The sequence below is a fragment of the Centropristis striata genome, chromosome 4 (assembly GCF_030273125.1).
Source record: "Centropristis striata isolate RG_2023a ecotype Rhode Island chromosome 4, C.striata_1.0, whole genome shotgun sequence".
NCBI lineage: Eukaryota > Metazoa > Chordata > Actinopteri > Perciformes > Serranidae > Centropristis > Centropristis striata.
Genome location: NC_081520.1, coordinates 10,548,048 through 10,819,518, shown reverse-complemented (window position 1 = coordinate 10,819,518; position 271,471 = coordinate 10,548,048). Strand labels below are relative to the sequence as shown.

Here is a 271,471-nt window from a genome sequence, read left to right as displayed (position 1 = left end):
TTCAATGACAAAATTACCATAGTGAATTAGCACTGCTGAATCTTAATTAACATATATGATGTGAAAAATTAAGTGTTTTGAGCCTTTTTCCGCCGTCTGACATTAAGTCAGTTCTAGAGACAAAAACCTGAAGCTCTGAAAAGCTCTGCAAAGATGAATCAGTCCTTAACAAAAATAAAGCTTAAAATACGGTATATCAACCTAAGGGGCGAATACTTAAAGTTCAGTGTATGGGAATACAGGGTATAGTGCAGTATATGATCACCAATAGACTGCAATTCTTATGTGTTATGTTGAACAAATATAAAATATGCATTTAATAAAAATTGAAATGCCAAAATTGACACTCTCACAGAATAATGCTATTTCTGGACATTATAAATGAGGGAAGTGCTGCTAAATTGGTGTCATAAATTTCTTAAATGGCAGACAAGAAACATCTGCTTGTTTGAATTTGCAAATACAATACAAACTCCCCATAACGACACAAAGAAAGTAAAAGGCATTTCATGCGAGACAGACTTTCATTTGCCCTATTATCTGGCACTTTATACAAAGATTAATTGCAAAATTTACCTATGCCGGGTAGTCATTCACAGCTGTGTGTGAACAGCATATTGTATTAATGAAAATACACGAGAGAGACTACACTGCTAATTGTTGTGTGCTCTAAGTAATAATCACAAAAGACAACCGTCTCAGTGTTAATGGGAAAGCATAGAGAATGGATCCCAGATCATCTTCTAAACCACTGTGATGCTGTTTTCTCCTTGAGATAGGCGATTTGATATGCAGAATGCAAATCATCCATGACAAGCACTCATCCACTAATGAAGCAGCTATAATTTAAACGGCATTTCCAAGGCAGCATTAAAGTCTGCATTCAAAATGCAAAGTCAGGACCTTTGACCTTTGTATACCTAATTAAGTCACTATAAAAACTAAACTATAAAATCAGATTTACTGTGTTGGAAGACATTTGACCTGTCATGCATACACAAGTGGGGTACACTCTGAACCCTCGACACAAGCAATTTCAGACCCCGGACAGCTCAAGGCTTTTGTCTTGAATTTCCCAACACAATGCAATGCTCTCCAATCTTGTATCCCTGGAAGATAAGAGCAAAATATAAACGTTTCTGTGCCTGGAACACTTTCTTCCACAGATACTATAGTATTCTGAAAAGGAGCTGATTTGTATCTGTAATTTACTTTGATGTGATTTTGCACAAGATAATTGGTACACTTTAACAATCTCAATGAATTGCCAGTTTAACCCAGAGGGTCTTACAGTGTTACAATGCTTAATTTTTTAAAAACATATGACATAACCGTCATTTAAACCAAAAGTATTTTAATATTTGAAACGAAACAATCTTGATGTCACAGTTTTTGTAGCATCTCACAACAGAAGCACAGACAACCCTTACTAACTAAAGTAAAGGAGCTAATTATGATCAAAACATACAAAGTATAATGCAGAGCTAATAAAATAAGGTGTCAATATACACTGAATTATTTTTATTATTATTTATTTCATATTTATTATCTTTTTTTTTTTTTTTAGCTATTGCATTTATAGTACAAATTTAGATGTAATGACAAAAGGATTGTTTTCTCTACCCTGAAAGTGCTTGAAAAGTGCTTGATTTTTTTCAGCAGTAAATTTGTTTACAGCCAATTGTCCAATTTAATAATAATAATAATCTCAAATACGCATTTAATTTTTATTTTAATATAGCAGGGTTTTTCTCCCAAGAAAATCAGTTTTCTATTAACTCATCACAACTATTAGATGTTTTTCTCTATTTGCTCTGCACTAAATTACATAGTTCTTCCCATAAAATTTCCTACAACATTATTAGCAAATTACAGACTCATAAAATAAAGTGTTACTAATTTAGTATACAATTATATAGCTAATTAATTATGGACATTATCTTCACCAAACAGCACATACAGATTAATAGAGTTTCGTGTAATACAGTCTTTTCCATCAGTGCAAAAAATGCTGTATTACATTGAGCACAGCAGGTGGCTGCAAAGAGCTTCAGTGTGTTTTTCACTGGCTGCTCTCAGGCCTGTGTGTTCTCTGTGTGTGGTGCATTGAGATGGTGGGATTGAGTGTGGCTGCTGCACCTGGCAGCACCGTGGCACTCATCACACAGGTATTACAGGTCCTGGGGGGGGAAAAAGAGGTCTTTTCTTTGCCTGGATCAACGGGCCCGAGGGACAGCATGCTCAAGCAAAGCAGAAAGCTGATTGGCTACACATACTTAGTGTGTTTGTGCCTGTTTGTGCCTTTTTCCCCCCTTCTTTCCATTGAGGGAAGAGCTTTTACTCTGAGCCTAATCTCTACAGTTGAGCATCATGGGGGTGGCAAATAAGCTTGGGATGTTCAGAACACCTGGGGACAATTACTTCCCCAAATAATCTTCTGGTCATAATCTAACAAATACCCTGAAAGGGCTCAATGTGGCACAGACTTGGCTTCTTTGGGACTGAAAATGGGCACAGAGACTGAGCCTTTTTTTGCAGGTCTATGCTTTTGGCTGCTGAGTGCAGACCCATATAGACTGTGAACTCAAGTACCATGAGACGCAGTGTGAATCTAGGCCATTAATTCAGAAGAGGGCGCATCAAACTGATTTCAAATTCTTGAAAGATGCATACGGCTAGACATGATTCTTCTCCTCCCAGAGAGCAGGAATACATTTCTGTGACAGGAGGGAGGGAGAGAGAGAGAGAGAGAGAGAGAGAGAGAGAGAGAGAGAAAAGTTACTTTTGGTCAGTAAATGAATCCAGCTGAATCTCAACCTTGAACATGAATAGGCACATTCTTCCCTATTTCGAGTCACACCTCTTCAAACAGAGCACTTCTTGTCAAAACAAAGTAAGTAATTCCTGAGCTCTTAAAGTTTCAGTTCTTAAAAGTCCCACAATTCCCCCCCTAGGAGGTACATTGTCACACAGTGACACACTCACGTTTGATGTTTGTTTCCCTGGAAGCAAGCCTTTGACAACACAATATTTCCCTTTTCCCACTATTTAAAATCCAAATGCACTCCTGTTCTCTCAGGCATGTAGGAACTCATATGAGGCGTTTGCTACAGAAAAACATCAGTATTCTAATTTGGAGCTGCTTGTGTTCTTCCTGCACAATCTCTTGCCGCCTCTGTTTTTCGCTCTCCTCTGCGCTGACAGGTTGTTGATGGAATAATGGGGGTGTTGGGCATGCTACAGCTAAGCCAGTGGATACAACACAGATTGATGGGATTGCAGTGTAAATGACACACAACAGCCCATATCCTAGGCTTTAGCCCATGAAGTCATTAACCATCAGCGTGGAATTAATGAAGGGATATACCATGGACAGATGATGAGGATGCTTGAATGTATATGAAGCTTTGCAAATCCCGTAATTTGATGTCAAAATGCAGTTATGTGTCATAATGTGTTTGTACAAATTGACTGTAATGGAGCTATAGATAACACAGATATAATTATAGATAAGCATTGTTTGTTTGGAGAAGACTCCTTAATTATAATAAGCCTTCACAATGAGTGCAAAAAAAGGCCCATGCATTATTGATAAAAGGTATAGAAAAAGGTATAATTGCATAAATGATGAATGAAATTGCATAACTCTTGCTCTCTGTGACTAATTATGTTGTTGCATTGACCAGTATGTTACAATGAAAGACTACAAATGACAAAGGAGTGTGTAGTCCTTGCCAGCTAGTTATTGCAGAAGCCATTTCTCACTCTGGGCGCCTTTTAAACCCACTGCTTTTTTCAGGTATTTATTTCCCATCCTTTTAACATTTTGTCACAGAGTGGACACATTTAATTTGCAGGGAAACATGTTGGAAATTATCTGGACTCCAAGCAAATCATGCAAAGCATAACTTATATTAGCTGTGTTCCCATCATGCACACAATTATTTTACAGAAAAATTGCCCTCTATGCTCCTGTGGTATGCTGGCCATAAAATAATGGCTGTTTGAAAACACGCCTATTTACTTAATTAAAGCGAGTGCATTTTATTTGGTTACCACGTTGCGAAATTCTCATTATTGTCATAATACATTAACAGTCTGCCTTTATGTGGCATGTCAAAATGTCACAGTGGGAAAATGTTTTTATTCACAAGTAAATCAAGTGCCTATGCTATTGTAATTATCCTTCTATTAATTCGTTTATCTGCAATATTCTTTCCCTTTTCTTTGCACTTGTTTTTAGAGAGAAAAATGTCAATTCAGTCGGGTGGGGGTGTCATAGTAGGGCTTATAATACAATATTACCTGGTGAGTTCATATCTCAATAATGATATAGTCACAATACAGCATGTTTTCAATAAACAAGTAGCTTAAGAAATATCCATGGTAAAGCCTATATTCTGTGTGCTCCTGTGTGAATTAAATACTTGACAAATGAAAAGTACAAGTAAAAGAGTGTTATGTGTATTATTTACTAAAGTGTGGAACTGTAGTACATAATACACATAACAGTTTCAAGTCCAATTATAGAGAAAAATTACATTTGATGAATTAGAATTAAAAAGTAATTTGATTCAACTAGACTGTATTCTCATGAGCAGAATTTTTGGCTGCAGGAGTTGAACAATAAAGCTGAATGAATGAATACAAATCTTTCACATTTATGGTGAAAAATACAACTCACTATTTATTTTATCCAACATTTGTGTTCCAAGTGGACCTTTTGTCAGTTGCATTCCATTTAGCTTTAAACTGTGTTAATGTCAGGGTTCATAAAGTTTAAACCACATTCCTAACCTTGAAAACACAACAGTTCAAAACTTTGCAGTCAGTGTACAAACCCTGTAGAGAGTTATTTAAAACAAAACCCCAATCTTAAAATAATATTCCTTCAAAATATTTAACATAGAATTTTCTGATATAGATATGTTCGTTTACAGCAGACAATAAGTAGTCCAGTAGCTTGTTCTACACTGTATTTCTAATATTACATGGTGCTGTTGTCAAGATGCTGTTTCAACACTCCATGGAGGAATCCACCCACCTGCGGAAAATCTCGGGCTTGTCGGAGCTCGAAGGCGCCACAAATCTTCACACAGTCTATTATTCTAAAAAGGAAGGGTCGATTATGGTCACTTTTTTATTGTGCCTTCTGAGGCCAATTCTGTAGCCTTATTCAAGCTGTTCACCAATGCTAAGCCTGACAAAAAAAGCTTACTGCTAGTTTCTTGCTATTCTCTAGATGGCTACAGCTACTCTTATGCTGTTTTCATTTTTCTGACTTGTGTTTTAGGTCTTGAACCCTTGTCAGTGTTTTTAAATTGCGTCGTCCGGTAAAAGTTCCTTAATCATATTTTTTTTCTTCCAGAGACAGCCTTGAAAAAGGCTGTTGTAGTTTAGTTTAGTTTGGTTCCCTCATTTCCACTTGTAGTTGTCATCCCTGCTATTTGTCAATTTGTCAATGATAAATAACATATTTGCACAAAATATACACATTACAAGAAACACAGATACAAAAAAATATTTCCACCATGGCAGGTCTTACATTATTTGTCCTTGGCACCTGTGTTCACCAATTTGCTGTAGCATGTACCACATTTATCCATCACACATTTATGCACGCAGATGCTGCCAAGACCAAATGAGGATTTTTTTTTTTTGTGTGACATAGCAATGCATTTGTTTTTCTATGAGACACAAAGGGCCAACTGTGACATAACTGAAGTCATCATTTGTTTTGTAGTCAGTTCTAGCTTCCTCAAAAAGTCTAATCAGTGATGCAGGATATGCTTACAAGCAGGGCTGTAGTCTAGATGCATTTGATTAACTAAGACAGTTAGGAGCAAGTCAAAGACGAGCCCAGAGCAAATCAAGTCCTGTCCAAGATCATGATAAGCAATAGTCTTTCTATTGCTAATATAGTGATTAAGGAATTAGAATGGACAGAAATAATCCATCTAAATAAATAGATTGATCTATCATCCAACTTCAAACAAATATGAACGCTTAAAGTTGGTTGAATCAGCCAATCAGGCCTGGAACAGCAAGGCCCAAGATTAAGACAAGAATCCAACACTTAAATGTCTTCCTAAAAGCTGATAGTTTTTTTTTTTAAATGTTCTGGTGATGTTTTGAAACACAAGGCTCTTTTAATTTTAATAGGTTAGGTTAGGTTTAATTAGCATGTTAATTGCTTATTATGAATACAAGTATCACATGTAACACGAACACGAACGTTAAAAACGACAATGAGTCAATTAACGTTAATTACGTGACAGAGAGAACAGCACAAACTTTTTTTTTCACTTTTATTTATTTATTTATTTTTTGAAACTTTATTAAAGCAACATGGTGAAAAAATGCAAAACGCTGTCAGGGGGTTTCAACAATACAGAGGCAAGCTTTCATACAAAAACATTGTAAAGTGTACATAAATTCAAAGTTTTTGTAGCTTTCACGTTGGTAGAAAGAGAGGTTTTTGATAAACGTAACGACATTTATGTATATGCTATATGATATATTATTGTTTTTCTTTTGCAAAAGGAAAGTCATCAAACAGTATACATTCAAAGCACAGGGAGAAGTGAGGTTCAATCGAAAAAGAAATCAGGTTACAAATATCTTCCCATAATTTAGTTGAGAAAGGGAAGACCAAAATAAATGAAAAACATCTTCAGGGTGTCCTTCACAGAAAGAGCAGTTTAAGTCTTTCTTAAATCCTTGTTAAAAAAAACTTTATACGGGTAAATTCTGTGAATTTTCTTGAAAGATACTTCTTTAACCTCATATAACGGCACAAACTAAATACATTTTCCCCTTTTTTTAAAGGACACAGGAAGTAACGAGAAACAGCAGGACGGACAACTGAAGTCCCAGCACCTAGCTGGCTTTTGAGGCTATTCATTTTTGTTCAAAGTTTGTTCATCCCTGAGATATAATAGTCTGGATTATCAGAAAAATGTCACATTTGTAAGCCCATGCACCATAGAGAAAAACCCCCAGAAGTCCTGCACAAACAGAAAGGTGATCGCAAAAGCTGCACAGCACATAATGGACAATTTATATAATGGACACTGAAGAGATGTGCTACTGACTCCAGGCCCCCTCTTGCTACATCTGTGAAGGATTCAAAGAGCAAAGTAAGTAATTATTCCAAACTAAATACCATGCATTGCTGTGCTGCACTGATGCTTTGGCAGTTTCCTGTTATTGTTGGGGTTTTTTTCATTGTGTTGTTTGTGATGTGAATAGTCAGTGTGTATACATGTGCGTGAGGTAATTTCCAGCTGCTTGCTTTGGTTTGTTGATCAGCATCATCGTTGTGGTTAATGATTGCAGAGCGAGGTCACATTTTGGATTGGGTTCAGTTTGTCTGCATTTTTTGTTTGGAGTTAGTTTTAGTTGTTGATAGAGTGTCTGTGTTATACTTGAGCTGTGTTTGCCTGCCAGCAAGTTGTTTGTGGCTTACAGGTTTTGTATAATAAGCCTTTTGTTTGGTATAAAATATGATCAATATGTGCAAATTAAGCTCTCTCATATGCAGAGCTGCCCTTATTGCCAACCAAAATGCACAAAATACACTGGTATGGATGCAATTATTATGTGAATTATTTTACATATCTGCACATGTGACAGGTGTTTATAGCTATTTTCCTTTCTTTATATTTTTGTTTCTATTTTGTTTCAATTTTTTTTGGTTTATGATCTGACCGTTTTCATTCTTTGCAGTTATGAGCCTTGAGCTGCTGTAACTAGGGCTGGGTGATGTGGTCACAATCTTCTTTCTTGACAGAGGTAATTTTATAATAATATATATCATGATACATATAATGTTTTCTGGTAATTTTATAAGTAACCAATTTAATAGACAAAACCACATAGCAAAGCCTATTTTTATACTTGACAAATGAAAAGAAAAGAAAGAAAAGAGTATTGACTGCTTTATTTAACAAGTTTAAGGTAAGGCTGCACGATTTGGAAGAAAAAATGTAGTTGTTATTATTTTCACTGATATTGCAACTGCACAATATTGCATGGAACGATAACTTCTGCATAATTATTCGTATTTTTATTAACAATATATTAAATTGAACGTGTTGGGTTTGTCTTGTGACTAACTGTATGAAATTAAAGTTTAAAGAAGAATATCCACCATTGGCTTTTAACAAATCTTGCACTTCCTGCGATTTGGATATAACTCTAGTCCATAGTGCGATTTTGATATATTTTAAATAATTATGCAGCAACAGGTTCCAGTTAAATTATAGAGAAAAATAAGTATACATAACATTTCGTAAGAAATTAAAATAATATGTGCTTGTTTTTATCAGTTGTGGGTGACAATATCTCGATATATGATTTAATCTCTATAATTCCTTTTGAAAGATGATAAATGATCATATTCTGTTTTATAGACATCAGGACCTCAGACAGCCTGTACATCTTCCGCCACAGGCTGAAGACTTTCCTCTTCCAACAATACCTCGGTTAAGTCATGGTCACCTAACATATATATATATATATATATATTTTTTTTTTTAAATGCTCTTCTTCTTTTCTCTTCTTCTCTTCTTTTCTTCTTTAACATATAGCACTCCTGTAGCGATGACAGTTGGCTCTTAAAGTTATGTAATTCCTGTGATCTAAGTCTAGTACTATCAGGTTGAATGCACTTATTGTAAGTCGCTTTGGACAAAAGCGTCAGCTAAATGACATGTAATGTAATGTATATGGAAATTTCTATATCAGTATCTATATAGACTAGTAACAAGTTAATAGCCCCAGCGTGGGATCAGTACAGCTTTATCTTACCTCTTATCTTGAGGTAAAAAAAAAAAAAAACACCCCCCTCATTTTCACTGTAACTGGCACCATTGGTGATATACAGCAGACATGCCAGGTAAGTGTCTGCAGTGCTTTTAAATGTAGATTGCCTGTATCAATGGTCTGCTTCCTGTGGTAGCTTTAGATGAAGTTTTTACCTTGAAGGAGCAGTTGGAAGGCTCCACGCTGTTAGGCATGAGACATGAGTGACACTTGTTAGGGATCGAGTTTGCAGGGGAGTGCAGAAGAGAAGGAAGGGGGTTGGTCTAAGACTGCATTTCTGCTTCAAAGCAGAAAAGTAGCTTTAAATGTATTGCAGCCTAATAGCTGACATGTCATGCATATCAAGTTGTTGTTGTCAAGTTGTTTTCCTCACAGTGATTGATGTATTTTTGAATCACACATGTCACTCAGTAATATGTAAAGTTTTTTACACCTCTGTGTTCCAGTTAATATATGTCGGAGGCTTACTCAATCAAACCGGGGGAAAAAAAAAACTAGATTCCAGCATGCTGAGTAAACCAATTTAAAAGATACATTTGCAGACTCAACTACTTTACATTTTGCTATACTGAAAAAATCTGCACGCACTGTGTAGATGGACAGTCGATGGTCCTGGAATAAACCTTCTTCTACACTGAGACAGCTCAACTATGTTTACAAACTACGGCAACACAGAAAAAGTGTGTTGTCTTAATTTGACAACATGGATATGTAGATGAGAGTGCTCCCAATTAATTACAGTCACTGGGCATAGCAGGTGTGAAATGGTCTCTAATTAGGTCTACAATGAAAACCAGCAGGACAACTGGCATTGTCTGTGAAATCACTCATTCACTGTCAGTTCCCCACATACAAAATACTCAATGTGAGCAGTGATTTAATATGGACTTATGAATCATCATCATTTTGCATCATTACTGACAGGTGTAGTGTCATCTGACTGATTTTCATGTCTGTCCTCACATTTTTTGTATTGAGGTTTAATCCATCTTCCTGAAAAGCAGATTCAGGGGTTCTAACTGTCGATTGGCCATTTTCACAATTGACCGACATTTTGACTTGTCAGAAAAACAGTTGTAGCCAAACTAGAATGGCACTTGGAGGGAGTGGACAAATTGGAATAAGTTGTATTCCCGACTTTGGTGCCTTCAGGAGTTTTAAATTGTGCCTTTTGTCTCTTTGTCTTAGTTACCATATTTTGTCACACTGTTTAATTACTATAGTCACACCATCACACCTATGGTGACACCATTGTATGGTGGCCGATGACGACTGTGAGTCGGGTGCTGACAGGGACTGATGCATTCAGGTGCATTCATTTCAAAGAAATATAGAATCCCTGAGAGCTCACCTGTTCTTTCCTTTACATAATCAAGACATTTCAGATATCTTTAGGTTTTTATTCCTCTACAGGAGAGACTAGATGTTCTCTGCTTTCAGGCAGAAGAAAATATATACATATATCGGTATCAGCATCAGCTATCAGGGAAAAAGAGTTGAAAAGTATTTATTAATAGAATTAAATTGTGATTCCTGTTAAATTTGAGGATTTTTATCAAATAAGTAGTATATTTCTAACTATTTGTTTAAAGCAATGTTAGAGTCTGATGTTGCTCTAGAATTTAGAGTGGTCCCCATTTCCACACAGTGAGGCATAAAATGTATTCATTAAACAATGTTATTGGATTGGTACATGGTATTGGTGGATCCCCAAAGCCTAGATATCAGAATCAGTATCGGGACTAAAAAAGTCGTATTGGAGCATCCCTATCTTTAAATACTAGGTCGTTGAAACTGTGAATCCGAATGTTTCACAAAAGGAAGCTCTGTGGGTGAATTGTTCACCATCGGCTTTTGTTAATCTTGCAATTGCAAATGGATCAATAATATTGGACCATAGAGTAACTGCAGGCTTGTGGGGTGCATATCATTTACTGTACGTGTACCCAGACAAGGCCATGCTGTGATTTATATGTAAGGAGTATTTGCATTCTGTGCAATATTTAATTTGATGCTGGTGCATAGTCCACAGGATTCCGTTAATTTAATCAATTTGATCGTTTCTAGTCAGAGCCTGTCAGGCATGTTTTAACCAAATTGCACACTTTTAATGATTTACTGACACCAGATAATATTGCAATGAAATAGAAATGAAGTTTAGAGTTGTTAAATTGTCAAATAGTTCCCAAGGTTGCCATAGAAGTCATTATTTCCAATTACATTTTACATGTGTGGTGAAGGGTCAGCTCAGCATCCCTGATAACACGCAGAGTATGGAGAGGAATGCAGCAATTTCATTTCAGTGCAGAAATAATAATAACAAAACAAAGAATGATATTTTAAGATGCATGAAAGAATACCAAAGTAGGCGATAAAAATCTTTGTCTGAAGCACATAATTGAGGGCAGGAGAGTTGTGACATCCCAGCATCTTTCCCTCATATATTTTCTTTTCATTCACAGTGTGGCCTCTCTAAAAATTGAGACCTAGTGTTAAGTTTTAGAGGAGGATATTGTGTATGTTTCAGAATAACAAAATAGGCAGTTTGCTTGTAAACAGAAAACATATTTTACTGCCTCTTAGCTTTGGTTTTATTGGTATCCTTTGCCTCCAATTCAATGCAATATGGTTCAGCCCAGACTTGGCCAACTCTGCATAATGGCTTGTTTAAAATTCTGTTCTAACAATGACCTTTTAGTGATTAAAGTAACTCCAGTGAATACTGAGCATATGGTTGAGAACACAGTATTATTTGGTTGTTACCGAAAAGTAAAACGAGGACATCCAACACAAATTGAAAAGAACAAATTAGGAAAAAAGGCTGAACTGGATTGGTGCCGGTTTTTGTTGAGGAAAATGAATTTTTGGCAAGAGTAATATACTCCCAAAAGTCATAAATCGAATAATGTGTTCATTATAAGGAAATGCCTGGCACTATATCTTTGTTATTTAATACCAATTTTTCACAACAATGTGTGAACTGCTTTGCACAGAATTGGGAAATAGCTAATTATTCGTTTGTTGGGGGCCGTGGCTGCAATGCAGCAATTTGTCGGTTCTTGGCATGCAAAACTTGGGAACTGCACAAATAAATGCCCAGATGGGTGGAGACAGATAAGTTGTACAGTGGCTCTGCAGAGTAGGTGTGGCAAAGCAAAGACAAGCAGATCTGATCACATTATGGCTTGGCATGAAGTCATGTCTCTGGCACACACCAGTCTAATCCAGCTGCCAATTTCTTGTCTTTGTGGTCAGGCAGGACCAGTGGCAGCTAATGCTGTTGGCACAAAGGATGTATTGTGTTTTACCTGTTATGCGAACAAAGAAGTTAATTGTGCAATTATGTAGGCTATTATGGGTTTCAGTGGTTATGGTGTGGCATGGCTGTCACAGCTCTGCTTTTCATCTTCACCTGTTCAGAAAGCAGATGCAGCAGCAGAGTTGTAGAGTACATAACAGCCTATTGGTCACAGCGATCAATATAACATATGTGAATATTTTCTATAGATCTGAAAACTTGATTATGATTATCCTGTTCAAAATAATTGCGATTTATGATATTATCCTGATAAGCATCAAAGCATATTCAAAACTCTAAAAAAGGAATTCAGATACATAACATGAGAAGATGGAATTACTGTAAAATAAAATAAATGTTACCTTATTTGAACTGTTACTTAGGGGCTGTGGTTAAATTGCTGTTACAATCAGAGTGAATATTTTAGTTAACAGCGTCACTTCAGTTGCATAACAGTTATGGCAATTCAAATTTAATCACAAAATCAATAGACCTGTTTATTAGTGAGCTGGGCAGCTTTTTCAAGTTACTCTGCATGATATTCATGATTATCCCGATAATAGAAATTAATCACACACCCGTTAACTAACGCTAGAGCTGTCAGTTGGTTACTAATCCCTCCTTTTGGTCTTTGTCGTCCAAGATTTCTTAAGTTGATTAGTATTTTTTAATGTTTTTTTTTCATGTTGAACAACTTATTTACAAGAAACGTATGAGCACATCTCAGGTAAACACAAGATTTAAAGTGCCGCTTTTGAATGATTCTTTGTGCAGAAACTCAGTTTTACTGATCTGTCAATCAAATCTGTAAATCATCTAATCAGTTAGTGGAGAAAAGTGTATGAGTCTCGACTAATTTCCTTATTGGGAATGTTTTTTTAATCATGATCTGCAATTAAAAATCATCCCATGCTTACCAGGACATGCCACAATGTGCTTTATGTTTCACTATGATCTTGTTATGTTACGTTTTTTTATTATTTATTTATTTTTTAACATTTTTTCAAACATAGAGAAAATATCAAATCGATGTTATCGCACCAGCTTCCTTCCACATTTGTCAGACTATCACTGAGCTCATGAGCAACCTACAATCTACCTCATTGCATTTAAACTTTGCATCTAGACCCTGGAAGATCACTTAAAGGATAACACTATCTGCCTGAAAACTGGTTGATACATTTTTAGTGATAAGTAGCTGTAGCTGTCTATTGAACTGAAGGGAATACTTCTCTAAAACATACTTAACTCATCCCCTGTTGCCAGACTGAGAGGTTTCACTGTTTAAAGAGAACTCAGGATTGATTTTAGAACTGCAAATTGTCCCTAGAAACTCCTCTCCTATCCAAGTATGAGGGATTCACTCCTTATGTTCAGTAAACACATGTATCTGACTACAATATTGCTGAATAAACTACTTCCACAAAATCTTCCATCAGCCTGCTACTGGCTCAGTTATTAGCCAGAAGTCCTGTTCAGTCATAGATCACATTGACCTGACACACTGCAGCTGAAGGGTAGCCAGTGACTGACTGTCCCAGTGTATCAATGGGGGAACAATGACAGTCCAAGTCCATTTAATGTTGAACGATATGTCCCTGAGAGATGTACAAGCAAAACAGGGAGCCAGTTTCATTTTATGAACATGGATTTCTTTGTTATATTAAATTATTTAAGCAGCAGTATTGAGTACAAGACTTAATAAACTGCCATTATTGTTAGATGTTGAATTCTAATAAAAGCAACACAACTGTGTCCAAGGATTTTTCTTCAATCAGCTGTACCCAAACGTAGGTCAACATGCTTCACAGTATTAATTTGGGGGTTAAAGAAGTGAATATACCAAATGCACAAAAATACAATTAACTAGAGGTAGAACCCAACCAGCTGGCCTATAACAGATATGAGTGAATATATTGTTCGATATGCAAATACATATAATGCACAAAATAATGCTCTAACGGACTTAGAAATAGTGTTAGCGATATATTTTATTTTTGTTTATTCTGCAGTTGACTGATACTGAACATACAGTAATGATGTTTATTTAGGTATTTTAATTTTATTTTTTTATTATTTGTTTTGTCAGTTTTCATTAATAGAATTGGTTGAAAATATAATACATGAATACATAATAATGTTAAAAATTCTTTAATACATGTGTTTATTTAAGAAAGAAGCCGTCTGAGCACCTTTTTATTGTCATATTAGTGCACAATCTGTGCACAATCCACTATAAAGGCTTTAGAGAGCGCAGACCTCCGGCAAGACATGCTCTGTCTCACAATATTAACGTGCAGATTGAGGGGGCGTTCAGGAATTTTCCCAGATGGAAACTGATTTTTCAGATTATTCCGATTACATGAACGCAGCACGAATGCCCTATCTCACAAAATTGAAAAATAATTCCTCTGTCCACAGACACATGACCTCTTTGATGGAGGTAATAATTATAAACTTGATTTCATTTAAACTCAAGTTCTGATAGAAATTAACTGAAGGGACACAGGGAAAGCATGAAAAAGGTTTTGTCTTGTCAATCTTGAGAGAAAATGTGCCCATAGTCTACTTCTGAGCATCCATATTGAAAGATATAATTTTAAACACAGGCCTGTCTGAGAAATCTGTTACGTGCTAAAAGAACTGGAAACTCATTTGCATGCTCTACCCAACCAAGGAGAGACCTCATCCTGAAAGAGCTGAATCACACACTGCTGCACACAGTATGTTGGGCATCCTGCCCCGAAGCTATGAACTAAAGCTAAGTCAGCACATTGTGTGTCTCACTAGTTTCTACATACAACTGCCAAGAAATGTGGGGCTGAACGTGTTTTTCTCATGTTTGACAAGTAAGCTAAAATGCCTGCATTTGTGTTGTGGAATATTAATGGTGCAACTAAAGACAGACTTGATGGTTTGTCAGTTTCTAGAGCTTAAATACAGGTGCATCTCAATAAATTAGAATACGATGGAAAAGTCCATTTCCAGTAGTTCAAGTCAAATAGTACCAACCAAGTATTGAGTTATATAGATGGACATACTTTTCAGAGGCCAACATCTCCATATTAAACATACCTTTTCTAAAATTGGTCTTTTGTAATATTACATTTTTTTTGGGACACTGAAATTTTAGGTCTTCATTAAATGTAAGCCATAATCATTATAATTAGAAGAATCTAAATAAATGAAGACATGAAATGTTTCATTCTGTGTGTAATGGATCTCTATAATGTGTTATTTCCACTTTTTGAATTTAATTACTGACACAAATAAACTAAACTAAAATAAATAAACAAATGGCTGGTTTACCTCTTTAAGATTATACATTGTTATGAGGAAATGGCAGTAAAAATGGTCAGGGAAGTTAATTAAAGCACAAATTTGCTCTTCTTAAGATTTAAAATTGAAAGATTTACCAATTCACAATTTTCAGACCTTTTGTGACCTCGGTCAAGATGGTTTGTCATTTTATAAAAGTGGGTCCCCTGAAAATAGTTTGGGAAACACTGCATTAAACTACCAACAGGAGGTGGTCCACCCTATAGACACAGAAGATGTAGTTGTACAGTGTGTTGGTGTGGTTTGAATGTTGGTGGAGACTGTATGTAAGCTTACTATATAAATCTGTTTGAGATGTAGACAAAGAAAATATAGGAAATACAGAGTGAATAGGTTTTTTTCTGATTACATTCATTACAGTGGTACATCTATCGAACATTATTTGAAGACACTTTTATTTTATGTGATATGTTCATACATTTATTATATTGCGGTGTGACATGAGAAAATATTCTGATTAATGTTGTAATATTGATTTTAGTTGCAGTACCCAGACCCACTCAAAGTATTTGACAGTACAGACAGAAAAATACAATTCAGCTGAATGACACCTTCCTCAGGCTTTCAGTTTTCTGTGCGTGCCTGTGAGAGAGAGTTAGAGAGAGAAAAAGAGGTTTTTGTTCACTTTGGTGTATCAAAGCTGAAAACCAGTTGTTGGCTGGATTAAACAAGTCATGTGGAATTATGTAGGATATTGGAGCCTGAGTTTATTCTTTGATCTTGATTCATGAGATAACAATGACAGATAATGTGGTTGTCTATCGCAAAAAAGAGGAGAAGACGTTCCTGCGTGATTTGGCTAACTTGGACAGAGAATAAAGAGTTTGTTAAATATAATTGTACCCTCTTTAGCAGCAATCCACTGCTGAAATGTGTTGAATCTTTGTGTTTTTAATTTTTGCATATACAACATTTGATTACATTTTGAGCTATACCCAGCCAGCTAAATGTATGTGTGTGTGTTTAAATGCTAAAGTTAGCCTTCATGTGTGGTAACTGCCTTGATGTTTTTTCTTTCTTGCTAAATGTTGGACTTTGGGGCTTTGTTTATTTTGGCTCCATGACATTTTGGAAAGGACAGATAGCATACAATTAACTTGTCTAAGCTCTTGCTGAACTAGGGTTGCACATAACATCGTTTTAGGATCAACATTGCTATGTGTGCACATTCGCAATATCACATCTCAAGACTTGCAATGTCTCTTTGAGACAAGACAACTCAAAACAAGTCGTGATCCAACTTTTATGATGCCTGATACAAAAGGAAAACTTGTTATGGTTCCCATCTTCCGTGACTCATCGAGTGTTAACTTTAAAAAAAGGGAAAAGATGCTTTTAAAACTTCAACAATTAGTGTCCCCAGTTCCTAAACGCTCACTGAGTGTTGTTAAAAAGAAGAGGTGATGTAGCTCAGTGGTAAACGTGCCCCTGTCCCAACTTTTTTCGAACATGTTGCATGCATCAAGCTTAGGCTAGTATAATAAAGTGTGTATTCGCAATGAACAATAAAGTTTATCAGCTGCAGCATTAAATATAGTAATATATAAATAATAATAATAATATTTTATTATTGAGGTAGAGATTTGTTTGCTTACACTTGATACTATGCTGAACTCTTAACTACAGATAATTACAGGGGCAGTGTGTTTTCAGATAAAAGGTAACATTTAATGGGATAGTGGCAGTGTGACTCAATATTTAGCCGCCTCAGGGCAGGTTTGGTGCTTATCTCTGACCTCTTTTGTGTGGAATTTGCATGTCGTTGTGTCCCAACAACACTGTTATCTGTTGGATTGCCTTAAAAGTGCTCCGTAGATACAAATGTGTGAATTATTATCTGTTGTGTTGCAGCTACACACTGGACTTTCTGTGTCTTGCAATATGTCTGGCTTTTATCCATATTGTAGTAGGTTTTATTGAAGAGGCAATAATTAAGCTAGAAGGGGAAATTAATGTTGATTGTATATGATTGGAGTTTGTGCTCATTTCCTGCATTCCTTTACTGTTGCACTAATCGGAGTCGATTAATTCCAATGGAAGAAATCATAGTAAGCACAGAATATAACTGAGTCTTTTGTCCCAGAGTTACCAAAGTAAATATTTGACCCATTTTTCACACAGGCCACATGTCTTTTTGGCTGATATTCTGACAGACAAAAAAACCCCAAACAAGTTCTGTCCGACAAATCAGGAGAAAATTAACTTCGTTCAAGACCTATATCTGTCTCAGCAACTTACTCTCGTGAGATCTGGCAACATAGATAGTGTTACTACCCACAGGAGGTGGGCTATCCCGTTACACCTAAGAAGTAATATTAATTTTAAATGTCTCTAATAATGCTGCATACACGTTTATACTGTTATAACCTTAAATGTAATTAATGAAATATGAAACTGTACAAGACTAAAAAAAGGTAGCCCCACAGCTTCTAACTAAACTAAAACTAGATGTCATATTTAAATATAAATATTTATGTGTGAGTGTGGTGTCACAATAATCAAAAGAGCTACAAACTGATTGCATTTCCTGACAAACTTTTTGATGCATGAACCCGACACTCAGTTTATCTGATAAGATTACATTTCAACGCAGCAGTTTAATTTCTGTATCTGCAAGATTTTGATTCGCATCTTCCTTTGAAATCCATCTTTTAATAACAAGTTTGTGTCATTCAGGGCAAGAAAATATATGAAACTGCTGTGTCAAGTCACTTTGTGGTTATATTACAGGGGAAAATATGTAAAGACGTTTCCAAAAAGCATATTTCTCATAGAGCAAAAAAAATGCATTAGGTCATACACTTGCCACTGCACAGCTGCTATTATTGGTTACAATGGTGTAACTAGCAATCAACACCTACTCTATTGTGACAAATCAGAAACATTATGTTTCATTGGCCAACAGTTTCCAAAGATAATGGTATGTAACTATTATGCAGTACATCATTGTGTAGGCTGTTAGCCAGGAGGCAGTGGCAGTCTAATTAAAATGGAGCTTTAATTAACGATCTTGTCTGTTTATTACAAGTGTCATGATGTGCATGGGTGCAACCCCTGCACATTTACACATTGTCAACATGAGAATACACCCTGATGGCTATCTTGGGTTATGATCTAGAAATCAACACTGTGTTTAATGCATCAGGAAAGGTAGGTTTAACTCAGAAGCCGTCATGGAGCCCAATTCTTCCCACAGAAATACTGACACAGTTGCCTGAGGGTCTGGTCACTTTCATTATAATAGACAGCAGAGAAGATTTGGTTTCTGCTGCAGTCACCAGGCAGCTGCAATCAGGAGTGCGGCTCTCTCACGCTCTTGCCCAGTAATTAGAAACAGGAGGATGGAGGAAAGAGCTTGCATTTAACCTTCACATCCCCTTGTTTTTAAGAAGTGAATTTCCTCATCCTATTTGTGTAATCCTCCTGCACAATGTATGTCTTGCTTTATGCAATTTCCCCAGTGTGGTCAAGGTCCTTCTTATAAACATTAAATTGTATTTGTGCACTTTTTTTATTCCACTTATGCTTATCAAAAATGACTCTGCAATTGAAGTTAAGGATAATGAGTTGTGAGGTGTTTGCTCCTTATCCACACCACAACTAATTTCGTATGCCAACTGGGACGCTTGGCTTGCTGCCCTTCACTGCGTGCACCGAGGGAATCCCAAATTCCTGTCGTAAAAGCACAGGAAGCTGTGACCTCTTTTGAAAGACTATGAATCATCCTGTTATCTCCATCTCTTTGGCGGCAGCGACTCTCATTCAGACGTATCACTGTCGAGTCAGGGCTTGGTAAATGAAGTGAGAAGGCAGTAGTAATGACATTGCAATGGCATTCTCAGAATTGAATTGGGAAATGAAATTTGCATGGTCTCAGATGTGCAAACAGTATTATGCATCAAACTCAAGAGGAAGTGGTTGCAGGATGGAGCTTGAATTGTACAAAAGGTAGCACGATAGAAAGATCTGTTCAGTGATGCTTTTTTTCAACAGTGCAGACTCAGGCTGGGTTAATAAAGCGCAGACCGTCATTAGCGTGCCCTATGTGTGTCTAGTCAAATTACCTCTTGGCCTTGCTGCTGTGATTCAAAACAACTCTTCAAGTCAGCTGATTAAATGCAACAAAAATCCCTGCGTTGGCTGATTTCCTCTTAATTGGTGGTGAAACCTCAAGCCAAGTTCACACTTAAAAAACTATTCTTGTGATTCCCATTTAATATTCACCATATTTAACCTCACAGGGATCTTCTTAGGGCTAAATGGGAAATTTCAAAGACAGTTGCAGATTAAAGAAAAAAAAGGTAAACTGTTTTTAGGGCAGCAAAACAGCTCACTTAAATTCGTTTGAGTTACCATGTCCACACTGCAGCCTCATGCAGGGATTTGACTGTTTCACTTTGATTGGTTTTATTCTTCCTGGCATGCACATGAGGTCTGTATCTGTCCCCCACATTCCTCTGGATGGAATATGATTTAGGCCACTTCATGTCTCTGAATAAGCAAACAGTCACTGGTAAAACTGAGTTATTTTAGGCGTGTGAGAATGGGTTGCAGAGTTTGCTAAAACATTTGCTTTTTTTGCAGCATTTCATTCTAACATTAATCCTGTTGTCCAATTATTCAGGTGACTGAGACCTCACAAACATGGAGGACATTTGATTGATAAATGAAGGAATTTGTGCTCCATTTTCTAATCTGTGTGCAGGAACACAATGAGTTTCAAAGGTCACTCCTCTACCTCAGACAGACATAATGGATATGTCACTTCCGTCTATGTTTGTTGAAGCTTGGACCGGAATTTATACACAGTGTCACGCTGCACATTAATCCTGAATCCTATAGCATGAAATAATATTCCCACTCCTTTAAGTAAGGCACTGTAACAATTTATATTTGATAGTTTTAGTGTTGAACAGTTCCAGTGGTGATGAGGGAGGTACCTTATAATGCTGCTTTACTACCCGGAGATAATGAATAGTCGTTTGACTTTTCCTTTTTTGCTTCCCTTCCAGAAGCTCAGAATTGGACAACAGCAACATAACAGCACAAATTCATGGTCAGAAATGTGTCACCGGCAAGCCATTCGCAGGTATAAATGATTGTGTTCATACGTGCGCCCAAGGGAAGGACATAGTAAATCACGGGCCATTGTTCACATGTGGCAAAATGCCAAATCGAATGCTTCAGCAAAAAAATAGGTTTTAGCTGGCCCTCTGCCAAAACTCTAAGTAAATCTTGCATGTGCCAAATTACAATGTTATCCAAGCTGGATTTGATGTGGCTTATGCTGTGTAAAGATGGCTAATAATGGTTGTTATAGTCAAATTAGAAGATTCAGGATTAAGAGGGTTGTTGAATAATGTACTTTAAAATCTACAATATTTCTTGACGTGTGCTAGCCTCTCTTTTCCCCCCTGAGGAGGGTCGGTTGGGTTGGATTTTGGACTGTTAATGACTGTGACATTTCTAAATGTCTTGTAAAATAGGGCACATTGCCTGTCTTTGAAAGGGGAGATGGGACACCTGGTGGTCCAGAGCTGGCCAGGGGCCCAAGAGACGAAGAAAAGGCTAACCTTTGAAAATAAAATGAGATTAGGTCATTCATCCTTGTCTCAGCATTTCCATTGTACTGTTTTGTGCAGAAAAGAGATGAAATCAGTAATCTGAGGGACCCTTTCACAAAACCTGACATCTAAAATTAGGTTTCATGCTGCCCATCCACATCATATAGTGCACATACATAGTGTAGCAGGATATTGGAAAGACTTGTGTAACAGATTCCCATGGTGTGGTGCTCTTTCCATGCATGCATTGGTCCAGCCATCTCCTACAGTGCAAGGTCAATCCTTATCTCTGTTAGCATATTGATTCTGTGAAGTCATTGTGTGGTGGAAAAATATCTAGAAGGCATTTCAGACTTTACTGTAGGTCCTCTGTCAGGTTAGAGTTGTGTTGCATTGCACATAGTTCACTCTACTGGATTATTGTCAATTTAGAAGTCACTGCATTAATGAAAATAGCCCATGCTGCACAGAGTATATGCAGGATTTCTAAATAATTAATTATCCATACAGCTCAAGAACATACCCCATCTTGTGCAGAACCATCAGAACCATTTTGTGTTCCTTTTGACTTAATATTCATGTTTCTTTACTTTGATCATCATGCTGTCAGTGGGAAATAGCTCATGATGGGGTGCTGCTAATCCCTCAGAATCAGTGTATGCTGTGATTAGTATTCTCTCCGAGTGAATATTCATAGTATTTAAATTCATGACTACACTGTGCTCAAATAAAGCACCTGACACCAGTACAGAACTAGACTACAAATGTATGATATTTTAATTTTTTAGTGCAGGCCTTCATTTAATTCCCTCACGTGTCACTTGGTGACTGCAGGAATAATTATCACCTGGCTAAATATCCCTCAGGCAGTGAAGCCAACCATGAGATAATTCTGTGTGAGGCATAAAATAATACATGTAACTCTGATACTTCTATCCATTTTCAAGTTAAATCTCGCAATAATCTTCTTCAAATCAACGCACATGTTGCTCACTAATAACATGTTGTCTATCAGGGATCTTGAGGTTGCAGACTCTTTTACTGTTTATCAATGGTTGTTAGACTAAATTGCCTTTTTGTTTCACAACATTATTGCTTATTAATTACTTTTTGACTCTTGTGACATAATCTGAGAAGTAATTCAGAGGTCAGAAAATAGCAATTAAGCATTCTAAAAATGTGCAGTGTTGCACTTATTTTCTGAGTTGTGTTGAAAGGGTATGTTTTGTAAATACTCTACTAATGAAATAGTCCAAGCTACTGTATTAATGGTTTCCAGATCCAGAGTTTGATTCCCAAACTTTTCACTTTGAGAGAACCAAAACAGCTGCAGGGAGGCAGAGCCCTGGTCTACATCTGTGAGTCAGAGGCATCAGAGCCTCCAGTTTTAGACCTCATGTCATTCCCATTTAATATTTTCATTAAAGTGATTACACACAGAACCCCTTTATAAAACTCATGTCATTGTTGCAGCAAATTTAACTCTCTGCCCCAAGGAAATTAACTGGGTGATGTTAACCTTTGGTGTGATAAAGATAAATCCCCAACTCGCGAGATACTCCTCCTTTTCATGAGGACACCACCATCCCGAAATAGAATAAACTATTTTATCATGCTTCAGTGGAGCCGAAATAGTAAAACACTATTGCAGTTTGGGCTCTGTGGCGCACATCCACTACCTCTTTCTCTGTTCTCTCTACACCTTCACATCACAACCTACTGCTAATGCCCAAGGCATGTCCCAGGCTGGCATATCAAATGCTGTGTACTGATTTGGGACCAGTGGAGTCAGGTGGGAAGTTCTGAGACACTGTGAAACCCTGTAATATGATCTTTATAATCACCACTTTGCTCAGTTTAAGGGAGCCCTGTGTGATGTTGCAAGTGTTTGATTTTTAGCAGAGGAATTTCTTTCTTTGACTAGGTGTTTATGCGCTTTTACCCTGAAAAGTAAGTGAAGCATTATTCAGAAGTGTTCTACATTTAGTAATTGGGTTTCCTATGCAAAAGAGGTTTTCTCATAATAAGATCACTTGTTAGTTTTTCACAAATTGGTGTCATAGCAGCCAATTTTTTTTCCAATAGTTAGAACCTGGTAATTAATGACCAGCCATGCAGGGTGAAAAGAATCAAATGGCAGTTAAGTGCAAGTATACCTGCGGGAGCCACTTTTCTCCAATCACTTATGTACACTCATATATATATTTACATTTCACTTTCAGTTTGGTTGAGTTTAAGTACCGAAATGACTGTTTAGGCATAGAAAATACAAAGCATGAAAATACAAAGCATGGCTTTTAAATGCCATATATATATATATATACAGTACAGGCCAAAAGTTTGGACACACCTTCTCATTCAATGAGTTTCCTTTATTTTCATGACTATTTACATTGTAGATTCATCAAAACTATTAATGAACACATGTAGAACTATGTACTTAACAAAAAAGTGTGAAATAACTGAAAACATGTCTTATATTCTAGTAAGCAAAGGGTGGTTACTTTGAGGAATCTAAAATACAAGACATGTTTTCAGTTATTTCACACTTTTTTTGTTAAGTACATAATTCCATATGTGTTCATTCATAGTTTTGATGCCTTCAGTGAGAATCTACAATGTAAATAGTCATGAAAATAAAGAAAACGCATTGAATGAGAAGGTCTGTACTGTATATATATATATATATATATATATATATATATATATATATATATTACATTGCATTACATTACATTTCACTTTCAGTTTGGTTAAGTTTAAGTAACGGAATGACTGTTTAGGCATAGAAAATACAAAGTATGTGGTTTCATTTAGGTAAAAGCATCATGGTTTGGATTAAATACCTTAAAATGACTTAGAAATTAGTTACACTGTGCAGTTAAATTTAATTAAAAAAGGTTGACCTTGCGTTACATGTGCTGGGGGCATTTAAATCAATTAAAAATGACAACGTGTGTCACGGGATGGAACCTCAGGTCTTCTGGGTGTAAGTCTTGTTTTTAAGGAGCCAACTACCATCCCAGCCTTCACTTTTGTGTGGATGTCATCACTCCTTATATGACTTCCTCCCTCACTAATTACTGCAGCCACTAGAGGTCGACGCCTACAATAACCTTGATAATAACTGCTTGTAATGTCCCTTCAACTGCGTGATAAAGTCTGAATCGTGCTCTCTTAAAAAGCCAGAAATCGCCAAACTTCAAGAATCTTGTAATTAAATAGCTTTTTGGCAAACATACTGCACTCTTTCCCTTTGATGGCAACCACTTTTACATGGAAGGTACCACTTATTCTGACCTTTGCACTTTGATGTCCTAATTTTGTGTTTTGTCCCTTTGCTGTAGACTCAAAATCATAGCCTGCAAGGAATGGATCGCACGTCTGTACTTCCTCTCACTGTATAAACGTGAAGCCAAAATGCCCCGGTGGCATCATTTGGAGCCACAATCTGCTCCGTAGCGATTTCCCTAGTGTTGAGGTCCTGTTCATACAACCGCCTGACCAATTGCAACTTAATCACAGCTGTCAATCATGACTTTACACTTTTCTTTTTTCTTTTTTACAGTATCAAAAAACTAATTAAACCAATCCTCTCAGAAACTGAATACTCAACATACATCAGCGTTATAAGAACTTTGGGGAATGATTGAAACCTTTGGGGAAAATGTAATTGACGTGGCGTGATCAAGAGGGTTTCACTTTTTGGGAGCTGTCATGCTGTCCATCTTTATATCCAGTCTACAACAAAGTTTAGCAGAAGTGATAGTGACAGTATTTACTGAGGAGGAAGCAGAGTGGTCAAGTAACAACAAAGCAGTTTTAACTTTGACACTAATGGGCTTTTAAGTGAATTCATGGTGAAGAATGGCCTTTGGCTCTTGCATTACCCAAAAATATTCAAAGTAACAGGTTTATTATTTGAATTATGTTGCACCATAATCACTTAAAATGTCTTTGTACCTTTGCCTCTGAACATTTTGCTAAAACAGCTATTATCAGGTTTTCTACATAAATACAGGAGGCTCATTACTGTGGATGCCAACATCACATTTGTTTTTCAAACGCATGAATCCATTTCACTGCAATTGCAGTTGAGTTATTAGCAGTGTACACATGAGCAAATGGAATTATGAATAACCATTAACTATCCCTACTGTCTAAATCCTATGTGGAAAGCTGCCTGACAGGGCGATTTAGATAAATGTGTACATGCATTAGGAATTCAGCTTCTAATTGTCCATCTGAATCATAAGGATGCAACTGCGTCAGATGTAGTTAATTGAATAATTACCTCGATTATACGCTGCATGTTGAATACAGGTCATAATAATGGATGTTTCCATATGTTTGATGTCTATAATATATAATAATTGTTCTTTTAGTTAACTGCTCCCAATGCATTATTTAAAATCCACTTCTGCATCTGCTGTGGTGAAACCAGTGAGGGTGGCCAGGCTATGTCGTTATTTACCTTTCTCATGAAAACCAGTGTAACCCAGACTGTATAATAAACCTTGCTGTCAAGTTTCACATTACTACAACACCCTTTAAAACCTGCTAAGGATACAGAAGCGGAGGAAGAATGATAGCTTTTGCTAGGAGCATCTGCAGAGCCTGATAAGCTTAGTCTAGGTGGTGTTAGTGAATCAAGACCCTTGACTATCTCCATAAGCCCTGTTGCAGTGGCCGGTTCCTAGATGCGGGTCCGGATAAGCTCTGGCCCGCACACCATTTACAGCTTTCAGGAAAGGATAACCAAAAGGATAAAGAAAGAAAATCAGTTATGATACATGTTCTACGGGTCAGCACACCTTGACAGCAAGACCACAGACCTTCCCCCTTCATTCAGCTGTTTTGTATCCTGCGTTAAAATGTGGCACACAGTCAGGGTCCCTCGGCTCTGCAGCTGCAACATGCCCTCTAGCAGGTGTGATGATACGGCAGTGTAAGACAGGATTTTCACAGACCTCAAATGCTGGTTTGTTGACAATATGACACAGCGTTGTGTAAGCGGGGCCTGGCACGGATCAGCCTTGGGCTTGAATATGAATAACCAGTTTTTGTTTGTGACTAAAAGTGACCCGTAGTGCGTAGTGTATGTTAGAGCTCAACTGATATGGGATTTTCAGAGTGATATCGATTTTACAGGTGATACATTAACTGATTGCCAACAGGACGGCAGATACATTGCATTTTTGAGCCAAAATGAAAATAAACCTTTTCTCTAGAGATTTTGCACCAATTTTGCATCAATGTGAATCTGAAAAGGTACTCAGAAGGCTGCTTTAATAAACAAATTACTTTCCTAAAGAGTATTTAACATTATTATGCATACAATGTATTACATTGTCAACCAACTCTCTAGATGAGAACTGAAAAACAAAGACCAAAGATCGTGGTTTGGTTAATTATAGAAAAAGTAAACACATCCTGTCTTGTTTTTAAATTTGGCCCATGAAATACTGTATGTGCCGGTGTTAAAAATGGTTTCTAAAAAGCTAGAGGAACCTCATTAAAGAAAACCAATTAAAATCTCTTGCTCCACTTTTATCTTCCTTCCCTTACTTCCCTTTGAATATGTCCCAGCTACACGTTTGTATATGTTTTTACTCTTTCTGCAGTGTCTTGCTCAGGGACTACAGGTGGCACTGGCATAGAAAATATTGATCAGTGTGCAATGTCCTCCTAAAAATGATCATAACAAATTTAAACTTTACAACTTTAATAACAAGAAGCCATCATTAATTCAAGATTAACTAGAGGCAAAAAATAAATACTCATTGTGTATGAGAAAAACAGCACTGCCACTGAATTCTTATTTAACCGTGGCCTGCAGCATACACCTGACATTTGAAAAGGTTGAGCGTATATGACAACTCTGAACAAGTTGAGAGAAAGACCTCAAAGTCAAATACAGGCTTTTCCTCACACTTTAAAAACGAAAAACAGATAAGTCTTTCTTCCACGTTGTTTGTTGTTTCCATCATGCCACATAGATTAAAGTAAGGTTTAACTTCTGTCTGCATTGAGATGTTGTTTGAAGTTTGTGCGAGATGAAAAAGTTTGTATCTAGAAGAAAAATACGCCTGTTGTTTTCCAATTTCCACTGATGCCTCAGAGTATAGCTTGGCTCCATATTGCAACTATATCAACCGTAACCACATAGGTAAGGTTATCATTTTACTGTTCATATTGCTGGTGTGAATTTGGTTTTCTCTTATATAGGTGCATTGTTTTTTGTTTTTTTAAATCGATGAATTTTTTTGATATAGTCGCCCCGCTTATTGTTGGCAAAGAGTTGAATAACAATGCTATTACCTGCCATAAACGGCCTCATTTACAGTGATCAGAAAGTGCATGCTTTGCACCGTGGGTAGGATGCAATTTCTCCAACAGAATAAAGCGGAACAATGGCTGTGTGTGAGCGTGTTTGTGTGCATAGGCGTGGGTGTGTGCATATGTGTGCTAATGGGAAGCTAAATCATGGTGCCTTGTCTTCATCACTGCTCTGTGAATTACCTCAGCGGATGGTAGTCTTGGAGCAGCCGTTCTGCTGTCCAAAGAGACTCTCTGGCTGCACATCGTCTGGTGCAATCTCTGCTGCTTCCTATAAGCTCACATTTTAAATATCCGATAAACATTTGGCCCATTTATTTGTTTATTTTTTCCGAGGTACGCTTCGTTGACAAAACTACTTGGGCATCTGCTCGAAGATGAACAGAGCCCGACTGTAAAAGACTTAACAGCTGTTATTAGTGTTTCATCACAAAGGCATTAATGAATATTCATCTGCATATTTTTACAGCTATTAATAAATTAGAGTAGCAGTCACCATCACCATTACTTTCAGTAATTAGGCTAATGTTGAACATTCTTTTCTGCATCTTTGGCCTTGTTTTGTTAATGTGAAATGTGAATTTAATGACACCTCTATGAATGCTGTTTTGTTCCTTCATTGCCCAACATATTCAAATAAAAGTGCAATCATTATTGTAGCATTCATACAAACAGAAAAAAAATACTGTTTCTTAATTAGTTGCAAGGTTTTTTTTACTTTCATGTGGACTTCAGTCCTGGTACCAATCAGCTATCCCTCTGATCATGATTAAGCCTCAACAGCTAAAATTTTGGGGGTTTCTGGTGTAGCCTGCAGCTATCCGGCAAAAACTTCCTCTTTTGTGTGCAAGTCATTGTTTGCCGTCTGTTTTGCAACTTGATATGCAAGAGTGTGGTTCATATAAAAAGTCTGTCACTGTAATTGTGATTGTGTCTGCGCATGACTGCAGATATATCATAAACTGTGTCAAATCAATGGATGTAGTCAACACAATGTCACTTATTGGTATGTGGACAATGGTTTTGAAGCCCTAAGATTGGCATTTTTGCCTTTGCCCTCTTGGTTATTTGTAACCAGTGCATGCGCAAAACAGATTGGGAGCCAGGAGGATGTTAATCTATTAGCTAACACTAGTGCTAGATACCCTGCTTTAACATCTATTTTGTCAATAAATGGGACCATAATTAACTAAATTAAACTTGTGCTGTATTGAAGAAAAAAATCAAGTGAGAAGTAGTCATTTATTGATACAGTTTGACTTCTTTTGCAACCAGTGTAGATGCCCCCTGGCGGGCCGTTAGAAAGAATGCAGCTTTAAGGCACTTCTGCATTGGCTTTACTTTTCAGGCCTGCAGGTTGCCTCGAGATACCTAAATAAAAATACTGTCAGATGATACCCGTTTAGTTTCAAAATTACATTGCATTTCACCACTTTTGATCACCACATGAACTGTTTACCTGCATGCTTTCAAAGTCCACTCAAACGTGATCTGGGCAAAACTCGGACTACAAACGCAAACCAGAATATTTCCAAAACCTTTAATCTTGTCCTGTTGCCTACAGATTCTGCATTCATAGTCAGATATCTGTTTAAAGAGATTAATTGGACTTTTAATGGGTGCATCCACTGCAAAACATAACTATAGTAAATTGTCAGGTTTGTGGTATCAAGGTCCTCACTGCCTGTTGTTGTCATTATTTTCTGTTCTTCACAGAACCCGTGAAGCTGTAATGAGCTCTTAGTTAGAATGACACATCAGGCTGTTTGACTCAGAGCAGCATGTATTAATCAAGCTGACAAGACTGCATTTGGAGATTATAGATCATATAACGTATGACAAACAGTGGCTCCTACCATGGTGGATGAGATCACAAGATAAAACTGAGGGCATCATGAGCCGATTAACATAAAAGAAAAGGGGAGAATATCTTTGCAATTCAAACATGTATTTTTTCATTTATTTTAATTTTTGCTTTTCCTTGTGAAATATTACTTTACCTCAATTTTCTTTTTACCTCAGCCTGAATGAGTCAGTCTTCGAATGCTAATTTGCTCAAAGCTCACAGACACATGCAACCTGTCACCACAAGTATGCTTCATTTTAATGTATCACATCCCATTATTGTTTCAAAAAGAACTTTAGTTTAAAAAATAACTAATGAAAGTCATTGTTAAATATGCGTCACTTCCATTACTTTGAGTGGACCAGCTCTTAGCTACTGTTTAGCTGTTCATTAATGTTAAAAATTTCTAAATGTGCAATAATAAATTGACTGTCAGGGATAATGCAAAACAAATTGGTTGATATTTTACAAGGTATGCCAGTTTGTGTACAATCCATTATACGTACACATAAAGGAAACCTGAAGACAAAAACTGTTTTAAAAATGTTTTCTTTTTTCTTTTTAGCGATATGTAATGCATTAGGTGTTGACCTTAGCTGGTATTTATGACGAGATAACCTTGTCCAAAGTTGCACTGTGTATGATTGTTTGTCTGTATAAAATGATGCAATCATTCAGACAGCTCAGCAACACCTGGAAATTGTGCTCAGAGTGTCTTTTCGAGTTTTTGAGAGGGAGTAAAAACATGTCACACTGCATTTTTCTGTTAATACAATCGGGTGTGATCAAGAAAGATAGGAAGAACTCATTTTGCCACGCTTGATAAACATGTAAAAACATGCAAATTTCTCGCCCCTGTTAAACTCGAGATTTTCAGTACACACTCTGCAGGAAAGGATTTTGACTGTGGTGATTCAGTGGGTGAATCAGGAAGCCTCTGTAAGGAGTCCTGTTGCAGATCTGATGAAACCAGAGATGGGAGTGAGGGGAGGGGTGGGACGAGGTTCTTTGATCTCCATCTACTTGAATGAGCACTGGCATAAATTGCCGCATCCACTATCAGCAGTGAAAATCAAATGAGAACTACAAAGCATGGGCCTTGTTCAGCTGATGTGCTCTAACCATTGGCAGGGTCCAGTGAGATATCATTAACACCGTTGTAGTGGGACGGGACAGATAAGACTGACAGATAAGCTGCAGAAATGAGATAGCTGATTGTTTATGTCCTCCTTGTCCTTTTATTTTGTCTTTTTCAACTCTGCATGGCCACAATCAGACTGTGTGTGTATATTTAACTGGACGATAATGGCAGATAATAGATAACATTAACATACAGGCAGCGGGCTTTGTAGATCAGCAGATTTGGCAGCGATTTTAACTACATCACTGTCCATCTATCACCATAAAACATTACCATACGCTTTTAAGATTGTTGGCTGATACACAATAGCCTGGAGCAAATGTACACAGCCACAGATGTATTATTTTCAGAGCAAACAGGAATTTTCCTATGAGAAATCCACAATGTGGGCTGCCAGTTTTTTTTTTTTTTGTAAAAGACGCTACACAATCAATCTCAACCATCCCCTTTCCCTGATGATGAGATCACAATCCATCTCGATGAAATTTGGTTTGGGATTTTCCGCCTACCCTTGTATATTCTGCACATCAATAAGACGATGTTGCAGGCTGCAAGTATTTATTCAGTGCAAACTTCATGACGAGGGAGTAATGCTCTTTTCCAATCACAGATGTCTCTCTAGATATCTTGAGCATTCAAGGAATATCTGGAAGATTAAAATGGTGATGCTTGTTCATTGTTACGAGTTCTCATAAAATGGATCTGATTTTTCACTTGATTGTAGGGTTGTCAAAAGTATACTCAAAAAAGTATTGATACTAAAACGTTGTATCCAGATACAATACTCATTTTCAAAAGTATCGATGAAAAGTGTTTTTTTCTCTCTTGAAGTCCCAGAATGAAGCAGAGAAAAGTTGACTTATCAAGCTTGCCTAATATTGTGCACAGTATACAAAATATTGTTCTAATTGTTATTGTTTACTGTATTTATTTATTTTTTGCACGACCTCAGACTATTATTTACAGACTAGATATTTAGCCTGTGGTTCTGTTAATTTTTACATGTTGCATTTTTCTTGTTGTTAAAAATATTTCTGTTAAATTTGGGGATTTTTGTTTTTATCCTTGTGGTATTGAAAATGGTATCGAGTATTGAATATTTTCCCGAGTATCGGTATCGGGTTGAAAATCTTAGTATCGTGACAACCCTACTTGATTGAACTACGTAGAAGTTCACCAAGATGAAAACACCTTTGAAATCATTAGTGTTGAGTTTCTATTCTGTCTTCTTGTTTGAACGTAAAAGGGCTTTTTAATTGTAGTGTAACTACTGCTAACCTTATGTATTTTTAAGGATTCAGCATCATTTTACCTCGTCACAACAGCAAGGCAAGGATTTTATCAACGTGAGCGGGTCCTTGATGTGGCTCTACAACATTTCAGCAACAAATGAACGACGTCTGTGTTCTGCCGGTTGTGGAGACAGTTTCACAGTGTCTGGTCCTGCATTGAAATTCCAGTCCTGTAAAAGACACAAACGTGGAGTGGAAAGATAACAAGCTCACTCCTAATCTCCCTTAATGTGTTTGAGGCAGGTGTTTCCTGTAAAATGAGGACAACACAACAAGATCAAAGCACATTGCTTCATAAATTCTGTCATCTCATTCTGCATTCAGAGTGAAATGACCTAAAAGCTATTTGCTGTTTGAAAAAAAAAATACAAATACAGATGTGTTTGCAATTGCTGCTGGAGTCAGTATTGACACTGATGAGGTCATGGGTTTCATTTTAGATGAGGGCTGGTGGGATGTCTGCACCACCATTTACCTCATGTTAGTTGTTGAAATATGACTGTTCTTTTTAATGTTGTGAAACGCACCATTGCTGTTTTAAATGTGATGATCGCAGTTTTAAACATTGGTTCACTTTGTTAAAGTGGGACTGCACACTTCCATGTGTTTTTTGAGCTGTAAATTAAAACTGTATCGTCATGAAACACATTCGTGCCAGTGTTAATATTGACATTTTATGGTTTCAAAATGGCTCAACATGCCCTCTTACTCTGCCCTTAACCTTGTAAGGCCAATGCTGACTTTTTTACCCAAAAATAACTACTCCCATAAGTAACTTCTAGTTGCTATTACACAGGCAACATAGGTGTTGAAGGTTAAATAAGAGATGACATTTCTATGTACAGAAATGTATTTACAGGTGATTTTATCATACAGTGACATTTACTCATCTGCTGTATCAACAAGATCTCCAACCTTAACAACAGAATAGGTTTATGTTGTGTCTCAGTACCACCCACTCGACACGCTCATGGTACAGCAGAGCTTTCTAATTGTAGCACACGCGTCATTATACACACACATATGGTTTGCGGTTGTTAAAAAGGCTGCTGTTTCTATGGATTTATGTTATAGAACCACTGACCTAGGTTTAGGACAAAAAACTCCCAATTAAGGCGTTATAAAAGACAGTTTAAACAGTAAATAAATGTACGTAAGTGCCAGAAGTGAAGTAGTTACGAGGGTCACGTGACCACTGCAAGTTAAGTAAAAAATGTAAGTTACTTTCAAAAACGTGATTCACTTTAACTTAAGTTAAAAATTGTTGACTATTGTTTTCACATGGAACTCGAACCCCGCTCTCCTGGGTGAAACTGTGACGTTTGTTTGACCCATTCAATCACTACTACATCAGTAAGGATGCAAGGGATGGTGTGATACATAAATATAGCTCGAATTTAGCTGCCTGTTTCACACAACCTACATTGACGTTTTTGACAGGAGGACAGTCTGGTTGTATTGTAAAAGTACTTGATTTTTTTTACACATACTTCAATTAAAAATGTTTTAAAATTCTAATAAAGTGTTTGTTTGACCCAAAACCCTTATGTTTTTAAGTGTCATTTTAGCTGATGATAAAAGTGTGCCATTGAAACCCTGTTTACAGTTTAATTTATATTGACTTTTACTTTCAAAAGGAACATGAACTCTGCTCTCCTGGCTCAAAGACTGGGGTTTGTTCAACCCATCTGCCACCTCTCCCACCTGCCCTAAACGGCCTTAATCGGTCTTTATAATGTGTTTTCTCTTTTCCTGCTTTCCCCCCATCCCATCATAATTACCTTGGCCACTAGAGGTTGCCATCTAACAACAAACATTAGTATAAGTCGTAGTATGAGTGTCATTTCCTGGCTCAAAATGACATGGGTTATCTACGAATTACAGTGCATGACTGCATTTGTAGGTATAACTATGAACAATGAGTTAGAACAGCCTGAGTAGATACGGTTAATGGATAATACAGTGAAGCATCTAGAAACATTTAGAGCTGGAAGAGCAAAAGTTACTCTCAAGAAGTCATCCTTGCTGTAAGAAAGGTCAACCAGTAAATAAATGCGATGTTAAAAGAAGTCGCTCTAAATCGTTTCTATCAGAAGATACAGGGGCACCATGGAAACAAAATTGAGTGTGTTGTTTTCAGCCAGTGACACCTTAATCTGCAGCAACCACAAATCTTCTATTTTGGGAGAAATGGAGGGCTCTTTTTGCACAGGTTTCCCTGCTCTCTGTGCAACATGAGGCATTTGAGTGTCTCTACTGTCTAGACTCGATATAACACCTTTGATCAAATAAAAGGGGAGAAAGATGTGATTCTCATATTCCTCGGGCCCATTTAAATCCTGAATTACTGTCACCAAGAATCAAGTCGTATGGGGAGTATTTTTGTGATATTCCATCTTATACCATTGAAGGTTTTTTTGGCTTTCTGGGACTGAACAGAGAACAGAAGAAAACAAGGCTTTAAACTCATATTTGTTTGGTCACATTATTTAACCCAAGAAAATGAGTTTCTTATACGGATGCTGTGCAGCTTCATATCCAAAAAGTTAGTCTTTATTTAAGTTGTTCTTTTTGTCCCAGAAAGCAAATATGAGACAATGGCTTTTATTCAAAAGAGTCCAACATTATCCCATGGATATATAACATTGTGCCTTTCAAATACTGCCTATGTAATGAGAAATAGATTTGATTTCACACAGCAAAAATTACTCTGGTGTCGAGAGGAAATGCAGGCACAACATGCTGCTTTTTCCCCAGCAAACAAAATTCAATCAGTTCCTCTTTGCATTACACAATTGGTATCCCGAAAGCAAACAGTTGTGTTGTTTTGTTTTGTTTTGTGGAAGCAATGCTGATGGCGATCGTATTTAAAATTCAGGTCGTATCCCAGCAGACAACATCTGAAATGGGTGACCATATGATCCTGTCTGCACTGATTACCTGCAGCATTGTTAAGTGATTACTTTGGCTAATATGTTGTGTAAAGAGAAGAGTGTCATATCTGCAGCAGAGTCATCTCTATCGCCCCTGATGGAGATATCAACACAGCTGTCGCTTTTTACAGCTCATGTTGCGGGTATCAGGGCTTATTTGTGCCTTGTTTATGAAGCTGTAAACTGATTTGACAGGAGGCAGGAGGAGTGTATCTGCCTTTGTCTTTTTGACTCTGTGTGTATGTATGTGTGTGTGCGAGCAGTGTGCAAATTTATGACTGTAATGAGTCTTACAGTCATTGGTCATGGGATCACAGGATTAAATGCCTCTTATTGATCACTGATTTGACAATTTTTTTTTCTCTAATCAGGGATTCAGCTTTTGGAGTGTCTACAGTATCTTTTGACTGATTTATATCAGCAACACATGAAGGCATCAGCAAGCACAGAGCAGGTGAATAGAGCATTTTTATTGACAATTTCGTCCATGAAAGACATTTTAACTATGAAGAACAACATGCTGAAAACAGGCTAGAAATATCTATAATTGTTCTGTATGCACATTTAACAGGCTGTGTTGCATGCAAAACATTAATAGGACAGATGTTTTCAATAATGGCAAAAAAGCATTTATAATTGAGTGGTTATTTTTTTTTTTTAATTATTCAGACAAATTATAGAGACAAATTGCTGGTTAAGGTTGCATAAATAGTCCAATCACAGCTGACTCCCATCTCAGCTGGAAATCTATTCAGGTGTTGAATAACTTTCAATTTCATAATCATCTATTAAAAAGGGAACAAAAGGTGCTGAGGAAATAAATGAGACTAAATCTAGTTTTAATAAACCTTTAGACTTGTTGAATTTGTCATAGTGTGTATTTGTGTGTATGTGTGAGAATTAATTTGCTGGGGTTCTTTGGTATTTTTCTTTTATTCATACATTATTGATTATTGATGATTGATTTGTATTTCTGTATTAGTACATTGTATTGAAATAATGTGTTAGTTTATTGTTAAATGCCCCTTTTCTTCCCTTACATATATGTGCAACATTATTTCAGGGTATTGGGTTATTATTACTACTAAAAGTAAAAGTGGTGTTTTTGGAGTGTTCTTTCATTGACTTTTGATATATATTTTGATATATATATATTTATATATTATTTTTTTATATATGTTATATATTATTTATATATACATATATATTTGCAGCACTTTGAGCTTTTAAAGTAGATTGGCGTTTCCAGACTTATTAGCAAATTATAAGATTGTAACCTTTCAGTTTATTCTCATTTTCCAAGTGGTGTTATCAATGAGCACTAGGGCTGCAAAATTAATCAAAATTTTATTGAAATTGAAGTATAAACCATGGCAATATCCAAACTGCAGGAAGGAGCAATATGTGTAAAAATATGTGTCTACACTGCAAAAAAGCCAACTTGTATTTTTTGGCCTGAAACAGTGATTTAAGTTGGTAAAACTTATAAATTATTGACATTTAGGGCAATAATGTAAGTTAGCACAACGAAGGAAGCCAGTTGTCTGCTCAAAAACAAGTTGGTGAGTTGTTGTTACTTATAGCTTTAAGTTGGGGTTCATAATAGTTCTGCTAACTCTTATTTCTGATGCTAGCGGCGCTGCTTGTTACAGCTACAAGAGTATCCATTAGCATATCAAAGCTAACTCAATATTGTGGTCGCCACATTAGCTGACATTTCATAGTGGCGTTACAATCGTGCCAATTCAGCACATTGCAGAAGTTAGCAGAAGCAAGGATTAAAAGTTATTACAATGTAAAATTATAAGTTAGTACAACTTACAGTTGAGGTGACAAAAATCTGAATTCAGAGTTGTGCAAACTCAAAAACAAAACTTAAAATATTTAGTTTAATTGTCCAACTTAAAATTTTATCGAAGTTTGTTGCCTTGAAATTTTGAGTTCACCCAACTTTTCTTTTTTTGCACTGTAAGTACAATTCTGAATTAGTATTGTTGTTATGCAGAGATGTACCTGCCTACAAATCTACAAGAAATAAAACCCCAAAACAATAGTTGTTTGAAGATTTTAAACAATCTACAATTCTCAAAAACTGTAAACCTGACAAGAAGTTTTACTATCTGTATCATGACACTAATAACTAATTAATCCTGATTATATTGAACTCTTTCAATCACCTCTTAATTCACAGATGAGCACCTCAGCTCATGAAAGGAAAGCTTTTCAAAGCCTCTTGAGGTGCAGTAAACAAGCAACAAATAACAGTCTTAGTGTTTTCTATTTTGCCTGGAATGTTATATCTATTAAAGATAAAAGATGGCTATTTGTATTCAAGTGAAGTGAATAGCGTCTGCTGCCCCTTTGTAAACACGGCTACTGTGCTCCGTTCCATTATAACAAATATATAAACACAGTAGTTGCTTTATAAATAAATATAAAATTATGAATTAATGCTAAAGCTTCATTTGATAAGTGTTTGTGTGCAGCATAAAGCATCTGAATCTCCTCATCTATGGGAAATATCCAAAATGGGTGAACTGAGGTGACAGCTTAGCCAGCTTGTTTACCAGACAGATGGAAATGCTGTTTTCTATTTATGCCGGGCATGACACACCAACCCCCCGAAGCAACGTAGAGAGTGGGAGCGGGAGGGGGCAGAGGAAGCGCAGTTGTTTGACAGTGATTATTCTGTCTTAAGTAGAGGGGTGTTAGCATTAGAACAGTTTCACTGCAGCTGTTTAGACCCCTCTCTCTCTCTCTCTCGCTCACACACAACTAGACTGTCCTTAGTTGGGGGGAAGTCCTGACACGCACAGAATCCCTTTTGACAAATTGAGGCCACTGGGAAATAAAATTGCAGTGGTGGGTACAGAGCTATGACACACTGCTGCGAACCAAGTGCCCGGACTGTTAACAGTTTTTGTGACCTCAGACTGAAGTCCACTCTAGCGTCCATTCAGCATGTCCCCTCTCCCCACTTCATCCCTGCCCTGCCTCCCTCCAGGCCCTGGGATTAGGATCGTTGTGAGTCAAGGAGCTCCTCCAGACCTGCCAGAGTTTTTTCACAAATTGACATCAGGACCCTGCCAGGGAGCGTGAGGTTGAGGCTGCCAACTTTTAACTGATACATGGCACTGTGGTAATCGGCCCTGACAGCTCATTGTGAATCAGGGAAAACTTGCATTTGAAATCATGCCCATGTACAGTAATTACAGCCAGTGCAAGCGGTGTGTGACACATGTGCCTCATGGGCAGCAGGCAGAGGACTGTCCTCCAGTTTCTGAAAGCTGTTTAAGACCCTGGTGGTGCTGGTGAGCATCTGCTTTTCTGAAGTCTCCTTGAGGAAGGAAATTAAGCTCTGACCCTGCAGCCAGGGTTTACTGTGGAGCAAAAGAGAACTTTAAAAATAATGTAGCCATGAATAAGTTTTGCTCTTTTTTGCCTAAATGAAATCCATTTGTCAAGTACAGCTGTGATTTTCAGTTGGAAACGGGTGCAGCCGGCCCTGGGTGGTACAGCAGATCATGTCTCAACATAAGATGAATAAAAATGTATATTAGTAAGCTCAGCTTGATTTAACTTTCAAATTGCTCTCTTCTATCAACACAATTACACAGCATTAACATTTCCAGGGAGGAATTTGATAAGTGTACAGTGTGCGTGGGAGCTGGTTACATGTCGCTTCTGTGTGAGCTGCAGTGGGAGGGCTGGTCCTTCAGCTTTAAGTGGAAGGTTATAGTGAGGAAACTGGTGTGCAAATGCTGCACAGATTCACTGTGATAGCCTGTGGGGCCTGACAGTCTGGTGTTGCCTCTGGTAGGGTGAAAAGTTGTGATGGTTCACGGGGCCGACAGCTGGGAATAAAAATTTCAAAAAAAAAGAAAGAGATAGATGTTGATGATAAAAAGCGCAGGGGCGGTGGAGCCCTTTGCTGGGGGCAGAAGAGTCTTCTTTCAGGGGATTTGACACTGTGCACCCATCTGCTTATACAGACTTTCACCCCACAACTCATGAGGAAAAATAAAATCATCTAACTCGATAACAAAGCCTTTATTGTTTCCCCTCACTGACCGTGCTATCTACCACCGAGCTTGAAAGAAAGACAAAAGAGAAAAAGACTTGTTTCATGAAGCGTCTTGGGGCAGGGAAGGCTAAAATGCTTTTGAAGGAAAATGAATTCCTCCGTGGATTGTCAGTTTGAACACATAGCTGTGAAATCCTCCTTTTGATTAATGGACTTCAAATTTTTTCCAGTAAATAATTAAAAACAATAGTTTTGTTTTAAGCAGTGTAATTTTAGTTAAAATGGCAGTACTGGTGATCACACAGCTGCTGTAGGCCAAGATTATTTTATGGTGTTATGTTCATGTGTCAAATTGCATTTTAAGCCTGCAATATTGATTTTGTGTGGAGCTTAGGATCACTGGCAGATGGCCATGCTCTCGTCATTCTCTCTGATACCGAGGCTGAGTCAGTGTGCTACTGTCCATTATTTGTAATCTTATACATGGAGAGAGGTTGTTGACACGATCATAACCAAGAAAGTGACATCATATATAGACACAGTCATATGCGTACAGTTACTGACATTTACACTGCCCTATAGACTCATCCATGTTGCAGGCAGAAGTAAACAAGCTGCCATTACTGTAGTGCCAACTCACGTGTAAATCCATACAATCACACTGGAATGTAGGGAGCATTTTATATCTAAATGCTTAGAATATTATTTTCTGCTGCTAGGGGTCTCTAAACCAGTTTGATGAGCAAGGTGGAATCATGGGAGTCGATATTGCTGAACAACCGCCACTGCTGTTGAAAATCTGAAGTGAGGTTAAAGTAGCCACTTTTGGCCGAAAAAGGGAAAAAATGTTGGAACAGAGCCGCAAACTTTATTTCAGGCCTTACAATGACGACAAAACAGCCTACTAAGTCTAAACTTGCCTACCAGCTTTACTAATGGGTCATAATGAGCATTTATCAATATGATTTTGTCAGAAAGCAGTGAGAACCAAAGTGCAAATGAGAGGCTGGACACTGAAGAAATATCTCAGGAGATTTGGAATTGAAAGCTAGCCAAGCTAGGGAAACTTAAAACTAGACTTGAAGTTGGCAAAATTTAGAGGTTAAGGTGCCGTGCTGTAGACTTTAGTAAGCTATAATGCACATTTTGACCAAGTTGACCAAAAAGTAAAAAAAAAAAAGTTTTAATTCCGTATATAGGCTGCATATTTTTACAGTCGAAGAATATAAGTTGCTTTGGGTCTACACCGATGTTAAACAAAATTAAAATGTAAACAAATAACCGTTTCATTAAATGTTTTGGTCACAGCCACAGGGAGCCACTGCAGATGGCCTGAAGAGCCACAGGTTGCCTACCCCTGGTCTATTTCATTAAATAGCTGCAAACAACATTAAAGAACATAACATGAACTTGCTTACTTAACATTAGATGAGTGGTCATCCATACTATCTGACCTTTTTAGTCCTGATATTGATTCCTGAACTCCACAGTTTAACCAATACACTCACCTCACAGTGTGGAAGGGCCGAGATCATTCATTTTTAAGCAACATCATGACTTCAACATTGCTTCCTTAACTTTGTAAAATTCAATGTAACTAAGAAATACATGGATATAAATGTACTTTGTTCGTAAAATGCTGGGATGCAGTGTAAACAAACAAACATAAAACAAAATGCATCAAATTCAGAATTATGTACAAAAACAAAGGCTTATCAGTCTGAACGTGAAATAAACTTTCTTTGTATACTTTTCAATAGAAAATATGTCACAAAGGATTGTAATGGTAGATGAGGTTTGCTACACAAGTCAGGCAAAGTGTTAATAGTCGTTTTCCCCTCCAAAGCTTTTATCACAACTAATTTCACACTGGTGTTTTTAGACTGAATAACTTTCACATTCACATGTGCTAATGTCGATTGCTGGAGGGTGTCGTTGCCACGGTGTTAAACACAAACATCTGTGCATTTTTGTCAGTGGAAAAATCTGCCAGTTTAACTGCACCACAGTAATGGCGACAGTCCAAGAGAGCAACAACTCACAAAGTTGTCTGGAGTACAAAACTAGGTTAATTCATTAATGCCCATAATTAAAGTATTGTTTTCTGATTTCTTTCCTTTACAACTCTTTTTCTTCAAAACACTAGAATAAATACTAACCACAGACACACACACCTGTTCTGATTTCCAACTGCTCTGTGATCTATTAGCAAGCCACAGGCTCTGTTGGATATTGAGTTGTCAAGAAAAAAACAAAACAAAAAAACAACAGCATTATTGTAGTCTTTAGCATCATTATAGGCACGCTGCCTCCTCTGCTATGCAGTGGAGAAGTAACCTTGTTTGTGTAAATTACAGGCCACTGTGAGATGCATTAGACACCTGTTGTTTTCATTTGTTTGTCATCGGTCCACAACGAAGCACAAACCCATCTCTTTAACAATAAAAGTCTATCCAGTGAACAAAGCGAAGGACTCTTCTGTTTTCCTGCCTTCCTTTCTCTCTCTCAGATGGACTAAACTGGTAAACATGACTCTGCTATGTGCAATTCACTGATGTCACATTTAATTGTTTCCTGTTACTAACAGTTACATCATATTACCGTTTAAAACTGCTAGTGTATGGAGAGGCAACTCTAAACCTATTTTATGCCAGAAAACAGTGCATTTCTTAGAATCATCCTTTGCGTGGGTAGTGAACTGAACAAAACACTTAGGGGAATACTTTGCTGTCATAAGACTCCACACAGGTTTACCCTCTTCACCACAGAGCATGTGCCTTTGCTGTTATCAGCTGTGAAAGATCTTGACATGCAGACAGCGATATGGATTACCGACAGTAGGATGACAGTTGGCAATCGCTGCTTGAACAAACTGAAATAATAGTCAGTTTCTTTCACCAGTTGTGACCAGTTATACGAAAAAAGTGATCATTTTCTTTATTTCAAAGTCTAGAGAGGTCAGATTAAGGTTCTGATTAATTCAGACTAAAGGAAAGTCTGGAAGAAGTAATTATTTTTCAGTGTTGCAGGGTTTTTTCTTTTTTGGCTTCTTTGTTTTTAATAATCTTGCAGCCCTTCAGGCGTATCTTCTGAGCCCTTGTGTGAATCAAAATGTTGGAAAGCAATGATTTATTAGTCTTTCCAATATCAAAAAATAGTTAAAAACACCCCTCACCATTTACTAGAGCCCAATGTGACATCTTCAAATTGCTTTTTTTTTTATCCATTCAACAGTCCAAAACAAAAATATATTTACTCTACACTGATAAAAAAGGGTGAGAAGCAGAAAATCTCAGGACTGTGTCAATACTGAGAAACACTATTTATTTATTTATTTCACTTTTTAAAATCGTGTTTTTTAAACAGTGGGTTTTCTTGAAGTTTAAATATAATTGAGTTAAAAAACAAAACAAAAATGAATAAATATAGATAAATAGATAATGGGTAAATAGATATTAAATATATATATATTTAATTGAACAACATAAATTGGATAAAGTATGTTGTGCACTGCCACAACATACGGAAAACTAAACATATGTAACATAGGCCACCTCATTAGGTATACCTGTTCAACTGCTCATTAATGCAAATATCTAATCAGCCAATCACATGGCAGCAACTTAATGCATTTAGACATGTAGACATGGTGGAGACGACCTGCTGAAGTTCAAACTGAGCATCACAATTGGGAAAAAAGGTGATTCAAATGGCTTTGAACATGGTTTGGTTGTTGGTGCCAGACGAACTGGTCTGAGTATTTCACAAACTGCTGATCTGACAACCATCTCTAGGGTTTGCAGAGAATGGTCCGAAAAAGAGAAAATATCCAGTGAGCGGCAGTTCTCTGTTGTCTTGCTGATGCCAGAGGTCAAAGGTGAATGGCCAGACTGGTTCAAGATGATAGAAAGGCAACAGTAACTCAAATAACCACTCGCTACAACCAAAATATGCAGAAGACCATCTCTGAACGCAAAACACGTCCAACCTTGAAGCAGATGGGCTACAGCAGCAGAAGAACACACCGGGTGCCGCTCCTGTCAGCTAAGAGCTAGAAACAAAGGCTACAAATTGCACAGGGGCACCATAATTGGGCAAATGGAGATTGGAAAAATGTTGCCTGGTCAGATGAGTCTTGATTTCTGCTTTGACATTCAGATGGTAGGGTCAGAATTTGCCGTAAACAACTTGAAAGCATGGATCCATCCTGCCTTGTATCAACGGTTCGGCCAGGTGGTGGTGTAATGGTGTAGGGGATATTTTCGTAGCACACTTTGAGCCCCTTAAAACCAATTGAGCATGGTTAAAAGGACACAGCCTGAGTATTGTTGCTGACCATGTCCACCCCTTTATAACCACAGTGTACCATCTTCTGATGGTTACTTCCAGCAGCATAACGCGCCATGTCACAAAGCTCAAATTCTCAAACTGGTATCTTGAACACTACAATGAGTTCATTGTACTCCAGTGGCCTCCACAGTCACCAGATCTCAATCAAATAGAGCGCCTTTGTTATATGGTGGAACGGGAGATTCCCATCATGGACCCAGAAATCTGTAGCAGCTGTTTGATACTGTCATGTCAATATGGACCAAAATCTCTGATGAATGTTTCCAGCACCTTATTGAATATATGCCACGTTGAATTAAGGCCGTTCTGAAGGCAAAATGGGGTACAAGCAAGGTGTACCTAATGTAGTGCCCGGTAAGTGTATTTTGGCTATATTGACATATTCCAGTCAGTTACTTTGTGAAGAAGAGCAAAAGCGAGCTGAAAATGGGATCATTGTGGAAATGAATTGGGCCACATTAATAAACAAATCATCTAATTATCATAGTCATTGAAAAAAACAAAATCTGAATTTAAAATGCATTTTGATAAATCACAAACAGAACGTCTTCATCTTTAGGCTGTAGTTGAGCAGCAGGGGAGGGTCAGGAATAGCCCAGATGGAAAAGAAAACACAGAAAACCACTTTAAACTGTCAGTTCAGGCCAACGTTTGATTATGTGATGTCGAAATGGCAGCAGGAAAGCAGGACTCTCTGGTGTGCAGGGTTCTCTCAGGACATCCTTATCATCTATTCTTTCATTTGTCCAAGGCGAAGTTTGAGACCCTGAAATTCAGGGGATTAATGTCTGCAGTGATAACGGACAGGATGTGCTGTTGGACTTGAAGCAGCAATCCACAGGACTGCTGAACCATGACGCCCTTGCAAAGTATTTCATTTATATTTTAGGGGTGAAATAAAAGGAAATAACTAAATCAAATGAATGTTAAATGAAAGTACAAGGATAATAAAAAAAACAGTCTGGGTAATTTGAAATGCTGGCCTGTAAGCTAAAATAAAAACTGGGAGTGGAGGCACAAGGAATTCTAACCTCATCCTCTCTGCAAAAGCCGAGGCACTTGATTCATCAAAGAGGGGGTCAGGCTACCCTCATCACCACCAGGTGGGTTTCATTAAGTTGTCATCCTCGGCTGCAGCGAGCTGTTTGTGTGCCGGTCGCTCTCCCGAGTGTTGGATTTCTCCTCACTGGCTGTTTACTGGAGATTACAGTAGAAATCTACCTTACATGTTTGCAGCATGTTCTCCTACAGCATGCACATGTCAGTGAATTTAATGAGAGATTCGAATCATGTATTGTTCGTACTCTGGAGGATTTGGGTATTATTTTAGTTGAGCTTTATAATGAGTAGTTCATTTTTTTCATCATTTTCATTTTATTTTACTAAATCATGGTTTTTGTTGTGCAGTCCAGGGAGTACATGTCAAAATGATGCTGAAGTATCTGCTTTTGCAATTATTCAGGAATTTTAAATGAGATTTTGATCTCTTTTGCAACAAAAATCCCCAGAAAAACATATTTTATACAAACAACACTCATCTCGCACACATAATACTGGTATTGATATACCATTATTTTGTCAAAAAAAAAAAAAACACTTGAGTTATTCTTACTGGATGAAATTAACAAGTCAAGGCAATTTTATCTGAATAGCACTATTCAAACTCAAGCAATTCAATTTGATTTACATAAGGCAAATAATGCATTAGGGATTTTATTTACATTTAAATACCCAAGGAACACACAAATCAGATCAAATGAGATAAAAAAAGTAATTTGAAAAAGTAAATACAAGTTTCGTAGAGAAATGAATATGTCGAGGAACGGCAGGTGCTATATCTGAGTTTCAGAGCAGATTAATTGCCTGAACATGGCTCTCAACAGGAGCGGTGTCTGAGCCAATGGGGAGCAGCTAACAGTGCAAACATTCCTACAGACCGGAAATAGAGTGGAGAGAGGGTGTTAAAACCTGAGGGGGAACCAGCAGTTGGCTGAGATGCTTCTGTGACAACATTATATAACTCCCACCTGCATTCCCCGGGGCAATAAGATGACATATCAGGCTAGGAAATCAATCTCACTTGCCTGATTGGAAACAAGCACATCACTTGCACTTTCTGGAGCTGATGATTAAAGTTGCTTTCTCCTCACCTTAATTTTGAGTTGCACATGTAAGTACAGTCATGGAAAAAAGACCACCCTTGTTTTCTTCAATTTATTGTTAGTGCCTGGTACAACTAAAGGTGCATCTGTTTGGACACAGAATGATAACAACAAATAAAGCTCATGAGAGTTTAATTAAAGCGCTAATATCAAGTCATTTTCCATGGTGTTCTCGATAATGATTTTAGTTACTATCAAAAATAAACATGGAAAATGGCTAGATATCAGCTCTTAAATTAACCTCTTATGAGATATTTTTATCTTTACATTGTCCAACAAATGTACCTTTAGTTTTACCAGACAAAACAATGGTCTAACATTTTTTTCCATGACTGTAGATTAAACATGACAAATAACGAACCTGGTCTCACAGGAATCCGTGAAATAGCCACGGATTCACTTTACTCAAAATCCGTGGAATAGCCACGGAATAACTCAAATTTCTGTGAAACTTACGGATTTTGCTACATTTTGCTGTCATATCCCATGGCTATTCCATGGATATTTTTTCCTATTGGTTTGTGTGCAAGTCACATGACTTTCAATGTTCCGGCGTTCAGAACAAAAAACATGGCGGACAGTTCTCTCATTTTTTGTGAAAAAATAAATATTTTGACTTAGTTTCTGCATAAAAATGGATTTTTATTAAATTTCTAGCGAGAAATATATGTTTTATTTTCTAAATATTCACTCAGTGAATGTACATAATCACTTTGTATGTTGGAATAGCCACGGGATATGACTGTCACTTGCATTGTAGCAAAATCTGTGTCAGTTTCACAGAAATTTGAGTGATTCCGTGGCTATTTCACAGATTTCTGTGAGACCAGGTTGAAATAACTGTAGTCTTTGTTGTTTTTTGAAAAATTCACTTGCTCCAAAGAAAATAATTGGTCATCAGATATATGAACGTCTCTAGCTTCAAGTTGTTTGCTGGTCATTTCAGTAATAATGTGCATAGAACTGGAAACCAGTTTTCCACAGAGGCAGGTTAGGAACTTTAACAGATCTGATGTCATGCTTGCTCATTTTGACCTGGAGTTAGTTAAACTGTCAACTATCTCTGCAACCAAGGTGGAGAGGTCTTATCTAAAGTAAAATACAGGTTGGCTGATGCTTTCCAGACGTCAGTGATTATCTATCTGACCTTTTCTTATATCTCACGGACATGACGGCTGTGGTGGCTGTTTTGAGTGATGAATCAAATGGCACGAAGGTAAATGATGTCTAATGGCTTAAATGTGACTCACACATGATCTCTCTATCCAGTGTTGATCCAGTCTTTTATAATAGAGGTGGGTGATCTTGCCTGAAGCAAAGACCAACATAATAAAAATGAGTTCCCTTTTATAAAATAAAATGTTTTTCTCCAGAGAAAAGTACACACACACACACACACACACACACACACACACCCACACACACACACACACATATATATTGTACCTCCGCCAAGGTGAGATGTGTTCGGTTTGGTTTTATTTATTTGTCTGTAGGATTACAGAAAAACAACTGGCCGGGTGTGTGTCCATTAAACTTGGTGGAAAGGTGTAGCATAGACCAAGGGAGGACCCCCTCACATTTTGGACCAAATCCAATTCACAGGGTGGATACAAAATAAAGTTATTTTTCACTTTTGTTCACATTCCATACTTTCAAATTATTATTTTTGGATGGTGGCGGTGGATCCGAGCGTGGAGACTTTATATTTTGGAGACATACTGTCGGAAAAAGCAGAAGAGAGAGCACATAGAAAAATAAGCAGACAGTCTGCTGTAAAAATATAGATTTTGTGGCTCAGAGACACTGCTAATGGAAATTTTATGCTGCCATTGGACCCTTAACAGAAGAGGAATAAATTCACGGCCATGGTGCTCTGTAAGAAATGAATGGTGGACTGATGACTGAAGCAATTAGTGCCATTTAATTTAATTGTCCACATATTCCTATTTAATTGCCCAGCTTGTGCATATCAATCTGTTGGGTCTAAGAAAAAGAATATAATACAAACTGTGAATGTCACTAGAGCCTTGTATAAATTGATGGTGGTGACATTGCATTGCATTTTCCATAACAAGGATTTAACTCACCAACTGAGAAAGATAATGTGAAAACAACTTACCTTGTATACATCAGAGAGTTAATAGCGTGTAGCATTATTTGAATAGAAAAGAAGATGTGCTGTAGGTAATGAGATACTTGTGCTCCACAAATGAACTGCTACAGCTGTGGTCACATTTCAGACTAAGTTCACACAGAAATATACTAATGTGTGGCCCATGTGGAGAAAAAATGTCTTCAAGTAGAAACATGGTCCTCATTTGACTTTCACCATGCCAGGGAAGTACTAAATAATATGTTATTTCCGCTCATTTGTATCCCTCGTTTGCATGCTGCAAAGTGCAGTCATTAAAAGCTAACCTGTCATACGCTGAGTTTTCATACAATGGTCTGTGTGTGTGTGTGTGTGTGTGTGTGTGTGTGTGCGCCTCGCTGCGCTCCTGACTACACAATAAATACAGCACAGTTCATGAGGAAGCATTTGGCAAGAAGCAGTGGCTTATTTCTCAGATCCACCGGGGCTATAACTGTGATAATACCACAGTGACATCATTTGATAAACTAAACTGCATCATTATAACAACTCTGTGCGCAGACTTGTTTTGTTTATGGGATCTCCTCCACGGTACGCTGAAACAATGAAGACAGCGTTGCAGCAAAGCATCGAGGTTCATCTCAACTAATCACGCTGCCAACACTGCTGATTACATCCGCAATAATCAATGTGACATCCTAAATAGGAAGAAAGAGAAAATGAAAAATGAAAATTCACATCATCTATGAGGGATTTTAACCCATAACACCCTAACCGAATGATCATATGAGAGATTTTTATTTGTGAAGGCTTATAATTACATTTTTAAACAGCAGTAAATCAGGTGTGTCCATGTTTGCGGTTGAGGCTTCTTATTGGAAAGAGATCAGGGTGAAATATTGGTATTGCTGCTCTGGGCCGAGAAGATGCTTGTTTCAGCATGTTGTGCATGTCACCCTTCCTACCACAACCCCAATCAATGCTGCCTTGACAAATCTCCCCTAGAGTGGGAATCATATTTTCAAGCGCTTGAAGGGCATTTGCTCACCCTGGCCCTCGCAGTGACCCAGCTCCGAAACACATTTACAACCTTTTCACACCGCACAACACATTTAATCCACTCTGTATTCACAGACTGACTCGAAGGGGTCATACATCTCTACGCTTCATTCCATCTGTCATGTGTTTTACTAATCGAAAGTGTGTGTGTGTGTGTGTATGTGTGTGTGTGTATGTGTGTGTGTGTGTGTATAGTACAGGCCAGGATATAATTGAACATGTATACATAAGTATATAAGCTGTTATAGAGTTTGCAGTAATTGAAGGAGGAATTAAGCAGGGCGGTGGCAATTTGTCTATGAAATCGATGCAAAATATTTTGAAAACACAAGCATAGGGATGTGCCATATCGTATTGTTCACGAAAATACTGGTATTTTTTTTTGTATGAGTAAAAAAAATGTATTTCACGATAATGACAACATCCCTACTTCTTGACGTAGTGGCGTGAGGGTTTCCCCATTAATTATAGACTGTGGCAGCTCGCCATAGTCACATGTGTTGTGTTAATGTCACATTTCAAGCTACTGAAAGTACATTTCCATTTTCCATAATGAAGTTATTTTGGGTTGTGTTGCCGTTGGTCAGCAGAGTGTTATTATGCTGTTCGTTAGCTGCGAGCTAACATTAGCAAACAATTAAAGTTGTGTTAATTACAAAAAGCAACTATTACTTCCTTTCGCTAAACACATGCAGCTTTCAAAATAAGAGCACGGTGTGTTAACAGAATCCACCACAGAATTTACAATAAGACTGTGAACATAAGATGCCTTAAATAAAATATACAAGAACCTTTATGCTCCTTTACAATATTTCATTAAAATATGCAATTTTCATTAAAATATGCAATAATTATGATCGGTGTATATGATCAGTATTTTGTAATACCGTCAAGAATATTGTTATCGCAAAAAAACCCTGAATTATCTTGATATTCTTTTAGGGCCATATCACCCAACTCTACACAAGCACTGACATGTTATTTTTTGTTGTTTTTTTTAAAAGTATATCATATGGTTTTTGGTCATCCAGTGTACTTTATCAGGCAGGTGAGCTCAGCAGCATGGAAGGAGACCAGGCTCCAATTATCAATATGTGCAAGCGTAGCAGCGCAGTGTGTTTAGGGTTTTGGCTTTTTGTTGGTGAATAAATGCTACAACTCTGAAGTGAAGCTGACCTTGGTTTAGACACACTTAAGGTCGACCAGCTATTTTCAATCAAGCTATTAATCAGCATTATACCATGACTGTGTCAAAATAAAAGGAACCTAAATGAAATTGTCAGATTTTTAGAGGAAAAATAATCAGATTTTATGACCAATTAACAAAATAGTGGATAGATTTATTGATGGAAGCATTCAATCAACAACTGTTTCTTTCAACAACCCCCACTTAATGCTACCTTGAATAAAAAACAAACACTTATTTATTTAATAACAGTGTAAACCCTTGTACTATGACTTGTTATTCTCATTTAAGAAGGCAGTGCTTAGTGAGTGATTATAAGTAACAAGATAAGAGTCCTTAATTGCGTGTAATAGTACATCATAGTAGACTAACAACATTCGGAAAGTAAAAGCAGTTCAAAGTGTCTGTGTTGTTGTTGCAGCTAAAGGAAGTAAAGTCACTTTAAATAGTTTGTGATGAGGATGCAGTTGGATTTATGGAGGAGTGATTTGTAAGTCATTGGACAAAGAATAAATATTTTCCTCTGCCCTCATGGCGTTGGATTTCCTTACAAATGAGCACAAACATCCTGCTTGAGCCTGAGCCATTTTCAAAAGCCTACAGACCTAAAAACACGGCAGCATGTCTCCTCACATTTCCTATATTTTGACAGTTACTACAGACTTTTCACTGCTCACTCTGTGCACATGAGTGCGCCTGAAGTGCGGGCGTATAACTGAATTTTATAAAGCCTTTCACCCATGATGATCATTCGGCCATGTGAGCCAGTTTTGATGTTCAAATGTTTCCTTTCTGTTGGTGAGCTTGCCTCCCCATATAATCTTTGGCACATGCTAACCTTTGACATGAGAATAACTAGATGTCAAATGAAAATATACACAAAGGACCTTTGAGGTGGAAAGTGGAAAGTCATCCACTAACACTCCCTTGTTGTCAACCCTTTTCAGATGCAGCACTGCAGTTTGTTCACTGACATGAAATATCTGTCCACACACAAGCAGTTTGGTGTTTTTATTTTATCTCACTGAAACGCAGGTTAGAAATGACACATCACAATCAATTATCCAATCTGCCGAAAATTATTTACAGCAACGATACAAAAAGCGAATAATGTCCTCTTGGTTTGTGTTTCAATAGATTTAAAAAAGAAAATGTAGTAAATCTGATTTCACAACATTTGTGATTGACAGATGCATGTTTTTGTTTCTCTGTTTGTGCTACAAGCTGTCTAATTATATGCCCAAGAAAGTCAAATGTTGCAAACAAATATGCCAATTTCAGTTTCTGATTACTAAGGGAGCTGACATAAAGTCACCAGAAAGCTCTCCAGCAAAACAGATATTAGTCAATTAAAAATAAATCTTACAAGCAGACACAAATAAATATTTAGGGGAAAATGCCACAAATACGATCGCCACATAATCTTCTGTCTTCTAGCCACGGATGAAGATGAATATATTCTTTTCCGGCCAGACAATAACCAGCAAGTAATATATGCCCGAGAAGAGGCACTGTGTTCTCCAGAAAATAGAAGTGAAATGAAATATTGCTGGAAAAACCAACACTATGCTGATGAGGTGCAGCCAAAGTGAATATAACATTGTTCCATTTAATTCAGAGCTGATGCATGTCACTACCAGCCGGGGAGTTAATAGCATAATTTGAATTACGCTGTGTGATCTCCTATCACAATCCCCAAAAGGTCAAAAAGGGGAAAAAATGTCAGTGAAATCTTACAAGAGGCTGCTAGAGAGAGCCTTATCTCTAAGTTGCCTTAGTTCTATATATTATAACATGTAAATTCAATTACAGCTACACCATGACCTGCACTTTTTGAGAGTAATTGAGATTGAGACCTTCCTCTGAAAAAGAGCAGTTATGCAGCGCCGCAGTGACCGATCCGAGGTGGTAAAGAGGAATATATAGAGGAACGCCGTGACCTGAATATAGAAAACTGGTCTCCCATCAAAAACGGCCCTATGAGTCGTTTGTACAGGCAGCAAAATACGATCCATATTTACATTTTAGACCAGGGATGGGCAACTGGAGGCCCAGGGGCTGCATATGGCCCGCACCCTCACTTGAAGTGGCCCTCAGTACAACTACATTCATTTGAGCATTAAATCTTATGGGTGCAGGGTAAAAATGCACAAAATTACTTCTTGCAATTAATGCTGGTCTGCTGTTCTTGCACTGAAAAAAAAAAAGAAATCACAATAAGTGGTTATTTTTTATTTGCTTCAAACCTTTTGTATTCCTATAACTGCAAATTATTTGGTTCTTTAGATAAAACAAACTTAGATTTAGAAGTGTTAGATAATTACCTTGTTTTAAGAGTTAATTTCTTGTTTTAAGTGTTCAACATGCTTATTTCTAGATTTAATAATCTCAATTTAAGAAATCTTGTCAAGTGAAATTATCTGTCCATGCAGCAAGATAATTTCCCTTGGATTGAGTGTTTTCATCTTGTTTTTAGACACACCTTTTCTGCAGTGTACATGCATTTGAGCATGAAATATGTTAAGTTACTGCACTGTAAACATATTTAAAATTGTATATCTGGTTAAGTGCACGGTCCTATATGTGGCCCTGTGGTAGTGTCGATGAAAAATTGTGGCCCCCTCCATTTAAGTTGCCCATCCCTGTTTTAGAGTGTCCTCCACTGGCCTCTTTTGCCCGCAGTAATTATGAATGACGGTGAGTATAAATGTCGGAAGTCGCACTCGAGATGGATGGGACGAACAGACATTGATTGGACTTTTGCACAGGAAAACAGCGTTCGTGTCCCAGGTAAAAACAAAAGTAAATGATGTCAAAAAACACAAAAAGCCTGCCCACATATCCTCTGTCAGAGCTCTTCCAATCTGGTGCCTTCGATTTGATAAAACACAACAAATTAAAATCTCAAAACACAACAAAATCTGTCTTATCCCTTCAGCTAACATGCTGGTCACAAAATCACAAAATCACGTCTAGCAAAGATTCTGCAGATCAACAACTCGGCTGTCACAAACAACTAGTTTGATTTAGATGATCACACAGAGCAGTGTTTAACCTCAGTGACCCAACAATAGAATCTCTGTAAATTAGACCACCTGTCAGTAAGATATAAGAGCGAGATTTAAGATTTAAAATCGACAGCTGAAATTTCAACAGACAACAAGAGTTTCTTAGAAAGACAGCCCTGTGCCGGATTTAATGACAAGTATCAAAAACGGATACAATAGGCAAGATACACAAATATGGTAGGCCTACTTGTTCCAAGCAGCAACTGCACAGTTTTCTATTCCTGTTACTATATACCTTGGTTTGTGCGTAAAGGCTCATGATTTCCTATATTCTTCCCATCTGGTGCATTGGGATTTCCCAAATCAGAGCTACTTTTATCTTAATCAATCAGCTTTCCTGTCCAGAGAGTCTGTGAATGTTGGTCAAATTCTGTGTTTGTCAAATCATATGTGATGCATTTTTAAACTGCTATATGTCTGATATTTAAATATATCTTCAAATTAATTCACAACAATTTAAACATCACTGAACTTCCGTGCCTCACGTTTTGTGCGTCACAGAACTGTGTCTCTTCCAGTAGTCAACTCACTCTTGTAACTACTTCACTTCTGGCATTGACTTGGATTTTCTTCAACTTTTTCAACTGTCTTTTGTAATGCCTTATTAGGACGTTTTTCCCCCCTAAACCTATTTCAGTGGTTTTGCAGCCTAAATTCAATGGAACTGCAGCCTTTTTTACAACAGCCAACCGTAGACGTGTGTGTTATGTTTAACTGCGGAACGCTCACATGGGTCATTATGGGTGGTAGGGCTGGGCGATATGGACCAAAAGTCATATCCCGATATATTTTGGCTGAGTATCGATATACGATATATATATATCACAATATTATTATTGCAAAGAGAGAGCAAAATGTTCAGTCAAAGTCAAAGCCAGATATGACATGTCACAAGTAGTTTTATTGAAACCATTTATTTAAGTGAACATAAATACTGTATAACAGCAGTAGCTTTTTAAAAAAATCAAAGCTCCATAAAGTGCACATTTAAATAAAAAATATCTTAAATAAAAATAGCCTATGAAATAAAATAGCCAATCTTTTTCTGAAATAAATATTTATTTAATGCAACATGGTCTCACAGGAATGAGAAAAAGAATAATGAACATTACAAAACAACTAAATATGACAAACCCTAGTAAGGGCAGCATTTATAATGAAAGACATTTTTTTGGAACTATATCGATATATGGTCTAATTCCATGTCACGTTTACAAATATCGATATATTTTTTTATATCCATATATCGCCCAGCCCTAATGGACGGTATTGACAAATGGTCGATTCTGTTGTTTAGGTTGGAGATCTTGTTGGAAAGTAGGGCAGTGCAGGAAGGGGGTGAAAATAAAAGCTTAAACCCGACAACAAAACTCCAGTTTCCTCCTGAAAATGATGGTGCAGCTGCAGGCAAATGAAAACACTGAGGCTGCCAACCACACTCTTAAACTTTCAAGGTGATACCTGATTCTTTGTATCAGCAGGAAACTGTTGCCAAGGGAACAGAATTACTTGACTGTTGATAAAGAATGTCAGGCAATCAAGAGGGAGCTGGAGGCGCTGAAGCACGCTCTGATAGGGCAGCACCTCCACCTCTTCTCTCAACAAGGATGTGGGAAACCTGACAATCCATCAGCTACACCATGGATACAGGTCCGATTCACTATGATCAGCGCGGCCCGCTGTTGTGTAAATGTCTTTATCCAAGCACGGCTGCTGCAGTAGAAGCGATGTAAAGCAAAAGGCATTAATAATGACAGTCATTACCTGACAAAAATAGACCTCAGAAGGTCATCTGCGTGGCAGAGCCAATTTTACAGAGACAGGCAGCTCGCACATATCATTCTCTGAAGACTTGAGCTGAATAGCACGTTAAATCAAAGAACTATAGCTTGACATTCCGTCTCCCTTTCTACAGTCTTGTTGGCTGCACAGCTTCAGGGGAGGCCTGTCAAATCTGCACACACACACACACACACACACACACACATACACACACACACACACACACACTCTGGTCTTTATGTAACGTACCTAATTTAAAGCTACTCGTTTTAAGTGGGAACTCTCAAATCCACTCGGTGGTCAAGTGAATGAAATCTGGCTGAGAAATATTTTGGTACAACCTCCACGTTTTAAAGGCAGTCATATTTTTTATTTTTTTTACCTGTTAGATATAGACACTCCTGGGGCAGTAAAAAATCATGCTGCAACCCCAATCCCAAAAGAAGCTGCGATGCTGTGTTAAGAGAAAATTAAACAGAATGCATCAAATTCAGCAGAATATAAAAAAAAAAAAGTTTATCAGTTTGAACATTAGGTAATTTGTCTTTGTACTGGAATCATTTGAATGTAGGTCAAAAAGGATTTGCAAATCATTGCATTCTGTATTTTTTTATATCTCTTTTTACAATATCCAAGCATTTTTGGTTTATATTTCCCACATATAAACCGATATTTAAAATAAAAGAAGAAGAATGTGCACAACTCGCTCAAAATCATATATCCCAATAAATATAATTTCATATCTAGATTGCTGTATATATATCAGATACATCATGTTTTCTGGTAATTCAGCAACCTTAGAAAAGGTCTATAAATAGCCACATGGTAACGCCTATTTGTCTTTAGTCCTGTGAGAATTGAATACAAATTAAAAGTACTGACTCAATACATCATAAACATAAATATTCAGGCATATACAGTAAGAGGATGTCTGAGAAATTTGAGTTAGTATATGCTTGTTGTTATCTGATTTCATCATGATATGATTTTACTGAAAGTGGATAAATTATATTGAAATATCCCCGAGCCTCTTGATCAAGCTATGCATACAAATGATTTTCTCAAGCCAGCTGCAGCTGATAGCTATGAGAGAAATAAAATATAACACACATCGGTCTATATAGTGGAGTAAAGGTGGATTATGGACTTTCAATAAATTAGATATATGTATTTTTTTAGTTTGCAACCAAGCTATCATTTCACTCAGTGTGACACAATTTGTAAACTGGGTTTCTGTATGAGTGCTAGAAAAGATTCATCATTTCTGGTAATGAAAAATGGTACAGGCACTGTAAATAGCCACAGTGTGGCTAATTGTACCGTTGGAGAAACCTCATCTGCGCCTGTTAAATTGCACTTGCTGTTCTTTTCACTGACAGGTCTAATAAGTGTTGGAGCAGGTAACAGGCAATAAGCGGACAGGTGATAGAGGGTGTTTCTATGGCTTACTGTGGGTGTGGAAATTGTGCATCCAGTTCCATAATAATGGCACAGCTTTTAAATTTGACATGAAAATATGCATGTTAAAGTTTTTGTCCTGAATCCGTCTACCTGTCAAGTCGTTTCATGCATCTGATCCCATGTATGGTGACTGTTTTTATGATAATTAATGTAATTTTACTTAATTTTTTAAATGGTTGGGGTGAATAATATTTACAGTAGTGTTCAAAATTATAGCAGTCCAATGTGACTAACTAAATTAATCCAGGTTTTTAGTATATTTTTTATTGCTACATGGCAAACAAGGTACCAGTAGGTGCAGTAGATTCTCAGAAAACCAACAAGACCCTTGTTGTTAATTGAAAGGGGGTGTTCAAAAAATAGCAGTGTGGCATTCAATCAGTGAGGTCATCAATTTTGTGAAAAAAACAGGTGTGAATCAGGTGGCCCCTATTTAAGGATGAAGCCAGCACTTGTTGAACATGCATTTCTCTTTGAAAGCCTGAGATAAATGGGTCGTTCAAGACATTGTTCAGAAGAAAAGAATACTTTGATTAAAAAGTTGATTGGAGAGGGGAAAACTTATAAAGAGGTGCAAGCAATTATTGGCTGTTCAGCTAAAATGATCTCCAATGCTTTAAAATGGAGAGCAAAACCAGAGACACGTGGTAGAAAACGTAAGACAACCATCAAAATGGATGGAAGAACCAGAATGGCAAAGGCTCAGCCAATGATCAGCTCCAGGATGATCACAGACAGTCTGGAGTTACCTGTCAGTGCTGTGACAGTAGAAGATATCTGTGTGAAGCTAATCTATTTACCAGAATCCCCCGCAAAGTCACTCTGTTATAAAAAGGCATGTGCAGAAGAGGTTACAATTGGCCAAAGAACACATCAACTGGCCTAAAGAGAAATGGAGGAACATTTTGTGGACTGATGAGAGTAAAATTGTTCTTTTTGGGTCCAAGGGCTGCAGACAGTTTGTGAGACGAGCCCCAAACTCTGAATTCAAGCCACAGTACACAGTGAAGACAGTGAAGCATGGTGGTGCAAGCATCATGATATGGGCATATTTCTCCTACTATGGTGTTGGGCCTATTTATCACATACCAGGGATCATGGATCAGTTTGCATATGTCAAAATAGTTGAAGAGGTCATGTTGCCTTATGCTGAAGAGGATATGCCCTTGAAATGGGTGTTTAACAAGACAATGACCTCAAACACACTAGTAAACCAGCAAAATCTTGGTTCCAAACCAACAACATTGATGTTATGGAGTGGCCAGCCCAATCCAAGGACCTTCATCTAATTGAGAACTTGTGGGGTGAAATCAAAAATGCTGTTTATGAAGCAAAACCAAGAAATGTAAATGAATTGTGGAATGTTGTTAGAGAATCTTGGAGTGGAATAACAGCTGAAAGGTGCCACAAGTTGGTTGACTCTATGCCACACAGATGTGAAGCAGTTATAAAAAACTGTGGTCATACAACTAAATATTAGTTTAGTGATTCACAGGATTGCTAAATCCTAGAAACAAAAAAAATTTGTAAAGTCAACGGCAGACACTGCTATTTTTTTGAACACACCCCTTTCAACTAATTGCCCAATTGCACAGCCTTAAGAGCGTGCATATCGCGAATGCTGGGTCTTGTTGGTTTTCTGAGAATCTACTGCACCTACTGGTACCTTGTTTACCATGTAGCAATAAAAAAATATACTAAAAACCTGGATTAATCTGGTTAGTCACATTGGACTGCTATTATTTTGAACACTACTGTATATCAACATTCATATTTTTGTTGTTGATTTGAAAGAATTGATTGTTCAATAAAATAATTAAAACTTCATAAAGTTCTACACTTCTATAAATCTGTTTCTGTATTTTTTTGCATGGGTGTCTGCTTATGACAAAACAAAATGTTTTCATATGATAGTTTGTTTGAATTACCCGCAATTTCCAGTTACTTCCCATAAATTTCTATAATTGCCATGGAAAGTTTCTAATTCGGAATATTTCCATGGAAAGTTTCTGGAAATTTACTGAAAATGTTCCACCCCTTTGCAACCCTATGCAAAACTATGTATAAACTTTCTATAGCTCTGGCATTCAAACAATAAAGGTCATATCAAGACTTTCAGTCTAAACTGACTATAAAACAATAAATATTGTGCATTTTCATAAAATATGTGTATCTCAGTGATGGATAAATAATTCTTATTTTACTTTAGAGTTTGATTGATCCCACATAATTTCTTTAAGTTTTAATGTACGTGTTCTGATATGATTGAAATCACACTGTACATATTTTAATGATATTTAGGTCGGGTCAGTTTCCTGAATCAAACCAATGCCAGGATGATACATTGTTGTAATTTTCAACAGGTTTTGCGCTTTTTTCGCTTTCACAAACTCAAACAGTCCTGAAATTGTAAACAAAAGCCAACAATAAAAGATTTTATCCAACTGTCGATTTCATGAAGTGACCACTGAGTGGAGCGCAAGTTTTTTGACTGTTGCATCAATTTTAAAACACAGTTTTAAAGATAATGAGCAGTAGAGAGATCTTCACTGCAGAGCTTTAAAAAAAAAAAGTATTATCACCAGAAAAAAAAAAAAAAGAATCACACTGGCCTTTAAAGAGTGACGAATAAATGAACCAATATGCATGGATGTGGCACATCATCAATTATATCAAATTAAATGTAATGGTACATTTATTATGTTTCTTTTCTTGAAAAAGATATCATTACATGGACTAAGGATGTCAAAATTATTATGGATAAATTGGATTTACCATCATTACTCAATAACTAGGATGTCTTGAAAGGATCCCACTTTAAAAAAAAAAAATCTTTTTGAGTTCTCTATTCTGAGGTTTGCAAAGTGATGGGAGCAGTGTGAGTGTGAGAGCTCGCTGCATGCTCTTGTGAATCACGCTCGGTTCATAAAACCGTAAGCTGCAAATTGGAGGTAATTATGCTCCACTTACCACGAATCACCTCTCTGAAGACTCTTACAAACTAAAATGTTTGAATAACATCCTGAGACAGAACATTTTATTTCCATATTTGTTTATATAATTGAAATAACTAGCTCAAATGATAACGTTATATTCAATGAATACTTTGGAAAAACACCCTGCTCTCATTCCTCAGTGTTTGGAGGACATGAAAGCAATAGTTGAGGTAATACTTGAGAGTAGAAAAAGCAAGTCTTAAGGATTTTTGGCTGGTTGCTGCATGAAATTCATTGACAGTGTGATGTGGAGCCATATTTCTCAGATTCTTGGCAGGACGGATGCAGGAAAAATTGTGTGTAACAAAAGACATTGCCAATTTACTGCTGAATGAGAATCCAAATTAATAACCTTGACTAAATTACAGTTGCTCAGATTTGGATTCACAGAGGGATTAGTTAGGATCATCCAAATGAAGGTTCATAACTTTTAGAACTACACAGGTATTAGATGACTGGAATTAATAGGTGCTCCTGTGTCTAATTGGGGATTTGACATATTTAGCATTACAATGGCTCCTGTTTTAGTAAACTAATTAGACAGCACTTCACATATGGATATTTAAGTTCTTAATAAAAACCTGCATCAGTTAGCAAGAGGGACATCATCACAATATACAGTGCATGAGCAAAAGAAGCATACAGACAATGTTTTGAATCTTGAAAATCTCATTCAAAATCTAAGCCATAAAAGCTTAGACTCAAAATGGTGACAAATGTGCATTATTTGATCTGCACATCAAATATGTAACAATTTAGATGTACATGGTCGCTCATAAAATTGGAATAAAATATATTTTTCCATGAAATTATTGTGACAATGTGATTTATTCTTGACAGATAAAGTGTATATGTTCTCAAAACAAATCAATCAATCTCTTCCAAACATGTCATAATGGAAATTAAACCCCAATTAACATAGGTTTGTGTCTCAAAACAAAATGATTCCAACTTCATGCGCAACCGTGTATACATACATACATATATATATATATATATATATATATATATCACAGCCTGAATCAATATGAATATTTCACAAAGAGATTTTTAACTTCAACTTTCCAGATCTGATCATTTCCAGTTTCAAAGGGCTTTCTGTGTGCAGTCATGGAAAAAATGTTATACCACCCTTGTTTTCTACTTACTTTCTTGTTCATTTTGATGCCTGGTACAACTAAAGGTACATTTGTTTGGAAAAATGTAATGACAACAACAAAAATAGCTCATACTAGTTTAATTTAAGAGTTGATATCTAGACATTTTACATGGTTTTCTTGAGAATAACCAAAATCATTATCAAGGAAATGATGGAAAATGGCTAGATATCAACTCTTAAATTAAATGAGCTATTTTTGTTATTATTATATGTGTCCAAACAAATGTACCTTTAGTTGTACCAGGCATTAAAATGAACAAGAAATTGAAGAAAAAAATGGTCTAATATTTTTTCCATGACTGTATATAAATAAATAAAATGTTTGTGCTTTAAACACACTGCAAACACGTGTCGACAGCAACACATTTGAATCACTTTAAAAACACACTCACTCACTTGATATACTGTACACTCTGTAGTGCAGATGACTGTACAGGAAATGTTTTTCACTCGCTTCTGACGTGAATTGTTCAATATGCAGTATTTTGCTTTTAGATCATGTTTTCCACATTAAGCATTTGGAAACAAACGGATATTTTTACCCACTTGTTGGCATCTGTTTCGGTTTCCTTGGCTGTCGTTTACTTCCTACAAAGCAAGACTCATGAGGAGGCACATGAAGAATTGATTTTCCATCATCCTACCCGGCTAGAAGGTTCTCATTGTGTTTAATTGGCCGCGATCACTTCCAACTGCCTTGACTTATTTGTTTGACAGCGGAAGTTAATTTATTTTCACCTACAAATTCAACCAAATGTATCTACTTGGCCTCATCACAGAATAAAACAGTATTTTTTCTGATCTGCCAGGCATTTTTTCAAAAATTATTTTTTAATGTTAAATGTCAAGGGTTAAAAAAATGATTTCCCTTTTGGTCAAATTTTGCCATCTCCTTCTTAAGCAGTGGAGAGGAATTTAAATCAATATTTTATCCCACTTTTACATAAATGAGTTATATGAACCTTTTTTAAATTATTTTATTTCTTAATCTCTTATTTTCTGCCTCTCTCTAGTGCTGTCACGTATAATTTCTATCTTTCCATCTCATATTGATTTAGAAGAACAAGCTGTCAAAGGACCTGTCTCCGCTGTAAGTTGAAGCAGACTCAGCTGCTCAGCATCGTTTCTGATTCTGCTGCAGGAAACCTCAAATAAATTTCAACTGGGAATATTATTGGTAAACAAGACATCAGTTTTCGAGATACAGTCGCTGCTGCAGAAGGCTGGAAATTTGAGTGTTGTGGTGAAGAAGTTCTCACACATTTCAACTTTGATTACAAGTTGTTTTCTGACTGATGGTGCAGAACGGAGAGCCTTCGATGCTCTCAACACTACATTAGACTAGGCCTGGGCAATCCTGATATATTCAGGCTGAATATTGATATTCGCAAAGTAAGAACAAATGTTCAGTCAAAGTCAAAGCCAAATATGACATGTCACAAGTAAGGCAAGGCAAGGCAAGTTTATTTGTATAGCACAATTCAACACAAGGTAATTCAGAATGCTTTACATAAACATTAAAAACAGCAAGACACAATTGAAAACAGTAAAAACAGTCAATTAAAACAGGGAAATGGAAATAAAAATATAAAGTAAGATACAGCAGGATAACAAAATAGATAAAATAATAAAAAGCACAAGTCAAACATTGTGTAGTTAAAAAGTAAGGGCAGTAGGACCTACTGGTACTAAACCACATCAGGACCTCCTGGTACTAAACCACATCAAGATCTCCTGGTACTAAACCACATCAAGACCTCCTGGTACTAAACCACATCAAGACCTCCTGGTACTAAACCACATCAAGACCTCCTGGTACTAAACCACATCAGGACAAGTAGTATTGAATTGAAACCGTTTATTTAAGTGAACATAAATACTGTATAACAACAGGAGAACCTTTTTTAAAAAAACAAAGCTCCATAAAGTGCACATTTAAATAAAAAACTAAACTAAACTAAATAAAAATACCGGTAGCCTATAAAATTAAATAGGCCAATGTTTTTCTGAAATAAATCTATTTATATGAGAAAAGAATAATGAACATTACAAAAGAACTAAGAATGACAAACCCTAGTAAGGGTAGCAGTTATATAGAAAGAAAGAAAAAACATTTGAACTATATCGGTATATGCCATATGGTCTAATTCCATATCACATTTAAAAATATATCAATAGATTTTTTATGTCGATATATCGCCCAGCCCTACATTAGAAGTAGAAGAACAAATATGTTTTATTACTGTTTGAGTAGCCTTTATTAAGAAGGTCAAAACCACTCGGGGTTGTACATTAAGTGTGGAAATAATCAGAGGCGGCAACATACGATATTTTTAAGTCACGATATGATGTTACTGCAATTTAAACATTTTGCGATATGCCTCGGCAACTGGGAACCTGAACGTAAATAGGTGTTAAAACAAAATAATATAAAATATCTCTATTCAGCACCATCTAGTGGACTAAAAAAGCCATTTAGCATTTTTTTTTATTATTATAATACAACCCAGATTCCCAAAGACGTTGTTCAAAACATAAACCGAACGCTAGTTTGCAAATTTTTTGTGACATACAGTCATGGAAAAAAATATTAGACCATCCTTGTTTTCTTCATTTTCTTGTACACTTTAATGCCTGGTGCAACTAAAGGTGCATTTGTTTGGAGCTGATATGTAGCCATTTTCTATGGTTTTCTTGATAATGATTTTGGTTATAATCAGGAAAACCATGACAAATGTCTAGATATCAACTCTTAAATTAAACTCTTGTGAGCTATTTTTGTTGTTATCATTATATTTGTCCAAACAAATGTACCTTTAGTTGTACCAGGCATTAAAATGAACAATAAATTGAAGAAAAAAAGTAGTCTAATATTTTTCTGTGACTGTATATTCAATTGAAAGCTGTGCAAAGACAGTATATTTCACCTTAAAACCAACCTGCCTGCCAGCAAGCGGGGGCCAGGGCAGGGAACTGATGTTGTGTTTTAGGCACATGCTAAACCAGCACAGCTGCAGGAACTAGAAGACGTTTCCTTTCAAATTAAGCCTCATACATGTATTTTGGCATTACAGACCTGTTAAAAACTTTGGCTCAATTTTTTTTCAATCATTCCCATATCCCTAAACTGACCCGGCCAGTAGGTTTTAAGAGAGTAATGTTCAAACTTTTGTTTAGTAAATATAAACTCTAAAATTCTAAATTTCATCCATTTGGTTCGTATTTACGTTTTGCACAACGTCCCAATTCTGTATCATATACATATACGAGTATTTTGATTAAAGCAAATTTAAAGATTTATTCACAAAGATGGCTGCATTGTAGTTTCAGTTCACTTTAGGGAAATCATATGATCTCCCACTCCTGCTCATAAATGATTCTTTTGCTATCAAACTGTACAATTTTTGCTGAATAACTGAAGCACTGTGCGTACAGATTCGTCAGTGACTAAATGAGATGGAAATTCAGATCCTTTATTGGATATGACATTGTTTCATTCACACTGGCCGTAGCCACTGAGCAAATTGAAAAATCACTTAACTCGGGGGGTTGAGAATGATGAGTAGTCTGAATCGAACAAAGACAATTTATACCCTACCTGACTTTCCAATGACTCCGGTCCTGGCTGCTCTCCAACAACTGGTACTAATCGCTCACCAACACACAAACCCTCTGACTTTTTCATTGCTGAACGCTTCAAGTTTCCAGGACTGTCTCAACAAATTGGTTAGCGGGAGGATAGCTTCGTAATTGTAGCAGAATCAGTTAAAAAGTTGCTTGACTTGGACACCTCGTTAAAGTGAATTCTTCAAACAGAACGGAAACAAGTCACATCTGGTCATTTGGAGTCATTCATTATAGCAGTCATTTTTCTAACCTAATAGGTTTGTTCTGGGAAATAAGCAAAAGAAATGAATAAGGTGCTATCCATTATTAGCATTCACACACTTTTTTGTACTTTAATGGAGCAACCATCTCACAGAATTTTAATCATTAATGTGACAAAAACATTGCCAAGAAAATCAGATTTAATTTCAACATGTCAAGGTGGTGCCAAGTTGTTTTTATATTTGAAGTGTATACAAGGTCGGGTAGAGCTGTTAAACCCTCTCTCTTCATTTCTCGCTCCCTCTGTCACTCACACAGATACTCTACAGGCATATTTGACAGCATGTATCTTCTTTTTACTCTTCAGATTTTGCCATTTCAGCCAACAAGCTCCCTCTTTTGTTGTTTGAAGTGAACACTCTTTGTGCCAGCAATAGTCCACCCATGGTAAGAGTTCAGAAAGAATCCCTCAGTTCCCTGAGATAAGACGTAGAACTGATGATCGTACCGCGTGAGCCGGACCTTGAGCCAGTGATTTTTGCTTTGTATGAAGCTCTCTCCTGCAGATCTGTGCTCTGGGAGTAACATCAGTAGTCTCTTGGTGCAAAGAGAACAAAGTGCAACACTGTGTAGTTTCACTGTGATGTAAACCGAGTGCTCCTCTGATGAATTTCTCATTTAATAAACCTGCGCTTTCTGCTGAAGCAAATTATGGATAAACATAAAAACATTCAAAGCTCTTTAAGCTTATACAGCACTGTGTCAAGATATTAAATTGCTCAATTCAAAGAGAACTTTAGAGATGTGTGTATAAATACTTCTCTGCCTTATCCCAGAGATTTAAAGTTAGAAACATAATCCCACCCATATTACATGTTTATTGACAAAATAAGGGGACATTCATGAACTAAGAAGTCGTCCAAATGAAATAAAATATATTGTTTTTCAAAAATAAAATGTTTTATCTGACGCAGCTTTGAGTAAGGTTTTGTTAGATCTAAGCACAAACTCAGTAAATCATGCATACAGTGTTCAATAAATGTAGAAAATATATACTTTCAATATGATTCATGATAATGGTAGGAATGATTCATTTGTCCATCATTTTTTAAATTTTCATTGAAAAATATATAAAATTGGTGGGAAGTGTGTGTGCATGTGGCATTATCAGTTTTTTAATATTCAGTCATGGAAAATATTATTAGATCACCCTTGTTTTCAGCCCTATAGCCTAAAGCATCATCTTTTTCTAACCCTAAAGGCACATGTACAGTCATGGAAGAAAATATAAGACCACTGTTTTCTTCAATTTCTTCTTAATTTTAATGCCTGGTACAACTAAAGGTACATTTGTTTGGACAGATATAATGATAGCAACAAAAATAGCACATAAGAGTTTAATTTCAGAGCTGATATCTAGCCATTTTCCATGGTTTTCTTCATAACGATTTTGGTTATTATCCAGAAAACCATGGATAATTGCTACATATCATCTCTTAAATTTAATTCTTATGAGCTATTTTTGTTGCTATCATTATATCTGTCCAAACAAATGTACCTTTAGTTGTACCAGGCATTAAAATTAAGAAGATATTGAGGAAAACAATGATCTTATATTTTTTTCCATAACTGTACATGTGCCTTTAGGGTTACAAAAAGAGGATGCTTTAGGTTATAGGGCTGGAAATACCACATGCATATGCAGGGTAGTGCATATGTGAAATTTGAGCTTTGCATGCAATTCTTGGCTTTACATGCACGTGCATGATACTCAAGCAATTTACACTTTCCACACGCTCTCACACCACATGTCCTCATGCAATGAAAAACACTTTTCTAACTGATAAAGTTGCTGCACCATGATGCACTGCGGTCAAGTGTAGAGGTAGACTGATATATTGGCCGGCCGATATATTGGCCGGCCAATATATTGGGGCGATATTTGCGTTTTTTACTTGTATCAGCATTGGCCTATACATGCATAATGTTCACAGATCAATTAGCCCATTTCACTGAGCCAACACCAGGCAAGGCTTGGTGCAACATCTGTAATTCGCTGGTGAGCATGGGTGCTGATACCGGAAAAAAGAACACAGAACACATCAAATATGTGGACTCATCTGAGGCTCCACCACCTCGAGGCCTATAACATACACACTGTTTGCTATCCAATTGATATGTTTTGTGATAAAATGTTTCTTTTTTTGTTTAAATTCAGACTTGTGTAACATTTGTTATCATTGTGTCATTTTTATCATGTAAATGGAGGGAGAAAAGGCAATATCGGCTTCAAGAAACAGCCCAAACAAATCAGCAGCACATATCAAGGATCGGTTAAGACTGAGGCCAAAATAATCAGTATCTGCATCGGCCTTAAAAAACCCATATCGGTCGACCACTAGTCAAGTGAACTGCCGTTTGGACTTTAATACTTGTCTATTTCTGCTGTTACGACAACGGTTAATGGAGTTAGAACTCTGAACAATGACAATAAAGGTAATTCTGAGTTCTGAGTTGCCAAAAGGATGAAAAAAGACTTGCATTTCAGCATAATAACATAATAAAAAAGTTTCCATAAAAGGTTTGCTTAGAAGTGCAAATAAGTGCCCAAAACGTCTCTGACCATGACCATAAGTTTTTTGGCTGCACATTACAGTTCAGAGAAAGTCAACCTAACACATGAAAAATGTCCTTGACTATAAACTTTCACAAATTAAATACATTTTTCTCTCCCTCAGATGTTTGCTGAAATGTTCAGTGCTATCCTGTTCAGGATGACCCTGACTCTGACCATGTAAAATCTGTTGTTACTTCACTGTACAGTTTTGGAGACATTTCAAGTAAAAGTCAGCTAAAATTACACCATAACACATTGAAGATTTCCTCATCTTTGAACTGCCATTCAGCCAATTAACACTTCACGGTGACATGTAAGCAACTGCATTTTGTTTGTACTCCTACATCCACCTACAGACACCTACGACTTCTGTTCAAACACTTTGTCGACTGGTAAAAAAAACCCCGCTTTGCAAGGAAGCAGTCACATTTCCCTTGAAACACATCAGGCACAACTATTTAGCAGTGCATATAGATTTGATATGAAGGAGACAGGATTGCTGCTGGCGTTGAGCTCTTCCTCGCTTTAACAAGTAATTTGAATGTTTAGGGCTATCAAATCATGCATAGCTTCCTTTTTTTCATATTATTGCATTTCTGGACATATACAACAGTTAAAAAACTGTCATGGTGTGTAAAGAGATTTCACACTGTCTCAACCATCATTGCCAGAGTTAATTGCTCAAAAGGGTCCCCTGGATTAAACACCAATTGATCTTCCCCCTCATGCTTTACACTGACACCCTTTACCAGTAAATGTATATACTACTGCAAGGGCTCTAACAAGCATGAGTCCTTACTGCTATTCACACTCTCTTTTACAGAGCTACAGAGTTTGGCTAGTATTTCTTTTGAAGGCAGCTTTATAAGACATTAATCTTTCAGGAGTAGCTGAAAGTCAGCATCTTCTCTTTAAAAAGAAGTGGTAGCAGCAGGAACTGTGTTGGACTATTTTAATACCTGTTTATTTAAAAAAAAACACTTTATAAAAATATGAGCTTGGCTACAGGAGTGACAAGTAAATGATATCTGCCTGTGTGTGCTGTTGCAAAAGGAGCATTTTTTTAAGGAATACTATGTACTAGGGGTGGGCGATATGGGCAAAAACAAAAAATCTTGATTCTTTTTTAACATTTTCCGATTACGATAATCTAACATTATCCTTTGAAATGTGATTTTGTTACCAAAAAGAAAAGCTGTTAAAATTGTTCTTGCTTAGCAGGACATCCATGGATGGACACAATGTTTCAGAACAACAGTTCTTGTTTATTTTCTTTAAACTTAAGCATTCAAGAGAATCCCAGTTAAACTTCAATGTAGAGACATTAAATTGGTAAACATGAGTTTGTTTGTTTTTTGAGATATTATATATATATACAGTATATATATATATATAATGCCCACCTCTATTATGTACATGATAGAGACGTTCACATATGTATAGCGAAAGATCCGCCCATTAAAATGTGTCACTGTGTCTTTTACACAGCAATGCAGTCTCCTTAGTGTAGAACAAACGAAAATTTTTTTGCATGTAACACCATGCTACGGTCAAACTGCCGACTTGAAGACAAACAAGGTTATTTTTCGTGTCTCAGTCTGATCTCGTGATCCCCTTGAAGAGATTATTTTGAGCTCTGACGATATTGGTCAGGGAGAGCAGTCTCAGTGGCTTGATCCACAGTTGGTGCTGCATAACAGTAGCTATTGAATATTGAATGATCAGCCCCTGGGGAAATTAATGGGGTATCACAGCAAACGGGCTCTATCACAAGTCTGGTTAAAATGACAGTGGCAGGAAAGAGGGAAAAAAGGGGCTGTGGGCCAAAATGCTGAACATACTTAGTGTTATCTATTGAAGTTGCAGAGCTGCAGGTGCCCAAGGCTTGACTCCACCTCTCTCTCTTCCTGTGTACACACTTGACTGTTGTGTGGAAAGAGCAACAACAGCTGTTTAACCTGAAGCACTATTGTCCAACCGAGGGATTTATGGATAAAGGACTGTCAACGTAGAGCAAAGAGAGAGAGAGAGAATCGTTTCAGTCGTCCTGTGAACACACCACATTCTCTATCTCGACATAAAACCACGGATATGGAGTCTCAACATCTGCTCTAGAACCTACATTTTGCATAACTTGCAAGATCCACAACAAAAGCATGCCCTGTGAGAAAGAAGTGTGAAACCAATAATATTAAACAAGGTTTCCTTGGTTGGGGGCTTTTTTTAATGGCAGATACAGTACACAGAGAAATCCAAACAGGCTGCCTCCCTGTTGGACAGCTGTACTAATGGAATCCTGCATAGTCTCAATTATAGCCAAGTCCCAGATCTACTCTAAGTGCCAGGTGGAAACACATTGTGTATTTACAATTTTATTTCTCTGCTGAGACCTAACAAGAAAACACAGAAGGAAAAATGAATGTGGAGCCTAAAGGCAAACAGCGTGCCATAGGAGACTATATCATTAGAAAACTATATTAGAATCAAGCCAACTGTTTATTGAAGTTTTAGGTTGTTTTAACTTTATGTGAAACAAAGTCAGCTAACAAATCTGCACAGCAAAGGAACAATTTACAACATGGATTGTTAAGGGTAAAAGCACCTGTCTCATTTAAACACAAGCACCCATTGTTTCCTTTGGAAGAGCGAAAACCGACTGAACACAGTGAAACACACACTCATTTTCTTTGAGTTAGTTACTTCTCAAAGCATTTTGTGATTAGTCAGGCATCCCTACAGTAATTTGTAAGTCCATATTAGTCTGTGTTAGTTTTGATTTTCAAGGGGTGTTATCATCAGTGGCAGACTAAAAATGCCTCTGGAGAGACCTACAAACCAATCAGAGCAACAAAATGTGACATGCAACCAATCAGAGGAACGGAACATGATGAAGCCTTGAGCGAGAAAAGTTGGGATGGTGCTTGATCCTTTTGCAAGCAGGAAAAAATGGTCTCCTGGTCACAAACTTTCTCAAACTACAACTAAACAGTTAAAGTAAATTCTAATTAGTATTCTAAGATGTGTTTCTGAAAATATTTGAGGCAGAAAAATATGCAACACAGTCAAAGTTTCATCTAAGTCTCTTCATCATACTCTTACTGTCATATTCCCTAAATGCATTATATGGAAACACCTTTATTAAATAAATTATGAAGTAGTGAACATTTAGCTCCCCTGACTAATTAACTGTTTCTGCCATTAGTATCTTCCAGGGTACCAAAAATGAATTTGCCTTTATCTCTGGACAGCATGAAACATGAATAGAGCTAGCTATTTGCCCAATTGAACCAAATTCCCTCCATTTTCTCCCGTAGATGAATTTGATGACCAAGGCAACTTGTTTTGTTTACACTTTGCAACCTCTACTTTCTACTTCTACTCTGTTTACTGGCAGATCACAGTTATACGTAGCCTATAGCACCAATTTCTAACAAAACAATACTATTTGATTTGCTTTAGGCCTGCTGATGGAAACAGGCCTTTATTTGCTTTTTTTCTTTGATACATTTCACAAGATTGCCTAAAATTTGCTTCACAATTGAATGGAAACAAGGCTATTTAATATTAAAGGTTTCTATGATCTTTTTGTGCATCCCTATTACCTCCAAGATTGCCAATTGTGAATGAAAGGTAGGTAGCACAGAGTCATATTCACTGATTGAGATCAATGGTCTTTTTAACAGGGACCACAATGCTACATACAGATAAACAATGAAACAGATTCATATACACTGTAAAAAAAAATAAACAATAGCTACTCAATAAAATAGAGGCAACAGATTGCACGCAATATTATTCATTAAATCTAACTACGTTACAAGTTGAGTTAATAACTTAACAGGAAGTGTCAATTAAAAATGGACTAATTCTATTGTGTTGGATTCATTCAAAATTCTCTTGATTTAGAATTACATACACATAAAGATTATATTTAATGTGATCAAAATAAGTAGATTCTATCTCAAACATTTTAATATTAAAGTTACTTAAACAACTGCCTCAAAATCAAGGACGCATTTATATTTAATACATTTTATCAAATATATTAAGTAAAACGAAATGACTACAAAATAATTTATTACAGTGTAGAGCGTCTAGTTTGCAGCCCTCATCACTGGTTAAGCTCACTTACAAAATGTTTGCTGCTAACTCCTCTGCAAGCATTGACAGTGCCCCAGCAACGAGTGAGAAGTAAGTCAAGTAAAGGTGATTTGTTTGCCTCCAGTGCATCTCTGCTACTTTACTTCTACTACTTCTTTGTGCTATATGGTGCGTTTGGCGTTTTGCTGAGGCTGTAAGTGATCTGCAATGCACTTAAACCTCTGAATGAAACATCAAACTTGAAAAACTATGCCTCTACTTGAACAACCTCCACTGTAGTCCACTGTAATGAACGTAAAGCGTAAGGCCACCCTGTGATCTCTGTATATTACATATTGCTCATCAGTGAGCTGCTCACTTTAATATGGTGTTGCACCATTGAACACAAGTAATGCATAAATCAGCACCTCCCCTGGGGGTTGACTCACCCTCCGCCCTGGAGTGTTCCCCTGTGATTCAGGCTGCTGTGACATTCACCTTCCTGCCCTCATGGGCAAAGAAACAGACCAGTAACTCTAACCTTTACTCAACCGGTGATTTAGCCTGCCTGTCCACACTGATAACACACTCTATCAGAGTCAGCATGAGAAGAGGAGATGAGGGTCGCTCTGTGGTGCTGTTGTGCTCAGGTAGGGCCTTTAGTCACTGCCACCCATCCACTGTGTGTTAGCCAGCATCCTCCTTTTATCTCAGCCTTGGTAGCCTCTATTCCGTACACCCACTGAACCTTAACACTCATCTATTCTCCAGTACAAAACCACGGCGTGGAGCCTTGAAGCTCACCTACATGAACTCACACAATGGCAGCCTCCAGATCCATCTAGTCAGATGTCCTTTAACTCACTCTTAAGCTCAATTCACTTCATCTGTGGGGGGACTCGGGCTCCACTGCGACTGCTGTCATTTTGATGAGATTACTTCATGACTTACAAAAGAAATCCTTCAATACTTGAGATGTACACTAGACTTTACATTCACATCAGCTATAACTTGAGCAAAGACAGCACATTGATAAGCTGCATGACTAATGTCTCCAGTAATTACTTTATATAGTTGAGCACAATAAAAGGAAAAGTTTTATATTACTTTATATTACTTTGTTAGAGATGGAACAGTAGTGGACCACTTGTTAGCAGCAGTTACACTGGCATAATTGATTTTATCCTATAAAACCTCATTAAGACGTCATAGATCATTAACATTTTAAGATAATATGCATAATTCTAAAATGCAAATAAATGTTAGCTGGACATTAGCAGAGGGAAATAAAGGAAACTGGGCACCAGCGATATAACTGTAATGCTTTTCAGTTAACAGTCAAAATGTATGTGACACAAGTTTTAATTTTTCATGCAAAACATCAGATATAAATATTCATTAGACCCATGCGACATCAATGATTCTCTTTGAGTTTCCTGCCTTGCAAATGAACACTGGCCACTCAGTGCTCTCTGTCATAGTTTCTGATGACAGCGACTTTTACAGAACAATCATCGCCTGATAATGTGCTGCTGAGAGTTGTGTATTCAGCGCAAAAAAAGGTGTTTACCTGAGAGTGTCTGCAGCAAATTTTTCTGCTTTTTGCCCGCTGACAGATGCTCTCTCTCTCTCTCTCTCGTCTTTGCTGAGAGTGATTATGTTTGTCAGGCCGGTGGTGTGTTTGCCGAGCACTGGAGAGTGAGATTGGGAAGTGAGAATAGCCACCAAAGATAGACAGCTGCGGTGCCGTCTTGATTGCCACTTCCTCTTGTGTGATTTGAAATTGAGTTTCTCAGGATAAAAAAAAGTCTCCGCCCACTACATGTCATCCTGCTCATCTTGCTGTACTGCCAATCAAAGCTGTTTCCACCTCGCATCACTATGCCAACGCTTTCGCTGCTAAACTAGCCTTGTTGCAGCAGCAACCTAGCACTTGCACTTCATCTCCACACCAAGATGCCACAGCCGCTCTCACTCTGACTGGAGGGCCGTGATTGGACAGAAAAGAACAGTGTTTTTACACAGCGGTCCAGATAAAGAAGACGACACAATGCTTGTGTGTGTGCAATCAGACTCTGTTGCTCTTGCAATTGGAGTAACAAATTGTCTCCCTTGTAATCAGTGTCTCTTTGCCTGCTGTTCTCATCAAAATTCTTTTGAATACTCTGTTGCCATGGTACCTTGAAAAATCTGCTGCTGAGATTTTTTTCTTTTCTTCCTGAGATAGCAATTCTCATTTTTCTGTCTGCTTACCTCACGGATAAAAAAAACTTAAGATCCATTTCAGACAAAATTAGAAAATAATGTTAAAAATAGGTTGTTAGAGAATCTTATATAAGAAATATTCTGCTGAATTTTCTGTTTGAATGCATACAGAAACACTTAAAGAAATATGGGGTTTGAAATTGCTCTCGGCAGGACTGCAGAGCTTCTCATCAGGAGGAGTGGTTGAAATTACGGTCACTTTACTCACAGCATGCACACAGATCCCAGGGTGTAATATCTATATGCAGAACAAACATTACAGGTTTTAGATAGAAATGCTCAGCCAAAATTTCTAATCTTTCTCTCAGTAGTGCAGGCAGGATGTATACTGTATAGGCCTGATTACCTGAATACCAGTCTGAGCCTTCAAGAGTTCAGTGAATTCACTTGTTTTGATGAAGGATTTATAATGGAACAAATGACTACTGGGTGCCACAGGAATTATTTCTTAAACCCAGAAGTAAGTTTGCATTTTAGCCCCATGGAGTCCAACCTCTCAAACTCAATGAGGATTTTGAATGGGTTTATGGTTAGATGCCTGAAATAATGTCTGCGGTTAACACCAGCTTAAGAGATGTTTGCATTCTGATGTATGACATAAAATACGTCAGTTAATACCCCAATGTGTGAGTTTTTATGTCTCACTAAAAAGTGGCTAAATAATAATAAATTTTTATTTGGAAGGTGCCTTTCTTGGCACTGTAAATTATATGATGAAACATATTAGGCTACTGATTTGCTAGCTTGTTAAAAGCGCTGGTTAGCTTGTCGGAGAGCGTCAGAAGCTAACGGCTGTGACATTAAAGTCATGCAACCGCGGTGTAGTTCACAATAGCATAACGTTAGCTTTTTACTTCTGTCGGCTGCATTAACATTTTCTGCCATGATCCAAAATCCAATACAAATATCTTATTGGTGAATTCTCAATAGACCCCATGGCAATGCTAAATCCGGGTTGGCCTCCAAAAAAAAGTCTTTAGGTAATATGAAAAGTGTTACTTTTAACTAACTGCAGTTCAGTTTCCCTCAGCTCTATTAGTGTGTCTTTCAGCATTGTTTTTGTTTATACAGACTATTACCGCTCTCATTAATCTTATAGGTTGCTGTTTTTAGCGGGGAAAAAAGCTTTGATAAACCCTCTTTACACTCCCTCCCAGACAGTAGTGGCTGCGTGTTAATCATGTTGTCTTATTGCTATTGCAATATAAAGTGGATATAGCACTGTGATGCTGGCAAAACACAGGTTGCTGAGATAAGGGACTTTTTAATTTGCCAGAATGTGTGATAACGACAAATGCCAGTTCAGCTGGTTTGCATAAAATCATACTGGTCTTGTACTTGGACTGGATCGTGTCGGCTGCTGCTAATCTAGAGATTTGGGGTCTTTTTTGTTTTGATAATTATATTGACATCATACCAGAGATTTTACATATATATATATATATATTTAATTCAACACCATTTCTGTTCTACTGTTATATCTGCAGGACCATGCAGAGAATTGCAAAGCTCTAACTTATAACATGTCAAAGTTGTGTATTCAGCATGTTCTGCCTCTTCCATATGGCCAAAATGATCAATGAAAAAAAAAAAAATCCCAAAACAGTTGTGACACTGTACATTGAGATTATTATGTAAAAAGTAATGTATGGATGTATCTGTTGATTAAATTCTTAAATTTACAGCTACATAATCTAGTTACAGTTTGCAACTCTAACAAGTATGTTGCAATGCCAAATATTCGTATTGTTGTTCAACGGAAGTGAAAAGTGGATTTTTTTATTTTTAAGTCTGAAATATATTTGCTTTCACATTTTCTTGCTTGCTGTCAAAAGTCAGTAGGAACTGACATGTATATTTATTATAAAGGGTAAAAAGCATCTTTAGCAACCTTGCATCTCCTCCTAAGTTTAAGATCAAAACCCCAGCTGCTCTTAAAGAACAACCGAAAAAGCTTTAATGTCAAAAACAAGCACACTCAGCCTTTACCAGAGTTGCACGATCATTTGCAGCCAAGGATAAAGATATTCAGCAATATCCAAGATGCCTATAGCCCTAATTGACCATATACAAGAAATACAGGAAAGTTTTCCGAGACCGAAGGCATGCAGAGATTCATTAGCTGTAAAACAACAGATGTGATGGATGATTGCAAGCCTCCACGGAAAGTGAAACAGAGTGCTCTTTGAAATACTGAATTACTGAGTGTAGGAGCTCCATTAAGAGAGAAGGTGTCAAAAACATATGTAAAAAGCCACTTTAAAGAAGCCAGACATCCAGTGTCGGCCTTTTCTTTTATTGCCATTGAGAAGGTGTCTCTTGGTCCAGGAGGAGGTCATTTAAATTTCATTAAAAAGGAAAGAGAAAGACCTTTTGGATCTTTCCTTTTTAAGAGTCTTAACCTAAAATGAATAAATGGTGGATCTGATTTTTAAACATATCCTCTAGCTGTTTTAATATAATGTCAGATCCTTAATTAAACTTGGTGATCTCATTTTAATGTGCTTAAATCCTGGCATCCAAGTGGTTATTTTAGAATTCCTTGAGAATTAAAAAGCATGTAATGCAGATTTTTTCTAAAAAGAGAGACAATGTAAAGACTTGGCAAAAAGTGTGTGGCATCAGAGACCCTGCCCTCTGTCTCTATTTTCTCTTTTCTTTTCATTTGGTTGTGTTTGGGACCTTTCTAGACGTCACCCTTTGGGCACTAAGCTACAAAAATGGCACTGCAAAAAAAAAACACAGATAAAGTGAGTCAAAATGCCAAGTGGACAAAGCTCTCCAAAACTAAAGTGAATCTGATATTTCTTTTCACTTGAGTTGAGTTAAATGTTGTGTTGTAATACCTGCATTGTATGCCTTTACCTGCACATGTTACCTTTTTACACTGATGAAAGCTTAAAAATACTCTGTTTTGTCTTCCGTTCTTTAAGAGCAGTAGGATTATTTTTATAACTTCCAGCAAAAAGACAAACTGCAAGGATCGCTGTGAGTGTATCTCACACTTCCCCAGATGGCCAACGTCTATCTTTAAGATCTCTCATGCAAGGACACATTTAAGAGCCCTTTCAGCTAAGTAGCACTTTTTTATTTAGCTCAGAACAGGTCAAGGCAGAGAAACAGTACATATGAAACATGAAAGCATGACTATACAAACTGAGTGGAATAATTCATAGCATTTGTACGGTTAAGTTACCATTAGAGGCACATATCATTCATGCCGAGCTAACAGCAATTGCAAGAAATCACTGTTCTGTGCATGCATATTCTATATGATATACTTGAAGAACACTTTTTTCTTTGTTTTGCATCATTTTCTTTTCATGTAACAGCAAACAGAGCAGAAACCTGCTTGGAAAACATCAAAGATCCACATACATACTGCATGTACCCGATACAGGTTTTTTTTTTTTTTTTTTACAGATGCCTGTTATTTCACCACTTTAAAAAAGCACCACTGATAAGCCAATTACAGACCCTTATAGTGGAAATCACATCTACGGTGCTTCCGCATTTGATGGCCAGCCTGAGAGTTTATAGCACATTAAGGGGAACTTTTGAAAGAGGGAGAGAGAGAGAGTGCTAATGCACAGGCTGATTCAACGGTATAAACACAACTGCTGTAATCCACTATAGAGCACTGTATACACTGTAATGATGCTGCTGCTCCTGGAGACAGCGTCTTTATTGCCTCTGTCACCGCACTAATTCTAATCCCAATTCAAAGTATGCACTCACACAAGTGACGCCATTCACTGACACATTGAACTGATGAAGCATCACGTTATAGGTGCTCTGGGCTCAGCCGGGGAGAAGAAACTGGAAAATTTCACCGCCGTTAATGGAAATTGATCCGAGCAATTTGTTAAAACAGCGACAAGGGCAACTGTGTTATGTCAAAAATGGCATTTTGTGGTGGACACATACAAAGGCTATGTACACCTGAACCTAAATTGAGCAACCTCAGTAGGTAATATGTTCCGGGTCATTAAGCACACCCACTGAGCGTATTAGCGGATGGGTGGTGTGTACTGGATCTGAGTGCAGACGCCCCTCTTATGTTTTTGCACTTTAGGGAATGGCAACTTTCCTTATTAGAGAGGATGGATCACACTGACCTAATCTGCTATTATGCTTTCAAAGACTAGTGTGCAGTAATTTCATCACTATGGTGAGTGAAGACAGTTAAGACGGACAATCGCTCAATATCACACTAATCAATCACTTTTACAGTGCATTACTGTGAGAGGGAGCTTTGCCCCATGGAGTGCAGCCTGATATAAATAGCAGATTGGCTTCCTTCATGACTCTTTCTCAATTTCCATCAGTATTCGCTGCATGCGTCCTCACCCACCTCATGAACACACATGCTCATTCAGATCGGGCTCAGAGCAATCACTTAATGAAACATAAACTCTTCAGCACGATACGCGACACAATGACATTTTGGAGGATCGGTGTCTATTCAAACGACACAAAACTAGTTTGAGAGTGCATTTAAATCTAAATTACTACGGATTCAACCCTTTTAAAGATAACTATGTGGGGAGTATTTGTTGACTTACTGTTAAGTAAGTAGGTTGGGCCAGCAAGCGTGCTTTGCAAGTGCATAAGTCTTCCGAAATGAGTTTGTGTCACATCTCACCGAGCCATTTAAAATGCCCTGCAGGTGCCCCACCCATTAAGAACTGCCCTTTAATTACAAGAGGCCGCTGCTGTTGAACAAAGGGTTGCACATGAGATAATTGTAACACCTTTCACGTTGCAGCAGTGAAATGAAGATGATGTAAAACTTACAGTTAGAGATGTAAAAATACTGACATTGTATATTGGGGCAATATGACTCAAAATGCTGGACCAATTTGTTGCTGCTTTTAAAAGGATTTTTTAAATGTTATTTTTTACCAAATTGCCAAAAATTTAATAAATTTGTACCTGTTTTTATTTCTTACATTTTCGTTCACCAAGTCAGGAAAACAGTGTTCTAGCCAAGCCTGATGTTGTCTTACACATTAAAAGAACAACTCCAGTCACTTCCACACATTTTCAGGTTCATACCTTTACTTTACTATTTTGGGTTTCTATTAGAACATGTTTACATGCTTTAATGTTCAAAAAACAAATAGTTTTTGCCATACTGTCCGTCTGAATATTCAATGAAAATTAGGTGAAAAAATGTTTTAGTATAACCATACCGTACTCCATCACATTTGATCATTTTACTATTTTATTTGGAACTGCTATACAAACAAAAAAAAATGACCTCACAGACTCAAAACAGTAAAATTAAAATAATTTTAAGCTTTACATTTCCTGAAAACAATAATTTGAAGTGTTACATGTGTAAAGGTTAATAGGACGCCTCGTCCTGCTCTCAATTTACCGCAGCACTCTCATATGTCTGTCCAAACAACTGTAACCTTGGATTTGTGAGATCATGAGACTGCATGAAAATGGCAAAGATCACAAGAGGTCATGCTAAGTTTAGATACAGTGATAAAAACATGTTGACAAATTTCTACTGGTGGGCACATTTCTACCGTTGCAGGTATATATGATCATATCTGAATGGCTTGTGAAAATAATATGGCACATGTTTGCAAAGGTAGTTCTCAAGCCGTGGGTGGAGATACTGAGATGGGTGGGGGTGTGCTCTAATGAGTCTGCATGTGGCGTAGGAAGGGGAGCCAAATCTAAATGGCTTGTTCAATCAGTTTTCTACTCTAGGCAGCCCACAAAAACACTGACTGGGAGTCTTATTTCTTGGTTGGTGAATACTCCAGATACCCAAATGTATGTGCACAAGCACTGAAAAAGCAAGTTTTCCCCTTTAAACACTGGTATCAGATCAGTACTCTGTAATAACTCATAACAAAAGGTCTCAGTCTCAGTATAGGGACTGAAAAAATCAGAAGTGTGCATCCCTACTTGGAGCCACAGTAGTAAGAAGATGTAAAACAATACTAAAGTAAAAGAAATATTCCTATTAGATTTTACTCTACCTATAACTTTCCTTATAAGGACATACAGTGTGCCTGTGGTACTCTATAATGAGCAGTAACCTTGTTATTTATGGTACTTTTACTTCTTAACATTCCAACGTTATTATAGTCTTACATTTGGGACCTCTTATGGGTGATATTTTTATTGTATCTTAAATTTTCTTATGATCAGCAAATTAATTCAGCTCACAGTAGACACATTTAAACCAGCTTTAAAGGTGAAGTTAAACCTTCCTCTCCTAACTCTCTGCAAGTTTCTAATATCCATTATTTCCTACACAACACAATGCAAGTCTGTTCAATACGTGCAATGCTCCTGCAGTCAGATCAGTCGGATTTGTCAGGATTTGTCATGTCCACCAGGATCCCTTTTCTCATCACATGTCCTGTGGCCTCGGTGCAGGCAAACAATACACTTGGGGATGAATATGCACAAAGAAACACATGTTATCCTCTTCTTAGAGGAATATTGCGGCCATGCACATTATAATGAAGGATGGGGCTGCTTTCTTCTGCAACTCTGAGAGGATTACCCATTGTTTTTGTTTTTTATGGTGGGAGGATGTTCATGTTTATTTTTCTATACACTGGATATCCCATTTCCATTGGTGCAGGCCAGGAGGAGTGCTTGTCCCAAAGCAAAGTGAGGTGCTGTCAAAGACATGTGGGTGGTCGAGTTATTTGTGCTCCTGCTTATCACGATGTGCATTCAAGATTGAGGGGGATAAGAATATAAAAAGGAATTCATTACAGCCTGAACACAAGGCAGTAAACTCGCCTACAGGGGGGGTGAAAGTCTTTTTCCTTTTTTTTTTTTTTAAGTGCAGCAATGACCCAACACTCCACATCCATGCCTCCCCTCCTCCCTCCCCACCGTTGCAGTATCTTGTTGTGCTGGACCACGAGCTACCAGCCCATCCCGGAGTATCACAAACACCTCATAGCGCCTCCTCTAGATGTGAACCCACCATCATGTGAAAACATTTTCTTCTCATCTCACAGGGGAAAGAAACCCCTCACTTTATCGAGTAAATATGCTTTAAATGCAGCCCAAATGACATCACATTGCTGCAGTGCTGCACTGTCCATGAAAGGTGTCAGTCGTTTCCTCTGATACCAGGAATTTGCCCACTGGCCACTTGGCTTTGCTCTGCTCCAGACATCATGGCGTGACAACATGTATTCATTTATATCGGGCTCTTATTACGCAGGTGGACGCCTGCATGAGGAGTAGAGGCGCATTTTCAAAGGCTGCCTGTTCTCTAGGACACAGCAAGATTTCCTGCCACATCCCACCCGGAGAAATCGACCGCATCGCTTTGTTGAAGGAGCGGACAGACCAAGTCATGTATGAAAACTAATTGCTCGCATGGGTACGCATAGTATTAGAGGAGAAAGAGAGAAAAAACAGCGTTATCAGTGCATGGGTGGGATTCCTTCATTGCGCTTCAGACAGGGGAAGTTATGACAACAAATGGCTACAGTAATGGCAAACAGCTGCCGGTAAACAGGCGTTATAACTGCGTTGTTTTTTGCTCTAATCACTATAAAATCGGAGTTTTCGACCTTCGTGATTTTTTGACGGACTTGAAGCCTGAATTTGACGCCAACCCTCGGAGGTTTTTTTTTCAAGAGCGCAACCTATCGCTTTCCAAAAGAGCCCCAGACTGCAGTTTTCTGTCCTGACTCCATCTGTGCTGCAATTCACGAGAAGCTTGAGATTTATTGGGAATTTAATAATCCACCTTATTCCTGCGTTACAGACCCCGTACGCGGGGGACTTGATACGACCACGTAACTGACGCGTTAACCCCTTTGAACACGGACGCAAGCCTCGGACTCTCCTGAGCTTTTTGGATTTTTTTCTTTGGATTTCGGCTTTACATTTTCCTGCCTCAGTCGGATCGTACTGGGATTTAAGGTGGGGTTTTATCGCGACGCAGGTAACTGGAAGATATCCCACTGTCTCTTGTTGATGACACTTCAGCGGCACATTGTCGCTCATCACGTCCGTTGGATTTTTTTCCCAGCACCAGCCCTCACCAGCCTAAATGAGAAGGTTTTTTACGCGTGAATTTGGAATAAATGAACTCCCGCTGCCATCCGAGGGTCGTTGTGAATGTATCCAGTCAGACAAGTGTGTGGACGGCGGAAAACATGTGCAATAGGATCACCCCAACATCGGCGTCTGCTTTATTAGTGCCACTTTTGGTAAGTCACTTAGCAGACTTGGTGAGAAATGTGCGATGGACTTTGCACTCCTGATGCATGTGCTTGTGTGCGTGCGCGCGTGCATGTGTGTGTGCGTGTGTGTGGATGAATGTGTGCCTCTCTGACGAACTGAACACTGTCCAAATGTGTGGTGTGTCGCATTGATTGTGCACACAACTAAATGTAGCATAATAGGCCTGCAATATGATCTATCTATCTATCTATCTATCTATCTATCTATCTATCTATCTATCTATCTATCTATCTGAGCAGCATCATATCTATTTCTATATCTTGCTTGCATAATGTGCAAATCTTTGCTCTACTTTAAAGGCAGCCATTAACATGAGTCTAGCTGTATAATATGATGTCTGTCTTGCTGGGATGTGTTCAGGCTACTTGAGATAGTCAGTCCTCACGTGGTGGAGCAGTTACTGATAGTATTAGTGCTGTTATTCAGTCAGTTAGACGGGCCCAAAACAGCCCCGTCAAATTGTAGCTTTGCTTGTGGGTCCTAACTGTGCATTGAAGATGGTTAAACAGTGACACATGAGTTGAATTCCCAGAGACTGGAGTGCATGTGGAAATGGCCCGGGCGTGTCTGCATCAGCACGACGCAGAGACGAAGACTTTTCATAAATTAGCAGCAGCAGCAGCAGTGAAATCCTCCCCATCAGGGCAGTTGTACTGATTGCTGAGAGATTGGACAGTTTTACTGTGGGGCCACGGAGCTTGAATGATGAATGAAACTTGCTAATGTCTCTTTGAGTTGAGTTTAAATATAGATAGATGATTATTTTATTTTATGGTGAGTGGAGGCCTCAGCAGAATGTGTGTGTGTGTGTGTGTTTGTGTGTAACTTGGAGGGCTGCACAGCACATAGGCTTTTGTTTTTGACAATCAGCTAAGCAGGTTTAGAGATGATAAAGAGTTACAGAATCACTGATGCAGCATGATAATAATCTCATGGGCGCTGTGAGTGAATGCTGGCAATTACGTCTGTACAGTATTTGGAATTTTTAGCCTCTCTCATCATTTTCCTGTTACTCAATAAGCTCAGTCTCCTTAGATTCAACTCAGCATTTGTGGGATGTTTGTTACACTCCAGCTTTTCTAATTTTGGCATGCAGGGCCGGAGAGGTCAGTGAAATATCTGTTTATCACTCAGAGGACACCGGCAACAACAGATGGGAGAAATGAGGGTCCAGGATGGCTGCGTGGAGGTAGCGAGGTTGTAAATCTATTAGATTGAGGAGGGGTTAGATGTCAATATACTTACACTAAAGTCAAGCGAACATCCCTCATATAGCTTTATCCGCATAATACCTTCCCAAGACACCCCCTGGGGAAGATGTAGGCATTGGCCAGCCGTGTTGCTACATCAGGGCGTGCAGTGAGTGTTACTGCAGCTTGCAGTGCTATTGGAAAACAGTGACTACCAGCAGCATCCACTGTATACACCCTCCTTTACCCTAAGTGAGCTTTAGGACTGTGTATCCTACATGGCAAATCATCACCTCTTCACAGCTGTCGACTGCAATTACACAGCAAGATGGAAAATTTGTCACGAGGTCTTGGCATTGTTCCATTTCCTGACAAATGCCTCTTATGTCTAATGGCAATACAAAAATAGCACATTGTATATGGCATATGAGGCTTTAATGGTAAAATAAATAAAAGCCCAAGCAGCTAGCTGAGGGGCTTGGCTCAGTGTTATTGTGAAGTACTTCAGTTAAGGCTCAACCCTGTATTTTTGACTGGCTGAGTAAAAAGAGAAAATTGAAATTATGTTTGGTTAAAGCTGTGCACCATACAGGTTTTAACATAAGGGACTTGAAAAGACTCCTAAAACAGGGGTTAATGAGGTTTCTTCTTAGGAGGGTTGATACCCTTGAGCCTTATTGGATTTGTAATTTGAATTAGTAGTGCATGCAGCAGGGCTCTTATGTGTTTAGATGTGGGGTTTTTACTTGCTGTGTGTTGCAAGTAAGTGGTGATGATCATGTCTTTGGCTTGTCAATGTGTTGCGGGATGTTACAGCAGAAGCTCAGAGCACTCGCTGTCATGTGTTTGGCTAATGAAATCAGGCAGGATGGTCATTATCATTATCATGCATTATTGCCGACACTTCCATGTTTAGCAGAGCTGGTGCAGGCAGGAAACCGACTGTCGAACAAATTCATATCTCAGCAGGTAATGCATAAAAAGGAAGTGACAATGCCATGTGTGCAAAGATTTCTGCTTTCTAGGTTGCTGTATACGGACCATGGGGTGAGATTAATGGGGTCTCTCTGCCTTGCCATTCTGTTGCATTGTGTTACAGCAGCTGCTCATGGTGCCGGTGTCATGTGTTAGCATTATGAAATCAGGACCGGTGGAGGGTTATCAGCCACTGCAGGAATGAGAGAATAACAGCAAGCACAAGCTATTGATCTGTATTTGGGAGTATAAAAGACTTCATAACAGATTGTATAAACCTGTTTTTGTTCTCTGTACAGGGCATATTAAAATAGCTATTTACAGTGAGTCATGCTTGCACACTGAGAATTGCAAAATGTACACATCTGCTGCAAAGATTACCTTTTCAAGCTACTCAAAGCTATAACACTGAGACTTACAGTATCACAGCACCACACAGTAATGTATGCTTGTTTAGAGGTGCCGAGATAAGAGTCTGATTTGCATTGAAGATAAGTAGTTTGTTGAGAGTGAGACGGAACCATGGTCTTGTAATGTGAAGAAATTTCATTTAAATCTCTGGCTGCCTTTGCATTCATGCATTGTCTAGAAATAAACAACAAAGGATCAAAGGATGTCATGATGCAAACAGTGACAGACTTAAAAGAAATGATGTCAGTGAGTAAAAAACCCTATCCTCTTCTTAATGTTTTTGAATTCTGGACTCTGCATGCCCGAAAAAACGAGCAAAGAAAAGAGAAAATAAGTACCAATTAAGTTGTTATCAGTAGACGGAATGAGATCGACGTTTCTCCCAAGGCAAGTCAAGTTATTTAGTGCTCAAGAAGCATGAAAAAAAGTTGAAGAGATGGCGTAATTACAACTAGCCAAAAAGATCAAAGGAGTAGCCACCAAAGCACTGAAGCAATTAGAGCTAGCGTTGGAATTTATTTTTTAAGGTTAGCGAGTAACAAAGTGACAGGAAGAAGCAGTGGTGCACTCTGAGCACCGAACACTGGAGGAAACAGGTAAATAACACACAGGTCTCAAGAGGCATAAAACACATTCCACTTTTCAACTTGCTGCATCAGGAATTTCAATAAGAGCAAATGGTAAAAGCACTAAAATATTACACCATGAAGTTATATTTTACAAGTCGTAAACATCGATCACTTATGTGATATATTTGATACAGTATGTGTAGATGATCCTGCTCAGAATGTTTCTTCTTTCTCGTCAGTAAAGAAGGAATTATTTGACAATGGCCGAGGACACAAATAGTACTTTTTAAGAAGCATTATGGGCATTATATTGCCTCACAACAAGAAAGTCTTGCATAAATAGCACACACTGTTTGCTGCCCGATGTGAGAGAAAACCAGAGTAATGAAAACCCATGCAGAGTCCAAAGGCATTCACGCTAGGTGGGTTGCAAACTGTATTTTTGTCCTTTTGAAGGTGAATATGACTATTACCTCTGTATTAGACTTGTGACCTGTCCAGAGTGTACCTTCCCTCTCGCCCAGTGCATGCTGGGACAGGCTGCAACATTAATTTTCAACATTGAACAAGCTGTGTTGAAAATGGATCTACTGAATACTCGCAATAAATGGGGGGTAAAAATTGTTTTTTTAGTTGTATTGCAGTTGTCTCTTAAAACATTGTGTGTTGGAAAAAAAAAATTGAGATTATAATCACCTAAAGCCAGGTTTATATATTTTTTACTGTAGTCCCTCGATAGAAAATGTGTTTTTTGGCACGAACAGATATATCCTCCCCGAGCAAAAGAGATTTTTTTATGCAGTAGTTGCGTATGTAGTTGTGCAGCTAACGGATCCGAAAGTTGCTTAAAACTGAGCTGATTTCTTAGGCTGTTATCATGACTGAGAGCTAGTTAGCTGTTAGCAGCCAGTGAACTGCAGTGTAATATGCCAACATAGCATTAGTTTCAGTAAATTAATACACTGGTTAACTTCAGATGAGTACAGTTTGGAGGTCAAAGTACTTTATGTTTGGAATTACAGACGCTTTACATCAGTGTTTATATTTTACCAAACTTTTGTCAGAGATGAAAGTAAGCAGACACATAAAGCACGGCTAAATTAATATTTTTATGTTAATGAAGATGCTGCTGCAGGCTACAATTGTGTTTCTTTTTCTTGTTGGTTCTTTGCAATACTGGGAAATACATTGGCACATGTAACCTTCCCGTTGATACATATTTTAGTTACTTCTGTAGTATTTCGATAATGGAAATAAATTAATATGTTCTTTTAAATATGAACCATTAAATAGATGCTATGTTTCAAAAGCAGCAAGTATCAGACAGTGGTGGGAAAAAAAATCATGCATTGAAATCAAAAATGTTGATGCATTGAGAAGAACAAACTGCAGCTGCAACAGAAAGTCTCCCAACCTTCCAGAAATATCACTGAAAAGTGGATAAACCAGAGTAGATGGACTTCATAATTTCTGGCTCTTGGTCATGGTTTATAAGTCTTGAGAACATTGGTATTCTGACTTGGTAACCTTTAGAAATAATGATGGCTGCATGGCTCCTTTTATCTCGGAGGCTTTTAGCCGCTCACATCTGAGCAGTACATCTGAATAAGGAAAACTGTCATTTATTGTCACAGAGCATGAACATGTGTGCGGAGCATGCCTGTTAACCACGGCTAAGATGTTGTTGTTTGTTTCTGACATCCGACTGATAAAACCGGTGCGCTGGTGCTTAAACACTGACCTGCTCGGTGCCACATGATGAGTGTCACATGTAAAATGGAGCAATAGGGTGTGACCAGAATCTAATATTGGCGCTTAATGTAGGGGGCTACTAAGGGAAGCAGTGGAGAGTCATTTTCAGCCACCATCTGTCTGAAGTGAGGGTTACAGATTCACATCAAGATCTATATGGATAGAGTGCTAATTCTTTCAGGATTGCAGTGCAGGATGTGGTATAAAATTGAACACTCAGCTGAGCCCAGGGGGCAAGCAGCCGTCATAATCCAAACATCCCATATTCAAACTGTCTAGAGCAGAGTCCTGACACAAATATTCAGCTGGGAAAAACATGTCACCTGCTGTATAGCATATGGCATTTAAACTGCAGAGGAGCATCACATTTTATGCCCATGAGATCTGCTGCTTGGTACCAGCCCCTTCGCCCTCAGATAAAAAATTATTAGTGGCATCTGTCTCCCTCAAGAACCACTGTTGTGCAGTCGTGCTGCCACTGTGGCAGCCTTTAACTGTTGCTCCTGACAGCGCGTGTCAGAGCCTTTTATGTGGTCATTTAGATAAAGTGATATGATATTGTTATGTAAACAAACAGTGCTATCATAGCAGCAAACTTCCAGTGATGTCTTCAGCTGCAGCTTGTAGTCTTCGACTTTTTACCTGAAGGTGACACTGATTTAGATCATGCTTTCAGGAGCTGCATCGGGTCATATTGATCAATATCTTCTGCCAGTACAGCATTTCCCTTTGCCTCTCTTGAGAAAGCCAATTAAGAGAGCTACATGCTCTCATACTGAATTTCAAATGCACACAAACACTATCTTCCCCACAGTCCCATTAAATAATGCATAAGAACAATATATTATTGTGCAGCGCTTATTACCACAAGTCTTACAAGTCCTATTAAGACTTTTCTTTCTCAGAGGTATGCATTGGGCAAAATATAGAGCATTTAATCCACTGTTCATTCTTGACTGGCATTAGGAAAAAGATAATGCCTCCATGAATTACTCCTACTGAATATGCCACTGCGATGAGAGATCATTCTGTCCTTACATATCGATTTGTTTGTCAGAAAGTCGTGCGGCGTGCTCTTCATCAGACTGCACCAGCTTCATCCGAGATGTCTAACTCTGCTGCCTATTAAAGGCTGGAAGACCGCAGAAGCATTAACTATTCCAGTGAAGTGAACGGTTAAGAGCCTCAACCTTCACATTGAGTTTTCTCTGTTTGGTTGAATGTTTGCCTTTAATAGAGAGACACATGCATAATCAAGCACCCTGGTGCAAAAACAAAAAGTCTGTGAATAATATGCTGTCGCTGACCATAATTTTATCTGCTTGTCTTTTCAGAGTGTCTGTGCATTTTGTTCCAGGAAAGTTGTGGGAACTAAATATGTTTCAGTTTATGCTCTTTGATGTTGTGCAACCGCAGTATGCTTTCTATTTTTTTTTTTACTGCATATAGGGGAAGATGAATTGGAGAACATTTTCGAAATATCAGAGTACAGCCAAAAACTTATTTTATGAAGTCCTAATATTTTAATATTTATTCCCTTCAACTCTGTATGGATGCAGCTGTCCTTGGTCAACTGTCAGTATTTCAGAGTTGTAATATACTTCATATATATTTCAGGTTGGAATATACTATCATATGAAACAAAATTATATCTTTTTGGTAAGGGGGCGAAGTAACATTCCCTTTGACCTATGACCTTAAGATATCTGAATTTCTATGGGTACCTGTGAGTCTCCTCTTCACAGACATGGGTTAATATGCTAACATCATGCAGTTTGGGTTAAAAACAATGCAGGTTTTCTCATGTAATATTAATGTGTTATTTTTGCTGGTAAACTGAGGCTCTTGTGGGTTCAATGAGCCCAATTTTATGTGTGATGATGTATAAAATGACCTGTTGTGACCTCTAGGATAATCACACCCTCATGAAATTTAACAACCGCAAACCTAGGGACCCAGGGCATTTAGAGGATGTGTGGCTTCCTTAGGTATATTGACATAAGGGGGTTTCTCAGCAGTTTCCAGAACGGAAGTGTTCGCCATCCAATTGGTGGAAAATGCAATTCTTGCAAAAAAAAGTTTCTTAAAGAATATTTTGGGGGGAATTTTCATGCTTTATGTGTGCTTCATGTTTATAGTGACAGAGAGAATGGAAGAGGCAGATATGCAGTAAATTGACATCTGGCCAGATTTGAACCCAGATCACTGGAACAAGGACTCAGCCTTAGTGGGATATGCTCTACAAGTGAGCCACCGGGGCACCACTTGTCTTTTGTTTTTGATACCAAATCACATCATGGAATTTTCTATGGTGTTTCTCAAGGTCGTATCCTAATGTGGTAGCTTAGATCAATTTTTGACCATTTTTATCAATTCTCAAATGGTCAAATGGTTTTTTAAATTTGGCACCAAATCTCTAAAAAATGGTAATCAACTGAGATATTCCTGTAGCACCAAGACAAAATAGAGCATGTGAATGGCAATTATATATACTCCCTTCATAATGTTTTAAGTGATAATGTCCATGTTCATTTTAAACTTTCAAAGTTTGAATGGGAACCTAAACTAAATATTTTGTTTTATTACAGATTTAAGATGAGAAAAACTTGACAAACAGTGCCAAGCTACACCACAAATTAATCTTCAGGTTCCTAGCTTCGATGTGGCATCTACTGTTGACCTGCTATCTCCCCCTAAAGACCCCCTACCCCCCTTTAAAAAGCAAAAAATGTGTCTCTGATAGGGAGGGTGGAGCGGAGGAGTTAAAGAGTATGTTTAATTGGGAGGTTCACAATCAGGCATGTTGATTTCTTGTTGTTGCAGCTGACAAACAATAGTGGAAAAATTCAGCTTGCCTTGATTAAATCTCTCCTTTTAGTCTGGGAGGAGAATTTCATTGGTGCCTTACAAAAGACCACTGCTGAATTCGTAATAGCCTAACTAGGCTGGGCCATTACAAAAAAAGCACAGCTTAAGGGAGATGAAAAATATATTACCTCAAAGAAACGGCAGCAGCAGAATATCCACGCATTTGGCCCAAATCCATGAAATAGGTTCTAGTTCAGTGAACGCTTTGGTGCATGTGTTATTTGATATTTATCTAATATGCACACAAGATTCACAAACCGATAATTTACTGCCTTTGGCTTTTTTGAAACAATAATAACCTAGCAGGCTTATCTCTAGGTGTTGTGCACTATATTAGCGTAAAGCTGCAGATTATTGCGGTGTAAATCTTTGACACCTTTGAGAGCTTTATAACTCTGAAATACTGAACACATTCTCCTCAGAACAGATTTAAGGCACAGCTGAAAACAAATTCAGAAGAAAAGCTGCACAAATAATTATCGATCAGTGTTTTCTGAAAGTTATGGATATAGAAAATCTTTATTGTGGCCATTGGAGAGAAAATGCACGTGCAATAAACAGTGTTTGATTTCATGTTTGATTTTCTTCTGCAATGTTAATTGCTAGTTAAAAAACAACCCACAGAATAAGAGTTTGTGCAGCGTAGTCTATTTATTTGGCTGCACTTTTGAAAAGTAAGCAGTACAAGTCATCGATCAGCACATTATTACACATACATGAGCAGAAGGACACTTAAGCAGGGTGGATTTCTTGCTGACACCGAGCTTGAAGCCTGGCTCAGAAAAATCTATCCCTAAGATCAACATTTATTGGATGTTTCTATCCTTGTTTCCAAATAGTTCATTGAAGTTTAGCTATTAATTACAAGAGCTGTTGCTGATGCACTGTTTCCAGCAGTGAGTTAATTTCAGTGATACTTCATTTTGGTGATATTTATGGGCTTGTTTGTGCAGATTGATTTTTGTACCCCTGGAATGTGTCCAGTGACTCCCGTGTGTCTACAGACTGACTTGCTGTTTAGTAGACCAAATAATTCCTGCAGAGCATGAAATTTTCATGTGTTGCATGCATTCACTGGGCGACCATGCTGAGTATGGCATAGATTAGCATAATATAATTTACATGATATAGCTATAACTCCCTTTCAGGATGAATCAGAACCCATTCTCAGGCCTTTCACTGATGTATCAGTGTTAATTCAATCTGCATAGCCATCTGTCCATCTAATCTACATATTCAAGTTAACCCTGAGATGTTCTAGGGCCCCTTAGCCACCAAAACGTGTGCTGTTTCTCAATGTCAGACTTTATACTTATTGTCTACAGTATATATTAAACACAAATATTTAAAGTAAACTGATTTTGCACCTACAGTCCAATCCAGGAAACCAACATTACCTTTTTCAATGGACATCATATTTTAGAAGTAATGATTCAATTCAATTTTTGATTTACATTTTTTAAGCATTACCATTGGTTAGACTATCAATTTTTGATTTGTAAAGATTAACAGATCATCGGTTTTATGCCCTGACAAATGTATTTTATATTTTCAAATTATTCTTTAAAAAGACCAAAGACTACTTGATATAAAGTGTTGTAATGTGCTCTATTTTGGGAGGAATATATTCAGTAAGGCACAGGAACTTGGCTTTGGTCTTGGGGAGTTGTAGCTTTCATTCACCGACAAAAAGGCGAAACTGGACACGCTACTTTCACTGCTCACATTTGGTAAACACCACGTTTGTTGTTTACACAACTCATGGGGAAGGCAAAATGTTCCACACCGCTGACTTCAGTGAATCAGGCCTCCATTTCTATTGGGCATTGCATTGTGGAAGAATAGTAGTAGAATAGTGTTTTTGTGTGGTATAATGTGGGACTTTCTGTTGTTCTTGTTATTTAGCATACTTGTTGGTCGTATTTCATAGTTCTTATTCAGCTTAATAATGCTGCAAAATATTCCAAAATGTGTGCCTGTCCCTGGTGTAGCTGTATCATAGACCTGCTTGGGCTTGACTTATTTTCTGGGGAATTTGTGCATTCTAACATAGCCTGCTTCAGCCAGTGATAGGATAAGCCAAGGAGAAACTTGACATAAAAGCATCTATAAAACTGTTAAATGGCTTTGCATTTGGTGTGTAATTGTGTTCAACACTACAATGTGCTGTGATTAAAACTCAGTCATTACACCATTTACCAGACAGTGAACAGTGACAATTTTGAAAACAGGAGTTTAAGAGAATAAAATAACACCCAGTGTCTTAAAGAGGATTTCTCTCAGAAGCACTTTGAGGATACTTCTGTCCCTTAGTGGGCAGTGGCAGTATCCAAAAAACTATCTTTATTTCTCTTGGAACAGAGCCTCATGTGAAGTGCATCAAGTGCACACTATGCTTTGTGCACCTGCTGCCAAATCACAATGCTCCTTCAGCCAAATATAGCCTCTGATAGACTGTAATGAAATAGTTTCTGTCCCTTACTTGTGCTTAAAGCTTGCAGAATGCACTTTTACTGTAAGGATAAAATGCAATGGAAAGTACCCTTTTACCATTCAGTGAGAAGAAATGGCTATGCTGACAATGTGAGCACTTTGTCCAGCATTTCCACAATAACGACAGGATCCTATATTGCAGTAAGTGAAGTGTGACTGCCTATTGTGTCCTACATAAATGGAAATCTGTTCAAGGGGAATGAGTTGAAGCTTGTTAGTCCGGCACACCAGTTCACTCTCTACAGGACACTTATGGTCAAGCTGAATGCTGCGATGATGAGGTCGCTGCCAAATGTCTTCAGCTGATCCAATGCTGTTGTCTTAATTATGAATACTGAGCAATGCTCTAGATAACCCTGCCTGCCAAATGCTATAAATGTAAATGCTAATGTGAGGGTTGTGAATTTTGTTTTTTAAAGAAATGAGGATTTCCTCCATTAAAAACGTGGAAGCGCTGGCCATTGCAAAGGTAATATTCCACTCAATAGACTGGTATCTTAAAATGGAAATCTCTCTCTGGAGCCCAATTAACCCACAGCGCTGTTTTTTTTCTTTTAAACTACCCAACTTCTAAACTTGCATGCTTATGTAAGACAAATCAGCCGAAGGATGAGTGGTTTTGCATGCCATGTTCTCGACTGAATCCTTTGTGATGTGGGGAATCATTTGTGAGGGCCTGCACTGAGGGGCAGGTGGGTGACGTTGAATTAAATGAGATATGAACTGGCAAAACAAAAGCCACACCAACTCAAAAGTCCACTGTTGGAAGAAAAACAGCAGTGGCATCGCAGTCTCAGCCCTGAGCGTACCTGTCTGTCAAGATGCATCGAGACATGCCAACCACACTCGTGTCAGAGAAAACGGCGCCCAGTAGAAGGTCAGCTGTATATCATGCTCTTATGAGCGCTGCTGGGACGTGAAACAATATGAAAGCTTTATGGTTTGATACCAACATCAATTATACTATGTAGCAAAATACCCCTCCCAAAAAAACCAACAGCTCGGCAATGTAAAGTGATAATCTCGTTAAAGAGTGATTATCTTCCAACAGGCAATAGCTGCATGCTTTTGGCCTTTTGGAGCCGTCCGTGCTTATAGTTATTGATGATGCACTTCGACGGGCTTCAGCAAGATCAGTTCATTAGATCGGTCTGACAAACTACTTTCTCTGTCGACAGACTTGATAGATGATGACTGGATGTAGTCGTTGTGGGCTCTGTGTCTATTGACTGAAAGGGCCTCATTTACGGTGGCTAAGATTAGTGATGTAGGACATTCATAAAGCGTGTCAGTCTCCTCCAGGATGTTTGGATGGATGGATGGATGGTTAAGATCTTCTTGTATCATGATAGTGAGCAGAGGTGATTTCATGATTTACCCTAAAGATATATGTACCTAACCTCAGGTTTGCCATTCTGCACATACATGTGTTGTTCACTACATTTTGAAGGGAAATATTGAACTTTTTCTGAACTACATTTGTCTGATAGCTGTTGGTTCGAGCTTTTAAAATGGATGATTTTAGATAAACACTCCTGGGAGTTCAAAGGGCAAATTCTTGGCAGCCAGTGTTTTTATTTATGATCCTTCAGTACTTTTTTTTTTTTGTATGCTTCCACGCTATTGAAAGCCGTGGCTGGAGAAAAATAGAACTAATTAAACTAATTATTTAAGTAAATTGGTTATCAAATAGTTGCTGATCAATTTTCTGGCTGTCAACTCATTAAAAATCAATTCATTGTTTTGGCTCTTACTGCTTCCATCACACACATCTCTGCTTGTGTGAGTGCCTGTGTGAGGCCTTACGAACGATCATTTGTGATGGTTTGGTCTTTTAAAATGTCCAGAAAAAGTATATTAATGCCCACAACTCAAAGATATTAACTGCAGTGTAACTTACAATTGTCTTCATTGTCATTTAATTGTTTTTATCAATTAATTTGTCTTTCTGAAACATTAATAAGTTCAGTTTAGATCCGTATTGGCCCTCAAGAGATAATTGCTCGACCTGTGTATCTAAAAATTAATATCAAAGGTTAACACAAAAAAATCATTATGACAATTAAAGATGATTTGATGACAAGACAAGTTCAAAGATATTTATTTTACGGTGATACATAAAAGATGGCAAATCTTCTCATTTGAGAAGCTGAAAACAAAGGATTTTTTTTCTCTCATTTTTACTATTATTTTTTTATTTTATTAAATTCCTAACCGTTTTATCAATATAGTTACACATTTTTATTCCATTGAAAAATAAATTGAGTTAATGTTTTCGTTCTTATTCAGTTTACTATGACATAATATAAAAAATGAAGCAAATCCTAATGATTGAGAAGCTGTAACATAGAAATGTTTGGGATATCTTTCTGAAAAATGACTTTAATGATAAATCATTTATCCTAATAGTTGCTATTTCTGTTAATTGCCTCTGTTTTTATCTCTACACATAAGCATCAGCTCACTGGAACAGAGTCAAATATTTGATGGACTTCTCTAATAGGTAAACAGACACAACTTCTATATAAAAATGTATTCAAAGAGTCCAGTATCTCATTCTTCAGAGAAATTGTTATAAAAGAGGCAACTTATGATGCATCACTTCAAAGATTAGTAAACTGCCTCTGTAGTTCTCATAGCTTTAGGAAAATCTTATTCATGTACACAATTCTTAGCAAAGGTGTCCACGATCACACTGCAGAGAGGATGTGATGTGAATTTAGGGAGCATTTTGCTGTCAGTGTCTCTAATTATTAATCCTCCTAACCGAAGGCAACTTAGATTTGTCAGGATTTCCATGCCTGAGCTCGGCGGTGAGGCAAGATTTGAATCTCAACAACAACAATTATTGACTCAGCTGGGTGTCTGTCACCTTACATTTTTCTAAAAAAGCCTCCATAGAGACACAAATACATTATCTAATTGGAAAATATGTTGCGTTTTAATTTGACTAATCGTACAATTTAAAAAAAAAATTGCCCTTTCCTGTTGTCTTGTTCTTTGTTTATTTGGCTCGATGATTGGGTGCTGCTTCATGAGTGCATGTCTCAGATGATATAAAGCTCCAGTGTGGGATGAAAAGAAGATAACGTCTGAGAAATCCTTTAACTGAAAGAGTGCATGGCATTTGCTCAGTAACAGCAGATGGATACCCCTTTGATCCACGGGTGGGGAGGAGACGTCGACTGAGTGACTGTGATAAGACATCCAGCAGTTAAGCGCTTCCATTGTATCTTGACTTGGCTCTATTTAGACTACACAGGAGTTTTAATAACACTATTATTTAAACTGGGGATTGAAACTGAATTACAATATATTTCTTCCTCACTGTATTGTAATGTGTGTGAAAGTGCTTTGAAGTCTGAATGGCATGTGCTATCATTAACAGGAAGATACAGTCATGGAAAAATTATAAGACCATTGTTTTCTTCAATTTCTTGTTCATTGTAATGCCTGGTGCAACTAAAAGTACATTTGTTTAAAGAGTTTAATTTAAGAGCTGATATCTAGCCATTTTCCATGTTTTTTCTTGAAAATGATTTTGGTTATTATCAAGAAAACCATGGAAAATGTCTAGATATCAGCTCTTAAATTAAACTCTTATGAGCTATTTTTGTTGTTATCGTTATATTTGTCCAAACAAATGTACCTTTAGTTGTACCAGGCATTAAATGAACAAGAAAGCAAGGAGAAAACAAGGGTGGTCTAATTATTTATCCATGACTGTAGAAGGTTAAAGTAAGACTGAGCAAATGTCTTTATAGAGTGTTGCAGGGATGATATTTGTGCAGCCCAACCTGGAAGTTGGCAGCACCCTGGTTCAAAAGGATGATCACCACAACTGAACTAAACCACAGCCTCATGACTTTGGTGTCACCACCAATAAGATGACGATGACGTTTAATTTCCCTGACTACCACTCTAGTCTCATTAGGCCATTCGTTAGCAATAGCCTTTTTAAAGACTTCAAAATTACTGAGTGGGGTTTTAACTGATGTATTTTGTGTTGTAGAAAAAAAGGTGAAAATATCAGGAATCTAACCAAAAACCAATTAAAAAACCCACTGACTATGAAATGAGGGAACCACAAGTGCAGAAATTACATTTCCTCATTAACAGGTTTGGGACTCATTCTGCAGCACTCTATTAGATGTAAGTGGTGGAATGTAACAGAGTACACTCAAGTACTGTACTTAAGTACAATTTTGAGGTATTTGTTCTTTACTTGAGTATTTCCATTTATGTAACTTTATATTTCTACTTCACTACATTTTTAGGCATATATTGTACTTTTTACTCCACCACATTTAGCTGCCAGCTTAAGTTACTTTTCAGGTCAAAAGTTAACATAAATCAACAAAACACGATCAATCATCATTTCGTAAATAATCAACATCTTAAACTCAAATGAAACCCCTATCTTTACTAAATTAAAGCCCTGCTTACAGAAATGCATCATCAAAACAATCTAATCTAGTTATGTATTTAGAATATGTATATATATATATATATATATATATATATATATATATACCAATCTGAGTTGGTCAATTTTAAACAACGAGTACTTTTACTTTTGATACTTTAAGTTTAATTTGGTGTTGATACTTTTTGACTTTTACTGAAGTAAGTATTGAATGCAACTTATACTTGTAGTGGAATAATTTCGCAGTACTTTTATTTATGTAAGTTGTCTGAATACTTTTTCCACCACTGTCTGTAACGATGCATGTATCGCTCCAAAACTGTTAAGTCATAGACTGTTGAAAAATGGAGGTAGTCACAGTGATGTGATGGCATTTTGTCCGTCACCATCTTGGTTTTTGGTTAACTAGTAACGCACAAAATACAGAGTACAGACACTCACAAGATGCTCACCTGGTTAAGTGTTCTTAAAGCATTGGTGAAGGTCGGAGCCTTCGAAAACTGCGTCACTGGAACCTTTGGTGAATGAGGCGCAGTGTTTATTTGTTTGTTGATTTGGCCTTAACCCCCGAAAGCTCTCCCAAAAATAATGAGCTCTGAAACTACATCTTCTACTTCACAAACCGATGATCCAGAAATCAATGAGTGAAAATAGTGGAGGCGGTCCAACAATGAGATTTATTAAGGATACTGTCAGAGAAAACCTGCAAAACAGATAGTGTGACCCTGAACCTCAAGTCTTTAACAACATGTGCACACTGCTTAATCCAAGGTCAGGACCCAAATTCCAGGAAAGTGTGTGTGTAAGAGAATGAAAGACCACCTTACCTCAGCTTGTGTGCAGGGCAGGCATTCATATATTTTACATCAAGGTTTTTTTTTTTTAAATAGTAGAAAGAAAGAAATATTGCTGCTACAATCACAACTCTCTTTAAATTCCCCTCAATTTGTAGTTATTTCATACTGCAGGAAGGAGCCACAATGAAAGCAAAGTCCATCTTGACTGCAGGGAAGCAAACACTCATCACCTGCACCTCTAAATAATGCGTCCATGTTTGAACTGTCTGTCCACAACAAGTTTATTTTATTTTTCTTCCAACGGCTGGAGACATTGTAAGTGCCACCTGCTCTGTCCTCTTTCCCAACAATGTAGATAAACTAACTTCTGAAAAAAAAATCCTGAAAAATATTCATGACTGACTGTTATTGAACTTGCACATAATGTCAACAAATGAAATAGCCCCCCTTGCTTTAATGATTAACTTCAGTCCTTGAACGCATCGTGTGATGAAATCTTCCCTCTGGAAAACATCCAAATCACTTTATGCGTCACTTTATTTTACAAGTCTCATTTAAAACATTGCCAGAAATGAAGAGTTTGCACTAACAAGATCCTGTAAAAAAAAACATCCCCATTAAATTCTGAAACTTGAAAGCAATGAATGACTCCGCTGACACCAAAAGTCACTTGACAAAAAAATAAAAAAAATTAAAAGAAACTCTTCTCAGTGTAAATAGTCTGCAGTTCAGCCAGAGAAAAGATGATGAGAGATTGTTAAAATGTAAACAGTTCAATGTGGAGCGCCTAATTTTTCTCTACAATTTTGATAACACTTACAAAATATTGTATGCAAAAGATACTTTTTTGCCCAATTAAAGAAAAATAAATCATGAAATTTATTTTTGTATTTTTTTCCCTGTTAAAAGACATTTGTATCCCCTTTTTCTAGCGCTAGAGGTCTTTTATATTAGAATGTAAGGCCACAGTGACGGAAATTTTTTATTCTTTTCATATTCATCATACAGTACAGTATTCAGGTCAGAGTCTTTGCGGAGCATTGTTTATATTATTTATGTTTGTTTATTTTTTGCCATGCCAGTAGAATGCCTAAAATGACATTGTTGAATGTTTAAATTGACAGATAAAATGACACGAAAGCTATTTTTTGCCTTTCTTTTGTTTTCTCTGCTATACCGAGTCGTACCAAACTTTGATCCCTAAAAACGGAGGCACATTCTGAACTGTGAATTTTGTGTACCGTTACACACTAGTCTTTACAGCTGCAAAGTCTTTGAATTTTGACATTCAGTAATTTTTAGATTAGACAGCTGAGCAAGCAAGACACTTGGCAACTGGCTGTCAGTTGAGTAGCTTTGGGGTAGAGGCTTCATCGTATTAGACAGTAAAATCCGTTGTGCATTTTACGGTCTTCAATTATGTCCCCTGTGATCATTACACGTAGCCGCAAGAAAATTAAATTTCAAATCATACATTTAAAGAACTGATTAGGATTAAAATGCTAATGTTAACGTGAGTCTGCTAAAGCTTTGTGAAATGCACAGAGACCAGATTCACTGGCAATATATTTAAGGAGAAGAAATACAGATAATTTGCCTCAATGCTTTTTCACTTTGCTGCAAAATATACAAACTCTGCTTCAGTGGAATAATATGGAATATAGAGCTTTGAGTAGATTCCCTTTCTGAGGCTCTCTGATCACTTTTAAGTCTATTGCAAATGGACTTAGTATAATTTCACTGGTGTGGCATTGCGGCGAAAGCTCTTTGGTTTTCTTCTCTTTGTAGGCTTGTCGATAAGACACATCAGTGTTATTTGCTGCGTTACCATGGCAGCAAACATCCCTCAAACCTTTTAGGTGTTTGTGGTGTCCTGGTGGCTCAACTGGATAAAGTGTGTGCCATGTAATCGGGATCACTTTGTTAGATATCACATCTTTCTCCACTGTATTCACCGTAAAAAAAACAAGCGAACCCTTTTTAAACGTTAGAAAGTGAAACCCCCCTTTTTTTGGTGCATTTTGAGCAACATGCTCTGATTGGTTTAAAAAGTCACTGTATTGCCTTTCAAAGCAGGTTATATGTTGGCAAGTGCCAGTGCCACTTTAAATCAACTGTCCCTTTCAATTAGATATGCAATCAGGAGAGTTGAAGATGTAAAACAGGCGTTATCCAAAACAGATGCACCTCCGTGTTTGACTTGAGGGGGAGCATTTCTCTCAGTAGGGTTCCAGTTTTAATCGGTGGCCTAACATATGGCTGATGAGCCTACAGCTCTATCATTCTGGACTAGGCACACAAAATAGACTTCAAATGATTTGGCTCCAGGTGAAATCCTTTTTGTGTGGCCTATGACCATGTAGCTCACCTGAAACAAACATAAACAGAACAGCCCAGTTAATGATGTCCCCAGACTCGTATTTTCTACATTTCATTTATTGCCCAGAATCCTATACAGTATTACAATGCACAATTTAAACATTCACATTTACTCTCAGGATTTGGTGAACATTTAGATCATGAAATCCATTAAGGTAATTTGATTATACAAGTTAAAGACTTGTTTCAATTTGTAACAGCAAAGAAAAAGCCCTCTGAGACTGCAATATGAATGAAAAAGTTTTGAATAATTAATTGACGGCTGGGCAATACTGGAAAAAACACATCTTTTTTTTCAATAAATATTTGGACATATTGTTAAATTAACTAGTTCCACAAGATAGACACATACCTGTGTTCTTTTTGTCATTTCTGTCCTCTTCAAAGCTGGTATAAATAATCTACAGCATGTACTTGTCATTATTTGAGAGCATTATTTAAGTGTGTGTGTGTGTGTGTGTGTGCAAAACAGTAAACTCTAAAGTAAAAATGTACAGATGGACTGTGTATTGGCAAGAATCTGGCAGTATGATACTTATCACTACAGGGCTTGCAATTCAGTATAATGCGATGGAAAAAAAAATCCAACTTTAGTTTTAGTTTTTTAGTTTTTTACTTTATTTGTAAAAAACAAAACAAAACAGACCATCATATTAAATGTGGAAAAAAGTTTACCTTTTTATGAAATCACAACAGTGGGATATGCTTTTACAAACTGCAACTCCCTGTCTCAGTTTATGTTGTTTCCATTGATGTATAAAGATAAATGGATATACGCAAGGCTCTGTTCTTCCTTGTCATAGTTGCTCAGTGGCACAACAATACCCAGATCTACTGGCTATTTCCAATTTAGTGCAACGCTAACTTGAAACTAAATAAAATGATTAAATCTTATGGCTCTTCGAGGCTTTTGCAATGTTATCGGACTGCATGGATCGAATTCTGATAGAAAAATGAGTCATTTCGCAGGGGTTGTGATGTTTGAAATACATCTTGTTGGGCCCCATGGCATCACATGACAGATCCGGGATTTGTAATTCCACTATGTCAAATTGGCTTCAAAGCCCGGCGCTCGTCCTGAGGGCTTAGTTGTTACGTTGGAGTGGAAGAGTCAAATGGCTAAAGATAGATTAAAACACTGCTATCTAGTTATAGGGGGTTTAAACACAACACAAAATGTCTGACACAAAACCATGCATATTCATTAAAAAGCAATACAGTGATTTTGAGAATCGATATTGTACGACAAAAAAAAATATATCAAGATACTCGAGTATATGAAGCTGTGGGCACAGTGCTGCTTTTAGCTGTTTACGCTGATGTGAAGCAGGTAGAATGTTTACCACTGACAAAGTTATTTGGATTCATCCTCTGTGGAGCAGTCCAGCTCTGCACCAAATATCACTGCAATCCATCTAAATGTTGTCAAGACATTTCACCAAAAAACTGTGCCACTAGCAGAAAAGGTACGGTGGCTCCGAGAGCTCACAGCGCTGCAACTTAAGAAAACACATGCAAATACACAAAACACAAGCAAATTGAGAAAAAGATCTTAATCAATTTGACAGCTGTCTCATTCTTCAAGAGATTCTACCAGACTAACTGAATTTCCCCTTGGGGATGAATAAAGTAATTTTGATTTTGATTGATTTGAACTATCGATCACTGGCTAACGTTAGCACATTACGATCGGCCACTAACTTTAGCATGCTATCGATTGGCCGCTTACCGTTAACATGCTAGCGCTAGTCCGTATCAATCACATTGCAGTAAAGCACATTAAATAAATTAAATATTTTATATATTAATATAAAATTATTATCTTGAAGCGTGTCCAGACATGTGCATCACTTTTAAGTGTCCTCTGGAAACACTTCTGTTGTGTTGTGGTCTATTTGCAGCGCTTTTTCTTATTGTGTTGTGTTGTGGTCTTTGCAGCGCGTTTTCTAAATGCTGCGCTTGTGTTATCAAATTGATGAAGATGTTTTTTCAATTTGCTTGTTTTTTGTGTATTGCCATGTGTTTTCTTAAGTTGCAGCACTGTGAGTTCTCAGTGCCACAGTAGAAATGTCATCAAAGTAATTAGAATTTAACATCTGTGAATAATAAACATCTGCACCCAATGTTTATTGCAAGTGCAGGTAGTAGATGTGAGCAAGAGGACAAGAGAAAACTTTGACCTGCTGGTGGCTCTGGTGAGAAGTCAGAGGATCCCCAAAGTCATTAGTGTCTGTAGAAAATTTAATGGAAATCCTTTTAAATAAAGTGGTAGACTGTACAACTGGCTGCTAGCGGGGCTAAAAAAATAAGGAGAAATATATCAGAGGGAGTGGAGAGTCTTTTTGAAGTCAAGAAAAGTGAACGCAAATTTTGTATCAGTCAGTAAAATGGTTGTAGAATCCTTCATAGTGGCTCTATTTCAACTGATTATATGTATTGTCTTTGATCCTGATGATGCTGAAACTGTATATCAGATGGGAGTGATGATGTAAAAGTTTCACTATTGTTTTTGACAATAGTTTTCCTATATTGAGTCATGCATCATTTAAGTCACTTCATACATCATTACCTCCAGTTGCTTTTCAGAGTTGACTGTCGCTTTTCACATTATGTGCTCCCTGTTCTGATACACAGACATGCAATATAGAAAGGTAATTTATCTTTTCAGTATTTTGCATACCATTTACATTTAATTTGGCTGATAGCACCATAATTTAGCATTAAATCTCCTCATAAAAACGGATACCTTTATTTTAACTTAATTTAGTCACTGATTATGATAGCAGCTAATGCAGTGTTAACCATTTTTCCACCACGCCAGCAAAACTGAAGTTCATTATGGCTCCCGTACAAAAGCCTGTCCGACTATAATTCAAATAAGTAATAATTTTCTCAGTAATATGTTTGACTGGGAGTTTTTCATTATTAGGAACTCCCTGTTAATCATGTTGGATCAGATTACTCTAGAATCTTACATAGACAATTATGTTTACTTTGCGCTACAGTGATCCTCACAGGTGATCCAATTGTCTGTCATAAATTAGTTTTAAGGTGATATGCTGATAACCAGGAGGAAGTTATAAAGTTGTCAGTGCGGTGATGAAGTGCCGCCGCAAGCAATTTACATACATGAGCAAATCATTGTAGACGTGCCAGAAAAGAAAAAAAAAGAGATTAAGCAGGATGTAGAATGTAAATGTAATGAAGTATCTCTGCTAATGGTATGAAATTAAAATATGTCTTGCTACTTGTACTCTCAGATGTAAATAACTTTCAGCAGATGCACTCAATTTTTTTTCTTAAGCATTTAAACATGAAATGAGATGTAAAGGAATATTATGCTTACGTGAAATATACTCATATATTTATTGTGGACGACTAATTTACATAAGCAATATTTTCTGTAGTCTGCTTATTTAAAGTGTCAGTAGACATGTTTTTTTCCCTTTAACTTATCATTATGAAGTACATGTTGACTGCACAATGTAATGGCAATAGAACCCCATCGGCGTGTAGATCAGTTCCCTATAAGTCTCACTTTGACTATGCAGGTCTGTCTGCCACCGGGTCCGATCTCCCAGGAAAATGCCTTACTGGCTCGAGTTGCACCTGTGCTTTCGAAGGTAATAAAATAATAACATGGAGACTCCTTCGGCTGAACCGACTCTTTATTTCCTCAATATAGCTTCAGTCCTTCCATTCTTACCTTTCACAATAAAAGCCCTAGACATATTCATGGCAGTACAGCTTTCCAGAGGCAAAATAGCTTGCTGTAGCTTGCCCCAGCTGGTGAAAATGGCAGATAGTGAAATATGCAGAGTAATATTACTGTCGAAACTTCACCTGGTAAAATAGTGCCCCGTTGATGGAGGAAGCAGAGAAAAACCCTGTCTACTTATTTATATTATTGGTTGTTTTACTCTACCGTTTTCAGGGCTTGACAGTAATGATCACCCATTTTGAGAAATTGGCAGCCAATTCGTAACAGTTGGTTGCCATGGTAGAAAGCAAACAGCAAAATGTGTATTGCTAAAGACATAAGAAGTACATGGCCCGACTAGATTCATCTATTTGTTCATATCAGCGGACATAAATTATGTTATTATCATCTTCATTGCGCAGTGTGTTTGGAAACAGATGAAACAGCTTCAAAACGAAACTGGCTCAAAGTTATGAGACCAAACCGGATACAAACATGGACAATGACAAACAAGTTCAAGGCTGGATACCATAGACATAATAAATATAATAATCTTCATTATGTCTATGCTGGATAGGAATTGCTTTTTTTCTCTCCTGTTCTCTCCTGATGACAGCTCACCTTGTTAGTGCCCTAGCCACGCCCCAAATCATACGATTCTTTATCTTCTATTTTCTATTAAATTGATTCATTATTTACACTATTAACATCAAATTGTCTTGAAGAAGATTTGTTACTAGTGATTGAGAAAAATTGTGAGGTAATAAATCAAGTGAGAAGTTTTCTCATTTTGTATTAAAATGAATGGATCAAAATGCTTTTGCAGCCAACGTCAGCACCCCCTGCTGGAATTTTTTCGTTAGAATGCAGCTTAAGGCACTTCCTGGTTTGCCCCGCTGCTCAGAACCGGAGGTTGCCGCTTGATATATATATATATGAGGCAAAAATGAAAAGCGAGCTGGTTGTCTTTGCAACAACAGCACCATCAATAATACCACTTGGAAACGCTAGGGGGGTGTTGAAAATTTAATAACAGTAGTCAAGAAATGGATAATTGGTTTTAAAACTTGACAACTGCAGTTTCTTCCTATTATCGGATGATAAAATGTTCCCATTTCTGATGACAGTGAGCAACATAACAGAGAAAAAAGAACCATGAAAGAGACTTCTGACTTTGAAGTAGCTACATTAAAATGACAAAGGCACATGGGAAAGGCATATTAAGATGAATAACAATTAACAGTATGAGTCAGCTCTTAAATCTTTGGGGGACAAAAGCTTGCCTTGAATTAGAAAACATGAGAGAAATTACAGTCTCAGCTGACTTACAGTTTTAAATTAAAATATCAAGATACCATAGCTGCGGCACAGTTTAAGCCTACCGTGCCAGAAGCAAAGGATTGTGGATGACAAAAGCCTGATGTAAGACTACCTTTTAGAATAATAGGCATAGGACACGTCAGTGTTACTTTTTTAGTGTATCAAGGAAGAATGGATGTTCCTGCATGGTTTTTGAAACACGTAATTGAACAGTTTCTATATGTTACAGGACAAAATTCCTGATTTTAAGTACTCATCCCTGGCTGTGTGACGGAGGCTGTCCATGAATAATTAGCTCAGTTTGAGCTTACTCGTTAAGAAGCTTAGAAGTGCTATGAGCTAAACTGTAAGCCGGCTTAGTGAGGTAAGTCTTGTACACCCAACTATTGACCACATGTTCTCGCGGTGCACAGATATATTTCCAACACCTTTAATTGGCAGTTTTCTGGAGACTGATCATGTCTCAGATTAAGGTGTTTTTTTGAACCTGCAGTTATAAAGGAAATGTTACAACACATGAAGCGCGGAGCTATCACCCCCTACTGCAAAGACTCGCAGTTCCACATCCTGTAAATGCTTGAAATTATTATGATAGCAGGGATTGACGTTGAATCAATCTGCCACGTGCAGGTTACACACTTGAACCGTCACTAAATGAAGTCTTCATGATGGCTTTCCTTTACTTTGGACTGTACCACTTATGAGAAAGTAATAAGCTAGTGACCCTCTATGTCAGCCTGTCGAAGCTGTGACGGCAATGTCAGTGGGATAAGAAATGTATAATGGCCTTGTAGTCCCTGTTGCCTTTTAAAGACATTCAGATTTTCCAAGCCATTACCTTTGAGAGATGAGCACCAGTAAAGAGCGAAATATCCTGTTTGAGCAGTGTTTCACACCAGCATTGACTCGCACAGAAGGGGACCTTGTTTTTGTCAGTAAATCAACATGGCCTGTGAGTCTTGTGCCTGCTCACGAGGGGGAATCATTGGCAGGTCCCATCCTTCAGTTTTCGCTTTGTCCTCTGCATAGTAGACTGTTTCCAATGGTTACCGGGACCGTCACAGTCCTGGAAGATGCTGCAGTAGAAACTCGGTTTCTGTTTATAAAAACACCTGCAATAATATGTGACATGTTATCTCTAGCATGATTAAAAATCTAATTTGACAACAACTTCCGTTTAAACAGGACAAGAATAGTTAACGTTTCTATTTCCAGGAAATAGAGAATTAAGACTTTACAACCATTAGAGCAAATGGTGCGTATCACTACAGTGTACCGCATATAGTAACCAGCTAAGTGCCAATAAATGTACCCTTTTGTAATTCAGGCGGCGAATTCTTCATCCACCATTTCCCCTTGAGATCTTTTTTTAGAATTACAATAAAGCTCCATCTGTCCATCCATTTTCACAGTAGTTCACACAACACAAAGAACTCTCAAGCCTACTTCTAATGGTACAATCAGATGAGGTCTGAAGAAAATATAAAGAGGGATCTTGTGTGCTTCAGACACCTCACAAAGGCAGAGTGAGGTGTAGCAGAGAAGAGGATCCCTGGGCCATTTCACAAAGGGCTGAACTCTGAGAATGCACTGGACCACTCATCTACTCGCATTCATTTAACTCACTAAATTTATTAAGCAACTAACATTTTAATGTGCAGTGCGGGTTAGCAGGAGTACTCTAATGTCTCTTTTGGCCCAGATACATTATCTACCCTGCTAGATTTAAGAAAATGTTTCATTTTTGTTCAATTATGAATGTTAAACTTGTTAGCTTTCTGTTTTAACTTTGTTAAGAGATGTAGAAATGGCCTCTAGCAAATGAGTCTACAGCTGGCTAATGTATTTGTTTTACACGTGGCGCGCACAATATGCAATATTTACATGATAACTAACATCGGCCTGCAGACTCGGCGTCTCTGAGATCAGTCGGGCTAAAATAAAATATGCATCTAAAGAGGGAATGATGCAGATGTTGTTGTCAGCAGACTTTCTTCTGCTTGTATCTAACTGATGGGAGCACGGCCAGCAGTTAATAAACATGCACTACAGATACATTCACAGAGAAAATGAGGGGTTTGGACTGAATTTCTCATCTTACATACTAATTTGACAGCTGTTTCATTCCATAAATTTCATAATAAAAGGATGACAATAATGTGAGAAATCCTTTGTGCTGAGCTTTGACACTCAAAATCTACTGTGGTGTTAATCCGCTGTATTCCTGCTGAAAATTTGCCAGTATAATACCCCAAATAATCGGGAGAATGCCAATCATTTATAGAGGATGTTTTTGCCTGTATTTTCATAAACGTCTTATGTGGATGCCGCGCATGTTCTTTCATTAGAAAGCAGTTTGAGAAATGCTGCAGCTGCTTGTGATGCAGGTGTGTAGCTATAGGGCAGGCTCTGACTACATGATCAGATTTCACTGATTTCCTGCATTCCTGCAAAACCACAAGAGAGGATCGATTTAACGTTGCAAGATTTAACTCTTAATTGTCTCAGTGAATTTAAACAAACTACTTCTGAGATGTGGAGATTGAAAGAGGCACATTTTCAAACCCAGCGTTGCAGTTCAGTGCTCCACAGCTCGCCCCAGCTATTGGCATATAGTCACAGTGTATCCATTATTAATCACATGGTTCTCAAGGACGACGTCTTTGCGAATTAGTATGCAGCGAGCGCAAAGATCACTTACCAGCAGTGACTTCAAAATTAAGTATTTAAAACAGAATTCTGGCCTTTCCTTTTGTATGCCGGGGTCATATCTTTCTGCTGCACAAAATAGCCATGGGGGTTTAACTGGGAAATTTCAGGCTTTTACAGTGTTTGCAGTGAAATGATCCATGCATTACAGATGAAGGTATTGCTGTAACATTAATATTTTTATCTTCATCTCCTTATATTCTTTTCTGAATAGGACCCTGCAAAAAAAAGAAGAAGAAAGAAACAGACTGGAGAGTCACTAAATCCCTCGCTGCACTCTTTCTCTACAAAAAGTGAACAGTTGTGTTATAATCACTGCTAACAGAGCTAATCTCCTTTACAATGAGTTTTAGATTGCATTGAGATGACAAAGAGCAGTTTGTTTAATGTTAGCAGGTGGATCTCAAACATCAAGTAAGTGGAGTTTGGAAACAAGAGATGATGAAACAATTTCACCTCAAGATCCACTTAGTAGCTGTTCTGGATCTTTCAGTCGCATCAAATGATCTTTGAGATGAACAGCAGTTTTTTTTACATGAACTGAAATTGTAGAACCTTTATTTTTTTTCTAGTTTCCTTTGTTTTTAAATGTTGGTGCATTTCCCTCAACTGGTTTGGAGCAAATATACTAGGCTATATGAAGAATAGTTTCATCAGAGGCTGGCGGTATAGGTAGGTCAGAGAAGGAGAATCAGGTTGTGAACTGGAAACATAACAAGTTGCCATGGCCAAAAATGGATAAAGGTATTTGGGCAATTTGAAGTTTTAGTTGTTCTTTTTTGTCAGCTAGTGCCTCCTTATTGGTCCATGTGTACCTGTTCTTGCTACTGCCAGCCACGTTTTTGTGTGTTATGGGAAACAGCTGATGCTTGTATGCAAATAGAAATAAAACAAAAGTTTAACATTTAATAAATTGTTTGGCCCCGAAAACTGTGATTTTACAGCTTGTATTGCTACTGTGACTCTCTGTTGAGCAAGTTGATTGGATGGGGCTACAGATGTTTCTTAACAATCTTTTTTACTCATTACTAAAGTTTAATTATGTAACTTATGAGCAACAAATAACTGGTGGAGCCCAATCCAGATATTTTATGATTGAAAGCTCCAGAAATTCTATTTAAGGGACTATAAGGTTACACCGTGAACAGACAAAAGTATTTTTTTTGTTTAATTGTATTTTCTGTTTTGTCTGGTATTATATTTTTCCTGCTTGCAATCTAAAATTGTTGGCAATGATCTTTTTTTAAATTCCTGGATCAGCTTATATGAGACGCTGGCCGTTCATAAATCCATATTCACTCGTATTCAAAGTAGAAAATGAAAGCCTCTATCACAGTAAAAAAATCACTTTATAGAGGGCAAAGGTTCACAGATTAAGTTTCAGTGAAAATCCCTTATTAAAATACAGAAAGCTATTATGGTAAGTTATTAAATTATTGTGTGCATGACTCAAGTCTCACTAAAGGTCTTCTTTCATGTAGTGAACTGGTTGAAAGGCAAGGCCTTGTCAGTGCACACTTAGTGGCTGACATTCAGCTAATGAATCGTCAGGCTGTAATATATTCATCCCCCTGCTGTTTCTGAGAACAGGTTGGATTTGGATACGGAGGGATTCATCACTTTTTTCTGCCGTCTGCACACTTTCAGTGTAGCAGTGGGTGAACAACACTGGCGAAAAGAGGGAGCGGTCATGCAACTGCTCAGAGCCATCGGGCTTAAAACGCTGCCACTTCTCCATCAACAGCAGCGTGACATGGCTGCCTCTCTGAGTGAATACGAGCAGTCAATTGACCGTCAGGCTGAAAGGGATTGGGGGAGTTCAAGGAAGTGAAAGCAGTGGACTCAAGTTCCCTTACTAGTGGAACTTCAGCTTCCTCAAAATCTATCGTGGCACTTAAAGGTAGCAATGGACCCTCGAGGAATTGCACAAGAACAACAGCATGTAATGGTGAAAGCATCCCCTTTACTGACTGGAATTACTCTTCCAAACCTTTACTGTGCCTGCAGAGAATGGAAAAGGACTCTAGCAGCACTGTGACCTCTCACCCGTAAATGCAGTGTTCTCTGCAGACTCTGGTGGTCTAAAGACTTTAAAGAGCTCGCTGTGCGGTGAGAATATTTTCTTTTTTTGGCATTCCTGCAGGTTTAGGAAGAGGAAAGTCAGAAATAAAGCTCATTACACATCATTAGTCTAAATATATTCGAACAAACACTGCGTGGTAGCTAGAGGAAACGACCATCTGTCACCTGATGTTTGTGTTGTGTGCCTCAACAACTCATAAAAGCAGAATGTGCAATGCAAACAGAGAAATCCCCAGTGCGGCTTACAGTCGACCGCTAAATGAGACGTCTTTGAACTTGATTCGACAAAGATTTTCTTGAAGTTGCTTTAATGGGTTGGGGCTGCCACCCCAATCCCCTCTAGGTCTTTATCTCAACATGCTGTCATTGAATCTAAATGTGAGATTAGAGTGTTTCAATCCAGGAGGAATCATCACAGATTCCATCAGTCACTCTGTTGTGACACATTTCCCCCTGGTGACGTTGGCTCTTGTCCTCATTGTTTCTCACGCTCCGTCGTGTAACCACAAACAAAAAGGCCACCTAATACGTACGATGTGTCACCAACACCGGAGCCAGCACCCTGCTGCTGCTCTGATTTTGGAGATAACACGACTTTGCCGTACAGGCGACTGGATCCCAAGAGGAGGACAGTATCGTTAGGCCCACGAGTGCAAGACACTTAACCTGGCCAGTTAATCACCCATGCTAATGATGTCTGCTGCGAGTCCATATGCTGTACATCAGCGGCCAATAATGAGCAGCTTTCATCTAAGTCACAGTTTCATGTGTACTGTATAATCATGGTATGTCTGTTGTCAGTTCAGGTATTTAACTGTTACTAGATGAGCTTGTTCCAGAAAGTAATTACACTCTTAAAATACCTTAATATCATAAAATCCAAGCAGCTATTATTTTGTCAGCTGATAATTTGAAGGTAAAGAATGAACTTTTAAACTCAATTATATTCTTTAAGCTCCTGGATTAGGTTATGGAATACTTTTAGATGTTAAGATTTTGAATTATACTGTATTTTACAGATAAAAACACATAGTTTGGATTTTTTAAATAAGGAATTTACCAGTGGTTTAAGTGTGCATTGAATTAAAAATATTTTCTGTGTGACTTTGGTGTTTCAAAGGTTAATTTGGATTCACTACAGTCACATAATAAAACAAACAAACTATCAAGGCTGTTCTTGGAGCTAAATCACTGTTTTTTTTCATGTTTTTTTCCTCTTTCCAAATGTAACCAAAGCCTTTACAACCCTAATGTATTTGTATGTATTAAATGTAGTAAAATATCAAATGTATCTGTTTTATAGGCCACGTAGTGTCAAGGTATTATTAAGTTAAGAGGTCCATATAAATCAGTTAATTTGAAAATAAAAAGGGCAAAAAGGGTTGGGTTTGGCAATACTAAATATAAATAATGCATAGTGCTCTGCACTGCTGCTCTGGATGCTTGTGAAAGGCCTGCAAGGTCAAACTAAAGCGGATGGTGAATCTACACCAAACGTCACAGCGAACAAAACAAAGACTAGTAAATATGCAGCATTTCCTGTCTGTTGTCCTCATTAAAGAGAGACTCATTAAAGAGAGATACTGTGTGTTGTTGGATGGCCCACCTGTTGGGTAAATATTTTTATTTACAAAAGTATGATAAACACTGACTTAAACCATCTGCCCCTATTTGTGCTAGCTTCTGTGCTGGGGGGCTATTTGACTGCCATCTAGTGTAGGTAATACACAGATGATGGATAAGTACCTCATACAACCCCACTTTAAAAAAATAAGTACTATTCCTTTAATTTTCTAATATTTATAGTTGCATTCTAAAAACCCTGTTATACATACTCAACTTTAATGCTGAAGTGGCTATGGTGTTATGGATTGTTATTGATTCCATATTGTGAATATTTTCTCTTATGTAAAGCTGAGAACTCCTTTTAGTCCTCAACTTTCTATTGGATGCCTGCAAAGTCATTTCAGAGGGATTCAGCAGCGTATCTCTCTAAAATATGAAAACGCTGCATTGTTCACCATGTCCATTTGAGCTTACACACCAAGTCTCATTTGAATTTCTTTTAACTATCTGATCGAGTCGTACAATTACCATTAATCATCTCTCAAGGCCTGCCATTACAGGGGTTATATCAACCCTAATTTAATCTTCTTCGTGTCGGCTCTTATTCTGTGAGCAGTGAAGGATTTCCACTGAATCAAGACTGGGAATGAGAGGTAACACGACATTATATTTACTTGCAGTCATGTCTAACTTTAATGCAAATGTTGACCCAAAATAAGCATTTGACATGTGTAATTGGGTTGTCTTATCGCTTTATCTTTTTGTGATAACAACACATGCATATATACAGTTTCCCTCTACTTTACTCTGGTTCAAGGCACAATGTGTAGCGTCATATGCTTTTTTCCTTTGAGTTGTGTTCAGATTTTCTTGGCATACCATGACAGGTGACCATTTTCAAAAGTGATTTGTGACAATATAAATACAATTGTAACATATAATTTGCTTTGTATGGCCCTCCCATGCTGTGAAATGCCTTTTATTGTTAAGGTCTCTATGACCCTTGTGCTTTTCCTTTTAACAGTGCTCACAAAAACCACTTAGAAAGACCGCAGTGGTCTTGTGCAATACTGCTCACAGTTAATAGAAGATTTCCAGCAGTGTAATTTGATGCTGCCAGGCCCTGACTGCGGAGGACTGGCTCAGCCCCATCCAGCAGCATATAGTCTTATATGCCAATGCTGTTTGAATTACCATTAAAGACAAAAAAAATGGACTGTGCAAACCAGTGCTTACACAATGTCAGACAGTCATTATGGAGCACTGCAGCTCAATGCAAAAAATATAATCAGAAAATGAGTCCAATTTGCCACTGCATTTGTTCAATAATTAGCTTGTTTGGCCTGCATGTTAATGCTGCTGAATGCCTGATTGGCTCTTACAATAATATAGTGGAGTGGACCATTTGGAAGGTTTTAGAAGTGAAATAGACCAATTCAATGATCTGTGAGGTATGCTATATATATAGGATAATAGTCATTTTCCTTTTTCAGCCGCAGGCTAATACGATGGTGCAAAGCTAAAGGTTAAAGCACCAGAGGTTCAAATCCCCACACTGTCTGCGAACATGTGGCTGAATGAGAAGCCTTTTTTCCCCCTTTAGCAACTACTGAATGAGCAAGAATGGTGGCTGGCTGGCACAGTGCAAAGAGAAACCACTGACACTGAATATGTATCAGCTGCAAGGGCACTTCTGTAAGGCTGTCCTTTGTTCTGCCCTTCCTAAAGAGAGAAAATCTAATATCTCCATGGAGCTATGTAGAGATGAAACAGTTTGTTGAACAATCAATTAGTCATTTGATGTGAAATATTATCCGCCAAATATAAGGGCTCGCTGTTTCCAAAAGTCAAGTTTGAATAAATTTGAAATGAAACGCAATTCATTCAAATGAATGCAAATGCCCCATTTACATGAACAGCTCTACAGGTACACTTGTTGTTATTACATTACATAAACAACAACAAAAATCAACAACCTTCTAAAACAGCCAAACAAAAAGCAACTGCAACAACACAAAGCATAGCAAGCCAGCTAATGTTACTTACTACGTCTTTTGCTCTCTGCATTTTCTCTCTGCATCTATCATAATGTCCTAAGAGGCTGTTAAAACCTGATTTCTGGAATTCAAACAGGTCATTACAGTTTGGTTATTGCCTATGTTTGAGTGAATGTTCGACAGCCCTCGCAAATAATTTGATTATTGATTAATTATTTAGGCAATTTTGCATCCCACAAACCTAGTTCCGGAAGATTTGCTCCCTATTATAAAAATAATTTAAAAACCTCACATCACAAATGATTAATCAAGCAATTGAGAAAAGTACCGACATAAAGATTTTGCAGGTTTTGGGCGTTATGCCATTACTGGTATCATTATTTTTGCATATATTTTCACTAATATTTTCACACATGTAATTGATATAGTCTGAGGTATTTATTATTTAATTTTTACTTATTTCATTTAATTTGTTCCTTCTTGTTGTTGTCTTTTGTGGTGCTACAGCTTGTGAAAACCCTTCCAAAAAGGCTGCATCCTTATATTTTTAATATAAGAGGAAACAGGTGTGCTATTTTTACACTGAATCTCAGTAGCGTTATCCACCTGAAAAGTAAAGAAAAAGGCGACACTCCAGCTGTCAAAAACACCTATAGAATTGCCTCATGTGTTGATCTTTTGAGTGAATTTTATGTGCAAAAAAGAGCCACCTTGTAAGCAAGACATATAGGAAAAATAAGTACTGAAAAGGCACCTTCATCACAATATATATATATATAAAAATGGAGTCCTACTGACTTACTGTAATATACAACGTTGCCATTGTTTTCAGAAATATCCAGCATTGTCGCTTCTAAAGATTTATCACGGGAAAATGTACTCTCCATTCCCTCATTTTTCTCCTCTGATTGCCTTATAGAAATGTTGTTTTAATGTATCTGCTGTCTGCAAAAAGTTATTTCTTTTATGGAAAGCTCTTACTGTCATTTTTTCGTAAATGCGGAATACAGTCCAACTGCAGCCTCAAAATTGGATTGTAGCAGCAGTAATTCCTGTGAAGTGCGAAGACTTTAGAGATCAGTTGTGTCATGTTGGCTTGATAGATGTGTGAGCTTGTACATGCTCTCGGTGCCCAACGCTTAAATGTAGCTGCCGTTTGGTTTAAGATGTAGTTGCATCATTTAATGCAGCTGTTCTTATCCAAACCTCACATGCTGTATGTCTCATATTACTGTCCAGCACATCTGCTTTGTTATTATCTGCAAATTACTGTGTGAAATCATATATGTTGTGTGAATTATCATGTTAAAAGCACCATGGGAACAACTAAATGCTGTAAGAAAGAGTGGTAATGATATAGAGGCTTTATCATGGTCAGTAGATTAAAGCCTAGCTGCAGTATAATGCACTGCTCCTGACCTATTTGGACACTATAATGATGTCCCAGTGGAACTGAGAGTACAGTGTAAAATGACTTAACATGGTGAAATGCCTGGACATTGCGGGAGCTTATAGAACAGGAATACATAATGAAAAGCTAGTAATTAAGAGCTGAGTTTTCTGCTAATGACCTTTTGGCTCCTTACACATCATGTTCTACCCGTAGATGTCATAATTAAGTCTGCAGTTGGATGATCACATTGAATTTAATGTAATCTGTGTCTGAATTTTTAAACAGAGATGGCCAGTAGTGTGTTTAAAACAATGCGTTTTGATGCAGTGCAGCACCTTGCATTATATAACTTTAATAACAGCATTGCTCCACTACCCCTAAAAGAAAAAAAACAATCTGTGTCGCATCATCCGTTATCTTCGGAAAGGTGTCAGCACAAGTGTATTTCAGAAGCGATCATGTGCTGTCCAGTCCGGTTTAGCTATGGCCAGCCTTACAGCGGTGCTCGATTTGGTTGTCACTGTAAATTCACTTTGCCTGAAGCGCCCTTGGACTTCACCACCCATGTGCACGTTTTTTTTTTACCTCTCTATTTCTTTCACACCCCTGCATTGTTGTCTCCTTTAGAAGACACAGGATTTTTGCTTATTCCTCATTCACAGTGTAGCTCTTTGTGTCTGCCTGTTATATCACCTGCACTCTGAAAAGTTTGACTGGGAAGAAACTAAACATCAACCTCCCAGTGTTTTTCTGGGTCAAGTGCAAAATGAAATACAGTAGGACTAGTCATGGATGCACCAGCGCTGGTTTCTATGGTAACTGCAGGGCTGTATTTAGTGCAGTTGTTTCACTGCGCCCGGCTCTCTGTTTTCAACCACGCGAAGAGGGAAGAGTGAGGACCGTTCCCAGGGGGGTAAGCAGAAAGTGGGGCAACATCTCCCATCACCGTCAAACTAAATCTCTCAGCTCGAGAAGGGATCATGTCATGAATTCCTTACCTTCTTTCAGAGAGAGTCACAACCAAACAGTGACAGTCGGAGATGTAACCGGCATCACTTATCTGTTGATACTAAAGTCTGTTTTACAGTGTACCGAACAAATTACTGGAAACTTCAGTCAGGATGATAACTTTGACCAGTGGTTGCATACAACAAAAGGGTGTCCAGCACTTAACAATAAAAGAATGAATTAATAATGAAAGCAGACATAAATGAAGGTTAAAGTGGTCACACGGTAAGCTCACATCTTTTCAGTTTTATTTATTCTTTGACTTTGTAAAGACTCTATTATTGTAAGAAATAGAAACATTTAATCTGCAGGTGTCCAGTGTTTGTTTTGAAACCAATTCACCAATTTAATAAGTTATTACTATGACATAAGGGATCTGAAACTTTTTCATCATCATTTAACATTTCTAAAGTCTACTATTTGTATGTATTGTGTAATATGAAGTGCATTAGCTGTGGTATACTTAATATCTTGACTACAATTTTAGCACAATCTGTTAGGAAATTCAAACTTACACAAAATCAGGTGTTTTTGCCTCCATATGTATGAATGACACTTTGTTGACCTTGAGGACTCAACATGGACTGTGTCGCACCCAATAATGTTATATTGTCCTGAAAATGTAATAAAATGTAGACTTAACCTGATAAAACCCAATGGTGTAATTACTTGACCAGCAGTGTAATAAAATGTCCTGACTGATACTGTGAAAACATTTTTACAGATCATGTAAAACCAAGTGATGTAAGTGCCCTGAGGAGCCGTTCAGATTTCCGGTTGCCCCGACGATTAGCTGCATGTCATTCCCCTCCATGCTGTCCACACATTTCATGTCTCTCTTCACTACCAAATAAAAATGCAACAAAAATGTCAAATCTTAAAGAAATTGATGAATAAAGTATACAAAATGTATAAAGCTGTTATGTTTGCTTACTGAAAACTTAAATTAAACACTCATTTGTTTGTATGTTGTTATCAGACAATGGTGCATTGATAAACTAAAATCCCTATCAATGGGAACTGCTGATTAGTTATTGTGCGAGCATCATCCATTAGACTAGAGTGAAATTAGATTAGACACCATCAGAAAATAACAAAAACTGCAGGAGATGTCTAACTTTATACAAGCAAGCGATAAATGCAAAACAATCATTTCACATTATCTGTAACATCTTATTACAATTACTGGTCAAGGTTTAACATTATTGGGTTTAAGTCGATATGTTATTACATTTTCAGGAAATCATTACATGCTTGGGTGCTACAGGCCTTTTTTTTTTAACATGAAAGTAAGTGAAATAGTTATCATCTATCATTAAACAAATACCAAAAAAAACAAATAAACATATTTAAATGTAACCTTAGACCCCCCAAACTCAAATAAAACAACATATTTGTCGTAACCATTTAGTAAATATGTGCGAAAAACCGTTTTGTAGGATTTGATTTGCATGTTTTGAATTAATGAAAATGTATTGTGCTTTAAAGTACATAATTACATAATTACTGTGCACATTTGTGAAGTCTGTGTATTCAGTAGTGTCTGTTTGTTTTCAAGTTGTTAGTATAATTACCCTGCTATGAGGACCTGGCCTCGGCTGATGGGCATTTATAAGGAAATCAATGAAAACATTTACTGTAAACGTGATTCTATTATCGAATCATGGTCTGATGTGGACGGAGAACAGGTTAATGGAGATGAGGACAGAACATTTTTCACTTACAAAGTGCGTCTTCAAGGTCATTGATCAAAGACCTATCATTGCACTCAGCAAGAAAACGAGGTCTGGCAGTGAAGAGGGCTGCCCACTTTGCACTAGCACCAACGCTAGCCTCTAACACATCCTGTCAGGGTGCACGCCTGTGCTGACCCGGGGCACTACACATGGCATGACCAGGTCCTGAGGAAGCTGGCTGAAAGATTTGAGGCCTGCAGGCATGTCGTGAACAACAGCCATCCCTCAGCTGATGAGATCACCTCATCCAGTTTGTCAGGGCCGCAGAGAGCACCACAGACACCAGTGTGAGCGGCTGATCGAGGCGCCTTCCTCCAGGGAAGGACTGGCCTCAGTATACAGCTGCACTCCCCTTCAGCCATCACCACAATTCACTCTGGCCAGACATAGAGTAGTTTTCTGTTCTGCTGCTGCCAAGACCGGTCTTCTCATCAAGCTCGCCATCGCTTTAGAGGAGGCAGTGCAGGCTGCCCACAAGCGTAAGATGATGAAATATTCAGAGCTGGCAGCTGAGTGCAGGGAGGCAGGCTTGACCACCGTCATCTACCCAGTGGAAGTCGGCTTCATCGCGGCTTCATCAGCACATCAACACCGCAGCTACTTCAGGACAAAGGTGTGACTGAGGTGACGCTCTGTAGAGCAACAGAGGATGAGGGAGAAGAGAAGTGCAGCTTTCTGCTGCGGCTGAGGAGGAGGAGGAGGAGGAGGAGGAGCAGGAATTGGGGTCTAACGAACAAGGAGGGCAGCTGCAGGGGCTGGTAGGGAGAAGTCCGCCACCTGGAGATGAACACACAGTGTTAAAGTAAGATATGTATCATTTCCACATTAAAATGAATAGACCTATGTTACATATTTTGTTGAGTTGTGTACTTACATTAACTCAAATGCGTCCATTAATTTCCAAACCTTAAGAAAGCTGTAGGATTTAATCAAGGACATAGTCTGTGTCCATCACCAGTCAACAGCATCATATCCCCTTTGGTTGACAATATCAGAGAAACATTTTTTTTTAAATTTGTTACTGCTTTAGTCAGTGTTTTGCCTGTTTAACGACTCCCAGTAAACCCCCCGAAAGACTGGATCTGAAGTTACCAGAGAAGCAAGCCAAGCTCCTCTCAGCAAGCAGCCCCTCTGCTAACGTGCCAAACAGCATCGGAAAAACACTGATTTTTTGACTGAAGTGCTTTATTCAGTGTTTTTACTGGTTTTAATCATCTGGTCTGTTTGTTTTAGAGACCAGGAGACCTCCATGGATAATTCAGCTCCCAATAAAAACCTCCCGAACAATCATGCTTAAAAAGTGCAACATCAATAAGCGTTGGTCCCTGGCTGAAGACTCAATGGCACCTTACTCTGTTTAAATAATGATTTAGTTCTACAATAATGAATGATGTACAGCACATCTGGCCAGATCTTTCACATGTTTTCCAGGCCCGAACCACAATATTAAAAGCATTTAATATTGTATAGACCTGCTGCTCACGAGAACCATGTCAATGAGAATAAAATTCATTTGTATTAAAACACAATGAGGCATTTCAGTGCCAGGTGAAGGCAAGATATGAGAAAACAAGTAGAGAAAGTTCAAAGCAGGAGCTCTCTGGGATGTAGTATTTAAATTAGGCTGGAGTGAAAGTACGGCAGGGGAAGGTCTACAGCTGTTTGAAGTGTGACAGTGTTTCACTGCCTACACTTTGCTTCTAGCAACTCATTTCAGGTTCAAGAGGACCACTACAGGCCCGCACCTGTCACAGACACACCGACGTTAAGAGGAGTTAGCTCTCACCTTTACCTTCTGAAATACTTTTGTTGTTTACTAGCTTTCTTTTTAGCACTTCTTCAAAACCCTCAGAGCCTTTTTGAACATTTTGTTACACATTTAATGCAGCTGCAAAGCACTGCTGTTCTCCTACTGGTATTTATTCTGTTCCTGCAATTTGAGCAGCGAATGAATTATGTGAATTATTGGTTGAATTAAGAGTTCTGCCCCATAAATGGAAAAAACAAACATAATCACAAAATGTGAAATGTTCTATGAATAATTCAAAATGGAGGTATGGAGAGGGAAATGAGGCAAAAAAGAACTCTAATGTACTATGTACACATGGAACAATGTGTTAATGGAGAGGAAATGTTACAGACACACTTGTCTTGCTTTGGGAAAAACAATCATTCATGGTGCTTGAATTCGTCTGCTTTACAATCAACATAAACTGAAAGTTTTGTGACTTAAAAGGAGCAAAGAGAAATGCCAGTGTGCCTCTGAGAGCTCAGCGTGTTTCATGTAAAAATATACTTGTCCCTCTTGACTATATGTTCTTTATTTTGTACTTCAGTCAGGAATTTTTGGCCCAAAGAGTGACATCAAATTGAGAAAAATGAAAATAATGATGTTTGAAAAAGTAATTAAATAATGATAAAGATGATAAATACTAGTTATTATTTAACAAACAATTGTTTACAAAAAAAAAAGCTGATGGTAGTGGTATTAATCCAGGGGGAGGCAAAGAGAAAAAGAAAACTCTTTAAAAATAGCAATGAAAAATGTGTGAAAATACATAAATAATATATTGTTGAAGGTTGCTACATTGAAAAATATGAAGTACAAAATCAAGGACTATTGTGACATTTGTTTAATTGATAGGGGGTTTGGTATTGAATGTTATTTTCAGGCAGGGATGTAACAAAAAAACAATAAAAAATAATGATTATAGCAATAAGAGAGTTATAAAGGGGAAAAGAAGTTTCTGCTGTTAGCGTCTTCACTGCATTTGCTCTCGTGGGTGGCCAAAGTTGCCCAATTAGCAACCTCTTTTTTTTTTGTCTTGCGCACAATCTCTTCTACTGTTTACTGATGGATTAGCCTACAGTAATACAGTACACTGCCGTCTTCTGACGAAAGCTCGTTTATGCAGCTTTGTTTATTCGCTGTAAGCCAGTTAATGGAAACATCCCTAATTCGCATTTTCATTAATGCAACATTTCAAAATTTTGCTTCGCTTTGTGTTGGAAAGCAGCTTTAGATTCTATCGAGGTCATAATTGTTATCATACAGTCTATTCTTGACTGTAATCAAGGGAGAGAACTAATTAAGTCAATGCAAAGCGCCTTAACTTCCAGATAAGGGTCAAAGGTCAAGTTTGAGCTAACGGTTTTTTATATATACCTTGACTAAGAATTGCCACATTTCCATTACCATTACCATACTCTAAAGTAATTTTTATTCCACTCTGAGTTTAATATCGAACTGATTGTTTCCTGCTGGTGTGATGATGTTATTGTAGTTTCTCTGCTACATGCATTGACTCATGGCGGTGCGCCATGCCTGAATTTTCAATGATCCACCAGTCCTCTGTGTATAATATTTCTCGTTTATCATTATTTGCCAGAAGTCATTCTGTCACACAAATGGCATTGTCAATGGCATTGTTTCCTGTTTTCTCCTCTCCTCGTTTGCTGCAGTGAGCTAATGTTCATTCATAAAGCTGTCGTTGATACCAGCTTAACATTTCCTGCATGTGTTTCTCAGTAAATCTGTGAAGGCAGTGGGAGGCCTTATTTCTGAAGCCACCTTTAGAACAATGCCAGCGAGATTCTCTGATGCTTGATTGAGACAATTATGTGTCCGACAAAGCAGAGTGGATCACAGGGCAACAAGTACTGATGCTATCTTAAGAGCAATGATGAGGTTTAAGTAGCTGGAGTAAAGAATAAAAAATAACACCATGCAGGGGTTTCGTTTTGTGAGTAAAACGAGCTGTGCATGTGTTAGGTGGGTAGCTGAAACACTGCAAAGATTTTTTAACAAATCCCACAACTCTAACATGTAATATTAACCTGTCCCACGGACATACAGAGGCCAGCATGTTAGCTCTATTCACTGCTGCTCAGCACTAATTATAAGATACATACAGACATGGAAAAAAAATATTAGACCTTTGTTTTCTTCAATTTCTTGTTCATTTTAATGCCTGGTGCAACTAAAGGTGTATTTGTTTAGACAAATATAATGATAACAAAAAAAATAGCATATAAGAGTTTATTTTAGAGCTGATATCTAGACATTTTCCATGGTTTTCTTGATAATAACCAAAATCATTATCAAGAAAACCATAGAAAAAAAACAAACTATTATGAGCTATTTTTGTTGTTATCATTATATTTGTCCAAACAAATGTACCTTTAGTTGCACCAGGCATTAAAATGAACAAGAAATTAGAGAAAACAAGGGTCTGAGATTTTTTTCCATGACTGTATAATACCAAAAATCTTACAGCCTGATTCAAGATAAAATACAAACATTTAATTGAAGTTGAAGTGGAGATCCTCAGCAGGTGTTCACTGTACAACAGCTCTGTTAACATGCAGCAAGTTACTCTGCTTTTCAGTGATTATCAATCATGCTTTGCAGAGGGAACAGCTGCTTCACAGTAATTGTTAAAAAAAAATGGATTTTTTAAACAAATACTTGTACATTGTTATGCAATTAACATTTACTCCTAAAAGATTGACCTGCAAATGGCGTATAACTACTGCAATTGAATTAGTTTGACTTTGAACATTAATCAGACAGTGTTGGCGTATATTCTGCAAAATAAAAGCATATTTGCAGCCCACAAAACAAACAGTTTAATAGGAAATATTGTTCTTTCAAACTGCAGCCAAAGGATAAAATGATAATAACATATAAAAAATCTTTGCCAACAATGTTGTTGTTGGAACAAGTAAACCAAGGGCATGAATACATTCATAAATTGTTTATTCATTTTCTTTTTGTTTTAGTGCGTCTCAACTGAATTTCAGCCCGTTTCTGTCAAATCCAATCACAAACAGTAGCATCAACACAGGCCGCAGCGAAACAAATGACTGTGACACAGATGTCATCTCAGACAGATGTATAGCACGAGAGTGGTCATTTAACGGTCTTTACAATTTCAGCATTCATATAAGATTAATAATACAACAGTTCCAAGATTAAAAATGAACCCCGTCGTCTGTCGCAGCAGCCTTTTCCATCTCCTGCAATTTATTGTCTCTAGACGTGCGTGTCATTTCAGGGTGCATGACAGACTGCTCTCTCTCATTTTTGTCTTTTTTGAGAAGAGATTGATGAATGTTCATTCATATGCACTGTACATTCAGCTTTCTGTCGTACTATTATTTATGCTTGTAATCCTTATCCCTTCCACTATAAATCAATGTATACCTGTTTTTGTGCAATGAACCCAGTCTAGGAATGTACATTTGCATATATACTTTTTTTTTTTTTTTTAAATATCTAGAAAAAGTATCTAATTGGGATTATTCTGATATTGCAATTACAATATGATTCACGACATTAAAGGAAATGATAGTTTTTGCTTTATTATTCTCATTTTCTTTGAAAAATATGTTAAAGTGATCATGGGGGGTATTTTTCCTGTGATCTCGATATTGCATTTGTTCATTTTAGGATTTTGATAAAATTTCAATTAATTGTGCAGCCCTGTTTTATACTTCTGCTCCATTATCTGCTCCATAGCATGTTAATTATCTGGTATTTAAATTTGTACTTATCGTACGTTGTTTTTTCAGGATAAAATTAAAATGAATAAATATTGTGTTTTTTACTCCACTAAATTAATTTGACAGTTACTATTCACTTTGTAGGTCAAACATATTATACATTTATAAAAGTATGATAAACCATTAGAGCATAAACTAAACTAAACAGTATATAAACTGTTAAAATTACAAAAAATTGCAAGTAAATTATGCTTGCATGTTTATGCATCAAAAAATATAATGTAAAGCTTTGATATAATGCATGATAATATAACTCAAGCAAAACAAGTACTTTGAATCATTTTGACATTTGACTTTGTGATAAAGCAAAGTAAAGGATCTGAATCCTTCTTCTGCCACTAAATATAAGCAAAGTAACTTATAAATCAGATGTGTCCATCCTAAAGTTTAACATATTTCTTACAGAATGTTTGCTTTATATAAAGTAAAGACACTCCTGGATATGACGTCTCCTGTTTGATTTATCATGAGAGAATCTGTAGAGGAGTAATCTACTTTTGAGGCGATCTGAGCCGCGGGGAGAGGCTGCTTGACTGTGAATAAAACCACCTCCAGACTACAGAGCTGTCATTAATCAGACCCTTGGCTGGCAGTCCACAGCCGACTGCTACGTTCCCTTCAGACCCCGTTGTAGGATATTTATGTTGATTGTCTGTAGTCGCTCTTCCCACGTCCTCTCCCATCCACTCTCACCCTGTCATTAATTAAAAGCATGCAGCGAATTTCAACTCGCAGCTCTCTTAGAAATATGCAGACAAATTCTCCCATCGGGCTGTTTTTCAGCTTGTCTCTTTTTGTCCGGGAATCTGTCTTTCTCTGTCGGCGACGAGGGGCCAACATGCCACAACATACTCTAGTTCTCGCAGTTCGACTGTGGACAAGATGACTACTTCTGCAGGATAAAAAACAGGGTCTATTTGGTGATGATTAAGGGACTTGTTTGCCTTGTTGTGGTCCTTGTTTAAGCTGCATTCAACACACAGTCATCACTGAGGTTGCAGCCACTAAGCTTATGGGATGTGTGACTTACTGTGCTGAAATGAGCAGTATCTGACTGTGACAGTGTGTGGTGTTAGACAAGGGATGGTTAAGTGTCATTTTCAAAATAACACTGTCACAAGAAAGCGGTTAAGTGGCGACTGCTGAAGTGTGTAGATTACTCCAACATTTAACTGTTTTGTCTCGGAGCAAAATGGAAAATTGAGCGCAGTAGAGACCAGACTCATTGCACTGTCTGTTGGCAACCTTATAACAAACCGGAGTGATTCTTGGAGTAAGATGTGTCATGTTTCTGCAAACACACAACTGTATTCACCTCTGCGGCAGATGCAGGTTGCTTTCATAAGACAACTGAAAGAGCTGCCTGTCAGAAGAGTGCTCCATTAGTGCTACACCCACGCTGCTCTTTTCTCAGACACACAAGGTGTATCATTTATGGATCTCACCATTGTTTGCTTATGCAGCAGCTCTTCTCCACAATCTGCAGCAGAAATTGTCAAAGATGGTGATGGTTTCATTCCTCGTTCTCGCACTGCTGTCGGATTGCGCCGGAGAATCTTGATTCCATTGCAGACAGATGCCAACTTTCATCCCTTTTTAGTTTCCTTCAGAGAGACAGTACGTTGGCTGGGAAAATAAATTCAAAGTGAGCCTGAAAGTTAATCTCAAAGGGGTTAGCCACATATGCAGCTTTTGATCAACTCTATGGGTTTATATTAGGTTTGACATTTTCCTAAAGTTAATGAGGCTTCACTTGTAATTTCATGAAAAGTGAGCTGTCTGGGGTTTCTTAAGTGTTTTAATTGATTCTAATAAGCATAAGGATTTCTTATATGTTAAGCTACATTTCACACTGAAGCTGTGCTGAGACTTCTTAGCTTCGTGGGTGCAGTATTGTTGTGGGCGGGGAGGCATGCCCTCAGGTTGAGTATTAAAATCATCAAACAAAACACACAATATACTCAAAGCTGGCCATTCTCCAGAAGTTTGGAGGGCATTGTGCAAAAAGATGTTTATGGTCTGGTGAAACCACTCCGATTTCAAGGGAATGGTTAAGATTTATTAAGTATTGAGTCCATTCAAACTACACAGTCATTTATCAGGCATGGAAACTTACTGCAGCAGCAGCAGCCATGGAGAGAATAAAACAACAAAATTACTCTTAATGCTGTTCAGGTCATCTCACAGGTCAGACAACAGGATGGTTTCAGAGCTTTGCCTCGCTTGCATATTGTACTTTACTCATCTGACTCTCTCTCTCCCTCAGTTCATACGGTGGATTAATGTACAAAAGTTTTCTAATTTCATGGTGGATTCTCTGCCTCACACAGATCGAGATAAAGATTCATAGTGTTCTCACCAGGCTCCCGTCATCAAATTGAACTGGAGGAGACACTTTTTTGGCATTAGATCTGATTTTTACTTGAGTAGATTGAGTTGCAAGTGTCACTCAAGAAGATTTGTTGGACAAAGCAAACATGAATAAAGCCTTAATTTTAAGTTTTAATGAAAAGTGCATTCTGGAATCTAAGGAAAGCTGATATTATGTAAAATAGCATTCTAAAATGATAATTTAATTATTGCATCATTATATTGCCCAATCCACTGCAATAAGAACAATTTATGTGGTTTTTCTTCAAACGTAATTTCAGTCACTTATGCCAGTGAGATTCAGACTCTTTGACGTTATGAGCAGCAGGCTGCTGCAAGCCTTCATTTGAAGATGAAAAGTGTTGCTGTGCTTCTACAGTGGCAGTGTTTGAATTTGTGTCAACGTTTTCCTGGTTGCACTTGTTTGTATGCAGGTTACTGAAGGTTTGATTTGATTATTAATGATCCCTGACACAGGCTTTTCAGTAATTCAAAACCAACTTGAGTTCAGGCTTATTTAAAGCGTATCGCATCTATAAACTCATTTTCAGACATGGTTTTACTCAGGGACTGAACTGTTACTATAAAAAAACAATTCAGAGGAAAATATCTTCTAAGACATTACCAAGCATCTCACTATCAAAAAAACATTTCCAGATCCTTGGCTGTATTTTCAATGTTTTTAGAAAAGATACATGCCTTGTAGCTTTAAATTAATTCCTCTTGAGCCACCTCAACAGTCTTTTGAGCATGAAACACCATCTGTAGATTTATAAGACTGTGTATCTGCATTAAAAGTAGCTGCAATGTATTCCAGTACCAAATTTTAAATTTGAACAATGGCTACAAACACCTCAGAAAATGTCTCAAACCATTCCTGCAGCATAATCCATGTGAGTCTAGTTTTAGTCTCTATAAACAGACAGACATCTGTATATGAATGCACAATATGTAGGCAACAGGACAGGATTTTCATATCAAAAGCATTCTGGTTTCTGTGAGGAGACCACATTAACTTAACTTTTGCGTATCCTTCTGGAACCTTTCATAGATATTCAATTTCTAAGGAGTATTAAAAAAGAGAGCAGACCAAAATAACCAATCAACCTACAGACCTCCAACCAATCAGAGCAACTAAACATGTCACATATTGCTGAGTGACACCTGCAACTTGGGGCATTTGTCCATTTTCAAGCAGGAAAAACATGGTTGTCTGGTCACAAATGTTCTTAGCTAAACAGCTAAACAGTAGCTTACACTAAAATGAGGATCTGAAACATTGGATTTGAAAACTTGTCATCATATTTAACCCACCCAATCCAGCATTAGAGAAGCGGTTGTGATTGGCCCAAAGGGAGCCAGGTCGGGTCAAACTTGGTCTTAATGTGAGGGAGACAAAATGCATCTAATTGAGCCAATAGTCCAAGTAGAATAATCACATTTCAGCCGTTTAATGCATGTAAACAGTCCGAGTGGAGAGCAAATTAGCTGGAATACATTGGCCAAAATTCAATCTTAGAACACATCAGCTATTGTCTGATGAGGATTTAGCTTTTTATTTGTCGTTTTTTTATATATATATATATATACTAGCGATCAAAAGTTTGGTGTCATCCAGAAAATATTTGTATTGTTTTCCTTGAAAACAAACTGTTTTATTAATGAAATGATTTACAAAATGAATTGAAATATAGTAAAGGCATTGACAAGGGTGGGAATAATCATTTTAACATGTACAAATCTCCAACTTTATCTCTGGATACTCAACTAACCGAAGGAAGGATAATTTTATTGCTTCTCAAATCAGCACAGACCTAACTTCAATAGTCATTTACCTAATAAACAATGTTTAGACTGTATGTCTGTAATTTTAATTTTAAAGAATTGTGCTTTTCTTTCAAAATTAAGGACATTTCTAAGTGACCCCAAACTTTTGAGTGGTTGTGTATGTGTATTCATATACCAATATAGTTTATAGAGATTAGCCAAAATGTTGCCCAGACCTAAAACCCCTACAAGAAGTATAGATGAAGTTGCTAATTAGGCTGTAAACAATGACCAGTAAACGAAAAAGGAAGTCTTGGCCTGTTTGCTACACAGGAACCCCACAAATATTGGCCCTTGCCCCCAGAGGCTTAATCGTCACGCTCTACTTTTAAGTCATATTTCACAAACAAATGGCTAAATACACAGCTTCTGTGTTTATTCTCACACATGATCGTGTTTGTCTGTGGGCACATTAAGTGGTCTATATATTTTAAAGTGCTCACCTCCTGCTCCTCATCACTCTGTCATATTATAACCTAGGAAACCAGCTAAGTGAAGACACAAGGTAATTTGTGCTGGTAGACATGTTGACTGAAGAATGGAGGCCTGACCCTCATCTCTCTCTACATTATCGTGTGACTACATTACTACAGCGTATGATTATTTTGAACTTTGATTCATATGACTCCTTTTAATGTAGCTGACAGTCAGGAAGCCCCTAACACAATCACTCAACGACCTTTACCGCTGCCATCTGGTTTTGAGGATTCAGTAGTAATGTGAGGAGATTGTGCGCTCACAATCCTGTTTTATTGTGGTTTTCTTCCACCACTACAGAAGATGATTAAATTGTGCTAATAATAAGCATTGCTTAATGCTAATTTGTTATTGTTTGATTATCCAAGTGTTGTTTTCTGTAGATTTGCCTGAACGTATATTAACTTTGTCATGCTGTGCAGCCATATTAGCAACCAGCATATGTTATATCAAGTAAGTCACTGTAGGGTTTCTTTTTATGCCATTGCTGAACTCCACATGTTCATGTTGGCTGTAGACTGTAAGCTTCAGGGCTTAGCTGATGTCTCTGTTAATTATTTTAACTCTCATGCTCAGGTCAGGCAGCCTAAGGCCTGCTCAGACATCTCTTACTGGCCTGCACATACTGTAGCCGCATTTGACTAATTGAGCATTTAAAGGACCACATTGCTGTTTCTGCCTGTTTTAATCCATTTACTATAAATCACACTTGCTCTGTATCACTGCCAACCATTTGTTTTTTAAACCCTTTAATTGCATTCGCGTTTAATTTCTGTCAAAACAGCGTAGAACAAACGTACACAGACTTAAAACTTTCTGGAGGGTCTCGAAAATCATATTCATTGTTCATTTTTTATCAGTCACATCATTATTGCGTGGTTAATGCATGTGAAAGAATGGGCAGATTTGGAAAAAAAAAAACTGCTTGTGTTTAACACATTCTCACTCCCAACTTGTTCAGGCACTTGGTCAGGAGCGCAAAACATCACTTTTTAACGCACAGAGTACCCCTTAGGTGTCAGATTTGTATATTTAGGGAAATGCATGGTCGTCTGATTGCCTTCAACATAAGACTACTTGGTTAAGATAAGGAAAAAAATGTTGTTTGTGCCAGTTTCAAATGAGACTCCTGTGTTCCTTGTGTTTGTTCAACCCGGCTGCAGCCCTGCACGTCCAAAAATGACAATGAAAGGACATCCTGTGCATTAAAAAGTGACACCAAGGCCTCCAGACCAAGAGTATGTGATGAGTTGGGAGTGAGAAAGAGTTATACATTCATATGCTTCAAGGTAAATCTGCAATCTGAGACTTGAGAGTTGGCTGCTAAACTTCCTTTGAATGCAAATCATTACACTTTTCCAAAACATTCATCCCAGCTTGTTATTTGTCCCCTAGTTATATCTTCTGATACCTTGCAAAAAATAACACCATTTAAATTTATCAAGTCTCGGCTGTTGTGCCAATGTGTTGAGAACTCCTTGAAATTAATATCCCACAGCTTAAATAAGTACTCAGAAAAAAAGACTACATTCAGATGTGCCCAAAAGTCATTTAGCGCTACTGTCAATCATGGTGCAATATTCAAACATATTAAAAATATATCTCTTCAAACACAAGCTTATTTACCAATCACAGTGTTGAGCTATCCAAGATTCAGCTTCCCTTGTTTGTAGTGCTAAGCGTGATAATATAAAGGCTTTACCTGTCTATTCCCAGGAGAATTGTGCAGATAGAGCTCTGTTTGAGTCAACTGAAAGCATTGAAGCGTTCTTTTACTTGACTATAAGTGCACAGTGTCTCTGGAGGAGTGAGTTATTGAAGAGAGGAGCCTGCTCTTTCTCCTTCATTGAGATCGAAACAGCTAAAGGACACTGACCTGAACAAATTCAGAAACTTGAATATTATAGTAACACTTGTTGTTTTTGTCCGCTTAGTTTTGCAGGACTGTAAACTAATATATTATATATAGAAACTTAAACAGCAAACCTTTTCAGTAACATGTTTGCCACGAAATTATACCTTGCCAGCTCACAAGCTTGTAACCATCACTTAAGGCTCACTCCATAGGATCGGCAAGGTCTGAATTCTGGTGCAATTGTCAACCAATCAGACTCTCCTACAGAGTACAGAGACGTAATTTTCTACATCTGTTTTGTTGAGCCAACAAAACTTTCTGTCTCTGACCTTGTATTCGGAAAGAAGACTGGAAATGGGCGTGGATTACACCAGAAGATACGTTAAATCTGGCAAATATTAAATAAATATTGCATTTTTTTTTACCTAATATCTATTGCCATTGCAATGTTTGTTATTTTAAAGAATCAAATTGTTTCAATATTAGCATATAATTAATTAAAGTATATTTCCACACCCTCAGACTCGCACTTTCTGATGACTCGGACTCGGACTCGAAGGCCAATTCTGCTCTTTTTTTTTTTACTCGGACTCGAACACTGGGACGGACTCGAGAATTGGTGACTTGACTACAGCACCTACTACTCATTATTTCAAGAAACATAATAGCTGACGCACAGACATGTCAGTCTTGGCTTTTTTCCTCCAAATCCACTGAGAAACTATGTATGGAAAACATGTTTGGCTGTCTTCCATCACATTATTTATGCTTTCCTGAATGTACTTGGATTTGGGTACATTACTAGTCAACGGTCTGTGGCAATGTCAACGACCCACCCCACACATCTTGAAACACAGACAGCGAGTCAGCTGCATGTGCTGTAAATATGAGGAGGAGGATGCAACTGTACCTTCATGAAACAGAAACTATATATACACATATTCTTCCTACATCTGTGCAGACGTCTGTTTGGATGGAGTAATCACAGTCTTTCTGGCTAATTAGCATCACTGGTCATGGTATGATGGTAAATTTGAGCAAAAAACACAGTCAATCTGTTGAGAGTTTGCCATAGTTTCCTCATTAATTCTAAATTTGAAGTGAAAATAAGGCATTATCACTTGAGCCTCTTCAACATGATAAGGAATGATAGCTGCAACATTGATTTGCCCGTTTGTCTTATTTGTGCAGATAGTGGGAGTCAGAGTGAGGAGCAGCAGCTGCTGAAGAGCTCACAGACTAAACATTGTGTTTGTACAGTACATTTGAATCGAACCTTGTAACCTTGCCGGAACAGACTTGCTTTCAATTAACTTAGGAATTCAGTATCCACATTTTACTAGCATCTCCAGTTGTCATTTTGCACAACCGGTGGTTTCTGTGCTTTATTTTAGCTCTCGGGCCTTAACAGAAATCCCCAGAGCCAGTATGATACTCCAGTGTACATTTAGAAGGCTGTGTATCGAGGGGTTTTCTGAACTGTGCATTAGGCCCAGTGACAGGGGTCATGGTAAACTTCTAGTGTCTGGGTTATCGGTCTCTGACAGCCCACTACTCTCTGATGGCTGCTGCCGTCACAGGAGCATGCATCACACACTTGTCAAAGCGCCTCTCCTCCGCCCACCCCCTTTCCGCTGAAAGTCAACACCACAGTCTCACCACGCATATATTTACGTGCTCACAGACACCCTCACAAGATGCGCATACACACGAGCACATGCAGCACACATACACAGACACCGTTCCCATTATGGTGACAAATCCTGCCTGAGCTGGCTCCCATCTGTGAGTCATGTCGTGGTGTTTTGTACGAGTCAAACTCCCCCGTCATCTGCCTTTCACAGATGGATCTGCAGGGTGTCCGAGGGCCTTGTCTGGTGGCCACGATTGCAGGACAGTTTGGATTCAAACCTCCCGTGATCCGGATCGAGAACAGACACATATTTCCCGAGCTTTGAGGTGTAAGGGGGCAACTCTCCAACAAAGGGGTCAGGTTAATCATCACGGCTTGACTGGGTTTAATCCATTAAACCATGAGTTCACCCCTACATAGCTTGGTTGGCTAAATCTCTGCACTGATCCTATTTTCTCTTTATACATATCCGTTCTTTCACCCTGGCTCCTATTTGCCCCTATAATGGGATTAACTCCAGTGACACCAATCTGAAATCTAGCTTTTGAACTCAACAGGGTGAGACTCTTATTTCAATGGTTATTCCCATAAGGGATAAAACATGGCTTGGGTTACATAATTAGATCCCTCTCCCAACCTATAAATGTAAATGATGACAAATTAATGATAAATAGCTCGGTGTATGCACTTCTTTTTTTCTGCTGGCCCGGTCAAGATGCCTCCAGTAACATAAGAAACAACTGACAAGCCATGTTAATTAATGCGTCTGTTAGAATATGTAGAGGACGCTGTCATAAATAATGGATGCTGTCAAACTCATTGAAACCTAACGCTGCCTCGGTGACTTTGGGTCTCTGCAGCAAACACTCCTTTGTCCTGCCATTACTTATTTTGGCATTAAAGAGGTTTACTCCACGCCTATACCAAAAAACAATGCATTCTCAGTTGTTATTGTTGGACCCACCAACACGTTTTGAAACACAGCTATTAAGCAAGCTTATTATCAAGCTCTTTTCCACTTCATAATAAAATCAACGCGGAACAATTGACCTTGGCGGAACAAAAACCCTTTCATTCCTCTCTGCTTCATTCTCGCGGTGCAACAAGACATTAGAAAGCCGTTTCATTGCTCTGTTTCTCATTGCTCCCAGAGCCATTAACAATCAACAGTCATTTTCTTTCTCTTTTCTTCTCAGTGGTCAAAGTCTGCATGATACAAGGCCATCTTGTTTGGATTTATGTAACTACAATCTGCAGAAAAGCATATGGTTGTTGGCAATTAATGTGGGGATGCAATGAACTGTTAGTAACCACTCTTGACCTCATTTATATGAATGTGCCGAAAGGTTTTTCATCAGGCTTGAAGAGGTTTCCTTTTTCCTTAGAAGGAGCTATTTGTTATCTTTCTTTTCATTGTAATTTAAATTGATTCATGAATTGCTTTCAATAATGCATGTGGAGTTTTAAAAAATCTGCACTGTTGCTTGATAGTTTGAATTATCTTAGCACTTTTTTTGGCTGTAGTTTGCATTAAATGTTTGACTGGATTTGGTTTGACTGACAGAATGCATTCAAATTGTATCTGACATTTAATTTTGTCACTATTCCCTTATGCTTATTCCCATCAAATTTGCATAGAAATAATGAAACGGTGCAAGAACCAGCACTAAAGATGTGAGCAGTGTAGCTAAATTGAGAGATAATCCATTGCAAGGTTACATCAGTCCTGTTTTATTTTGCGACACGGTAGAAAAACCAAGGAAATTGGATGAAAGCTATACAAAGGGCACAGTATGTACAGTACAGTATATGGAAATGCTCCACATGCTTTTAAACATGAAGACACGAGGTGCTTTGAAAAGGGCTCAAAGTATTGCACTCATAGACAAGCGTTTTCTTTATTATTTAAAATTCATAAAAAAGTCTTTTGGTGAAGCAAAGAGAACACACTGTTCTCAATTAAACCTTACAATTACTTATCACAGGACTGTGTGGGAGACGCAGTGCAGTCAGGTGTTCTCATGTAAAGGGCTCAGCTTGGATATTCTGAAAAAAACAAGCAACCTTCAATGACATTTTAATCCTTGTATCCTGTAAATCCAGAATCCTGCTGTAAATAAGCCGCTTCGTGTAAAGTTAAAGCATTAGATATTCATCAAAAATAAATAAATATAAATATTATATATATATATATGTATGTATATATATATATGTATGTATGTATATGTATATGTATATGTATATGTATATGTATATATGTATGTATATACATATGGATATATATATATATATATGTATATGTATATATATATATATATATATATATATATATATATCTTTGCATTAACTAGTGTACTGCTCATACTGTTCCTAATTAGGGGTGGACAATATATCCAATATACTCAATATATTGTAACTTGTTCTATGTGGGATATAGTAAATTATTTTATGGTGAACAAGTATTAACTGTCACATAATATTTTTTCAAGCCCCTGGCATTCACATTCCCATACCCATCCAGACCTCTCCCTGGGCGAGTGTGTGTGACCTATGAGGCGTGTGTTTCTATATCTGGATGGAAGCAGAGAACAAGGAAAGAGCCTGGAGAGAGCGAAGGAAGTGAAGCGCCAAAATCAAGTTTTTAACATGGCTACCAGTGATTGTTGCTGTGTCCGTGAAGCAAGCCCTGTTCACATAATTGCACCGCCCCACACCTCTGGTCGTACCGGAGTCATCAGCCATTCTATCCGACTGGAGGACATAATGCCCCGTTAGCTCAAGGGTGCTGTCAGGAATGCCGCTGTTGAACTATATTTTGTGAAAATCATGATGTTGCACCCATAATCCATTTATGGTGATCCGCAGCAGCAGTTCATCCTTTTTGTTGGGTAGTGATAGCAGATGTAGAGTTAGCGTAGCCCTTAGCCCATCTCTCTTCACCCATCTCTGTTTACAGTCTTGATGCTATCTGGAAACACTTCAGGTTGGAGGGGCCACATTACTAGCTCCTGTCTTGGTGATTTCTGGATTGAGTTGAAGATTGCCAAGAAAGGATACATGATTACAAAATATGACGCCCACGTTGAAAGCACTGCCAAAACAAACCGCGGTAATGCTTTATATTAAGGTCCTTGTAATAACCATTAATTAACAAGTAATAAGGCCCTTGTAAGTCCTTACAAGATGCTTATTAACATTATTGTGTGTATATAAGCTTATATAAGTGTTAATAATGGCATTACAAACACCCATGACCCACCCATTATGTCTTTGCCTTTATTAATCTTATTTTGTTTGCTTATTGATATTAAAATATACTTTATTGCTCATCTGTTATAAGTTAACTATAAGTTAACTATGCTTTTTGCAACTACCGGATCTAAAGCGAGAAAATGCCTTATTACTTGTTAATTAATGGTTATTAAGGACCTTATGATAAAGCGTTACCGAAACCGCTAATGAAAATAAACAATACAATCAAGTATGTTGCAGGAAATACTAGAATAAAAATTCTGGTGTGATTTTGTGTATTAAAGGGTAAAGTTGAGCATTTACCAAGCACTGAGGAGGAGATTTTAAAATATGGAGAAATATAGTGTATTGCTTAAAATTGTGTAACAATGTAGGACATATTGCCCAGCCCTATTCCTAAGCATAAACATGTTTTTTGATCTAATTAAATCCCTTAAAAATCTTTTCATGAATCACCCTTTATTATAAAGGGCTTAGTAAAGTAATTAGTGGCCTTATTGGTCAATGATGAAACATTAACTCATACATGATAGATCAGTTATCAACCATCAATAAGAGCAACTTTTGGGCTGCCAGGTTGATAAATGTAGGTCATTAATAAAAGGTAATAAACTCTGCTGCTGTTATGAAGGTTTAAAAAAAATCATTAATAAGCTCAGAATGCATTCAGATCATGAATACATTTATTCGGCCATTCTGAATGTTAAATAATAGTTATTAAAAGGCATTGGAACAACCTGTCTCCCAAAAGTTGTTCTCAGTAAAGTTTTTTACTGATCTATCTAAGCATCGGTAAATTACTTATTATCTATTTATAGACCTGGTAATTACCTTTTTTAAAGGGCAATGAATCAAACAGTAAAACCAACATACTGTGTATTTTATCTCTTCTTTGTAAGAGTAAGCTCTCTGTGCAGGCGAGCAGACTCTACCTGCACTCGAGGGCGTCACATTTTGATTGACAATTCTTAGCAATTTCTTTGCAAATTGTCTGTTTGACTGCAGCCCCATTTCATCGTGGCCTTTCTGCCTTTTGCTGCCCCGCCTCAGAATCTGCTGGATGGTGTTGAGAGCATTTGGCCAGTAATGTCATTTACTCATGCAGGCACATGCTCATGTTTTCCTCTCCTTCAGAAGCCTTTTTATCAGACACACAGATGTTCTGAACTGGACCCAGCTTTACATTTTACCGAGGACTTAAAATATAAAGGAGGACATATGATTTTTGCTCTCAAAATCTTAAGGTAACCTTGAAGAATCTGAAAGGGTTCAAATCTGTCTTGAAAGGAAAGCTTGACGTTAATGTGTGGCGGGGCATCCGATTTAACTGTAGTCAGTCTATTGATTAGGTGTTTATCAGCGCTTATCAGCCCATGAGCATGAGGGAGTAGAGGCCTGCTCCACCTGCTGTTAGGCCAGTTGATCATTATCTGCACATTGAATGGGCAACATTTGTTGTTTAGTGACACCCTCTACCGTCTGTAGTAATTATGCACCAGATCAACGGGCGGAAGTGACGTTAAAGAGTGTGAAAATGAAGGGGAAAGCAAGGAAACAGGGTATAAAGCACGAAAAGTACATATGTATGTGTCTAACAAACTCAGGACTTCATGGAGTTCATGACCCGCGTGAAACCAAAGTAAACAACGTTATTTGAAGTAACGTGACATAACATCAGTGTGTCACATTTTTACTTAACCAATGTAACTTTGCCACTTCCCAAATTAATTTTGTCCTCGTAAATACTTTTTGCATTTATGTGCTTTTATTTTACTTTCAACCCTAACCTGAACACCTAACTAGGAAGGTTTTAGCCATAACCTTAGAGAAGTAGTTTTGTTGTGTAAATCAAACAAACCGGCGGCTTTTTTAGTGCCTAAAAGTGTAAAAAACATATATATAAAATGTAATGAAACAGGGTGGCCGTTGAATGGGCAAGAAAAGCTTTTGTAGCTATTTTGTAGCTATCTATTTGTAGCTATCTATAGAAGTATATATATATATATATATATATATATATATATACTTCTATAGATAGACTCATAATGATCTACTGGCCTGCCAGCAGGTGGAGGAGGCCCACCTGGGTTGACAAGTGCTGATAAAGTAGTAGTAAAATGGAGTCGAATATGGTGGGCAGGGTGTCTGCACACATAGTGTTAGCGAAAACAGGATACCATGAAGAAAACAAACGAGTTATTGTCTTCTGCTGGATCCCTGCAGAACACAGTGAGTTTTGTGGCCTTTCTGTCAGAGGATTTTCCAATTTATCTTAATGGAAATCTGCAGCTTTTTTGCGGTGAAGACTAAGAGAGGCCTGAGCTGCATTTCTATTGAATTCAACATGAATGAATAACAAATAAATTAGATTGTATAGCGCATCCATACAGTAGAGTGGTGAGAATTTGAGATGTTTTACGATGGTAACAACAATAAAAAACAGAGCCTGCATGTGCTTCTTAGGCCTGTCACATTCACAAACACATTCCTTATCAGTGATGTGTCTTTATCCCAATCACTTTGAACCTGATTCATGTTCATGGCACATCTGCAGTGGCATGTGGAAAAAGTCCACGGTAAGGTACAAAATGGATTGGGCGTCTATGGTGGCTAATTCTGATTCATAGAATTGAGAGAGCTGTGTTAAGGATGTTAGGCATTAAAGAGTTGTCTTTTTCATGGGATTATCTGCGAAGGAGGAAGTCAGTATTCAGACAGAAGCTGACTGGCACGGCAAGATCAGCTTCCATCCAAGTAGAACACTTCTTCAGGCATGCAAAACATGCAGACTTAAGTCACATAATCCCTTTCAATATTAGCGAGGATGTCAATACGCTGACATAAATGGATAGGATACAACAGTTTTGCAGGCTTACTGTTGTTTCCCATCACAGTGTTTGCAGTGGTAGCTGGCAGGTTGCTATTATTAGCCACTGCAGTGATATAAATGTTACTGTAGATCCACTGACACCATGATGACAAAACATATTTAAACCGTTGGTGAAATGCTGTCCTGTCTCATAAAATATCATCAAGAGGATTCCATGCTGCGTTTTATTCTTTGCACCCCAACGTTGTGGCATTTATGGGGCCTGCAGATATTGGAGTAAATAACTGGACACACAAAGCTAACACTTGAGCACATCTCTGGGGCTAAACAAACAATGGCGCTCCGCACATTTGGAGTTCAAATGAGACTGTAACTGCGGATCATAACAGGGCTTTTCTGGTGTTTTGTTGAAGCACCGCTTTGTCAGTGTGACTAAGCAAGGCTGTCCAAGTCCAGCTAACCATGACTGTCTGAGAGAGCTATGAAAACAATCGCTTTTCAAAGCAAGTGTCTTCAGGCACAATGTTGACGTTACACATTCAGATGTTGCTAAATGTTGAAAATGGCATTGTCTTCACTCCCTTTTTGCACTGCCAACATTTCAAATCCTCCACTTACATATTGGATATGGCATTCAGTGTTGAACGCAACATATATCTGGATATTCTCATTACATCCCATCAATATATGCTGCTGCGGCAGCCCGCTTTCTGCATGGAACTCATTAAAGTTTCATTGCATCTCATCTTACCTTACCTTACGTTATTATAATCTAGACACTTATATAGATTTCATCGATCAGTTTAATGTGGGTGTCGTGTATGTATGTCCAACAATTTTCCATGCTTATCCCTGAAACTTAATCCTATACCATTGTACATCTGGGCTGCAATGTAGGATTAGTTTTTATTACTGATTAATCTGCTAATTTTTTTCTCTACTAATCTTTTGGTCTACAAAGTGTCAGAAAACAGTGAAAAGTGTTTATCCCACATTCTCAAAGTCCGTTTCTGTCTTTAAATGTCTTGTTTTGTCAAAGATAATCAGTTTGATAGGATATAAAACAGAGAAAGGCAGGGAAAAAAATCCTCATTTGAGTGACTGCAAAATGCATTTTCTGCCATTTTTTCAATGAAAAATTACTCTAAACAATTAATTATAACAGTAGTTGGCAATTATTTTTCTGTCAGTCGACTAATCAATTAGTTGATTAATCATTGCAGCTCTACACGGAGTGGAAGCTGATCAGTGGGGTTGAGGTCTTTCAAAAATTGTGAATTCCAGTTAAATTATTGAGTTTAAATTCCAGCAATGAACAGAAAACTAATGGTAGAATAATTATGATTTGAATTTGAATTAAAGGAGCTGCTGTAGTTTTAAATACAACTTGCTATGATTTTATGAGATTAAAATGTGGTTGGCTTTTATGTGAGTGAGCTGTAATATTCTCCACTCTGTTGGTACAAATTGACAATGATAGAAATAAAAGTTGGAATCAAGTTATATTGCAGGAGAACTGCCTTGTTTGCCCTCGTGCTAAATATGAATGGATCTGTTATTGCTTCATTCTGCCCATTTTATAATAATTTGCTATTTGGACATGGTTTGCTGTGTTTGGGATGTTTTGAAAATTGCACTAAATCATCTTTCACATCATTAGAGAGGTAGTAATAAGCTGAGGGCCCACAAATGACACATTTGGGTTTAAAATTATCCTCAAAATGCCTTTAACTTCGGCAGCTTACTTAAAAGCACATCTTTTCACTTTCCCTTTTCAACTCTGACAGTGTTATAAGCTATCTCTCATCACACTTCCTTTCTTGCGTTTAGTCTTTTTTTAAACTTAATGGTCACATCTAACATTAAATTGTTAGTTTAATCAGTGAAGTGAGTGTCTGTATGTAGAGGATTTAAAATGTGTTTTTTTTTAGTCCCGTCTCCCTGGCAGCAACAGGGCAGAGCAGCTGCTTGGGGAAGCCATAGCCTTGGCTTCTTCTTGTGCTGCTTTATGTGTTGAGACCTTGTCAGTAACAAAAGACATGCTGCTATGTTCCAATGTCGATGTAAACGCAGGCAGCACAATGCTGAGTTGAGTTCTGGGCCTTTTGTCGTAGTTTTATGGCTCAGATGAAGCTTGATTGCGCCGAGGTAGGTGAACGCACCATGATTTCCCCAAACAGCTGTTTGGACTCATTGATGCCAAGGACACATGATGACACAAAAAAGAGAAAACTCTTTTCAAAAGTGCTTTATGAAGGACAAGGTTGTGTTTATGCAGACCATGGCCAGCACCATTTTGTCATCCTCTTTGGCATAAAATTGAGGATGCATTTTCTCAGACCAGCTCTGAATTTAAACATTAGTGCCAGTACAATTTTTCACAGCTTTATTTGGCAAAGGGGCACCCACAAATATCTCTTATATCACAAAGAAAAACACCTTTTTTTACAAATGTTTTCTTCCCCCATTTGCATTTTTTTAAATCAAAATGGACATCAAAAATGTTTTAAGATGTTCTTCTAAAGTTTAAAGTAACCATTGGAATAGTATGTTATCATAATATCATAATAATTGTTTTTCTTTTTTCTTCTTTTTCCATAATGATGATGATTTATAATGAAAAAAACTACATGTAGAATGTATGAGAGTTTCCTTTTCATTTGATATGTTCCGACTGTCGTCACTAATTTAACTTCTTCCAAAACGCCTCTGCTTATTATGGAATTATAAGACTGTATATGTACCCCTGTATGCCGAAATCTTACTACAATAGGCAAAAATAACACATTTATACTGCTTGAGAAAACTCCAAGGTTTTGCCTTAAACTGCATGGAATTTGCATTAAGCTTGTGAAGAGGAAACTTTACATTTACATTTAGATACCTTGAAGACAGAAGTTGAGGGACTCAGGGAAAATGGGTATGCCAGTTTTTCCCTTGCCAAAATATAGACTTATATAACTTTGGAGCATTATTTCCATGAAATTGTTGGTATCAATGGATTTCTTAGTTTTATGATACCAGGGCATGCTCAGAAAGACAGCACATATCCTCAAGGAGTTGAAGAGGTTAAAGGATATACTGCATGTTTTCAAACTGAAATAATTAAATGATTCAAATAAGTGTGAGTCAATCAATGACATGACAATCACCTGACATGGTCCCAGTCAGTCCAAAAAGTACACGAATCTGAATCTGAGCTTCTCTAAACACCAGGGACCAGTTGTATACAGTAGAATCCACAATAATTAAGTCTGACATACAGTCATGGAAAAAAATATTAGAACACCCCTTTTCTTCAATTTCTTGTTCATTTTAATGCCTGGTACAACTAAGAAATAAGAGAAATTGACGAAAAGGGGTGGTCTAATAATTTTTTCCATGACTGTATGCACAGCTTTATACATTTTAACAAAAATAAGCCACATGCACGTTTCTGTCTTTTTCATGAATCTGGTAAGTTAGCAACTAGTCTCTCAGTGTCCTGAGCTCCATCCAAGATCTGAGAAGATTTTTAAAATTACAAAAAATGTTACTAGACCTGTGGTACTGTATAACTAATTTAATGCAATATTTAATCTGGCAACAGACAAAATCAGAATTTAATATCAGAATCAGAATGTTTTTTATTCAAGCAGGTCTTCACATACAAGGAATTTGCTGTGGTGTATAAGAACAAAGTACTAAAATATAGATATAGATTAAGTACTTCAGCAGCCTAAATAGGAAATATATAGAGTAGAAAAGTCAACATACTAAAATAATTTGAAAATATATAAAAATATAAATCAGTAGAAACAATACACTATTATTTAAATGAGGAAAGGAGTGTGCACAGTGTAAATAATTGCAATGTGCATGTGTGTCATGCTATTTTCTGTATTTATAACCTACCAGCGCAGGTTTCTTTGTTTTGTAAATAACTACTGTCCATGTTCACAGACAGAATACAGAATTTTAATGTCTCCTGAAACACAAATTAAATTTAAACAGGGACATGATGTACCCTTGGAAGAATATTTACAGTGCTGTATAATCGTATTTAGGGTGCTGTTTATTTGTGCTTTGGGCCTTGGCACCTCGTGCACAGGAACAGTTTACTCTGAGGAGAAGCCAGACTGGATTCTCCTCGCAGCCCATTAGGAAACAGTGTGCTGCTTTTAAAGCGGATGAACGCAGCTGACATGATCTGCCATTACAAAAGCTTATCCCAACCCTGCCTGCTGATGATACTGTATTTTTATTCTTCCATTTTTGTGTAACTGAGCGTAAACATGAGCAGAAAATGTAAACTAGAGGTAGGGAGCTTAATCTAATCCTGGTGCAAGACAATCTGTGAAGAGAGGCTATACACCAGAATTTGAAATTTCACTTGCATGAAATTTGTTGGACTTTTGTCTGTAATTATGCTCAGTTTCACACAAATAAAACCGCAGAGTATGTCATTTCCTGTGTGAATCGTGCTGATACAAATGTTTGAGTGTCAATAGGACCTGACTATCCCAAAAAACAAACACACTTTCAGGTTTGGATCATGCTCTAGGCTTATGGGCACTATTTTTAGTGCATGCTCTATTTGCCTCTCTGTCCTGTGCATGCATGAAAGCATGTATCACCTTGTTAGTTCAGAATACTCACATAATGGCTCCTTTGCCTCTGACGTCAAACAACAGCACACCTTCCAGATGGAGGGCAGGCAACTAGAGGCAGGTTATAAAATGCCTGATTTGTGCTGTTTCCAGCTGTTCAATCAATTAAATCAGAGAAAAACAACAGCTACTGTTTAGTCACAAAAATAGTAATACTTGTTCATAAAGGGGAGGAGTAAAAAAAAATAGGTAGAGAACATCAGCAGTGATTGGTTTGCCTTGGTTAGCCTTGTTCTTCTACCCTGAAAAACCAAGCAGGTGGCAGATGGTGATGTTCATTTGACTTTTGTTTGAATTCTGAATTTCCCCAAATATTTTTATTGTACCTGAGTTGTTTTTATGAACCTGAGTGCATCAAATACGTCAGAATAGGCTTTCCCCGAACACACATAATAACAATAAAAATAATTTTAAAAGACTAAATAGATTAAAAAATAAATAAACAAGATAGAAATAAAAATATATTAGTCTTGACACAAACCATATAATACCAACACAGAGAAAACAAAGAGGCTTAATATAATGTCAGAGTTGAATATCCATTTGAGTGCATCAAATATGTCAGAATAGGTACTCTTCAGGGGTGTTAACTATAGTTTCAGGTACTCCAGGATAGGTTTCCATACACCATAGACTTTCTGTGAGTTGCCAGATATATCGTATGTCAGTTTTTCAATGTGAAGTATTCCTACCAGCTCTCTCAGCCAGGTTTCGAACTTAGGTGGTGAGTCAGATTTCCACCCCCTCAAAATGCATCTCTTTGCTATGTGAATTCTGAATTTAATGAATTCTTGTTTTATTTGCGTTTCACACAAATTTCTCCAAACTAGGGTTGTATGTAAATAAAAAGAATAAAAAGAATGAATGTGAATTTCAAAATAAATCATTATAGTATCTTAAAGATGATGATACTGTCACTTTGCGCGGATGATATTGATTCATCAGTCTGGAACGATAAATCAACAAACGATATATCGCATCACCCCTTATCTGCATGCAAATATGATTTGAAATAGCCATATAAAATGACGGTAATTCTCAAGGGTATTTACTAACCTTGGCAAAGACAAGATGGCAGCTGTTCAAAACTATATTAGTTTAGAGGTTGTGGACCCAGTTACTGTCCTCCAGACTTGCGTCCGCACTGAGTCAAGATGTGAAAAATATAGCGTTTTTAAAATGTTGTATGTGTTACATCCTCTACGAGTTTCAAGTATCTGACTATACCTGCTGCATGCGGGTTCTTCCAAGCCTTCTAATTTGCACAGTGCATACATATAATTACAACCAAGCTTTAAACATTTTTGTTATTTACGATTAAAAGCCCAACGTGCATGTTAGAAGACAGCAAAAAGAAATGCTCAAACCATTTGGTGATAAATGTATTCAGCAGTTGTTGATTAATGATGCATTTAGTTCATAAATCATGACCAGCGATGATAGAGACGGAGTCAGAGCTGTGACATTGTGAACATTGTACGTTGTGCCGTGAATGCAGGAAGCCAGAAGTTGCTGTGTTAAAGCAAACCACTCTTTCTCGCGGACAATCTCTCATACCTACTGATTATTTATGTGGTACTGAAAATGTGCTGAGCATGGCTAAGTGTATAAATAGCAGTACGGACATCATCAGAGGCTTTAGCTCACGAGGGGGGAAAGGGGAGGGGAAAGAGCTTACTACCAGAGCATCAGATCATGAGCAACACAGACGATCCTCCCTGACTCATCAGGAACGGAGGGAAACTCTGATCCCTCGCATGCTTCTACTCTGCATGTTGAAGGCTGATGTGTAACCTGGCTGACCTCTGTGGCCACCGGTGCACAAGTATATGCTGTGCTTATTGCATAATTATTCATATGAGATTACTAAGTGCATTATTCAATTACCAAGCTCCCCTTGGTTGACTGACTTATATACGTGGGACGTGGTTTAGGATAACACAGACTTGCAAATGTTTCTTTTTTTTCTTAAAAATAGCTGCATAACCAGAGCAATTATTAGAGCGTATATTATTTGATGTAATTCTCTCAGGCAACTTGTATTATTGCTCAGTGTAACCGCGGTCACTGTCTGCACCATGGCGATATTTCTGTCCTAACAATGGAGTCACAACATCCTAGTCACGGTAAATATTATAGTAAAACATCAACGCAATTTTCTCCTCATCGTTTTACACCGCCGCCACCGCCATTATCCCTGTGTGCTCATGTGTTCCAGCTCTCTGCAGTGCAGCCCACAGTACAGGCCTCCACTTTGCCTTGGGTTGTTGCCTTTGTCTGGAGCTCTCTCATCTCTGGAGGTCACATTGGCCGCCCTGGAGGTACTGGTAATGGTCAGTGTGCCAACTGTGTGGGCAGTCTAAGAGGACCATATGCTGTCTGTTAACTCACACTTAGCGGAGGCAGCAGTGTAACACGGCTGTTTGGTATCTGATGAAAATCACAACATGCTTATAAAGCCATCAGTTAAGCATGCAGCGTATTTGAGCAGGTATTTCTGGCATCCTTTCCTCTTTCAACATGTCACTTCTTGATTTCTATTCCACACCGATGGCTTCATGAGAGGGATAACCAGGCCTTCTCGTCACTGTTCATCCAACTGGTTAGTTTCACACTGGCCCTGAGATCAAATATGTGTTCCTTTATGTGATTTTTATTGAAGGTTTTTTTTATAGTAATGGCCTCAGAATGTTTGTTTTAGACACATTGCAAGTCAGGCAGAGGCAATAATGTTTCTATGGACACCACTGGCCTCGAGTCACTCACCAAACACTGAGGTACTGGAAATACAGGAGGAGCATGTTTCTCTTTTCAGTATGAAATACAGGATTTTTGAGACCTATACCAAAAGGGCAAAAATTCACCCGTTGCCTGTATGTAGTGAACTTTTTAACTGGAATGATAGTAGACCTTTTCTATGTGGATTTTGCATGGATTTTTACAACCATATGACCATAAGGCTAAGAATATTTCACATTATTATAGATAATACATAAAGTATCTTACATTGTCAATCAATTGTATAAAAACAGAGAAAACAAAAATTATTTAAAAAGCCTAAATGAACTTTAGTACTGTATGTTCATTATCAGTCAATTGCTGAAAGAAAAAAAAAGAAAAAATTCCAAATCTAATTTCCAAATCACCTCAAGCATAATTTTCTGTGTTGTATGTTAGGTAAAAAAAAGGTTTTATATCAGCGCATATCTAACATATACACTGATATCTATAGATATCGATAGATATGTCAGTGATAGGCCAAGTTCCCCTTGATTGTTTGCGAATTCGCCTCAAACCACTTCCAGTCTTGCATAATGCATAATTCAATTTCTTGTTCATTTTAATGCCTGGTACAACGAGAGGTACATTTGTTTGGACAAATATAATGATAACAACAAAAATATCTTACAAGAGTTTAATTTAAGAGCTGATATCTAGCCTTTTTTTCATGGTTTTCTTAAAAATAACCAAAATCATTGTCAAGAAAACCATGGAAAATGGCTAGATATAAATAAAACTCTTATGAGCTATTTTTGTTGTTATCATTTTATTTTTCCAAACAAATGTACCTTTAGTTGTACCAAGCATTAAAATGAACAGGAAATTGAAGAAAACAAGGGTGGTCTATTTTTTTCCATGACTGTACATGTGGTAATGGAACAGCAATGATTGTACAGAAACATTTGGTGTAATTCAATTTCAAAGCCATGCAGCAATAACAGCATCAATAAAATAATCTACATGCCTGAGACTTTGTTAAATTACTAATACGCTATGTATGTATGTAATACGCTGTATGTGCTATATTTAAATGAACAATCTTTACTTAATTTAGCATGTGCACCACGGCACCATACGTATGTCTTCTTGTAACGTTATATTGCCCCAATGAATAAAAAAAAATAGGAAAAAACTACATTGTGATTCTCAAGTGTGTCGATGTTTTCTAATACCTTTACTGTATTATCTTCTGTTGAGTATCCATCTGCAAAGCAAGTGGAAAAATGTCCACTAAAACGTCCATTTTGTCACTGTGTGGACACATAATCCAAGCTTACAGTTATCCAAATGTCTGCCTCACCCTGTGTGCTGAAGCTCCGAGGTCCTGAAACACTGAACAAATAGCTGTTTGTCCTTGAGGATGGCTGCAAATAAGATGCCAGGGTTGCTACACTGGGTGCAGAAATACAGAGAAAATCAAACCACCTCCCTGACAGCTGCAGCTTTAGCATCTAATGAAAAATAAATCATGTATTAATCATCAGACTCTAATTACAAAGGAGGTTATGTTTTTGGTTCGGTTCGTTTGTCAGCTGGATTACAAAAAGAAAAAAACTACTGGCTCAATTTTTACGAAACTTGGTCGAAGGGTATCCAAGTGCACTTTTAGTGATGTGTTAGATTGGACGCCTATGTTTTTTTTGTTATCTTAAAACTGTGATACTGTTTTACAGCTGAAACTATTAGCCGGTTAACTGATTATCAATTTGTCAGAGAAATAAGTAGTCTACTGTTTAACTCTTTTTTACCCAAACGAAAACATTTATTTATTTTCTGGTTCCAGCTTCTCAGACGTAAAGATTTTATGCTTTTCTTTGCCATGTATTATAGTAAACTGAATTTCTTCGGATTTTGGTCGGATAAAACAAGGAATTGGAACATTTCACCTCGGGCTCTGGAAGATTATATTGGACACTTTAAAACAAAACAATACATTTATTAATGAAGAAAATAAAAGGCAGGTTAAGGCGGGTTTAGCAAATAATTTTTAGCCCTATATGTTTGAATTATTCCAGTTAAATGCTGCAAGTCGTCTGTTTTATTAATCCTGCAAATGCAGATATGGCTGGAGGCAGCATATGAGCCTAATGACATTTGATCACTGAAGGATGTTTTGCAGCAAAAATGATTTTGTTTTTGTGTATGCAACCTTTCCCTTCCCCACTGCAGAATCACACATCCCACTACCAGTACTTCTAATTAGAAAACAACAAGAACTAAAATGTAGAGAAGAAAATCCTCTCACAAACCTAATCGCTGTCACTCATTAGCAGTGTGTGTGTGTGTGTGTGTGTGTGTGTGTGTGTGTGTTTGTGTGTGTGTGTGTGTGTGTGTGTGTGTGTGTGTGTACGGCACATGTGTTTGATGTGTCTGCGTGGGAGTTTGATGAATAGATGGAGGGGCAGTTAGCATGCAGTCACAATATGTAAGATTACAGCTAAAGCAGCAGGAGTAGCTCCGGTGATATTTGCAGTGTGTGAGTGTGTGTGCAGTGTGTTTTAATCAATTCCTTAGTGTTGGATGCTTCAGGGAACATGAACATAAGATGGACGTCTCAGTGAAGTGCGGCATGCGTGAAATTGTACTTCTCACATCACTGTCTTAGGTCAGTCGGAAAACTGGACATTATGTAATGGTATTTTGAAAGTGAGTGATTCAAGTTGTATGAAAAACTTGACACACTGGATGATGTATCAGATTGCTTAAAGGTACATAATGCAGGATTTTCCTTGAAAAAACATGAATTCATACAACAATAACAACATGATCTCCAACCTAAGCAAAAGAATAGGCGTTTGTCAAAATGACTCATAAGACAAATTGCGTACACGTCATTATACATACACGTACGGTTCATGGTTGTAAAGAAAAAAAAGGATGCAGTTTCGTTGAATTTTGGCTACAAAACCACTTATCTACAGTCATAGAAAAAATTATTAGACCATTTTTTTCTTTAATTTCTTGCCATTTTCCATGTTTTTTGATAATAACCGAAATCATTATCAAGAAAACCGTGGAAAATGTCAGATATCAGCTCTTAAATTAAACTCTTATGAGCTATTTTGTTGTTATCGTTATAATTGTCAAAAAAATGTACATTTAGTTGTACCAGGCATTAAAATGAACAAGTATTTAAAGAAAACAATGGTAGAATATATTGTTTTTCCATGACTGTAGGTTTAGGGCAAAAAACCTCCTGGTAAGGTGTTATAAAATACAGTTTAAAAAGTACAAAGAAATGTATGTTAATGCTGGAACGGAAGTAATTTTAAAGACGCTGTGCTGCCAGATGTAAACTATATTGTTTACTTTTGTTTTCACATGGGACACAAATCCCGTTCTCCTGTTCAACCCATCCACCTCCCCTCCTACCCGCAGTGCAAGTCCCGCATTTATTCTCAGCCTTGCCATCACTCATAATTATCACGGCTGCTAGAGGGCGGTGGAGGACAGCCTCAAATGTAGATATAGATCGTATTTTGCTACCTGTACAAACGACCTATGGGGTCAATTTTGAGACCAGACCATTTTCAAAACGAATCCATCTCAATCATCACTTATGACCCACTATACAGTATGTGTGTGGCGATGTCTGTTTCTGCAATGACCCTGTCCTCTTCCTGTATTTTCTCTTTTCTTTTCATTTTGTTTGGGATGTTTCTCAGCATCACCCATAAAGCTACAAAAATGGCGGACACAGCGCCAAATAAACATATGCTTTATAAATAGAGCAAGTGTAATGCCAAGCAGACAAAGCGTTCCAAAACGAGAGTGAATCTTGGGTTCGCTTTCACTTTTGTTGAGCCCGGCAGGAGGGGCTAAATTTAAATGCTGTGTTAACAAACAGCACAACAAAATCCTTGCATAGTGTTCCTTTAATAATATCATAAGAAACTCTAAGCTGAATGTTTGCAATATCACCTACAGGGTAAGAGAGGTCTTGTAGTTGTAAACAAGACACTAAAGAAGAGGAAGAGGCACGTCTCTTTCAGGTGTAATGGATGGCTTACTGAACAACCTTTGAAGGTTGCTCTCAATGTCGGGGTCTTTTGTGGATGGCCCACCTTGTTTACACTTAGTAGAAGTCAGTGTTGGGGTTGGTAAATATGTCTTGCTTGGACAAACACTTCTGTGTTGCTTTGGCTGTGGCTGATAAAAAAGGGCTGTTCAGATCCTAATCAAGATTGTTGCTTTGGCAATTAAATCTGACAGAGGAGAATCGGAGCTATTCCTCTGTTGTCATTATTCTTGAAAAAAAAAGAAAGGTGGAAAGTGGTCCCTTTTTCTTCATCTACAAAAGCTTCAATTAACTGTGATAGCTCCATGTACGCTTTTAGTTGTGCACTTGGGAGAGAGAGAACAAATTGTGGTTCCTTGAATTGTTTTAGCCTATATACAGTACTGCAGCACTTTAAATGAGTTCCAAGTTTATTTGTGTACTCTGAAAACTATTTACAACTAACCTGTTTTGTTCGGCTTCATGCTGCAGAGCTTAGTTTTGTGCATTTGATAGGTGTGCCTGAAAGCTCTGCACCAGAACCACTTGAAAGTTGATCTTTTTTTGCAACTGCACTGATGCTCATATTCATGCACAGTATTTATGTGCTGTCAGCTGGTAAAATCACACGAAAAAGATAAGTACAGTCTATAAATGCAGTTAAGTGCAGCCAGATCCTCTGAGGTCAGTCACTGGAACACACTTAGTTGAAAAAAAAGTGTGTTAAAGGATGAGTGATACTTCACATTTAAAGACTTTGGAGGGTGGTGTTTTTTCCATGCCTTTCGACAACTAAATACACAAAGTAAGAAATGGATTATATTGTGTATTTATCTGCTCTAACGTAAGCTGTAAATGGTAGCATGTCTGCCTAATGAGCTTAGCACCTACAGTAGTTAAGGCCACGGAGCATATCATCACCTAACTGGCTTACATAAGTTTGTGGGGTTACTTTGCATGTCAGCGTCAAAAACGCCGTGTTTATAACCTGTATATCCACTGTGTAGTGTTTCCTCACTGAAGCTGCTGTCCTGGATGGAAAATATATTTTTCTTTAAATAAACTGGATACAGAAACAACATTGTATATTTTTCTGCCATGATATCGACCTGTAATAGCAAATCGGGTGTCATCCACTTGAACACCTTGGCCTTTTTAGTTTGAAGCCGGTAATGTTGATATTAATCAGCAGGTTTGCTCGTTTGACAGAGCTGCAGAATCAGTGCAGCTGTCACTAATGAACTAAAAAGGTAGGGCTAATTAAACATAATCTATTGGTTTATGTGTGTACCATCCAAGCTTGTTGTAGTATTGAATAGCATTTAACTGGAATGTACTTTCAATTATTTTCCCTCCTACTATATTTGAAAGTACTCTTATATTCACATACTGTATGAAATTTCTCTATTACATTTATTTAATTTATCCATCTTGGATTGGTAAATGCATAGGATTCTTTTGAATCTGTGACAGTCTAATAATACACTAATGACACAACATTATACAAGGACCCATTACTGTGCAGCACAAATGAAGAGTGCACAGCCCACAGACAATCATTCAAGCCATCATTCAATTAATTCACTGCATTTAATAGTCGAGGAATGAAAAAAAAAACACATTTGTGAAAAGAAAAAGCCAACCAAAAGGTAACGGAAGTGCTCCAGTCCAAGGTTAATTATGAGACAGACTAAAGACATATTAGTCATGCATATATAGCAGGAAATCATCTTTAAAGAAGTGGACAGGTAAAATGGTATTTGTTCCTCAATTTCTTTTCTTTTAAATTCCCTCTGGCGGAGAGGCTCCTGGCAGAAAATGATTGTTCCACTGCTTCAGAAATATCAAATCATTTGTATTGAGTCTGGGATGAATTCAAAGATTGAACTATAAATTGAACCTTTTTATGATTCTGACACTATTACAACGGGTGCCGTATGGCCCCCAATGTTATTTGTGCTTGCACATTAAGGTGTGACCGTTTATTTCTCTCTGCAGACTGCTTTGAAGTGAACCCTGTGAGGAGCATCCAAAGCGACACAGTATTCTGGTGAGTTCCCAAATTGAAATTAAAACCCTCTTTGCATTTGCATAATATACTACCACACATAGCCCATCCAGACTCTGAGCATGAGCGTAAAGTGATGGGGCAAAGGGATAGAAGGGAGAGGCTTTGAGTCTATTGATCACTCAGTTTCTATTCCACAGGGTCAGTGTTTGACTCGCCATGCATGCATATATCCCACTGCATGAGACACAAAGGCAAACCCTGCTGTTTTACCCATTTTCTTCCCTTTTCCTCCCACATGTTCAGCATCTTTCCCCCCCCTCCCTGTCACATGCAGATTTAACCACATGTTCACACGCAGAGAGAGAGAGGGAGAGAGAGAGCTTCCGCCGAGTGACACTGTTAGCTATCCTCTCACATAGGCAGGGTTGGGCTGGCGCCACGGCTGTTTGCCTCATAGCCTGCGCAATGGGAGTCGGCTCCATTATCAGAGCTACTGCTTCGCCACCCTGCAGCAAACCCAGCATCCTCTGCTCCTGCAGATTTAATTTCTTATCTCAATAGGGAAAACAGCCCCTCTGATGAACAGCAGAAAACACCCAGGGCTGCTTTGAACACGAATTGAGAATACATACAAAAGATGGTTTGATGAACTTATGAACGGGCATAGCATTGATATTCCTCACAGGAATTTGTGGCTGGCCGTAGATATTCAAGGGAATTTGCTTTAAACTGTAAATAATTATTCAGGGAAGGGAAGCTCTCTGCACCATTAATCCAGTGGTGAAGCAATAATTTATAGAGCCGCCATCAAGGACATATCAAGCACTGAATGTCTACAAGTACAATGTGCTGCTGCTGCTGTTGTGTGCTTCACTTTCCAGGTCTCTCTGTTTGCAGAAAACAGACAAGAAACAAAGGCTCTTCTTCATCTGCTGCACTCTCACATGACATAAACTCAGCGTGAACTGGTGCCACATGTGTGCTGCTTTTGTTAAGTCTTGCGAGAGCACATTAACACCTCTCTGAGAAGAGTGTATTTAGATATTCTTTCTCAAAAAGGCTTTTGTGCACCCCCAAAAAAAAGACACCTAAGCTTCCTATTGTGGTGTTATCTTTTTTTCCGCTATTGTTTTCCCATTCACTTTACTTTTGACAACCTGTAAAAAAGTTTTTTCTTGCTCCATTTGGTAAAAAGTCCAAAGTCTGTGATGGAAGCGAACGATTTGACTTGTTGTGGCTTTTCCAGCCTTTTTTACTAACAGCTTCATCAATGTCAGGAAACGCCACTACAGTGGTAATTGTATGTCAACGTTCCCTAGGCTCTAAAACAAAAGTTATAATGTGAACACAAAGAAGTTATTTAACTTGATATACCCCTGGCTAAATTAGTTTTCTCATGTTTTACAGTTATCACCAGGTAGGGCTGCGTTTACTGATAGTAGTGCCATCTTATCTGTGTTTGAGCATGTCAAGAGTAATTTATTATAATCATTAAAGCTTCAAGATCTTCTCTGCTTCACAGTTCTTTGAACCTGGTCAGAACCCAATTATGGTCCTAACATAAAAAGAATATTGTAATGGTGGATTTCTACTCCAAATGCACCCATTAATCATCAGCAAATAGTGTTTTTTCTTTTCCTGTCCGTTCCAATGTACGGAGAATCTGAACACGAGAAACCACCAATGGTACAGATGACTTCAGTGCTAAGGGACAAAACACAAGTTTATTCATTTTTCATGAATGGTTAACTCAATGAATAAACAGTACACACACACACACACACACACACACACACACGGACTTTAAACTTAAATATGTGCAACAAGGTGTTTTCAGACCAAATTCTTCCATTATATACCTTCAAGGTTTGTTTTTCTGTTCCCATTCACATTGCCAAGAGTAACCATGAAGTTAAGGTTCTTTATTTCCCTGAGTTAGATAGTTTGTGTTTTGTGTTGTTTACATGGCTGAGGTGTTTTTTTAAATGGAGGTTGCTGCATTGGCTTTAAAAAAAAAACAAAACACTGTATACCTATGTCTATGAACACTCACGCCACATGTGATTCCTCCTCTGCTGGGAGTGTACCTACTCTGTAACAGGAGATAAAGTAGTTGATCAAAACAGCGTACTAAAAACCACAATTGTTCCTTGTAATTGACGTGTGGACACAATAAAAATGTTTTTTTTTTTAGAAATTCTCTAGTTCTTGGAACTATGAAATAGTTCCTCCAGTCCGAAAAACGCCTATCATAATAACTGCACGCTAGTAAAAGCAAGTTTGTGCAACGTTGCATGTATGTGTGCTCGTGCAGAAATAGAAACTAGTAAGAGAAAAACATGAGAGTGCACAGACACCATATCAAAGCATGTTTGAGAGACATCACCACACGCCTGGCATGGCCGCTAAACGCTGCAGATATTGATTCTGATCGTTTTCAGATGGCTGGGGTTTACATAATGTGGCACCGTGAGAGGACATTGATTTTTCTTGCTTTGAACCGCCAGTCCTGCAGGATGCTTTTCTGCTCATGGGGAGTGTCTGGCTTCAGCATTGCTCGGGGAAGCAGAAATCGGCCATATCAGCTATTTGGCAATTGGTTAGAAATAGAAAGTTAATAATCCATAGTATGAGCAATAACAAAACCTTGTTTTTTTTCACCAAGAAATAAATCAAAGAGGATGAAAACCTTTTCATTTTTTAATGAAATAAGCAGATTATTATCATGGAGTATGGGTTGAGTTGAATATCTCTCTTATGATTCTTCGAAAGAGATTAATATTTATTTTGCATTTGGAACATTAGCCAGGCAGAAGACGTGAAATTGAACACAAGCTGATGATGTGGTCATAAGATTATTAATTATCCTCATGTTCTTTGAGAAGGTGACCGTAGTTTCTTTTGGTTGAGAACTTTGTGCAGGAAATGAATTTGACCACTTTGACATCTTATTACATTTGAGGAGCAGGTGACAATGCTTTAATTAGTTTTTTTCCCTCTAAAAAGATGTTTTATGAAAAAAGACTGCACAGAATGTTAGACGGCTTATACAGACTCAGAACTCTATAATCTATTTAATGCATTCGTTATTGTCTTCATATGTCCTTGTTAGTGCAGATGTGTCTGCTTTATGGAGTTTTACTCCTTTCGAATGTTATCAGCCCATTAAATGGCTGTTATGTCAGGGTTATTACCCTACGAGGTGTCCATTATCAGGAATGAATGGACCACGCAGAGGCCAGAAACGTCCAACGTGCAGGGTATTAACTCGCCCTACCTTGGTCCAAAGAAAAAAAATTAAGACCATAATTCATATTTTCCGTTTTCCTTGTAACACCTTGGGGTTTTGATTAATACCAGCAACGGTCATTACCATCACATCAGGTTCTTCTACAATGAAAACATTGACACACTACTCCAGTAACCTGAGATAGTCCACTCAGCTCATAGAACCCTTTGGCTAAATTATTATCCAGAAATCTAACATTGTGCTTGCAAGATTTAAAGTCAATAACTTAGCATGCGGTTGTCAAACAGTAAATATAATTTCACAGTGTATTAAACAGCAACACCAGCTAGCTATCCAGCTGTGTTACAGTCTTCTTCCTGTTGTTTTCACTGGACGAGGCACTAAAGAACACACGGTAAAATACATAGAATTTAAGTAATTGCGGTAAAATTTAAAGCCTTTACCACGTCCCTGCTGCTATGTCCCTAGTTTAATTAGGGTAAGGCAACAGTGCTACATACAGTCATGGAAAAAATTATTAGACCATTATTTTCTTAATTTTAAGAGCAGATATCTAGCCATTTACCATGGTTTTTCTTAAAAATAACCAAAATCATTATCAAGAAAACCGTGGAAAATGGCTACATATCAGCTCTATTATCAAACTCTTATGAGCTATTTTTGTTGTTATCATTGTATTTGTCTAAACTAATCTACCTTAAGTTGCACCAGGCATTAAAATGGACAAGAAATTGAAGGGTGGTCTAATCATTTTTTCCATGACTGTATAAAGGTTGGGCTACACCGTGGTGTAGCACTCTTTCCTCACAGCAAGAGGGTCGCCGGTTCGCCTCCCGCCTGCGGCTCTTCTGTGTGGAGTTTGCATGTTCTCCCCGTCTAAAAACATGCACTTAAGTTTAATTGGTGGCTCTAAATTGCCCGTACACTGTAAAACTTTTTACTGTAAAATTACAGTAAATTACTGGCAGCAGTTTCGCCAGTAAGTTACTGTAAAATTTACAGTACATCTACTGTATTATGAAATAAAGGTCGGTTTACTGACAAACTGTCTCATAACGAAGAAAAAAAATAGCGTGACTTTTAAATGTTTAACTCTAAATTATGTTACAACTAATCCATGAAAACTCTAACTATATTAGTATTACCGGAAAAACACATTGTGATTATTTCAGCCCAGACAAAAATGAAATAAAATAAAACGTTTCTTCTTTTCGAAAATAACGGCTTTATTTTCCCGACATGCTCAGCTGAAAACCGTAAATTCCTGTAAAAATATAATTTTGACCATTGGAATGCCTGAGCAATCATGATAACTCCCACTATGCATTGTTTTCACAGCAATATACCGTACAATCATAATACAGCCAGTTACTGTTAGAATTTTGACTGTAATAGGATAGGCTCCAGCCCCCGCGACCCGAGGATGTGGATATGCGGTTAACGAGAATGAATGAATGAATGAATGAATGAATGAATGAATGAATGTATTAAGGTTAAGGAAACAAAAGGTATGTGGTCAGATTTAGGAAAAATAATTAAGGTTTGGAAACTTTTGACATTACTGAACAATAGCACATTAGGACACTTACATGATATAAAATGACATAGGCAAACTGTTTTTAATGAGAAAAAACTTTTACAAACATGCTACTACAAAGATACACCACAGGTCTTCAAATATTATATGTAAGAGATAAAAAATGATGAATCAAACAGGCCTATATTGATAGTGTGGGGACAGGGTGAGGAAGTTTGAGAGACACATTGTGATGTTTCTGCTGTTTATTGGGAGAAAACTGTGTAAGGGAAGAAAAAAGTAAGTCTTCAAAGATGCAGTGGTAATCATGTTGACAAGCATTTTGATTAGATTTTTTCCGGCTCAAACTACAAAGATGTAAAACTGAGCACATTTCTTATTTATTTTTTACAGAATCAAAGTTGTCAGAGTTGTCAATGCAGTAGTCGAAACAAATTAGGTTTATCAGAGTTATCCTGATCGCAGGCTCTGTTTCAGACTGCTCGCTGACAGCCAGTGTATGAATACCGCAAAACAAAAAGGTAAAATGCGTTTGATGGATACTTGAGATTGCAGCAAAATAAATAAGCGGGTAAATAAATAAATATTCTATAATTTAATTAGTGCTGATACTTTGGGATGCTGTTAAAATGCTTATTAAACAGTTCTCCTCCCCTGAAGTTTGGCAAAGGCTTCATAAAGCATTACCTCCGGTTATAAAACTACCCAGTGTTTTCTATATAGAATTAAATCAATATCATAATGTTTAATAATAATTAACCAGCCCTAAGCAAGGTATTTTATGAATGATTGATTATGCAGTTAGCAGTGCAGAGGATAGGTCTTTGTATTTAGGTGTGAAATAGAGAGTTATTACTCTTTATTAAACTGTGTAAGATTTCAGTCCCTGCAGTCTTTTGCATGTTGTAAATTAAATTAGGTTTTTCTCATGTTATCAGGAAAAGGCAAAACCAGTTGACATGAGTCTAATATGTTGTGAAATTGGATTGGATTAACCGTTCTCCTCCACAAGAATACACTCAGCACGCCAAAGTATAGATTTTTGACTCATTTTGAAATTAGACTCTCTTCATGCAAATGGCTGTTTTGATGTGTTTTGTTGGCATCTGCTGCTTTTCTCAGGGCGCTATAATTAAACAGGAGGAGGCCGCAACCCTTCTTTATTCTGTGTCAGTTTGAGAAATGGCTGTTGCGAAACGCACTGTGTCAAAGCAATGCAAGTTGAACAACAGCTAGATTCCACACACAATGGAATCCATTTTTAGGAGTGTTTGTAGCGGCGGTTTCTTGAATTAATCTTCATTATGTGGCGGTGTGGATGTGTGAAAATGCACCAAAAACCAGTTTGTGGAGAATTTGCTCAACTGCATCGCACCACATTTTGTATTTATCACAGACATATACAACTGCCTGCAAATCAGAAGTTATGGGGACACATTAGTTGTTACTCTACGGCTGAAAAACTTATTGAACTGCTTTGAGCCTGTCTGCTGTAATGGCTTAAGTCGCGACACCCCCAATTATAGATAAACTAGATAAAATTACAATGGGGGTTAATAGTCGATGTTGAGTTCACTTTAACAGAGTTAAAGCACCTTGAGCTTCCTACATTGTTTCCTGACATTTTAAGAGCAGCACTCCATCACAAGATAAATAATCGTTTTGAATTAGAGAAAAATATCCCATATTTTTTTTATTTACTCTTCACGTGTCACCACCCGGGTTTACACCCACACCCACATCCCCTGATCTGACAACATCCTCCGGATAACTCTCATATATCATCATTAAAGAGCACGGACTTGGGCACTTTGTCAGAGTTTGCAGTCCAGTGAAAAGGCACAAAAGGGCCAGAAAATAGATCTCTCTGATGAACACTAGATTATGATGGAGAGGTGAGCAAACTTTCCTCTCATCCGCTGCCCACATGTGCGGTGCAGCGAGACTTTGCCACCTCACGCAGCAGCAAATTGCTGTCTGATCCCAAAGACAAGCTGCAAATGGGATGTAATCCTCCTGGATCTTTGTTAAAAGCTACAGTGAAATGCAAATCTCTGCTCTCAATTTTAAATGAGAGCAAAGTGGAAACTGTGTTTCCATAAGAGATCTAATACATATGCTAATTGATCGCCACTTGATTATGTTTACCTATACATATGTATTGTTTGGAGTATCACTGTATTTAGATGCTATCCAAATACATTTACATTCCAGAGTCAAGCTCTCTTTAACAGCCTGTATTATCAGAGGATCAGCAGCCTCTTTCAGCCTGACAGCTATTGTTGTAATGTGACATATGAATTTCTGACATAAAAATTCCCACTGAGTTCTGTGACTTTAGAGCTCAACCTGACAGATTCTGGTTCAGCCGCAGTCTGCCTTTCCTCAGTTTCAGTTGGCCCACCTCTGAGGGAGGTGTGTCTAAAAATAGCAACCTTACTGACAACATGTTCGCTCTCAAGTCAGATAACATGCAGTGACTTTATGTAATAAACCTGAGCATGTTATAGAGACAGGAATATTCCATTATAACGATCTTGGACAGCTGAGTGTATGGAAACGTCAATCAAAACAATGAACATCGACACATACACTGTTATTAATGCAAATCCACTATCTGTATCTGCTTATTTCACAGAAAGACCTGTTGGTATGCATCTATATTTACATTTGTGTTTGGATTTATACTGTAAAAGGCCAACACAAACAAAATGAGACAAGATGTTCATGAAAAACACTCCTTTATTTCACAGACTTAAAAAAAATGAAATCTTCTCTTATTGTTTCTGGATCAAATTAAAGTCCTTTTTAAAAATGATTTTAATCCTTTTTTGTCAAAGTAAAACTGAAATTATCTTTCGTCTTAAGAAACAAAAAATTAAATTGAATTTTTTTTAACACTAATCCCATAACAAATAAATTAATGAAGAAAGAATATCTCTTCAAATAATCAAAGTAAGGCTTTGTTTTCTTTCTCCTACCTTTAATATTAACAGAAGCCGAGATATCTGGACATTCACAAAGCACACAGTTTCATGTCTTGTGTGTTATCTTCACACCTATTTTATTTTTTGACGTTTTTCCGCCCTGATTCAGCTACTGACGGACTGACATGGGGCGTCTATCTACTTTTCACTTTACTTGTTTGTCTTCCTTTTTAGCAGAGAGATCTTAAGGTCCTCACACCTAAATGTAACGCTGTTTTAAACATGTGATTATCACTGTCAAGCGATCACAGTTAGGTTAGAATGGAAACAACACTGCCAGTTTAAGCTAAGGTAAAGGAAAAACAACTGAATGTGAGAGTAGAAGGTGATGCAGCTATGCACAGAAATTAAATTTGATAATTAATTTAATTAACAACATCACAGTCTCTATTAGACTTATATCTACTAGAAATCATACATTACTACATTGCATGTTTTGTAAACATAGTAAGGAATTAGTAGAGTGTTTAATTCTGTCTGGCATTGGTTGTTTTTGTTGCCGTGCTCAAGACCAGTGCAGCCGCCTGCTGAGTAAATGTTTCTGTAACATTTCTACATGACTTAAAACTAATTAGCACATCAATTATGGGGATGTTCATTATATATAATGACCTTTACCACTCTTGAGCGGTTGTGGAAAATATCGTCATGGTATTTGTAAATTTTCACAAGTTAGTATGCTAAAAATAGAGCCAAATTGAATGTGTTGTCAGGGGGAATGAGGGGCAGAAAGACAAGGCATAACTTTTTTTTGATGATTTCTATGTACTTAAAACAGGCTTTTTTTTCTTCTTAAAAATGTGCATAACATTTAAGATTCACTTTTATGCCAGTAATTTATTTTCAGACAGTGGAAATAACACATTATATAGATCCATTACACACAGAATAATAATAATTTATTACATTTCTTCTAATTATAATGATTATGGCTTACATTTAATGAAGACCTAATATTTAATGTCTTAAAAAAGTAATACTACACAAGAACAATTTTAAAACGTATGTTTAATATGGAAATGTTGGTCTCTAAAAAGTATATCCATGTATATGCACTCAATACTTGGTTTGGGCTATTTGGCTTGAACTACTGGAAATGGACTTTTCCATGATACTCTTATTTATTGAGATATACCTGTAGAGTATAGGAAGAATGGGCTATATAGTTTAAGTTCACTGTTTTATGTTCCAAAATGCAAATGTTAGTGTTTGTAATGCATCTGTTCAGAGGATGGTGCCTTATATTGGTAACTGTCTTCTTTTTTTTTTGGTTGTTTATAGTTTTAACTCCTATGATGAATAGCATTATAGCACTGACCTCGCTCTGAGTCATTCCGTGATGCTTTCTACCAGATTGTAAGTCAGAATGTGTCTCGCTGGGCTTTTTCTGCATTATATTCTGTAAAAAACATAAATTCTTATACCAGCACTTATTGGGCAATATATACGCTGATACGACATAACAGTGAGGGCAAACCATGATGACTGATGTGTGTTGTCACCACAACAACTCACAACAGTCGCCATTATGCCCTGCCAAGTCTGTTTTAATCTATTTCTATGGGGACAACAAACTTTGATTAATATTTGTCCAATGTATATGTGTCAGAAATATGTACAAAGGCTAATTATACACTAATAGTCTCTGGGCAGGTTGATGTTATACATTAAAAGCAAACATATAAAAAGCAGACAAAAGTAAAGCACATATAGGACGATACTGTTTAAACAGGCACAGACTAAACTAAACATCACAAACAGTAGTCTTTTATGACTTATATGACAGTCACAATCAGTGGAATTTTCTTACAGAATATTAGGCACACAACAGAGAGAACATTCACAGACACAGTGTCCTCTGAACAGGAAAGCTTGGCTATCCTGCTCATCCTGTCACCTAAACAGGATGAGCAGGACAGTTAAGCTTTCCTGTTCCAGTAATGATACCAAAAGGCACTGTTTGGATTCGTGCTGTTAATAGCTGTTCTGTCTGTTTCCTTCACTCTTTTTCTCTTTAGTGGCCATCAAGGGCAACTCAAATAAAAAAGATCAGAACCGCTGGGAAATATAATATGTTGCTGTACACAAAGGAAGGTGTGGCAGCTGGAAAAGAGCTGAGCTTACATACTGTATGAAGCATTTTGGTTTTCCTTTGCTTATATTCTATAAATTGTATTTTTTTTTTTGTTGGAGCCACTGCGGCACAGATAATAAAATGCCAAACAGTCGCTCAGTGTGACGTCTCACAAAAGTGCAATGTTTAACGGTTCACGCTGTGAGCTCCTCTGAAGAATTGTGTCAGTGAGACCTGGCATCTCTGGAGACAGACGTAGTGGGACGTCCCGGGATGCTGCAGGAAAGATGAGAGTTGCCAGATTAAGAGCGTGGTGAAATGCAGATTTCGGCTCTCTGATCCTCCCACAAAAAATAATTTTATTTAGTAAACGGCTCAGGAAGCACGTACAGATGCATCAATTACAACTGCTTGTCAGCAGTTTGATAGATCAAATAAAAACGATTTAAAAACGGATGAAAATGTTGAGTACAAACATGACAGGGTAAGACAAAGCACAAGAGAAATTCCTAACAGACATCATGTTTCCTTTGTTTGAGATAACTCCCCCCCCCCCCAGTTGTGCAGCACAACAAGAAGAGCTATAAATTATTCAGGTGCTCCCCGATGGCCGCCCATTTACAGCCGCTCACTTGACTGGACGTATTCTCCTGCCTTATTCCTCTGTGATCTGCCTGTTTTAAAATGGCAGCAAAATACATGTGACCTCTGAGTAGGACTCTGCCTGCTGTAATGCTTAATTTATTCATTACACTCCCCCTGTATTGCGCCGCAAAGCCGGTAATCGTAAATACTGTAGAATATCAAAATGAATGTGAAGGGGAAGGAGCGCAGAGGATTATTACAGCTATATGTAAATAACAAGGTGAAATATGGCTTCTTCCTCATCACTGTGCAGGCACAACGAAGAAAGAGGCGAGAGAGGAATAACAGAATGCAATGGTCATAGATAATAACACCATTTGCTGTATTGTCGCCCATGAAGGACATCTCTCTCCAGACAGCACAGCATGTCATTTTTCTACACTGCTGTTCCTTCATTCATGCTGATGTGTGGTTCGCTGTAGCGACTGCGAGGAAAAGGGAAGATGGTTGAATGCCCCCCTCTGTGAAGCATGTCCACGGGTTTTAATGCTCACATCCCCACGACTAGCTGTCTATACTATTTGAGAGCTCAGTCAATTTTTGCAGATGTATGGTCATGACATTGGAAAATGGCATATGACAATAAATTCTTGCAGGATGTCAGGCTGTCTCTGCAGATTGTGACACTCCCTGCAGGTTTGAGGATGGTAAATTTTGGGTTTGCTCAAGCTATAATCCTTCAGACTTTTATGAAGTCAAACCCTGTTTTTTTAATACTATTTATTGCAGGGTTTTTTTGCATCTAGATAATACCTCTTGGTATTAGTAGTTTGTATTATTAGTGGCAGATTCTGCTGCTCATGGGCAGGAAATCTGTCTTCACATGCACAAATGATTCACCGGAAAACAATGCTTGCATGAAATCCAGCCAGACTGTCTTCCCAAGAAGAACGACAGCATCAGTTGTTTCATCCAAATCGACATCTGTTTATGTTCAAGTGACAAAGCCTACTAGCAGCTGTAGCAATTATGACGGGGGTCAAAGGAGGAATTGCACGTGAAGATGTCTATAACCTGTACAAAATAGTCATTTCATGTTTCCTTTACTGTTACCATAGTAGAGCACGTATGTAGCTGATAGTAACAGTGAATGCCTTATAACCCCAACATCCCGGACGCTGCTGGTTGAAACATGATGGATTTTCTTGTGAGGAAGCCACAGATCCCACACATATACACACTGTATAAAATATGGATATAGTTTCCGTGAGAGCAGAAATGAAGCTCAGTGTTGATCCTACAGCCGTCGCCATCTTGGCAGTGCCTGACTACTCCAGGCAAATCCCAAAATGATCAAGGAGGTGGAGCGGGGATGGAGGTGCGGCTGGCTGAATTCAGCGGCTAACAATCTGTGACAACTCCCACCTGTCACTCAAAGCCGCCAGATTCTTAATACATAACTCTAAGTCTTAATATAATTTAGACAGGTGGGTCATATGACATTTTTTTTTTTAAACTGGCTGTAAATGTATTTTTGTTGTAACCTCAGTGTTGGGTATCTCAACAGGAGCGAGAGGGATCTGACGACACTGACTACACGCCTCTCTACACCAGCAACCTGACTGGGAGAAGCCGTTGCTAATTCATGTTAGCATTAATTGGAGCATTAACTTGGATGTTCATATTGGCTAGCAAAAAACATAAACAAAATGTACGTTACTTACCACAGAAAAATGAACAGCGACTCCTTGGTGTGTCTATTAGTCCAACCAAATGCTGAACAAGAGTCAAGATATTCTAATGAACAAATCATTTAAGTCATTTAAGTGAAAGTACAGTGTGAAAGGGTCAAAGTTATGAAACCAAACCGGTAAACGTCCTTTGATTGAGACCATAGTGTTGTCCTAAAAAAAAAATCTGAGGTAATAAATAAAGTGAGGAGTTATCTCATTTTGTATTGAAATGGATGGACCAAAATACTTTTGCAGCCGCCGTCAGCTCCCCCTTCTGTAATTTTAGGTAGAATGCAGCTTAAGGCACTTCCCGGTTTGCCTCACTGCTCAGACCCGGAGGCTGCCGCCTGATCTCGAACCAGTTCTTCATGTTTCGACTGCCAAAGAACCGGCCTTTAGCCAGGAAAACTGCTTCCAGAGCGGCACCAACTCTTTGACGGTCTCGAACCACAAACCATTTACGCCAGGGGCTTATTTCATTTTTTAAACTGTGATTGATAGGGGCTAGTGTATCGATCGAAGTTGAAACAACTGCGAACTAGCACCAGCACTAGAACTAGGTTCACATTGGTCAAGAGGGTTGACTCACATTGGAGCCAGCCTCAAGTGGCCATTCGAGGAACTGCAGCTTTTTACACTTCTGTGTTGGCTTCATTTTGCCACTTGGTCAATGGTCAGTGTAAATCCCCCATCATTCATTTCAATTTTTAAGAAATACAGATAGTAATGGCGGCAGAAAGTATACAAATCAGACTTTGATTTGCTGTTTGGTTGCTCAAGGCATAGTGTGAAAAGTAATTATAACTGATTTCCCTATTAAAACAATGTGTGAGTTTGTTTGTGTGCACTGTGCACCAGTTGCCGCTCAACACGTGTTTGCTGTAGCATTAAACTGCAGGGATTACAACTTCAACATAAAAACATCTACAGCTTTGTTCTACATGACATGAGATGTAATAAATGTCTTTTTAATCCAGTGAAAGCATCTTCTTAAATACAAAATTGTCTTCATTTAAATTTGCAAATTTTTTATCGGAATTGCAACAATGGAGCAATGAGAGAGAGACAAAAACTAATTTCCCCTTGCTACTATAAACCTGATGTGTCGCAGTATCAGTCATTTAGTCAGTCACATATTCTGCACTTGACAGTTACTGCCGCTAAGTGTATATACCGTTCAAAGGCAGACTGCAAGCAGGGGAATAGTTTTTTAATGTCGCTTGTCGATGTAATCGTTTCTCAGCGCGTGCAGTCATCAAGTAAGTTACAGACACAAATTGAGGTCGGGTCCACTCACTTCTAAGAGAGATGCTGCCCAAATAAATGAATCAATAATCCTCTAATCACTTTCCCAACTGACTCAATTTGACTTTGAAATTATTTCCCCTGAATCCACAATGAGAAATTGCCACCTCTTATTATATTTTAGTTTTAGACGCTATAGTTTTATTTACCCATATTTATCATACTGTGATATAGTGTAGAGAATTACTTTTCCGACTTATCTGAGCAAATTATTTCTGCTGCAGAAACAGTTTATTAGGTTAGAAACTTTTTCAAATGCAGTTACTCCAGGTGCACCACTTAACACATGAACATTATACAAACATGTTTTTAAAGTGAGATATAGGAATACAGATTTACCTTTTAGTTATTATTTTTTTAATAGTTTAAAATTGCACGGTTGTCCAAATAGACAGGTAGAAGATCTTCATTTTCCTTTGTATGAAAACCTCCTGTGGTCAGTTTTTTTCTACATTTAATGGATTCTAAAGGGCTGGGGAGGACAGTCTCAAGCTTAAATATGGGTCGTATTTTTTGGGCTTTTTTAAGGGGAGAACAGTCTGGTTGCTACTAACATTATCTGTCTGCAGATAGAAGCTGGTGTTGCCAGGTTGGTTCAAAACATTATTATTGGCCAGAAAAGAACAAGAACACTGATAACTTTTTCAACATTTTGAAAAATCAGGTATTTGTCAACCCCCAGATTACTGACGTACTCCCTCCATAAGCCACCAAAATTAAAGTCAGAAAAATCGCCAAATCTAGCAACATTTCTTGGGCATAAAATGTCTCGCCCTCGATCCAGTTATGTTCAGTGTGCTGTTTCAACCAATCATGTAATTTGCACCACCAGGAAAATCAGAACATATGACACACATACAGCTTCGGGTGACAATTCAAATGAATACAGACAAAAAAAAACCCCACATAACAATAACAAAAAAACATTACGGTACCTTAGGGTTAGCTAAGGGTTACCTAACCCTAACCGGAGCTAGACAAAGGTTTAGAAGATTAATTAACAAATATCATCTCATAGTTGAAACATGCCCTTAAAGCTTTATACTGGAATCTAAATGACCTCAAATCTATATATTAATCAGCAATGTTTTCCCAAAGTAAATATTTGTCAACAAAAGGTGACACTGTGTCATGATCGGAGTTTCTTTGTCACGGTGGTTGATCATTAGTCACGCATCATTGCCCATATTCAGATGTGCATGCCATCGTGAAGCAGGCTGCTCACAGAGCAGAACAAGGTTTCAGCTTCAGGGTGGCACTCTGATTAAATTCCCTGCCTGCACTTGTTCCCTTGTGTCCTCTCCTTTTGGCAAATAAATTGGAGCGAGCTGACCTTTCATCAGATATGCGCAGCAAACTTGAGTGTTTAAGCTTCAAGAACCAGACATGTTAACTTCAATTAATCAAGTGAATACCATTTCAGCAGGTGACACATGTGAGATGGTTCACTGCGCCATCCACATATTTTACTCATCATCACTCCAAGGCATTACTTTCTGACTTTTTCCCAGTGGGAGGCTTTGATCGCTGGTCTCCGTCTCAGTCACTCACTGTCTGCAAAAGTCACATCTACTCCTCTGCAGGTTGGCAATATATGGTCGCTGTAATAAGGTTTTTTGAATAACAATAAATGAATGACTACCATTTTTTTTATCAACACCTAAGCCCAGCCAGTATTTATTTTAAGACACCACATATTCTTATAAGCTAGATCCAGAATGCTGAATACATAGGTCCCAACAATATGTGTGTGTGTGTGTGTGTGTGTGTGTGTGTGTGTGTGTGTGTGTGTGTGTGTGTGTGTGTGTGTGTATATATATATACATACATATATACATATATACATACATATAATGCATACATATAATACATAATACATAATACACATAATACACAATACACATAATACATATAATACATATACATATATACATACATATAATGGTACAATACAAAAATAGACTTGATAGTTAAATCAAGTCAGTTTTTCTGCCTCATATCACAAATCACCAATTTGCCTCAAGAGGACTTTACAATATGTACAGAATGTGACACCATCTGTTCTTTGATCCCCCTAATAATAATAAAAATAATAAGTTATTTATATAGGCCTTTAAAGAGCAGAAGTCTCAAAGTGCTTAACAACAAAAAACAAAATAGCAATTTAAAAAAGAGCCAAAAATGTGGGCATCCAGCTAAAAGCATAAAAACACTGATAAAAAGCAAATTTTAACAAATGAGTCTTGAGCAGCTTTTCAAAAGTCTCCACAGATCTTAAGTTTGTCTTGAGCCTGGAGAGAGGAACAACCAACAAACCCTGATCAGAGGACCTATAATGGGGACTATAGTAGATAAAGTAATCCATCTTGAGGAGTTAGGAAACTCAAAACTGAGCAGCTATTCCAATTTTTGCTCATCAGTACACAAGAATATTTTAGTTTGATTGAGCTGTACTAAATCATTTGTACAGCACAACAGAAAATTGGACTGACTTGACTTCCTCCACAGCTCACACAATCTGTTTTCCTCAGAATACTTTAGTTCTGAATCTGCCAGCCTCGATGGCCAGAGGTAGAATACTACCTCTTTACTGTGCAAATGAAGCTCTTTGGCTTCTAAATAAGCGAGATGTAACATGTAATTCAGGGCCAGACTTCTGTTTAATATGCGGAAATCTCATTAACTTTGCTTTTAACACTTTTCATTAAACTTTTAAAATGAGCAACACCTTAACTGAGGCTTAACTGCAGATACATAATGATCTAATGCATTTGTACGAAACAGTTGTGTTATTTATTCAGTAGTCAGCTGTCAACAGCATTTAATGATCAAGAAATCATTAAAATCACTCATAAAGGACAAAATGCAAAGCATTGTCTTGCTTCATCTTTTCAAATGTAAGGATTTCTTATTATCTCTGTTTTATATCAATGAAGCATGAATGTCTTTGGATTTATGGACAGTTTTAAGTCAATTTGGTCTTTGTGAAACCTTGATGTGAATTTTCCACTATTTCTCGACATGTAACAGACTTTAAGTTGAACTCAAGTGGCCCCTCATCAACACCACCCATCAGCTTCATTTGAAATTTATCATTCACTGGATATTATTTAACATTGTTTCTAATGTGTTTTCATGTCATTTTTACAATATGTTACAATATTGTTACAGTATATTTGGATTTAATGAAAAAGTCGTAGTAGTTGGTCAAGTGCAGAAGCAAAGCATTTAGCTATTTTAGCCACTTTTTTTAGCCATATTTTAGGCATTTATCCATTACTTTTTGTGAGCTTACTATTTGAACTATATTTTCATTGTTTTGGCTACTTTTTACACATAACTTTTACTGTTTAGTCTTTTCTGTTTGCTTGCTTTTCACACACTCTCAATTACAACACATTGTATTCAAGTTACAGCTCCTTTAATATATGTGTATATATATGTATATATATATATATATATATATATATATATATATATATTCCCTCCAATCACATAGTTATTTCCATTTTTTTTCAAATGAGTTGAACTACACAACAATATTTCCATGTAGCCCCCAGTAAGTGCAGAACTAACCACTGTTATAGACTAAACAAATAACTAATCAGTAGAACAAATAATGGACAGTTCAAGTGATAAAATAAAAATACAATTACTTGGGAAAATAATTGAACACAAACTTAACCACGGACATTAATTGGACTGCTTTAAAAGATAAAGCACTCTGCAGTTTCCTCTCATTCACACTGAAGGCTGTGCTGCCTTGCAGGGCACCGGCCCGACCATCAGTAGCAGCATGGAGTTCAGTCTTTTGCTCAAGGACACGCAGGCAGGAGTAGCCGGGAATCAAAATTAATGGACAACTTGTTGTACCTCCTTCTGAAGCATCATTTATGCAAAACAAATCATTAACAGAATCAATGCAAATCGATAAAGACAGAAGGAGTCAATAAATGCAGACAAGAAAAAGGCAGGATTTATTTTAAAAAGGGCAAATAAGAAGGTCGGGATTAATTCAAGAGGTTTTTTTTTTTTTTTTAAATTAAAGCCTCAATTCTTAACTACATTTATATTCAAAGACAAATTAAAATCAGTAGAAAAACTAAGGAAGCTCTAATACAAAATCACCAAATTATGGGCAAAATGATCCTGACTTGCTTGACTCCAGATATCCGACTGGTGTTAAGAGTCATGGTGATGAAACTGAGATGAAATTACGACTTGGATAACTTTCTCAAGTTTAGAAGGAACTGTATTTTTCAGTACTTTGACTGGAGGAAGCAGTAGACGGAGCAGCTCTTACATCTTGATGTTAGAAAAAAGATCTGAGTCGAAAAGAAAACACGTTGGATTCTGTTGCATAGAGCCAACAGGAATTTCCAAAAAGGCTGCATATTCTTTTTTGTTTTGTTTTTGTTAAATCAGATTAATACAGCCGAGTGGGAGGAATTCAGCAATCCTGAATTCATTATCATTAACTTGCAGAAAGTTTGGAAAGACGGCACTTTATATCTGCGAGCTGATCATTAAGGTGAATCTGCGGGTGTAATTTGGAGGATTCAAACCTCATAATTTCATTATGGACTGGATATGGACATCTTCTTGCAAAGAAGCAAAACATTTTTAAACATGTTATCAATGATTTTAAAGGCTGGAACTAGTGGGTGTTCCCTGGGGGAAATAGATATCCTGTTTGCAAATGCTGTGACCGTGTTGGATCATCCAACATTATTACCATGCAGAGATAAGTGAGCCTGAGAATGCAAATTTTAATACAGTAGGAATCAGTGAGGCCTTAAAAAATAGAAGACATAGTCAGGGGTTGGAGGCAATTCACTTTCATTCAGTTGGAGTTTCACAGATTGATCCTACCGTTTCAACAGCTATTGGACATTTTGTATTGGCTTTCATTGTGTATTGACAGAACACCTCTCCTAAATAATTAAATCACAGGCAGAACTTTATTGCAAAGATTTCTGAATATTGATTTAAAGCACTTGTGCTGATAGAGTTATTTCATTGAGGGAGATCAATCCGTGGGAAACACCAGACATGAAACACGGTCGAGATGCTGCACTACATTCAGCAGCAGAAAAATGATCCATCAGCAAGTTATGCTCTGAGCCGTTTGAAGGGCAGTAACTGTGACATAAACCTTTTTTCGAGCCTTTCAAGCAGGATGACCTGGTCCGTGGTGTCAACTGCCTCTCTGAGATCAAAAAGGGTTCAAACAGAGCAATCACAAGCACAAACAGCAACAAGAGGAGCTCAAGGAAAACGTCTATGTGCCACGGAACGTCTTAAAACTCAATTTTAACTTCTCAGCACATTATTATTCATAGACGGCAGCAGCTTGAGGAAACTTCTTTTTCGAAAACCTTTGAGAAAAATACAGCTTGTATTAAAAATATATAACTGATATAAATGTTGTATTGCAATCAATGGCACACTGCACCTCTTGAAGTTTTGAAGAAGATTTAGTCCACGTTATTAAATACTGACTGACTGCAGCACAGCAAGATGGAGAAAAACTCTAAAGTGACATTCATTTAAGAAAGACACATTTTCTCATTGCACTCTAAAATCTCTGAAGGCCTGACGGAAAGCGATTGACATTTTCATACTCTAAGCTCTGGATATTATTCATGAAAATGCTGAGCATATTTGAAGAGGCCTATTTTAACATTTCATAGAGTCCCAGTATCTCACCAGAGGTGACTTGTTCCACCCCATGCGACTCTGTATCCATTATAGATGGCCGGCTCAGGCAAGCCAGCAGTATACATATGTTTACAACTGTCAAAAGCACCAAGTGGAGCTCTGAAAAAACAGCTATCCATCTGAGCTGGATGGATCCTGAAGACCTTGTTGTAACATTATCTCCCAACTATATCAATAATACATACAGAGATAAATGGACCCGAGTGCATGGAATCAAAAGCATGGCAGCCAGTGCAGCTTCCAGGATATTCAGTATGGAAGGTCACTTTGAATTGAGTCATTTCCACATATGCACACTTCTGTAAATTCTTGTATCTCAAAGGAGACATTTAATGCTAATTTGGGACTTTTACGAAAACATGTTTACATGATTTAATGTTCAAAAAACACAATTTTTCTCATGCCGTCTAAATTAGAGTTGGGTACCGTTCTGAGCTGAAACTGAAACTTTTCTGTACTTTACTCTCTCTGTAATATCAAAAATGTAATTTCAGAAGTCCAGACTTCTTAATATCAACAATGTTATTCTGTGTTTAGAACATTTTCTTATTTACTTAAAACATTCTACACACCACACAGAATAAAAGTCCTCCCTACCTCGCTCTCCTCTCCCAAATTCTTGAACCTCAACCTGCCTCAGTCAGTCTGTCACCAGGGCGTGTGTGTCTCGGAGGATATGTAATTGCCACCGCTTTTGGCTCGTCATTATTTTGTGTATAATGTTATATTGCAGCGTATTGCAGACCTATTGTAGTGGTCTTGCCTCACAGCAAGAGGGTCACCGGTTCGTTGTAGAGTTTGCAGGTTCTCCCCGTGTCAGCGTGGATTCTCTCCAGTTTCTCCGGTGAGATTATCTCTCAAACATGCAGCTCAGGTTTAATTAGTGACTCTAAATTGTCCGTAGGTGTGTATGAGGTGTGTTTTTCTCTATGTGTCAGCCCCTGCGATAGTCTGGATTTCCCCCACCTCACACCTAATGTCAGCTGGGATCAGCTCAAGCCCCCTGTGACCCGAGTTCAGACTGAATGAATGCAGCAAGTTTTATCCGTGTGGAGTTTTGCAATATGACCAGACTTTAGGCTCTCCATTGCTTTGACTCACAGTGACTAGAAAAACAATTACTTTCTACAACCAGATATGCTCTAAGGTTACTGATTGTACCAATGTAGTGGTACTGATGTAATTTGGTGGGTTCCCCTAAAAGTAGTTGTAGAGTTCGCTACCCGACCCGAGTCTGGAAATTCCTATATTCACCCTCTGTCAAGCAGTCTTAGTGCCTGCTCCCTCAAGTCCCTCTCCCGAGGAAAAGCCCAGTCTTCTGGCTTGTTGAGATATATCAGATAGGAGCGGTATATTCTAATCAGCCTGCATGTGACAAAGTAAGGGGAACCAAATCTGAATGAATGGCTTGTTAAATCAAATGTTTTGTCAGCCCACAAAAACTCCAAGCCTGATCTCAAGTGAACGCCCTTTAGATGCCTGCTCGTCTGTTAATAGTTAATAATCGGTTAACGATCAGTCAGAAAATAAATCTGTTTCAGCAACGGTACTATGAGGGCAAAGATGATGTGGTTGCCTATTATTTGTAAGTGGAGTAAAGAAAATACATGATCTGCTCTCAAGGTTGAATGAAAGACACTTCAGTCTAAAATGTCATTTTTCTCAGGGAAAAATACTGTTGATGCGTGGGCTGAAACAGAATTTAATATTACCGTGAAGTACATGAAAGTTGTCCCCCAGTTAAACTCTGTTTGGGTGTGAAAGCTGCCTTTGATTGTGTAGTTCAAGACCACATAGGGCAGTGAGGTGTTATGGGTGTTTCACTTTTAAGTACATAGCTTCAAATGTGATTAATAGTTGATGTCTTAAGGCTTTTGGTTCTCAGTTTTTGTTTTAAGGAGCTGGGTAGGTTTTTTAACTTTTTTTTTTTTTTTTTACACTTTCAAGACATTCAGTGAGACTTTGTAGAAAGTTTTTCACTTTTATTTAACAACTAGGAATGTGTTCTTATATGTTTGTGAGAGTCCAAGGAGAAATTGAGGGTTCATATACCTAATTTAACATAAAAAACGAACCAATTAGTACTATGAATTTTATTTCTTGCAAACAAAGGAAGAAACATTTATATCTGTCAGGCACAAAAAGAGGCACAGGGGAACATACATTCATTTAAACTAAAGTGTAGAGATAAAATTAACATTAGCTGGAAATAGTGTTTTCGCTTAATCCACAATATTTGATATCTGTATCATTTAACAAGACTAAGAGTCTACAGCCATGCTAGGGGCTCCGTGAGACTGTACTTTAGCACAGTGGTGCTCTGAGCCAAAACCCAACGACGGCCTGAGGAAGGGGCTAGCGGGCTTTGTTGCTCCCCCTGAAATAGGCTGAGCTCGCCCTAAGCGACAATCACAATGCCATCATACTGATGATGAGCAGCTATAGGGCGCATCAGGAATGAGTTCTTAAACCCGGAAGTAAGTTAGCATTTTAGCGCCATGAGGTCTAACCTGTCAAACTCAAAGAAGATTTTGAATGGGTTTTTGGTTAGATGCCTGAAATAAGGATTGTGGTTAACACAAGCTTAAGAGATGTTCGCGCTTTGTCGTACAACATAAAATAAGTTAGGAAAACCCCCAACTTGTGAATTTTTACGTGTCCTTATAAAGGCAGTTGCTAACAAGTGGCTAAATGAGACTACAGTTGTTGTTAAACGTCATCACGCTGGACACGGACAGGAACTCTCTCACTAGCCTCTAGTTTTTCAGTGCTCTTGTAAACTCTTTTTGTAAATTGTAGGTTATGCTAATAGACAATTTATTAGGCTATGGTTTGACTAGCTTGTCAAAACAGCTGGTTAGCTTGTCAAAGACCGTCTGACGCATAACGGTAGTTCAAGTCATGCCACTGTGCTGTAGTTTGCAATAGCATAATGTTAGCTTTTTACTTCTGTTGGCCACATTAACAAATTGGATTTACATTGCAGAAAATAAGCTCTGTGGCAAACAGAGCTTATTTTCTGCAATGATCCAAAAGCCAATGCAAAAATCCGATAGGCGAAATCTCAACAGACCCCATAGAGATGCTAACAACCATCTTAGTTGAGCATTGTATTATAGCATGCTGGCATTAGCTCATTAGTACCAGACTCAAAGTACAGCTGATATTCAGACAAAGGCCTGATGTTGGTGCTCGAGAGAACCTCAGAGGATCATCAAAGTTATCACAATTCAACTTGAAGGGAACCTAATTCTCTGTCATTCAAATAGTTGTTGAGATGGACACACATGAAGTTAAGGCTCAAGTTTTGAGCTCTCCTCTGAATGTAGATGAGTTTGTTCTGAGTAAATCCCGTAGCCTTTAATATAAAGATAAGTGATTGCATAGCTTTCTCCTTGCTGTGGTAATGTCATGTCAGGACACAGGTAGCAGACAGAAATGATGAATGTACTCAATATCATATATGCAACAATGTGTCACTTAGACTTCTGTGAGCTTAATAACAAAAACAGGTGAAATAAAATGGTTTTCAGAACTCAACCTCTGCACCGAGGGATTGAGCTTTCACAGCGCTCTTATAATGCTGCTTAGTGGATTTAATTTGTGTTATAGGAAAGCCAATAAGACAAATCAAAGAAATGAATTTTTGGGATTCAGCAGGAGTGAAATGAGAGTAAGCTGAGGAAATCAGATAAGCTCCCTGAATTTCTCCTTTGACATATTGGAAACGATCTTATCAAACCTCTCCTCTCCTGTTTGGTCTCTTCATCCTGACTCTTGTCTTGACAGACAAATCCGGTTACTGTCGGCCATGAATTCAAGAACGAAAAATCACAAATTACAGATGCCTGAGTATTTACCAGCCTGGAGAGAATTGGGATGTTTTCACGAGGGGAGGGAAAATGAAGAGCACTTGTTTTTTAACCTGTTTTGTTGGTGACTGCTGCACCACCACCTCCACAACCTGTCAAAGTGACAGCTCTGGCAGCGCTTGGGCACAACTCTGACATTATTTGCAGATGGTAAATAAGGAAAAATATCTGGCTAGCCAGCGTGATTCATAGTTAGTCCCAGCTCTTGTTTACAGACAAGTTGTCACATTCATTTAGCAAATTACGCTCATGCTTGGGGGCTCTGTAAAATTCGTTTGCCTTCCCACTTTATTAGGGGGAGAGGGGATTGTAAAAATAATAAAAACCTTTTTTTTTTCTCTCTCTCTCTCTCGCTTTCTCAGCATTCAAATCTGTTCACCCAGAATCCCTCAGAATCATTGATCTCTGCAAAGGGATTAGACAGCAAAGGTGCCAATATTTTATTTTTCAGTATTCAATTAATTGTAAAAAATTTCAACCAGCTAAAGGCAGCTCCATTACTCTCTCATAACCCTGCTTAGAGGCTTGTATGTAACAGGATATGCTAATACTTGTCGTACTAAGCCCTTGTAATCTTCATGCTTGAATTTGTGAACAGAGGACCATGTCTTTCCCACAAACTGTAAATACTGATGCCGTAATATAGCCATGTGGAAGAAGTCGCTTGATTTCCACTGTGTTTTTAAATGATCCCAAAGAATTTAATGCAGCAAACAGTGATGCTGCAGTACATAAAAGTGCGCCAAACATGGCTGAATAATTACAAAATGAACAGTTACGGATTAACGTAAGATCCATGTGTCTAGCCCCTCCTGTATATTACATTTTCATGGAGACCATATGCTTATGCAGCAGGCGGTGAACCATGAAATCACTTGGTTTTCATGAAGCTGATTTGCATTCTCAGGTTAAAGCTCAATGGGGCAGGGGAGGTAGCTGTAAAACCTTCATTTAGTATATCAGACCTGTCTTTCCTTATTATGGCTGCACAAAATGATCAAAGTGTCATTATTACTGAAATGACACCGCATGCTAATGGCATGAGACGTGCCGAAAGCAGTACCACTTGGTGCTGTTTTTAAAACAATCATCAGGTGATCTTTATTTGTACCTTTCATCATGATGAGATGCTTGCAACATTTCACCACAGTTAATGAAGTTAGATATGAATATTCACCCAAGCAAGTCCAGAACATAGCACGGCAAAAATAATCTTCAAAAGAATTATTGTTTTAGGATTTAATACGAGCTGCACGAGCAGTAGGAGTCGTACACATTCATCCTAATCTTGTTCCCTTATTTGCACTCACAGACACGTGTAGATTCTGCTCCCGCACAGCTAACTCCATCTACGTAATATATTGTCAAGTTGTTAAACCCCCCCCGAAAATGTCCATAAACTGCAGCATGCCATTACCACCTGCCGCCAAAATCTGCACACAGTGTGTGAAGATATACAGACCTGCCTGTGGAAGGATTATGCATGTAACCACATTGCAAAGCTGTCCTTTGGGAATTAGGGGAATGTAAATAATTCTAATCCTGGTGAGAATTTTTTTTCTTAAGGTAAAAATAGTTTGATTATTTTATTAAGAACACTGAGACACTGACTTTATTTCAACGTAGAAAGCTGAGGATGTGAAGTATCCCCTGGTAGAGCATACTCTAAAGTACAACAAACATTGCAATACGCCATCGCCACGCCCCATTTTTGTAGATGATAAACCGAAGATAGACATCTTATCAGAGCATATCAACCACGATTGCGCATGCACAATCGGTTGCAGAAGGAATCAGAAGTAGGCTTAAATTCTTGAGAAAGCTTATAACACAGAAAGAACTGTAATCAGTTTTGAAAATGTTGTGCTGTGCCAAAACCGAAAAGGTAATAAAAGCCTTAATTTTTATACATATACATTACATTATTATTTTATACATTTGCATACAAATTTGTTATACTTGCCTATCCCTGAGTGACATGTTGTTATAATATCGAGACAGCATTTCAACAGTAAAATAAAGAAATAGTCCTGTGACTATTTGTCCACCTGGTTTTCTTTGCGATCACAGTGTTCTTACTAGAGGTGTGTTGTTTTTTTTTTGCAACTGGCATGTGTGTGCATTGTCAATGTTTGTATTCAAATAATTGGTCTATGTATAAATATAATTTGAGGTGTGTTTAAGTTATAATTTTTCCATTTTTGTATGCATTTTTTTTTTTTTACAAGTTCTATAGGCATCCAATGTATAATCATTATTTTGCGACGTTCCCGGACCTGTTCAGCTTTGCAATCTTTTCCTGTTGCGATGATGCAATGAAGTTCTTCTATCAGGGTTTTTTTCCAGACATGACAGGGGGACAATGATTTGATTAACTGTTGGTCCAACCAACTACACAGCAACTCTTCTTCATAGCATTATTTTAAACCGGTTTAGTTTTAAGACCTGTATAATCTTCCTCTGTTTCTGCTGTTGCTGTCTGTGTAGGACATGGGATTGTTTCTCCCTAAAGGGGTTCCACTCTGGAGGATGTATTAAGGGTCAGGTATATTGCATTGTTTGCTCAGTAGTCATGGAAATGAATCTGTTTACATGCAAGCTCGGGCTTTAAAGAGTACTCCACCATTCAGCATTCTGTCCTTTAACATGGTTGGACTCAAGTGTTTTCTCTTTAAATAATCTAAATTGATGCAGGAGAACAAGCAATACTGTCATTTTTATTAAACATGTTTTTCTTTCTTGTCAAAACCCACTGTCTACATTTCCCACAATGCAAGTCAACCACCAACAGTTGTCAGATGTCATTTTGTCAATTTACAAGATTAACTTTATGTTTTATTATTGGATTTGTCTCCAAAAGAGGCAAACAGTCTGCACTTGTTACTCTTAGTGATGCCTTTTATTTTGTAGTATGAAAATGTCAACACTCTCAAAAGCCAACTTTACTTTATTATTTATTTTGGCTTCAATCTTAGATTAAATGATTCATCACTTGCCAGTTCCTTTGGATTCCCACCATAACAGGATGTTTGATGTTTAGTAAGCTATGACCTACTACAGGGTTTTACAAGATTTTGGCTGATCATGTCTCTAAAACATGTCCAGTCCTTACTCAAAGTATTTTAATGCACCAGGAGCCAAAAATTATCTCAAAAACAGTTCACAGAGCAGTGTGTGCAAAAGAACAGCACAATTAAGAGAAGGCGTCTCTGTATGTGACCTAGATATCTTATGTTTTGTATCTCATGTGGCTGGAGCTTTTATTTTTTATCTTGAATGGCAATGCTCCATAAACATTTCCCTCTGTCGCACTCAGAGTCAAAAATAATAACCAATTAAATAATTAGTTAATTGTCAGAAAACTAATCGAAAGCTCATTTGAAGTTTTGGCCATATAAGTGGCCATGGCTTAACTGATGGCAATGTCGATCTCACAGCACACCAATTTGGTTCAGACTGAAATATCTCAACAAGTTTTGCTTAGATTGGCATGACATTTTGTACAAACATTCATACTGCCCAGACAACAAATCCTGGTGTTTCATTGATCCGCTTATTGATTTACAGGTCGAGTTTTCAGGCACCCAGTGAAATGTCTTGACATTGATTGGATGGATTGCCAGAAAATGTGTATAACATATTCATAATCCCCTCAGAATGAATTGTAATAAGCTTGGTGATCCCCTGGCCTTTACTTGAGCGCCATCATCGGGTCAAATTTCATTAATTTTGTGCACAACTTTACTTTTTGTCTAAATACCTGCAAAACTAACATTCCCACCAGCCTCAGCTGTACTTGATGTTTAGTGCTATTATCAAATGTTAGCATGCTTATACACAAAACTTAGGTGCTGAATATGATGAACACTTAGCCTGCTTATCATTAAACGCATAGCAACGTCACTGTGAGCATGTTAGCATGTTGACATTAGCATTCAGCTCAAAGCACCACTGTGCCCAAATACTCTCTCACAGAGCCCCGAGCACGGCTGTAGACTCTTAATTCATTCACGGATGAAAATATTTCAAGTTTGGCTTCTCAAATGTGAGGGTTTTTGCTGCTTTTCTTTTTCTAAACTATTTTAACTTGGTCTAAACAGCTTTTTTAATAGATTTGGCAACAACTATAACTCCTCCTGTGAAGCATCTGTAACTAGTTAATGAATGATTGACAGCACACTAATAATAATTTCGGTAATAATAATGTTCTTTATTGCCCCTTGGGGAAATTCATTTTTTCACTCAGCACATGATGGATTGGGCAATAATGGAGTAATTAGGCATTTGTTGCCTTGCTCAAGGGCGCATGGAGGGTGCCAAGGGGGTGAACTGGCACCTCTCCAACGACCAGTCCACACTCATTGAACTGGCTACTCTCCAGTTCCAGCTGTAATCATATAAAATGACATATTTCATGTCGCTAAATATTTATTTATCTATAAGTCTTCACTCTCCCAGACAATTGAGCAAATATCACTCAGTGCTGAAGGCCACTTGATGTAACTGAAAGCATCGAAAGGTAAGAATTCTGTCAAATAACTAACCAAGGTCAAGATTGAACCTTAAAGCTCAGCATGTCTTTGTCAGTTTAAAACCCATTTATAGGCAACTGAAGGCTCCCTGTCAATAAATGTGTGTGCACATAACTGTCGATACTAAAGAATGTCCCTAAATTGGCTTACAGTTTATTATTACCAATTTATTGAATGCTCATATACTGCTTAGACATGTAGATATTCTATATGACAAAAAATAATTAAAAAAATAAATATATAATATACACAATGTATAGGTATCCATCATTAATTTTAGGCATAGTATGAAGTTGACCACAATGCATCATATATCTAACTGTGACACAATTATCAGAATCAATCATGGTCATAAATTAACATTAATTCATTATACATGCAGATACTATCATTGGCAAACTAAGAGCACAGTAATACAGAGATGTAAGAATATACAGATCCTTTACTTAACTAAAAGTACTAATACCACACTGTGAAATTACTCCACCGCAAGTAAAAGTCCTACATTTAAAACCTTACTAAAGAAAAAGTACAACAGTTTATGGCTATATCCATGGCCGCACATAAAGTTGGAATAATTTTGTTTTCAGACACAATCCTTTGTAAATTGTGGTTTCATTTTAATAGCGTTTATGGAAGATATACACGTTATCTGTCGATAATAAATCACATTGTTCCAATTATGTCATGGAAAGAGGCAAAAAATAGATAAAAACTTTATCAGCAATCATGTTTATTCCAAATAGTATTATATGATAATTATTATTATTGATGATGCATTAATGTTGTTACTTAATAAACTGTTATGTGGTTTAATTTATAAAAATGCGCTAAAGCTGTCAGTGGAGTAAAAAAGTACAATGTGTGCCTCTTAAATGTGTGTAGTGTAAGTGAAGTGTAAAGTAACAATAATGGAAATAGTAAAGTACCTCAAAATTAAAGTACAATATTTGAGTAAATGCGCTTAGTTACATTCCACCACTGCAGATATGTAAAATGACCTCAAATGTCCATAAGAAAGGAAAGATATGAGGAAAACTAGCACAAAAAATGCAAAATAAAGAAGAAGAATGTTTAGTCTCAGCCCTTTAGTTGCATTTGGGTTGTGCAAAGTGCAAAGAGGCCATTTCCTTATCTGGATTTAATAGTAACCTGAGCAAAATCCGATTGCTTGTTCAGACCTGTAACTTAACCCGTGTTGGCGTGATTGAATGAAGTCTGATTGAAAAGCTTGTGCACATCTTCAGCCCATGCAGCACAGAGGACTTCAACATGTGATCCACCAGCTCCGTCTGATGGAGTCTTACCATAATACAAGCAGCCTTAATCATCTCTGAGAATGGGTTTTTGTGATCCCAACTGGCTCTTTTAGTTTCAGGCCTTCTGTTGGTAACATTGCCCTCCAGCAGCTCCAGATTCATGAGTATTGATTGGCCGGGGGACACACATACACACATACACACACACGATTCATCTCTTCTTGACCTCTAATGCCAAAGGTTTGTGGAAGCTAATAAAAAGCAAATTATTCAATCAAACTGCTCCTACAAGCAATTTTCTATTAAACTGTTTTTGTCTCAAAATAAAGACCTCAGCTCTGTTCGAGTCAGGCCAGTGCGGCGGGAGCGTTCATTAGAGTCTGGAGAAGTTTTAGATTAGCTGAAACGGCTCAGACAAGAACAGCTGCTCGTCCTTAATAATCACCTCACTTTTGTGGGGTTTGTCCCCAGTTGACTCTGAGAATTTTGCACCCAGTGATTAAACTGGATACATTGGATGTATTTAAACACATTAGGGCTACACTTAGTGACATATTTTCAATATGTTCACAGTTTCAGGGCATTGCTGTTCATGCACCCCTATTAGGTAGATGTAATTAGGCTTTGAATGTGGCAACACAGCTGCTGAAAACCAGTGAATACGTGCAGCACAATGATTGATACCTCACCATGTAGCATATGTGATCCTGTGTGTAAAGCAAGTCATTAATCAAAATGCTGACAAGAGGAGTAAATGACTGTAAAGCCAGGGGGAAAAGAGGAATGGTCTGATGGCGTTCAGTTTCCTGGATCTGCTGAGGAAGAGTTTGACCTCACAGTTATGACAGCTATCAGGCTACTCTACACCTCCGAACAGCTCGCTGTCAGTCCACTGCTGAGTCATGGTGACATTGAGAATGTCCTTTAATAAGTGTGTTACAGCTGCGGCTGCTTTATTGCTCGTCTTTATCTCAGACTCTGAGACTGACTCTGTGATTGCTGCAGTTAGGGGAAGGAGGTACTTGCTGAAAAATTAAATTCTAACCAAAACCTTTACTCCACTCAGGCAATTTGGAAATAATTAAAATCTGTTATAAATAAACTAAAGCCTCCTCACGTGTGGCTATGGTGGAATTAATTTCCCATACTGCTGCGGTCTATTAAATGATGTTGAGTCCTTGCCGGTAAGCTCAGAGTTTGCCATCGCTTCTGTCGATATCTGGGGAGTGGAGCACAAAGAAAGGCGACTTTCTCCGATATGAATGCATTCACTCAAATCTATAATTGATTGAAGCTCCAAGGCTTGTTTTTGTCTCCCCTGTTGGTCAGCAGGATCTGATGTAATGAGATGCCTCAAGGTTTTTCGCAGAGGTTTCTTTTGCTGAGCTGATAACAAAGAAGGATAAAAATGTACCTCTCCTCTCTTTAAGCCAGTGGAAAGATTATTCTGACATTGTCTTCTAAATTTGTAATTTGTAATCTTGTGTTCTTCGACAAAAAGTATGAAATGGCAATTCTATTTATTCCAATCTTTAAATAAATCAATGAAGCTCTGATCCGCTTTTTCTGATACTTGCTCGAGGCAGAGTCTTCCAAGGGAATCTCCAAACAAATCATGATATAGAAGAAATATCTCACTTTCACATTCTGATAAAATAATAAACCCATGCCTCTGCTCTTCTCTCAAGCAAGCTAATTGATATAGATGGACAGACAGTGCTCTCAAAGCAGGTTCATATGGGACTATTGACAATTTAAGTCTATTTTTAAGCCTAAGACGTTGGTGATGCTCATCTTTCAGGACAACATGTTTCTTACGAAGGGGAATTTTCAAGGTTAAAGCTGTTTTCTTATAAAAGAGACTGAAAAATGGTGTTCATTATTCCTGTAACCTGACTGTCCTTTCGTTGTTGTTTTTTTAATGTCACACACATCAAGTCGTCCCTCTGTGGATCGACAGAATATAACCGCAGTGAGGTAAAAAGGGAAGTCTCAGCCACCCCTGTTGTCATACAAGAGTATTTTAAGTAACAAAGCTGGCAGCACAGGAGGATGACTGTCTCCCTAACAACTGTCTTTGTCTCTCCCAGATAGGAAAGAATCACCCTGATGGATAATGACTTGACGGAGTATGTCCTATGGCCAAAGTTGCCTGGCACAGAGATTTTTTTCCCCCTGTCTTTTCACTTCATATAAAGGCCTGGAGAGAAATAGCAAGAGAAATAGAGAGGTAAAATCGTGTGACTGTGAAAAGGAAATGGAGGTGGAGTGTTTGATACAGTGAAGAGGAGCCATGTTGGAGGTCTGAGCAAGTACGCAAACACACGTTTTTAGCTTTGCAAGATTGATTTCACGATTTCACGTTCTGCAGCCTGTCGCAACAGCTATAAATAAGCTCTTTGTTAAGTTAGGTTACAAGTCCACAATAAAGAGTACACATGTCAGTAATCCTCTAAACTAAAGTGCAAGTACAAATTAAAGGCATCATAAATGTCCAAGACGTGTAATCTGTCATTAACAATGAGTTGCAGACTGATATAAGTTGCTCCTCCTCATTCTAGAAGTTACCTTAACAAACCATGACTGCTATCTTGACGAGGACTTTAAGCCTTTATGCCTATGATGGAACTATTTCAGCTGTTTTGACCCTTAAAATGTAAGTAGCAGGTAGATTCCAACTTACTTCGAAATGACGTTCAAACTAAACGACGTAAGCAAGAAAGACGAGCCCATCTGTTTGTGTTAATTTCTTCACAAAGCAACCACGAAGCAGCTTCTACGTATGCGTTGGCATATACAGTAATTGAAAATATATATATATTAAACCACCCTTTTTCTTCAATTCCTTGTTCATTTTAATGCCTGGTACAACTAAATGTACATTTATTTGGACAAATATAATGATACCAACAAAAATAGCTCAATTTAAGAACTGATATCTAGCTATTTTCCATGGTTTTCTTGATAATAACCAAAATCATTACCAAGGAAAACATGGAAAATGGCTAGATGTCAGCTCTTAAATTAAACTCTTATGAGCTATTTTTGTTGTTACCATTGTATCTGTCCAAACAAATGTCCCTTTAGTTGTACCAGGCATTAAAATGAACAAGAAATAGAAGAAAAAAAGGGTGATCTAATAATTTTTTCCATGGTTGTATGTGGCACTTTGTCACCTTTTCATTCAGGCACACAGCTGTCACATCGTCTACGCTTCATTTTTTCCTCCTTTCTGTGGTGTAACAGTACAGGGTCCTTCACAGACTCCATGTTTGTTTTCTACTGCGGTTACGGAAATGATATGATGAGCTCTAATGACAGCAAAAGTGGACACAGAGCCAAAGACGGCTTTGTCTTCGTCAGATTTTTTCATGATTTCAATGCAACACATTTATTAACACATTTAAGCAGTGTTGCAGAAGTCAAGAGATTGTAATCACCTATTTATGATTGTCCTCAACCCATATAAAAAATAAATAAGAGTACATTTTTCATTACAAGTTTGCAACTGTCTTTGTAGTTATATAAATATTTGTCTTTTTCAGTTACTTAAGGACATAGAAAATTTCATCATACAAGTTCTAATGTTTTCTACAAGCTCTCGTATCATTTTTGTTTTTTCTTTATGAGACTTTTTGTGAATTCTGCTTATGTGTATTGTTTATTATTTTATATAAGAATTTAAACATACAGGTTTAGATTTTTGCTATACAAGCTCACACAACATCTTTACCTTCATGTTGTCCTGGGCAGTGGTGGAAAAAGTATTCTGATCCTTTGCTTAAGTAAAAGTACTAATACAACACTGTGAAATTATTCCACTACAAGTAAAAGTCCTGCACTCAAGACTTTCTAAAGTAAAAGTACAAAAGTATCAGCATCTAAATGTACTTAAAGTATCAAAAGTAAAAATACTTGTTATTGTGAATGCACCCACTCAGACTGTTTTATATATTCTACATTATGTTACATTATTTGTATTGATGCTTTTATGTAAGCAGTATTTTAATTTTGAAAAGATAGGGCTCATTTAATTACTAAATATACTGTTATAAGATTTAATTTCAAAAAAAGTCTAATCACTTTAAATTGATTATAGATTTTATGTTAAATCTCGACCTGTAAAGTAACTAAAGCAGGCAGCTAAATGTAGTGGAGTAAAAAGGACACAATTTGCCTCAAAATGTACAAATACAAGTACCTACAAAATAGTACAGTACTAGTATATGGACTTAGTTACACCCCACTGCTGGTCCTGGGCTCACAGCAGACTTATCACACTGAGCCAGGTGATGATTTGATGCTTGGCAACAAAGATGGAACCAAAAAATCAGTTGTTAGACCACTGTGGACGGGTGAAGGATTTCATGTTCGATACAGATTTAAAACGCACCTCCCAGTGGTCGCTCGGTGTCACATTGCAGTCACACCACTCACTGTCACATCGGCTGTCGGGGTTGGCCGCTGACTCGCCTTACACGCGTGCAGCAGCAGATAATATGCATGGCGTGGTAGACTGTGAAATGATAGACTGTGAAATTTTTTGACACCTACACTCTTACTTTATTTCTCTGCTTCATTTCTTAAACTCTGACATGACAGTGCTGACTCCAGCCCGAGATGAATTGAAAAGGATTGGAGTGACGTATCAAAAAGCAAAAGCTTGCGTCATAAATACTTCATTGGTGGATGAATAGCTGAAGGTGACAAGCCTTAAGTCCCTCTCTGAATACAAATTGATGTACAGTGGAGCCGGAAGAAGAACCTGAGTGGAGAATTCTGTTTTTTAATGCATGAAAGCTCTCTGCAGACAAATGCGAGCGATATGGTAATCTCTCTTGGGTTGCGTGCTGCTGTACTGCAGGCAGAGCTGTGACTTGTCATGTAGCTTGTTTTGAATTTTAGGGACAAGTGAGAAACTGAAGGCCTGTGACCTTGGCAGTCCTCTCCCTTCCACTTGAGAAAATAAAAAGAAAGTAGTAGAAATATCCTCTTAAGTGAGTTACAAAACCTCCTTCTCATCCATCTTCATCAGATATGTGCATGGCAATGACCTGATGTTTAAGCATGCAGTAATTATTTGGGATCATTAATCACCTTATTTTCCCAGTCTCAAAATCTCATCACGAGCCGAAGATTCGCCCGTTCTTTGTTTAGCACAGATAAATTCCAGGGCTGTGTCAAAATATGATGAATTTTTCATTATGCTCCCCTTTACACTTTGTTCTCCTTTAGCTACAATGATGCAGTGAAATATTAATGACAGGACACACATTCATAGTCATGGTATCTGCAGCTCTGTTTTTCTGATGCCTCTCCTGCTGCTTATGCTTCTTTCCTGTTGTTTCGTAATCAGATCAGCTTTCATATCGCACCCAAAGCTGCCAAGTGGAAAAAGGAGCAAGCTCAGTCAATGAGATTATGAATGTATGACTGCTTCTCTTGTGTGTTGAGGAATGTCGCCTCCCTCACCAGAATACCGTCTAGAAATAGATGATAAACATCCCAAATTGTGTTAAAACAAGCCCACGTCTGGCGGGGTTTTGCCGAGTTGTTAGCTAACCCACCTCAGCGGTCCTAATTCTAACAAAAAGGCTAAACATGTTTCTCGTCCTCTAGGTGGTGTTTTCCTGTGACGCCAGTGGGAGTCGCGTGGCTCGGCTCTGACTCTTTGACCGCCAGTTGATCGGGATGTGGATGTGAACCCTGCGATGGAGACCGGGGCTTGATATCTGGTGAGTTTGTCGTGTTTTCCAAGTCACTGCATATTGACTGTGAGCGGTTGCAGCTCCGCCTTTAGCTGGTGCAGCTCTAACTATGCTGAAAATGTTGTGCCAGCAGTGGTGCATCAGCAGATTGAAGATGCAGTACTATGTGGATCACCGGTGGGAATTTGTTACAGAAAAGACAGTGAAACCACAGGTGCGGAGCAGAACTGGGTCAAATTTGCAAAAGCCTTTTTCCGTTTCTTTTTCTTTGTTTTACACAGTTTAAACAGTCATAAAGGTGGATTTTGTCACTACAATTAGACATACTGTGCATCTACACAAAGATTAAGCAAACATGGACATATGGCTATTATGTACAGAGATACATATACTGTATATAAACAACAAACGCACATCATGTCTGCAGGGTTACAAATAGTGAAAGAGTGTGTGGGAGTGTGCTGGATAAATATTGTATGTGTAGTAAATAGCTTTATATGCATACAGCACATTGTTTATGATCAGGATATACAGCCTGCTTAAATTTACATTTGACAATAATGTATAATATGTACATTTTATAGCACAATATATATATAACGCCATCATATATATGATTTGTAAGCACATTAGATGTTTTATGGGATTGTTTCCTGACAGCGCACATCTGATTTAACTGTTCTGTTAGAGAGTGAAGGCGGACTCTCTCTGCTTCTTTTGGTTTTAGAAGTGCGGGGACACATTGAAGTCAAAGCTTCTTCAACAAAATAAAAAAAACATAATAACGGTTCTGTTTGACAACAAAGAAGTGCTATTTAAATCTAACCTAACCTCACTGAATCAACTGAACCCCACTCTTCTTTACAACACATATGATCGATTTGAAAGGTTTGGTGCTCAATTGTTCAATTGATTTCTTTCTGCACTTTCTGTAAATTCATTCTATACATAGAACGCAACGATTTGCAAATCCTTTGTGACTTACATTCAATTAAATACAGTACAAATACAATATATCTAATGCTCAACTGATAAACTTTATTTTTTCGTGATATAGTTTGATGCATTTATTTATGTTTGACGCAGCATGCCTATTTTTGTAGCATAATTACATAAACACATTTAGATATATATTGAGGCCTGCCCTTCTAAGGCGATTTGTTGACTAATTCTTCATCAACTAAATTTCTTTAGTTGATGAGTCATATTTTTTATATTTTTTCATGCTGAATCACTTATTTCCCAGAAACATATGAGCACATCTCTGGTAAACCAGCCCGGTCTCATCAAATAACGACATTGTTTCCCATGTATGTATGAGACCCACCGGGCCTTCCATTTACTGTAATTCAAACATATCCGTGACAGCATTAGATGCTTCTAGTAAATGAGATAATATAAATAGCATGAAACAACCTTTGACCAAACTTTGACCCAGGAGACCAGAGTTTGTTTCCGTGTGACACCAAGAGTCAATGTTGTTATTTGAAGTAGCTGTAGTTAATTGCTTTCTGTTTACCCTAACCACAGTAAGAAATTAACTTTTTTCCTCCAGAGGTTTATTTTGAAAAAGTCGCAGAAAGTGACACACCGTCTCTGACACGTTCAGAACGGAAGTTACTGAAGTTACAGAACCGATTAGTCAACAAAGAATGTCTTAAGTTGAGAACAGCCAAACTCAAAACATGCAGAATTAGTAGTACTTTTTCCGCCTTGAGTACTGCCTGCAGACTTTTATTTCTCTCAGACTGCATACAGCCCCCACGGCTTTCACCAACAAGCCAGGGGAACATTTTTCTAGCCTGAAAGACAAAACGCGGGGAAAAATAAGGCCTGGAGGCACCGGCTTCACCGCTCGCTGCTGTTTGTTTCTTATTGCTTTGAGCCTATGACTGTTCTTACGGTCTCTTCTGTTCTTTCATCTTGATTCTGACACCTGGACAGTGAGAGTATACTGTTCACAGAGCGGAAATATAAGGAGGCTACAAACATACTCCGCTGTGATTAATTAACTTTCCTACCTCAACATAGACTGAAAGGCAAATCCCACCCATCAAGCACTTCCTGACTTGACTTACTTGGCCAAGTGTTGAAATTATTTGACCCCTGTGTGGCACAAAAAGGATCTACCTGGAGTCTTAGTGTAATTGACTGCATCTCTAACTAACCTGAAATGGGCCATAAAACACTCTTGAAAATGCTGCAGCAGTACATAAACACAGTTTCATGTTTCAATCGTACATTATATAGCATGAAACTATTAATTAAAACCTGGTACACGAGAGTATAGAGTTAATGATCTGTGCTGCGTCTTCAGAGAGCAGTCAGCCGAGAATAATTGTGTGCATCTGAAGTGCAGTAGGTACCTGTATCCCCCTTAACATCTGTCTGCTGTACTCAGAGTTGGTTTGCATCCTGAAAATGTCATCGCACTTCATCTAGGCACTATATCTGATGCAGCGTGCTGCCAGTAGCTGTACAGTACTTTGCTGAGGGCGTAGTTTTAGGGGAAAAGGTCTTGGTGATTCCCTCGGTGCAGTTCAGTGAGGAGGGGGGTGGGAGGTGAGGTTACTTTCCCTACCTCTGACCCTCTGTGGTCACAACCCCTGTGGTTTCTGCGGTCAGGGGGGAATCTCACAGTGCTGAGAACAAAGAAATATGATGGCTCCCACTTGTCCTCCTCTGGTTCAAAGGGAATGGCAGGTCAATGCTAATTAGCCAGCTTGTGTTACCGAATTGAACATAACTGCTGTTCTCTTCAGTGTTCCCCCTCCCCCTCGTCGTACGCATAACAAGCAGCGTCTACAACAGTCATGCACCCTGCATAACTCTGCATATTTTGTGCAGTGTGAGACATCCTGTTCTGTCTCTGTCTTAAAAAAAGAGAATAATTCCCATAGTTACATTAATCCCTTTCAAGAGAATTGAATTCACCCTTTCCTGTTAAATAACAGCAATTTGTTTTGTGAAAGTACAGCAGTTCCGGCCCATATGTATTCTTTCAACATCTTCGCCCAGCTGTTCTGTGGAGTGTAGTTTAATCCTGGCTGTCAAGTTTGAGGGCGATAAGAGGCGTAACAACAGGATTCCCCAACAGTTCATCTCTTCTCGTTCAAAATTACGGTACTACAAGTGAGAAAATGGTGCTCTGTAAGTAGGTAGTGAATTCATGTTTTTAATCAGGGATCGAGGGGAGAGTGAGGAGGAGGTCAAGTTATTATCCTGGCATATTCAAAATTCCAGTTGTGGCACAGTGCATATACGCCGCCCCCTCCCCTGTCCTGTTCTGTGGTCTGCTTCTCTTGTCAGAGTAATCTGAGTCTTGCAGTCAGTGTTTCCTGGAATACCAAGTATTGAAGGCAGTGACTGTGGGTGTTGAGTTGCAGCTCAGTGTATTCTTGAGGTTTCAGCACATGTTGCCACTTTAAGATATCATCTCTGCACCCGATTCCTGTTTCCGCAGCTTTAATCATCCACAGGAATTAAGCTGTACGCTCCGTGTCATCCACGTTTCCCAATAATAAGAGCTTTGTGGATTTGAAATGGGGTAGCTGAAGCTATCTCAAATGAGAGTGGAGGAAAATATGGTGAAAATCAAACACACCTGCATGCGTGCGAGCACAAGTCAGATACAATAGATGTGTAGCTCCAGGGGAGTTCTGCTCAGCGTCTTCCTGCTCTCTCTCTCTCTCTCTCTCTCTCTCTCTCTCTCTCTCTCTCTCTCTCTCTCTCTCTCTCTCTGTCAAATATCTTTTTGTTAGTGCAGATGCACTCAGGGTTGGCACACACATTGAAGGCTGAGTCACTTAAACAACCTCATCTTGACACACAGCTGACTCACAGTCTATTGATTTCTTCATACATCATATTCTTTTGTACTTTTTGTTGTTATGTATGTTTACAGGGAGGGAGGACGTTGTTTGAACTCCTCTGAGCCACATATGTTCGTCTCAGAGGGGCGTCACATGATTAAAATAATCAGAGCCACGTTCAATGACAGATGGAGGTGCAACCTTATTGCATAATCCTCATTAGTTACTATGAACACAACCAAATTTGAGAATCCATTTACATTGATAGCCGAGAATAGCACAATCAGTGTTTGTGAGCACAAACAAGCCTCTCTCTCCCAGAGCGGCAAAACAGAGAACCTCTCATCTGTGTTGTCATACAAGTGTAAAGCCTGAAGCTCAGTCATTCAAAATAAAAGGTGGATTACATTTTTGTTGCAACTTCTACTGCAGTGCTTGGATCCAAAGAGCCAAGCTCTTAACCTAAAAAGGTATCCATGATAACTGAATATATTCCGACTCACAGTTCTCCTTTATAAATGTATCATTTCATTCACTGTTGTAGAAACCAGCAGGGCATTTAAGAAGTCCAGAGCAGGACGAACTCCTCTGAGTCCTGCAGGGAGACAGATATTACTGAACACAGAAAAGTTTAGTGATGCAGGCTCACAAGATACTCGATACTTACCAAGTGGATAGCTAAATTCTGGAAACATGACGGTACTCATATGTCCACAGTACCGCAGATACCGGAGGAACCGGAGATGCGGCTTCTGGCTGACATAATAGGAATAAAGATGATAAGGATGACTGGGTGAAGTTTCCAATACCGTTATTAATCATGTTAGATGTGGCAACATACAACATACATTGCAAAACAAACTTGGACAAGAAAAATCCAGCACCTGTTCCTGAAAACAGAATAAAATACAAATATAGCACTTATATTGATGTGTGGCTCATTAGAGGTCCTGATATTGTTATGTTGGTTGATAGAATGTATACAAGTACATGTAACATTACCATTACACTCCTATTTTTATAATAACATAAGGGCAGAATTGACTAAAGTAGTTGTTAAGTTTGCTGTTTTATGTTCCAAAGTGCACATTTTCTTGTATTTTATTGCTGTATTACTGAGTTGAATGACATTATGGGATTGACATCACTGAGAGCAACTTTCTATGCTGCTTACCACTGAATTAAAAGTCGTATTATGCCCTGCTGGACAAAGTATTTTATATGACATCATTTCTAAATTACCCAAGCATCTTTTTCTGCATTATATTCTGTAAAAAGTAAAGAAAGTCTTCATATTGGACAACATTTAGGGACACACCGGTATATATCCAACGGGCTCTAACCCCGCTTGCATGCACATTTTTCAGCCTAACATTGTTGTAACACAGAAACTAATATATGTAGCGGGAGCAACAATTTACCATACTGCCGAGTCATCACTGCACCTTTCTCTCTGCTCTGCACCGGGTGAAGAAAAATGAGAGATACAGATCTAACTCAGGTTCTATGAATTCCTCCTGACCGCCACAGACGGCATTATATACCTGGTTGACAATGAACTCTGTTGGTCAGGAGGAATGAAACAGAGCGAGAGTTGCGGATGTATAACTGAGGTTATATGACTTCTGGGTGACCGCCAGAGTTCAGTGTCATCCAGGTATTTCATACCGTCCGTGGCGGTCAGGAGGAATAAAATGGGATTTATTATTTTGTTTTTACTGAAGTTTGGTATTGAGAATAGTTGAAAGTCCCTAGTATTGTGACATCCCTAAGAAACAGCAGCAAAATCTATTTGAATACTTAAATAAATGAATTTTTTGTTCCTGAGGCAGCACATTCCCACAACATATCTCAACTTGGCTCATGTTAATTATTCTTTGTAGTGAATATAGCATGAATATTGTATGTTCAGACACATATGTACAGCACAGGAAGGAGTGGTGTACTCACTGGAATTGCATTCTTATGTATTCATTATAATTTCCCTAATAAGAGAATCAAAGCGTTTCTTTGAAGGTGCTAAAATAAATGTTCACTGAACTCGGATATGATCTTTTTATGCAAATGTACAATGATGTTTGTTTAAAGAGCTATATTTAGATATCTACTATAGCTCAAAGGAAAGGCCTCTATACTGACTGCTGTGCAGGGACATGAAATGAATGCACTGTGCTCCGTTGCTGCTCTTTCATCATCCTTCCTTAAGTCTCTTTCCTGTGTGAGTGGCTCATGATATAAAGTGGCCAGTATCTGTGTCCATCTGTGCATTGGTCTAAACAAGGCCACGACAGGAGCCCCCTTCTTTCATATCATTTACCAAATACAGCATTTGGGAGTAGGTTGCATGATAGTGGCAGACGAGTCGCTGGTTATGAGCCACAGCTCCTCCATTGTCTAGCATGCTGGAGAAAGAGTGGGAGCCCCTAAAGAGGCCTGGCAGAGTCTCTGCCTCCATCTGCCTGCATGCCTCGCCATGGAGCCCAGCTCGCACCACTTGAGATTATACTCACGTCCAAGCTGTTACTGTAATTTGCATTGGCTCATAGGCAGAGGAGAGTGAGGAGGAGGAGGAGCTGCACATGAGGCAGGGATGTTATAAGTGGTCCTGGCAGCACAATGAGCTTGCCTGGGTGTAGTATTATGTACAAGTGGTATGGACAGAGCTATATTAAAGTGCAATAATGCCACTGAGCAGGTTGGCCGGCTGTCCAAGATTATTGTCTGTGTTAGTGCGGGAGATAAATTATAGAAATGTAGTGTTTGAAACTATTCCAGTCACATTTAGTTTCGGTGTTATGTGCTTTATAGCTGTGCTAGTCTTTCATTCTCAGCGGCTGTCTCCAGCAGCAGATGAAAACGTATCAGTCAGAATACGTGAAACCTTTTCCATTCCACTAATGAGCGAGTTCATTTCCTTGTAATTTATTTAGATTAACGGTCATGCACCTGGAAGAAAGCCACGCAAACACTGAGAAAAGCAGCATCACGAGAGAAGGTTATGGCCAAAAGATGAAAATAAACGAGCTGCTGAGCGGCCCTCTCTGTTTCAGATCATACATCAAACCTGGGAAGTGATCATGAAAATTGTCTTTCAAATCCGAGGCAGCGGCTTTATTTACAAACCATTTTCTGAACTGAAATGTGTCTGCAGTGAATATGGCAGCAGCACTCATTTGGGAGGCGTTGAATATGTAGAAACTGCTTGATGTCGGATTTTTGAATTAAATTCACGTTTTCCCTCAATAAAACGGGAACAAAACCAAAAAAGTACTTTCCCACTGAATGTTCTCTGATGTCCTCATTTTTCAAGCTTAATTTCTTCCTAGCTTGATAGCTTTTGGACTGCAATTTGGTTCAGCGACTAATTTATCAAATTTACTAATTAACAGGAGACGGAAAATAAAGAGCAATTGCTGATAATGCCACCTCCATCAAATAGGTTGTGAACTAATTATTTATGTTACAGCCACAAGCACAAAGGCCTTTAATAAACTTCCTAAAGCTGGTGGTGAAGACACCTACATTTGTAGTATTTAATGTTTCCTGTCCATTAACATCAGCCAACACAATTATTCCAGTCAATAGACCGTTTTTGTTATATTGTACTTAGAGCAAAAATATTTCCAAGGTTAAGAACTATACAAGTTAAATTGAAACTAAGGCAGAGGCTTATGTATTGTGAAGACAGGGATGGAGGTTCAAATGTCAGACAAGTTTTAATCCGTTTTATTTCCTTTTGGCAAGTTTGTAAGACGTCAACAATTTTACACAGCAGTTAATCCTTGCTTTTGTAACACTGACTTCCCATTATAGAGAAAGTAAAATTGGCTGTTTCACGAGGAGTCAGCTACATTAACTTTGTGCACAGCTATGAAAAAAAAAACAGATAAAAAATAATTATGTATGTATGATAAGAAAGAGCTAAATATGCCTTTCAGTCTCAAATAACAGGGCTGACAGGTTTGTGACTGGGGAATCACAAAGTGTGGGATGAGCTTGTCTGCAGTCACTTTAACATAATTACTAATTATGCTGATATGTCATGGATTTAATGCATTGACCTGATTTCTCTAAAAAAACTGTAATTGGAGGCAGGAATAGCAAATAAGGATCTAATTTACTGAGAAAATCATGCATATCAGACTTTGAAACTTGGCCTGTGTTTGAACCTGGCAGCCACAGCTTCTGGATTAAAGAGACTGGGGTCATAAATATTAGATAGATAGTGTAGATATTTATTTTTTTGTTGTGATGCATGTTATGACTAGTCTTGAAAGATCATTATTGGATTTTTTGAGAAAGGGTAAACCCGAATTTCCTATAACCGTCACTAATAAGAGTGGGTCACCATTTTTTTTGGCATCTTGTGTCCGTGCTCAGGGACACAAAAATTGGCTCTGCAATGTTTTATCACGGAGGACAAAACATTTGACTTGTTTATTAGGCCTCAAGGATATACACAATGTGGTTTGTTAGAGGGACAATACACAACATTCAGAACATAAATATAGCAGTGAAAATGCAGTTTACTATGTAAACATACAGTCCCGTCAACTCATCAGGCACACCTTTTCTCCTGCTTGTTAACGCAAATATGTCATTATTCAATCACATGGCAGCAACTCAATGAATTTAAACATGTAGACGAGCTGCTGAAGTTCAAACTGAGCATCAGAGTTTTGAAGAAAGATGATTTAAGTGACTTTGAACGTGGCATGGTTGTTGGTGCCAGAGTCTTTCAGAAACTGCTGATTACTGAGATTTTCACACATCTCTCGGGTTTACAGAGAATGATCAAATATTTGATCACAGAAGTAAGATTACTATTTCAGTGTTTTCAGTGAGAAAATTTTGTACAAGTATAATGCATCAATCTTGTGTACTTTGAGAGCTAAAGGAGAGCAAACACCTCACATAACATTTTGTTGGGAGATAGGGAGATGGTGTAAAAATACTTTCAGTAGCTTATGTGCTTAAATGTGCAGAGTCTATAGTCTAGGTAATTAATGGGAAACCCTGTATTTACAGAATACACTACCCAGTGACATTTTTCCTACATCATGAGTTCAGATATTTACTTATTTACTTATGATCGTAAAACTTAGTACCGTATTTGTACTTGTTACTTGTTTCACCTAAATATTTGGCTCAAACCTTCCATTTAGCATTTGTGCTAGTGAAGTAGTAATAAACCAGATAACATCTTGCAGTTTTCATCCACTAAAGCCACCTCCAGCCCACAGAGATTCCAGTTGTGGCTGATTTCTCTGCAAATTGCCTGAGACCCCACTTTAGTTTTCATTTTGGATATATATATATATATATATATATATATATATTATTTTAACTGGGGATAATCATCCAACACAATTGGTACTTTTTCTCTCTGCTACCATTGTAGTTTGGAATCACAGTGAGTCCAGCCAAATATATAATCAGATGTGAGTGTTTGGGTCACGCATATTGTAATCTCTCATTTAGTGTTTTAAAATGTAATAATAGCTTTTTCTGTTTCAAGTGATTTTTGGGAGCTCTGCAAATCCAGACAGTAGTAGTTCCACATCTCGGGTCACTCTCATCGGTGGACACATCTATTTTACAGGTCTGGTATCTTTGCAACGAATGTTTTTCTCCTCAGTAAGCTTGAGAGAGCACTGACCGCAGGAACACCCCCAATTTCCTGCAGTGTGCTGTCTTAAGGGACGGCCCTGATGACTTTCTGCCTCATCCTTTTCTTTTTGCTTTAGGTACTAGTCTCTCTACTCCTGTTCGAACAATCACAGTGAAATGACCTGCACTGGCTCTCATTGTAGTCCAGAGGTAATCCCCTATTGCATTTAGTTTTTTGAATTTCCTTAGGGGACAGTAAACCACCGTCTGCCTCACACATGTAAACAAACCAGCTTTTGCAGATTAAAATGCGGGGCTATTAGACCACCCATCAAGTTGCCCCAGATGTATATCCCTATACAGTTAGCCACAAAGGCCGCTCCAGGCATCTACTATCTATGTTTAATTTTGTTTGGACTCAGAGACAAGCTTTTTAAATTATTCATGTAAAACCATGTGCATTTGGCTCCTGCAGCGTACATTGATATACATACAAGTCCTTCTTTCTTCAATTCTTCAAAGAGATTTTTGCCACATTTATGTTGAAGACGGCAGGTTGATGTGATGGGAAAAAAACCCTTTAAGGATGGCAGTTAAAGAAAACCTGAGAAAAGACCAACGTGACACCACTTCTTCAAGTGCAAATAAACCAGTGGTGGAAGAAGTATTCAGATCTCTTACTTAAGTAGAAGTAGTAATACACTACCACACTGCAAAATCACTCCACTACAAGTAAAAGTCCTGCATTCAATACTACTGAAGTAAAAGAACAAAGGTATCAGCATCAAAATGAACTTTAAGTATCAAAAGTAAAAAATATTTGTCATGCAGAAGGCACCTACTCAGATGTATATATAGCCCATATATATAATTGAATGATTATTATTGATGCATTATGTAAGTATAAATGCATTATATTCTTAACATACTGTTATGAGGTTTATTTTAAACAAATGCCACTTTTGATCTCGACCTGAAAAGTAACTAAAGCTGGCAGCTTAATATAGTGGAGTAAATGTATAAAGTTACATAAAATGGAAATACTCAAGTAAAGTACAAGTACCTCAAAACTGTACTTAAGTACAGTACTTAAATAAATGTACTTACTCACTTTCCACCATAAACAAATGCACATATGCAAATGTTTTAACAAAAGCACTCGTTTAACAAAAGCAACTGGTGCGAAGATTTTGTTTTCTGCTCTGTTTTTCTCTTAGCAGAGTCTCAGTAAACAAAAACTGGCACATAATGACTGATAAAATGATGTTGTCGGAAGCAGCTAGTGTTCACTTTAATTCACTTCATTCTCTTGGTACAAAGCCAGCTGTAGATAAATCCACACCTTATGTGTATTTACTGCCCCACTGCCACTGTGTGTGCATTGACATGGCAAGGTGCTTTATTTGGCGCAGAGACAGGATTAGTGCAGCTCGGATGCCCTGTAGTGTATATCTTAATATAATACCAGCAATATAGTTTGACAAAAAAAGTTCTGCCTAAACCTGGTTTGCATGAGCTTTCCCATGAAGTGTGTCAAATCGAAGCTACACGGCCCATTATTTGTGTGCACCGAGTGGATCACGTGCAGTTTTAGCTGCCTTGTTCTGAGTTGTAACACACATACTCATAAGCATTACAGCCTTGAGTGAATTTGGACCGCTGTCTTCTATATCAATTAGAGCTGTGTGAGTTTTTCCATTATTGGGTCCAGTTCTTACTGTAGATTTATTCGTGTGGATCCAGTTGGTAATAAATCTCAATTGTTTTTGTTAATTAAATGGTATTGTAGTCATGAAGGAGAAGGTACACACTGGTTATTTACGTTGAGTTTGACTTATGAAACAAAATGATGAATGGGGTCATCTTCGTTTAGTTGGGTTGGAAAGCAACACAATGCACTAGTTTAACAAGATTAGGAGTAGGTACGGATAACAAAACCCTGTATTAAATGGGCCCTTGCACTAAATTATTAAAGTATTGATAAGCTCTGACGTTAACAGTTATTTTGTCTGTGCTTTTTAAAGTTTTGATGTCATTTATCATCACACTGCAGTATCTTATTGGCACTCTGTGTCGGAGCTCCAGCTATGCTCGTTACTGTACGTGCAATCAAACTTTTGCAAGTGAAAAGCCAATCCTTTATCAATACTACAAGCATAAACATTTAACAATTTAAAAGTAATAATAAATTACTATTTAAACACAGGTTATAAAGTGTTGCAGCAACATAAAAAATAAAATGAAATAAGATGAATTAATAGATAAATAATAATAGAAAAATAAAACTGTGTACAAGGCACAAACATAGCAATCTGCTCTGTCTGCAGTATCTCATAGACCGCAGCTATGTTTTACAAAACCACAGCGTGCTAGCTCAGCTAATAAAGAGAGAGAGCGTGTCTGTGACAGCATGGCTGTACGCAGGGTTTCAGAAACACTGAGGTCACAGAACTCTCCCAAAAGGAAAATTAATTTCCCTGTGCTCAAGAAGTGCACTTTAAGATGTTTTCAAAGCAAAAAATTGGACAACAATAGCCTTAAAACCATGTCAGGTGACAGTAGAATTAATAATTTGTGAATGACTAATAGATGGGAAGTTAAATGGTGAAGTAATGATCCACACTACAGTCTGGAAATATGGAAGAGGCTAAAATGATCACAAAACATGCGACAATGAAAAGATGACATTGTTTAATTAAAGTGATCAAATAAAGGGAAATGCACAGTAGAACCACTAAAATCTAATCATGACCATCTCGGTCACCTCTGTCTTCACTGTCTGTCCTCTTCTCTGGGAGTCCTTGTCCTCGTTTCTCCTGTAAAATTACAAATAATTTCGTCAAAATGATGCACACCTTCTCTATTTCATCTTTGTGTTTGAGTTTGCATCATTTTCAATTTGAATTACAGAAATGTGTCTCAATCAGTACGTGAATATAAGCAAAATGAGTGCTATTCAATTATATATTCACACAATAATACTATATCATTACACTGTAATCATACTCTGCGTTTGTGTTTTCAAAATGATCCTGAAAGATCCTCTGATACAAAAAACATATATTATATGATATGTTTTTGTTTGTGTTTAAACAGCAGGGGGACATGGTGTCGTGGGCAGAGTGGGCAGCACCTGCTCTCATCTCCATCTCCATCACCATCACCCTCTTCTTATTTCCGTCTCCACATCTTGTCTTGTGTCTTTTCCCTTTCCAAAGCTCAGCTTTTGATTGATAGAGTCTTTTATTTTCTCTCAGTGAAGAAAACAACACACGGTCAAAATGAAAAGTGAAACTAAATAGCGGGCATCATGGCACCATGTAGGTCATGTCCGGGGATAAATGAACTACAAGCAGTTCACTAGTTAAATTCACTACCTGTGTCACCATTCAGCCGCCTGTGTGGTTCCCTCAAGTTGTTGACATAATCAAAGAACCACGTGTTGATCAGATGATTCACCTCATCACACACACACACACACACACAAGCAGTGACGACGAGCAGATGAGTCGGTAATCTTGGTGTTGTTACATATCTTTGCAATGCACCGCTGCACCAAAGTCAATTCATTAAGACTTTTATTATATACACCTTGAAGGAAATGTCGAGGTCTGGATTGAACAGAGCATGTGTAGTGTGTGTGTATATTTTAAGCTATTTGTCAGTGAATAAATGCTCAACAACTCCAGGACACAAGCCACATTTCCGGTCTTGCTTGCTACCTGCTGATTAAACTGAAGGGGTTTGCCTCTGGGCTTTTTAATCACGATGCTGGGCTCAGTGGTGGATGACTGTCAGCCACAGAGATGGTCGATGGACAATTGTCCATCAGCCAAACCCTATTTTAGAATTGTTTCCAGTGAGAAATTATTGACTTTATATTGTAACTTTGCTGTTTGCTGCACTAGAGACAACATTTAGTCATATTTTAAATACAAACAATGATTGAGTTATGAAAAAGAACCGATAAGAGTATCAAGAAAGAACCAAACCAATAAGGAGTATACATAAGAGTTCTAGTATCGTGGAAAATTAAATGAGTTTATTCAGGAAATAAAGGGAAATTGATTCATGGCTCACTTGTTAAATACCATACTTTTAAATCTTTGGCTATCAACTGTTTTCAGGTCAAAAGGATCAAGTCTGAACAAAGTCACAGATCATCCAAGGCGAGTTCCAAGTTGATCTTATCAAGTCGAGTCTAAAGTCATCAAATTTGTACCTCTAGTCTGACTCGAGTCAAAGTCATGTGGCTGTTATCTGTTATCTGTAGCAATATTTGTCCCAATCCATGGCACAGCTGTTTCACTGGATAAATGGCATTTTTGATTTGCTGGTGGCACTAAATAAAAAGTCAGGGGGATTGTCAGGGTCATAGCGATCCATCCTCAGGGGATCATGAATGTTTGAATAAATTCTATTTCAATCCGTCCAGTCGTTCTTTTATATATTTCAGTCTGGATTAAAGTTGTTTACTGACAAACTGCCTTTCCTAAAGCCTTGTTGTTAGCGTGACAAAATCCCAGGATCCTGTGAATTTCATTACCTATATCCTTTACGACAAAACCTAATTGGTCTGTGAGAGTTTGTGTGTTTGTGTGTGTGTTTGTGTTTCAATAAAATCCTAATCTTTGTATTTAGAGCTGATTCAAAGGAATGTATTATTTGTGATTCTATTGTTAACAGATGGTCCTTATTGTTTGTTACATACGTGGTTCCTTCATTATGAAACAAGCTGATCAGTAATCCAGCTTTAATGTACGTATGAAACAGCTTATGTTATAAAATGCTGAGTGCGTGGCTGTCTCGTTGTAAAATGAATGCAATGTAGGAGAGGCTTTAAGTTCGGCTATTTGATACATTTTTCTCTCTTCTGTAAATCGGCTCTTTGCTGGAGTCTGCTGTGGCAGTGAAGCACATAACGGGCATGCATAATACCTTGGAAGGGTACATACAGAGCAGGATCAATGCAAGTATAGACGCCTTGGGAGGAGGATTTGAAACCAAGTGTGGATTCCTCTGCCTTGCTGTAGCACAAAGTGGCACCACAAGGCATCAATTCAGAGGGTCTATTCAGCTCATCTGCACAGAGCGAGGAGGGCATGAAGCCACTATGCTAAGAAACAAGGAGACAAGAATCAGATAAAACAGCGAGTCGATGGATGAAAATGATAAATGTAGAGGACGGACACGGAGATAAAACCATCACCACATGGGGAAACATGTAGAAGGAACATATAGAAGAGACAATCATGCTACCGTGTTTTTAAATCACAAGTTCTTGTCACTGGATTTCAAAATAACTAGAAATAGAAATCCCATAAGCTGGATGTCATTCAGAATCACTGTCTGCCCTCATATTGTCTGCTAGCAGCTCCTGCTTTTATCATGGCTTGTTTGTTTGTCTTGTTTCTTCTTCTTTTTTTGACAAATATGTCAACTGTACTTCAGCAATCTCTTGGAAAGTGTCAGTGAAGCTGCTACACGGAGAAAAGGGTAACAGCCAGACTGTTTGTTCTCGAGATATTTGTTGATGTTAGGACATGCTACCTCTTAACAATGACTCCAAAAATGAACAAATTCAGGCTGAAGCCTTGCAATCACGGTTTCTTTTCTCAGGTTTTCAAGATACAGATTCAGTGTTTTGAGGAAAATGTGTACTGGTGCGTCATTAACAGGTTATCCATTTCATGCACTGGTGGAAAACAACAGGCTGCATGTACTTTCTTCTGATTTTTCTTGTACTTAAGTTGAGGTTTTAATTTTATGACGGAAATATTATGGCAAGCCCTTGTAACATTTTATCAGTCGGGTGTTTCCAATAGTGAAAATTATATTTTGACATGTCAAACTTCATTCTCTGGTCAGAACACCATTAATGTACACTGTAAAAAAAATGTTTCTAGAAATTACAGTGAGTCATTGTCAAATTGTATCAGAAATAAGACATAACATTCAAAAATCACCATTGTAGATGCTATTAATTACAGTAAATCAAGGAATAGCTCAACATTTTAAACACACAGGAAACACAGGTTTTTTTACCATAATGTCACAAGGACACAATTACCCTAAAAATAAAGGGACTACTCGGTCTAAATGACAGTTTACAGTAGTTAAATTTACAGTAGAAAACCAGCTCACTGTATTTTTAGGGTGAAGTTCTGGCAACCACAGCTGCCGGTATTTTACTGTACATTAAACAGATTTTTTTTCACATTGTAGTTTATCTTTTAATAGTAAATATTTGCTACACCCCATTTAGTGAGATTTTGAATCCCACACTTTTTCTTATAACAGAGTACTTTTAAATCGCAGCACTTCTACCTTCAGAGATCTGTATGCTTCTTCCACCTCGGATATCATTAAACATGCAACAGTGGAGTTCATCTTTATCATAATTGCTGCAGTGTCCTCAATCCAAAGTCTGAACCTCAAAAAAAGATAGCTTCCCCTCTGAGTGTGAAGCTCTGCAAAACCTCTCACAGCAAATCTAAAAAAGGCAAATGGCCACTGAAAACCAGAGGGCAGTGCATTGTAGTCTATTAATTGTGACAGCTAACAGATGGACTACAGTCAGAGGTTTAGTTTTTTTTTTTTTTTTTTTTTTTTTTTTTGGCTCAGTTGTGGAAGCAATTTGTACATAAAGTGGATTGACTGAAACAGCATCTAATAATCATATCATGAATAATGGTGCTTGTTATTAGTGACTTTTAGTGACTATTTTAGTGAAGAATTAAGTGCATTAATCAGAAATGTAGTGTGTGAGACTCTAAATAGTGCGAGACAATCACTTCATGTGGAAAACACTCATTCATGTAAATAAAGATCATGTCCCCAGTTGATTATATGAGTGCACATATTTAGGGGGCATTGTATAGCATTTGTATAGAATGTCTGGTGTAGAGACATTTTTAGACAAAATGGTCTTCTGACAATACTTCACTGGATTTAGCTTCTCAAATGTGAATAGATTCTAATTTTTGCTGTCTTCTGTGAGAGGAAATTTGATGTTTTTGGATTTGGCACCGTTGCTCGGATAATACTTACGATGGGCATTTTTCACTATTTTCGTAAATTTGATGGGCTGGACAATTGATTAATTAATGGAGAAATTGATCAGCATATTTATTGCAGTAGATTTGCATGGGTTTCTGAGATTTTCTTCTGTGCAGCTGTATGCTGTTGTCGAAGTAGATATTATGTGCAATTAACACAGGCATGTCCTCCAATCCCTCCCATTTTATTTTCTTGTCATGTAATGTGATATTCAAGGGGACAAGCGCTGTAAAAAAAAAAAAAAAAAATCACCAGCCTTAAATAAATGAATGAATTTTTTGTATTAAATCTATATTTGTAACTGCAGCAGCAGCTTCTGAGGTTAATTATCTCTGTATTGAAATAAAAAGGACCAGGTAGCAGGTAAAGGGGAACAATCAATCACCAAGTGTTCAATCAACAAGTGAGGTGCATGACTATGCTTGTGCAGCTCCAGTGTAATCCTAATGTTCTCAATCTTGTTTAGGGAAGCTCTTACAATTAAAGTTTATGGAGCTGCAATAGTTTGCGCTTCTCAATTCTTCCTCATTGAAAGTTTTAAATGGGATGTAATTGAGAAGACCGTCTTTGCATGCAGACATAATTATAATATGCAAATGCTCCTCCTGTTTACGACGACGCCCCACATCCCCCTTGATGAGATGCGACCAGAAATCCCCGGGGCTGCGGAGCCTCGGTGAAGGCGTCCACTGGTGTCGACTCCGCTGAACCCAGGCTGTCAATAATTATGCCTGAATCCTGACAAGAGTCACACAAGGGCAGCTAGCAGTCCATTTCCTGCGCCATCTAATTGGCGTTTACGGTTTCCTGACAAAGTCATGTCCAGAAAATATCTTATATAATGCAGCGACTCTGGGCAGATGTTTTTCTGAGGTAAGGACACGCTGTCATTGTTTTTTACTTTATCACTGTTTTCAATGTCACTGTCTTCACCCAACTTTTACTTTATCTTTAATCCAGGGTTCGCCACTGAGGATTTTTTTCATTTTCAATTAAACGGCTGATCATTATATTCTATGCAGACCTAGTCTATATGGTCTAATGGCTCCATCCTGCTTAGAATCCTCCCTTTTCCTCCTGATCACTGGATTCATGCAGCAAGTATGATGGGGCAGGAAGATCATTATGACAGAGTAGAAATATTTTAATTTACCTCCAGCCCCTGGATGGTTCTCTCAGCCTGACTTTAAGATTAACAATCGTAGATATAGTCTGAAATAGCACAGATACCACAATCATATTAAAAGCTCTTAAAACCCCTCACAAACAAGTAACAACCCTTTTATTTGCAGCATATTTTTATTTCTTAACACATGGAATATGCTCCACATTGTTTATGGCCCTGAACCCCTCTGTTATATTATAATTCCCTCTTTTTCTTCTTTTTTTTAATGTTATATTTATTTTAATTAATAAAAGTAATAATAGTAATGATTAATAATTATATATTTTTCATAATACTTGCTATTTCTATGGTAATTTGTATTCATAAATATTTATAAATTAATTTATATGCTAATTAAATTTTAATTTATATATTAAAAAAACAACCCTGATTGATTTTTTCTAAATAAAGACACAATGAAAAGATTTGCAAATAATATGCTGTAGAAAGATAAGCTATCTAATATTTAAATGGGGGAAATGTATACATATTTATTTTGTAAATCTGAACACTCATTCTGAGTTTTAACCATTTTGTATTTATTTACGTTTCACACAGCGTCCCAGCCTTTTTCAAAACCCTAATTAATTGGGATTAAACAATCCCAATTAATTAATTAACCGTTTAATCTATAAAATGTAAAAGTAGTGGAAAGGCCAATCATCCTTTTCTAGAACTGTATCTGATATATTCATATTACTTGTTTTGTCAGACCAACAGTCTGAAAGCCCAAAATATTTAGTTTACTGCCAAAGATGACTAAGAAGACCAGATTTTCCTCAAACTGGGCAGTGTTGGTGGCCTTGTTAGGAAAATAAATACCATAGTGTTGGTTTGACTTGATTCCCTGCCTGGACCTTTGTTGAATGTTATTTTCCTTCTCTTTCTCTCTTTTGCTTGTCGTTACATGTCAACTCTCAACTGTCCACAACTGAATAATGGTTACATTTAAAAAAAGAAATAGATAAATATATATATATATATATATATATATATATATATATATATATACATATATATATACATACATACATATATATATATATATATATATATATATATATATATATATATATATATATATATTCTTTTCTTTTTCTGATTTGAAAAACTGAAACTTTTACATTTTTAGCATTTTGTCTTAAACAGATGTATTTTAATCAGCTTGTAGAACTATTTGTAAGTTGTCCACACTCCAGACAAAGTCATGTTAAGTTTTTTCACTAATGGATTGTGTATTTTATTACTTGGAAGGGATTTTAAGTTTGAAAATCCTTTATAAATGATGATTATGAAGAATAACATAAGAATGCAAAAATATTACTGCATGAGGCCAAATGACTCAAACAATGAATCAGTTATCAAAATAATTGCTGATTACTTTTCTGTTGAATGACCAATCATTTCAGCTCCACTGTTATATGAATTAAAATTTAAATGGCCACTTTCGGTGGAAAGCTGCCCTCTAAAAGCAAGGAAGCTATTGTCACCACGTTATAATGCTAAGATGACATCAAGTCGGCCATATTTCATTCTGAGTGAATATAAGATGGCAGCTAATAGCACTTTCCTGAACAGTTTAATGATGGTAGTTAACACTCATATACAGTATTCTATTAAAAGTCACTATTTGATTGGTTTATTTAATCCTTTTGAAACTAAAGTGTGTGACAATTCTGTGATCTGCTGAGTTGTCTTAAAAAATTGTATTTATAAAAACTTTATTTCTTTCTGGTTATTTAATGATGACAATATCCTGGTGAATTAATGTATGCCCTAATTAAAATTTCCAGCAAAGTCATGTTGGAGTCACTCTACTCTACGTGGGTGTAAGTGAGCAGGTGAAAATCTCTTTATTTCAGACGTTGCAGGATGCATCATCATCCCCGCAGCATCTTTGCCCTGTTTAAAGTGTAAACTAGATGCTAAGTGTTAAGAATGCAGCAGCAGGTAGATGTTACACAGTCAGAAATAGGACGTGGTGTTTGAAAAGTCGTCTTTCGGGTTTCATTTGATTCCCATTGCATTGTTTACAACGCCCTCTTAGCTCTCACTTTTAGTCATTTTTTAAGTGAGCAGCTGATTATTTTAGAAATTCCACAACCACTGTACCTGCTCCCTCTTTCAACAGAGCTCTGTTGTGAAAGTGTGAACTATAAAAGCCTTAAGAAGCAGCCGAGCTGATCTTTTGTTCATGTTTTCCGTCAGTATGTTCAACACTCATGTACACTTTTACGTCTGAGCCTGAAAACTAACTTCCAGTAATTTATTCTTGCCTTTTTTTCCCTCCTCTTGGGTACTCTCTGACCTCTGCCTTTGTTTGTTTAGTGATTTTGTATATTAATGTGTAGATGTAAGGACATGTTCTCTCCTGTGTTTGTGTGGGTGGCTGTGTAATGTTCTCACGTGTACATGCCTTGTGCAGAATTGTGCTTGTATGTAAGTATGTTGGGAGGATTGCCTCTTTTGTTCAGTGAACCATATTTAATAACAGTATCAGTGTTCAAATTCAGGTAAAAAAAAATCCGGCCATTGTTTATGATTGTTTATAAATTGCCTTAAACCTGCATTCTCTCTAACGGCCAGCAGGGGGCGACTCCACTGGTTGCAAAAAGAAGTCCCTACTATAGATGACGACCATACTTCCTGATTTATTACTTCAGTAAACTTTTTCCCAATTGTTTTATGTTCTAAATCACTAGGTCAAGTTTTCCTCAATGCAGCATGATGTTCATTTTATACATTTTGGTCACATTTAGAGTAAAATTGAGGCTAATGCGGGGTTTTCTTCAGGATGTGGTTACCTTTTGTTTGATTGTGTTTTCGTCTTGAAAACTTTTACCCTTTCCCGGTGTGTTTTTTCAGACATCAGTGTTGATTGTAACATCTTGATCACCTAAAAAGTCTTGTGTGGGGTTCCGTTGTACGAAAGGCACTCTTTCCTCAAGGCACTCAAGACTCAGCTATTCATTTTTAATTACAGATGCACTTTGCTAACTGAGTTGCCAGCTAGCACTAACGTTAGCTCATACCTTAACTTGCTCCTCCCCAGCTCCACCCCCCACCTAACTTCTGTAACCGTAGTCCACAAAGAAACAGGTCACGCTTCAGTGACTCCATCCACTTCCATTCTACATTATATGTCAGCTACAATGAAGCCTGTTTCATTTCAGTTCCTGTGTTTCCTCTAATTGGTCAGCTGTCAAGACACATGTTGCAATAACATCCAGATAAGCACAATATTGCCATTAGGGCTGCAACTAACAACTATTCTAATTATTTATACACAGATACTTTTGATGCAATTAAAATATTAGTATAGTCACAATTTACCTGAGTTTACATTCATCCCTTAATTAACTGCTTTGTCCAACCAATGGTCCAAAACCAAAAGATATAACAGTAAATAATGCATTAAATCCTAAATCCAAACCTGGACATTTTAACTTCAGCTATGAATTAAGCCAATATAAAAAAACTGTTGAAAGCAAATTTATCTGTCAATTGACTAATTGTTTCAGTTGTCTCTCTTATTTATTCAATTTGGTGCAGTGTCAGAGACAGGCTAATCTGCACACACCCATATGTGGAGTAGAAAAACTCCTTTATGAACAATTTATTCAAGGTGTGAATGGGCTCTATTGGACACACCACACGGCTGGTTGAAGGACAGTTCCCATTGGTACAGGGCTTAACCTCCTTCAAACCTAAGAATTATATGTCTGCACACACCCACTGGTCACACAACAACTCAGATTCAAAATGCACAGTGATCAATAAATCCCGATCTGAGAGGAGGTCACTCCCACTAGCAGGAGAGCAGACAGCACGCCCATACATGGCCTCCTAATTATCTCTTCCCTGCACACCGAAATTTCACCCTGCACAAAAGTTCCAAGACATTGCACAAGCAGTATAAAATTAAAAATCTCTCACCTAAGTGATATATGTGACATTCTGGCACAAGAGCACCTCTCACTACATAGTTAACATAAGTGGTGATACCAAATGTTGCAAAAAGCCCCCCCTCCCTCTCCCCCGAGCACCTCTGCACTGAGAAAGCAGCTTGTTATCTCACACAACCTTACAGCGTTTATATTAAGTCTTTTTTTTATTCATGCTGGTTTCTCACCCACTCAAACACACCTTTAATACAGATGGGACTCCCAGTAAATTTCTTTATTAATTACCTCCTCCACAGAGGTTGTGTTTTCAGTTCGGTTTGTTTGTCTGTTTGTCAGCAGGAACACCACTGGCCCGGTTTTTATGAAATGTGATTAAAGGATATTGGCCAAGGAGGTTCTCTCTAAATTTCAGAGTGGATTCAAATGACGGGGCGAATCACAAATTATTTTTGATTTTTGCAAATTTTTGCAAATAGAGCATTTGGCCTTGGTGGAGGTCTGCATTCTAAAAGTGCCCCTGTAGTTCTGGTGTGCATTTTAAGATGTGTCGTGGAGGAAAAACTAAATAAAAACACAATAAATTAATGATGATAAAACAAAACTCTTATGGCATTTCGGTGTTTGTAGATGCTTAATATTATATGAGTTATCTTGGCTCACATGTGGAGACAGACAACCACTCACGCTTACTTTTACAATGTTAAATTGAGCTTCACTAATTAACCCAGCACCTTCATGTCTTTGGACTGTGGGAGGAAGCTGGAGAACCCCAAGCTGACACGGGGAGAACATGAAAACTCCACAAAGAAGAGCCCCAAGGCAGGTTCAAAACCAGAACCATCTTGCTGTGAGGGAACATCACTCACCACAGCATCACCCTGCCAAGATGAATATATTAGGGAATTAAAATTAATAATAATGTTCTCTACAATTTGCTGCTGATTCTCAGAGTTGTTCAGACCCATAAAATGCTTTAACTTTGACTAGAATATTAATAAAATGTATTTGAAATATATATTTTTTTCAAAACAGGCTGTTCCATTTTATCTGTGCTCACTGGCTAAAAATTTCATATCTTATGCTGCTCATATCTCATATTCAGGTTGTTTCTGAAGGTCTACAGGGCTTTTTTATTTTATTTTTTTTATTTTTTACCAGAGTTGTAGTGATTCAACCTTTTGTAGCCAACGGCAACAGATGTCAAAGGAAGCTCGATGGATTTCAGGGTGTAGGATGGATCCAGATTTAGAAAACTTGTGTTGAATGTCAGGCACACTCTTGGGCGGCTTAGAGGGTTCAAATCTTCAAATATTAATTTTAGTGAAATATAATGCTCATGTCAAGCGGTAACTTAATTCAAGCGGAAAGTTTAATCATCGCTCTCTTTTAAAAAACAAAAGTTTGTGAAACTTTTTTGATGCAAATGTTTCACAGCTCCATATGTTTACAGCCATATGCATTTAGGCATGTAAACATGGTAAAGACGACCTGCTGAAGCACAAAGTGAGCATCAGAATGGGGAAGAAAGGTGATTTAAGTAACTTTGAATGTGGCTTTGATGGGTATTTCACAAATTGCCAATCTACTGGGATTTTCAAGCACAGCCATCTCTAGGGTTTACAGGGAATGGTTTGAAAACGAGAAAATATCCAGTGAGCCAAAATATCTTGTTGACACCAGAGATCAGAGGAGAATGGCCAGACTGGGTGGAGATAATAGAAAGGCAACAGTAACTCAAATAACCACTAATTACAACCAAAGTATGCAGAATGCATAACACACTCAACCTTGCAGCAGATGGGCTACAGCAGCAAAAGACCACACTGGCCACTTTATTAGGAACACCTTCCTAGCTAATAAAGTGGCCGGTGAGTGTATATACATCCAATATTTGCAAAATTCTATCTGTGTGTTTGATTTGAGTTAGTTTAGTTTCTGAATGTGAGAATGTGATTTGAAGCTATTTTTAATGAATCCATTAGAGGAATCCCCCATTTGTGCTCCTGCATGACTGGACACAAAAACAAAACTGCAGTTCACCCTGTGTTATCGACCCAGGCGCTGCCGCTAATATTAAGCAATAAAACAGAAATAGAAATGTGAGGCGGAGCTGCCCTTTCCTTTTTAATTTGCCCGGCCATTCATACATCTGTTCACGTCCCTCCTTACCTCCTCAGCAACCATTAAGATTGAGGCCTTGCATTTTTTCCGGGCAGCTCAACATCGTCTTATTGCAATTCAAAGACCTACATTCTACACCAGAGTTGCCGTGGCAACAAAGTCCCCCCACACACACCCTCTCTCCCCCCCTCCCTCTCTGAGATGTTGAAAGATCAATAGAGTATCCTCGACGGTGTGGCAGGAAATGCTCCGGCACAGATGGTCCTCAGAGGAACCATGAGCTTTGTGGCCTAGTTACCATCTGAAAACTGACACAATCAAGCAAGATGCTATCGAAATTATCCAAAACTTGGGCAACAATATTTGATTAAATCTGAACTAAAGATCATAACATTGTTGAAAGTATACCATTGTACTGAAGTTTCTATATAGGAGTCTATTTAACTGGAAGCATGATCTCCACCGCTGTAGCCTACTTTATTATTTTAGCTTGCCCAGCATCTTTTAAAAAAAGGAAATTTGGGGAATTAACTTAGACAAGGCAGGCACGCTGTGCTGCCAACGATAAAGGAGCATCGCTAAATAAATAAAATCTCTCAGGGGGGATTTTAATTTTCTCACACAGTGTACCACCTAATGCGTGTATCTGCACATGGAAATTGTTTAACTATGTGCACATACTTTATCTTACCCGTATATTCCTTTTTGAATTAATTGCATTTTTTTTTTTTTTTTTGCAAACAGTTAGGGTGGTTGTTTTTGAGAGATGGAGGTTGCAGCTAAGCCTGCAGTCGAAACAAGCAGGGAGAAAAGTGTAAACACAAACCAAGTGAAGGTCCAGTGCTGTTCTAAAATGCAGTCTACTGAGATGTTCTGTAGTATTAAGAAGAAGCAACACTACCGTCAAAGTTGAGTAAATTCCATCAACATGCTTTGAGAAACTATCCCACTGGTTTGAACTTGTGCTTCAAGCTGTCCTACTTCCCTCAAAAAATGACATCACACAAACCTAGATTTTAATGAGATCTCTGATTGGACAGCGGTATTTCATAGTTAACGAGGTGCCCTGTTGTCTGTCAGACAGTAGCCAGACAGCAGCAGGAGCATGTTTCTGTGCAAGAGAGCGAAAAAAGGGAAAGCATCTGAGAATTTTCATCGCTGCTCAACTGGTAAAAAACCCCAACACAGGTTGATTTAAAATGACACTTTTCTCTCGCACTCCTGAAAACACATACCAACTCTCCACAGACCAAGTTTGTGCAGTTTAACACTCGAGCATATGTACAAAGATTATGAGTAATGCTAAGCTTGAGCGATGGAGGGAAAGAGCTTGGCTTGTGCTTTGTTTTTTTGCTATGAAATCTGACATGTGGCATTTAAAATATTCCATGAATCTAACTCCAGGCGTTTTTAAATCAAATTTAATTTAGGGTTATCGGTACTGTGAGCATTAGATGCTTTCGCTTTGGGCACAATGGGGGACAAAAATCAGTGGTGTTAAAAACGTCAGCAGCACCTCAACATGGTGGAACATAGATAAAGAGCCTCTAAAATTAGTCCTGACAAATTCGATGAAGCATCAAAAATGGCGACACTTTTTGTTTTTAAACCCACAGCCGGCTGCTGCTGACTGAATTAGAAAATAATTAAGCTGGACTTCTAAAAAAAAAAGAAAAAGGGATCAAAAGTGTCACCCTGTGGGTTTTGGTGGGGTGGTAACATAAATGTCATTCTCTGAACCTAGGAAAGAAAAGTCAGTTGTCATCCCTTTACTTTATCGCCGTTAACAGGCTCTCTCATCAACTGTGGAGCTCAAGGCGTTAGCGATCAAGATGGATGCCAAAGAGGGTAAAACCACTGACAATGTGGCATCAGCACATCACCGTTTGTGTTCCACTGGGGTCTCTTATGGTTATTACAGCCAAGGATCACTTTTTACTCCTGTCACCACAGGCGTGTTCTTCTCCAGACGGAAATCAATACCTCTAAATGGGAATCAGAGAATCAGAACATCCTCAATGTCTCCATCGGACGGACTCGAAAACAAGCCGTATTTCCGTCATGTTTTTTTTTAACCTTTACTTTTTGTTGCCGTGATTTACATGACAGGTTTCTGTCTAATTTTGCAGAAGCATAGGGAGAGCAGGGAGCACGAAAAGGTCAAGAAAATCCTTGAGCGTTGCTGACAAGCGCCCTTTTCTACCTTTAATTCTCCATCTTGATGTAGAATTCAGAGCAAGAAAAACACACAAACTTTGTTATATGATGGAAATGTACATGGCATATAGTGTTTGATATAGGAGAACTGTCGTGTGATCATTCAAGAAATTACATGGTTCAGTGCTGATGCAGCCTGGTGGCACAAAAAAACATTCTGTTATTTCCATTAAAAGGCTACAGAGACATGGGCTTCTGACAGTGTTGGTGCAGCCTTTCATCATCCCAGGTGCCATTATTTCAGAAAAGCTCCATTTCATTTTGTGATTGATACCTCGCTGGCAGTCGCTGCAATCTTGGTCAGACTCTTGATTTTTGCAGCAGGCTCTCATAAAAGCTATGATGCTATTTATTAATTCAAAGATCTCTATTTTTTGACTCAGTGTCTCTCCTATTTTTCTTTGTCTGTCTCGCACACAGGAGCTGGAAACTGATCAACAATGGACCGGCTGGTTCTGTGCGTGCTGCTGTGTGCAGCTCTGGTGAAAGGATACAGCTGCCCCGGCCGCTGCATCTGCCAGCATCTCTCCCCCACTCTGACTCTGCTCTGTGCTAAGACTGGCCTGTTGTTCGTACCCCCCACCATCGACCGCAAGACCGTCGAGCTGCGGCTCACGGACAACTTCATCACCATCATCCGCAGAAAAGACTTTTTCAACATGACTAGTTTGGTCCACCTCACCTTGTCCCGTAACACCATCAGCCAGATCAATCCCCACGCTTTTTTCGGGCTGCGATCGCTTCGGGCGCTCCACATGGATGGAAACCGACTCAACACGATAAAGACTGACTACTTTAAAGGACTCATAAACCTGCGTCACCTCATCCTCGGTAACAACCAGATCCACCAGGTGGCCCCCACCGCCTTTGATGAGTTTGTTTCCACCATAGAGGACTTGGATCTTTCCAATAACAACCTGCGCGGCCTTCCATGGGAAGCCATAGCCAGAATGACCAACATTAATACACTCACATTGGACCACAACCTGATTGATCACATTGGAGCGGGGACTTTTACGCTGCTCACCAAGCTGGTCCGGCTGGACATGACCTCTAACAGGCTGCAGAAGCTGCCGCCAGACAGCCTGTTCCAACACGCACAGGTCCTGTCCGACGCCAAGGGCTCCAGCTCCTCCACGCTGGCTGTGAGCTTCGGTGGAAACCCCCTTCACTGTAACTGTGAGCTGCTGTGGCTCCGCAGGCTGACGAGAGAGGACGACCTGGAGACCTGTGCCTCGCCAGAGCACCTCATGGACAAGTATTTCTGGTCCATCCAAGAGGAGGAGTTTATCTGTGAGCCTCCGCTGATAACCAAACATCTTTCCACTAAGCCCTACGTGATGGAAGGGCAGGGTGTGACTCTTAAATGCAAAGCAGTCGGGGATCCAGACCCAGATATTCACTGGCGGGCGCCAGACGGCAAGCTGGTGCATAATAACTCCCGCACCATCCTGTATGATAATGGCACCCTTGATATTCTCATCACCACGCTGAAGGACAGCGGGGCATTTAATTGTGTGGCGTCCAATGCCGCAGGCATCGCCACAGCTGCTGTTGAGATCAACATGATCCCCCTACCCTTGTTTGTTAACAACACGGGCCACATGCGCGAGGACCCCGGCCTCTCAGACATCACCACCTCCTCCAAATCTGGCAATGACACCAAGGGCTACGACAAGCAGGACAGGAGGGTCATGGTCAACGAGCTGACCTCCTCCTCCGCTGTGATCCGTTGGCCATCTGAGCGCCACATCCCCGGCATCAGGATGTACCAGATTCAGTACAACAGCACGGCAGATGATACTTTGGTGTACAGGTAAGGCATGGTGGAAGGAGCGGATAGATGGAGAGAGGGGAGGGATGGTATAGTAGAGCAGGGACATGAGGAAAGGTTAGACATCTGGAGTTACCATCTGCTGAATGACACAACGCTTCGTTATGGCAGATTGACGGATCCCAAAGATGCAGCATGATTAAGTATGTCCAGAAATATGCAGAACCCCCTATAGTGCATTAAAATCATATTTTTTTTCTTTTATTACAGCTCACTTAGGATATTTACACATCCAATAAACAATTTTCGATCTCTGATATTTGAGAAGGCCGTTGCAATCAGCTGAAGAGATTAAAGGAGTTTAAGGAGTCCACCACTCTGAGAGGCTGAAGGGCCCTTCCAGCATCATTAAAAAATAATGTGACAACAAACAATAACATGAGGTCCAACAATTCCAGTTCATGTAACTGTTTGTATCATTAGTAAGAGTCTGCATTAATTGGTTGAAACACAGAGTGTGATTAGATGTGGTTGTCTAATGATAGGCTTGGTTGCAGTGGTGAAAGATGCATTAAGATTATTTACTTAAATGTTCTGTAGGATGTGCTCTTATAGCTGCTTATAGTGGAGCTAGTTTTAACTACTATATAATAGGGCTGGGCAATATAGAGAAAATCAAATATCAAAATAATTTTATACAAATACCTTGATATCGATATTGCAACGATATTGAAGGGTTTAAGGATGTACATGTTGGAAAAAGCTGCCATTGCAATGCCATTTAAATTGCAATTTTATACATTTTAAAGTAAAATGCATCAATCTGGTGCACTTAAAGAGTAAATCCCACACCAAGTGGATGTCCCTGGCGCACCACATTACATCCCTCAGGAAGACTCTAGGGACCTCATCTATTGTGAAGTGTAAAAATATAATTTGCCGCGTCTACCTAGACTGTGAGTAATGGGAAAATGGATTGCAAGAAGTTTTCTTTTTGTATCAAGCAGCAAAAAAGTTGCAACATGACATTAATTTGTCCGACTTGACATTGCACATCCTGTGACGTGACCGTTGCGCATGCACATATTGCAGTGTCGATGCTCAAACAATATGTACAGCCCTAGTAGGGTTGGCAAAACATTTACACAATGACATTTATCATCAGCAGTGTGGATATAACGACGAAGTGGTAAAGGCAAATAATAGAACAGCTCAAACTGATACGTCTGATAAGTTCAGATAATTACCTGTCATGCAGCCTTAAAACCCAGGAAAAAACAGCACTTATTATGATATTATGATCCAAAACCTAAGATGATATCTAGTCTCATACCCAAATATATTATCAATATATTGCCCATCCCTACTTTATATATACAGATTAATTATTAAAGGTGTTCCCAACCAATTCTGCAACACTGTGCATTTGTTTTTCACACATTTCTACTGGATAGTTTGACCTTCTTCTGCCTTAAACTGTTATTTAAGAAGTTTAGATGGAGTCTTGGCTGTGTTAACTCATGCACACATTCAACACTGGTGTGTGGGATGAAATGTCCATAGGCAAAAGAGAATTCCCACACACTGTCTACTGAGAAATACAACGTTTCTGTCCCTAGACCTTCGTCAGGTGGTGGACTGATAATAATCGATAGACATCTGAAATGTAGTAAAAGGTCCCAGCTGGAGGTTTGAAATCACTGGTTTAATTTTTTAACCTTGAATTGAGTTTTATAAGACTAGCATGAGTTTAATGTAAAATATTTCTCCCGAAAGTAAGTATAGGTATAAATTGAAATGAAATGAATCGAGGAAAGTACAGCGCTTGAGCAGATATGATTAGTTATTTTTCACGGTGGAGTATTGGGTTTATTATCCAAAATGGGCCATTTCTGTGTGTCTTATCATTATATTATATGATCAGCATGAATCAATAACATTTTAGCAGTACTTAAATGTTACAGTCTGGTTGGGGATATCATATTTTATAGGCTGATGATTTGTTTTCTGTGTTAAATCTTAAATCTGAAAAGTAGCTAATAGCTATATGAAAGTACTGTAGTGGAGTGAAAAGTACAATATTTCTCTCTGAAATGTGGCGAAGGAGTATTATAACATATCATACGATGAAAATGCATTAAATTGTACTTGAGTACAGTACTTGAGTCATTTTCCACGACTGCCATACATAAAGGAATACTGCACAAGGTCAAGTTTCTTTGAGTAAAATGCAACATATCGCATAGGTTAAGCTGCAATGTGTAATATATATGCACATATAGAGAAAGTTGACAAAATCAATAAGGGTACGAGTTACACTCTTCTAAAAATTACTGAATATAAACATTTGCAAACCATATTTTAGATAGTGTTTTAAATAAGTTTGTTGTGTTTCTTATGCAATTTGTGACGCACATGAACTGAATCTGGTATACAGAGAAGTACTTCAGGATTAATGTATTCATGGAGGGAGTTAATAATAGTCCTTGACTTTCTTCTTTTTTTTCCTTTTCTTTTTTTTTTTAGTTTTTATCAGATATAATGAGTCGCTCTCCTGTATAATTTTCTCATCCAGTTTAGGCATGGAGCTGAGTGTTGTTTTGTCTTTAGGAGGTACATTATTACCTACAAATGATAACCATCAAAGTCTCCCTTTAGGGAAAAGGAACACGCTTCTAATTATATTAACGCCAATGTTGACCTGAAGACAATGCCTTTCTCCATTGTATTTAGAGCCGTGTAATCTTGCGGTTGCCGACAAAATGTGACCTTAGGTATTCACGCATCACAACTGCCTGCCCATCATGCGTCACTTGTCCTGCAACCTGCAGCTGTTGTGGCATATTCTTGAAACGGCGAGACTCCTTCGCCTTGTTTATCACCTTGCGGTTTACCCTTGTTGTCATTTTATACACAAACCCAAAAGAGCAACTTCTCACAGCTATTTTATGATATAACATATTCACTCATAAGTCAACTTTAATGAAGTGTTGTGCTTTTTATGTTTGAGCACCAGAATGAGTGATATTTAATGCGAGAGCCGCGATGGCCCTGTTGTCTTTTTGTTGTGTGGAACTGACACCTTTGTGTGATTTAATACACCTTATGCAAATCAGTAAATGTGGGCGTTGTAATTCCGATGATTAATCGTCTACATCTTCACCACCGCACTATGTTTCTTTTCTCTGCAGAATGATCCCATCTACCAGCAAGAACTTCTTAATCAATGATCTGGCCGCAGGGCGGGAGTATGACCTTTGTGTTCTGGCGGTTTACGACGACGGCATCACATCATTAACAGCCACACGTGTGGTCGGCTGTGTGCAGTTCCACACGGCCAGCGAGGTCAGCCAGTGCCGCTTCATGCACAGCCAGTTCCTGGGAGGCACTATGATCATCATTATTGGTGGTATAATTGTTGCTTCGGTGCTGGTGTTCATTATCATCCTGATGATCCGCTACAAGGCCTACAGCGGCCCAGAGGACAGCAAGACCAAGGTCAGCTCCAGCATGCACTCGCAGACCAATGGCAGCCAGCAGCGTCTGCAGCGCTCCGCCTCTAAGCAACCGTCTGACGAAGGCCAGCGTGACGCTCACGGGCCCAAAGAGTGCATGGCGCTGGTGCTGAGGGTGGACAACGAGAAGAAGGAGGATCCAGGAGCCACCACTGCCATCCTGGAGGTGGAGCTGCCACCCCTGAATGCAGACAAGATGAAGAGAAGAACCAGCCTGGATGCTCAGCGCTCCGGCCCCCCCTCTGAGGACACGCAGACAGACAGTAGCCTGACGGGCTCCACCATGTCCCTGTGTCTCATTGGCCCCAACGCTGGCACCAAGGAGGCTCCCAGGCTCAAGGACAAGAAAAGTGCCCTGGCCAACATGGGATTGCTCCCTAATGAGCTGGCACGAACTAGGCACAGATTCTCTTTTGACGGAGGGGATTACTCCATTTTTCAGAGTCATAGTTACCCACGCAGAGCGAGGACGAGGTGGCACAAGTCCACCAACCAGCTCAACATGGAGTCGTCGCCACTCGCCAACAGGAGAGTTACGTTCAGCAGCACTGAGTGGATGCTTGAGAGCACAGTCTGAGGAGAGCAGTGTAGCCGGAAAAAAATAAAAACGGCTCAGACACACACGTGTAAAAACATAAATATGTCTACATGCCATATAACACACTTTTCCTGCACACAGCAAATGACGAACAGAAGCACATTTAATTACACATGCAAACTTTCTGTGAGTTGCTGGAGAAGAACACAGTCTCCCTTCATCCTGCCTCCCCATCATACTCCCAGAGAGGTTTGTTGGCCATGTCCTTTCTTTATGCAGCAGTGCCTTATTCTAAAAAATGTACGAATGGAGGATGCTGCTCACTGTAGTCATAAACCGTCCTCTCCATCATTGCCTCCCACCCTGATGATTGGGAAGTACTTCTTTGGATTTTTTAATTTTCTCCTTTTTTTCTGTGTCATGCCAAGGGGGTGTGGCTTTTGGATGTGACTGTTTAATTGTTTAAAAATAAAAATGTGAGAAAAAAAACAACTTCATCATAACTGTAAAGTGAACAGCCAGGTATCCTGTTATGTCAATCATGTTTTGGGTTCTTTCAAAAAAAACAAAAAAAAAAACTTTTGCACAGAAGACACGAGATACGAGGACAAGTATCACCACCAGTCTATACAATAATAATAATTAAAAAAGAACAGGATTTTACACATGCCGATTTCTAATGTTAGCATAGAGAGGATGGACCTGGAAACCAGCTGTGGATTCCTCTTTGACGGTCGGACTGTGTGATGTTAAATAGGTATTGTTCCAGATGTGACTGTATATTAATCGGTACTGTATCTGGCTGGTCTAGATAAAAAGACAACAAACAAAAAAGACATATATAAGTATATTAAAACATTGGTGTATGTGTACTAACTATGTAAGTAAGTAAGTCATATGTCACATGACTTTTTACAAAGCATTTGGGTGTTGGCTGCAAGTTTTTACATTAAAAACCTGTGTCATCACGCCTCTCCCTATTTAGTATGTCAAAGTTTGGACCATTTATCCCCTCACGAAGGGTATTAAATTTTTTTGTGTGGGTTAACTGTATCAGTGGCGTTTCCTTCTTGTGCTTCAGGAGCAGCAGTGTGTGTCCGCTGCAGGGAGGGACACACGAATTGAGATGATAAATATTTCATTCTTGAGTACTATTTATAAGGCTTCTGTGAAAGCTGCACAAGGACCACGGAAGCAGAGTGGGGTGTGGGGCGGCGAGGGACATCATAACTGAACGTGATGCCGAATTCAAATGCAGCCAGTTGTTATTCACAAGGGTGTGAGATCTGTTGCATCCCACTAGGGGGAGACAAGGATCTGTAAAGGTCCAAAAACCTGCAGACTGCAGGGAAGGTGCTATAATAACCGTTATTAGATGAAAGTCTGTGTAGCATCCTGCTTTTAAGATTCAGTTTTCCTCAAGCTCTCATTCTAAGCGAGCTTTGATCTTAAAAAGGGTGTAACACTTTACCTAAAGCCAACCTATTTAGCAAATATAAGCAGTAAAGTGTGAGGACAGTAAATATGGCTTATAACATGTTATAATATGAATATCAACAGGGGTAAAAGCTTTTTTATGGGTTTGTCAACATCTATAACTACTTCTGTGAAGCATCTGTAACTGGTGCATGAACAGATAATGGATGATTAATATGACACAGCTGTAATTATATCAATATGTGATTACTCACATGACCAAATCTTTATCTGTTTGTACGCATTTATATTTAAAAAAAAGAAACTCTTGGCAGATTTGAGATGGTTTAGGATTATGTTTGGGTGTTTTTTCGTCACAGAAAGTAAAGAAGATATGTTTATTAATAGATAAATACTTAATTGATACAGAAAATAAATAATGTGTAAATATATGAAGACATTATGTATTATCACAGCTGTGTTATAGTTAATTTTAACTGTTATCCCTGCATTAACATTTTTAAAAGGCTGTTCCAGGCAGTGTTTAAAGAGTGAAGATATTGGAATCATACAAAACTAAAAGATTCAGAATCATGCGATGACATCTTGACAATAACAAGGCTCATTAATTTTCCAAACTTAAAATTTTGGCGAGGGAAAAACTGGAGAGACCTTTTCAAAGAGGCTCTTGACCTCTGACCTTTTCTTATAAAAATGTGTTTGAATATTTCTGCCTCAATTAACAGTTTTTGAAGTGCTCGCCATCCAATTACCAAATCACAGCATGCATTTATCAAAAATTGCTGCAACAACTTTTCAAAAAGATTAAAATGGTTTTAATAGTGGGTCTCTAGTGGGAAAATACACCACAATCATGGATGCTCCATTAAATGAGTCATAGTTGTTGACAAATCAATTCAGAAACGCTTAAAAATGTACTTAAATCTTACATTACAATGTGATGCAAGCTATCTTTAATTGTTTATTTACTGCATAAAATTAGTGAGTGGGGGTGTGTGGGAGCAGGGATAAGGTGTGACAGAGAGAGGAATGACAGTGGGAAAGATACGATCACACTGCATGAGGGATATTTGTTTGCTGCCACCCTCTCCCTCTGATTACAGCTACTTAGCACGGGCTGAGATGAAACTGAGCTGTGCGGACAGCAAAGAGATAAAACATGCAGCCGAGAGATAAGTCACACTGGAGGTTTTCAATCCTCTTGAAGCTCTTATTTGCATCCTCACTGACGGAGAGGCTTGAGTCTAAGAACGGGGCCATCCCTTTCTTTTTTTCCTTCCTTATTCTTAACCAGCCGAAAAAACATTCAAATTTTAGCCTGAAATGTTGTTTTCTAACAGCAAAAAAAACCATAGAATGCTCAGCTGTCAGTTTGTGTTGCACGCCTTTTTCCACCCCTGTCCATCTTCTCATTAAATACTGATGGTTTTCATTGGGGAAATGTGCTGCTGACCATTTCTCACAGCAGGAGAAGTGTTTTTCTCTGCTCCTATGTGCAGCCATTATTCAAGACAAAATCTGCTTAGGCAGGAGGAGGCTGAGACTTCACCCAGTCTTCGAAATTGGCCTGGGCAGACAAACTAGCAAACACTGAGGGGTACAGCAAAGCATGTTGTGTCTCATCAGCAGTTCTGAGTGACTGCAAAAAAAGTGCTTCGACATGGTGAGTTTTATTCACTGAAGATCCCATTTTATGTTTAGGGCTTATTATGTGTGTTTGAAAAGTCCAGTCTGAACACGGTTTAGTAGTTATGACGTTTAAAAGTCTTATCCGTGCTGTCTGCCTTACAGGATCACTACTTTTTTTCAGCAAACCCTTTTCCAACTGTGCTGAAACTCAGACGCTGATGCAACACTTTTATCATCTAATATTTATCATACTAAAATGTTAAACCTGCAAAAAAAAAAAATAGCACCTGCAAACTGACTCCAGTCTGCAAAGGTCTGACTCCAATTAGATCTTCATGTTGCTGGTTTTCTTAAACCTACATATGATGCAAAACTATATTATTTTCTGATTTTAACATACTTTACAATTACAATAATTAACTTATTATCTAAACAGACACAGGAAAAAAATCCAACTGTAACAAACTATTGATACGGTCAATTAGGATTAATTGTGTTAACAGCCATTTTCCCAAACAGGTCTTGCAGTAATAGACATTAACATAAAGTTGCACCCTGTATAGAAGAATGGCTTTTTGGGAGCTACGCTATGAGTTTTATTTGCATTTCTAATGAGTCTTCAGCCATATTAGAGGTTTTGTGATGCTGCACTGCTTTGAGCTAAATGCTAACAGGAGCCTGCTGACATGCAGAGGGTTTTTCCATAGTAGGGGAGCATGCAGTGAACTGCACAGCACAGCGAGGTAAAGCTGTTTACCTCGTTGTGCTCGTCACAAACCACAGCAAGCGCCTGTCACCTGCAGCCATTTTTAGCTCACTGTAGCTGTTACTGTTTCCTATTCCTTCCCGCAATATGTTAACTATCATCCAACCAACACATTTAACGTACTACTGGACTAAAGGCTTTCTGAGGGTTAAAAATAAAACACCCATCAAGCAAATAATATTTAATTTATTTCTACTTAAAACATTATTAGTTCTGTAAAAAATAGATTATTTTTATTTTATATATTCATTTATTTGCCTGTGTATAAGTCTTAGTCTGCTGCATCTGTGTGTGTCTGTCACAATGGCAAAGTTGTGTGCAATGCTTTAAATTAGGACCCTGACATGTTATCTGTCTATTTTATTTATCTTTTAAAACTACAAAGGCTGCAATTAGGTGCTTTTGACTCCTCCCCCCAGGACTACAATACACGTGTATCATTAAAAAGCATTCTGTGACTCCTGACTATGTCAATTAATGTCTTTCTATAGGAGCAAATTGATTAACATATTCATTAAAAATGGAAAGATAGAATAAAGCACCTGTGAGATATGACAAAAAGTAGACCAGCAGGGAAGAGAACAGCAGGAGCTGAGACTACACTTCAAAATTGCGACATGAACATCTGGACAAGCAATCTCACAAATCCATCAAATAGTCAAAACATTTCAATCTCAACCACATAGCAACCTTTAGGCGGTTATTAGGGTACATCTTGTAGCAACCATGAATGGTTGGACAATTTTTTTACCATCCAGTAGCTGTGGAGATGTTTTAGTCTGGACTGACCAAGCTGTTTGCAGGTCTCAAACTGGAGATTAGACTTTGATAAATTGTGGCAACGACATTAATTCTGCTGTTTAAACCATTCGTGAAGACTTGCAGTAACACATGTGCACCCTGTATTGCAGAATGGCATTTCTCATGCACATAATGTAACATGAACATAAATGCTATTTATTGATTTTTCTCCTACGAGGTAATTATTTTATGCATAAGTTGTCTTAACTAGATGCATCCAGCCAAGAAACACACTCAATTGCCCTCTCGCCTAATGCTTATTAACCTTGACAATGTGTTTTAAAACCCCCTTCAACACTGATTTGACCAGCCGAATTTATTTTCCTTTTTTCCATTTCCAAGTTTTGGGCAGTTGCAGCCAAGCTGAACGCAGCCCACACTCTGCTGCTCACAGAGAACACTTAGCCTATTGACACAGACTCAGTAAAGTGCTCCGGGCTTCTTCAGCACACACACTTTCAAAATGGTTTACCAACACTTGCTTCAGCATCACATTATCTAAAAATACCCAGATGGCACAGACCTACTACTTGTTACCAGATTTATTTATACTTCGGCTGTTAAAAAAAACATTAAACACAAATGTAGTCTGACAAGTGTGGTGGAGATAAACTGACCAGCGGCACAGAACATGATGTTAATATGGTTTGAACAGTGCTGTTTATGAGAGTGTTGTGTTAAATTTTTATGTTCAAGGCTGTTCTTGGTGTTATTGAAACCTTTTCTCGGGCATTAAAATCACCCAGTGTACAACATTACCGCAGCAATAAGGTCTCACTGCTTTTCACCGGAGACCTGATCTACACTGACTGCTCCATGACAAGTATAGCAGTCAGAGAGCACTTGTGCAAATCACTCAATTCACTTTGATCATGAATAGCAACTTATTAAGGTATATTTCCTGCACCATAAAAAGACTGCACGGGTACATGCCTGCGGCCTTTGAGCCATAATAGCCTATAAAGAAGAAGCTGTCCTCTTTGTATTACTTTACAAACAGCCTGACCAATTACAAAAAAATCACACCACCTCAAGTCAGAAATATAATTTTTCCAACACAAGAGTATTTCCAATATTAAAGCAATAATTATCTACTTATCTAGATTAAAAAGTGGTGGAAACTGTTAAAGAATCAAATGAAAATATATTACTATTTCTGTTAAAGGATAAGGCTGACCGTGTTCTGTATTTTTGTTTATATTTTATTATCAACATAGGGGTTCTTCAGCACAGAAAAATAAACTGGATGAAAACTATGTTGTTAAAAAAACAAACCCTCTCTGGGGTTTTCAATGCTTTCTTTGATCTTAAAAAAACTGAAGCACCCTCCCCATGTGTCAAAATAGTTGGTGTTAAATCGGTACAACATGTTTAATTGTGTACCCAAATATCTTAATTTCTTTTAATTTTCTTAATGGTACTTCTGTTGTGCGCCACTAATGTACTCATTAATAAAAACCCAAACACAAAGGGTACAGATGCTCTCCTCTGCATATACTGCACCGTGCAAGGGTTGTGCAAGCTTTTTTTTTTTTAGATCAACTTTTTATTGAGGGAGGATTCTTTCATGTAAAAAAAGCCTTTAACACAAACTAAATCACTACTGCCTGTTTCTTATTTCTAACCATTTATTTCTGCTTTTAGTACAGACTGCAGCTGGCCTTATAAAGTATGTGCAGTATTGAAACAAACATTTCACCTTAAACTTTATCCCTCTTATATATACACTGAAGAGAGGATTGTGGGTCTGAATCATAGACTGTTTAAGGTCTGAATAAAAGCATATTGGAACACACCCATTAAATCTGTGCAGGGGAAAAAACCTTGACACTGAAGGTCCGCACTTTATGAATTACAGCTAAGGATCTTTCTATGAGAGATATATCCCTGAAATGATCCAACCCTTCTTTCATTGATGGAGGCTCAGGGGAGAACCACAAGTTTATTATTATGGTTTTCTTGGCAGCCGTTATGCCAACAAATATGATTTTCCTCAGGGCTAACCTGGAGCCCCTCCTATAAAGTGAGCTAACCAAATAAACCAAAGTCATTTTCAGTTGATTCTGTTCCAAAAAAACATGAATTCAGCATGCTCTCAACCTGTGGTGGGAAACTAGCTGACTTGGTGTTTTCTTTTTTATACCTGAATCAACAGAAAATGAGTCAGACCAACCAAAATAAACCAGGCTTATTTGGTGAACTCGCTTCATGGAACAGGCCTCCGGTGTTGTTACTGAGAGTCATCGATGAATAATGAGGTGGGTTTATTTAGGAATTGGGAATTCCAGGATATTTTCAAGACACTTTCGCTGTGTTTGACTGCAGGCAAAAGTGGCCTCAGCTCTTAAGCACCTTTGGATCTGTTTTTCTGTTATGTTTGTTTTGCACAGATCACTGAATCTGATCTGTTCAATTGTGATTTGAGATAACTTTAATATGTGGCCCTAAATCAGAGACGGATCTGATTTTTGACAATATGACCTCAGTCTTAACAATAATTTTGTAATTTATGCGACTTTTACGTCACTCAAGATTGACATTTACAACAATTCCCAGGAGTCATCCGGTAAAAGCCACAGAAGACAGCTGCAATGGAGGTAGTCAGTGGAGGGACGGTGAAGTTTTAGAGCTCAGCAGTTTTTAGCGTGACACTTCTGTACAAGCTGTACAAATTACAATCTGCTCACAAATTCGCTACCTCCCAGTGCACATCAGTTTATACATGAAACCGTAAACACTGACTTCAGCCACATTCAGTACAGTTTGGTCTACCTGTGAGCTTTATTTTGAAGCCCCTCTCTGCTGTGGCATAAAATGTATGCACAAACTTGGGAGTGAATGAGCTGATAGATGAGCGTTACAGATAAATATGTCAGCCCTTATATTGTCCCGTTTAAGTTAGAGGCCATGGTCCATGGAAATTATAGAATTTTACTACTGCAAATGTTAACGGTGTCATAATTAACAGCTTTCCTTAGTCAAAGATTCTGTGCAATACCCTTAAATAAGCTCCTCAGCTAATGAAAAACTGAGAGGGTTATACTTAAGGAGAAAACTTCATATGCTTTGATAGTTCCAGGACTGAGTCACCCCCAGAGTTTTAAAATGGTCCTTTTGATGTAACTACTAAGTATATATTGCAATTTAAAGCCAAAATAACATTTAAAAAATCGATTCAGGATAAGAAATAAAAACAATCCCATCCTCTGCTCTCCCAAAAAAGGTCAGACTGCCTTTAGCAAAAGTAAAATTACAATACCTTTTTTAAAAAAAAAAACACTTTTCCTTCCAATAGCCCTGAAGCTATATGACACATGGGTTACATAGGCAATACTTTTTAGTCAGATTAATTTATAATTGGTTTATAGGAAAAATACATACAAAAAAAACATTGTACCATCATCCCTATAGTTTAAAAAAAAAGACAAAAAGAAAGATATAAGAAATATTTTTTAAAACCAGCAAAATAGATGTTTATTTTTCATCCACAAGGCTGCATACAAATATCAAAATGTACAAAACTAAAAAACATTAATAAAAGCAAATTCCACATTCTACCTGGTCCAGCAACTGGTGAGGAAAGTTGCATGATTTTCATTGTTTCTTAAATAAAATGTATGTTAAAGAATTTTTTTTTTTTAAAAACAGTGGCCAATTCAGGACAAGTCTCTTTGTGAGGCAGACAGTCTGAGGCGAGACTCAATGATCAATCAATGGGCCTGCAGCCGACAGAATTCTTAATGAGGCAGGTGGTGGATATCCCACCTTCCTTCTTCATACTGCTGCACAGTGTGCTTCAAGCCACTGCAGAGGTGGATGAGGTATTACTACACAGAGCGCCCACAGAGATGGCCGACAGCACAGGTTTAGTTGACGTCTAACAAAGTACAATACAGAACGGCCCCTTGGAGAAGAGCCCTCTGTGAAGTTAAGGCAAACAAAGGAATCTGCAGTAGTTTTCTTCGTTGTTACCTGAGCTGTCCGTGTCTCTGAATCAGTCTCCAGAACTACCATCCGCACTCTTTTCACCTGCTGCTTGCCAGTTTTTCCTGCTCTTTTTTGAGTTGGGCCCGGAGTCAGAGTCTTTGTGGGCATCCTGTTTTCGCTTTTTGTGCCTTTCAGTCCGTCTCACCCTTTCTCCTTCATCGTTACTGTCGCCTGAGCTGCTCTCCTCATCTCTCCCTCTGGTTTTTGCCGTTTTCTTGTTTTTATGTCGACTCTTCGTCCTTTTCTTCCGCTGCTTCTCTTTGGTAGCGCTGCTGTCATCGCTGCTGCTGTCATCGCTGCTGCTGTCGCTGCTCGAGGACTCTGCTTTCTTACGCTTCTCCTGCTCATCCTTCTTCTTCTTCTTCTTTTTCTTTTTTCGAGAGGACTTTTTGGACCGTTTTGATAAGCTTGTCTCTGTGTCAGACTTGGACTTTTTCCTTTTGTGGCGGCCCATCTTCTTTTTGGCACTGCTTTTTTCACTAAGGAAAAGACACATTGAACAAAAAATAATATAGACTGGACAGTTGTAGTAGAGGTAACATTTTATAGAGGCAATACACAAATTTAACACATCCAGATAAGTTTACATGTACATAGTCAAAAGGGATACTACTCTTGTTGCCCTTCATGATGGCATCAAGATTATTTCAGCTGCAGCTAGGATACCTCAATGTTTTAACAGACAACCAGCCTTAAAAGATTATTGAATGATGTTTTCCAACCAGGGAAAATCTAATGACACATTTACATAATTTGGCATGAATGGTAGAGGTGCATACACTGTGTACTAATAGAATACCATATTCATTAAATTAAGTGTAATTAAATTAAATGACAGTTGTTGGCTGAAAATGACAATTAGTCTTTCTTCTGCATGAGCCCTAACTTTATGAAAGTATGGTGCTGAATAAATCTCTGCGGCGACCCTCTAAAATCTGACAATTCTTATCTCTTACCTATTTAATGCAGTGCTGCATTTTTGCTTACCTATCGCTTTCAAACTCCTCTGGATAAAGCTCCTTGAAGCCGCTGTGTCCCCACCTGTGATGTGAACACATAAAATGAATATTTGTCAACCTTGTCAAACTCTCCTACATTTACATTATAGTGTGGATAAATATGCACTGTCTAGAATACTAATAAGGACACCAATTCACTTTCTTTTTCCTCTTCTTTTCACCTTCCAAGATTAGCCGCTCAGATTTCCCAAGAATTGCAAAAAAATAAAAACCTATTTAGATAAAGATGTAGTCATATGGTGTACCTGTCAGGATCCTTGGCCTCAAATTCATACAGTTTGCGACTCCAGTATCGAGCCTCTCTGTCATCATGTTCCGAGACTCGCTCTCTGCTTCGACTCATGTCTCTAGAATGATCCGGCACTCGATCACAGTGCATATTCTGGCCTCTGGAAAAACAGCCATCATCAATAAATCAAACGGCAACATACAGTAACAGCTCTCTAAACTGAGAGCTACATTATGAAACATGAGCTTCGGTGTCACTTGGGTTGAGGTGGCTCGAATTAAATTAGGACATTTGCTGCTCATACCTCACACTCTTTGTGTCTGACAAATGTTTGCGGTGGGGCGTCTGGACCTGCCAGCCCCGCATTTTCCACATCTCCATCTCCTCCTGGATCTGCAGTAGGTCAACAAGAGTAAGTGAAGATTGCCCCGACACACTCACACCAACACATGCACTGTGAATGCTTTATTTGGAATCACTACAATATTCTGGTAAACAAGATTAAAATTCTTACAGAGGTTATATATACATTACTTAAAAAAACTGTTATTACTTTGTGAAATATTCAGTTCATGCCAAATATCAGTAACCTGCTTTCATATCTTAGCTCTATAATATTTGTAACCAGGCCTAAAACTGGATCAGTGTATCAGAAAAATCATCAGGTAAAAAACAAAACACACACACACACACACCTCTAGTATAAGTGTTCTCTTCTGGACAGAAAACGGTCAACTACTTCGGTAATTGTAGATCATGTGAGGGTTTTAAAAAAGTTTTTTAAAGAAAAAAACATAATTGCCATAAGTTATTCTTATACAACAAGCAGTCAGGGTAATCACCTTAGCCTTTATGAGACTGAGATTGGGCCATATTTTTAAATACATTTTATAGTTGATAAAGTGGATAATAGTTAGTAGAATACCTAAAAATGAAAATAATAATAATAGTTGGTTGCAGCTCTTTAACTGGTTATAAAGAAAATAGATTGGAGTGTCTCAGCCAATGTGAATTATTGTTTATATTTAAAAGCAAGGTTATACTTGTGGACAGTAAACATTCCTGCATTCTTTGTCCAGTCTATAGACTATTTGATTACAATAGTTAATTTGAATACTTGGTCTACCCTTATTTATATCAATAAGAGTAGAAAAAATATAAGAAACATCAGTACAATACAATACAACTTAACCACACCTCGAACGTCAGCCTCCAAAATGATAATTTGATCAAATCAACAACTCAACTGGAATTGATTATTTTAAGGCTATTGGCTATTAAGGTTATACGAGGCTGATATATTAGGATTCATTCGTTTTAGCTGGGTGTACCTGGGCGTTTCCTACTTTCCCACACAAACACGTGAACTCAAACGCACCTTGTTGTGGGCATCAGTGTGGCGGATTACATTCCTCAGCAGCGTCTTCCCCAGCGTTTGCTTTGACATGATGGCACCTGGCGTGAGACAAATGTAAGTCATAGACAGACTAAACCGATCCTTGGTTAATAAACCTGAAGATAAAGAGTGATAAACGCAAACAGATCCAGCTGCTCGATAAACTGCTGTAGCTCCATGAAGCCTGACCGGTTAGCCTAGCTCGCTCTATTAACATTGTTGGATATTCGGATACAAGAATATCATTCAAGCAACAAAAATCAACCTGTTCAAAATGTACATAAACTACTACTGCTACACTTTCCCCGTAATTTCGTAAATGTGTACAAACTGTACCTTTTCAAAAGAAAGAAGAACAAAACACGGCTTACAGCTTCTAATGGCACTTCCGCTTTACGCAGCTACGTAAAGTCGTAATACGGTATACACATGACTCGTCACTGAACGTTGGAAGAACTGAACTGTGATTGGTCAAACGATACGCCAATCATCAGGGCAGGCAACTGTATGCCAGGCTATGATGCCAGGGCCGTTCACTTGGATGTTTTAATCATGGTTTTAACAACAAAGTAGCGACACCGCTACATTTTTTGTTGAAATGAGGAACAGTAAAATAACAAATTATTCTGAAAGATACAAACTTACCATTGTTTGATTAAAGAACAAGAAAAAAATTAGCAGAATACTACTACGAACTTGTCAATTAACCAAGCTAACTGTAATTGTTAAGGTTGACCTAAACAAACAAAGCGACAAAAAACAAACCACAACAATAAAGCAGTAACCTGTGAAGAAAAACACGTTTTTAGAAAGCAAAATATACTTTTCCTTCTCTTACTGTTGACAGACAGAACCAGGGCAGACCAAAGTGTCGGCGAGGAGGAACCTATGGGAGGAACACGAGGAATAAGTAAGTACCCTACTGTTTGCTAACAAGTTAGCCATAATGACTTGATAAGCTAAAGCCTTGTTTCTGTCATTTGTTGAGTTGTTGTTTTCCCCACAATTGTTTTATTCCATTCATTGTCAAATGCAAAATAATTACAGAGAAGCTGTCAATAGCAACGGAGATCTCAGGCTCCCTCCAATAGTGTTCATTAAAGCTAATTAAAGTTAACATGAATCTTTAATTGTAGTATATAAAAAAACAGAAGGAAGATGTAAACAAAACCAGCTTAACTGTTAGTGAAAACTAATCATAATCATTTCTTTATTTGTTGTTGTTATTATTTGAATAGCATATTTGGAAACAATGTGACAAAGTGCTTCACAACAACAAAAATAATGACAGAATCTAATAAGAAAACAAAAAGGCCTCCATAAATGACTCCAAAGTTTAATAATGTTGTAATTTGTTTTTTGTTAGCCAGCCACAAATACATCCAAGAATCACCATGTTTTTTACTCAGCACTTTGCGAATGTAACTTCAACTTTGTACAAAACTAATAGCATATACATATATTTAAAGTATAAAGTACTAATTTTGCAGAATAGCGCAATTCATATTTATATAGACGTAAGATGTAACATTGGCTTATCACTATTGATGCATTCATGTGTACACCACTTAAAATTGCAGCTGGTAAATGTGGGGCTAATTTAAATGTAGTCCTACATACTTTATATATATTATTTTATATACTGCTCGGCAGCTTGTGAATGTTCTTATTGATAAAATAATACTATAATTTATTTTTTGATCATATTTTGTATTATTAATCTGACTTGGAAAGTAAGGAGTAACTAAAGTTATCAAATATATGAAGTGGAATATAAGTATATTATTTGCCTCTGGATTGTGGTTGAGTAGAAATAAACACTCAAGTAAAGTCTCTCAAAATTGTACTTAGGTGAAGTACTTTAGTAAATGTACTCAAAGATACTCCCAAATTTGTCCTTTTCTGTTTTCTGTTTTTTTGTCAATTACACAGTATACATTTAAATATAATTACATGCTCAGTTAATACAACAGTTTTTGACTTGCTTGGAGTCTCATGAGCTGTTCTCCTTAATTATATTTATATTAACGTTTGGTTAAATAAACACAGCAACTGCACACTGAAAACTAACTATATTTCCTCCCTGCATCCTGTCTTTATGCTTTGTGCTAAGCTGGGCTATACATGTCCTGGCTTGACTTGCATCTGACCCAAATAAAAACAAGCATCTACACTCTGCTCAACCCAGTTTCCCTGTAAAGTGCTTAGAGGGGCACATAGGGTGCTATAAACAGTCAGCCCTAGCTGCAAGATCAGCCATCCACATTGTGATCAACAGTTCTGGTAATATATGTACATGCATACAGGAAGAAGGATCACTTTGTAACAGTTAATTAGGCTTCAGCCTATTTAAAATACCCTGGCAGCCGATACTTTAAAGGCACAACATGATAAAGAGTAAGTGGTGCTCAATTAAGTGGCAGCCTTATTAGCGATTTTAATAAGGACTCTACTTGGTTACAATTCATGTATGAAGCTGCTCCTTATTACCGCTCAACTAAGAAGATGATTGTGTGCTCCCAATAATATCCGCTGGGAATCTAAGTTTCATCCTATTAAATATATATGTATATTCGACCTCATTTTAAATAACTTCCTGTCAGCTTTATGACACACTTTTAGTTGATACAGAATGCTGAAAAAGGCAGAGTTGACTTTGAAGCCGCTCTTCAACGACACATGTAGGCTACAGTCATTTCACCAACTGAGCTGCTTGAGCCAAATTATCACACTGACAGAAACAGGTGTGTGTTTTCACTGAAAATGTAGACCTTATTGCAAATTGTTTCTTGGTTTCTCCTGAGCCGTATCAGCTTTTGTCCAAGACGTAATACTTCATGTTGGTCCTTCAAGTTCTGACACTGTGGATCATTATTTTCTTTCAAAATAGATCAGTGGTTCAGACTTCACTAAAGTAGGGCTTTCAGTCTTTGTTGATTCACACACATCCAACAAGATATGAAGCTGTTGACGAAGTAGTTTAATGTAAAATGTTGTGAAACAAGTGTGACAATTCTTGTTTGTGAAAGAGTCAATTTATATCCAACTACAGACCTAGAACTGTACTTAAAGTAATAATCTTGAAGATTTCCATATAAATAAATTACCAATGGGGTAACACAGTGGTGAATAAACCATTGCATTACATTATTACAAAATCTTAAGCCGCACACACAACCAACGACCAACAAGTCACACTCCCAACTTACTGCAGCGAGTCAGTAGCCAGTGCCCCTCAGTGTTAGATAAAGATGTTCTAGGTACCTGTCCAGCATTATTGATGCTTCAAGACAGCGTGTCAGTTTCTGCTTGTTACATGCAAAGTTTCCACTTATTACGTGCAAAGTAGCTTTCAAAATAAACTTCCGTCTTCACAGGAAATGGTTAGCTTTAGGCAAGAATCTACAGGTTAAAGTTTGGACAAAAGAACAGTGTAGGGATTGAAAGCTACTATTTCCATACCTGGGGCCCGTTGCCAAGGCCGCTTTAATGCACGGGCTTACCTGGGCTGAAGCCCAGGGGCCTCCCAAGTTAAGGGGCCTCCCATGATGAGCTGAAAAGGTCACATTGTTTTGTAACTTGTCAGGTTTTCTGTCAATCACTCTAATCGCACGTTACGTCACGCAATGTAACGTAACTTACGTGGCTGCTGATTGATCTAAATAAGGGGTGACCCACGTGCCCCCATAGCCTATGGCGGGTGGGCTTACCTATCAGAATGTCTATAGTTAGTTCTGGGGCGTGTCCCTCTATGACTGTCAATCAAAGATTGAGTGGAAAAATTAAGCACCGGAGGTAGGTCGCTGTCCCACACCGGAGGGAGCGGAGGAAGACGTGCAGGTGGATGTAGCGGGAGAGGAGCAGGGCACCGCCCGCAGCATGGAGGGGAGGAGGAGGAGGAGGAGGAGGAGGAGGAGGAGGGGGGAGCACACGAGCCCCAGAGAGAGGACCAGGCTGCAAACCAGTCAGGGGGAGACCGAGACGAGTCAGATGACCCGTACAACAGTGACCCGGGCCGCTGGGGAAACAACAATGACCCAAAAGTGCGCGCTTTTAGGGCGAAAATGGGACCGGAGTCCTGCCAAAATAAAGACGCTAACGTGTCAGCATCGGAACGCCAGTATAAACAGCAGAAGATTTTTCTCAAAAATGCATTTTAAACGCAAACTGAGTAACGGAGAGTGTGTGCCCAGAGAATGGCTCTGTTACTCACCATCAGCAGGTACTGCGTTTTATAGCTTGTGCAGGTTTTAAACTGTTGTGGTTGTCAGTGGTGGAAAAAGTATTCAGATCCCTTACTTAAGTAAAAGTACTAATACCACACTGTGAAATTACTCCACTACAGTAAAAGTCCTGCATCCAAATCTTACTGAAGTAAAAGTAGAAAAGTATCAGCATCAAAATCTACTTAAAGTATGAAAAGTAAAAGTACTCGGGTTATGCAGAATGGACCCACTATGATTGTTTTATATATTCTAAATATATTATTACATTATTTGTATTGGTGATTTAAAGTATGCAGTGTTTTAATTTTGTAAAGATTGGGCTCACTTAATTACTTAATATACTGTTAAAAGATTTAATTAAAAAACGTCTAATCACTTTACATTGATCATATATATTATGTTAAATCTCGACCTGAAAAGTAACTAAAGCTGGCAGCTAAATCCTAGAGTAAAAAGTACAATATCTGCCTAAAAATTTAGTGGAGTAGAAGTAAAAAGTTACATAAAATGGAAATACTCAAGTAAAGTACAAATACCTAAAAATTGTACTTAAGTACAGTACTTGAGTAAATGTACTTAGTTACATTCCACCACTGGTGCTTGTGCATTGTTTTTGAAATGCATATTTGCTTAGATGTTTGTCTAGATTATACTGCAAATCTTCTATTAATGTTGCTCAGTTTAATCTTTTTGGTACCTGCATTAGGCCATGGTGCTGAATGTGTCTGTGTGTCTTTGTAGGTGCATGTGATTGTTCACAGGGCCCACTGAGGCCAGAGAAGAGGCTCCTACTTTGATCTGTTGCTGTTCTTATGCTTATGCTGTTGTTATTAAGTTAATAAGTTATTGTTTGTTTGATTGTATGTTTGTGCAGACAGGTGATGGATGGTGATATTTTTCATAACATTGTTTAAAATCATCCTTTCATACATTTTGGTTTTATTATCACCATAAGTTGCTGTGTGTGGTTGTTAAATAAAGTGTCTTGTGTTTATTCTCAAGTGGGCTCAGTGATATGTTAATAACAATATTATTGTGTTTTCTGACTCAAAGAGGGAAAACTCACTGTTGTATGTCTCGAAAGAAACTAATGCATTTTGTGGTGTAGATTACCTAGATATCACACTTTTTTTAAAATGAGACTCTATAAATCGAGGGGATGGGGGGCCTACAAATCTCTCAGCCCCGGGGCCTAACATTAGGTTAAGGTGGCCCTGCCCGTTGCACAAAAGTAGGATTAAGACATCCAGGATAAGTGACTGAGCTGGGCTCAAAGAATCCAAAACAAGAGCGTCCAGGCTCAGTTGGTTGCACAAAGACCAATCCAGGGTGAGCAGACACGGATTCATCAAGCCAGGTGAAACCTATGCTGGATAAGTGCGCGCTAGCGGCTCCCTCAGATAGACCCCGCCACCGATCACAGATTCACTGATTCACCATGGCGAGTAGAGCGGCTTACTTTACCCCGTCGGAGGGAGAAATCCGGATGGAGGCATACGAGGAGGTGAAAGACATTATTAAAAAGAAAGGCAACACCGCCACAGTGATAAAGCAAAGAGAAAACGCGTGGCAAAGTATTGAATGTGTAAGTAGTGCACAACTACACACTCACCGCTCCGCTGAAACTTCACAATTACAATCCAAATAGTTAATTCACATCTCCAAAAACGCAGTTGTACTTTGATTATGAATTATTTGAATTTTTTATTTAAATGGACTGCAGATATGACTGAAATTGTGTAAATATAACTCCACCAGACTGTATTATTCTTTGATAAATAGATGAGCTAATAAAAGTAATAACTTTAATTTATATAGCGCCTTTCAAAGGACCCACGGTCACTTACTGACTTCATTGGATTTCCTTTTGGAATAGATACATTTTCTCTTTTCTTATGTTTAGGATGTAGGCCTATGTGTCTTCATCTGTAAAAAAAGATAAGCAATAGCTACTCAATAAAATTGAGGCAACAGATTGCACGCAATATTATTAATTCAATCTAACTACATTACAAGTTGAGTTAATAACAACTTAACAGGAAGTGCCTGTCAATTAAAAACGGACTAATTCTATTGTGTTGAATTCATTCAATATTCTCTTGATTTAGAATTACATACACATAAAGATTATATTTAATGTGATCAAAATAAGTAGATTCTATCTCAAACATTTTTATATTAAAGTTACTTTAACAACTGCCTCAAAATCAAGGACACATTTATATTTAATACACTTGATCAAATATATAAAGTAAAATGAAATGACTACAGAATAATTTATTAGTGATGTCACAGAAGACTCTGTGACATCACAGAGGAGTTCTATAGGATTGCAGGTGAGAAAATCTACAAATTACAGGACAACTGTTACCAGTCATAGTAGGATACTCATTACTTTGTGTTACAGGTTTCCCCAATGTCACTGGTGCACTGGACTGCACACACCTCAGCATAAGATCCCCCTCAGGGGCCCATGAGGTGGATTTTGTGAATAGGAAATCATTTCACAGCATTAATGTTCAGGTGAACATAACTTTTTGATATTGTCAATTGATGAACACTGTACATTGCTTGTGATGTGCATTGATTGGTTTAATAATCCTCATCTTATCATTTAGATGGTCTGCAATGCTGACTGTCTGATCAACAGACATGGACTGAGGCAGGCAAAATAGCCTGACTCAGTCCATGACTCCAGAGTCTTTGGGACCTCTGAAACCTGTCAGCGCCTATCACTAGGTGAGCCACACAACAATTAATAACCACTTGTTACATCATGGCTGTGTCAAGAATGTCACTCTGTTTGAGGTTGTAATGATGAGATTTTGTGTTGACAGGTGAATTCTCTGGTGTGTTGCTGGGAGACAGGGGGTCTGCCTGCCAGCCTTTTCTCCTGACACCATTCACAGACCCCCAGGAAGCACAGCAGGCCTACAGCCATGCTCATGCCAGGACCAGGACCAGGACCAGGACCAGGCCCAGGCCCAGAGTTGAAATGACCTTTGGCCTCCTGAAGGCACGCTTTCAGTGTCTTCACTGTCCTCCACAATGTGGCCTGCCTGAGGAAGCAGAGGGCCCCCAGAGGGCCCCCAGCCATGGACTTGGACAATCCTGCAATCTTCCCTGATGACGACAGTGGTCGGATGGTGAGGGACCAATATGTGTTAAATTATTTTAGTTAATATGCATGCTTTAAATTTAAGTTAAATATGTCCTGCAGTGGCAGAGGATTTTGTGTGTTTTTATTTATTTTTTAATTGATTTGGCCTCTTATGATGATTGTGCTGTATACTGTGTGTATACAAGCTTGCAGGGAGGCTACTGCATCATTCCTCTGTTCATTCCATGTGTATGGATTTGTCCTGCATTTATTTCAGTGTGCAGACATGCAGGGTGTATTATATTCAGACCTTTGAATGTGTATTTATCCTTGTGTTGAATAATATACTTTGATTCTGTGCTTTCTATCTTGAAGAGTCACTGTGACTTCAGTTTTGAAAGGAGCCGATGGTTTACCTGTTTTGATTTATCCTTATTCAATAAAGGAACATAATGTTACACTTTGTGTATATATCTATTTATATGGGATGTGTATTTTATACGACCGAGTTTTAGGGCCACACTGAGGAAGACAACAAAAGTCATACATTTATGAGACTGATTCTTTCTGCGGAAAAGATGTATTGTCTTGCATCTTTTTAAAGTCCTGATACTTCTTTTTTTAAGATAATTTTATTGGTATTTTTCATGCTTTTTTAAAACTGACAGATAGAAAGGGGGTGACAGAGGGGAGGATGTGCGGCAAAGGGAGCACAGGCCGGATTCGGACCCCGCTCCACCGCAGCAAGGACTTGGCCTTAATAGTAAGCACTCTACCAGTGTGAGCCACCGGGACACCCTGTAGTCCTGATACTTCTGACAATCTGATGCTGGCTGATGTGCCAAAAGATTAAGTATCTCCTTGTTGGTGAAACCTATTCTGAAGTACAATTCCACAAAAAGCTCCACGGCCCTCATTTTAACAACTCTCCTCCTCTAAAACGAGTTAAATTAGTAATCTGTCATTTTATACGTAGCCTTATGGTCTATGGGAAACTGTAAATTATCTAATGATTGCAACATCTTCTAAAATAATTAATTATCCAAAATGATTGAAATGGATGATCACAAATGTTTAAATAATGACAGTGGGTCTAGTTCTATGTGATAACAATGTGTAAAGGGCAGTGGAATAACTATTGGTGTCCGTTTGTGGTGACTGCTGACTGAGATAAGGGATGAGATTAAATAGATCCTGGAACATAGCCTGGTCTGGGGCAGGTTTGCTCCACAGACTAAATCTCCATGGTAACTTATACCATAACATATCCTACTGCCCCCTATCCTGCTTTTGTGCAACCGGATCATGGATAAGTTGAGCCAGGATAACCAACATATCCCGGCTTAATCCCTTATCCTAGTTTTGTGCAACAGGCCCCTGGTGTAGTTACGTAAGTGATGTGAGCGTATGACATAGTGTACAGCATGTGACATGACTATGCATGGAAGTTTAGGGATAGGACTAGGTATGTAGGCTACTTGGTTACATTCAGTCACTAATAAATGGATTTCACTGAAGCTTTAACATACAAGAATTGCCATAGTTGTTGTGACAGTACTGTATATGTTGCCTGGTAATTGTTTTCAAGAGTTCAGTTCCAGAGTTCAAGAGTTGTACATTAAACTACTTTGACTCAACTGCTTTGAATCTGGTTTGACTTTCTGAATCAAATCAAGTTTGAACCAATTATCTATTTGTCTAACTGTCCACAGTGACAGGGTGTTAGTTGTATTGCCACATACTTTTAATTGGACATTTTGCTGATAACACTCCTGTACTTTCACTGAGGTAAGGGTTTATTGAATGCAGCACATTGACTTGTAATAGAGTATTTTTATGCTGTTGTGCTGCTACTTACTTCTGATAATTTGATGTTAATTTCGGAGTGAAATAGTTTATTTGACTTTGCTATTTAATGAACTAATATTGTGTACAATAGCTGAATTAAATATGACACTGACTGACTTTCAGCCATCTCTCACTCCCTACAGTGTTCTCTCCTGAACAATAAATCTAAACAGCCAGAGTTCTTTTCTAAATTGTATTTGACAAAAAAAATGGATGAGATTCTCAGGGACAAATCTTATCAGTCAGTGGTGCTTCATGCATATCTGTTTGAAGGTCACTGAAATAAAAAAGATGGGTAACTCTTATTTTACGGCGGGCAAAATAATAATTCTCATGCAAACAATCTGTTCTATTTTAGCAACTCATTTGATTTACAAATTGGCCGACTGCATGCTATCCCTGTGGCAAACCGACTTTCTTCTCACCTCTGGTCCCCTCAGTGTTGGAATGACTTTCCCGCCACACTTTGAACAGCAAAGTCACTCCTCATATATCATCCGTGCATGAATAGAATATTGTCTGTTCAGGAAACACTTTGTTTCCCCCAATTCCCTCAGTCACATCTTGGTCTGCCAAATCTTCATCATCTGCCTGTCCTGTACCAGAGTTTGTCCTTGTCTTTTTAATATTGGAGCAAACACATTCAAAGAATTAGAATGAGCACACAAAAAAGTGGAAACTTTATAAGGGCCTCTTTCTGAAAAGGTTTTGAAGAACCTACTGGATTTGCCAAGCTGATTTCAACACTCGTCCAGCAGCTGCTTCTGCCCAAAATCACGCCACTAATTCTTTGGAAATGATACTTAGACTGAGTTGTTTACTCTTTAGTGTTGGAGGGAGCCACTTTGAATGTAGCTATCTAATCCCTCAAATCAAATACGTGTACCTGCATATCTTGATTAACACATCTGATGGGATATTTTTGTTTTACCCTACATAGAAAAAATCATAGCCAAACTTTTCCATTGTGTCCCTATATACTTGCAGTTTTGCAAACTTTTACCAGGGTTAGTTTCAAAACCAGATTGCAAGGCCGTAAAAGTTAAACATATTCAAACATCTGTTAGAGAAATATTCTAACACATCCAAGAATCAAGAGGCAGTATAACCTATGAAGTGGCTTTCCCTCACAGTTTGGGATCCCCAGTGAGTATTATTACACTAATCCTCCACTCAAAAATGTGTTTTGCTTGTTGTGACTTCACTTGGATGCCTGAACTTAACTGTGCAAAATTATGCCTCTGCAGAGAAACTTACTTTTAGGTTAATCTGCTGAAAGGGGGAAAGCTTCTTTATGTTCAAATTAAACCTTAGTTTCATCAATTTAGAATCCAATATGGTCCAAATACAAAAAATACTGTTCTAAATGCAATCATTTATTACCAATGTGAGAAACAACCCAATAATAAAAACAACAATAAAGAGTCTGAAGAGACACCTCTTTAGTTAGCAGTGTTTAGTTTTAGTTTAGGATGAATTTGTGTTTTGTTTTTTTCAGGTTCAGAAACTTTGAGTTTTAGGTTTTATTTATTAAGTTTTACAGTAATTTTTACTTTGCTTTTGTTAGGTCCAGGTATAACGTACAGCTACATATACAAACAAAATCCATAGTTGGGGAACTGTATAGGAAAGTCCATGATAATTAATGTTTAATAAAACTTTTCTGTCGGTTGTGAAGCAGTTTCACAATAGCACCATCTCCATCTCAGAAATGTCAAGTCCGTTTAGTTTTTTGTATTAACTGTTACAAGAGTTGATGGAAATTTGTGTTGTCTCCTTATTTTAGAAGTTATATACTGGAGCGAAAAAATAAAAATGAAAACATTAATTCATTTTTAAAAATATATATTTAAACCAGGCAATATCAATTTCAGTTTGGTCTAAGTCAATAATTAATTTTGTGGGTTAACTAACAATATTTTTCACTTCTTATTTTCATTATAGTTTATGATAATAACCCTGCTGGTAAACCTAATGCACATTATTAATTGATCTAAGTACTCTTGCCTCTGCTGTGTGATCCACATATAGTGTCAATAAAGCTGCAATAGTTTGGTGGTCTGCATGCATCTTTATGGCTCTGTAATTTGGCTCTACAGTAAAGTAGCTCATTAAAGCATGTGTTGATGGTGCTCATACAGAATTTAAGACGCTGTCATTTTGTTCTGGGCAAAACTGCAAGCTGCCACACAGAGACCTATTTCACATTCTTACTGATGACACCAGCAACATTTCTAACAGCTTAATGACAGTGTTCTCAGCCAAAATGCCTTTCAAAGGACTACTTAACACATGTCTTGGAAACCTTTTGTTTCTGTTGCCTGCTGCTCAAATTATATATCTTTTTACATGTTGGTTTAATCTGATGGTTCTAATGTTTCAGGGCATTCTCTAAATAACTCATGTTTCTGTAAAGCTTTCTGTCAAGTTTGCAGTGAAAATTCTACCATGTGAAAAGAGCTGTAATTGTGGGCTGATTCTATAAATACCATTTTCTGTTCGCTTCTTTCAGAGTAATTCCATACTTCCTTTGACTGTGTAAATATATCATTAACATCTCGCATGTGTCGGCTTGTGTGTGTGTTGCTGTTATGCAAGCCTGTGATTTTTGTCAACAAACCACATAGATTCTTGGTCTCTTTTTTGATCCACATGTGAATTTTAATTTTAGCTGCAGTGACATACAGCACACAGACATTAAAGGAGAAGGAGAAAACCTCCCTCCTCCTCCTCCTCCTCCTCCTCCTCCTCCTCCTCCTTGTGAAAGGAGAGAGCAGTGAGGGAAGGAGGGAGGAGGAATGAGGGAGAGGGGGGAGGGTAAACACACCCAGACAGAGCCATGTCTGACATCCTCGCTCACTGAAAGAAGGAAGGAGTGATACAAAGCCAGTGCGTCCGAGCAGAAGAGAAAGAGGGGAAGGAGGGAGGGAGGGCAGAGAGGGAATAAATGCAAAAAGACCGGCAGGGGAAAAAGGGTGAAAAAGATGCACAAGAGCTGCATCAGTTCTCGTCCGCAAGGAACAAAAAACATTGTGTTCGTGAATAGAAGCTGGTGAGCTCAAGCACGAGGAGAGTGCAATGAGAAACCAGGCAGACTTCAGTCGCTGGCGTTGCTGAGCACCAATCCTCTCTCCCTCTGTGTCTGTCACTCTCTGCCAGCTGACTGAGCCTTGGTATGATTTAGGGGAAGGGTTCAGTGCTTTTGATTAGGATTTTGAGCTTTATGTTTTAGGGATATGCTACTGCAGAGGATTTGAACGTGCTGTTATTTCTGATTGAACACAGTGTGCGACGTGGAGACGCCTCTGCTTGCTGCTTTCAAGGCTGCTCCCCTCCCTGCCGTCTGTGGCTGTGTTTGGGCTATGGTCCCGACTGAGAAGCAGAGCATCACCCAGATGCGGGGCTACGACTGTATGGGAGGTTAAGCTCGTAAACACCAGCATGGGAGCCAAACAGATGAAATGGTAAGAGCTGTTTTGTTTAAATTATTATTTTAACATCAAGTCAAACCAGGCTGCCATTGTTGTCTCGGGATGTGTAGCAGAGATGCACAATCAGGCCTAAATTCAGGAGACTATACATCATCTTAATAATCTCAATCAGCATGCTGCTCTCAGTCTCAGTGATAGTAATTTGTTTCACCTCAACAATATGACTCTGATACCCTACTGTGCAGGTTATTGTTCAAAGTGTTTACAGTGCAGTAGGTGTGGGTGTGTCCCTGTCTCTGTGTGAGCTGAGCTGCTATTGCCTAGCAACCACTGTCTAACTTCCATTACTGGCTCTTCCATTTCATGATTTGGATGGAGATCATACATTTAATATTGTATTAAAATAACAAATACAAGGGTTTCCTGCAGTTTAATAAGGCTTGCTTTTGGATTGTGAACATCTTTTTTAAATATACAATCTCTTCCTGATTTGGTACATCAGGCAAGCTAATTATCAGCTCCAGTATTGAACTAATCCTTTGAAATGAACCTCTAACTAGTTATTGTGTAGACATTTCATGTTTAACACTGTTGATGGAGGAGGTACACAAATACTACTTGTAAGAATACCTGATTACAAGTAAAAGTTCTGCATTTAAAAGCCTACTTAAGCAGAAGTATAGATGTGTTATCAGCAAACTGGACTTAATATATAGTAAAATAAAGTAAAGTAAAGTAAATGCCCCCTGTGACTGATGTGTAGATTATTTTACATTACGAAATTGAAGACACTGTAGCTGATCCAGGTGTAGCTAGTTTGAAGCACTTTATATGCAGTTCAGTATTTTAGTTGAGCACTTCACAACCTCAAGGTTTGGTCCCTTTAAATGTAACAAGATCTATTAGTCTTATTAAGTGCAAAATCAAAAATATACAATAGCAATCAATCCAGACGGGGTTGAATATAGATTTGTATGTAATGTGTCAGATCTGAAGTATAGGTAATGTCATATATGTTCATGATTGTGTCCATGATATTACACCTAATTAGGGTTGCAAAGGGGTGGAACCTTTCCTGTAAATTTCCAGAAACTTTCCATGGGAAGCTAAGCTGGGGAATTTAAGAAATATTCCAAATTGGAAACTTTCCACGGAAATTTATGGAAATTAATGGGAATTAACTGGACATTTGGGGTAATTTAAATGAACTGTATCATACATAAACATAAGTATAAACATTTTGTTTTGTCCTAAGCAGACCCATGCAAAAATAATGCAATTCAACAAACATCAACATGACATTTAAACAAACAGATTTAGTTCTAAGTAGAACTTCATCAAGTTTTCATTATTTTATTGAACAATCAATTCTTTCATTGAACAACAAATACATGAATGTTAAATATTACTCATCTCCCCAGACCCCCCCATTCAAAAACTAAGTAAAATGACCCATTATGTCTAATTAATCAGTTGTAAAGACTTTCAGTGGAGTCAACTAGAGACACCAATCCAGAGGGAAAAGAAAAGAGAGAGAGAAAGAGGGGTATTACTTCTAATACACCTTTTTGATACCTACTACTAAAATTATTGAAATGAAACCATCTGAGAAGTTTAGAGGCTATATTTGCTGGAACTGCTTACTATTCATAGACATCTGAAACATGACAAGAGGCCCCAAGCAGACACAGCTTTCTAAATATAAGGAGTCGCTTTAAGCACCTCTTTAACAGTGCATTACATTTTATAAATTTTATACATTAATCTTGATCTAAAAGTAACCAGTAACTACAGCTGTCCAACAGTGATGAGGAAGAAAAAGTACAACATTTTCCTTTTGAATGTAGTGAAGCAGAAGCATAATACAGCCTCAAATAGAAGTAATCAGGTAAAGTACTTCAAACTTGCACTTGATGGGATAGTTATGATTTTCTGACGTGGGTTGTATGAGGTACTTCCATTCCATAGTTAGTGTGTTACCTGCAGTAGATGGCAGTCGTCACGCCCCCAGTTTGGAATAGCAGGTAGGAGTATCGGCACAGAAGCAATGTACTGCTGTAGACGGGGGCAGCAGTAAAATGTTGAGCCACCTAAAAAAATCATTATCAGTTTGAGTGTATACTATGATAAGAATATTTTAATCTCTTTACCAAACTGAAGCCATTATCTGTGATCTTTCTCAAATCCACCAGACTCGACTGACAAAAACTAAATCTTACCTTGCAGAACACGTGAGTTGATAGTCTACTGTTGCCTGGATTGGTTAGTTTTCTATGTTATTGTGCAACTTTGATGAATCCAAATGAACTATTGAAAACACCAAAGTCACATGATTACACAGACAAACTAAACAATTGAGGCAGTGATAGACCAGCAACTCCAGAGTTCTGCAAGGTAAAATTACTGTTTTTGTCAAAGGAGTCTGGTGGCTTTGAAGAAAGCATACAGTCATGTAAAAATGATCAGACCACCCTTCAACTTCTTGTTCATTTTAATGCCTGGTACAGCTAAAGGTATATTTGTTTGGACAAATATAATGATAACAACAAAAATAGCCCATTAGAGTTTAATTCAAGAGCTGATATCTAGCCATTTTCCATGGTTTTCTTGATAATGAAAATTTCGGTTATTATCAAGAAAACCATGGAAAATGGCTAGCTCTTATGAGCTATTTTTGTTGTTATCCTCCTATTTGTCCAACAAATGTACCTTTAGATATACCAGGCATTAAAATGAACAAGAAGTTGAAGTAAACAAATTACTTTTCCATGACTGTAGATAAGTGCTTCATTTCCCCTCGCAACCTAATTCTGATGGCAAAGTTAAGCAATATTATTATAAAATATATTCTAAAAATATTCTACAGTTAAACTTATATTGATTTCTATTTTTTGTTTTTAGTTGAGCCCTGTCCACAGCAATACTTTGCTAAGCGTTTGTATTGGTTCTCCTAACTGCCCTCTACTGAAGGCAGTACACTAACTATAAATAAGTACCTCATACAACGCACTTAAAAATCAGAACCATCCCTTTAAATACAGTACTGGAGTAAATGTACTTAGTAACTTTCCATCACTGCTGATCAAATGATGTTAATCTGTTGCACTGACGCTCATCTCTTGCAAATCCCAGTGCTTAATCTTTGGCTTAACCCATATGTTTCAAATCATCTGTGTGTTCTTTTGGTGCAACACAGAGCAGCAAGCATCTCAAATGAATTTTATTGAACCGCTGCACGCCGAGACAATGATAGAGGGTATCTTGATAATGTCATTGTCTGCAATGACAAGATTAGTTGAAGGGAGCTGCTTTGATCCCCCTTTCCAGAAACACTCAGGGATAATCACAGCAGCATCTGATAAGACGCTTAGTTCATGTTTTTTGTGTGACCTGCTGCAATTACTCTTACTGAGAAGCTGGAACGACAAAACTATCAGAAGTTTCCCAGTGTGAATGTTCCATGTGACTTAACTCTTCTAAATTAAATGTTTCGAATATGTCTTTTTAATTTTCTTTCACCATGCCAGCAGCAGGATAGCAATGAGATAACTATATCTCATCAGCTATTGCATAGATTGCCATGAATTGTGGTACAGATATCAATGGTACCAAGGCAATTATCACTGTGTTGATCCTCTGACTTTTCCTCTACCGCCCCTTTGAGGTTGACATCTGTGGTTTCAAGTGAAATTTCAGAGCAACTATTACATGAATTGGCATAAATTTTGGTTAAGACATTCATGTACCCCACAGGATTAATGAAAATATCTTTGGAGATTTCTTAACGTTCCTATGTTCCCAGGGTTCTGTGTTCCCAAGTTGGTTGTTGGTTGTTGGTTGTTGGAGTTCTCTCACTCTCACGTGACCTCAGACCTCTTTTCAAATGTTAACATATTTGGAAGTGGCAATTGCCAACTGCTATTCATTTCCTAACTCTAAAATGATTAAGAATTATTTTCTTCTTCATCATCTTTTGTTAATCCTTTTCCTCTTTTTTTTTTTAAATAAGCAACTATTTTTTATTATTTTATATTCAGGGCTGAAATATGTTGGAGTTGGAGTTGTTCTCCATCATAAAGAGTAAATAACCAGACTTGTTTTGACCCCTGGCACTGCAGTCATAATCATAGTCCCCTCACCTAATCCTAGGGAACATCTTTTTCAGGTTGTCATTATGTGCTATATAGAAATTGAGCTAGAGAAAACAGACATGTATATTGGCAGAACCTACCTAGCATGCTAATAGGCAAGACAAAAATGGTGAACATGCCATCGTAAACATTATAGCTGCTAAATATCAGCATGTTAGCATTGTCTTTTTAAGCACTTAGCATGTTGACATTAGCATTTAGCTCAAAGCCATCCTAAGCACAGCCTCACAAAGCTGCTAACATGCCAGTAGACTCAAAGTCTTGTTTCCAGTTTGTTTGGTGGATCAGAGACAGAATTAAGGTGCACAATATGGTAAGTAGTCACAGGAAAATGTTCACATATTCACTAAAGAGGCATTAGGAACCCAAAAGGGACAGATAACACAACTGTTTACTGTCGGTTGTGATATGAGCTTGTGCTGAGTAATGCTGTTAGATAAGCAGAAAATCTCATCGGCCACAATCTAAATCTCACTGCATATGTATGGGAAGAACATGGTTAACTGTGCAAATGCAATCCCTCAAGACATTCTCTGGTTTCAAAACACAGTTATATCCCACAGTTAAGTCCACAGTTCCATTTCCCCTCTTCTTTTCTTGGCCTCAGGCATAGGGTGATGAATTTTCTATCCCTTCTCTGGCATAGAGTTTAGATCTCTTTCCGCACACACAGGCTTGTTTTTACCATGCAGACAAAGAAGGAATCCCGTGTTAAAGGACCATGCATAATGCCATAGGTCACAGGTCACAGTAGATGTATCATATTTCTTCAAACACAGCAGAGTGAAGATGACAGCAGGTCTGTACCTCAGGCGGCTGGAGATGCTCTCACAAAAACACAAAACACATTTTCAAACAAGCTGCAAGAAAACAGCCCACTCAGAAACCATATGAGCATTATGTTTTGAAATTATGGCCGAAGGGGGAGCAAACTATGTAAAGAATTTCCTGTGGGAAAATGACAGATTTGTGTGCATTCCTGCCACTGCTGTAGCAGGTTTTCATCCTGTTCTGTCATGTGTTTTTACTGATTGTGTTATTTGTAAACAGTCTGCAATAAAATGTATTCTTATGGGCATTAAATGTTTAAAACAGATATGGTTTAAATGTTAGCCCAGATGCGATTAATTCATATTTTTGTGCTCTTTGGGGCGTTATTAAAGCATATATCTCCATTTTATGTTGCTTGGCTTACTTATTGCCATTTGTTTGGCAGAGATGCACACGCACACACACACACACACACACACACACACACAAACACACAAACACACACACACACTCATTCCTGCCTGTGCCCACCATCTGTTTCAGCCTCAGCTCAGCCAGCCCTGCTCACTCCCCGAAAGAGGAGTATGTTATCACCCTTCCTGCTGACACCCCTAAAGAAGAAACACTCCATGATCAGTCTGAGGACCAGGGGGAAGCTCAGGATGACAAATCTGAGCTGACAGAGAAGAAATCTGTCACAGGTTGGTTGGCTGCACATCAACTCTTGTAGAGCAAGATGCTATGCAATGAATCCCTACAAAGAAAAAAAGAAAAAAGCTCCATTGCCTCATTTCCCCTGTACCTCTCTTCCTTTCAGAGGATGTGTCTCTGTGTGGATTGTGTCCCTCCCTTGGGCACGATGTGCAGGAGGAAGAAAAGTCCTGGGAGGAGCAGCTGGATGCCCACCAGGAGCAGCTGGAGAAGGAGATGCAGGAGGCCAGGAGGATGGTGTTCCGCCTACAGGTAAGTCCTGATGATGACACACTTAGAAAACAAACCGCTGCACTTCTAATATTAAAACTCTGACAGAAGGCACACAGACAACAGATGCAACAGAGAAACACAGTGATATTTTAGCCTAGTTGAAGACTTCTGGTCTTCTACCAGTGTTGGAATGTTACGAAGCAAAAATTTGCACTACTTTACTTTTTATGCTATGCACCTTTTACATCACTAAAGTTAGAGAAAACCGCAACAAATATGTTTATCAAATAATTGGATTTTTAAAGCAAAGCTTTCTAATATTATAGACAAATATACTGTATATAAAGAGAGATATTTTATGTTTTATTTAACTTTTTCAATTATTCGCATGAGATACTTTCAATGCTTTAAGTAGGTTTTTTTTCCTGATTATACTCATTTTATTAAAGAAACACTTTCAATGCAGTAATGCATTTTAAATCAAGAAAATAATGTGAATACCGCCTCCACCACTGGATATCAACTGATATTACCAAACCACAAGCTTAGCAGTATTGCCTAACCCCTCAACAAATTTCTGATTATCAAGCTACAGTTTTTATGTTATACTTTGAATATTAATTTGTATTTAGCTGTGTACTGTTTATGTTACAGCAGGTGAGAGGCTGATCTTTGTGTACTCCTGCAGGCTTTGCAATATTATTTCAATTTGATACGGTTGAATCCAGTTTAATTTACTGGCTTTATTAGCTGGGAACCTTGCTGTTCAGCCAAGTGTAAAAATTCCAAACGTCTGTATTTACAAATATAAATACAGAAATAAAGCAGGCATCTTGGCCATGTGTATTAAATTATGAATGCTTACAGGCCTTTACTCTGTGTGTCTATAAATGTATGTGTTTTTTATCCTCAGGCGTTGCTGCTGCATGGCTCCCTCCCTGAGGAGGACCAGGATGGATCTGTGAGCTTCGGAGATAACCGGGCTAACGCTGAACAGCAGCTGGTACAGTGCCCTCTCTCTGCTAACTCAAGAAAACAACACTTGCTCGCTACTCTGTGTGAAGTGTCAGTGTCAGCCCTTCTGTTGTGATGATGTTTGCAGCCATCACTCCTCTCGAGAGTGGCTACTGTAGAGCACAATTGAATCTCTCTGATCTGCTAGCCCGCTGTCATGCGGGCCTGCTGCCTCCTCATACGTTCTGACATTTTTCCATTCTCTAATTATGCTGCTCATACGCTCTCCCTTTGAAGGTTCTAATCCGCAGTCGTCTGGACCAAAGCATGGAGGAAGCCCTTGATCTCAAGGTACAGTTAGTAAATGTAATTAGGTTTAATATAGATGAGTTGCCTTACAAGCAAAGAATCCCTTTCTCTAATGCCTCTGTTCATTTATGTGGCTCTTAGAGGGAACTGCTGAGAAACAAACAGGAGGCACGCCACCTTCAGGCCATCAAGGTAAACCTCTTACTCGAATTTTGTCCTTTTTGTGTGAATTAAAACGGATTAAAGGATGTAATTCAATCTATTCCACCCTTGCACTATTCCCAACTGATGCTCCTGCACACACAATATATATATATTTATCCTATTTTATAAAGATAATACAGTTTGGAGGTGACTCCCCCTCACTGTCCATCTTAAAAAAAAACCTCAAAATCACCTCTTCAAATCCGCCTACAACCACTGACTTTTTTTTTTTCTTGGTTTATTTATTTTTTCCCTGTTAAGTTTCTTTGAGTGTTTAGAAAAGCGCTATATAAATGCAATGTATTATTATTATTATTATTATTATTATGCTGTCGGTGAGACAGGTGTATCTGTATTCAGGTCTTCTCTGGACGTTTCTTTGATCTCCCCCTCCTTCTCATTAGGATGCTCTGCAGCAGCGCCTGGCAGTGCAGGAAGATGCTGTGTTGCAGCTAAAGCAGGAGCTACTGAGGTGCAACATGGCCAAAGATCAGCTGGAAGGGGAAAATGTGAGACAAGTGATGATTTCCGTTTGACACGATAAAATATTTGACTTGCTTGACCGATGTATGCAGGTTTATGTGAGAGCAGTATTACACTCATATATCATGAAGATATATCTGTTTGCAGGCAGAGCTCAAACACAAGCTGAGTGATCGCAACAAATTACTTGGTGAATATGAGGTATCGTCTTTTTATTATTTACACTTCAATGCGTTCTTTAGATGTATACATGCATATGCAGGGTTGTGTCATCTATCTTTCTTGTCACGATAGCAGCAGCTCGGGAGGAAGGACAGAATAATGCAGCAACAGCAGCAAAAGCTTGATGATGCTCAACATAAAGTACATGAAGTCAGCCTTGGAAGGGTAGGCATCCTGATACATTTCAAGTGTTTTTTTAGGTGTAAATTACATATAAAATGATGATAATAATAATTGTAATAATCATAATAATTATTATAAAATAATCCTTATTATATATATTTATTTAAGTGTGTATTTTAATTTATTTACATTTTTTATAATAATAATGTGTTTTTTTATCTTGTTTATTATTTAACTAACATTTTTCAAAATACAAGACGGAACATTTTAATAGAATTGAATTGAATTGAATTGAATTGAATTCAGGTTAAAAAAAAAAGACATTAACGGGATCAGAATAAAACCAAAAAAAAAACAAGTCAAAAGCTGTATGATAAAGTGCATTTTACTAACAAGTTGAATTCACAATTCATAATACATAATACAGACTTGTTTCAAATTGCATGAAAAGATCAAACCAACAACGTCTTGCTCAATTCCTGTTCTTTCTAAAAACTCTGCCCCCTCTGTGCTGCTCAGCCCCAAGTCTGTTAGTTTCTACTTAAATACATATATTTTTAAAATAGCAGTTCCAAATAACTTTTTTGTTAAAGTCTCATTAATGTGGGCGCTGTTGTTTTTAGGAGATGTCCCTTAAATAGGATTAAAAAGTGAGGTTGTTGAAGACTATGTTGAGCTGTGGATTATTACGCATTTGATGAGTATTTAGAGCAATGAAGAAACATGGCACTCATTGCAGCACTGGCTCATTGATGTGTTTTAAATAGTTTTTGGACATCAACGGAGGTTTAAAGCACAGAGGAATAAGTTTCATTAGCACTGAGTAGACTTGTCTGATTTTCTTCTTCTCATGGCATTTGTTCATAAAAACAAAATAATAGAATATCCCCAGCCTGATTCACCCTATTGACGTTTGTTTTCATGTATTGTTGTCACCTTTGCAGTCATTCAGGAGTGAAAGTGGTGGTTACAGTAACTCAGTGACTTCGACGTCTCCTGCAGTATTCCAACACAGTGCACCAGTATGTACAGCTTTTTTATTTCAGCCTTTAATCAATACCATCAATTGTTGTTTATTGTGTCTATTTTGATGGATCATTGTATGAAAGCTAAGTTCTATTAGAAAACAAAAGTTAAGAGTTATACATCGCAACAAAAACGTTATGAGAAAATTTGCCAGAAATTATAAGACTAGTATTATGAGATAATAAGTCAACATTTTGAGCCACAGGGTCAAAACTATAAGGTATTTAGTAACAATGTTTTGTAGATATTATGTTAAAACTGACTTGCTAACTCACAAATCTGATACACTAAGCTAAAATCAATCCTAAATTCTAATTAATGACTGTATTTTTTCATGGAAGATTTTTTGGGACTTGTTTGACTATCAAGATGCTGTTTGTCACAGGGGGAAGAGCTGCAGCTGGTCAGGGAGGCACTGCGTAGTTTGAGGGACAGTTTTTCTGGGCATGACCCTCAACATCACACCCTGGACACCTTGGAGCAGGGTGTGGCCAGTCTCATGGACCGGTTACACACTTTGGACAGCCAGCGCAGACAGGACAGAGGGGTACGCACTCCCATGCAAACACACACACACACACACACAACATTTCAGGGCAACTCTCTAAAAAGTAGCAACACATCTGTCACCTGATGAGTGAGTCAACGACCAGTGACATTCAGCTGTTTACCATGAGTAATCCGTTCTTCTTCTAGGAGGAATTTAAATCACCAGGACGCAGAGCCAACTCGACAGACCGTGACTCCTGGCCACAGAGCTCAAGTGAGACAAACAAAATCCTTGTTGTTTGTTTAGGATTTGTCATCCTCTGCAACATCTCAACTCTGACTGTTAAATCAAATTGTGCTGTTCAATTACACTGCTGCTATGTATGGATAGGGCATATCTGGCTGTGAGGCTGGTGCCATTTTAGACTCTGGTTGTGAAAAACAGTATTTGTTGTTTATTGTGATTATTTCCAGAAATGGCGCACTCACACAGCAGCCCAGGTCTGGACACCGCCATCTCCACTAAAGTGCTCTACTTCACTGATCGCTCACTCACCCCGTTTCTGATTAACATCCCAAAAAGGTGGGAAAAAATCCACTCTACATAAGTGTTGCTTGTTTACCCACTGTGGCGTGCATGCATTTTAAGCAAATTGCTGTTTGGGTTTGAGTTGCATGCTGAAGACACATGACTGGATTCAGACCTGAGCTACATATAGACGTTTCCGTATCTGTGCCAGTTAAATGTTTATGCTCGAAAGCTGAAGGGGATGGGTTGGATTTTTTGAAGCGGAGTTTCATGAGGTGCTTTCCCATGATCACTTTATGACCAACAGATACATTGTGGCGTTCTCCCAGTTTGGAGAAGCAGGCAGGAATACTAGCATGAAAACTAAGCAATGTACTGCTGTGGAAGGGGGCAGCAGCATGTTTTGGCCCCTAAGGAAAGGCCCACGTTTTAAAAAAAAAAAAGATAAGCTGTATTAGAATATTTTTAACCAATGTACCTTTTCGTCAGACAGCCTTTTACTGACTGGGAACTGAAGCAGTAATATTCATCTATGATCTATTCAAGTCACCAGCATTCTTTCACAAAAACGGTTATTTTTCCTCGCAGAACACACGAGTTACTGCTCTAATGCTGTTTCAACTAACTGACTTACTAACTTACCTAACTAACTTTTGAAAAACCAAAGAATCACAATAACACAAACAAATATAACCAGTTAGGGCAGCGGTAGATCAGCAACTCCTGTGTTCTGTGAGGTTAAAATTTCTGCTTTTGCCAAAGGAGTCTGGTGGCTTTGAAGAGAGCATCGATTTAATGGCTTCAGTTCCTCCCTCTGTTAACTTAAACAGGGCTGTCTGACAGCATGGTCAAGTGTTGAAAATGTTCTAAACATAGCATACTCTTATACAGATATTGATTTTTTTTTTTTTGAGGTGGCTAAAATACATTTAAACTGCTACCACCGTCCACAAGCAATACATTGCTTTGCTTCTGTAGAGGTACTCCTGCCTGCTCCTCCGAACTCGAGGTGTGCCAACTGCCATCTACTATGAATAAGTACCTCATACAACCCCACTCAGAACTATCCCTTTAATGTCTATGTGGGTGTGCGTTTTGCATAGATCATGACTGACAGTGTGCTCTTACAGGCTGGGTGAGGTGACACTGCGAGACTTCAAGGCCGCCGTGGACAGACAAGGCAGTTTCAGATACCACTTCAAGGCCCTCGACCCAGAGTTTGGCACAGTGAAAGAGGAGGTAGGCGTGGGAGTAAAATTATAGCCCCTTCTTCTTTCCACACCAGCTTCAGTAGGCAAATATAAAATGGCAGTTATGGAGTAAGATATGCTAATAATAGCCGTGGCTGCACTATACTTCAAAACACTGCAGGGGGCTGTGTAGTCATTTTCACTTTCTATCCAGACCTTTTGTACGCTTATAGATGTGAGTGGTTCTTAGATATGTTAATGCTGGATGTTGGCTGTTCAGGTGTTCCAGGATGGAGCAGTCGTGCCTGGATGGGAAGGGAAGATTGTAGCGTGGGTGGAGGAGGACCACGGAGAGAGGAGGTAGAGCCCAAAAACCACAGATCACCACTACAAACCTCAGTTGTTCCCACTGGATCAGGATTTCCCTGAAAATACTTGTGATGCCATAATAGAGAAAAGTTATTATACAATTAACTGGGACCAATGGATATAACACCATTTCGATACAAAACCATGTTTTAAAAGTGAATGTTTAATATGAAGATTTTGACTGGACACTTGGGTGCCACTTTTCCTTTTGAAGAAATGGATATTAGACATTGTTTGCAGTTCATAAGTTAATATGTGAAATTACCAATTGATGGTCAGTAATGCGGTACTTGAAGCTGAAATATGAAATAAGGGTAATTCAGTTTACAATAAATAACACGTCATAAGCTGTGCTCTAAAAAGCTGTAATCAGTGCATAGTATGCAAACCTTACAACAAAAGTGTTTACTGACATTTTTCACACGTTCCAGATTGCCAAATAGTGATGTTGTTGTTCTGCATCAATTTTGATGTTTTAATAAACATGAATTATTGCATGGATCATTTTGTTGTCAATTATTCCCTGGGCGTACAATAATGACACTGTACACCAGCTCCTAGCTATTATACACCTCCACTCATACACCCACACATTAATAAACAAAACACACAGATTGTTATCAAAGTCAATTATTTTTTTTGGGAGGTTAAGAATTACATTTGCTGCTGCAGATTAACCCACACATCACAAAGGGAAACATTGACATGTTTGTTTCAGTAGAAAAAACATCATTTTGGATTTAGAAGTGGATCAGTTTGCAGGGGAGCTGCTTATTGTTTGTTGGCTGAAGTTCTAAAGGCAGAGTGTTCACAAGGCTTTTCAAATTGCATCGCAGGAATTTACTTTGTCTTGGTTATTTATTTTGAGGTATTTTCTGTCAGAATGAACTTTCCCGTTTCTACCCAGCACGTCTGTTTACTTCTGTATCTGTTTCTTCGTTAAGGCAAAAGGGTCAGAGAACATCGACTTTCAAAGTAAGCCTTCGTTTCTTCTTGTTAAAAATGGCAGACGCAGTATCTTCGATCACAGTTTTGGGGAATTCCAAAAGCAAATAGTAGACATCCACCACTTCCAGTAAGACGTCCTCCTGTGGAGAAGAATACATTCAGCACACTGCTTGAAGCACAAATGTAGAAAGAGGCCAATTATGTATCTTTTATGACATCCAACTACGCACCGACACACATTGGATTCTAAAGTGGTTCATTATAACTGTTCAAGAGAGTGTGTAACCGCTAACCTTAGAGATTCTCAGCTGGCACTCTGACATGGAGCAAACCTTTGGCAGCTCAACTGTCAGCTCCATGCTGTGAGCAACTCCTACCGAATCAGTCTTCACCTCGAGTTGGTACTCTGGCTTCTGAGGCTGCACAAATGTAGTGGAGATGACCTGGATCAAATCCTTCTTTTTGTGCTCCGCAGGTCTGCAGATAATTTGGGTTGCCGGGGCCTCGTGTTGTTTCTCTGAGCGAAGAGAAGAGATCTGCTGCAGAAGGCCAGCTGGGGTCTGAAAGGCTGTAAAAAGTAACACTATGGATTATTAGAAAACTGGTAGAAAGGTGAAAGATGATACACCTGAAGCAAGAAAGGAAAATAGAAAGGGCTTGTAGCAGCTTAATGGGGTATAAGAGTTATTGTTCTACCTGTGTCTGGCTGTCTAGAGGTGTTAGGCCACTGCTGGAACCCAAGCCGACGGTGCAAGTCTTCTGAGCTATTTTTCGGGCTCGAGCTGACGACAGTATACTGCTGAGATAACCTCATCTTATGCTGCTGCTGGGCAAAGCTCAGGGCCAGCATATAAACTTCTGTTTTGTCTTTCCTACTTTCCTGTAGCACTGCAGGGTTTAATGCCACGTCCAACACAGTGTAGCTACCTGCAAAAGTAAAAACACAACAATGTAGTGGTCTTCTTGTTTACACCATGTAACAGATCTGTAGCTTGTGATGCAGCATGACTTTGTCTTTTTACCTTGACTTTCATTTATGCCAGTTTCCAGTTTTCCTGCACACACAGGCAAAGGCCTGCTGGGATCCTGAGGTGCAGGCACACGTTTCCAGCTGCATATGTTGATGTACAGCGACCCTTTCTCAGGCTCCTGTTGAGGACACAGATGCACCGTCTGTCAAAACACACCCTATCTCTAAACTATAAACATACGCAGATTTGGCAGCTGTTGTATTAAGGGGTAGACAGTGGAGCTGAAGCTATTAGTTAATTAAGTAATCAGAAGAAATACTGGAAATACTTCAGCCTCTGAAAATATATTTTTCTCACTCTTCTTTGACAGTAAATTGAATATTTTTGTGTTTTATACAATTGGCTGGACAGAACAAGAAAAAATGTTGATTCATCAAGAATTAAAATTATTATACAGTAGCCAGACAAGAAAGTAATACTTAATTCAACCTGATAGACCTTTGTCATAGAGTACACCATCACTTAATAAAACATGTGTAGCTTACTTAGTAATTATCAGTGATAATAGTTGCATTACCTGGTGTTATACTAAACTCTAAGACCCTTCAGATTCTGTGTCTTTATAAAATACATACATAAAAAGAGCTTTCATTGTATTTATTTTAGTTAGTGCTCTACAGACAGACTATTTCTTTTTTTAGCTACTAAAATTGTTCCACTCTCTGTTACCTAATCAAACAGTTTGTCAGGTTGGGGAACTGTGTTTCGGGGACATTAATGAGCAGCACAGGGGCTCCACAAGGGACTGTTCTGGCTCCATTCCTGTTCACACTGTACACAGCGGATTTCAAATACAACTCTGAGTCCTGCCACATCCAGAAATACTCTGCTATTGTGGCGTGTGTCAGGAATGGACAGGAATCTGAATATAGGGATCTGATAAAAGCCTTCAGTGACTGGAGTCACAAGAACTATCTCCTACTGAACACCTCAAAGACTAAGGAAATTATTATAGATTTCCGCAGGTTCAAGCCCCCCCTCAGCCAGTGAGTACCTGTGGGGTGGACATCGAGGTGGTACCAAGTTATAAGTATCTAGGTGTATACCTGGATAATAAGTTGGACTGGTCCCTAAACACAGACGCTCTCTACAAAAAGGGCAGAGCCACCTCTTTTTTCTTAAGGAAGCTCAGATCTCCTGACATCTGTGGTAAGATGCAGATGTTTTATCAGTCTGTGGTGGTAGTGTGTTGTTTTATGCTGCAGTCAGCTGGGGAGGCAGCATCAGACACAGAGATGGTTGTACAGGCTGGTCTAAAGAGCTGGTTCTGTGGTTGGAGCCAGGTTGGACACACTGGAGGAGGTGGTGGAGAGATGACCTGTCAACATGTTCTAGGCCATCCTGAAATACCCGGATCATCCGTTACACAAAACCTTTATGGACCAAAAAAACAGCAGTGGACGGCTCCTCTCTCTTCGTTGCAGGACGGAGAGATACAAAAGATCCTTCGCTACTACAGCTACCAGACTAACTAATTTCCCCTCGGGGATAAATAAAGTAATTTTGATTTGATTTTGTTTGAACTACAGAGAAATGCACCTGTGTTACAGGAAGGGTTCCACAAAAAAGTACAGTTAAGTAGTTTAGTTTATTTTCTAAGTTGCCCTCGCTGTAACTTACCTCTATTTCAGTGCACAAACAAGAGTCGAGCTCAGGCGGGGCACTGAATTCAGCTCCCTCCTTCACCTGTTTCTCAATGAAACTGCGGTATGCTGCGGGGTCAGTCTCAGAAAGATCATCCAACATGGACCAAAAGTGGTTGACTTGCTGTAAAACATCTCCTGTGCTGCGAGCGGAGGACATCATGCGGTAACTTACCGTCTTACTTAGCGAACACTGAAGCTAGCTTTAACGCTAACTAGCCACTATTTAACTATTTGATTAGAAAACACGTTTAACTTTCTCAAGAGAAAAGTTTGTATAGCCAAGGGAAAGTTAGAAAAGCAGCTTGACTATAGTATTACACATTTATCTTGCTCTTGAAATATGCTAAATGTAAAATACAGTTATAAAAAAGTTAATTTTTTTGTCAAAGTAAATTACTGTCGCAAGTTTAGCCAATGTTGTCAGTTGCTATGGGAACTAGATGAGACGTTACACGGGTGCCCCCTGGCGGTTGAAGGCGCATTTGCAGCTTAATAATCACACCAGACAGTTTTATAAGAGCCATAATTTATATTCAATACATGAAAAATATAACGTAAAAATGCATTTTGATTGTATTCAGTCTGCGTATAGGTGTACAGTATATAACGGACATTTAAAGTAAAAATATCAACTATTATTTTCAAATTTCTCAAAACAGTTATATCAGTAGTGTCCTCTGCTTCATGTGTCCTCCTCAGTAATTCTGCAAAGAGAAACACTCATTATTAGTGATTATTAGAACATTTCCATTTTGTGTGACTTTATACTTTTACTCCACTACATTTAGCTGCCAGCCTTAGTTACTTTTCAGGTCAAGATTTAACATCTTCTTTTTTCTTCATTAAACCTCATCACAGTATATTCAGTAGTAAAAATGAGCCCTACGTTGAGACACTTAAAATGCTTACATAAATGCATTAACAATAAAATATAATACATAAAACAAAATGAGTGGGGCCGGCTGATACTTTTGTTACTTTCATGTAAGGGTTTGCTGCTACTCTTTGTCTTAAATGATTGTAAAACTGAATATTCTTGAGTTTGCAATTACAGGATGGCACCTTGAGCTCTGGGAAATTGTAAGGGTCTTTTTCACTATTTTTTTTCTCTTTTTCTAGACTAATTTATTAATCAAGAAAATTATCTGCAGATTAATTTGCAAATGTAAGTAGTTGTTAATACTCTAATCAAATGCATGATGCATCATATCATATAAGATGATCACCTGTTTTGTTTGTAATGTCTTCATCTTCAAAGTGAATGTAGTGGAGTAAAAAGTACAATATTTTAATGTATAAAGTATCAAATGAAAATGTCAAAATTTTTACTCCTGTACTGTACGGATGATTTGTTAAAAGTATGTTTACCTCAATCATGTCATAGATCCAGCCCAGGAACTCAGCCACTTTGGTGTAAACCCCAGGATGGTTTGGCTCAGCACAGCCTGTCCCCCAGCTGACAACCCCTACCAGCCTCCACACATTTTCATCCTGGCACACCAGAGGACCCCCACTGTCCCCCTGGAGAGGTAGACACAAACACTGTTCATTACAGCCTAACCAAGCCGTCATTATGCCAGCATTTCACTATAAACAAATCACATAAGAGAGGATGAATCTTTAAAAATATCTCTGCAAGATAGTGTTAAAAACTTGCTTCTGACCTGACATGCATCCACTTTTCCCTCTGTGTATCCGGCACAAAGCATCCGGGGCGAGATCTCTCCATTGTACATGCAGGAGCTGTTACATTTTTTTGTGCTTATTATAGGAACAGGCGCCTCTTTCAGGGTGTCAGGTGAGTGCACTGAGCGAGAAAACACACATTTATTGCTGCTCCGTCAATACACTTGGCACACTCTGCCATCATGTGTGAATTAGACCTGCAGCGGATGTAAATTTGTTTGGGCAGGAGCGTCTTACCACCATCAGGCTGTGTGTATCCCCATCCAGAGATCCAGCACTGTGTGCCTCCAGGAACATCATAGTCGTACTGAGGCAAGCAGACGGGCCTAATTGTATCTAGTTACAGGGAAAATTTACATAATAATCCTGGTGGGTTGAAGCATGATAACTTAGTTAGCACTAATTTCGTCCTGATCATTTTTTTATTGGTATTTCATGCTGCTTAAGAGACAGACACATTATAAATTTTTCCCCATTTTGTGTTTTTTACTTGTAATAGGCTCTCTAAAGTTTACCTTGTATTGTCAATATGTTTGGGTTCACAAGTCACTGGTAATTAGGTCCCTTAAGTCCTGCTTCACTCAGAAATGTGTTTTGCCTATTGATGCTTCACTTGGTTGTGCAGAATGATGAATGTGCAGAGTTTGACACTAAAAGGCTGTTAACATTCATCTCCTTAAGGGGGGAAAACTTTTCTGTGCTCACCTTAAATCTCAGTTTAAAAACATGTACAAACCAGCAGGATTTTATGACGTGGAAGTCAATCATGGTATGCAATTTACAGAAAGGTGATGTGAAGACTTGAAACCTCTTGTGCAAACTGAGAATAGACTTTTCTGTGAAGTAGGAGACATCTTGTGTGCAGCAGTTAAATGATTGAAATTGATTCAGGATTTTTTTAATGAGAGACAAAGAGTAGATGCAATCTAAGGATGTTTTCTTAAAAGTTAATGGGTTTTCTTCTGTGGAAAAACTAGACACAACTTATAACTCAAAGCAGAATAATTATAGATGTCTTAAAACATGTTTGGAGCAGACCGTAAACTTTGGTGAGCTTGTATACATTTGAGAATAATACACATATGATATGATCGTGAAATATACCAGCTCCTTTTAAATAATTTCTCTTTATTTCCATGCTTGCCTTGTCTCCCTCTAGCAGTTCACCTGGTTGCTTTTTCAATAATAATTAAGCATTATTATGTTTACTCTCTCGCTATTTCCCTACACTCATATTCTGAGTGAAATTAATTTGCCAAACAAAGAGACAAAACACACAAGTTAAAGATTCATTTGACAGTAAGGTTACCGAAGTTAGTTCACACCTGGCAAGGTTATCTTTGTCTTTGTATTAGGATTACCGCTTTCTGTTGGTCTGATTTGTTTGTCGGCTTGTTTGCTGAAATGTGTCAGCATATGAAATCAAAACACTAAACTGAGGCCACAGTATTGACATTTTGTTGTGCTTTTGGAGGGCTGCTTTCTCTTTTGTGTGCAAAACTTGCAAAGAGCGTGCCAGGCTGACCTGAGAAATTCAGCGGGGTCCGCAGTTTCATCAGGGCTATATCGCTGTCATGGCTCCGGTGATTGTAGTTCTTGTTGTAAATGATCTTCTCCACAGCGTATCCTGTGTGCTGAGCCATTTTAGCCGAACTGCGGGTGACAATACCTGCATAGACCACCCAGCTGGATACCTGAGGTAGCCTGTAGCTGACATTTGAGAGCAGAAAAGAGAAGGCAGATACAGATAAGAGAGAATTGTTATGTGTCCAGTTCGGTGCACCTGTTAATGACTGATTATTCTACTTCGTGGAGGCGGTAGCCTCGGACCTTTTGGTGCTGGTAAGGTCAGCTGTCTTACTTGTGCACACAGTGGGCAGCTGTGACTACCCATTGACTGGTGATGATGGAGCCTCCGCAGGTGTGACGGTTGCTGTAGTAGAGGCTGACCTGCCAGGGCCACCTGCCCAGCGTGGCCTCGACTCCCCCGATTATCCTGGGCAGCTTCGCTCGTGTCCCACACTCTACACAGAGATCCATTCATCAAAAGGGAGGTGCATGGGTCAGAAAATGCTGTAGCACTTCATTCTGTTTTTTTTGTCAAGTATTATAATGGAATTACAGGGTGTGGGGTTAGATGCAAAGTCAAACAAAAAGTTAAGTTTAATTTTCTCACCAAAACATTGCAAAGCGATAACCTTCCCTGTGATACAGTTCCCCCTAGATGAAAATAAATTGTGTAACTAATGATGCATAATTAATGTATTAGTAGTAGCCACAATTTTCTCTGCATCATTACCAGTATGATGTCCTCAGACGAATTGCCTTACCTGAATTGCCACATATTTTCCAAACTGCTCTTGTGTTCTGAGGTAATTTGTATAAAGCCATCAGTATAGTTTGGCCCGATATCAGTTAGATTCACTCCTTTATGCTTGGTCAGTCTGGTGAGAGAACATATGCAAAATGGGTGGCAGTGAATGTTAAGATAATTCAGACTCATAAAGTGTGAAGCAAGATTGCAAATGAGGTATTAGCAAATCATAAATAAGCCGCATCTTCAACCTTGGCAAAGCAGGCTAAGATTAAACTATAAATTAGTGAGTGGGCGCCTTAGTCTCAATTAGGGCTGAGGTGGTGTGTGATCCTGTCACAAACCTCAGATATCCAAGCTGTCTGCAGACCAGCGTGCCCAGTGAAGAGTTCCACCTCTCATAGCACACCGGCAGCCAGGTGGGCAGCTTCCCCAGCTGGATCTCCAGGAGGGAGTTCTCCGGGCTGATTCTGTAAAACACTGAACCTGATTGATTGAAAATCCCTCCAGAGACAAGCTCTCAGTCAACAGTAATGAACGAGCCTCTTCTATGAGTGGGAAATGATTAGGAAAAAACACAAGAATCTATGCTAATGTAGTCAATACAAACAGATCATTATGTGTGATGTTTTCATGTCACTCAATGGGCAACTCTCAAGACTGAACAAAAGGCAACAAGAAGCAGCTGTTGAATGGTAATTCTGCTGCTGTTCAACTAAAAATCACTTTAAAGGTGAACCATGACCCAGTGGTGATCATGTATGGCATAACAATGTGCATCCACACAGTCACAGAAGCACTGTTTAATTCATGAAACAGTGGAAAAAAAGTCTGCCTCTCACAAACACCAAAGACAAGAGGAAACGCAGACCTTTCCTGGGGTCAGAGATAGAAATATCTTCTGTCACGTTGCAGAAAGCCGTCTCCTTGGTGTCCCCGAGTCCCACTGGACTTTGGGAGTAGGAAGGCCTTAGTAGAAGTTTGACTATATGTAGAAAAAAATGTAGTTATTTCAGTAGTAATCATTTAATTAGCCAGTGAGACAGGCAGCAAAAACGGTTTTATTTCTAATAATTGTTACCACATTATCTGAATTAGTACCCAGAACAGACAAGCCCTGTCAGGTAGAGCAGAGCAGTAAAATTTCACTCCACAGAGGAGGATGTAATGAAATATTTCATATCTCGTGTGCTGCACTTGGTTGCACCAGCTATGTGGAGGTTCTCTCATAAGTTAGGGTGTAAAGTCGACAGAGGTTTAATAACTACCAGTTAGTTTGTAACTCAGCTACTATAATTGGTTGCAGCACGACTACTGTTGGCAAAACTTAACTAGTTTGGACAAAAAATCATAACTGCGGTAAGGCAAGTGGCCAATAATGATCAAAGAGAGTTCCGTCTTCACGGTTACAACGTGCATTAACTTTCTGGTTGGCATGAGCGTCATAGTCCATCGCAGACAGGATTTACGCAAATTAATCAATGAAAGAAAAACTGGAACACCGAAAAGTGAAGCAAGTGCTGAAGTGCTAAAAGCTGCAATTTCGCCTCTGGCCACTTGGGGCTGGCTTAAATGAATCCTCAGAGACCCCCATGTTAAAAGGCCAAACATTACGCAAAGACGGTTTTGTCACTAAAACTAATCTAACCTGTTCATGACATTAGTGAGGGGGTTGATTTTTTTTATTCATAACTCTGCTGTTTGGATTACATAAAGTCTTAAAGTTATGCATTCATTAAGGGCGTGGCTTCTTTGAGTGACAGGCAGCTGCCCTTATAGGTGGCTCGCAGCTGCCTTCACCCTGTCTCCGCTCACCCCATGAGCCATCTCTTTGGCCCTCTTTTGGATTCTCTGGGTGTTAGGAGGGGTCAGGCACAGCTAAGCTGTAGCCACAGTAGCCATGCACTTTGAGCTTCAATTTTCAGACAGCTAAGGGTGAATTGTTATATCATATCACTGTGGTGCACCCTCATTTATTTTAGTAATGCATAAATCACATCTTAGCTAACGTTGTGTGCAGGCTAAGATTGGACTTGCACACAACTGGTGCAAAATGCTGCTGCAATGGACTGCTGTTTGAATAATAAAAGCTGATTAGTAATGGCTATGGTTGTTAGTTGCCGCCCCACATAAAAAATGTTCAACCTTTCAAATGCTGATATTGAAAAATACAGTATCTTTTCAGGCTCCATTATGACCTGGACATTTACAGAAGCTTAAGCAGCTGTAATAGGACATTTTGCACATTCGACTCAACAGTTCCTGGTCACAGTTATGCTAATTTAGTGATCCTATCTCACTACAATGACTCACCTAGAAACCAGACACCTACAGCTAAGCCTCCCAGGAGTCCAACTGCACACACCGCTGCCAGCAGCCTCACCAGCCTGTGAGCTGAAGCAACAATTAAGACTGAAGTTAATGCCTCCTGATCCCAGATATGAGCTGAATAATTAAATGTCAACTGTTACATATATAGTACATTGACACACAGTCAGGGAGACAGAGGCGGAAAATAATAGGCTATAAATAAATGACACTAAAAAGTTGAAGCGTAAATCTGTACAGTGACATTTTTAAAAGGAAGCTCTGCTTTACTTCTTATCTCTGAACTGTAGATGGTTTGACTCAGTCTTAATAAGGCTTGTTATTTGTATTTATATTTAGTTTAGCATCTTTAAAACAGCTTTGAGTTTTTTGTTTTTGTTTTGATGATGCAAGATGTAAAATCTGTAGAAAATAGTTTGTTCCTGTTGCCATAAAATATCTGAATACATAAGGACTGACACTTTTTGTAGCCAGCCTGCCACCTCAACACACAGCACTTTATATCTATTTTACCTTTATTCAGCCCTCAGCATCAAATACGTGGTGCTCCTTCGATGTTTCTTCTATCATGTATTGTGTTTTAATACAAATGTGATTTAATGTACCCTTTTATTAGCAGTTTTTGCACATGCAAACCAAACAAAAAATTCTGCCATTCGAGTGCAATAAGTAGTCTTTTTTTATTGCTGTAGTCTGATGCCCATCAGGTGGTGCACCACTGGAGCTTACCATGGGTCGTAGTGTGAATCCCTTTTAACCAGCCCTGCACTCCTTTGGTCCCAGCAACTCCTGCTGCTTTCTCTGAATTAAAAGGATGATTGACAGCTGCCGGGTTCTCGATCACTGCTAATGTGTCTCCATCAAGACTCTATAAGAAGTACAGTAAGTATGTCAGACCTCATTTACAGCTTGTGTCTATTTGTCAGAATTTTGGCAAGTTTGCTTTCTTGCGACAAAAACGACCTGCTGGCCATCTGCTCCTACACAACAGTGCACCTGTCAGGCTCTGTCAGATTTAATTAGGAGCACTGTAATCCTGGATATTAACCAGTGCGGACCAGTCGGGATGTATGGAGTCAGAGCTGTAGGTGTGCACAGGTGTGTGTGTCATGTCTCCTCAGCGTAGGAGGTATAATGAGCAAGTTGCAGCCTTGACAAAACTGTTTTGCGTCATGTTCAACACCTTTTTATAACGCATTTCCTGCTCCTTCTTTCAGAAAAGTTGTGTGTGTGTGTTTGTTGGACTAACTCTCCAAGGAGCAGCTGTTTCTAAAAGCAACATATTGAGATTATTACAGTAATTATAATAAAGCTCTTCATAGATGTGAGATGCAGACTTGGTATTATACAATTACAGTACAAAATCCATCTAAATAAATGCCACACCATCTGCTCTCTTGTATTACTGTAGCACTTTAGTTTAGCTAAACATGTAATTTTGTATATAGTGCAAGAGCATTTTAGAAATTCAGTACAGCTGTGCAGCACAGGTCATAAGATGCACATGAATAAAGAAATAAATGTAAAGAAATAAAAGTAAATGTGTTAGAAACAAGTGTGACACAAGTTTGAAGTGCAAGCTACATGTGTTAACAGCATCTGTTGTGAATTGTAACAGTGCAGGTGACAATATGACAGAAGTGTTCTTGTCAGGACTGCATACATTAGACAGATGGAGCAAGGTGTGGTGAATATTTAGTCTCCCTTACTCACCATGTTTTCCTTGCGTACGGTCCTGAGGGAAAGGCAGCAGTGTCCGTGCTCATCTGTAGGCCTGTGCTGGAGGTAGAGAGGTCCGTCCTGCTCGCGGTTGATGCACCATTTGCCATTTAACAGAATGCAACTCTGGATTTTCCCTTCACAAAGAGACAATGAGGTCAGCAGTGGTGCAGAGAATGAGGCTGTTGTTTGTCCAGGGGGGTCACGGGGCCTGTTGAAGCAAGCTGAACCAGGTCTTTGTCGGGGGGAGCATCTCCAGAGATACCTCCAAGCTGACTATTGATAGGACACCGGGAGTTGCTAGGTTACACTTTCTACCTGTGCCAAAAGATTGTCCATTTTCACCTGAGACATGTTATTACCTGACAGTTTGTAGCTTCAGAGAAAAGGTCATTATTGCAGATTGTTGAAAAGTCTCATATCATGTCAATCCCCGTCATTTGGAATCCAAAGCTATCATCTCTCAACACTCAAGAACAAAATGAAGTCTGTTCTGTCTGCCCGCTGACAGATGAGACTTTCTCTTCTCCTCACAGTCAGAGTGTTTATATCAATGTTCTGTGTCTGTATTTCAAACATGGTCTTTGTTTTAAGATCAGTCGAAAGGTGTCTTGCGTGGCTTCAAAAACGAATCATTAACTCTAAGAATAGTAAGAATAATTAAAAACCTAGGTGTGCTCTTCTAAAAAATGAAAAGAAGATTGTTTGAGGGAGATCAAAGCCTGTCTTCATGTCACCTCTCAGATTAAATATTGATTATTTTTTTCTCTATTGAAAAGAAATAACTTATTTGATCATATTTGATACAAAGGTTGTTTATGTGTTTCCCATATGTGTGGCACGGGATTAGTGAGAGTCCAGGTGAAGGGAACAACTGCCAGGAAGGAAATTCCTCCTCGTCTGACTGTGGAGGCTGAATCCAAGAAATGGCTCAGATCTATTTGGCTCATCTAACAGGTGTCATATGGAATTATTTGGAAATCAAACACAGAGTAATGAGCATTGCCGCGGTAGCGTAAATTGCATGTGATGGAGCAACGGCTGAAATTCATACCACCAGGGTTGTGAGGTTAATAATGTTTGATAATATTAGCATTGCGCCGAATTGTTCTCCTGCAGAGGCAAACAGAAGAGAACATAGCTGCTGTTTAGTAATTTTCACAGGGATTTGATGTCTCCCTCTTCTGGTGAAATTTGTTTTTTCAGACGGGCCAGTCAGCAGTGATTTACAGAGCTGCCATTCACTATTAGAAACCATTGACAATGAAAGGAGCCATTTTTCATTCAGGGATATGCACATTTCTGATCAGTTCCTCCATGAAATGGTTTTTATCCTCCATGCATCTATCCATCATTTGTGACGTAAAATGTATTCCAGATTATGAAAAATGTGCCTGAGTGAAGTATTTTAAATCAGTCTCACAACTATTTTATGTTGCTTTTCTCCTTCATTCATCAACATTATGCTTCATGATTTTAAAGGCAAACTCCAATTATGTGGTCTTTTCTGGTGGTACTAATGAATAATATAGTTTTTTACAATTAGTTGTAGTTGTACCAGTTTATTAGGTACACCTAGGTAAAACTAAAGCTGTCTAATGAATTAGTCCTGGAATAAATCCTGCCTTCATGAATTCTTCTTTCTTGTTGAAACGGTTTAAGGAGGTGTGGTTTTAAATTGATAGTCATTTTATTTTTTATACAATTAGTTGATTAATCAACTAGATTATCGACAGAAAACTGCCAACAACTGATATCTGAGTCTTCACTTTAAGACATTTATTGAGCAAACACACCAAATATTGTCTGTTTTGAGCTCCTCCAAAAAGAAGATTTCTGTTTTGTATGAGTGTAGCTTAAATATCTTAATTCAATAAAATATCTACATGCAGTTTATCTGACAAAATTCGAAGCTGTAAACTGGGGCTTTTAGGAAATTATGCAGGATTACCTCCACCAAGGAGGGTATGTTTGCAGTTCGGTTTGTCTGTCTGTCTGTCAGCAGGATTATGGAAAAACTACTGGCCTGTTTTTCATGAAATGTCTTTGAAGCCGTAGCTTAGAATGAACCCATTACATTTTGAAGCCGATCCCAATCACAAATTATATTTTACTTTCCTTTACATTGCGTGAAATGTGCTGCATTGTGCATCCACCATTGGTCTTGGCGGAGCTCTGCCAATCTAGTTGATAATTAAAACAATCAGTAGTTGCAGGCCTAGTTATATTTTACCCTCTTATATAAATTGAATGGGCAAAATAATAGAGACACACGTCTCTCAGTATAGCACAGTACCTCCATAATGATCATAAAGTTGAATCAACACTTCTTTTAAAAACTGCAGTTGTGCTATCATACATATTTCACTTAACTTGAGTTTATATCTTAAGTACAAATACTGACTAGACGCCGGCACAAGAGATTAACATAAGCCATTATGTTTATCTTTTGATCAGAAATTTAAATTTCATGAGTAAATCCCTCCAACAACAACAATAACAAGTCTGTCACCTTGGTGTCACAGACACCCCAGTGTGGACTACACTCATTCATTTATTCATGTACCAGAGTCCACTGTGAAGAGGCTGGCTGCAGCCCAGTTTGGAGCTGCATCTATCTCTCTCCACTCAGAGGGGGAAGCACTCGCCCTGCTTGGTGTATTGAGATTTGATCAGCTCCACTCTTATCTCAGCCATTAGTATGTGCGCCTCTCTCAGTGTCCAAACCTTGAACATCAAATGCGGTCTCCGGGTCCCTGCTTGGAAGTCCCACAGTAGATTCTTACGGAGCAGAAGAGAGAAAAGCTTCTTTTTCATGTTTGGACAGTGTTCGCCTCAACAGCTTTTTGCCAAAAGTCCATCCCACCAAGGCATTTAAAACTGCCTCGTTGATGTGTGGGCTGTCAGGAGAGTTGTGCCATTGATGTTGTTGGCCGTGACCTCTCCGCAGAGGCGGCCATTAAAGGTTGGAGTGCCCACATTTGCAGGGCCGAGTGGAACATGTTGAAGGCACAATCCAAAAGCAATTTTGTTGTCTGACATAGCAGCACAGCTTTATCCCACAAGTTCGAGTGCTTATTAAAACCACCAACCATGTTTTATCTGATTGGATTTGAGAACTAAATGTAATTTAAAAGAATAGTTTGACATTTTGTGAAATATATATTGCTGAGTTCTTGCTGAAAAGCTTGATACGACTCTTGTATTTGTCTGTTAAAGCTAGAGTCAGTAGCCGGGCAGATGTTCAAACATAACAAAATCCACCTGCTAACACCTTTAATGCTCACTCATTAACATGCTACATCTCAGCTTTTTTAGTCTGTACAAAAACAGAAGTGAAAATGAGAAATCTGATTTTTATTGGGTGGTATTAGATAAATATTTACCTTTTGGACATAGCCAAAAGCCTTAGCCTTTGTCTTAGTTTCTAGTCTTGATGTTTAGCTAACAGACTGCTGGCTGTAGCTTCATATTTAACACACAGATTAACTATCTACAAGAAAATAAATTAGCATATTTTTTGGGCTGTTTGTTTGTACACTTAAATATATAAAAGTGAATATCTTTAAATAAGAGGTTGGCCCCACATTAAAATTCAAAGAAAAAAGCTGAAACTTTAACTAACTCATTAACTAATTGATTGCCTTTTTGATATAAAAGAACATGTATAAGTCATGGGTTGAAGATGATCTGATGCCAATAAATAGCAATAAATATGACTTTATTTTCAGATATAAGCACAAAATAGTCATCCTTTTAATCAAAGATTTTAATTGAAATTGCAGAATATATATTCGCAAACCACCTGAATTATAGTTCAATGCTTTGGCTCAGGGTTGAGCCTCACATGATGCCTGATTCTTCAAATAGTTAACATTAACATTACACATTAAAAGTATGCAAGTAGCTGTTTGTAGCTCCAGTTTGCATGCATCCATCAATGTAAAGACAACTATCGTTATAAACATTAATTCCTGTCATTGTCCATGAAGGTAAGGAAGGTTGTTGGCACAGTTTACAGAAGGTGTGTATGTGCAAATGGTAACATGTTGCAGAGGCTTTTTAGTCAGCAGTGTGTGTGATTTTTATCTTTTGTTGAACTGTAGGATGTAGTCCAGAACAAAATTCCCTACAGGGACATTAAAGTATATCTTATCATGTTTTATCTGAGGCCTATCTTATCTTATCCTTAAGACTGGATGACTTTGATGCTGAAGAAAAACGTACAACATGATAATTCGCAGGCAAGTTGTAGTTGAAGGAAGATTTCTGAGTAGATTTATGGTTGTTTATTCTCCGTAACACGAAAATAATATCCTTGGAGGGTGTAAGTCACTCCGAATCTAACAATATCATGTCATCGTGTTAGGATTTAATACTCCAGCCATGTCCAAACCAAATAGCTTTGGGGAAAATACTTATTTTGATCTAGGGGCTAAACTCTTCTATTATGTGATGCTCTACCTCAGATTTACAGGGTCAGAAATCACTGAATGGATCTTTCACTTTGCCAAAGCATGGCTGAGGTTGCTGGCTCTGCATGTGTGTTGTGTCATGACACAACCATTTGTTCAAAAATTGAAGCCCACTGCAAGCTGCCAGGTCATGATGCAGCACAGGGCGAGGATAGAGACCACAGATCTATGCCCCCTCTATCTCAGCACACACGCTCACACACTGCCAGACTCTCTCCTCCGTGCTTCAATAATTGTATTGCTCTGCTGGCTGCCAGTGAGATCTGCCTTCTCTGGAGCAGTAAATCCTCTGTGCTGAGCCCTGCCTGCAGTCTGAGCTGGATGTTAGCCGTGGTAGCATACTGCCCTCATGTGGTAGTAGGTAAGACTTTCATGTAAATTCTGCAGGGAAGTCAGAGTAAAAACTGGGTTACTTTTCTGTAAATATCCAGCAAAATCATCTTCATCAACAGTGTGAGGAGGGTTACTTTTAAAACCTATTCTGCTACAAATTACTAAAATACAATTTGTACCATATTTCATTAGATATATTAAATCATGTATTCTAAATACCAAGGTGACAGACTTGTTATTATTTTTCGAATACTTTAAAATTATTTTATTAATCTTATTTGTCTATGTCTTATATATTTCCATGCATACAATATTGCTCTTTGTTTTTTTATATACATGTTTGTATTCATCACAATGTCACTAACATTTTAGCCAACATGATGCCAGAAAACAGGATTATTTTCCTGATCATTAGCGTATTTTATTTTTTTTTACAGTGCCTAAGGTGAATGATCAGAAAGAATAAGCATTGAGGAACTGGATTGGCAGTGAATATTACCTTTACATTTATTTACCTTAAATAATGACTGACTCTCTGAACCAAATGGGCCAAATGCTCAATATTTATTTAAGTGCAGTTTTTATTAAGAGATGTATTGTTTTGGTTTGTGGTTATATTTCATTTATGTTTTGTTTATTTTTGATGTTTTACATGATTTTTTATCACATTAAAATCCCCAAAAAACTTAATATACTTAAGAATTAAAAGTTCATTGCTCTATAGAAGTGTGCACCCATATTATTATGCTATTATGTTATCATGATATCAGTGGCATAAAATGGTCTTAAAACTACAATAATATTCATTCATTCAGTCATTATCCTTAATTGCTTATCCAAACTCGGGTCGTGGGGGTCTGGAGCCAATCCCAGCTGACATACGGCGGGGTACACCCTGGACAGGTTGCCTTACTATCACAGGGCAGGACAATAATATTGTTTATTGCAATTATTTTTGGGGCAGTATATCTTCCAACAAAAAGCAAGTTATCGGGAGAGGCCCATCCCCTAGAAGATACAGTGCACCTATTAACAATGAAGAAAAACGACCATATACACCCAAATATTTACAATGTTTTCAATATTTGGTAAAAGTGTCTTCAAGAACTTGGAATAAAAAAAAAAAACATCTCTTGTCTAAGCATGAGTACGGCCTCATTGTGGTGGCTAAACGGCTTGCAGTTGTGTCTGTATTGAAAGTGGCAGGATGAATAAATAGCTGTCATGTATGTGTTTGTGTCTTGTCTTGTAGAGGCTAATGATAGTGAGGCTGGGTGTAAGAGCAGAGCTGCTCCACACCAGATGGTGGGTAATGTGGTTTGGTTTAGCTGCCCACCACGCTCACTCTAATTAAACAGGGGAGATTACATTAACACTGGCTCCCACTCAATCTGCTCCTCCACTGAGCGTGGCTTTGCACTGAAGGCGGGGTGGAGATCGGAGGTGGAGAGGTTGCAGAGGTGATTGTAGTTTGCGGATTTAAAATTACACATTTGCTTTGAAGCTAATTAAACTTCTTAGTAAGGGAATTATACTGGAGAAGGTAAGAAAAGCTTCAGTTTGGATCAACTAGGAAAATCTTAAATCTTTTCCTACACTTTTTATGACTGCTGTTGACTTTCCTTATGCCCTTGAGCAAAGCACTTAACCCCCATCTGTTCCAGTTAACTAGGAGTTATCAACTTTTGATGCACCTGTATTTCTTGCAAATGTTCATAAAGCAATTAATTAACTCTACAATGAACAATAAAACAAATAATGAATAGGAATATAATTGAACAATTTTGAAAAAAGCCATAATATCATTAAGAATTTACAAATTAATAAATCATTCATTAAATATTGCAATTAAACCAATAGAGGAGGAATATAATGGGTCACTAGTCAACTAGTATTTTAATCACTATATTTTATGAAAACAGCTGTTTTTATTAAAGGGTTGTCTCTTGAAATAGCTGTTGATGTACCGTTTCTCGGCTCTCTCTTCATTAATATAGCACTTTGTGAGTCCTTGTGGTGTCAAAACTTTGCTCATGTGATATAAAGAAGAGCTCTCATCAGCAGCTGAACATGCTGATGATACATATAGCTGTAATGTTTATTTACAATCCAGTTTAATGCCAAGTAGGTTTTAACATAAGAGGAGTTTGATTTGGTGTACTGGTGCATATACAAGATACGTAAATATAGAATAGAAGTTACAAAATAAATATAAAAAAAAAAATACTATTCAAATTATATACAATACAACTGTTTCAATTGAAAGTTGAGGCAGGTATGTAGTTGTGCATTCATGTTAGTCATATATACAGATGTAGAGATGAGATGTAATGTCTTTTGTGTCCATGGTGGGAGGGTTGAAGTGAATCAAACTTGATCTCCTGATCTTATTGGGGGCAACAAGATCAGGAGATCAAGTTTAGCACCCTCCGTCCCTCACAACTTACTGCTTCTCAGTGGTTCACAATTTTTTGGGCTTGTGACATTTCAAAACAAAGAAAGCCCACTTGTGATGGTTTGTCGTCAGTTTCAAACAAAGAGTGACTTTTTTCCCTTGTCAGGTTGCTTAACTTTATTTTTAGAGACTAGAAGAGGCAAAATTATTCAATACTTTACCAGAATTGCAGCAAACAAAGTAAACAAAATTGTATGTACTATTGGATTTTTATTTTTTTAAAATCATCATGCACCCCTCAGACAAACCTTGTGATCCCATAAGGGTCCCAGACCCACAGGTTGGAAAGAAACCACAGGTTGATGTCACAGGCAAGTCTCACTCCCAACTCATCAGATACTGATGCACAAGGCACCCTTTAGCATCTGTGTGAGACACACTGGGCTGTCCATTAAATACAATCAAATCTCATCCGCAGTAATATTAGACACTAAGAGCAACAAATGTAATATAAAGAGCACCATTCAGAGTGGGCAGGAGAGGAGGTGAAACTCAAGACTCTGACCCAGAAGACTGGTGTTCGTGCCCTGCAAAGAAACCAAAAGACAGTGTTATTATTTTATGTCCACCTGTAAGTAAGTCTCCAGTGGTACATACAGGTGCATCTCAATAAATTAGAATATGATGGAAAAGTCAATTTCCAGTAGTTCAAGTCAACCAACCAAGTATTGAGTACATATAGATGGACATACTTTTTAGAGGCCAACATTTCCATTTTAAACATACTTTTTAAAATTGGTGTTTTGTAGTACTCAAATTTTTTTTGAGACACTGAATTTTCATCTTCATTTCGTCTTCATTAAATGTAAGCCATAATCATTATAAGTATAATAAATTAAATAAATTAAGACATGAAATGTTTCATTATGTGTGTTCTGGATCTATATAATGTATTACTTCCACTTTTTGAATTGAATTACTGACAAAAATAAACTTTTCTATGATATTCTAATTTATTGAGATGCACCTGTGTACGTCAATAACGGCGTCCAGTAGCTAAGTGCGGAATAGTTGTTTTAATCCCCAACCCTGTTTTTTACTGTAACTTTAGTCAAGTGGTTTATTGCCT

General features: G+C 38.0%; 5 protein-coding genes across 9 annotated transcripts; 2 read left to right on the top strand and 3 right to left on the bottom strand.

The window, feature by feature from the left end:
* Nucleotides 1-79,799: 79,799 nt before the first annotated feature.
* Nucleotides 79,800-216,822, top strand: lrfn1 (leucine rich repeat and fibronectin type III domain containing 1). Its single transcript, XM_059331658.1, has 5 exons — nucleotides 79,800-80,923; nucleotides 149,563-149,614; nucleotides 184,050-184,165; nucleotides 210,448-211,843; nucleotides 214,993-216,822. Exons 4-5 carry the CDS (start codon nucleotides 210,468-210,470, stop codon nucleotides 215,891-215,893), a joined length of 2,277 nt encoding a protein of 758 aa, XP_059187641.1. The 5' UTR covers nucleotides 79,800-80,923; nucleotides 149,563-149,614; nucleotides 184,050-184,165; nucleotides 210,448-210,467; the 3' UTR covers nucleotides 215,894-216,822.
* Nucleotides 216,823-223,935: 7,113 nt separating this feature from the next.
* Nucleotides 223,936-227,514, bottom strand: nkapd1 (NKAP domain containing 1). Of its 2 annotated transcripts, XM_059330635.1 has the most exons (6): nucleotides 227,455-227,514; nucleotides 227,101-227,177; nucleotides 226,027-226,115; nucleotides 225,739-225,882; nucleotides 225,462-225,515; nucleotides 223,936-224,953 (listed from the first exon to the last, which is right to left on the bottom strand). In XM_059330635.1, the coding sequence occupies exons 2-6, from the start codon at nucleotides 227,167-227,169 to the stop codon at nucleotides 224,482-224,484; spliced, it is 828 nt and encodes a 275-aa protein (XP_059186618.1). In that variant the 5' UTR covers nucleotides 227,170-227,177; nucleotides 227,455-227,514; the 3' UTR covers nucleotides 223,936-224,481. The 2 variants fall into 2 exon arrangements, with proteins under 2 accessions (XP_059186618.1, XP_059186617.1); XM_059330634.1 differs by lacking the exon at nucleotides 227,455-227,514 and having other exon boundaries at nucleotides 227,101-227,365.
* Nucleotides 227,131-251,959, top strand: dixdc1a (DIX domain containing 1a). 4 transcript variants are annotated; one of them, XM_059330630.1, is made up of 17 exons: nucleotides 227,131-227,193; nucleotides 227,966-228,028; nucleotides 239,578-239,756; nucleotides 245,189-245,346; nucleotides 245,463-245,608; nucleotides 246,483-246,572; nucleotides 246,821-246,874; nucleotides 246,974-247,024; nucleotides 247,441-247,545; nucleotides 247,667-247,720; nucleotides 247,814-247,906; nucleotides 248,809-248,886; nucleotides 249,276-249,437; nucleotides 249,587-249,653; nucleotides 249,854-249,962; nucleotides 251,039-251,147; nucleotides 251,379-251,959. In XM_059330630.1, exons 3-17 carry the CDS (start codon nucleotides 239,734-239,736, stop codon nucleotides 251,460-251,462), a joined length of 1,383 nt encoding a protein of 460 aa, XP_059186613.1. In that variant the 5' UTR covers nucleotides 227,131-227,193; nucleotides 227,966-228,028; nucleotides 239,578-239,733; the 3' UTR covers nucleotides 251,463-251,959. The 4 variants fall into 4 exon arrangements, with proteins under 4 accessions (XP_059186613.1, XP_059186615.1, XP_059186611.1 ...); XM_059330632.1 differs by lacking the exons at nucleotides 227,131-227,193; nucleotides 227,966-228,028 and adding an exon at nucleotides 239,235-239,465 and having other exon boundaries at nucleotides 247,817-247,906; XM_059330628.1 differs by lacking the exons at nucleotides 227,131-227,193; nucleotides 227,966-228,028 and adding an exon at nucleotides 239,235-239,465.
* Nucleotides 251,960-252,081: 122 nt separating this feature from the next.
* pih1d2 (PIH1 domain containing 2) lies at nucleotides 252,082-255,533 on the bottom strand. The gene is made up of 5 exons (XM_059330633.1): nucleotides 255,067-255,533; nucleotides 253,438-253,564; nucleotides 253,112-253,342; nucleotides 252,709-252,983; nucleotides 252,082-252,555 (listed from the first exon to the last, which is right to left on the bottom strand). The coding sequence occupies exons 1-5, from the start codon at nucleotides 255,250-255,252 to the stop codon at nucleotides 252,421-252,423; spliced, it is 954 nt and encodes a 317-aa protein (XP_059186616.1). The 5' UTR covers nucleotides 255,253-255,533; the 3' UTR covers nucleotides 252,082-252,420.
* A 561-nt stretch (nucleotides 255,534-256,094) lies between these two features.
* Nucleotides 256,095-263,229, bottom strand: tmprss5 (transmembrane serine protease 5). Its single transcript, XM_059330637.1, has 12 exons — nucleotides 263,134-263,229; nucleotides 262,150-262,288; nucleotides 261,406-261,486; nucleotides 259,964-260,077; nucleotides 259,437-259,572; nucleotides 259,109-259,222; nucleotides 258,955-258,998; nucleotides 258,640-258,802; nucleotides 258,304-258,488; nucleotides 257,016-257,114; nucleotides 256,757-256,899; nucleotides 256,095-256,613 (listed from the first exon to the last, which is right to left on the bottom strand). The coding sequence occupies exons 1-12, from the start codon at nucleotides 263,134-263,136 to the stop codon at nucleotides 256,302-256,304; spliced, it is 1,533 nt and encodes a 510-aa protein (XP_059186620.1). The 5' UTR covers nucleotides 263,137-263,229; the 3' UTR covers nucleotides 256,095-256,301.
* Nucleotides 263,230-271,471: the final 8,242 nt, after the last annotated feature.

Bases quoted from the DNA above. Each gene is read 5' to 3' on its own strand.
- lrfn1 (XM_059331658.1), top strand. From the start codon at position 210,468: ATGGACCGGCTGGTTCTGTGCGTGCTGCTGTGTGCAGCTCTGGTGAAA. The intron at 211,844-214,992 runs GTAAGGCATGGT...TTTTCTCTGCAG, and splicing joins GATGATACTTTGGTGTACAG to AATGATCCCATCTACCAGCA.
- nkapd1 (XM_059330634.1), bottom strand. From the start codon at position 227,202: ATGACTTACATTTGTCTCACGCCAGGTGCCATCATGTCAAAGCAAACG. The intron at 225,883-226,026 runs GTATGAGCAGCA...CTGTTTTTCCAG, and splicing joins TCAGACACAAAGAGTGTGAG to AGGCCAGAATATGCACTGTG. The intron at 224,954-225,461 runs GTAAGCAAAAAT...TCTTTTCCTTAG, and splicing joins GAGGAGTTTGAAAGCGATAG to TGAAAAAAGCAGTGCCAAAA.
- dixdc1a (XM_059330630.1), top strand. From the start codon at position 239,734: ATGGGAGCCAAACAGATGAAATG. The intron at 247,025-247,440 runs GTAAACCTCTTA...CCTTCTCATTAG, and splicing joins GCCACCTTCAGGCCATCAAG to GATGCTCTGCAGCAGCGCCT. The intron at 249,963-251,038 runs GTGGGAAAAAAT...GTGCTCTTACAG, and splicing joins CTGATTAACATCCCAAAAAG to GCTGGGTGAGGTGACACTGC.
- pih1d2 (XM_059330633.1), bottom strand. From the start codon at position 255,252: ATGATGTCCTCCGCTCGCAGCACAGGAGATGTTTTACAGCAAGTCAAC. The intron at 253,565-255,066 runs GTAAGTTACAGC...TGTCCTCAACAG, and splicing joins GTTTGTGCACTGAAATAGAG to GAGCCTGAGAAAGGGTCGCT. The intron at 252,556-252,708 runs GTTAGCGGTTAC...TCTTCTCCACAG, and splicing joins GCCAGCTGAGAATCTCTAAG to GAGGACGTCTTACTGGAAGT.
- tmprss5 (XM_059330637.1), bottom strand. The intron at 258,489-258,639 runs GTAAGACAGCTG...CTCAAATGTCAG, and splicing joins GCTGCCCACTGTGTGCACAA to CTACAGGCTACCTCAGGTAT. The intron at 256,614-256,756 runs GTCAGAAGCAAG...CTACCTCTCCAG, and splicing joins GAAAAGTGGATGCATGTCAG to GGGGACAGTGGGGGTCCTCT.